This window comes from Hakea prostrata, chromosome 2 (genome assembly GCF_041222555.1).
Source record: "Hakea prostrata isolate BN-2017 chromosome 2, UWA_Hpros_2, whole genome shotgun sequence".
Taxonomy (NCBI): domain Eukaryota; kingdom Viridiplantae; phylum Streptophyta; class Magnoliopsida; order Proteales; family Proteaceae; genus Hakea; species Hakea prostrata.
In genome coordinates this window covers 63,098,133-63,381,181 of record NC_142601.1, presented here as the reverse complement: position 1 = coordinate 63,381,181, position 283,049 = coordinate 63,098,133, and the positions used below count along the sequence as shown (strand labels likewise).

Genomic DNA, 283,049 nt, shown 5'->3' with positions numbered 1-283,049 from the left:
GAGTTATTAGAGTTTGAGAAACGGAAAAAGCTGTATCAGAGGGAAACTGGACACTGAAGTATACAAGAAAGTTTTTAGCTTTGATCTAAACATCCATGTTTTTCTGTTGCACAAACATGCATTTCTTACTCATCACAATATAAAAATTCTCATAATTTTCTTCAATTTTCGAAGTTTACTATTCATTTAATGTTATACATCTACTATTAAAATAATTTACACTTTGTCCTCCAGGTTACTTGCTTTCAACATCCAACATTAAAGGCAAATGCTAATACAGTTGGTGGTATCCAGCCAATTTCTTCATCCGTGGGATTTAAGTTCAACATTATATAATATTTCGAAGCCAGTAAAGGTGAAAGAAATAAATAAACAAGGCTAGCAAGATTCTCGTTGGTTGTATTCAAAGAGAAACAAAGAAAAAGTTTTTATTGTATTATATTGAAGTGTATACTTAGTCTTTTCTTTCGGTATAATAAATTATTAGTCAGTTGATGGATAGGTCAAAAGCTCACACCTAAAAATTTAGGTAAGTTTTTGTAGAAATCTTGCAAAAGTTCAAGCACATCTGCAGGTAAGTTTCTGCAGAAATCTTGCAATTCATCTATCATTTTTAGTTTTCTGCTTAAAGCTTTCATTAGATCAATTTTTTAATAAATAAAGTAGATCATTTAGTTTATTAAAAAGCTTTCGTGAGATCAGTGATCTAGAATGGAGTGATCAGAGATACTAAAACTAAATAAAACAAAACAAAAATTAGAGAAGAAAACAACAAACAACTAAGATTAACTCAATTTCAACTTGAAAGCCACAAATTGTATGAATAAGTAAACTGGAATGAAGGGATTCATACTTTAACCCAAAAGTTGCCTTCCTCTTTAAAACTATTTTGTCTTCAAATTTATATAACCCTCTTGTTTGTGTTCTAAACCCAATACTCTATTTTTTATGGTATAAAGTTAATTTGATTAGAGAACTTTATTTAGTGAAAATTTATAAGATACAAAAGCACGTGCAACTATATATGAGAAAAAATGAAAGAAAAATATTGAAGCATAAATTTGAAAAAAAATAGATAAGAAGACCATCATATTAAACAGTAATTTATCTATGAATTTTAAAATAATTAATTGATATTTATAACATCATACATTTTATTCTTAATGGTATTGCTTAACCTAAATAACAATAAAATTGTTATTTAATTCATATCATTCTAATGTTTAGATGTTCCTTTGGATATGATTTTATGTTTTTAATTTTTAATTAATTAATTAATTTATTTATATATTACCCTTTAAAAAATTACCTAATTGTACGGTATTTTATTATTTTATTATGAAAAATATATATCTTACAAAATATCAAGATTTGTATATCAACTCATATTCTATTATTATTTTAAAAAATACAAAGAATAAATAAAATGAAATGAAGTTGTTTGGTCAATAGTATGAAAGTTTAAGGAGATAAATAAATTCTGATAGAAAAAAATGGATATAGAAATCGAGAGATTCATATTTAAGAAAATATTTTAAATTATTATTATTTATTTTTGAGACATAAATAACTCAATAAAATTAGGAGAATTTTCTTTTAAGGCAACTAATCTATCAAGAATATTCTAATTTATAGTTAACAAAAAAAAAAAACTTAAATCGGAGAATGAGATAAATCCATAAGATCTTATTTCTTAAAAATTAAAAATTAATCAAATCTCAAGAATTTTGGTTTCTATAAATATAAAATTATATTAAAAATTGAATTTTTCGGTAAAAGGGGGGAGAGCACATAATCCACGTGGCGAACGGTTCGTCACTCTAAACCCGCTCAAAATGATTTCCCCGTTCGCTGATTCCACTTGGCACTCTCCCTCTCTCTGGAATTCCTCTGCTCTCTCTGGCAATTGCAGAAACAAAAAATAATCTAAGGGGAAGATCTGCGAATCTCGTTATTATAACGACGAAAAACTAGAAAATGGCGGAACTTTCAGAAACGTATGTTTGCGTTCCCTTGACTGAGCGAGGTCGAGGGATTTTAATCTCCGGAGATCCTAAGTCGAACTCTATCCTCTACTGCAATGGCAGATCCGTCGTTATTCGCTACCTCGACAGGCCTCTTAAAGTTTCTATCTACGCCGAGCATGCTTACCAAGCCACTGTCGCTCGCTACTCCCCCAATGGCGAGTGGATTGCTTCTGCCGATGTTTCTGGGACCGTTAAAATCTGGGGCGTGCATAATGATTTCGTCCTCAAGGCTGAGTTTAAGGTTCTTTCTGGTCGGATCGATGATTTGCAGTGGTCACCTGATTGCCAGAGGATCGTAGCTACCGGTGATGGGAAGGGCAAATCCTTCGTCCGGGCTTTCGTGTGAGCTTCCTGTTCCCTTTCTTTTCCATTTTATCTGGTTCTATTAGAAGTGATTATGACGAAGGGCTTTTTGTTCCTTCTTCCAAAATGTTTCCATAGTTACATTATAAAATTGGAAAATTTTGATCCCCAGTTCTATCTTGGTTTTATACATCATAAAGTAGTAGTGACCCAAGATATTGACCAATAATATATATATATATATACACACATATATTTTTTTTTAAATAAAGATCGATCGCATTAAGAATGGAAAATAAAAAATAAAAAATAAAAAGGAAAAATTACATTTGGAGAGCATTGATAGCCTTTTGAGGTAGAAAAACTCTTTCCTTATCAGAAAAACCAATGATGTAAATTCAATTGTTTCATTCCACTGTTTCTTTCTCCACCAAAAGTATTTTTGCAAATTTTCTTAAAAGTAATCTCCCTTTCTCCATTTAGACCCTGAGAGAGGCTAATTCCTTCTCCCTCGCCCACAAGTCTCCCAGTTTTTTCCCCGCAAATTAATCTGATGATTCGTATCCAAGCGTCTTGGCCTTGGCACAACACCTAATCCCCAACCATCCCCAACCATTGAATCAACCGCTAAATTATGAGACACTTTATCAATGGCCAACTCACCCTCCACACTTAAAAGGGCCTCCATGGGGCCCCTCAATTGAATTCGTAGTAGAATCCAAGTTTTGCCCACCGAATTCTGAGAATCCCTCTACTCTGTAAATTGCTTTATGTGGGCCCCTTCAATTGAATTCGTAGTAGACTCCAAGTTCTGCCAAAAAACCAAAGTCTAAGAATACCCCTCATATGCAAATTGCTTTATGTGGCCCCTCTATGGGCAATTTGTCTACCACCCTATCATTGTCAAAATTTTCTAAAATTCAAAATTCAAAATTCTAGAATCCACTTCATCATCCATCTCTTCCTTATAGGCCCCATCAATTTGATTCATGGTGGACTCCAAGTTCTCCCCAGATTTTGAGTTCTAAGAATCCCCTCCTGTGCAAATTGCTTTGTGTGGGCCCCTCTATTGGCAACGTGGCTACCACTCTATCATTTTCAAAAATTTAAAAAATATCTGAATTTTCAAAATTTAAAACTCTAGTATCCATTTCATCATCCATCTTTTTCTCATCTTAATGGCTTCTAAGCATCAAAAGATTGAGAAAAAAATAGGGATTTCCACCAAATTTGCCAGAGTTCTACTTAGAGTGGACTCCTTCCTATCCACACCAACCAACGCATCTTTCACCACTAGAGCTCCGTCAAAGGTCTTCTTCCTTGTCATTGGTAGCTCCTCCACCACCACAAAAGGCTGGGATTTTTTGAAGGTATATTGGGTTTCTAAGTGACCAAATTGCCTACAAGAGCAACACATTTTCTCCCTAGCCTCATACACTACATTGAAGACATTCCTTGTGTAATACCCCGCATCTTTTTCTATTATTATTTTATTATTGTGGTGAATGTGCCATTGTGGTCAAGGTCAGACATCGCTTGTGGGTCCCACAACAATGGAATTAGACTGAACTGTAATCGAGGAAATGATCAGCGTAAATTTCGAACCCGGAAATCACACCCCGAGTGGGCGCGAGTGGCCCCGAGTCCATAAAGAGACCTATAAATTATATATATATATATATATATATATATATATATATGAAGTGTTATTATATATGATTATATTCTTTATAATACGTGAGAAATGAGGAGAAAGAGAGAGGCTCACCTAGGGCGGTGAGGTAGTTTTTTTAAAAAGGGGAAAGGAGGTGAGTGGAGGAGGGAAAGAGGGAGGAGGTGACACCTCCCACTTTCCCCACCGACTTTGTGACTTTGAGGGAGGAAAGAGAGAGAGGTGGAGGAGAGGAGAGAGACGGAGAGGAGAATTCATTGCAGAGGGAGCGGAAGCCATTAGAGGAGCAGAGGAGAAGTGGAAAGGGAGAAGTGAGAAAAAAAAATAGAGAGAGAGAGAGAAAAAAAAAAAACAGAGGAGAAGAGAACCGTGTAGGGGAAAGAGAAGAGAGATAAGAAGTAAGGAGGAGAAGGAAGAGAAAGAAGAGAGAGAAGATTTCAGATCTTTGCAGAAACGATTAGAAGATAGTTAAGGAGAAGAGGAAAGAGGAAAGAGGAAGAGTAAGAGGAGAGGTAGAGAGGAGAGGTGAGAGACGAAATAGAGAAGTTGCAGAGGTAGAAGAAGAATAGGAGACAGGAGAGAGAAGGAGTGGAGAGGAGAGGAGAGAGAATGAGTGGAGAGAAAGTGGAGTAAAAAGAGAAAGACAAGATAGGAGAAGCCCGTAGGGAGGAGAGAGAAATGAGAGGAAAGGAGAAGAAGTGGAGAGAGGAGAGAGAGGAAAAGTGCAAAACCGTAGGAGGAGAGAGAAAGAGGAGAGAGAAAGGAGGAGAGAGAAAATGAAGAGGAAATAATATAAAAGGGGAAAAATTCCCTGTTGGCTCCTGCGTTTTCGTCATTGCTGTTGATCGATCGAGATGCAGGGAAAGCGGATTATGATGGAACCAAGGTTAGGACACGCCCGGAACAGGTAAGTAATATTGACCAACCTATGTATGATAAATGGGTGTTTTCCATTAATAGATATGTAGCATGCACATGATAACATAAAGTCTATTTTATTTATTCATTGATGCAATATATGGAAAGTTACATGATATATGCGTGTTTGTGTATTGAACAAAATGCCTGGATTGGATGATAGCCTAATGATGTGACTGAATTGCTTGACTTGGAATGCTAATAGTATTCTTGAACTGTTAATTATGAGTTTGAAATGATGATTATGCTTATCAGATATGGACTTGTCATGCTCTCATATTTAAATGATTGAATTGCATGAATTGTGTTCAGATGAGACTGAATGATGCTTGAAATGAAAAATGTACATGGAAATATGCAGAGCATGGTGAGGCAATTTTGGAAGTGAATATAAGAAAGAGTAAAAGAATAAAATGTTAAAGGCTTCTATAAGACCTGGTACTTATGTACCCAAATGGGAGGGCATGAAGTGGTTTCTGTAAGTCTTGGTACTTAAGTACCCAAATGGGAGGGCATGAAGCAAGACTGAAAAGTGAAAAAAAGAAGAAAGGAAATAAAAGAAATAAAGAAAGGAATAAAATGTAATGGCTTCTGTAAGTCCTGGTACTTATGTACCCAAATGGGAGGGAATGAAGTGAGACTGAAAAGTGGAAAGATATACTAGACCGATGATGGCCTCCTGTAGAGAACACCCGGCCTTGAGCCAAGAGACTGATGCCACTTGCGTGGTTGAGACTGATGCCACTTGCGTGGTTGAGACTGATGCCACTTGTGTGGTTTAGACTGATGGTGCTCTCTCTACAGGTAGCGCTTAGGTCTAGTTTAATGAAAAAGGAAAAGGAAAGGAAAAAGGACCAAGAAAAGGATAAAGGAAAAGGAAAATTGGAATGTATGATGTTATATGATTTTGATGTGATCATTAATGCATGATGAACTGCCTGACTTAATTATATGGTTGTCCTTTATTGCTTACTGGGCCGGAAAGCTCATTATTGTAAATGTTGACAGGTACTCAGATTCATGATAAAGGCAAGGTGTTGCCATCTGTCAATGCCTTGAAGGTTGAAGATGTAATCTCATATTCCTTTCGTTACGTTTGATGTTTGGATAACTGGACTGTACAGATATATATTCTTTTGCCAAGAAAAATGTTTTGTCTAGCATTTTGTTTTTATTAACTATAAAGAGGTGTTAATGAAGAGGAGCTGTCACGTGCCCTAGTGGAATGTACATGATGTGGGCCCCACCAAGCCTGTGAAAACTAGGGTCGTGACACCCTGATCCGGGTTCACTTTGCTCAACTTGAATTTCATCCACTCGCTCAGATTCCTTGTCCACTTCTACCAGGAATGGGCAAAGTTCCCTAACATTCCCTGCTTCATTCTAGTGTCTAGAGCAATAGGACTACCTATTGCCTTTGCAATAGAAAATAGTACATGACATGCCAGCATTCTAATGGCAACTCCGAGAAACACACCCAAACCAATTTCATAGAAGTTGGGCAGCATTAATGTTAAAGCCTAGCCTTTATCATTGAAACCACATCAATTGTGAACCAATCCCACATGGACCATGTCTCCAAATATCGGCCATATCGCCCTAAGAACTGAATTGAAAATTTACAAACCCCTTCGCTATAGAGCGCAGGCTGATTACAGCCCCTACTTCCATCCTAGCACCTCCTTTTGCACCTCATCTGTAGTGGTTTTCCAGAAATAAAACCTACCAATTAGAGCAAACCTGAATGGTTATGTTGCATCTCATACTCTGCCTGAGGGATCACCACGTGCCTGTATTTTTCCAGCCTAAATCGGCTCTAGAAGGCTTTCCAAGGAAATTCCTGAGCCCCACCCTACCACACTAGCTTAAGAAACTTGCTTACCACCCCTTGAGCAGATAAGAGGTCCTCCCCTCCCCTTGCTGGCTGCAAATATCGCCATCACCAAAATTTTCTCTCTCATCCAAATTTCTTGGTTCTTCTCCCTCCTCCATCACGAGTTTGTCTACCCAAAGTTTAATCAAGATATTTAAATTGGGTGAAAATCATAAAATATGATTAATTTTTTTTAATCTCAATTACATCAGGCTTACTTGAAACCAAAAGTTCTTTCATGTTAAAACAAACACCATTGCAATACTGGTGGACCGGAAAGGTAAATAGAGAAATTTATGCACCTTCCTAGAATGATCTTGTGGAACCAAAATATACTTGGTTTCTTCATTTGGCATCAAATTTGAGAAGTAGTTCTCCAAGCTGAACCTATTCCACTAGGTATATTTTGTTTCAAATTGTTGCATCCCAAACCAACCTACTAGGTGTGTTGATCTAAATGGAACCTAGTCACAATGGAAATGGTGAGTGCGGGCTGACTTGGTTGGTCGGGAAGCTGCCTTCGAGGATTAAGTTAGTTAGTGGAAGCAACACTACCCCGAGGCTGTGGCTGAGAAAGGCTCCGTACTAAGTAATTACTGAGTTAGTGAGAAATGAGCTTTCATTAATTACCTTTGAGTGAAGTAGGTGAGGGGTTTAAATAATATGACTTGATCATTGTGGGCCGTTGGATGGTCTAGCTGGTGTTGATTTCCATCCTATTATGTTCGTAGGATCTTTGGCGGTTATGACATTCCATAATGGGCTCACTGTTATAGCCCGCCTAAATATAAGCCCACCGGACCAACCTGATAAGCCTATAGGCCTAACTTGTGAGGCCCACATGGCCTAGTTCATAAAAGTTCCTACTGAACTAAGATTAGTGCATTATTTAGAAGATCCTATACCTAGGGAGAAGTCTAGAAAGATCTATCCTTTTGTAAATATCTAGCTTCTAGAAATCTACTTTAGAAATATGTAGAACTAGTTCTCCACCATTGGATGGAAGACGCTTGCATAGATCCTAGCCATACATTGTATAGTAGAGTGCCTATAAATAGGGGAGGTCTTGTTGTGGAGAGGCACCAAGCAATTGAGTCTAAGAGCTTATATACAAGTTCAAGAGTAATAGAAGTTCTATTCTCAAACTCTCTACCATAAACTTCAATTCTCTCCTTCTCACTTGTGTAGTGGTGTTGTGGGCTGACTTAGTACTAACGGGGTGCTAAGTGTTGGCACAAGTTTGCCTAGTAGAGTACTAGGTTGTGGTAATTTGGTACCAGAGCTTCAATTGTTACATGGTCAAGCTTCTAGGTATAATCATCATAACTAGCAGAAGGGAGACCAATACCAACAAGGAGAAGCGAATGGGGCAAGGACAAGTTGGTTGATGTTGAAAGTGCTATGGAGCCATGCCTAACTCTGTTGAGTTGGCAATGGCCAAGATAAGGGAACTTCTTGATGTTGAAGAGCAAAGTAGGAAGGAGCTCAACAGTCGGGTGGAGAAGCTCAGGGAATCCTTATTGGGAGCTCTCAACACTATGGCACATAAACAACAACAACTTGATGCCTTCAAAGCTCAAGTGTTGGAAAGGGTGCCCCAAGTGGAAGCTCGTGTCAAGGAGTTGAGTGAGGAATTGGCAACTTGTAGGAGGTTGATGATCGGAGGAGCCACTATATAGCAGAAGGCACCTAAGATATAGGTGCCAAAGCCTAAGGCATTTGAGGAAATGAGGGATGTAAGGGAGGTTGACAACTTCCTATGGCATATGCAAAGGTACTTTGAGGCAATGACAATCAAAGATGAACCATAAAAATAAGGATACGCTTTACCTCACCAAGACAGTAAACTCTATGGTGGCAAAGGAGGCATGCCAACATGGCAAGAGGCACTTGCACCATAGACACTTGGGATAATTTCAAGAAGGAATTCAAGAAGCAATTCTATATAGAAAATACAGCTTTCTTGGCTAGAAGAATTATTAAAAGGTTTAAGCACATGGATCTATTTGGGATTACATCAAAGAGTTCTCCACAGTTATGCTAGAAGTCTCGAGTATGACTGAAGAAGAACTTCTCTTTGACTTTATAGGTGGTCTCCAATGTTGGGCTTTGCAAGAGTTACAACGTCGTGGCATACAAGATCTTGCATTGGCTATAGCAGTGGCGGAGTCATTTGTGGAGTTCAAAAGAAAAGAGCACCCGAAGGCCAAGAAGGAGCATGTTGGCAAAGGTGGGGGGGGGGGGAAGGGTCCAAGACCAATCACTTCAAGGAAGGCACGAGCAAGCCCTCTTAAAGTAAGGAAGGCAACCCTCAACAAGACAAGAAGAACAAGGTCACATCCAGGGACAATTGCTTCCTTTGTGATGGTCCACATTGGCCTAGAGATTGCCTAAGAGGAAGGCTCTCAATGCGTTACTCGAAGGGAAGGGTGCGGAAGAAGTGGCCATGGGGTCCCTACAACAACTAGGTGCCACTAAGGCCAAACTAGTAGAGGATGGCCTAAGACAATTAACTAGCTCGCCCCATCAATGGTGTTGCTTGAGGGATCGAGATGACTATCGGAGCATGGACTTGTCTGTGGTGGTCATGGATGACTTTTAGGTAGTATTGGGTATGAAGTTCCTAAGTTGAGTCAAGGCCATGCCAATGCCTTCATTAGCACGGTGTGCATCATGGAGGAAGGCACACCATGCATGATCCTGACGATTCGAGGAACTAAGGAAGGTTCTAAACTTCTTTCTGCCATCAGTTGGAGAAAGGAGTAAAGAAGGGTGGAGATCACCAATTTGGCGGCACTATTGGAACAAAAGGAAGATGCTCCTACAAAGGTATTGCTTAAGCAAATTGAGAAGACCTTTGAAGAGGTTTCAAGGATGTTATGCCCCTAGAACTACCCAAGAGACTTCCACCGGAGAGAGAGGTGGACCATGTGATCGAGTTGGAGTCCAATGCCAAACCACCTTCCATGGCACCTTATTGGATGTCTAATGTAACCAGGGTTTGGGTTAGATCTTCAGGATCTTCTTTGATAGGAACCGGCAGAAAATAGAGTTTCTGGGTGTTTCGCTAGGGGTTTTACGGTCTCTAAGCCTGCTGAATATGGAAATCAGATCTGAATTCTATTGAATTTCAAAATTCAGATTTGAAATTTAAATTCTATGGCAAGCTAGGGTTTTGGTTAGGATTGGGAGAGGGGCTAGGCTTGCAGGTTTTGCAGATCAGAACTGTCTTCTATTGTAGTTCCTTCAACTAGAATAGGATCTAATTGATAGAGCTTAAATAAATTCAGATTTCTGAAATTCTGAAAATTTTGCAAAACTCAAGGAAGAAGATTAAGTGCAGGTTTTTTAGAACTTAGGGGAATAGGACTGCTTTGAGGAAACTAAGAGTAGGGATGAGGTCTAGAAGGTTATGCCATCCCAATGGAGGGAGAATGGGTTAAAACAGAGTAGAGAATAGGGATTTCCTAAAGGGAGTGGGACTTGGGAGCCGTGGGAGAGAAGGGGAAGAGACGCTTGCAGGTGTTAGGGCAAGAGGGGGAAGAGGCTGGGGATGTAGTGGGGATGAGGGGGGAGCGCTTAGGGAAGGTTGCGGCCAAGAGAGGGAGGGATGGAATGGGGTGTGCGTGCTTCTTTGACTTACTTGAATGCTTGAAGATGGCTGTACTTGAATGCTGTGACTAGATGCTTGATTACTTGAAGAAGATGAAGTTGCTTTCTGGAATTTCTGAAGTCTGAGAATTACTCTCCAGCCCAGGCCGTAAGGGTTTCCTTCTCCCCGGCCCAAGCCTCTGTTTAACTGAATTAATCCAATTTGCTTTCTTATGAAATAAATAGGTATCTATAGCCAATTACAAGACACTTTGACTCAACTTGGGACTCCCTATCTAATAGGGATCCAACAACCTTACTACTTAACAAATACTTACTAAAATAGACTCAAATGACTAATTTCAGAAATAAACAAACTGTAAGGGACTTAAATAACTGACTTCTACATAGAAACAAAATCTAAAATATATGATCCCCTTTCTAGATAAGGAATCTTATCCACAATCAACTAATTCAATATAATTTTAAAAGGACTATAGCTCTTAAACTACTGATTCAAACAGAAAACTGAAAGTACATCCCTAACCCTTGGATCCAGGGGATTTTGTCAAGATCAATATTGAGCCCCAAAATGGGGCTTGAAAAATGAACAAAATAACCCTGGGTTATTCGGCCAGCTTTAAGTGCCCCTTTTTGGATCTAGTTTTTGGACCCAATTTTAGGGGGTCCAATCATGGTTGCATCAATGTCCCCATAGGAGTTGGAGGAGCTAAAGAAATAACTCAAAGATCTACTTGATGTTAGCTTTATACGACTTTCTAAGGCTCCCTAGTATGCGCCATTGTTGTTCCAACGGAAGCATGATGAGTCACTGTGGCTAAATATCAACTACAGAGTGTTGAATTAGGTAACCATCAAAAACAAATATCCCATTTCTTTGATGGGTTTGGTGGTGCAATATACTTTACCAAGTTTGACTTGTGGTCAGAATACTATCAAGTCTATATTGCCGAAGAAGATGAGCCAAAGACTGCATATGTAACTCGGTATGGTGCATACGAGTTCTTAGTTATGCCCTGTGGTCTCACCAACACATCGGCCACATTCTGTACCTTGATGAACAAAATCTTCCAGCCCTACCGCAAAAAGTTCGTGGTAGTATCCTTAGATGACATCATCATCTGTAATAATACTCTAGAGGAGCATGCTTGATAAGACCCCGATCTCAACAGAAGAACAATGGACAAATTGGCACAAAAAGATAATAGCAATGCTGAACTTAAATCAAATAATCTCCAGACAGAACACACTACAGCCGTAGGTGATCCTATTCTACCCGAGAGCAATTGCCCCCTCCCTTATTTCCCTAACAACTCAAAACGCATAATCTCCTATTCTCCCTTCCCCTACTAATAGTAATTATTTTCCTACCATAATTCCTGAACCAAATCACTCCAAATCCAATCCTAAAAGGCATCCTGTATTTTAACAGAATCACCCCACATTTATTCCTATAAGCCAGTAAATATTTCTCAAGTATTTCCTTCTATTCTTGGCTGCTGTGCAACAGATCTTGTATCTCTCTTTCCTTGCCTGCGAGTATAGACTCGTGAGATGAGGGGTCTATCATACTCCCCTCCAAAAGTTTCACCTTGTCCTCAAGGTGAAAGTCTGGAAAATTGGACTGCAGCACATCAAAATCTTCCCATGTATTCTCACAAGAGGGAAGTCCTTTCCACTGAATCAGAACTTCCAATACTCCTAAACAGAGAAACGAATGCTGATCAAATGTTCTGTTGTGAGTTGTAACTCACCGTTCTCTCGCAAACAGGAGGGAAGAGGCTGGGGAACCATGTGTTGACCAACTGCTGGTTTCAACTGCGAAACGTGGAACACAGGGTGGATGCAAGTCCCTTCTGGTAACTGTAACTGATAGGCAGCTGGGCCCACTTGCTCTATGATTTGGTACGGCCCGTAGAAACGATGACTTAGCTTTTCATTTGGGTGGTTGGCAAGCTTCTGAAAACGATAAGGCTGGAGCTTAAGAAAGACCTCATCCCCCACTTTGTAGTGCACTTCCCGGCGATTGGGATCCACAGAAGCGTGCATCCGTTCTTGGGCCACCCGGAGGTTAGATTTGAGATCATCCAGTACACGATTGCGCTCACAAAGGAACACATCAACATCGACCTTGGACCGACCATCTTCCCAATGCAAAAGCCAAGGTGGTTCACGGCCATACACAATTTGAAATGGAGACATTTTAGTGGCTGAATGAAATGTCGTGTTGTACCAATACTCCGCCCAAGGTAACCAATTAATCCAATCCTTTGGTTGGCGAGCGCAAAAACAACGTAAGTAAACTTCAAGGCTGCGATTCACCACTTCTGTTTGGCCATCGGTTTGTGGATGATAGGCGCTACTATACTTCAGGTGGGTGCCTACTAGTTTGAATAATTCCATCCAAAAGTGACTAAGGAAGACACAATCTCGATCAGAAACAATGGGTTGCGGAAATCCATGCAAGCGGATAACTTCCCTAGTGAAGGAGACAGCCACATCCTTCGTGGGATAAGGGTGCGAAAGAGCAAGGAAATGGGCGTATTTTGAGAGACGATCAACTACCACCAGCACTGTATCCCCCGCCTTTAGTCTTGGGTAACCCGCCAATAAAATCCATACTAATATCCTCCCAAATGCGTTCCAGAATTGGCAGCGGTTGAAGGAGACCTACGGGTTTCATAGCTAAGTATTTACTGCGTTGGCAAGCATCACAACTAGCCACAAAGTCATGAACAACAGCCTTCATTCCCACCCAATAGACCATAGCCATCAATCGCTTGTAGGTCCGCAAAAATCTTGAATGTCCACCGAATGGGGTGGAGTGATACTCGGACAATAATTTGGGGATTAGGGGGTATCCTTCAGGGATGACTAACCTATTTTTATAGAGAAATGTTCCGTGTTGGAGCTGATAGCTAGGATAGTCTTGGGATCCTTTCATCAAGGCTTGAATAATCTTTTGGTAACGTTCTGAGGCGTGAACTTTCGCATCTAAACCCTTACTTTCCTGCCAGGTTGTTGTTGTCATAGAGAGAAGCTGCATATCACCCTCTGACCGTCGCGAGAGAGCGTCGGCGGCTTTGTTCTTGCTGCTCGGACAGTATAATATCTCAAAATCAAATCCCAATAGCTTTAAGACCCACTTCTGTTGATCAGTAGCCACAATGCGCTGTTCCAGCAAATATTTCAAACTTTTTTGATCAGTTTGTACTTTGAAGCGTCTCCCCATCACGTAGTGCTGCCATTTCTGGATAGCTAGCACAATTGCCATTAGTTCTTTCTCATAGACAGACATGGTTTGTGCGTGAGGGGGCAACACTTGGCTCCAGTAAACAATTGATGGCCATCTTGCGTCAAAACCGCACCTTGCCCAAAACCTGAAGCATCAGTTTCCACCCAAAACTCCTTTGTGAAGTCGGGCATAACCAACACTGGAACGGTCGTCATGGCTGTCTTTAGGGTGTTAAACGCCGTTGTTGCCTCGTTATTCCATTGAAATGCATCTTTCTTCAATAAGTTAGTGAGCGGAGTGGCAATCTTACCATAATATTCGACGAATCTGCGGTAATACCCAGTTAAACCTCAAAAACCCTCATAGGGCTTTAAGATTTTCGGGTTGGGGCCACTCCACCATGCACTTGATCTTCCGTGGATCCGCTGCAACTTCGTCTTTAGATATGATGTGCCCTAAATACTCCAGTGTAGCAGCATCAAACATGCATCTTTTTCGGTTGACGACGAGGTTGTGCTATGTGAGGAGTATAAAGGTGGTTCGTAAATGACCCACATATTCCTCCAAGGTCTATACACCAAAATATCGTCAAAGAACACCAAAATAAATTTTCACAAATGTTCCCAAAATACCTCATTCATGAGTGATTGAAGTGTGGCCGGGGCATTCGAGAGCCCAAATGGCATCACCAGGAACTCGTAATGCGCATTATGGGTACGTAAGGCCGTCTTTTCCTCATCACCTTCCACCATTCTGATCTAGTGGTAACCTGCTTTCAAATCAAGCTTGGTGAACACTGTGGCTCCTCCAACTCATCCAATAGTTTGTCAATTGCGGGAATATGGAACTTGTCAGGAACCGTTAGTTTATTTAGGGCACGATAATCCACGCAGAAGCGCCACCTGCCATCCTTCTTTCGGACCAACAATACCGGACTGAAGTAAGGACTCACATTAGGCCGTACCAATCTTGCCGTTAACATTTCCTGTACCAACCTTTCGACCCTCATGCTTTTGAGAGTGTGGGTAATGATAGGGTCAAATATTAGGTGGTGTACTTCTCTCGGCTAGTCATATCCTATGGTCTTGTTTCCTCCTTGGCGGCAATTCAGTGGGTTCCGCAAATAGTGGAGCAAAACCAGTTAATAAATTGGATACTGCTGTACTCTCGTGTCCCTTTATAGCATCACATTCGGGATGTTGAGGCTGCAGCCAGTATCCATCACCGCCTGCTTGAACGGACTGTAGCACGCTTTTCAATGTCGTTTCCAATCGCAGCAAAGTCGGCTCCCCATTTAGTTTCGCGAGTCGTCCCTGCCACTCAAAACTCATGGTTCTCAAACGCCAATTACTTCGGACCTCCCCGAATGTTTGCAACCATTCTACGCCCAATATTATATCAATGCTACCCAAATTGAAAGGGTAAGAAATTTTGTACAAAGACCTCACTGCCCAAGTGAATCGGAATCTGTTGATAGACTCCAATACCTTTGCTAATCGTTCCATCTCCTAAAGCGACCTGAAATTTTGTCTTGTGGACCTTCAAACCCAACGGCTCCACCAACTCTTGAGTAATGAAGTTGTGTGTTGCACCACAATCAATCAAAACGATGACCTCACAGCCATTTATCTTCCCATCAGTTTCAGGGTATGTGGTGAATTGATTCCCACCAAGGAAGTATGCGAGAGTTCCGTCTCAAGCATAGGTTCCATTTTGACTTTAGTACTGTTGTCATCGAGCACTCCTACCGACGCTGCAACTTCTGGATTATCGTTGTCATGTAGTAACAACAACCTTAGTTGCTTCAGAGGGGCATCGATGGCCTTTGGAGTATGGAGTGTCGCACCCAAAACACACTCCTTTGTCCATTTTATATTTGATTTCTTCTTGGGATAGCCATCGTGATTGTCCGGAGCTTCTTGTCGCCGCTGTAGTTGCAAGATCGAGAATGTGAGGAAGAAGACGATGGTTCAACTTTTGGTTTGGGCGAACCAGAGTGTTAAATCCCTGGTTCATTCCGGTTCCTTTATTATTGGTGTTGGATGGGCTGAAATTTATGTAGCGTGAAGTTTGGGCCGTTTGAGTGGGCTGGGCCCAAGTGGATTTCTTAAATTTCCCAACTCCATTCTTGGCCTCCACCGCTTGGGCCAGATCCATTATTTGGCCCAGATTAGTGAGGCCAAATAATCGAACCTCAGCCCTCACCTCTTCGTTTAATCTAGCCAGAAACACCCCTTTCAACCATTCTTCTTCTACCGCTCCGGCAGCCGCTGCAAGTTTCTCAAACCCTTCTCTATATGCTGCAAACGTCCCACTCTGCTTATGGTTAATCATCGCTTCTTGGGGAGTCTTCATCTGTGCCAAGCTAAATCGCTGGATCATCGATTCTTTCAATCCTCTCCACGATAACAATGGCTGCTGCAATTTTCGGAAGCGTATCCACCCCAATGCTGCCCCTTCAAAACAAAGAGTTGCAGTTCGGAGTTTCTCTCCATCGCTCAGTTTATACAAATCAAAATACCTCTAAGCCCTTGCGATCCACCCCATTGGATCTTCTCCCATAAAGATCGGCACTTGAAGTTACCTAGGAAGGAAGTCTCTCGACTTCTCTGTTTTGCCCAATCTCTCGTCGTACGCTGGAGTTCCATCGATCTCAGTCATCTTTGGCATTAAGGTATGCACATCGGCTGATTTTCCTTTCATAAACATAAACCTTAGTTCCTCTCTAAAGTATTCATTAGCTTTTTCTCCTTTTTCTATTTGTTGTGCTAATACCCCTGCTTGTCCTTGAATCTCTTTCACGATACTTTCCAAGTCCTCTACCCTCTGCTCCATTCAACTCTTTACCATTCCCCTGGAATCAATGGCTCTGATACCAAATTGATAGGACCCCGATCTCAATAGAAGAACAATGGACAAATTGGCACAAAAAGATAATAGCAATACTGAACTTAAATCAAATAATCTCCAGAATATAACACACTACAGCCGTAGGTGATCCTATTCTACCCGAGAGCAATTGCCCCCTCCCTTATTTCCCTAACAACTCAAAACACATAATCTCCTATTCTCCCTTCCCCTACTAATAGTAATTATTTTCCTAACATAATCCTTTAACCAAATCACTCCAAATCCAATCCTAAAAGGCATCATGTATCTTAACAGAATCACCCCACATTTATTCCTATAAGCCAGTAAATATTTCTCAAGTATTTCCTTCTATTCCTGGCTGCTGTGCAACAGATCTTGTATCTCTCTTTCCTTGCCTGTGAGTATAGACTCGTGAGATGAGGGGTCTATCAATGCTCAACACTTAAGGGTTGTTTTTCGAACACTAAAGGACAACCAACTCTATGTTAAGAAGGAGAAGTGCTCGTTTGCTCGAGAAGAGGTGATAGTTTTAGGTCATAAGGTAGGGGGTGGAACACTAAGGATGGATGAGAGTAAGATATGAGCTATTCAAGAATGGGAAGCACCTACCAAAGTTATTGAATTGAGGTCATACCTTGGCCTAGTGAACTACTATTGTTGGTTCATAGCGGCGGACTCCAAGAGGGCAGCTCCACTCATGGATCTTCTAAAGAACAACAAGGCATGGGACTGGTCCAACTCATGCCAAGATGCCTTTGATGACTTGAAAAAGGCGATCATAGAGGAACCAATGCTTGCAATTGCCAACTTATGGTAAACCATTTGAGGTACATACAGATGCATCTGATTTTTCCATCAGAAGGTTGTTGATGCTGGGGAGGCTCCCCATCGCATGAGAGAGTTGCAAGCTTAATGACACAAAGTGGCGCTACATTGTCATTGATGCATTTGTATAATAGAGTGCCAATAAATAGGAGAGGCACCAAGCAATTGAGTCTAAGAGCTTGTAAGCAAGTTCAGGAGTAATAAAAGTCCTGTTTTCTCAAACTCTCTTCCATAAACTTCAATTCTCTCCTCCTCACTCTCATAGTGGTGTTGTGGGCTGACATAGTATTGGCGGGGTGCTGAGTGCCGGCACGGTTAGCTTAGTAGAGTACTAAGGCCGTGACATCCCACAATCATATCCCATGAAAGTCAGAGAGTTTGTTAAGCAGCCATATCCTAGCGAAGTCGGGGTGTGCTCTGCCCATTATGGATCTGGCGCCTAATCTCCTGCTTGGAGTGGATATGTTGCTTAGTCAGCTGATGTCACCCATAACGGTCATTGGTGCTCTGGAGCTGATTGATCCTTCCTGAACTTTGTCATTTGTGTGTTCAAGGGTTTTGATAAGTCTTGGTCCTCCAGCTGATGTCCATATCTTCTCCCCTCAAGCCATTGTCCGATCTCCTCAGGACTCTAGGTTGAGCCCCCTGGTCCACCTTGGGTGAGGTTGGTAGGAAAATGTGCACCCGGTTCGTCTAACAGTTCGGGACTGAGCTGGGTCACTTAGTGAAAAGTGGTATAACAGAAATCAAGTTTGTCTTTTCCAAGCTGCAGTTTTACAGAATGAAATTTCACGAATTACTTATATTCAATTCGTTCTTGATAGCCATCTAAATCCACACTTCTATAAGTGTAAGGGGTCTTTCAATATGATGATTACACTGTGTAATCGTACTTTTTGGTTTCAAAAAATCACATGATGCACCAAAGTGGGGATATATTTCAAGACAAGCTGTCCCTCCCACTCCTAATCATGAGTTCTATTTCTATTTCTATCATACAATTAACTGAATTTTTTTTTTCAACCTATGTTTTTTATAAAAAGAATAAAAAACTTCCAAACATGATTCAATGCACAACCTTGGGTTTCCAAGCATAAGTCTATAAGGTAAAGAATGATGACAGTGCTAAAAGACATCTCAGAAATTTGCTGTGGTGCCATGGTAGTACTTCTTCTTTCCTTGATTACGTAGGCCTTTCCTTTCAGCTGCATCGGTTAACAGTCTATCCCTACCTCCATCTTCCTCCCCCCTTCTCTTACCCCCACCAAAAAAATAATAGAAAAAGAAGGAACAAAACGAAAATAGAAAATGGTGGTCAGGAGGATCTTGATTCCTCATACCCTGCAATTCATTAATCAATCATAAATCAGAAATCATTGTGAGAGACACCCACTGTATCCTGCAAAATTTTCTAGCTGAACAATTGATGGAACGTTGCCCAAGTCCTTTATATTCCAGGGTCTTACTGAAATAAAATAATCTGTTAGGTTCTGGTCGAAATTAGTGCTCCATCTTAACTTGAAGTGATAGATGTACATAGTTAATGTAAAATATTTGATTCCATTTGTTTCTGTTTTGCAAATCTACGTTCTTATTGCAGATAAATGTCTGAAATTTGTAACTTCATCCGTCACTCTAACTACTTTTCTGCCTCATTTGCTTTCTTCTTTGTGGGTCTATCTTATTTTTTGTAGTGATCAAATAATCAATAACATACTCTTATGTAGGTGGGATTCAGGCAATACTGTAGGGGATTTTGATGGCCATTCAAGGCGTGTTTTGAGTTGTGCATTTAAACCAACAAGACCATTTCGCATCGTCACATGTGGCGAGGATTTTCTGGTGAACTTCTATGAAGGGCCACCATTTCAATTCAAGCACTCTCACAGGTTTGCTGTGATTAGTTTTATTTGCATAATTACTTTGAAATTTGTCATTGTTTCAAAAATAAAATGCATCTTGATTGAGGGAGATCAATCCAAGATTGACTTGGTTTCCGATTTGGATTGTTTCACGCTAGATTGCCAGATCCTTTCATGGATCAGGAAATCACAATGCACTGTATATGGGGATCAGATGGGATCAATACAGTCACTGGTCCCAACTTTCAAAACCTTAACAAAATGCCTTTGTGTGTGGACATCTCAGACACATTTGTTAGATCATGATTCCATGAATTGGCTCTTTCTTTGTTGCTGCATTAGGTTTGACAATGTTTTTCAAGCAAGGGATTTTCAATGTTGACATATTATCAGTGCTGCAACAAGCATTTAATGATACTGTACATAATTACTGTAATTGCTTGGAAACTTTAAAATAATGAATGTTCAATTTGATCAAATGATTCTAAAAACCGACAGTGCATCATGTAATAATTTGGGTAATAGAATCCACATCCGGATAATACACATTCTGTAGTGTAGATGTTCTTAAGAGCACGAAACTAACATAAAAAAATAAAAAATTCCTTCCAGCGACAGAAGGTACCAGATGAAAAGTCAATTGGAGATGATTCGAACCATGTAAAATAAAGGCAGGTGCACCATGAGCCTGTGTATATGTGAACACGCCTGAGAACATGTTAGTTCATAATAGCTAGCCTCTTATTCACTTAAAGAATATATGAGAACATGATGCAAAATTTTGATATTGTGACACTTACATGTATACTTTTCTTTTTTGGTTTGTTCTTATATGTATACTGGATCCACGGATACTGTGATATGCTAGGTACATCCAATATGTACCGTGCTGGTTTATATTTATTAATGGATGTAGAAGTGAGGGTTGGATTACTATATTGGCAAGAACTGTCTTGAGATGTTTATGGACCCCCTCATCCATCTGAAAATGGTTGAAACAAGTCTCCCTATCACTGTTTTTGCTGAGTCTGGATGAATCTGACTGAATTACGCTGAATTCACCAGGGATCATGTTGGCATTACAAGCTGCTGATGTGCTTCCAAACCTTAGACCCTTGGTGCAGGAGTGCTGAAGATCCACCACTGGTTCCAATAAATGGAAACTTTAGCAAGGGCCCAGCCTATTGTAAAGGCTTGGATCCATTTTGGTTTTAAGTCTACTCTATTTTCATGTGATAGGCCCCTCATAACCAGGGTATACAAGCGAAGGGATAAGGGGGAGTATGCAACATTACCTACAGCTGCTACAGGGGATCCAAATGAAGAGAATACAGATGGCAGCCTCCCATTGGACAGCAACCAATACCCTGCTGTGAACAGAGGAGCAGAAGAAACAGTCCAGGTCGTAAGAGTTTGTTAGAATGGATGAGTATGTAAGGGAAGAGAGGGAGGGATGTTGGGGAAAGGAAGAGAAGAGACAAGCGAGTGCTTGGGGAGAGGGAAACCTCTGGGGAATGGCCTAGCCATTGGGCTATTCTAGTTTATCTGAGTTCCATTAGTTGTTCTTAATTTCAGAAGTGTTTACCAGTTGTAGAATCTGTCTGTATTTATTCAGCAATATCCATACAGGAATGCTAATGAAATTGACTGTTACATGAACATCATTCTACTGAGTATACTGTACTGAGTTCATAGCTTCAAAAATTAGTCCTTATATGTTTATAGCAGTAAGAGGTTCATGGAGATTCATTGAATGTTCTATCAATCTGGTATCAAAGCTGGTCGATCCCAGGGAATGGTAAAGAGCCACATGGAGTTAAGAGTCGAGATTGTGGAGACTAGCGTGAAGGACCTGCAGAATCAACTAACTTTGATTGAGTCGAAATTATATAGGGTTGAACAAAGCCAGACAGCATTCATAAGTGAGTTAAGAGCATACCTGTTGAAGGGAAAGTGTGTGGAGGCTGGAGAAACATCACCGGAAGTCACCGTAACCAGAGGAGAAGATGTGCCGAGTACCCTGTTACAAAAGCGACGAGTTCTGACTTCTACGGGACGATGCGATTTCTTCCCTAGGTATCTGGAACTTCCCATTTTCAATGGTGATGACCCGAATGGTTGGACAGCCAGAGCTGAAAGATACTTTATGCTACAGGGCCTTATGGAAGCAGAGAAGTTACAGGCTACTCTAATTTGCTTTGAAGGACCGGCGTTGGGGTGGGTACAGTTCAGGGAATTGCAGAATCCTCTCCATTCGTGGGTAGAACTGAAGTATGAGCTACAAAGAAGGTTCGGTTCGACACAAGCAAAGTCACCCTTGGAAGCGATCTTGGAGCTCCGACAGAATCGAACGGTTGTGGAGCATTAGGGTCACTTTGAGACTCTTGTTGCTGCTGCCGGCGCCAAGGAAGACGACTGGCTTCAGGGGGCATTTCTCTCAGGGTTGAAGGAGACGATTTGGGCTGAGCTCCAACTATTCCAGCCTAGGGGGTTAACCCAAATAATGGATATGGCCCAATTCATTGAGGCCAAGAATCAAGCCGTAAATGGGCCAAAAGCGATATCCATGACACAACCCATGGTTGGATGGGGGCAACCCACGGCCCAACGAAGTGGTAGCAGTGAACTGACCAAATACAAATGGGCCGTGGCCCACTTCTATCGGTCCAGTAAACCCACCTGCCTCTTGTTCAACCGTAAGTAACCAACCCAACTTAGGGCAAACCAACCCACCATCGTCTTCATCTTCGAAGAGCGCCCCTGCAACTCCATCCGGCGGAAGTAGCAAGCCTCGGTGGTTGACTCTAGAAGAAATGAAGGCAAAAATAGATAAAGGACTCTGTTTTTGGTGCGACAGGCCTTATTCTCGAGAACATCAATGTCCCATGAAACAATTACGAGTGATGCTACTTCACGAAGGTGAACTGAGCGAAGATGCAGAGGATAATTCCGTTGGGATTGTGAATGGCGACGACAAGCACAACTCACCTACTACCCAGATTGAACTATCGCATAGCTCCTTCGCGGGACTCGACTCACCTCGCACACTGAAACTCAAAAGAAAAATAGGTGATGTCTTGGTTATACTGTTAGTCGATTGTGGCGCAACCCATAACTTTATTTCAAGGAAGATGGCAGAGAAGATAGGGTTGGCGATTGAGGGTGAGGCACATTTCCATGTGACATTGGGCGATGGCAAGAATGTCCGAGGACAGGGAGTCTGCCGTAAAGTACCGATCGTTATCAATGGAATCACATTTGTGCAGGAACTACTACCATTTGAATTGGGTGGACTAGACGTCATCGTGGGAGTGGAATGGGGCTATCTTCGTTGGGTGATGTTCAGAGCAATTGGAGGCTACAAACTATGCAATTCATGTGGGAAGATAGACAAGTGAAGTTGAAAGGAGATCCGGCGTTACTCAGGCTAGAAACAACATTGCCAAAGCTCTGGAAGATGGCTCTAAAAGAAGGACATGGTTTCTGGTTGAAGCCAAAGCTGGTAGACGTACCAGAAAATGTCAACGGCAATGAACAGGTACGTGGGTTGTTAGAGGAGTTCATATCCTTGTTTGCAGAACCTAGAGAGCTTCCATTGCGGAGACCCTACGATCATTCGATAAGGCTGATCAAAGGCAACAACCCTCCTAATCTTAGGCCTTATCGTTATCCCCATTCACAGAAGAATGAAGTAGAGAGGTTGGTAAATGAAATGTTAGCTGCTGGGTTAATTCGTACAAGTGTTAGCCCATATTCAAGCCCGGTGCTTTTGGTGCGAAAGAAGGAGGAAAGTTAGAGATTTTGTGTAGACTATCGGGCACTCAACAAGCTAACAGTACCTGATAAATTCCCCATACCAGCCATTGATGAGTTGCTCAACGAGCTTGGAGGGGCTGAGGTGTTTAGCAAGCTTGACCTTAAGTCAAGGTACCACCAAATCAGGATTGTTGAAGGTGACAAAGAGAAGACAGCATTCTGAACACATGATGGGCACTATGAGTTTCTTGTAATGCCATTTGGGCTCTCGAATGCACCTGCTACCTTCCAAGCGCTGATAAACGAGGTATTTTGAGAACACTTGAGGAAGTTTGTCCTAGTGTTTTTTGATGATATCTTGGTGTATAGCAGATCCCTGAAGGACCACTTGAGTCACCTTCGATTGCTCTTGAATCTCCTAACCCACATTGTTTGGTGGTGAATAAAAAGAAGTGCTCGTTTGTAGTGACCACACTAGACTACTTGGGACATATAATTTCAGCAGGTGGTGTAGCAGTAGATCCACAGAAAGTACAATGCATGATCGAGTGGCCACTACCGAAGAATGTACGAGCTCTTAGGGGATTCCTCGGTCTCACTAGGTACTATCGACGTTTTGTTTGGGATTATGGGAAAATTGCAACACCTCTCACTAATCTATTGAAGAAAGACGCCTTTCAGTGGGACGACTTAGCTACCAAGGCCTTTGAAGCATTGAAGGCAGCGATGACCACGGTACCTGTACTTGCCATGCTGGAGTTCTCCAAAGAGTTTGTGGTAGAAACCGATGCCTCCAGAGTCGGTTTGGGAGCTGTCCTTATGCAAGGACACCCCATAGCCTTTTGGAGTAAAGCGTTGTCCCAAGACTCCCAACGAGCCTGAAACAAATTAGTTTGTGAGAAAGAATTGATGGTTGTCTTGCTTGCCACTCAAAAATGGCGTCATTACTTGTTAGGGAGGTATTTCAAGGTTCGTACGGACCAAAGGAGCTTAAGGTACTTGTTGGATCAAAAGTTAGTAGCGGAGGACCAGAGAAGTGGATCATGAAGTTGTTGGGCTTTGGTTTCGAAATCATTTATAGGCCGCGGTGTGAGAAAAAAGCTGTTGATGCATTGTCCTGACAGATGAAAGGCTCAATACGATTCACTAGTCTATCGGCATCAGCATGGGAGGAAGAAGAAAGTTTATAAACTGAAATTCAGCAGTCCGAGCATTATTTAAAGATCATTCAAGCCTTAGTCAGCGGCTCTACTGAATTTCCAGATTTCAAACTATGAAAGGGGACACTCTTTTATAAGGGTCGCTTGGTCATTCCCGAAAACTCCAAGTTAATCCCTAGGCTGCTGGCTGAATTCCACTCCACTCCTTTTGGAGGTCACTCCGGGTATTTCCGCACCTACAAAAGGGTCGCGGCAAGCTGTGACACTTGTCAACGGAGCAAGCATCAAGCAATGAAACCTGCAGGGCTGCTTCAACCTCTCCCAATACCTGACCAAATATGGGAAGACATCAGCTTAGACTTCATTGGGGGATCACCAAAGACCCGAGGAGGCGATGCTATACTGGTAGTGGTGGATAGATTGTCAAAGTATGGCCATTTCATTGCACTCACGCATCCATATACAGCAAAACAGGTGGCGATGATCTTTAGCAAGGAGATAGTAAAACTTCATGGGTTTCCCAAGTCGATTGTCTCTGATAAGGATCAGGTTTTCATGGAGTAGCTTTTGGAAAGAACTTTTCAAATTAGCGGGAACCAATCTGAAGTTCAGCAATGCTTATCATCCTCAAACTGATGGACAAACGGAAGTGGTGAACCGAGGATTAGTGGTGAACTGAGGATTAGAAATCTATCTCCGTTGTTTTTGTGCTAGGCAGCCTAAAGATTGGACCACTTGGATGTCATGGGTTGAGTATTGGTACAACACCACTTTCCATTCAGCTACCAAAATGACTCCCTTTCAAACTGTCTATGGTCTCCAACCTTGCTTAAGTGGGAAGGGAGCAGCTCCAAGGTGGAAGAAGTTGATATTCTCCTACATACACGAGATAGCATCCTCGATGAGTTGAAGACTAATTTGCGTGTGGCTCAAGACCGCATGCGCGCATCCACTAACCAACATCGAAGGGATGTCACTTACCAAGTAGGGGAGGAAGTTTTTCTCAAACTTCAGCCATATCGCTTCATGAAGCTCGCTAAGCACCCCAATGAGAAGCTCAGCCATCACTACTATGGCCCATATCCCATTGCAGCTCAAATCGGTCCCATGGCTTACAAATTGACGCTTCCAGCCAATTCCAAAGTTCATCCGGTCTTTCATGTATCACAACTTAAGAAGGTGGTAGGTCTGAACATCACAACTCAGCCGCTGCCAGCATGTTTAGCCGATGATGGAGAACTCCAACTCACCCTTGAAGAATTGTTAGACATCTGTTATTCACCTCGAGGAGTACTTGAAGTACTGATCCACTGGAAGCATCTACCGGGCTGTGAGAACACTTGGGAGGACTTCCTTGAACTGCATAACCAATTTCCTGATTTTCACCTTGAGGACAAGGTGAAACTGAAGGGAAGGAGCGTTGATAGGCCCCTCATAACTAGGGTATACAAGTGAGGGATAAGGGGAGTATGCAACATTACCTACAGCTGCTACAGGGGATCCAAATGAAGAGAATACAAATGGCAGCCTCCCATTGGACAGCGACCAATACCCTGCTGTGAACAGAGGAGCAGAAGAAACAGTCCATGTGGCAAGAATTGATTGAGTGAATGTGTAAGAGTTTGTTATGCGCAAGAGTTTGTTAGAATGGATGAGTATGTAAGGGAAGAGAGGGAGGGATGTTGGGGAAAGGAAGAGAAGAGACAAGTGAGTGCTTGGGGAGAGGGAAACCTCTGGGGAATGGCCTAGCCATTGGGCTATTCTAGTTTATCTGAGTTCCATTAGTTGTTCTTAATTTCAGAAGTGTTTACCAGTTGTAGAACCAGTCTGTATTTATTCAGCAATATCCATACAGGAATGTTAATGAAATTGACTGTTACATGAACATCATTCTACTAAGTATACTGTACTGAGTTCATAGCTTCAGAAATTAGTCCTTATATGTTTATAGCAGTAAGAGGTTCATGGAGATTTTGGTTTTAAGTCTACTCTATTTTCATGTATTGAGATTTTCTCATTAACACCCTTCCAGATTTCTATTTTTCTAATCTTACTTTTTGTCACTTTATTAGAAAACTTAATCTTTTTTCCAAGTGGAAATAATGGTGTTACTTCACATATGTACTCGAAAACTGTGCATAACGTTGACATCTTTTGGTAATGACATTATGATGTCCCTTTTAGATTGTGTTTGAGAACCCTCATATACCCCTGAAAAGATTTTGGGACTTAGACAAGGAGGCAATTAAAAGGAGTCAAGTTCTAAAAGCACATATGAAGGTGTCATTCAACGACACCCTTTATGTTTTGAGTTATTACAAGTTTGTCCAAGTTGAACCAGTGATGCAGCTGGTCACATAAGTCAAATATTCTGTTTGTTGTCATTAAATTTTTAAGGTTGGGTCCACATTCTCTTAAATTCTTTAAACTTCAGAGAGAAAGTGCAAATAAGAGGAGTCCCTGCTTGGCTTCAACTCTGTACCCCACGGTTTTTGCTATTGACAATTCCTTTCTTTATTTAGGCTCCTTGCATGGAGGCTGCTTCCTTTTGGTTGACCAAGGTGTGATTGGTGGTGACTGCAATCAATACCTAGTGGCTAGAAGCCCAGGTACTGCTGCCTCTATTTGCTTTTATCACAACCTGTTTGTTAGATGGGGAAAAGTGGAAAAGGTGAAAGGGGGTGGGAAACTTGGTACTTATTTCCTCGAAATCCCACAAATAGGAGTGTTCGATTAAGTGGGGTGCAAAACTTTCAAGATCACCTCATTCAATGCATTTATTCTTGTGTCTTATGATTGGCATCCCAAGTTTTCCCACACGATTCACTTTCAAAGTTCTACCAATTCAGTATGACTCTGGCAATATTAGTAGAAAAGTTATGTTGTTTCTCCTCTCTCCTTTCATCTTCTGTATTTGCCACCAAATCCTACTTTATTTCCATTTTTTTCTCTTTTCCACTAAACCCCACCCCCATTAAAAAGCACTTCGATGTGAAACAGGGATCTAGGGTTTAATTGATTAATGAGCCCTAGATCTAGGTTCACCTGCAGGATCCTCTTCAAGTGAATCAGCAGTAAACTAGGTTTTAACACCCTATGGTTGAGGGAATAGGGTTGTTTTGTTGAAGTTAGGATTTAGGAAGGGGTAGGGAGGGATCCAGCTAGGGTTTAGGGTTTAAGGGATATGATTTCTTACAGAGAAAGGTTAGGTTAATGCTTTGTGGTCAAATATGATATACCCTGACTAAGATGATATTGAGGATCTCAAGGATACATAGCCTATCCCATGGGAGATATGGGATAAATTCTTTGAGATGGGAAGCTAGGGTCTATAGGTGTCAAAGTGGGTTGAAATTGGAGGGAATATAGGTAATATTATAGGAATATGATCCCCCAAGTTTGGTGGGATTTGGATGTCTAAATTAAAAGATATTAAGGTTCTTGTTTGTAGGGTTATCAGAAGTACAAAAACTCAAGAAAAGAATTGTAATTTGAAATCCGACAATCAGAATAGGTCAAATTGGGATCTAAGATCACTAGGGTCGGGGGGATGAGGTTCCTAAAGTTTGGGACAGATCTATCGATTAGATTGGCGTAGATCTAGCCTTGAATTTTGGGTCTTTAGAAACGTCTGAAAATTCAAGAAAATCCAAGAAAATAAAAAGAAGGGTGCGACGGAAGAGGGAAGAAGAGGGAAGGCTAGGGGGCAGAGGTGGGAAATGTTTACTTGTTGTAGAAGAGAGAAGGTTGAAAATTGTAGAAAATTAGAATGCTCAAAGCTGCCACAGGTTTCCTCCCTTGGAAACCCACAACTTCACAGATATCTCCTTCAATCAAATTTTATTAATCATCAAAAATGTCCTTTACAAGCTTTGGGGGCTATATTTATAGCCTTACATGAATAGGCTCACTCTAGGACTCAAGATTAGAAGGTGATTCAAACTATGACTTCTACTTGGTCTCAAATTGGAAAGAAAACAAACAAGGACTCTTAGATAAAAGTGCAAACACATAAGGACTTCCATTGAAGTAGGAATGCCTTTTAAGATTGTACTCCAACTTAGAAACCAAAATAAGGAAGGACTTCTACTTGACTTGGGGCTCCCACTCTACTAAGGACTCTCATATAACTCATCCTGGGATGATTCAAATTACAAAACAAGAGTAGATATAGACTAGACTCCTTGTAGAAAGTGGAGTGCAACAAAGGAGATCCCTCTCTAGTTGGGACTCCTAACCTAATTGGAACTCTTTCATAACTAATCAAAGATTAACTCAAATTCAAAAATAGAAGTAGATATGGACTTCTAACAGTACTCTATGTCCAATTAGACCCATTAAGACCCCAAAAGAGAGGGCCAAATGACCAATTTGCCCCTAGTTGGATTCGGCCTTCATGGAGGGCTGCAGGAAATTGGGCAGGGATCCTCCCTGGTTACAGTGTTCCCCTTCCTTGTCAACCCAACCTGCAGCATGTGGGACTTACCAAACTGCCCTTGTATCCTCTTGCATTCTACCCAGTCTGAGTTCTTGATATTCATCTGTCCTATACTTGCTAAAACTGTCACATTAATTTTTTTAAAATATTTTATGAATAAATAAATTCATTACCAAAGAGGAGAAAAGGCGAAGGGAAAAGTACAAAGCCAAAGATAGGCTCAATTAAGCAAGTGCAGAACACAAGCACAAGTGGCATGAAGCCATACAATCAAACCAGAAAATACATTAGCACAACCAAAATGGACCAAAAGGGCAAGAAACCAGCTAGATCAACACAGTCTCTCGATCAGTCAATGACACTAGAAACCTTCATTGCAACAATCCGCGAGACATGCAACAGGGAGAAACGCAGCGCCATAGACACTAGGGTTGGTAGCATAAGAGGATTGAGACGAAGAAAGGTAGAAAGGGAGGGTGATAGAGAAGGAGAAATGGAGGGAGGAGATGAAACTAGAGCAGAATTCGAACCTGAATGGGAGAGATCAACAACGATGGTTCTCATGGCTTTCCCGTGATTTTTTTTTTTTTGGGGGGGGGGGGGAGGAAAGAGAAGAATGAAAGAAAGGAAGAAAGAAAAGGAGGAGATGAATCTAGAACTGAGATTGAGCCCTATTTGGAGAGATCAGCAATGATGGCCTTCCCAGCATTCCCCTGACACTAGAGAGGCCATTGATTAGAACCCTCAACGAAGAAGTTGAACCTAAAAATAGAAAGGGGAGAGGGAGAGGGAGAAGAAGGGGAGATAGAGGGAGGAAATGAGTCAAGATCTGGGACCCAAACAAACTGGAGAGATCAGCAATGAGGCCCTCATGGCTTACCCCCATGCCTGAGAGACCTCCAAACAGGAACCCTCGACAACCTGAACCAGAACCCTATAACAGCCAATCTTTCCTTCTTTTTTCTTCTTCTTGTTCCCCTTTTGCTAAGTCGAACAGAGAAGAGAGAGGGGAGGAGATGAGAAACAGGGAGAAGATGAGAACAAGGGGTGGTGAGGCAAAGAGAAGATGAGCAAGGATGAGGGAAAAGAGAGAAGTTGAGAATGAGAGACGGAGAAGCAAAGAGAGAGAGAAAGAGAAGAGGAGGAAGAAGAAGTGGTAGAGAGGAGAATCAAAGAGAGAGAAGAAAGAGGTGGAGTGATGCTGGCAGTATGCACTGGATTTCAAGGCAAGGTTCTCACCAGAAACCCAAGGGCCAAAAGCCTGGATGACTCATCACCTGTCATCCCAGCATCACCACAGTTTCAAAATATTTAAAAATAGAGAGCAACTGAAAACAACAGGCAGAGAAGCCGAGAGGGAGATAGAGAGGAGAAAAAGAAGAAGAAGATAAAGAAGCGGAGGAGAGACAAGGAGAATCGAGAGAGAGGAGAGGAGAAAGAGGCAAAGGACTGCCAGCGTCTCTCCGCCTTTGGAATTGCCGATTGCTGATGTACCAAAAGCCCTAAGAGACGGAAGTCATCGTCATCCGACCTTCCTTTTCTTTCTTTTCTTGTCACTTGTTAGATCTGAAGGTTCCTCCAATCAAGAGGGTAGTAATTTTTTCTTCTGGTAGTCCAAAAGCTTTCTTTCGCCCCAAAACCTTGGATCTCCGACCACTTTCAACCTATTCTCCCCAAAACCTTGAATCGCCAACCCAAAAGCTTTCTTTCACTCCTTAACACCTTGAAGTTCTCTAGGTTCACATTGAAGTTGTTTTGATCTGATGGTTTAAATTCTGGTTTTGGTAATCTTTAGTCAATCAACAATACACTCTTTCTGAATCTGTTTCAGATCTCAATTCTTCTGGTTATTAGATAGTCCTACGTAGAGTAGGATTAGATTTTTCTGACTTGAGAGCTAGGATTGATATGTTAGGTTTTGTGGGCTTAACTAACACTAGTCTATTTATCTGGGCCCATATTCATTCAAGGGTATTACTGACCTTTACTATTGTGGGAGTGGTTAAAGGTTAGGGTTTAATATTATAAATAAATTCTTGGGTCCCCGTAGCCGTCACACTGATACATTTTGGGTTTGAGGTTGTTTCCACAAAACACTCAAACGAAGGATTCCAAAGGGTGAAAAGTTACAAAATTGGGTAAGCAATGCACGTTTCTTTAAGATACCATTACATTAGAACTTGAATCGGTTTGATTAATTCGATCAATTGCTTCTTAATTTGAATTAAATATATTAAATTTAATCTGTTGGTTCCCCTCTTTGTTACTAAGGTTTGATGTGTGTGAGGTATCATTCCTTTGTGGGATAAGAGATGGTTTCGTGTACATTACTCAAGTATGTGGCTTCCCAATTTTGTAACTTTTTACTTTATGAGGCTTACATTTACTCTCTTGGCCATAAGTTTGTTTTTCAGTATTATTGCCTTCCAAACGTGCATGATGAGTGCCTTGATGAATATCTGGATCCCATAATTGCATCCTGATTTTGGTAACCCATATTTGATGCAGTTGGTTAGTGATCCTAAACGTTTTTTCCGTAACAGGTTAAATCCGGTCCAAGTTGACTCAACCAACTAGATGATAAGAATTTTAGAGTATTGTCTGTGCATCACTTATGCTTCAAAATCATGAGAACCTTACGTATTTGCCACTTTCCTATATGGTTTGTTAATTGAAAATGGTAGAGTATCCTTGGTAAATTGTTTGGTAAATTGAAAGTTCATACAAAATACATGGTTTTGATGTAGTTGACTTAGATAGTTAGCTAACCCAACTGTCATCCAATCCTATGAAAATAGTCATGCATTTCTAGTTATAAAAGAGAATAAAATATTAAAGCATCTACCAAATTCTAGAGATTGGATTTTGGGCACTATTTATTCTCTTTCTCTCGGAGGAACTTAGAAGTTTCCAAGAAAGTCAGTGTGAACCCTCCTATTGTCTTTAGAAATACTATATTGGACTAAGGTTTAAGTTATTCAACTTAATTTGATTACTGCAATGCTTGGTTTATCCATTCTCCTACCGTTGGGAGTCCTGGATTGGGATGACTGCCTAAGTGAAAAGTTAGCCTGGGATACCTTGGCATGGTTTGCAGTTTTGGTAGGCATGGCAGGCCAACTGACAAATCTTGGTATTGCAACATGGTTAGCCCATCCTCTACCCTCTGAATGGTGATATACATGGATGATTCTACATCATGATATGGATGTCATGTGGTTTTGTAAACCTTCTAGAACACACTTCTTTATAATGCATTTGGAAGAGGTATGGAGATTGGTGACTTGAAACCTTAGTTGGTTGTGTTTTATACTAATATATATTGTGCATATTTTTGTTTTTTGACTACAAATTTTGGATGGAGATAATAAGAAGAGGAGTGTAATCCACCAAAGTGGCATCACTCTACTTTCCTATTGTTTGTCATAGTAGTCAAAGTTTGGTGACATTTGCTTAAATGTGATATCATCTATGTAATGATAGTATATGCATACAAGTGAGAGTGAATAATAATTTAAGGAATTTCATTTACCCAAAAGTAATGAGATTTTCAAGGATTATTGTTGCACTCATTTTTAATGTGGGTTAATATATTTGTTTTGTGCCAAAGAAATATTTTTGTAAAATGTTTTTGCTTTATAAAAGTTTCTAGAATATGGAAACAATTTACATTGGATGTGCATAGTTGTTTTCTCATTGAAAGAATCCCATTATAAATTATCTGCAAATAAGATTACATAATATTATGATAGAATTATATGGAACCCACCAAAGTGGTAAAATATAATTTTATTATAGTATTTTGTGATCCAATGTATATATAATTACTGCAGAAAATTGATGGTGTTCATCCAAAGGTGTCATCATTAAAGTATGTTTATGCACATGTTCTTAAAGGAATATGATGACTTAGAAGTACCATTAACCCAAAGGTGTTGGCACTTTCAAAGTCATATATCCCACGGCAATTGCAAATTGTAAGGGGACTAATCATTCTCAACCCAAAGGTTGAAATGTAGTAACAGTCGGCAACTCTTACCAGCATAATGGTAATTTTTCCTTCTTTAGCAATAAATATATTTTTTGTCATTATTATTAAATAAATGCCTAAGATTGACTTTGATAAGTTATATATGTCATTTAAAGTACCATAAAAATGTCTTCCGCTTACTAAGGCAATTTTAGTGGGAGTTGTTAAAAATCATGTTTCTAGTATGGATGTCTTATAATATTTTGATACTTTCATTTAGTGGGAGTTATTGTTTCTTTTTATTCAACATTCTTTGACTTCATTATGAAATTTATTCATTAATAAGATGGTTTTTTTCGTTTTTATCTTGTGTAATGATTAATAGTAAATAATGTAGATTTATATTTGCTACATTTGATGTTCTAATGACAATGGCGGTATTTAGCCAAGGTTTTAATGACAATGGTGGTATTTAGCAAAAGTTATTATTTATGACGGTATTTAGTCAAGGTTCAGATTTATGGCGATATTTAGCTTAAATTCTTGTCAGATTTTAATTTATGGTGATATTTAGCCTAAATCCAGGTTTAGAAATTTTGCCACATGCGGTTTTGCCAATAGGTGGTTTTGCCAATAGGCGGTTTTGTCACAGGGGTTATGCTTGATGGGCGGTTTTTGCTAAAGTTAGATATTAATGTTAGATCGATCAATAGCGGTTTGCCAAATTATAATATCTGAGTATTTTACCTATGAGGTAATTCAAGGTAGGCTGATCATTGATCAGGAAAGGACCCACAAGAGGGAATGCTTTTGTGATCACATAAAGTTTTGCATTCTTTACCTCTTATATGCACCCCAAGGATTCATATCAGCAAGTTGTTAATGACTGTAATGACAGATAGTTGTGTTCCGTATATTGAGGAGCATCTCCTGCTGTCGTTCACATTAATTGTTTGTTGGTTGAATCAGGTTTTCTGAGTGATTAAGGATTATGGGCATTATGACCAAATACTTAGGTAAAGGTATTTGTGTTAGTGTAGCCCAAGTGGGAGATTGTTGGGTTTTGTGGGCTTAACTAACATTGGTCCCTTTATCTGGGCCCATATTCATTCAGAGGTATTACTGACCAGCTATTGTGGGAGTGGTTAAAGGTTAGGGTTTTATATTATAAATAACTCTTTGGGTCCCCGTAGCTATCACACGATACATTTTGAGTTTGAGGTTGTTTCCACAAAACACTCAAACAAAGGATTCCAAAGGGTGAAAGGCTACGGAAGATTCAAGGAGAGCAAAAAGAGGATCTAAATACAAGAATGCACTACAGGTATTTATTTCTACGCTTCCGTGATTATATTCATAACTATGTTTTAATTATTATAGGAACAATATAGATCTTGGTGGATCCGAGCCATTTTCTATAATAATTAAGGTTATGAATTATTAATTTTATCATTTGATTATTTGATTTTATTTTGGATTGGATCTGATGGGGGTATTCAGGTTTAATTAAAACCCTAGATCATTTATGATTTAATTTATTATTACGATCCAGGAAGATCCATGGTTTAATTGAAACCCTAAAATTATCTATTAATTTGATTTATTGTTGAGATTCAAATGGGAGGAATAAAATTGAATCCTATTATGAGTGTTTTTTGGTTCAATTTTTTTTTAAAGAAAACTATCTCTTTTTTGTTCAAAGTTTTTTTTTTCATTCAAGGATCTCAAAGTCACTATCGAGGAGTCTCTCGTGATTATGAGATGGACTGAGCAAGTCCAAGATCAGAAGGGCACTGTCGATTCCTCTCTTAGGAGGAGAACTCGAAGATGGGTTGGGATTTATATCAATGAGTTTTATAGATAATCTGTTAGAACTATTCCTCTGAAAGATTTGTTTAAATCATATGTATGGAAAGCATCAAGAAAAATAGAATTTTTTCTTTTTCGTGAAAACACTAAAGAAAGACCAGAACCTTTTGCCTTGGGAAAGCACATCGGATGCACTGTTTTTCAGATTTTAGTCTTCTAGAAGGCAAATTGAGAAGATGAAACAAGGCACATTGAGCACGGCGGGTAGTACGTGTTTGGTGAAAAGACTATAAAGTTTGGTGCTTGAAGCTTGTTCCCGGCTTTCCTGGGTATGATATGGACGGGCAGTCAAAAAGACAGAGGGAGGGCTTATTTGAACTTTAGAATTTTAAATTTGGTTTTTCATGGATCCAACGTATCCAGTGAGGTTTGGCAGTTTGCAACTTTAAGCTTGTTTATACGGCTGTACATTTGAACTTTAGAATTTTAAATTTCAAAAGAATCCTTTTTTTGGAAATTGGGTTTATTGTTACCCTAAAAGCTGGCTGTACATTTGAACTTTTGAATTTTAAATTTCAAAAGAATTCATTCTTTGGAAATTGGGCTTAGTTTGTTTTTATCCATATACTATTGGTCTAAAACCTCTTTAGGTTTTTGAAGCTATCATCTGTTTTGGAAGTCGTAATCCTAAGGTTTCGTTTTTCTTATAGACTTCAATATTCTATTATTTTTTTGATCGGATCGCAATTATTGTACATCGAATCCTAGATTTTGTGATTATCAGTGTCCTTTTGGGGTTGGTTAGAGGACTATTGGGTATAAGCCGACGATCTCTAGTTGGTTTCGTGTTTTGGTTTCTCCATTAAAGTTTTTTTATTTTATTTCAGTGTTGATTGTGCTTATTTAAAAAAAAAAAATAAATAAATAAAGGTAAGTAAGTCTAGGTGCTTTCATTATCCCTTTTCTTTTGTATACAGTTTATATTGTATGTGCATTATTTTTTCTTTTTCTTAAATGAATCCCATTATAAATTACTGCAAATAGAATTACATAATATTATGATAGAATTATATGGAACTCACCAAAGTGGTAAAGTATAATTTTTTATCCTGATATTTTGTGGTCCAAGGTATATATAATTATTGCAGTAGATGATGGTGTTCACCCAAAGGTGTCATCATCAAAGTATGATTATGCACATGTTTAAAGGAATATGATGACTTAGAAGTACCATTAAGCCAAAGGTGATGGCACCTTCAAAGTTGAATATTCCGTGGTAACTGCAAATTGTAAGGGGACTAGTGCATTCTCAACCCAAAGGTTGAAATGTAGTCAGTTGGTAACTCTTACTAGTATGATGATAATTTTTCTTTCTTTGGCAGTATATATTTTGTCATCATTATTAAATACATGCCGAAGATTGATTTTTGATAATTATATGTCACTACAGTACCATCAAGATGTCTACCAATTTCTCCGATATTCCAAAACTCACTGGAGATAATTTCAAAAGGTGGGAAGAAGATTTAGACGTCTACTTGTGTTTAAGAGAATGGGATATATGCCTCACAGAACCTAAGCCAGTTGAAACTGAAAACCCCACTCCTGCACAGAAAAACAAACTGATCCTTTGGAATAAGACAAACAAAAAGGCCCTAACAATAATGAAGTCACCTATCCCAGAAAGCACTAGGAACAGTGTAGGGCAAAAGGAAACTGCAAAAGAATACCTAAATGCCATCAGGGCCAAGTTTGACTATTCTAAGAAAGCTCAATCGGGAGATTTGATTTCTACTCTTACCACTACCAAGTTCACTAGGGAAGGTAATGTTAGAGACCATATACTAAGTTTGATATCTTTGGGAAATCAGATCAAAGGCCTAAGTATAAATTTCGATGATGATTTTTTGGTAAACATCATCTTGGATTCACTCCCTCAACCTTATAGTCATCTGAAGTCCACCTATAATGTTTTGTCTAATCACAAATGGAGCTTGGATAAAGTAGTTACTATAGTAACTCAAGAGTAGAATAACCTTAACAGAAACAAGATAGAGACTGCCAATCTTGTTTACAAGAAGGGTTTCTCCTCGAAGTCCCACAAGAAGTTCATCAACCCACAGAAAAAGGATTTCAAGAAAGGAAAAGATTTCAACAAAGGGAAGGATTTCAACAAAGGGAAAGATTTCAAAGGAGCAAAATTCCAGAAAAGGATACTGAGTTCATCTGTTACTGGTTAAGAAACCAGGCCATTTCAAGAAAGATTGTTACAAAAGGAAGGCTTTTCAAGAGAAAGGGAAATTTGGTATGAATTTTTCACTAGTATGTTTTAAATCTTGTTTAATAGATGTCCCTATAAACTCATGGTGGTTAGATTCCGGTTCTTCAATTCACATCACTCATTCCTTGCAGGGGTTGCTAAGAAGACAGAGACCCAGCAAGGATGAAGTGAACGTGTTCGTGGGAAATGGAGAACGGGTAGCAGTAGAAGCCATTGGAGATATTAGGCTAGTTTTGAATTCTTAAAATTCTATCATATTGAAAAATGTAGTTTGCATTCCCACCATGAGAAGGAATCTTATTTCTGTAGCCAAATTGGCCCAAGACGATTTTTCCATCAATTTTAATGGCAATGGATTTTCTATTTTAAAAGATTCAGTAGTTTATGGTTCTGGCTGTATAATTGATAATATGTATAGATTTGATTGTGAAGAGTCTTAGGTAATGAATGTTGGGATAAAAAGAAGGCTTGACAATAGGAATTCAACAACTCTTTGGCATAGAAGGTTAGGCCACATTGTAAAGAAAAGGATTGACAGACTAGTGAAACAAGGGATACTAAACATTCCTAACACTGATGAATTGGGAGCCTGTATTGACTGCATCAAGGGCAAAATGATCATTAGTAGAAATAAAGAAGCCACTCGTAGCACATCAGTGTTGGATCTGATCCATACTGACATTTGTGGTCCATTTCCTATACCCACTTAGTGGCAAGCGATACTTCGTAACTTTTATAGATGATTGGTCGAGATATAGATTCATTTACCTTCTTTCTGAAAAGTCTAGTGCTTTGGACTACTTCAAAATTTTCAAGGCTGAAGCAGAACTTTTTCACTCAAAGCAAATAAAAGCTGTCAGATCTGATAGGGGTGGAGAATATTATGGAAGAAGTGGAGACACTGAACAACATCTAGGACCCTTTTCCCTTTTCCTTCAAGAACATGGAATAGTTCGTCAATATTCTATACCAGGTTTTCCTCAACAGAATGGTGTTGCAAAAAAGAGAAATAGAACTCTGAAGGACATGGTCAGATCTATGATGAGCAATTCTGCTTTACCAGAATCCTTATGGGGTGAGGCACTCAAGACCGTGCTTATGTTTTGAATAGAAGTACCAAGTAAAACAGTATGCAAGACTCCATATGAACTTTGGGCTGGAAGAAAACCAAGCCTTCGACACTTGCGAATTTGAGGCTGTAAAGCTGAAGCCAAAATTTATAATACTCATCAGAAGGTCTGGGATCCAAAGACAGTGAGCTGCCATTTTGTAGGGTACCCAGAAAGATCAAAAGGTTACATATTCTATTGCCCGGTTCTTGGAAGAAATATTATTAAAACCATCCATGCTGAATTTTTCGAGTCTTGTGGAGATTCTTCTAATCCTCGGAACCTCGTGTTTGATGAGCAAGTCATCGCCCCTGCTTAACCCCAACTGCCTACAGACCACCACCTCTTGAAGACATACCTAGTGAATCCCCTTCTAACATGGAAGATAATCCTCTTGATGCAGAAGTTCTTGCTGAAGAAGTGGAAGCGAATGCAGAAGCTCCTACAACTCAACCAACCACTTCCTGCAACTCAACCACTTAGAAGGTCCTCCAGGACTCGTAAAACTCCATTAAGTTCAGATTATCTGGTCTATTTGAATGAATGCGAATATGACATAGGAGGAGAAGAGGGCCCAATCAATTTTCAACAGGTAATTAATCACTGTAAAGCAGACAAATGGTTGGAAGCAATGAAAAGAGGAATTGAAGTCCATTAGTCATAATGGTGTATGGGATCTTGTAGAACTACCTCAAAATTGTAAAGCTATTGCATGTAAGTGGGTGTTTAAGACCAAGACAGACTCACAGGGCAGGGTGGAGTGTTATAAGGCGAGGTTAGTTGCTAAAGGTTTTACACAGCGAGAAGGAGTTGACTACAATGAAACTTTTTCACCAATCTCTTCAAAAGATTCATTTAGAGTCATTATGGCTATTATCACCCATTACAATTTGGAGTTGCACCAAATGGATGTGAAAATAGCTTTTTTGAATGGTGACCTTACAGAACAAGTTTTTATGAAGCAACCAGTAGGTTTTGAGGAGAAGGGTAAAGAACATCTAGTTTGCAAGTTGAGGAAGTCTCTCTATGGCTTAAAACAAGCTTCTAGACAATGGTATCTGAAGTTTGATCAAGTAATTACATCTTTTGGTTTCATAGAGAACCCCATTGATCAATGTATCTACCTAAAAATCAATAGGGGCAATTTCATTATTTTGGTGCTATATGTGGATGATATCATTTTGGCAAGAAATAACACAAACTTACTTTATGAAACCAAGAAATTTCTCTCCAAGAATTTTGAAATAAAAGACAGGTGAAGCAAAATATGTCCTTGGTATTGAGATCAATAGAGACAGGAGTTGAAGACTTCTTGGATTGTCTCAACGGGCTTATATTGAAAGGGCTTTTAAGAGGTTTAGTATGTCGAAGTGCTCAGGAGGTGATGCACCCATTAGCAAAGGGGACAAACTAAATAAGGATCAATGTCCAAAGAATGACTTGGAACAGACACAAATGAATGATAAACCATATGCTTCTGCTGTAGGGAGCTTGATGTATGCACAAGTATGTACTCGTCCAGATATTGCTTTTGCAGTCAACGTACTTGGAAGGTTTCAGTCGAATGCTGGTGTGACTCACTGGACTGCAACAAAAAAGGTTTTGCGGTATTTGCAGAGAACAAAAGACTTCAAGCTTATTTACAGTGCTAGTGAAAATCTAGAGATAACAGGATTTTCTGACTCAGAATTTTGGTGGTTGCACTGATGATCTAAAGTCCACTTCAAGATATATTTTTATGATGGGAGGTGGAGTTGTTTCATGGAGGAGTGCAAAAAAACTATACTAGCATCTTCCACCATGCAAGCAGAGTTTGTGGCACTTTATTAGGCAACAAAGCAAGCTATGTGGCTCAGAAATTTGATTACTGAACTCAAGGTAGTTGATTCAATTTCAAGGCCTTTAAAAATGTGGTGTGGCAACAATTCTGCTGTGTTCTTCTAAAAGAACAATAAAAGGTCTGAGGAACTCCAAGCACATTGACATTAAATATCTACTTGTGAGAGAAAAAGTCATTGCTGAGGAAATTGATATTCAACATATCACTACTGATAAGATGCTGGCAGATCCACTTACTAAGGCTCTTTTAGTGGGAGTTTTTAAGAATCATGTTTCCAATATGGGTATCTTAGAATCTTTTGATACTTTCATTTAGTGGGAGTTGTTGTTTATTTTTATTCAACATTCTTTGACTTCATTATGAAATTTATTCATTAATAAGATGGTTCTTTCGTTTTCATCTTGTGTTAATGATTAAGGTAAATAATGTAGATTTATATTTGTTACATTTGATGTTTTAATGACAATGGCGGTATTTAGCCAAGGTTTAGATTTATGGCGGTATTTAGCCTAGATCCTGGTTAGCAATTTTGCCATTGGCGGTTTTGCCAAGGCGGTTATGCCAATGGGCGGTTTTTGGCTATAGTCGATATTAATGTTAGATCGATCAATGGCAGTTTGCCAAATTATAATATCTGAGTATTCTACCTATTAGGTAATTCAAGGTAGACTGATCATTGATCAGGAAAGGACCCACAAGAGGGAATGCTTTTGTGATCACATAAGGTTTTGCATTCTTTACCTCTTGTATGCACCCCAAGGATTCATATCAGCAAGTTGTTAATGACTGTAATGGCAAATAGTTGTGTTCCGTACATTGAGGAGCATCTCCTACTGTCGTTCACATTAATTGTTTGTTGGTTGAATCAAGTTTTCTGAGTGATGAAGGTTTATGGACATTATGGCCAAATATTTAGGTAAAGGTACTTGTGTTAGTGTAGCCCAAGTGGGAGATTGTTGGGTTTTGTGGGCTTAACTAACACTAGTCCATTTATCTGGGCCCATATTCATTCAGGGGTATTAATGACCTTTACTATTGTGGGAGTAGTTAAAGGTTAGGGTTTTATATTATAAATAACTTCTTGGGTCCCCGTAGCCGTCACACGATACATTTTAGGTTTGAGGTTGTTTCCGCAAAACACTCAAAAGAAGGATTCCAAAGGGTGAAAGGCTACGGAAGATTCAAGGAGAGCAAAAGGAGGATCTAGATACAAGAACGCACTATAGGTATTTATTTCTACGCTTCCGTGATTATATTCATAACTATGTTTTAATTATTATAGGAACAATATAGATCTTGGTGGATTGAACATGATATGCATATTTTACTTATCTATTTGGCCTGAATCTAGCACATGTTTAAATTTACCGTTGGGCAATTTGAATCTCTCCTGAGATTTGTCACATGATTTAATCTCCTGTTGCCCAACTTCTGTCTTCTGGTCATTTGTACAATAAATATTCTGGCAGAGTTTGATCTATCCTAAACCCCTTAATACATATGTGTCCACATCAGGTGATCTGCCATTGGCTCTTGCTGAAAATTTTGGCATAGATTATACCCTTTAGCAGAAGAAGTCAACCAGGATTCTAATAACCTAATCTGGTTTGTATATTTGATCCTATGTATTTTCTCCTAGTTCTTCAGTTTGTTTACTCTATTCCAAATCTGTGTTGGTACCATTTTAACATCTTAATCAGGATCACATTATTTGAGACTTTTAGTGATATTTAAAACCCATGTGAGAAAAAGAAGTAGAAACTGAAAAGTAATTTTTAGGAAGAACAGAAAGCTTCAATTTAACCATAATAAACTCACATCTATGGCATGCAGCTCAAAACAAGCAAAGTCTCTACCAGGACTATAGTTTGCAATAGTTGCACTGAAGGACTGAGTCCGTATGTATTAGTTGTATTCTGTTGGAAGTAGTTACTTATGGCTGCAAATGACTAGAATTACTGGCATTCTTTACCTTGAAGTGTACCAATAAGTGGAGATACTGCATTCTGACAGTTGCATTAGGAGGAAGAGTGTCGCTACTACGCGAGTGATGGTACACTGCATTCCTGAAAGTTTTCTTCTGGATCTGCAGGGACCATTCAAATTTTGTCAATTGTGTCAGATTTTCTCCTGATGGAAGCAAGTTCATCACTGTAAGCTCAGATAAGAAGGGTATAATATATGATGGCAAGATCGGAGAGAAGGTTGGAGAGCTGTCGTCCGAAGATGACCACAAGGGCAGCATATATGCTGTTAGTTGGAGTCCTGATGGTAAACAGGTAAACTAGCAAAGTTTGTATCTCTTCCTTCATTTACACCCTTTTCCCTCTCAATGCTTGTGCATCTCATCTATTGCATAGTTGTGTACTGAGTCAAAGTAGTAACGATAAATTACCCACTCAAAATATGTTAAATATTTCAGGTGCTGACCGTTTCTGCTGACAGAACTGCAAAAATATGGGAAATCTCCGAGGATGGTAGTGGGAAGGTGAAGAAAACACTGGTATGTCCGGGTTCAGGAGGAGTGGATGATATGCTCGTTGGATGTCTTTGGCAGAATGACCATCTTGTTACTGTTTCCCTTGGTGGTAAAATTAATTTATTTTCAGCAAGTGATCCAGAAAAATCTCCAGTATCATTTTCTGGTCACATGAAGAGTGTCAATTCATTATCTGTACTTCAGAGAAACCCAAAGGTCATCTTGTCTAGCAGCTATGATGGTGTAATAGTCAGGTGGATTCAAGGTATCGGTTACAGTGGTAGAATGGAAAGGAAAGAGAGTACTCAAATTAAATGCTTTATTGCTGTTGAAGAAGAGATTGTTTCATCAGCATTTGATAATAAGGTAAGTGATGAAGATTCATAGACATCAGGTTTGGTTTGTTGATGCTGATATACCAATTTCAGCCCTCGTCAGGTTTGTTTTTGTTCTGGTTCTTATACTTGTTCTATGCCACAATTCTAGAGCTGTGGGTTTTCATTTGAGAAATTTTACATCTGCAATTTTATTATTAGGTGCAAGAAAATCAACGCATTTTGAAGTCTAGCTAAATTTATCTCTTCATGAATGTCTGTCTTGTTTGACCCCGTAAAAGCTAGTAGCATGATGAAGATCCAGCACCCCTAGTTGGCCTATTTTCCTTAAAAATCAACTTTGGTTGACAGATATAGGTGGTAGCCTTTGTTTAGTAGGTTTATGTGCTTATAGGCCTATACTACAGGCCCAAAAGTTTAGTACCTAAACTAAGTAGGAAAATAGTTTAGTTAATTGCTTTAATTGATCTAAATAATATACTTTATAAGGGCAGAATAGTATTTTTTTATGTTTTATTTAAGTTTTAAGAGTCTTGAGTTAATGTTGGCTAGTTAGTTTCTAATTTTGAGTTAGAGTCCAACTTGAAGTCCACATCAAATTAGGACTCTAGCGTATCATGTATAAATTGACCTTGCCACTCGAAGGGAAGAGAGCATATTTGATTGTTGAAGAAAGAATTTTTATTTTTTTATTTTTTTATCTTCGAGTAATTTATCGTGTATTTGTTAGTAAGTGTTGTGAGAGTCGACTATGATAGAATAGCTTGAAAGAATCAATGTGATTCCTAAGCCTTTTATTTATAATGTTATGAAAAATACAATATTACAAAAATGCCCTTACTTGGGAAACAAGTAACAATAATAAACTGAGGAAATAGACCAAACTACCACTACTATAAACGAACCAGTCTACAGTAAGTCCTAGTTCTATCGATTGGGATCTATAGATCCAAGGCTGAGAAAGGTTCTAAGGTGAAAGCAAGCCTTGATACCTACAAGTGGTTGAAGTTTAAAGTTCAGCCTTAATTGTCCATCTCAGTATTCCATCCTTAAGGCTCCATTCAGCTATCACTGGCAGCCTACATCAATCCCCTTTTCCTATCACAATTTTTTTTTTTCTTTTCTATTTTTCTTGAATTTCCTTGAATTTTAGTAGTTCACATGACACCCAAAATTCAAGGTCAAATCAACGCCTATGTAACTGTTAGATTTGTCCCACACCTTAGGTACATCATCCCCCCAGCCCTAGTGACCTTAGATCCCATATTGACTCCATTCGTACCTTCTGATTTCAAGACATAAATATTTTGTTGAATTTTCGTACTCCCTCATACCCCTATAACAAGAACCCTCATGTCTTTTAATTTAACCATCCAAACCCAAGCCAAACTTGGGGGATCATATCCTTGTATCATTACTTACGTCTCCTCCAAGTTTTGCCCTATTCCTATAACTTTTCATCCTATGTCTCCGAAACCTTTCCAATCCCACCAGATACTCCACCTTCTAAATTTCTCCAAAACCAACACCCCATCAGCTTTGATACAACTTCATTTCAATTAACCCAACCAGGAAGTTCAAAGGTCACTAGTTAAATCCAGTTGATATCATCACCAGTCCATGACTGGAATTTCAAGAAACCCTTTCTTGGCCCCATATGAGTTGGTTCTTTTAAAAAAAATTGTATGAAGTGGCCCTCATTAAATTGGGGCTTTGGGACTGCATCATAGCGGGCTTTCTTTTTTGTATGTGCCCCACCACAAGCCTGAATCTAGATTTCTGCATTAATGCCTTGCCTTTTTGAAAGCGTATGGTTTAACTCTAAATCCGCTGGGGGAAAAAAGTCATTGCTTTTTCTTAGAGGAGACATATGGGAAACTTTGTCACGGCTAAAATTTTTCCTTTATTAACTTTCATATTTGTCATGCATTTTAGTAAGGAATTTTAATGTCATCACAATATCTCTCTGAGTGCTCTCTCAGAAGCAATATTGTTTGGTGAGGTGATTTTTGTTGCTAAAGTAATGGAAACCAAACTATGAGGACCACATATATCATGGGCATCTATTTGTAACTTCAAGTCCCAAACATATGGAATTGCAACTTCCTAGATAAACCATCTCAAACCCTAATATTTTCTTTACTTTTGTGAAAATATGTATTACCTCAAGAAGGTTCAAATTTATCTGATTACACATAGTTGACTTACCATATTTCTGCTTTAGAAGGAAACTGGTATTTTGATGTTACTAGTATGATTGAATCCTTTCATACAACCCCTACTGGATGATGGAAGTGTTGCTAGTTTGCCCTTATCATATGGATTTGAAACCCTTTTATAAAGCAAAATATGGTATTTCCTGTTCTTCCAACTTTTTCAGTGATATCCGCATCTATAAGATAGGATCATATATTAAGCATGGCTTCACAAAATGCAAATGCATGTCATTACAAGCTTTCTACTATTTGGAAGCAAATCTCTCTGCATTCATATATAATATTTCATCTTATTCTTTTTCTTTCTTTTTTTTTCTATTGAAGTCATCATCATAGTCTGTACCACAAGCTTCATTGTTAATACTTCTATTTCCATGACTTCATTATTTTCCTTTCCCTGCAAAAATAAGGTAATGAGGATTCCTTTGCTTGGGGATCAATGTGGAGAGGCATCATCCATTGATGTTGGCAGTCAGCCCAAGGACCTGAACCTTGCGTTTAAGTGTCCTGAACTTGCTTTGATTTCAACTGATTCAGGAGTTGTTCTACTTCGTGGATCAGAAGTAGTTTCAAAAGTCAACCTTGGGTTTTCTGTAACTGCAGCATCAATTTCACCGGATGGGAGTGAAGCTGTTGTGGGTGGACAGGATGGTAAACTGCATGTGTATTCTATCAAAGGTGATACACTTACTGAAGAAACTGTTCTTGAGAAGCACCGGGGTGCCATAAGTGTCATACATTACTCCCCTGATGCTTCTATGTTTGCTTCGGGGGATCTTAATCGAGAAGCTGTTGTTTGGGACTCTGTGTCTCGAGAGGTAACGAAAAACCACCAATTTAGTTTCATCTTTGTATTGCTCTCGTTCTTTGACAATAAGCTCTGAATGGTATATCTACAGCATCATATTTTCTTTATTTGAGCTTTCTCCAATGGAAGAAACTCTGATTCTAATCTTGAATTAGATAAATATAGATGCCGTAAGTGCTCATTGAAAGTGTTGGTGGTGCTATAATTGCTTTATGAGGTTGATCACAGTATCATTAGTTGTTGCAGAATGCTTGTGATCTTTCAAAATGATCATGACTATGATTTCAAGGATTCTGAGCCAATCAAGATTATTGACTGGATCAAAGCTGACATCCATGCAAATTGGCTGAAGATCAGGGTTGTTCGACTTGATCAGCAGCCACTAATCTGGTGTACAATACCGGTCTTTGAATCCTGAAGTATTAGTCCACTAGAAGTAACTAGGGGAAATATATTTTTAGATGGAAAACCTGAGAGAAAAATTATTCTTCAACTTAGTGAGAAGTCAAAAGCCATCATATACTGAAAATTTTGTTAGGGAATATGCTGGGGATGGAATTGTGATTGATGGTCTAAGAGTACTACAACTAGTGGAAGGAGAAGAACTTCCAAATCTCAAACTTTTAGTGAGCAAATCTGGTAATCACAGATAGGAGCCTGGTAAGAGGTGGTATCTTTATGTTGTTGATATTCTTATTTTATTTGTGTCCTCATTTACCCATTCTCATTGGGATGGTGTATGGGTTCTTTGCAGCTCTCTAATCTTGTTTCTACATCATGTGCCAACAGATCTTATTTTATCTTCTCCCTCCTTCAAATGGTTTGTTATTTGTGAAGTCATCAATAACATATGATCTTGAAAATGATTTGGGAGAATAAAAGGGGGATGCTGCTCATCTGATCTTGAAGCTTGTTGGCTGCATTTTATTGTCTTTTGTGTTCTGTGTTTTCTGTTGCTGCATTTCCTTGCTGTAGATTGTTTTCCCTTTTTCATTCTCTCTCTTTAAACTTTTTTTGGGTTAAGTTGGGGTGGGATTATGATAATCCGTTGCATTCCTGTTTATGTTCTTCTATTTCCTTGGTTACCTGGGTCGTTTCCATTCCTCCTTTTGTCCTCTAATTAATCCTTTTTTCATTGCCAAGGACGAAAAGATTTGCAACCCTCAATTCAAGAAGAGAAGAAATATTAGAGAAGTCACATTGGCACATGACATATTGATCATACTTTTAGATGTGAATTATCTGGTTCCTTGAAACAGAGACATTGTATTCTTATTTATGACAACTGATCTTTTTCAGGTGAAGCTTAAAAACATGCTGTTCCATACTGCCCGTATAAATTGTCTGGCTTGGTCCCCGGATAACACTAGAGTTGCAACTGGATCGCTTGACACATGCGTTATCATGTACGAAATTGATAAGCCTGCTTCAAGTCGAGTAACCATTAAAGGTGCTCACTTGGGTGGTGTTAACGGAGTGGCCTTCACAGATGAGTCCAGTCTGGTGAGTGCAGGAGAAGATGCATGTGTGCGAGTATGGAGGTTGATTCCACAGTAGAGTGTGGCAACAGATCAGGCGAAACTCTGGAGTTGGGCAATAATAGCATTGGTTTTATTTGTTGAGAGTTTATCCCATGCATGGGGGAGGGGGCTGGGGGAGGAGATAGGCTTTAATCGAACATTGAATTGCCCCTCTTCAATGTGTTTATGTATCTTGATCCACTCAGTGCTTGCTTCTGGAAAGAAATGGATTTCATATTGTAGAAAAACAGTAACGTTGATGATCACATTTGTTCCCTATTAAATGAATCAACCAGTTTTTGTATTGAATCTTGAATATTGCGAGGCATTTCCTTCAAATTTGTTGGCAAAAACAATACATTTCCTTTTTCACTCGCCCTGTTTCTCATTTATCTTCAAAATGGCTACAGGTATTTACCCCAGAGAAGAGAGAACACAAGCTACAAGTACTCATATAAACTCACGCTGACAGGGCATATGAAGGTGAAGAGAATTGTTTACACCCACTGCCTCGTTTGATGGTGAGATGAGTCTCTTGTTGGCTGACAGCATTTCAGTACTTTTATTACAAATGAGTAGGTAATCATGACAATTGATTCTTGAAGTGGTCAATATGAAAGAAAGAAGGGCAGGGAGAAAAGCCTCAGGGTAGATATGGGCTGGGATGTCAGTCAATTTTGTACTAGAAACGATACTGGGAAAGGAGCTGTCTCACCAACAATCAAAACCAGCTCCCCTAACAGCTTATTGGTATGGAACTGGTCCAATCGGACACATCACTTGTGCTAGTGATCAGATCCAGCAGAACTGGAAGAGTTACCTGAAATTTTTTGAAAAGCATATATATATATATATTCTCAGATAAGTTAAGAGGAATCTTAGATTTGAAATCAACAAGTTTATTGGATTGGTCCAATCCTGGTCTTAATTCATGAAATTAGAACCCCATTGAAACCCCTATAGATGGGGGAGACGGAAGATATCCGACAACAGAGCTAGAAGGAAAGATGGGCAGAATCAGAACACCTGTAGATTTTAACGATGACCAGGAAAACAGATTTAGAGAGTGCAGTTACACAAGTATGGAATTGAAAGACACAGATGCAAAGCAGAAGCAGATGCGCGCGTTCTGGGCTGGGGACTCTTTCCTCTTATCACTTGGAATCCCCCCTTTTGGTTTTGGGCTTTCCTAAAACTATCAACCAGACAAGAGTCAAAGAAGTGCAACTTCCAGTCCACACAATTCCCTAATCTCCCACCGAATCAAAGACAATAATTCAAACAGCGCACGTGAAGAAAACCTGCCCCCTTCACCAAACTTACAAACCCATTCAATCAATAAGTTGACTCAGACCTTTTGATCAACAAAAACCATGAACAAAGAGCACAGAAACATTGGGAATGAGAAACAAACAAGGATTAAAGACAAACAAGCCAAACATTTGCAAAAGCGGATCAAAACATTCTTTTAAGACAGCTAAAACCCATTAAGGAAAAGGTAACAAGAAAGAAGATACCTAACTAGAGAGTAGAGACAACCCGCATGCTACCTCTCTCAAATGGACCACATTTGCCTTACATAACAACACAGCTGTTTGAGTTTTCATCATCATTAAACATATGAGTTTCAGAGTTAGAAGAAACACTGTTGTCTGGCTGCGGTGTGGGGCAAGTGTAAGGAGGATATGGGTAAGTGTTAGGGTAAGAATATGGGCTGTTGTAGTCATAGTAATAGCCAGTGCTAGGAGTAATGGTAGGAGCCCTGTTGTACATCATTTGGGGCTGCATTTTCCTTGCCTCATTCATCATCAGATTGATGTTATTCCTGTTCTGCATGTTCATAGCTGATGATGATGGATGATTAAACTGGTAACCCTGCAAGTTGTTCGTCATGGCTGATGGATGGTGTCCACCTGCCGCAAACCCACCAGCTGGGAATCCAGCAGATGATCCTTGGAAGTTATTGTTCATCTGGGTTTGAAAACCTAATCCATTACCTCCAAAGCCAACACCAGAACCTTGGCCATGAGCATTAAGCCCCGCTAACAAAGCATTGATGTCATTACCCTTTTTAAAGTCACCGGCATTTCCATGCCCACCACCCAAATGGGCGGCGGCATTCATCTTCGCAGCTGCCATGTTCTTCTGATCCATTCCACCCTTCCCAACCATATTCTGATTAGGGATTCCTCCACCGTTGCCACCACCACCACCATCTTTCTTTCCAGCTTGTCCATTTGCTCCATTGTTCATTTTGCCATTGTTGGGGGGCCCTGCACCATTTTTCTTAGCATTAGCCAACATATTGCCTTGCTGTCCGAGCAAACCCAAATGAGCTTTCTCTTGGAGCAAACGTAACCCTTCTTCAAAATCATCATCATCATCATAATCAATTTCATCCTCTTCTAAATTAAATGCTGGGAACTTATGCTGATTACCGAAGGCCTTGAGACCGTTCATCATACCCTGCTTCTGATCTTTGCCATTCTTATCATCTTTGATGCAATTTGTTTGCTGTTGTTTCTGGTTATTGTTGGATTTCGCAGACCAAATCTCTGCATGCTTACCAGCTCTGACCAGCTTCTTAATCAAAGTTGCAGGATCTACAATTCCTGAGACTGTGACCTTCTGTTGCTCTGCATCAATGTTTACTGTAAAAACACCTGAAACAGAGCAAAAGAAATAAGCAGGACTGATACAAACTAAAACACAAGATGAATAGTAGTACAGTGATTAGAAGAAGAAACAGCATTTTGATGTTGTAACTTACTCCCCCAAAAAAGGACGTTATTGTAACGTTACACTGTTCTCTACCTCTCAGCTTTTAAAGCAACTGCAGATTTTTCAGTTCCACAGCTCAAGACAGAGCAATCAACTCATATGTTACAGAAGTACAGGTGAGACTATTTAACATACAGCATCAGTCAACAAATCCTCTTCTTTTTCACTTTCCATGTCAAACAAAATTCAAGCAAGGTCTACACCAGAGGAAGAGTCCTCTCTCCTATATTTTACAACTGCAAACTAACAAATCACAAGCTCCTCGAAAAGAAAAATGAAAATGATAGTGGTTTTCAAAGTTTAGAGCCAAAATGCAGGAAAATAGGAACAGGAAACGGAGGTTAGAAGCCATTTAAAGTGTGAAAGTATTTTTACCTTCGATTCTCTGGAGGAGTTTCTTCACTTTTTGCCTACATCCGTCACAATGTAGGTTCACTCTGAGAACACAAGTCTGTCAAAAGGAAACAAAGAGAAAACCCAAATCCAAAAACAAACAAGAAGCAAAATTTCAGTAAGGAAAAGACCATGCCCAACTTTGTCATCTTAAAAAACAAAGAGCCTCAAAAGACAGGCAGAGAGAGAGAGAGAGAGAGAGAGAGAGAGAGAGAGAGAGAGAGACCTGTATCTTGAGGAGCTTAAAGTCTTCATCTTTAGTCATTTCTTCTGTAGTCTACTCAGGATTGAACTATCACTCTGCACCAAAACAAGGAAGAAGGGAAAACTACGGTGGCGCTATTGGTGAAATGGTTGCATTGGAGGTTCTTCAACAGATTCTTCCTCAGTTGTTCTTATCAGCAACAGCCCAATCAAACCCACATGGGGTCCAATGCCTAAACAATTAAAAACTGTAAAAATGGGTGAAAAAAATACAGTTTTACAGTGTAAGAGTAGACAGCACCAAGTGATGAGAAAACAAAAATCTAAAGAAAATCTCAAAATAATACTCTGAGGAGAGAGACAGAAGCACTCAAAGTCAGATGAAGGAGAAAACAGTTGGATTCAGACTGGGGTACTTGAAGTCTGGAATTTGGAGAAAGGGCGAACTTTTCAAGCTGGAAATAAAAAGAAATAGCGAAGCGACTCAGGTGTGATGTGATATGACAATATGAAATAGTGAAGACTACAATAAAAAGGAACCGTGACTTGACAGGTCTACTTTTATGCTACTTTCTTCTTTGTCTGTTTGTCACTCGTTTACTCTGTTTCTTGTGGGAATTTGAGAACCATTTGTTTCTTTTACAATTCAGAACTTACTGCTACAGTGCTACTGACCTCTGTACATGTGATTAATTTATAAATTTTCCTTTCTCATCTAAAGAAAATTCATAACTTACTGCACTTTCAAAGAGTGTAGCTACCTACCCACTTCATGGTGCTCACTCCCCACCTCATTATTCTCCCAACTCCATTATAAATTGTACCCTTTTATTAGTCTTAAAGATAAATAAATGAATCCGGATGTTTCCAACAAGAATTTGATATTTGGTTAATTTTAAGATTTCCAGAAAAGGTTAGAAATTAGGTTTTGCACTCGGTATACTTTTTTACTTCCATTTTTTATTTATGATAAAGATAAAAATATATAGATATTAAACACAATGGTTACACTAGAGTGACACATAGTTTCATTTCATAATAGTCCTGTATGTTCATGTGATAGTCTGAAGAATCAATTTTTAGGTACATCTAGGGGTGTAAACAGATCGGATTCAGATCGGGTAATAGTATATCCATATCTGTATCCTATTATATTCAGACGAATTCGGATAATATCCTATCGGTTTTCGGATGGATTCTGTTGGATTCGGATGATAATCGGATAGTTATTTTCTTAACTAGATTATTCTAAATGGACATAAATATAGATTGAATACAAGTTTTTAACTACTTGTTTTTTTTTTTTGGTATAAAGATAGATTAAGTAAAGGGAGACAGAGGAACTGAGTGAGGAACATGCTCCTTCAACCAGTTAGTGGATAGTGGCCAGGCTAACGCCGTCTCAAGCGTCTGGGCCTCCTTGGCCAAGGTATGAGCCACAGTGTTGGCCACCCTTTGAATAAAAGAGAAGATACAAGAAATGGGTGCAAGTGCTAAATGACGTATATCAGCGATGATGTTCAGCAAGTTGGTTGGCACAGGGAGTGATGGGCGATGAAGTAACTGCACCACCGAGTCACAATCTGTTTCAATTATGATCTGCAGCCATCCTTCTTCAATTGCTGTCCATAAACTGTGCCTGATTCCCAAAGCCTCACCGACAACAGCGTCACCAAATACTAATGGAATTGATTTAGCTTCATACCCCTGTGTATACAACAGTCTCCAGTCGCCAAAGCCTGATTTCCTCTTTTTGTGCCATTTGTATCACCTCCCAAGTGGCTTCTAGTAGATACTTCATTAGTTGTCTTGATGCCGCGTCTCATTTTTGTATGTCTTTGACTTGACCATCCCATAGTAAACCTACGCTCTATGTACCTCCATGTACCTCCATTTAGTTTATTAAATGACCCGGTACACATTAGCGTAGGTGAGTTCTCAAATATAGTGATAATATTTGAAATGACCTTTTTGTGCTCCTTTATCCATTATGTGGTTACGTGGCAAATTGCTTTATCTCTCCTTCTTTCATAAAATATAGAAACAAGACCGAGAAATTATGTAATGTGAGGAAAAAAATCATCCAGAGACACTTCTCATGTGACAATCTTATGATTATTTGAGCTGCCTATTGGATGAATTCATGGATTACAAGAAATTATTTTCTTCTCAAGACTCACCAACTAATTCAAATCAGTCTCAAAACCCAGAACCTGAACTTTATACTTCTGGTTGAAGAAATTACATAGAATAGTTACAACTTTCTTCCAGTTGGGGTTTGAAACATAAAGATTACTTGCTTTATTATGATTCTTTTACTCATGCTTATAATAAAAACTCTACTTCTAGTATTAGAAATCATGTCTTCAGATGTAAGATGGGTGGGACATGAGAGTTAAGGAAAGAAAGGTAAGAATAAATTACAAAGACAAAGTGAAGAAAGAGAGAAAGCCTAGCCAGTGAGCCTGGGCCATCATTGTTGCGTTTCTATTTCACCTAACAGTCAATCTGGTATTAGTATTTAAAATTTTCAAAAAAAAAAAAAAAAAAGTGCTAACATAAAATTTCCGCACATCCTACTAGTGTCTCCTTAGTTCTTTTCTTTCTTTCTTCTTTTCTTTTCTTTTCTTTTTCTCTTTCGTTTTTTTTCTTCAGATAATTCATACACTTCCATCATTGAAGAGCGCTCATGCCTATCGAGAGAAGTTATACCATTTCATGTCTTTATTCTTTACTTATTATCTTGTGATATTGTTTAGAACAAGTTACATGATGTCTGTTGGGTTTGAATGTCTTGTATTCTGTGGGTTCATATAATTATGATTTTTGTTGTATTTGTAATTGAAACAAGATTTGGGTCAATTACTAGTATTAGGATAAAATTGTAATTACATTGGGATTATGGTTTTAGGTTTTCCTATAAATAGTCTCAGTGTGATAACTTATTGGCATCAATCTCTGGTAGGGATCGGGGAATCAATCCCTGTAGGGGATTAAGGAATCAATTTTTGTAAGGGATTGGGGAACCCATCCTGAGGATAAGGATTGGAGACAAGCAAAGGGTAACACTTTGTAGGTGTGAGAGTGGTGTGATGTTTCCTAAAAATAGTGAAATTCTTTTTCTCTCTTGTGGGCTTTGCTTGGATTTATGGTTGTACATCCATTATCCCTAACAACGTCCACTATATTTAATCCTATATTTGGGATAAAACTAGTGATTACTCACTACAAAAAATTTTGAGTCATGTGCATGAAGGCCAAGCAAGATTTTGTTCCACTGAATAGAAATCTCGATCTAACAGACCCAAATGATTCGTTTGACAGTCTTAAACATTAAATACACAGGACTGAAGCAAAGTCCTTACTCACTATTGTTTCAATAAATTACATGGCACCCACATACATAATTACAAATTACTCATAATTAAATGTGTTGTTAAAATGAGTTGTGAAATTACTCAAATACCCTTACCCTGCTTCATTCATTTAAGATAATCCAACCCAACCCTTAGGAGGGTCACCCATCTTCTACCTCTTTTCGATGAGGGCTTTAATGAAGATCTGCATCCTTTCCCTCAATTTAAGGACGAGGTGAAGCGTGTACTCCTTCTGAATGAACAAACTTAAACTACATAATTTAAAGCAAGCTAATAAAAAAAATCGTGGAAAACAATTTAGAACAAAAGATCCTTTAGAAATCGCCCAATTGCCCAGTTTTTCCCTTATCGGAGTTTAAATATTTCAAGAGTTTCACCTCCAATTTATGCTAGGATAAGAATCATCGAAGTTGTTTTCGATCCATTTTCTCGAAACCGAAGGCTCTGGTGAAGAAGCCTAAAGTTTTCTAGATTTAAACTTTGAAGCAGATTTCCAGCCAGGGCTTGGAATTGTCACCAACGTAAGACTTTCGATGAGAAAAATCCATCGGACATACTCTCAATTGTTTCTTGGAAGCAGATTGCCCTTTTTCTTCTCAGTTCTTTGATCAATTTTAACTTTGATTTTCTTATCGTTTCTCTAATTTTTTTTTAATTCGAGAGTAATTTTGTATTTTCCTCTAAATCAAGTTGACATTTATAGAGCAACAGAATCCCATTGATCCCTGGCATTAACGTTTACCCCTGATTCAAGTAGGTATCAAAGTCTCTCCACATCTCCAGTCCTTAAAGCTTCAAATACATCGCTGGTCAGAATCTTTTTGAGAGGAACTGAGCTTTTGAAGTCTTTAGGATCAAGATCTACTCCTTCCAGATCATAATCAATCATCCATGATTATCTCTCCGACATCTTTGGGAAACTATTTGTTTGTTTTCTAGGGTTTCGATATCCTTCGTAGCCGCCGCCATGGTGCTGTTGAAGATGATTGAAAAGATAATATCAAGAGTGATTCCAAGGTGTGGAAGACATTCAATGAGAGTTTCAGTGAAATCCAGTCGGTGTTAGATTAAAATCATGTTTTGATTCAACATATTTTTTAGAATCACTAGTCCAAGACCCAGATAAACTTGCCAAGAGCTACCAATCTCTAGAACCGAATTAACTGAGAAGGTGAAGTGAGATCTTGAAGTGAGCTTGTTGGGGTTACTAACACCATTGCCACTCAACACTGGAGTTGCTGGAGTAACACTATAATTTCAAATCGTTGTAGAGAGAGGTCGGCGAAGATATGAGAGAGAGAGAAATGTCAATGTTTGAAAAAACTTAACATACTAGAGGTTTTTATGTAATTTTATCTGACATCTAAAACAAATTAATTGTGTATAATTTGTAAGTATGCATGTGAGTGTCATTTAATTTATTTTTAAACTAATAGTTTCTAATCATTAGTTTTACCTCAAATATAATGGGTGCCATGTAATTTGCTCTATTTTCAAAGTCAACAAAATTGGTATTAAACCAAAGAAATCTACCACCTTGGGCAATATTTATAGCTATAAAATCAAAATCTCCAAAATTGTTAGTGATTATTGGGACCAAAACTTTGTCCAGTTCTACAACAATTACAAAGTCTTATTATGATGTCAATTCAAGGTTGATAGAGTGGTACGATCTATATTTCTCAATGGAAATGTTATAACTTTGAATTTAGTAGATAACAAAATTTCTTTGAGAATGTAATCGAAGTGTGTGCAAACTGGCCTGGATAAATCTCCGAGACTTAGACACAAAAAAGAAAAGAAAAGAAGATAAAAAAAAATAAATAAATAAATAAAAAAAAATTCTTATTAGGGTCAATGAAGGGACCTTGAACCTAAACCCTTTCTAACCAAGGCAGCAATGATAACAGAGAAGGGTGTCTTTTTGTTTTCTTTTGAAAATAGCTTTGAACTTAAGTTAATATGGTGATTTTGTTATCATAAAAAAGCCAGCCTTTTATTTCTTGTTTGTTTTCCAAGTATCACAATTCCCAAATCACTCACTGCCTCTGTTTCCTCACCCACTTGAGTGAAAGAAAGAAAGAAAGGCCTACCTCATCTACACATGGAATGGGTGTAGAGGTGTGTGATTATTTCAAACTCTGTTTTCTTGGTTTCCAGTTTTGTGCTTTTGGCAGTTTTGGGTTCTGGGTGAAAGCAAAACTTTGGGTTCTTAGTTATTTAATATTTTGGGCAGAGAGCATGAGCAGCGCACAAGGATTGAAGGAAACGTAAACCAGTACTGTCTCCCACTTCCTGCATATTTCTCTGTAACTTGTCGGCTACATGTCATCTTCTTCTTTCACCCATTTCCATATCTCTCTCTTTCTCTGTCTCTATCTATCTCTGATTCTCTATCTCTCTCTGTTTTTGTTGGCTTGCAGTTGCATTGCAAGTCTGGGCTCATCTGGAACTGAAATCATTTTTTATTGAAAACCCAGAAATAGGAAACTGAAATCATTTTTTTATTGAAAACCCAGAAATAGGAAAACCAGAGAGTGGTCAGCTTAGAAAACCTACAAGGCTGCAACGTGTTTGGCGTCACTAGCTTCATTACAGACGACGTCATACTCTGTTCTTAGTTTTTTACCAACTTCTTGTGACATTATCTGGTTCAGAAAATTTCCTTCACCTGCTTGGGTTTTTCCGTTGATCAGTTGGGTCAGAACGGCCGGATAAATTCAAAACCAATCGAGATAATAAGACCCAGATGATTTTGTATGGGAATTGAGATTCAAAATGTAATCGAGTTGAGTAACGGAATCGAGAAAAAAATATTGGATAGACTTAGGGGTGTCAATTCTCAACCCAAACCGTTAAAACCGGACCGAACCGACCTGTTATAACCCGAACCGGCCCGAACCGATCCTTAATGGGCCGTAATTGGGCTGAGGGTCCCCAGCCCGAACGGTTTCGGGCTGGCCCGGCCCAGACCGTGTGCGGCCCGTCAGCCCGTTGGTCGTTTACATAAATAAAATTAAAATATTAAATGTAATTAAAATTTTTTTTGTATTGTTTAAATGTAATTAATGATCCATGAATTTCGGTGTTTGAGACTCGAGTTTGAGTAGTTGAGACTTGAGAGTTGAGTGTTTAACTGTCTAAGTTTTAAGTTTTAACTTTTTTATTTTCAAATTTCATTTAGTTTTATTATTTTAAAATTTAAAAGTCTTAATTGATAACTCTTAAGTTTTTAATTTTCAAATTTCATTTAGTTTTATTATTTTAAAATTTAAAAGTCTTAATTGATAACTCTTAACTCTTAAATCTTAATCGTTAACGCTGTTTCACTGTCAACAAATGATATAAAAATTTAAATTCTTTATTTTTTGAGGGTGGAGGGTGGTTTGGATCAAGTTAATGCCATCACTTATTGTTGGATCTTCTTGGAGTCTTCATCCTCTATCTTTTGTAGTTTTGTGTGTGAGAAATTAGGATTTGGAGTTGAGGAAAAAATAAAAATAAATTTCAATATTGATTTTTAATTTAATCCAAACAGTTAGCCTAACCGAATCCAATCCATTAGGCCAAACCGTTAGTCAACCCGAACCCAAACCGCACCAAACCGAAACCGCACCGAAACTGTTATCTTTTAAATGGGCTGGTTTGGGCTGGGGATTTTTCAGCCCGAAACCGCTCCAAACCGCACCGTTGACACCCCTAGATAGACTGAAAACAGAAGGCAAAAGCTGAAAAGTAAACGAAAAAGCGACGAATTTATTGATAAAAGTGGGTCAATACACTGAAATTCTGGAAACCCTTATACGACACAATTCTTATAACACTGTCTTCCATGCCTATTTCACCTCAGAGCCAGATTCTAATGAGTTTCAAGATCGTGTTCTCGAAAGGGTTCGTACATGTGATCCGATTAACCCTTCAGACCTTCCCAATTCCCAATTTGATTTCGGACTGGCGGTTGGTGTTGGAGGGGAGATCCTACCTGAAACCCTTGAGCTTATGCTTGATATCTGTCATGTAGTTTTTGTTAACATTCAAGCGGTAATTCGTGAATTTGATCTTGTGGATGGGACTGTGAAGTTTGTTTCCCTTAGTGAGAGTGGTTTCTTTCATCTCATACCTCGGATTGGCTTTCTTAAGGCTTTGTAGAGGAAGTTACTGGGGTATAATAAATATGGGGTATTTTGGTCATAAAAATTACAATTTGTCCTTAATTGATTTTATTGGATACCTCAAGGGTGGCAGATGCAAAGTGTCTATTTATTTAGACTAAAAATGACATACATCAAACCTCAGGGGACTAAAAATGACATAACATCATTCTTTCCATATCAGCCATACTTGTAAAAAATGCATGGGGTAGTGGTTGGGATAAATGTTAATTGATTTGCTTCTGGATGTATGAGTTTTTGACTAGTATGTGTTTTCAATTTTTTTTAAGAAATAGATTATGCATGATTGAGGATAATAAATAATCATACAAAAATCACATTAATAATAAAAATGATTGTGGCTTTTGTATCTAGTTATTCTATGTATTTAGTTATAATCCAACACAATGATTTTCAATTTATCTTTTTTGAAGAATATGATTGACAAACTGAAGGAAACTGAAATACTAGAAAACCTTATACAAAGAAAATCTTAGGTAAATTTTTATTTCTATTATCATAACAATATGATTATATTATTTATTTTTAATTAATTGAATGACTTTTTAAATTCTTCAATTAAAAAATGTAATGTATTTATAATATATATATATTAGGTGCTTCTAGACTATTCTTTTTATTATGAATTATAACTTTGAAGTTTAACTAAATTTGTAATTGTGGAGTAAAGTTATATTGAAATTATCGTGGGATAAAGTTAATTTGATAAGAGGACTTTATATATATATATATAAAATAAAAATTTATGCGTGCAACTATATATGAGAAAAAAATGAAAGAAAAATATTGAAGTATAAATTTGAAAAAAAATAGATAAGAACACCCTCATACTAAACATAATTAATCTATGAATTTCAAAATAATTAATTAATGTCTTTACGACATTTCATTATTTTATTAAGAAAAATATATATCTTACAAAATATGAAGATTCGTACCTTAACTCATATTCTATTATTATTTAAAAAATATATAGAATAAATAAAATTAAATTAAATTGTTTGGTCAACAATAAGAAAGTTTTAGAATGATGAATAGATTCTGATAGAAAAAATTGATATAGAAATGGAGAGATTCAAATTTAAGAAAAGATTTTAAATTATCATTATTATTATTTATTTATTTTTGAGATATAAAGAATTTAATAAAAATAGGATAATTTTTTTTGAGGCAACTAATCTGTCAAGAATATTTTGATAATTTCTAATAAAAAAAAAAAAAAAGCTAAACTCAAATTGGGGAATGAGATAAATCCATAAGACCTTATTTCTTAAAAATAAAAAATACCAAATTTCATTATTTATTAAGAAAAGACATATCTTAAAGAATTCCAAGATTCCTATCTCAAACTATATTCGAATTTGACCAAAATATATATCTATATATATGAATAGTATGATATGATACGATAGAATTTGATTTTTTTGATAGAATATTAGAGATTGGATGGATTGATAAAAAATGATGATGAAATTTAATCAAAAAGTTTTTCTATTAGGGATTAAATCGCTGGATTTAAAATAACAATATTTATGAGTTATTTTGAATAATATCTAATTTGAATAAAAAATTCTTTATTAAAGATTGATATAAGAGAACGAAATCAGTGGGAGGAAATTCTCTTTCAAAATTTTAATTTAATTTAATTTATAAATTAAAATAAATAAAAAATCACAAAGTATTACCAACAATTTGTAAGGAAAAATAAAAAAATATATAAAAAAATTAATGGACAAAATATGACATTTGAATAAAAATGAAGTTACTATAATCAAAGAAAAGATTTGCGGCTAAAGAAGAGTACATGCTTTTATATAATAGTGTGATTTAATAGTATGATATATATATATATATATATATTCTACCTTATAACTTAAGTTGGGCCATAATTTACATAATTAGATCAACTAAACTAAAATAAAAACCTATTCTCGTGCTTGAATTAAACACTAAATGTGTCGCCTAGAGAATAGGCCCATGCCTACAAAAACAAGTTAAACAAAGGTCCAACACTCATATCTATCAAACCTAGGTTGATGTCAAAGGAAAATAGATCAATTCGGTGTTTGACCTGTACCACAATCGAGGGAAAATTCAGGCCCATATTTAGAGAAATTTATAACGTTGAAATGGAACGTTTACTATAACAAAAAAAAAATACAAGACATGGAGCTTCATTAATCTTCCTCAAGATAAGGAGATAATATAGATACCTGGACATATTTACTATTCAAGACCATAATAATAGCATAATTATCAAGACACCACTTATAACACTGTTTTGGCGTCCAAGCTAGAAACATAAACTATTGACGCTAATACGAGTTTACACTAATTAATGTTTATTGCTGCATTTTCTTATGAATATGCCCATATTATATCCTACAATTCAGTTATTATATGTTGGTTTTCTCATATTAGGTCATTACTAGTATTATATAACATATTATACTGATATGGCTTCTATAATGCATTTCAGCAAAATTACAAAACTATCATTGCTATATTATGTATGGTCATATATTGCACATCTGCCTAGACAACTCACTTACACAACCTCGTCAAGAACACATGAGGGGGGAAAGATTGAATAGAATCAAATGATGAAGTCCATCTACTACAAAAACAGCAAAAGCCGAAAGGCTTTGATTGCCCAGAAAATTTTAATTTGATATTTTCTTTTGTACATTGCAGACAAATGCCGATTTTGTCATTAAAAAAAATTATATGGTTAGGAAGTGCACTGTCAATGAAAACCACGTTGTTGACGGAGAGGAAGGGCGGAGAGATCCACTGTTGCACCACTACCGACCGTTCCCCTGCCTCCAATACACAAGGAGAGATGGTTGCCCATTTGGAAGCAAATGCAAACTCTAGCATGGGAGGCTAGAGTTGGGTTTATTTAGAACGGAACTATGCACTTATGATAATAGATGTAGCAGGAGTAAGTGTTTCTTTGCACATAGTCCTGAAGAGATGCGACAACAAGTTGCTCGGCCATCTGTAAATTTAACTCCTCTCTTTTCTGGTTCATGTTTTTTGAAATTTTGGTTGGATATATTCATAGCCGTGATTGGGAACTGTCACATGACATTCCAACTTTCAACTCTCACAGAAAACTCTCTCAACCCTCTTAAACACCAGTTGCAGCACTTTTCTGCAACATCTAAGACAAACCCACGCCCAGATAATTACATGTTCAAAATTTGTTCCAAATTTCACCAACCAATCTCTATTTTAGAATCACAGAATTAGCCTCAAAACTAAGTGTCAGGGAAGTCGAGCAATGAGGAGGTTTTTCCACTTGCAGTTGCAGAGATATTATTGCTGTTCTTGCTGTTCAAATAGTGAAATACATTCGGTAAAGAAGAACCAGGAGAGTTTTGAAAGGGAATATTTTGAGTTGAAAGCCAATGCTATACTTGAAATAATAGGGGAAAAACCAAGGAAGGAAAAAAGAATAGATGGTCTCGAAGGATGTCAGGGATAGCTTTCTAGGCTGCATTTCCATCAATTAACGCAGATTTAATACTTCATCTTTCTACATGAACCGATCAAAAAATATTTTTTTTTGAAAAAAGAAGAAGATAGAATTACATCCGGAGTCCTCAGATGAAAATGTTTGTATTTGACATCAAATTATTTATCAGGTCTCAAAGATTCAATACCATCATAGGACCCCTAGATCATACCTTTAAAATGCAGAGAGAAAAAAGAGAAGATCTCTGCAATGGGATTTAAATTATACAAGAAATATTAAGAAAGACTTACTGTAGGATATCAATCGCTGCAAGCAGTTCGAATGTGATTCCGCAGCATTAAATCTAAGATTAACAGGAAAAAAGAAAAAAAGAAAAAAAGAGAGAGCAAACAAGAAAAGTCAATCCGTGGATTTTGGAGATCCTTTAAATTCCTGAGAAATAGGGTTCTGTATCAAGCATTTGAGAACAGCAATGCTTGATAGTACAGAAATCTTACGAATATGAACGAAGAAGTGAAACACAGAAACTATCCGAAAAAACAATCCAGGCTTGTCGTCTTGCTGTGAATTATGGATCATTCATGTTTGTGGCATGTAGTTTATCGCTGGGAAACTGAATAACTAGATTTCAATTCTTGAATTATTGTTCTTTGTTCTTTTACCCAACTTGAATTAATGTTCTTGGAGACGGGTGTTACTCTTTCCATCGTCAGATCTCCCTCAACTACATAGCAGTTTCCAGAACAACTTAACATATCCATAGTCCTTCACCCACTACTTCATAATCTTAGTTTACCTTTTCGAACCTTGAAAACTGGTTCAACTCTTCAGTCTTGAGCATCTAACTCCGATGATTGCGCAACTACCCTAAATTTATGATCTACTGTTCAAAGTCAAAATGTCAGAAAGAGCCAACCTTTTTCTTTTTGGGTAGAAAAAAGGAATCCAACGGCAAATCCGAAAAATGTATGGTTCATATGAAAACCCATATGTTCCATAATAATTTAAAGTTTGAAAAACGGAAAAACCTGTATCAGAGGGAAACTGGACACTGAAGTGACAGAGAAGAAAGTTTTTAGCTTTGATCTAAGCATCCATGTTTTTCTGTTGCACAAACATGCATCTCTTACTCATCACAATATAAAAATTCTCATAATTTTCTTCAATTATCGAAGTCTACTATTCATTTAATGTTATACATCTTCTATTAAAATAGTTTACACTTTGTCCTCCAGGTTACCTGCTTTCAACATCCAACTTTGTGTGTTATTAAAGGCAAATGATAATACAGTTGGTGGTATCCAGCCAGTTGCTTCATCCGTGGGATGTAAAGTTCAACATTATATAATATTTCAAAGCCAGTAAAGGTGAAAGCAAGATTCTCGTTGATTGTATTCAAAGAGAAACAAAGAAAAAGTTTTTATTGTATTCTATTGAAGTGTCTGTGTATACTTAGTCTTTTCTTTCGGTATAATAAATTATTAGTCAGTTGATGGATAGGTCAAAAGCTCTATCGTAAAAATTCAGATAAGTTTCTATAGAAATCTTGCAGAAGTTCAAGCATATATGCAGATAAGTTTATGCAGAAATCTTGTAATTCATCTATCATTCTTAGTTTTTTGCTCAAAGCTTTTGTTGGATCAAATTTTTAATAAATAAAGTAGATCATTTAGTTTATTAAAAAGCTTACGTCAGATTAGTAATCTAGAATGGAATGACAAGGGATACTAAAAGTAAATAAAACAAAACAAAATTTTGGAGAAGAAAACAACAAACAACTAAGATTAACTCAATTTCAACTTGAAAGCCACAAATTGCATGAATGAGGAAATTGGAATGAAGGGATTCATACTCTAACCCAAAAGTTGTTTTCCTCTTTAAAATTATTTTGTCTTCAAATTTATATAACACTCTTGTTTGTGTTCTAAACCCAAGACTTTATTTTGTTTCGATTTTTCGATCTTTATTGTTTCCTTATACCCTTAAATAAAATATTGTACGATTTTTTTTCTTTTTTATTTTATGGTAGTTCACATGCCAAAGCGGTAAAGTCCAATTTTAATTAACACCCGCTTGATCGGCATAAGTGCCATTTTCATGTAACTCCTCTAATTGTTTTACAATTTTAGTAATATTATATACAATTGGAAACGTACAAGAAGGGAGGGGTACATGATTATAGGTAATTGTTTGTTTAGTTTAGCATTAAAATGTATGCATGTATATAGTATTTTAAAAAGATAATATTTTATTATGTCGATTAATAGTAGTTTAAATATTTTGTTAAAATTGCTTTCACTATTTTGAATGTGAAATTGAATAGTCCATTGTAATCAAATTTAAGGTTCCGTTGTGTTCTTCGGCTATTAAAAAATATAGTAGTTTAAATATTTTATTAAGATTGTTTTTAAAAAAGAAGGGAACATAGAGTGGAGAAAGAACAACCGTAGTTTAAATATTTAATTAAGATTGCTTTTTAAAAAAGAGAGAAGTGTAGTCACATAACATTTCCATATATATTTCCATATAATTTTGATTTGATATTATTTAACTAATGTGAGTGAATTGTAACTGTATATAGTTATTTTCATTGCATAACATACTTAGAGCCGTCCATTGCGTTGTTTATTGAAGTGTCATAAATATGATTTAGTCATTGGGAGTATAGATGTTATATAGAGGATTCTATATGATTTACTCTTGTTATCTGTTTCCTCGTCAGCAGGAGATGAAGGGCATGCCTCAAACTATATAACCTTTTTATGTTTCATGGTTTTTTTGCTTTTGAGGTGTGTTTTAAAATTTTTTTTTTTTTAAGAAATAGATTATGCATGATTGAAGATAATAAATAATCATACAAAAATCACATTAATAATCAAAATGTTTGCGGTTTTTGTATCTAGTTATTATGAATATTTAGTTATAATCCAACACAATGATTTTTAATTTATCTTTTTTTAAAGAATATGATTGACAAATTGAAGGAAATTGAAATAATACTAACCTATAAGAAGAAAATGTCAGGTAAATTTTTATTTCTAATATCATAATAATATGATTATATTATTTATTTTTAGTTAGTTAATGATTTTTCAAATTCTTCAATTACAAAATGTAATGTATTTGAATATATATATTAAGTGCTTCTAGACTATTCTTTTTATTATGAATTATAACTTTGAAGTTTAACTTTAAAAAAAAAATTACAATTTTGAGTATTATTATATAAATTAGCTGAAAAAAGTTATAAATTTGCAATTATGGAGTAAAATTATATTGAAATTATTATGGTATAAAATTAATTTGATAAGAGGACTTTATTTAGTGAAAATTTATACGATGCAAATGCACGTGCAACTATATATGAGAAAAAATGAAAGAAAAATATTGAAGTATAAATTTGAAAAAAAATAGATAAGAAGACCATCATATTAAACAGTAATTTATCTATGAATTTTAAAATAATTAATTGATATTTATAACATCATACATTTTATTCTTAATGGTATTGTTTAACCTAAATAACAATAAAGTTGTTATTTCATTCATATCATTCTAATGCTTAGATGTTCATTTGGATATGATTTTATATTTGTTTTTTTTATATAATTTTACCAAATTATACATTATTTCATTATTTATTAAGAAAAGAACATAAGGGGAAAGTACAATAATGTATTAAGGGGCTCAATCATGGACTGTTCTATAATTTTCTTATTGAAATATCAAAAGAGAGACAAGGTAACACATTTTCCGTTCATTCTCACTCAGTTGTGCTTGCATGTATGAGCTACTTGAATAAATTCATCCTTTCTCGATAACTAACTTGTTTTGTAGAGATTTCTGTACATTTTATATCTGGAGAGGGCTTATGATTGTCTTGATTTCTTACCATTTGATTCAGTTTATGCAGTAACTGCTGTAGTAGTAGTGATATCAACTAATTCTTAGCTGACATTGGGACTCAGATGTCAATAAACATGCCTTGTTCATAGGACCTGTTCTAATTGATTAGTTCCTTTTGTTTCCTTTTTCTGGTGTTGGTTATCTGTCTGTTGACATCTTGTTTTGTTTGGTTCATGGCTTCCATCGCATCATCCTATAGGACCTAAACCCTTAGAATATGGTGTTGTTCTTTTGGAAATCTCAAATCATCCATGTGACTGGTTGATATTTAGAGCTTCCTAGAAGTGTTTGTATGACATTGATGTATTTGTGGAGTTATAGTCTACAAAGTTGCTTCATTCGTGCCTGTGGAAATCCTGAAACTTTTGTTTGTGGTATATATGGTTTCACTTCATTTTCAAGTTTCAAATATCTTATTTTCCGAATTCAGTTTCACATATGAAAACCTTTGACTCAAGTAGGTTTCTTCCCCTTTTCCTTGGGGTGGGATAGACTTTCTTTTCTTGCTTCTATAAAAAGATGCTGCTTTGTTTTTCTGCAATTTTCTATTCCCCTTGCATACTTGAATTTTTTTCTTTTTCTGCCTAGTGAAGATGAACTTTAACTTTATTTTAAGTGAAGTGTAGAACATTTCTGAGTTTGTTTGTGTATTCTTCTGCAAGATGTTCAAGCAACCAAATTATTCTTGCCTCTGAAAAAGCACATTACTTCACCTGATCAATTAGTGTGGTTTCTGACATTTTTCTGTTATTCTTGAACTTATCCAGCCAGAAAGAAGAGATGGAAAATAGGAAGGACAGAATACGATAATCTGTTATTCGTGAATTTCAAATGGTTGATAGACCAGAAAGGCCTGTTGGTGAGATTTTGGAAGCATTCGGATTGAATTTGGGGAAAGAGAACCCAGAGGAGGAGACAAATACTGGAAAAACAACTAGAACTCACCTCTTCTGGGCTCTCTTTCCCCACATTCAATCCGGATTGCTGAGGTTCCACCCGGACAAGAATCGGGACGCGGATTTGCGCACTAAAATTGAGAGAGAAGAGAAGTTCAAGATCGTTAGTCTCGATTGAAGAGGGATAATCCCATTTGTGTTAAGTTAATGTGTTAAATACCTCAATGGATCGATTGCACCCTAGACATTATACTTTCCTTTCATGTACTGTAAAATGCAGATCAGAGTCTCCAAATGGAAAGAATATACATCATGCATGCACTAGCTGATCTTGCTAGCAGAAAATGCTTTGTCAGTCCGAGTATGAGACAAGTAGATCAGCTTGCCACCCACTCTTTGATGTTTCCCTTTATCCATAGAAAACCCATCTGTCCAGAGAGATGAGCATTTGTTTCAATAGGAATATCTGAGGTTTCCACAACACATCACAAGATAACACAGATTATTTTCATTTAAAAAACAACATTTTTTTGACAATCATGACCAAGGTCTATGTGAAACATCTAGCAACCATAAACAGACTGTGTTATTTATCAACTGTGCCATCCTGATTTTGGTTGCAGCTAACCTTTTATCAGTGTGTATGTTGAGGAGAGATGCTAAACCCCAAGTGCCACTTTTCTTTGGGACATGCATTTCTTCCATCATCGTTGCCTTCCATTTTGAGTCAAAAAGGACTTGTTGCCAATTTTTAGGAAGAGAAATAGAGAACAAAGAGGAAACAGGCATGACATGAAGGAAAAGAGACGCACAAAACAACCTATGGAATGAGATGTTAACCTGAAAATTCTTATTTCCATCATGATAGCTACACTTCCTTTTCTTCTTTTTAGTTTCTGTTTTTCAGATTCAACATGTTGTAACATGGTATCATGGTTTGTTGACCAGTTCCAATGCTGCTGTAGCAGATCTTTAGAACCTTAGTTTAAAATTTTCCATGAAAATAATCTTTTCCTTTTTTTTTTTTGGGTGAAAAAAGAAAACTAATTGGATTTCATCTATGGTTGAGAAGCAATTAAACATGAAAAAAATGTGCATTCAAGCTCATAAAGGTTACCCAACAAACTAGGTTTAATAAAATCAAATTATGGGTGGGTTTAAATAAAATTCAAATTTAATTTAAATTGGATAACCATAGATACTTAAATGCCACAGGCCAACCTGGAAGGACCGGGGGAAACGAGGATGGACCCGTTAAACATGTAAAAATGTGCATTCAAGCTCATTACACCTAGGCAATCCAAAGACCTGGAGAGGGAAAATAATTAAGTCAACACCAATTGAATATTTCCTGTGTAAAAAGACGGAAAAATCAAAAGCTGTGCATATTTCCTGTTGTGCATAGCAGTGCATTTTGTACCAAAAGATTAAAAGTTTAATTTTAAAATTTTAAAATTCTCAATAATCTTGTATTTACTTTGTTTTTTCAACCAATCAATATTGATATCAATTTTAAAAATCTTCAATATTGGCCGAGAAGAAGAAAGACAGAGGATATTTTCCCGTAAAAGGACTACATCAATGAGTATCGGTATCGTACATCATATTGATATTATTATTAAATTAATATTGTATGATTTATGTGGAACAAAAAATGGCAAAACCCTACAAAATCAACTTTTAAAGAGAAAATAAAAAATGGACAAAATCATGATGAAGTTATTTTTCTGGTAACAGAAGCTTTTATTCGACCAACGGACAAGAAGAAAAAGAGGCATCTAGAATACAAAGATTCAAAAGCCTCTGAGTGTCATTAGACCAAAATGTCTTACTAAGTAAAAGTGATAAAACAATTTAGAATAATTTGTGGACAAAATAATTAGAATTTTATAGTTACTTACTCCCAGTAATTACTAATTAGTCAATTATCAACAACGACAAAGCTATTTCACTTAAATAGATTCCATGGGCCATGGCCACGCCATGGGCCGGTTGGCCCATTCACATCCCATCACGGGTCATAAATGCTACCTTCTAATAGTAAGGATATCTATCTAAATTGAATTAACAAAAACAACCAAGAAAGAGAAAGAGAAAGAGAAAGAGAGAGAAATCTATGAGAAATCTAACTCCCAAGTCTCGATTTGCTCAGATTCACAGTTCACACTCACTCAGTCTCTTAGTCAAAATTTTCCCTTTTTTCAATTAATGAAATCTCAACCACTCTCATTCTCTTCCTCTCTCGTTTGATGTAAAAAGCCATAAAAAGGAGGTAAAAAGGGGTGTTTGAGGGAAGAGGGTAGCAGTTGAAGGTATCCAACGCTAACAATGCTCAAGCACCGCATCTTGCTGCTGCAGCTGCTTCTGCAGTTCACTTCGTTTCTATCCCTGTGTCTCCCTTCTTCTTCTTCTCGGCCGGGTGAGCTTTCATTTTCCCCCCTTTTTCACTGCTTTTCAACTCACTGCTTTTCAACTTCTGGTCTTTCTTCCACCTCCTGTTTCTTAAACAATTCGTAAGCATTTATTAATTAGTGTTCTGCATGTTTTGATGGATCTCTACAGCTTATTTTAATCTTACACTGTTGTTTTCATTCTTTTCTGAGTTTGAGTTCTTGTCTGAAAACTAATTTCCATTAGCTGCAATAGAACAACTGGTGGAGCGACTGAATCTCTGTTTAAATTGTACTCGCACTTCTACATCATGGCTTTTGAGACGAAATTGGATGCCTGTATTTAACGAGGCATGACGGGATCTAGAAACCAGGCAATTTGTGAATCTTATCTAATAGAGGGTGTTGAACTCAGTAGATCACTCCCGAGCTTTTCTATGCCCATTTACAATTTCGTTTCCAGTGAAGTGAGCCCAGTCTCATAGTCCCTCTCACATTTGAATGCGAATATGTAGCATGAGGGGAATTGTAAGTTGCTATTTTAATAACTATTCATTGTACTAATAGGACCCTCTTCACAAACGAAATCCCCGGCACTGAGTTGCACAAGAAGCAGGGGATATTGCTGTACAAGTTGTGGAGTTGATGAATTACATTTAGTTGCTCTATAATTAGTTTTTCTGTGTGCTTGCTTACTTTGTTCTTGGCCAACAGGTTTACTGAGGGTCCAATTAGATTATGGCAATTACACTACCATGACATGGGAGTTGTGCTGTAACGTAGCTGCTTATTATCATGCATTCGTTTATTTGTTCCTTGGACTGATGTATATGCTTATGAAATGGGGTTTTTCTTCTGTGCAGAGCCAATTGCTATGCGAATAAGTTGTGGATCTCGTGTTAACGTCCATACACCACCAACCAATACCCTTTGGTACAAGGATTTTGCTTATACAGGAGGGAGGCCAGCAAATGCATCAAGAACAAGTGGCATTGTTCCTCCACTTAACACACTCCGCTATTTCCCTCACTCTGATGGCCCAGAAAATTGCTATAATATCAATAGAGTACCTAATGGACACTACTCAGTGAGAATATTTTTCGCATTAGTTCACGATCCTAATTTTCAGAATGAACCTCTATTTGATGTTTCAGTTGAAGGAACTCAGATCTATTCGTTACCATCTGGCTGGATCACCAAAAATGAGGAATCATTTGCTGAGGCCCTTGTATTTGTTTCAGATGGTTCTGTATCCACATGCTTCCATAGCACTGGCCATGGGGATCCAGCTATACTTTCAATAGAAATTCTTCAAGTGGATGACAGAGCATATTATTTTGGTCCCCAGTGGGGTGAAGGCTTAATCCTTAGAGTAGCCAAGAGACTAAGCTGTGGTGGTGGGAAGCCTGAGTATGATGAAGACTACAGTGGAGATCACTGGGGTGGGGATAGATTCTGGAGTCCAGTTAAAACTTTTGGTTCTGATCTGGCTATATCTACTGAGAATAGCATCAAGCACGCTTCAATTTCGCCAAACTATTACCCTGAAAAGCTTTATCGGACAGCACTTGTTAGTACTGATGGTCAGCCAAATTTAACATATAGTATGGATGTGGATCCTACGAGAAACTACTCAATTTGGTTGCACTTTGCAGAAATTGATCCTAGGATAAAAGAAGAAGGTCAAAGGGTTTTTGATATCCTGATAAATGATGATATTGCAATCAAGGATGTTGATGTTACACAATTGAGTGGGGACACTTACACAGCTCTGGTGCTAAACAAGACTGTTGCTGTTAATGGAAGGACTTTGACAATAACCTTACACCCCACGAAAGGAAAGCATGCCATCATCAATGCCATTGAGGTTTTTGAGGTTATTCCTGCAGAATCCAGGACTTTAGCACAAGAAGGTAATCGTGCTGATTTACTTATCTATAATTCTTTCAATCTGTTTAGAAGCTTTGACCTGTACAGATAAATGAATTAGAATGAGATTGATGGATTTTAACATGACCCAAATGGTGTTCTATTGGAGATTACATCTCAAACTTAGTGGGTTGTCTTACATTATCATGGGATTTATAGTCTCATTCTTCCTTTTTTTGTATAGCAGTTTCCCAATGTATGGGAACTTATTCTGCAATCACTAGTATATAAGCATAGAACAAGAAGAATGTTGACCTCTCCAGTTTCACCAAATTGTGTTCAACCTAATACCATATTTACATGTTGCACTTAGGGTTTTCAAAAATTTACTCTTAACTCTTTGGTGTTAGCTGCAAGGTTCTTGTTACATCCTTCCAGTTAAGGTCATATTTGATTATAACTTTGATGGCTGATGCTCATAAAACTAGTAATAAGTTTAAGTGTGGTTCCATGAATATTGAGAGTAATGCATTAGTTGGGTGTTCTCTATTGGGGTTGAATTGAACTTTATTTCCCAAATCTCATAATCACAGTGTAATTTTAACAACCTTAATCAGAAAACAGGTTTCCTTTTTTTTCTTTTTTTTTTTTGGGGGGGGGGGGGGGGGGGGCAGGGGTGGGGAGGAGATATCTATGGATAAGCATAGTATAACTAGAGTTTGAAAAATAGAACTGTTGAAAAGAATTGAGTGGGAAATTTTTCTCTTTAGGTCATGACTTGTAAGTCTCTTATTTGATCTTTGATTATTTGTACACTCTACTCAAAGTGGTGAAGAAAGTATATCTGATGGGCCTCTGTAATTCTTTGATGTGAAGGTATAAACCTCTGTGTTCAGATGCCTTGACTTGGCATGAGATTGGTAATTCCATCTCCACCTCTCCCCCCCGGGGGGCACTCCTTCTTTATCTTTATTCTTTTCGTTCCTCAATGAGATTTTCTGAGTTCTATCCATATATAAAATTAACTGTTTCAACACTGGTAAAAGTAAGGGACTCAAATATTCCCATAGTCCAGCAACCCCCCCGGGGGGGGGGGGACTCCTCCTTTATCTATATTCTTTTTGTTCCTCAATGAGATTTTCTGAGTTCTATCTGTATATAAAATTAACTGTTTCAACACTGGTAAAGGTAAGGGACTCAGATATTCCCATAGTCCAGCAACCCCCCCTCGAAAAAAGAAATGAAAAAGAAAAGAAAAGAAACACACACAAACACAAAAAAAAGAAGGAAAAAAGAAAAAAGAAAAACACATAAACACACACAAACCTCTAAATCTTTCTTTAACAACAAAAAAATTACATTTTCTTTCCACAGGGAAGAACTTACAGACGTTAACCCTCCTGTATTTAGATTTGATGGTTGCACACTAGAGCCTTCTGATTCTCTCTATCTTGATAGCCGTTTGACACACAAAGCAATATCCAGTTATCAAAGGTTTTGTCAGTCTTTGAGCCCCTTCCTCTTTCATGGTTGTCCACCTTCATAAAGGATCAGAACTTGGAAATTTCACCAGACTACAGAATTTCGCAGTGTTGTACATACTATAATAGATTATATCAGTGCATTCACAATCTGCCTGACTTTTGAGGATCCTGAAGCTCTTGGTCAATGGTGAGGTACTCCTCTATAATGAAGCCTAGTCTTGGAGCCTCTTCTCTTTAGGCATGCATGTGTAGATTGCAAAGTTTGGTTAGATGAAATGGTAGCTAATACAAACTTAAGACCATACAAAGATGCAAGGCTGAAACTGATTCCTTATTGAGGTTAGTCCAGCTTCATGTAAGCTTGAAATCCTGTCATCCAGCTTTTGTGTGACCTTCAAATTAACAATATTTAGCATTAAACAGTATGGTTGATGATGCAAGTTAGAGATGTGACACCCTGAAGACCTTACTCTGTTTGTTTATATGATAAATCCCAATCTGGTATGCCCTTCTACTAAGGATGTATTGATATGGTTCTCCTAGAAAATGCACTTCCTAGGTCAGTAGTAACCCTGTGGGCATGGATTAATTAATCAAGATACTAAATAAACAGAGGAAGCAGCAACTTGGATTGCGAACCAATTTGAGGATATGTCATATCTTAGAAGTTAAAAGATTATTCATTTCTTTGATGGTGTTCTAGATTATTGAGAACTTATCAACCTGTGTCCAGCTTCTGTTTCTCTGTGTGCCCATGCCTAGGTCGTCTGCTTTTAGGTACTGGTGAGGCTAGTGTTTAAATTCGGTTGGCCAAGCCAGCCTAATGTTCCTTGTTGTGGCTTGATCAGGGTTGGCGCTATGTCAATGAAAGATGTATTATGCATATTTGAAAGATTGCTAGTTTGAGTCATCTGTCTGGATCTTTTACATAATGTCAAAAACAATGACAGTTCTAAAATTAGCAGTGAGTTTCTTGAATTGTTGTTCGACATTTTGTATTTTTATCTATTCATAAGTGCTTGTTCGCTTGATATGAACCCAGTGAAGATTATATTTTAAAACGGGCGCTCGCCTTGTGATGATGTGACATTGGGCTATATGTTGCTGAGCAGACATTAAATATGTAGGAAAAACAGCAGGGTTATGGGGATTATACAGTTCATTTTCAGTGGTACTGTTGATAGTGTAGGAGAAGAACAAAATGCTATGTCCACTATTTAGTGCATGCTATTTCCTTTTTGAGTTTTGGTTTGCATTTTGAAGATAATCTTTGGTTTAATATGTAGTTACTAATTTGATTTTTTCAGTTTTTTTCAATAGTTATTGCTTTGAAGGCATTGAAGAATGCCTTGGGGCTTCCTCTTCGTCTGGGCTGGAATGGTGATCCATGTGTTCCCCAGCAGCATCCATGGAGTGGAGTTGACTGCCAATTTGATAGCACAAGTGGCAAATGGGCCATTGATGGAGTGTACGTCCCTAATCTTCAAAATGCTTAGTATTTCATAGACAAATCTGAAGAGAAAATGGATACTGATGGTTGGTTGATTCTTTATTCAGCTCCCCCTGTGCCCCAACCCCCCAGTTTTTAATTGGAAACATAGACTGTGTATTGATATCAATTAATTCATAGAATTGAAAAATCAAATTCTTTTGTTTGGTTGTCAAACAAAAAGAAAGTTCTTTTTATATTTGATTGTCATGTAGAGTTCCTAATACACTTCACTACTGGATCCCATCAATAAATAGAAACCCATGAAAACTTGAAAGATGGAAGTCTTGAAGCCATCATTTGTTTATTCAGTATTCTTCTTATCATTACCACCAGTGTGCCTTCTAAGGCCTTCAATCTCAACATCAGCGGTTGAGCCATCGTTATCATCTTTATTCTTTCCATAACGCTCTTTGATCTTTTGCTTCTTTTCTTTGGCTTCTCCCATGTGTCCTGTACCATCTGCCTTGTCTTCTCCCTGCAGATTTGTGCAGTCTCCATTGCCATCTCTTGTCCTTGGTCAGTCTTCCTACTGTCTGCTTCACCTACCCAAGTCAGGCCTGTTTCCATTTTCCTATGGCACGTAGGAGTTATAATTGATGATAGATTCAATGATTCTTTCATAACCCGAACCCTGTGTTTACAGCCCACATGGAAGGACTTTTGCATTTTGTCTCCTAAGGGTAATGCTAAGTTTTGCATTCAGCGTTGAGTCTGGTACCCTTTTGTTAGGACCCTAGGATGAGAGGCCTTGTGGAATGAGGGTTAGTTAGGGTTATTTGATGTCAGTTGTCTCCCGTTGCTAAACTCACACCTCAGGGCTTCTTTGAATCCCATCCAAAAAAATGTAGTCCAATTCTTGTGATAGATCCAGTCAAGTGCCTCTCCTTCCAGATGTTGGATCGCTACCCCCAACCACTGCTCTTCCTCGATCTGGTTCTCCCAGCAGAAGAGAAGAACCTCTAAAATCCATCTCTGAACTCCTCCTTCACCAAAAAACGAAGGCAGTGTCATCACCTCCGTGGATCATTACAGCTCTAATACCAATTGATGAAACCCTAATAATATTTCCCAAAAATTCATACAAGAATGCAAGAAATAACAAGATAACACTGGTTTCTATGGTGCCAGTCACCCCCCACACCTCACGGTGTTCCCTCAGCCTACGGCTGCCCACAAGACTCTCCAAAATTCGATGATCTTCCTTCCCTCTTTCCCTCTATTTATTATTTCAAATAACCCTAACTAACCCTCATTCCACAAGGCCTCTCATCCTAGGGTCCTAACACCTTTCTATATCCATCCCTCTGTTTCTCTCATTCCCTTGCCCCTTACTGTTACTTTGTGTTTCCACGACTGTTTCTCTCACTCTTTTGCGTTTCTCTCTCATTTATAAGATTTTATTGACCACCAAGCGAGATTATTTGTTTAGCTGTTCAAGCCCATGGCATTTCAAATTTAAACTCTTCTCTCTCCATCACAACACCGAGAAAACTGAAGGTAAGAAAACCATGTAGAACCTTTACGGTTTTCTTTTCTTTTCATGCATTCAAACACACTTGGTTTTGAGGTCAGTAACTTTCAGAAATAGTTGACGTCTCATGATTGAACCAATCAATACATTAGGATCGATTGTTGTGTGCTTATATATTTATGTGGTGTTCCGACATTTCTTGGTTAAGCCATGTTTTTTGCACTCTACCCTTTAAAAAGGTGTATGTCTTGCAAGAGACAACATTTCACTGCCTAGCAAACAACAAAAATCTTTGACTTGTCTGAACTAAAGTTGCTTACATGGATCTAAACAAAACAATGTACGATAGAAGGGTAGATAGGGGTGAGAAATGGAAATGAAAAATGTTAAGATGTTAAGTAAAGGAAAATGACATTAGGAGGGAAGAGGCACAGGCTGGCAAGTCACGGATCATTGCCCTCCAATGGGTTCTAACCAAATTCACATTTGACAGAAGACCTAGACTTAGCATTGAATTTACTACTTCTTCGATCTTTATCTTTTTAGGCCTGCCTGTAGCTCTTTCGATACATTTAGTGGAGATCATCTTTTCCTTACTGGGGGCATCCCTAGGCTCTGTTGAACAAGACCATATAATCTAAAATTACTCTATTGGAGCTTGTCACTGATTGGAAGCAAATCCCAAGTCAACTCCAGTCATTTCTAAATTGTTCTCTTCTAGATTTTCTGCAGATCCATGTTAACATTTTTATCCATGCCACACATAGCTTCTCAATATGTCACTTCTCAACTACCCAACATCTCCCCCATATGTGGACAAAATTTTACTGGCATGTCTCTCTAATAACTTATTTTTTTCTCTGCATGTGCAGTGGCCTTGACAACCAAGGTCTGAGGGGCTTCTTGCCAAATGACGTGTCCCGGCTGCATCATCTACAAAGAATGTATGTCCTTGACAGTGGCTCTCCCTTGTTTATATATTCTGAAATTAGGAGTTAGATAAAAGTAAATGATTTGCTGGTAATTTTAGTATTTTGAATTAATCTAATCAATCAGATTTTTCAGAAATGTGAACTTGTAAAGTCACTTGCAAAATGCATCCCAGTAAATTCACAAGTAGTAAATGATATGCTTGTAAATTTAGTATTTTAAATTAATCTATCTAATTAGAACAATTCATTTGGAAATGTTAAGATGTTAAGTATCTTGCAAAAGACAGGCCAATAAATTTTTTGACAAATTTCTCCCTATCATAACTCTTTGCAACTTCTATTATGTTACCTAACTCAATTTGTGTTATGCGTTCAAACCTGTTTCCTGAACCTCTATCCTGCTGACCTGAAAGGTAACTGTATCATTTCCTTGCAAAATCTGCTTGCATTGTTGTTCTGTTGGCTGCTTACTAGTAGGAAAAGTGAAACCCTTAACAGTTTTTACTCTCTTCAAATGGCCCGTAGCAATTTTAGCATCTAATATATATTTGTGAATAGAATGTATGAATGATAAAGTTTATTTAATACTTGGTCCTTTCTGTAGAAACTTGAGTGGAAACAGCATTCGTGGGGCCATTCCATCCTCGCTTGGAACGATAACTAGCTTGGAAATACTGTAAGTCTGTCCTATATGTAGCTTACATAGTTTTAACTTTTGTGTGGGCTATATATGCATCTTTGTTCTGAAAAGAATAGTTTTTTGAATTATTAGTTTTCTCTCCTCCAAAGCAACTCTGTGATTATGTATCATTGTTGAAGTATGCCAAAGCTACATCTATTATATCACTCAGAACTCTCTCTCTCTCTCTCTCTCTCTCTCTCTCTCTCCACACACACACACACACACGCACACGTGCACACACAACACTCACTTTTTTTTTAACGACAATTAGTTATCTTCTGGCACTTGCTTTGCTTTGCTTTGCTTTGCTATGCCCGAGCTGTGTTAGTATTCTGCTACATATCTATAGGCTGTAGATGAGAGCATGTGAGTTAGCCCTGTGAAATAGACTAGTCATAGCCCGTACTTATCTCAAAAGTCATTTATCCATCTTATTGTATTGGTATAATTCTCCTGGTGGTATTCACACTGCAATTCTAAAGCTGAAAATCTTTATATTCTTCATTTAACTGCCTTCAACTTCATGCAATGGTCCATCCTCTAGAATAAAGAAGGGAAAAGGAAAAGGGTGGGAACCCGATTGCTTTATTCCCTTGGTGAAGACCAGATAATCCCTGAATGTTCTATGAGATGCAGAAAGGTCCAGACATTTGCATCGATTTCAAGACATGAAATAGATCACTTCCAAACTCATTACTTATGGAGGACTGTCAGCCTCACGGTTACAAGTTGTCTGACTGAACATCCATACTGCTTGTACTGAGTGTTTCAACTTCTCTTGCATGATAAACATGTGATATGGGCATTTTTGCTTGAAGATAATATTATGAAGGATAGGTTGGTTGAATGGTTTGGCTGCTTGCTTCAAATTGATAGAATAGAACCTGACCAAATGATCTTCACCAGTTTTGTTGGGAGGGAGAAGTCGTTCAACCGTTCTTGTGGTTGGACATGGTTGACAGTTTGACCACTCATCTGCCTCTTGCTGGTCCTCTATTGTACAGTCAATGAACGACAGGAATCTGAAGCATTTAGAGCCTGCAAAATGAGCTATTTTCATTGTCAGAGATGATGCTAGTGAATGTGAATGTTATTAATTTAGACTCTTTCTCATGTTTTTTGGCTGCTACAATTCCCTAGAGATGTAGTGTCACTTACTCTCTAACATCTTACCATGATCTCAGGAATATTTGAATTTCTAGGTGCAAAGAATTATCTTAACAAAGTAAAAAAAGTCAACTGAGTGAAGCATGACATGCTACATTCATCAACCTGTGCTTTGGGCCTAATTTGCTACTTCCTTATTGTTGAGTTTTGGAGATTCATGATTTGTGTCATCCGACACTAGTCCATGTTTGAGTATAAAATCCTAAGGACTGGTTTACCCATACTGCAACACTCTCTCTCAATTTGGTGCATGGATATCACACTTGCCCAACTTGCATGCAAGAGGCCAGAAAACTTAACTACTTAACTCTCTGAAAACATTGGGCAACTTTTCTCCAGACTTGACAAAGGAATGCAAAGTAGTCCTTGTTCCAACTTTTCTTTGATAAAATGGCTATCAATTTTCATTTGCTTAGTTCAGTTATGCCGGACTGGTTTGTATGCAATAATTTTGGCAGACTACTTGTCACAGTAAAGCATCATGGCAATGATGCAGGTTGTCTGAAGTCTTTCCAATAGTCTGTAGAGCCAAATGAGTTCACAAATGCCACAGGACATGGCACGATTCCTGGCATCAGTACTTGACTATGCAACAAGAGTATGCATCTTACTCCACCAAGTAACCAGGTTGAACAAAATTGCAGTAACTGGAAGTTGACCATCTATCATAAGGAGAACTAGCCTAATCCAATTTAGCAAAAGGCCTCCACACAAAGATGATCATGCAGAGAAAATAAAATTCTCTTTCCTGGGAGTAGCATTCAGGTACTGTAAAATGCAGCTCGGAGCCTCCAAATGGGAAGAATATACATCATGCATGCACTAGCTGACCTTACTAGCAGAAAATTCTATGTCAGGCCGAGTATGAGACAAGTAGATCAGCTTGCCACCCACTCTTTGATGTTTCCCTTTATCCATAGGACACCCATCTGTCCTGAGAGATGAGCATTTGTTTCAAGAGGAATATCTGAGGTTCCCACACCCTGTCTTGAATAGTTAATCTGAAGTGTATTTTCATTGGGAGACACTTCAGTGGCAGCATGTGCCACCTCAGTTCCATGGTCCTTGATTTCAAATTTTGTTGTCATTGCCTGTAGCTATGATATTGTACATATAAATGAGAAGAAAAGGAATCTTAGCTCCAGATCACTTGATAAAAAGAGTATGGTCAGCATTGTTTTTGGATGTTGCTAAATCAGACCATTGCACTGTAAAATCTTCAGGGTGAAGCTGATGGAGACTAATGTAAACCATACATGGCACACTTCAGCTTGCATGCCTCCCCGTGAGTTTCCCAAGAACACATTGCAAGATAACGCAGATTGAATTCATTTAAAAAACAATTTTTTTTTGATAATCAGGACCAAGGTCTATGTGAAACATCTAGCAACCATACGGACTGTGTTATTTATCGACTTTGCCATCCTGATTTTGGTTGATAGCAAACACCCGATTGCAGCTAACCTTTTATCAGTGTGTATGTTGAGGACAGATGCTAAACCCCAAGTGCCACTTTTCTTTGGGACATGCATTTCTTCCATCATCGTTGCCTTCCATTTTGAGTCAAAAGGGGCTTGTTGCCAATTTTTAGGAAGAGAAACAGAGGACAAAGAGGAAACAGAGGCATGATATGAAGGGAAAGAGAAGCACAAAACAACCTGTGAAATGAGATGTTATGTAAAAGTTTGAACATCTTTACATAGAGCAATAGGTAAGTCTAAAGAAAAATCAAAACAATGAGGAGAGTTTACTTGGAGGAGCTGGTGGATATGGAGCAGCTATAGTGGTGTCCGTTGCATTTGATGTGCTTGACAAGTGTAAACATGAGTTATGGGAGGTTTAACAATAGGCTGTGTAACCCTTGGGTGGGAGACTCCCCTTGGACAGGAGAGTTGGAGTCCACAAAGAAGGGATAGGAATCAGAGGAATAGGCATATCAAGCATATTGGTACCAACTAAGTCACCCTCTTGAAAAGAAGCTAGATAAATACATTGGATAGCTTCATCAAAGGATGCATCCATAGTCACATATATGAGACAAGTGGATGGTTTTACCCTTATACCTCATATTACAATACACTGCAGCATTAATTTTTTTAATAACAGAGCAATTTTAAGATTTGAATAGAAGTTTGGAAATGAGCTTGATGGTACAAAGAAGAGGGGGAGAAGAGGACCAAATCATGGAAAGTGCATTACTGAATATCAGTGGGGTTGCATCCAGTAAAGAGATTTTGTCTTGTGTATTAAAGGTCACTCAAAACCCAGCAACTGAAAAGAAAAAAGGGAATGGAGAATTGTGCAAGATGCATCTCTCCCCTCACACAATTGTGTTAGATCGAAAATATGAAGTCCAGATCTAGCAAGATTCTTAAAGCTGGTTACAATCACTAAAAATAAAAACAAATTACTGTGAACCTACGTACACTTGCTCAACACTTAAGCTACAAAGTAAAATGGGAAGTAAAAAAAATAGAAAGAAGCATTATTGATGCAGGGCTGAAGACATATGCTAGGAAAAAGAAGCCCTATGGTTCACAAAGTTATGACCCAAATCAGCCTATGACTTTCATGGGCTAGGACTAATTTGGTGGGTTAAAGTCAGCCCCACATGTTATGATTTTCATAGGCTAGACCTAAGCCCAAGTCTAGTCCTTGAGAAAGTCATCAAAGTCAATAAAAGGGAGTTTGAAATAAGAAACTCATTGTTTAAAGGAGTTTTCCTTTGTCAAGAGTTAGATGGTGGATGATAAGTGAGTGTAAGCTAATGGTTGGATGGGGCATTTAATGTTTTTGTCTTTAGAATGGCTATATAAAAGGATTTATATAAGAGGGTGGATAACTTACTCATCATTTTGAAATCAAAGTTGTTTTGTTAGCCCTTCTTCTCTATGAGAATCCTTGTGTTTGATTAAGGTAGATTGGTGTTTGATCCAATTGATTCACCTTATGGTGTGAAGCCCGGGTGTTACTTTCTTGTTATCATTGTTTTGTCAATTCCCTCATTGTTTCGTTAATTTTTTTTTTTTAAACTACTTTAGTGATCATTTTCTGTTTTGGTTATTATTCAAATCTGGCATCTATTTATTATCAGATTTCAGGATATCTTTCTCTTTTCAGCGCAACGTAAATCTGGTTCCTAATTCTGCCCCTACTTTGAAGAGCTATTTTGTCCCTGTTTTATGTTATTTTTGTTTTGATATTAGTTTTGTTTCCCATCTGAATTTTGCTTCATATTTAGTCTGTTAAATCTGAAACTCGTTCCCTAGGAAAAGATCTTGATTGGCTACTGTTTTGATCATTCAAATACAATACTACATTAGATACATGTGCATGGGCACTCTTTACATACACTAGGGTCACGCCCTTTTACATAGCTCTTGGTAACATTTTCAATATTGGTTCTTGTCTTGCGGTACGATGTCTTTTGTTCCATCACTTGCATAAATGAGCTAATTCTCAAGGGTCGTTATAAGGCACAGAGGAAACTTCCCACGTTGTATGTTAATATACATCATTGCTGGAGCCTCAATGAACTAGTGAATTCAGATAGGGGTGTTTTGCGGTGGCGGTCCAAGGATTTTCTTTTTCGGGAGGGCTATATAGATTTTTTGGTAAAATTTCTGTATAGGGTTTCACTATAAATTTGTTGCAAGGGTTGCTTCTCTGTAATCAGTCAGAATGAGGTGTGAGGATGATGGCTGTCACCCTACTCTCATTGATAATCAAGATCTCATTTCACTGTGGACGTATGCATTTCTTCCCAAACCACATAAATTAATGTGTGCATTGTGATTGTTTGTTTATGATTTTCATTTTTTCCTTCATCATGTTAGGTTTATTTTCTCTAGTGCTGTTATGTTTTGACAGCTCTTAATTGTTTAAGTGACATATATTCCCCCTTGGTGCATCTTCAGTCTTTTAATTTCCTTTCCTTCTGTAGTCTGATGGTGTTTATGTTCCGCAGGGACCTTTCGTTCAACTTTTTCAATGGTTCTATCCCTGAAAGCCTTGGGAGTTTAACATCATTGCAGATACTGTAAGGATGTTTTTCAATTATCTACCAGAAACAGAGTGTAGGAGGAGGAAATACTAAAAAGGGTGCTAATCTGACTCATGGTAAATGCAGGAATCTTAATAGCAACAAGTTGTCTGGAAGAGTTCCTGCTGCACTTGGAGGAAGGCTTCTTCATAGAGTTAGCTTCAAGTATGCCATCACTCTATTTAGCTTATTCTTAGGGTCAATATAGCAGGCTATGAAACATGGGTTTTTCAATGATTGATGAGCCATATAAAAGCAAAATTGTTACTTTGAATTGTCACTGAGATATTTATTGGGGCAACTTGCAGTTTTACGAAAAATGCAGGTCTTTGTGGTATACCTGGGCTACCAGCATGCGGGCCTCACCTCTCTATTGGAGCAAAGATAGGCATAGCAGTAGGGGTACTCGTGGTATTTCTTATCTTAGTTCTCAGCTTAATAATCTGGTGGAAAAGAAGGCAAAATATTCTCCGCTCACAATCATTTTCTGGTAAGCAAACAGGTTGATCTGTTAACTTATGCACGTGAGCCTGCACTTGCATGAACTTTATTCATTCACAGGGATTTGATAATCTAACATCCCCTCCCCCCTCCCAAACCAAATTTTTTACAGCAAGAGAAGCTCATTATGCAAAAGCAAGGACCCATTTTGTGCGTGATGTGCAAATGACCAGAAATGGTTCTGATCTCTCGAGGACTGCCACTGAGCATGGGCCTACCTTGCTCTCTTAAGCACTGCTCTGGATCCTACCAAGTCAATTTTGCTTGCTGCTGAGGACTCCTGTGTTGCTTTTGGACCCTAGATTTGTTGTAGATTGTAATGTATATCTAACCATTCTTTTGTGTTCTGGGTCTTCTGCCAATAAATGCAGCTACGATAGAAGTCTCTCCTTGTAGATGTTAAATATTAATTAAATTAGTTTCAAATCTGCATGGCTGATACAGTTCCTGAGCAGGAATATTCATGGTCTGAAAGCTTCGAATCGGATTCCTGAACTCGTTAGATCTTTATCATAAAATTGCTTGACCACTCCGGCTGATTCATTCGAGTCTACTCCAACCGATTTGGAGCACGTGGAAGTACTGATAATTTTGAGAATCTTTTCTAAACCAAAACGCAATTTGTCAAAACCTCTACGCGTTGTACTGTTATAACAGAGCTGATATCATATCACGCGTCTCATCTTCCTCTTCCACCGTCGCGTGTGAGAAATCACTGTGTCAGTAGATTCTCATGTCTGTATTATCGTTTGGGTATCATCAATTATGACGTGATGACTTTCTTTCCCATAAAGACTTGTCTTATCGATTAGGAAATGCTTTTGCTCTTGCTCCCCTAAGTTGGCCTCTTGCTGGCGTATCCCCTATTTGTTTTCTTTCCTTGTTAAGCTGGGTCTCCTCTTGTACCTCCATAAAGCACACTGATACGCTTTTTTTTCCATTTGGGGGCTCCACTGGCCGGCCGCCGAAGTCACCGAGTCACCAACCCTTTCTTTCGTTCTCTTTTTTTTCTTCTATTTCCTGTTAGTTTCCTTTTTGCTTCTTCTTAATGGGTTGCTTGGCCTCCTAGTTGCAGTAGCTTTTCTGTTCTGGGTTCTTAGACTATGGCTTCATCTCGTGAAGGTCACTACAGGGGAGTGAGGAAGAGACCCTGGGGAAGGTATGCTGCCGAAATAAGGGATCCCTGGAAGAAAACCAGGGTATGGCTAGGAACTTTTAACACACCAGAGGAAGCTGCTTTGGCCTACGATGATGCTGCAAGGTCCCTCAGAGGTGCCAAGGCTAAGACCAATTTCCCTTCGCCTGTCACCGGTTCCTCCCTTGACCTCAACCTCCCTTCCTCATCCTCCGATCAATGGCCTTCTGCTTCCTGTTCTTCTCGACCCGCTGGCCTTGTTCTTGGAGAGGTCTTGCAGACTCGCGTTCTGAGCCACCGCGAAGAGCCTTTGCCCAGTAGGGCAACCAGCGCAACTGAACCTGACCCTGCTGCTACTGCTAATGTTGCTGCTCACCCATTTAATGGGATGCCTAGAAGGGGTCTATCCATTGACTTGAACGAGCCTCCTCCAGCTCCAACGTCTTCACCTCCGTTCTGCTTTTCGTGAACGAATTGAAGAAGGGTTCCTCGTTTTCTTAAACAATCTCAGAAAATTTTGAAACTTCTTTTTCTCTTTTTGGCTCATAGGTGTATCTATGTTCTTCTCATTCTCTCCTTAGGCTAGTCACGGATCTCATGACGATCAGAATATGCTCTACGCTTGCATTACTTATCAAAAAGTGAAATGGATAAATTACTTGAAGCTCTAGCTAGCTTGCAATCTACCCCAGTAACTACTTTTCGCTTTCATGGAACACTTAACGCAAACAGCTGGAGATGGCAACTTCCCTGATCGATTCGTTAACGTCTCCATAGATTGATGTCTGACGCGTTTCTCATGATAACTCCTCCGCGTTGATGGAACACGTATGCTAACAGCTGGAGATGGAAATTCCCTGATCGTTGTGTTAACAATGTCTCCAGAGATTGATGTCTAAACGCGTTTCTCATGATAACTCCTCCAGGGGTTCAACTTCTTCCTGCGCATTAAGTCTGTCTCCTCCTCCTGGCAGTGACCAGGTCCCCCAGTGAATAACTGGACATGGGTTTTTCATGTTTTTGGGTCCACTGTGGAGGTTGTGTACATATGCATGTCGGCAAAGAAGAGTTTGAGTTCTTTGGTTGAAGCTGTTGTTGATGGTGAGAACTGAATCCTAAGTATTAAATGCACAGCATTTGTTGCCAACAGCCCAACACTCAATCTCGGTCGTTGCTGCGCATTTGTGCATTTGTTGAACCAGTAGTTGATGAGGTGTATTAGGGCATTAAAGTTGTGGGCCATTTCGAGTTGACAATTGAAGAAGTTTGGTCCAACTGTGGAGAACTCAGATATCTTTTACCTGCTCTTCGCAAGCTTTGCTGGTGATTTTTTTTTTGGGTAAAGCACTTTTCATTAAGAAGCACCTGAAAAGCACACAGGATTTCGAGCACAAAGTTCTCTGATTCAACAGGTAGAAATCGGACAACAAGTCCTACTGGTAATGGACAAGGCCTTCCGAGCCAAAAATTGGGCAAAAACATTCTTTTCTCTTAGGCAAAAAACAAACCATACAACTCACAAATTCAGTAAATAAGGTATGAATGTCATAGATAATAGATTCCTATTCCAACTGCAGCGCCTAGTCTTCTTCTTCAATAGTTCCTTTTACCTGCTCTTAGCAAGCTCTACATGTCATTTTACTTAATCCCAGTTTTGTTGGAGTTACTTCAGAATCTTAGTTCAGCTGTATTTTGTGAAATCATTTTGCCCAAATTACGGTGTTGGATAGACTCTTGTGTGCTCTGGGACCTGCAGATGCCTTAGTTGCTGTTACAGTTTCAAGGGTCAAGAGTCTGTGGAAGAAGTGTTTTGGACATGTATATAAATTGTCCCAGAACACTCTTGTATACATAGGGAGGTAAATGGATAGTTGAAAATTCGAATTCGAATTCAAATTCGTATGATTTAATTAATAATTGGATTTAAATTTGGATATATCAATTTTAAGTTGGATATTATTCAATTGGATTAGATATTTGATAGATAAAATTTGTATCGATTAAAGTTTAATTTTGAGAAATACATCATTATCTATTTATTAATATTCATTAATAATAACTAATTAAATTAAACTATCAATAGTTAATCTAATCGGATGTCGGATATTTGAATTACATTCGAATATTTTTTTTATCTGTCCAATTATTTTGAATTCGGATCAAATCTTATCCAAAAATTTGATTAACTAAACAAATTTGAATTTGGTCCTAAAATTACATATTCGATGGATATCGGATTCAGATTCAGATATTACCATATTAGAGCCCAATTTGATCCGTTTGATTTGTAGCTTTACCTTCCAAATTTTGGAAAAACTATATGATTCCGTTACTTTAAGGTTTTTCTTTACAAAAGTAATCATTTAGTGTCTTAATCAACAAAAGTAGCTAAAAGCCTAAAACTAAGTGTGGATTTACAAGACTAACTAAAAGTAGTGGTTTCTCATCCCTTTTGGACATTTTTGTCATTCACATTAACCACACTAAGGAGAAAAAATTACTATTTTGTCCAAAGGAGAAAAAAATATTTTTTTTTTTCATTCTCTTTCAACATTTGTATGCCCATGTTAATATTTTCTAGGGTTAAAATATGTGCAAATGGATGAAGATCGCTGTCTTAGTTAGTTTTCCCCAAGATTTGCGAGTGTAGGATATTAGTCGTTCATTGAACAATTATGAATAGCAGAATAAATCTTAAAATTTTTTTGGTAAAAGACAATAGATATTTCTTTAATTAAATTTAAAATCACGGTTAAGTTTGCAACCTAAGTTATCAAACGAAAGATACCAAACCAGAAAGTGGAGAAGCGTAGAATGACAAAAGAGAGACTCAGAGACTGTTGGGACCGTGCTCCTTCATATGCTAGGTGATCTGCAATGCTATTGCCTTCACCTACCATATGCTCGTCCCAGAGTTGTGAACCAAGGTGATTTCAAACTTTCTTGCTAAATCTACATTTGATAAATATGTGTTCCACATTAAGTGCTGAAAAGCCACCAAGTACATAGTCTTGTGGTAGACGGTAAGTAAATCTACACGAAGTAATTTGTGATGCAAAAATTTCTGTTTTGAGTGCTGGTTAGGGTTTCCGATACCTAGTCGATAGACTGAAAGAGACAAAAAAAAAAAAATTCTGAAGAGGTAAAAGGACCAAATAATTTCATCCTCTTTATGGAAATTAAGGCAAGACAATTTTGGTGATTGCTTGTGCATCTTTGATAACCACCGTCCCTTCAACATCTCTACATTTCAAGTTTTTTATTATTTGTTAATGATGGCTGAAATACTACTTAGTGTCGAAAGGGGACAAAAGAATTTCATCGACACGTGGATCCGATCCAGTTGCCAGAGCGAGCAAGTGCAACAAAACCCATCGTAGATCAGCGGTAGCCAGACACGCAATCACCTTGTGACATCACAAAAGAGAGATGTTGGGTTAGGTAGCGTTCTTACTTCTTGCGGTTGTTACCAGAGAACTAGAAATCGTGCGGTGCCTTCTTCGTTGTTGTCGTTTTCCCAGTCGTTTTCATTCTTCTTTCTAACACGTTGTTCACTTGTTCTAACCAAATCGCTATCTTCCAAAAACAGGCACGAGGGCGGTATTCCTCCCCTCCCTCATGTGGCGGACGACCGCAGGCAGGGAAAACGCGTCTGCTGGGCCCCAGCACGCAGATGCACAAGGTGAAGTTGCTAGAGTAGCCATCACGGCGATTTGTATACGGAACTGTAAGTAGATATATATATACATCAGCTACAGAGGAAGAAATGAATCAAGACTTGAAATCTTTCCACTGGAGATGGACCGCGTGAAAACAATGTCCATGTACTTTCAAGCATGAACCATTCATTATGTGTCTGCCATGATAACTACATTTCACAAACACAGAGAGACGACTAGTTCACAAAAGAAAGACCCACCATATGAATCCAACAGATATGTTAGCAAAGTAAGCTCGCATAGCACCTGATGGACTCATCCAAATCAACATCAAAAGTAAGCGTGAAGATCATGGTTGCATCTATGACAGAGGCACTGGAAATGCGTTTAACTCTAGTGCCTAGCCAAGTCAACATTAGAGCAAGTGTGAAAAGCGATGCTGAAAAACGTTCAATGAGATTAACCGATGTGGAATGAACTTCATAACAGAAAAGAAGAATAACATGCGGAGAGGAATATACAAGTTTTATTAGGTATAAAAAGACTACATGAGTACGTATGAAGACAACATTTCATACACAGTTTTTACTCGTTGCTAAGCATCTTCACCATTACTCAAAGATCACCCTATAATAGGACCACATTTTGTACACAACTGTCAGTAGTTGCTAAGCATCTTCACCTTCACTCATGGAAAGACAGGCATCCACACGGAACTCCGAGTCAGTTCCATCAAGTATCCTTCCTCTGTACATAGGCTCAAAAAAGTACGTCAGAGGAAGTGGGGCAAGGTAAACAAGCAGGAATGAGAACAAAAGGCAAACCAAGACACGTCTTTACCTTTCCAAAACAAATTTTCCTTCCTTGTACTTTTCGTTTGTATCATGTGCCACCACCTGGATATGGCAACCAAACCAATAAGTAGCTCATCTAAGTGACTAAATTTTGTATGACTCAAATAGAAAAACAACAGCAGCCAAACAAACAAGCCTGACACAGCTTTAAACTTGAGTACTTGTATTTCAGAATCAATAGAATTGAATGAAACTTAAAACCCAAACTCTTCTTATGTATTGGTAACCATCAGGCTTCAATTCCACCACATCACATATACCCTGTATCAGAACTCCCACAAACAGACTCTGGACTCTCTAACTCTGGCGTTAAAAGTTCCAGTCCTAGTGGAGTTTTCAACGTATCCTGGATATAAGAAATCCATATTCAGGTTTAAACCGTTGGAAGGAAAACAATGCAACAAAGGGTGACCATATAAGTGATTCGAGTTCCAAATTTAACAATTTGACCAATCACAAACATAACTGATAAGCACATTTATGTGTGAAATCTTAAGGTATAAAGCATGCATTTTACACACTAAGAGTGGAGCTACCTTGGGTTTTATGTTGTTTTTTCAGATTTTATGATTTTTAGAACATAAACAAATATCTTGGAGTTTTCGAGTACATACACATAAAAGATGTCTAATTCAATTTTTGAAGTCCGAAGAGATTTGAACAATGATGGGCTAGAGATGCGATTATGGGTAAACTCCAAGAATATCTTAGAAATAAAGAAGCCAATTTTAATCGACAGCAAGTTTAGTTAGGATTTTATTTTACTTTACTGTTTTTGAAAAAGAAAAAAATATTAGTGTATGTATAAGACCCACAAGTAGTCAAAGATTATAATCTTTTAAAACTTCCATTTTTTCATAAATTCTAGAATATTTTTCTTAATATATTTTTCTCTCTCCACCCACTTTCTATTTTTTATTACCATTTTTTTTTCTCACACTAACTCATTCCTTTCTTTAAATTTTTTTAATCTTTCCTCCCTCTTTCTTCGCCACGTTTTCCTAATTCAATATTTTGTTTTCCCCTTTTCTAACTTCCTCTTCCACTCTCTCCTTACATTTTCAAACGAATAAGTTGTCTTTCTTTATTTTTTTCTTATCTCACTCTTTATTTAATTATTATTATTATTATTACCTGTTTTTTATCTCCCTATTTCTACCCCATTCACCATCCCCTATAAATATTTAGACTTAAAGTTTCACTTTCCTTTCTCTTTAGTTTGTTAGGTCTTATCATTCTTTGAATGCTTGGTGGGTTCTAATTTTTAGATTCAATGTTTAGGTTCAATTTATTTTATGTAATGCATTAGTTATTCAAGTTGTTTAGTTTCCTTTATGCAAGTGTATTTTCTCTATTTCAATCAATGTAATTTCAATTTGGAGTTCAAATTCAAGTTTACAAGGATTTGTTTTTCTCTGGGCCTATCAACTGCAGATTCGGATCACTCCTGATTTGGTTGTTAGGGTTGGTTGAGATTCGAATCGACCAATTAAGGTTTGCTTTTTGTCACTCAAGATTTAAAGATGCAAGTAAGTAGTTTTGATCCGTAATCTTCTCTCCCCACTCCAAATTTAACAATTGGCCAATTGCAGACATCACCATATATCCACTCCTTGAGAGTTGAGACTAGTTAAATCATCACCCACACATTCAGAATGAAACCTGATACAGGGTGATTCAGTCAAGTAAGACCAAAGATCTGAACACCAACTGAAATAGTATAGTTTGTGCCTCATTCATGCTGTTGCTACCAACTCAGTAGTGAGAGAGGCTATGAAAGCAAACAAGCCTCAAACACTTGCCTAGAATCTGCACATTTATACATTCTTAAGTTAAAACTGGTGATGACCATCAGAGCCAATGTATGAGAGGGGACTAAAGACTCAACAGAACATGGGGTCAGCTCCCTAAGTAATTTCCTAGGACAGAGTAATATTTTCAATTAACTTAACCATCATTCCTAGCTGGTCTGTTGGCAAGGCCAAAGAGAAGTTCACATATATTACCATGCTGCAAGTCGAAGACTCTAAGCATACGAAACATTCAAAAAGGCACAAAACAGATGTATATCCTCTACATGCTGCATAAGACATATTTTGGCACTAGGCAATGACCTCTGCCTATAGAATCAACATACAGATTCTAATCCCCTCCATCCCATTTCTCTTGTCAACTCCAGCCAATGACTAAACGCCTTCCTTCTTTTCTCCAGCCAAAGTTTATCATTCCCAAAAAAAAGGCCCCTTAGTTCCAGAAAATGCAACTGATGCAGAATCAAAGTTTCAGCACAAGTGCGCTAAAAGGAGGACAGCCACAACCGGTCATTATCGTGGCCTGGTCTTCCTCCAAATCAATTTTTTTGCTGAAAACTTGATTCTGCATGAAATCCACAGCAATTACTGGGGAAATGGTTGGGTACAAGCTAGTTTTGTTGTCACTCAGAATACTGGGACAAGCAACATTCTCTGCAGGTTTTCTTATTGCCAATTATTGGAGTGGTTGTCTTGACACTGCAGACAAAGAGAACAGGATGGAGAAAGTTGACTGAAATACAATATAACAAAAGGTAGGGAAGTGTCAATCTGGAAAAGGATTGTCTCCTTTTTCTATTTAACTGGCCAGAACTTCCGGGGCTCCTTGGAGTTAGAAGACATTGATGGTAATAGACAAAGTCCATAAAGAGTGCATATGTTTGTTTCCAGAAGAAAATAATTTCAAGCATGGAGAGAGGGGGGGAAGGAAAGTGAGAGAGCAAGAGCTTACATATTTCCAGCCAACTATCTGTCCACAGCAGCAGCAGTATACATCACCTACAGTATGCATTCCGTAAAGCATCACGCGCTCTTCTTTTGGTCCAACTACGACATTCACCCTGAAGCAAAATATCTCAGTAATCCACTCTAACTAGTTATGCTAATTCAAGGCTTCACACTTTGAGTGACAGAGTTCAGAAAGCTGACAACACACTACAGATGTAAACTGAAACATAAAACCAATATTTGTGGATATTTAAGGTCTAAGGAGGTAAAGCCAACACATGACAGCAATGTAAACAGTTTCTGATTTGGTGCATGGATCAGCATAAAGTGATGAATAAGTATAATTTTAAATGGGTCAATGATTTGAAAGAAATCTTGCCCCACTTCCCAACCAAGAAGGGAAAAAAAGGCTTTAGATGGAAGCAAATACATGGAGCCACATACTCATTGCGTACAAGAGAGAGAATACCACCTGATAATGAACTAAGGCTCTTTTTGGTATCAATTATCATTGTCAATTATGAGAAATTTTCATTATTTTAAATTGTTTGGCATCTATTCTGAATTTTAGTTTTATTTAAAATAATAGAAAAACCTCCAAAATCCATAATGAACTTTTTGTCCATTATGGATTATGATGAGAATTTCATTATCTTCATTTGTGTAAGTTTACTTAAAGTTCTATAAGTAAGATGAGGGTAAAATAGTCAATACACATTCTTTTATAACAACCATACTTTTTCCTTCTTTTCTCACTTGTTTACTATCATTTTTAACAATCTTTTATCTTGACACCAAAATTATTTTCCATTTCATAATTTTTTTTCGATAAAATTCACCAAACCATTTTTCATTATTGACCAAAAATGAATTCTTGTACTTATTTATTTTAAATAGGCATAATAGAGAATGAGAATTGATACCAAAAAGAGCCTAAACTCCATTCACTAAATTTTTATGATAATTAGCTCCAAAGGACAAGTGGGAATAATCTGGTAACCTTGATCCTGTCTTCCGATCTCTACTTGACCAAGGAGAAGATTAGGTTTTTCTCAATCATACAAAGATTAAAAACTCTCCATCCAAATCCCCCACCCCCCCCTGCCACCCGCCACAATCCCTCCCTGTGGAGGGTAAGGAGACCCAAGGCTTGATGATGGATTGATCGATGTGGCTACTGGCTACTAGTAAAAAGTGAAGTTACTAGGACCTAATTAACAACTGAAATCACCAGAGAAATGAAGAGTGAGACTGAAAAAAAAAAATAAAGAATCACTAATAAGTGAAGCTGTGAAAAGTGGATGAAATAGTAGTGTTCAGGTCAATGCCAAATTATAGTATCAAAAAGTAGATAGCAAATATATTTGGGCTGCTTTCTTTTGAAATATGTCCACTTTCGGGCAATTATTCTCTGCTGTACGTTCATTCAATTGAAATGGTTAATGATCAAGTCACTCGAAAAAATAATGAAATGTAGGAAAAGAGGAAAAAATTGTGTGTTTATGAGTGCAATGGGATTCTTTCCCCATTTTGGGGTTGGGAGGGGGTGAAGAGGAAGGAAGAAACCATCTTTAGATACTCTGTGACCATAAAAAGAAAATAGCTTATCCACAACTACGAAGAACTCACACATTATTGAAAAGGTATGCCTTCCCCCGACGGCAACGGAAACCCTGGTTGACAAAAAAGTACAGCCCAATATGACAAGATTAGAATTTCAAGTTCAATTTAAAAACAATTAGAGTATCATAAAAAAATAAATCAAATGAATTAGCACCCTGCAAAGAAACAAGGCAACTACACTTTTTGCTCAAGAAACAGGCATGTACAATAAATAAATAAAAATGTCGACTTAGTAATCTTTTCTATGAATTCGTCATCAAAGAAAAGAAAGATAAAAAATATATGATCAGCTTGATTAAAAAAATTAAAGAAAGAAAGAAAGATAGAAGCTCTACTCCAATATTCCAGCATAACAGCATGGGATCTCCAGAAATTAACACCCATGCTGTCCATAGTTCATTCATTTACCTTGGTCATCACATTTGTGCAGAAACCTGATACAATAGTTTATTAACTCCTTATCTAGTTCATAAACTCACATGAATCACATACAAAGTAATTCTACAAGTAACCAGCTGTTTTCAACATCTTACCTGTTTAGGATTTAAAATTTCTTGGACATGGCCATGTGAGGTCTAGAGGAACTACGGATGTTAGTGCAAGTCCAGTTACAAATTTTAGACCTACTTATGGTTTCAGGATTTCTTGGTGATGGAGATGTAGTAGCATAAGGTGAGCTATAACCAGTATGTGGTTGCAAAATCCAGTGTACAGAATAAAATTTAGACCTACAGCAAGTGGAATGTGTGAGTTCCTTTTGTTAAAGATATTATGGCCTGAATAGTGTTTTGAGGTTCAAGAAATTGCAAAGATAAAGATACGACTCACCATGATAGAGCAGGTCTTTTTCACACTTTTTTTAATATTTATCCTTCATTTCAAAATCTATCCCCAGAAATACTTCTCTTCTTATGGCTAATTATTAATCAAATATTGTGATAGCCATATGCGGGATAAACAGGCTGGAACAGCCAGTTCATTTGTAACCTTAAAGCAAATGAAGCCACAGACCACTGAATATCATGCACTACCTCAGGTTGTAACTAAAGACCAGTCCCAAATTTGCAATCTAGTTTGGTTATCAAAAAATTGCATGGCCAGGAATGAAAAAATATATATATTTTTAATCTCCACTACTTCTAATGGCAGAATGATCACTTCCACCTATGAATTCTCTAAGGAACAGTTCCTATCTCTTACTTCGGTGGGCAATCACACCACTAAAATCTGATGATTGGCCATAGCACCATAACATTGTCCATGTGCGTTCCTAGAAAGTGTCCAAGTTGTCATGGCCATAAAGATATAGTTCAAGACAATTGACTACATTTTTGGATCATGTTGAATACATATGACTTTCATAGAATATAAATATTCATGGGATTCTGGGGGCGAGCAATAGGCAAAGAACAGAGCCACTGGATCACATCAATTGAAGCCAGTTATCACCTTAACATATCAAGAGCTCCATTTGTGCAAAGTTCCAAGGACAATAAGACATACTGAATCAAATTGTTCCCAACACCTAGCCGTTTCACATTCCTACGATCCTCATCCGACAATATATAAGCTTGAAACTTGTGTACTTTTCAACTCTTTGATCCAACAATTATCCATTGAGAAGTTCCACCTAGCTTCCGAACAAGAGTAAAAGGACTCAATTTTTTTGAACGAAAATTAAAAGGTCAACCTAGATGATCACCTGATAGTTTTCTATCGCTCACTTCAGTGGTAGCCTCAATCAGTTAGGAATCATAGATAACAAAATTCTAATAGGAAACCCCTTAAAACAATCCGTTCCATGGAAAGCACCCAATTACAATTAGTTCTCCGTGTCAGCCCTGACCCCCGCGCCCCAAAATGCTCCTTTTACCAGGGAAATATCATGAACTGATAACAATCATCCGAAGAAAGAAGAAAAATCGGAAGTAATTGGCGACAAGGAAGAATTACCTTGGAGATAAGGTCGTCAGCGAGAGCAAGGTGGCTTCTACAGAACTTGCACCTGTAAACCCTACCATCAAGTTCCACCAAGAACACCCTCCCCATTGCTTCTACTGAAACTGCAAACTGATTTTGACTCCGTTTGCAAAAACAGACTCCTAAGAAAAAAGACGAACAAACAGCTCCTTGAAAGTTGAATCACGAAGAAATAGACGATTTCAATATCCTCGACGATTCATTCAGAAGATATCATCTCAGAAAGCCAAATAACAGAGAAGACGATGCTTAGGTCCCATATTCAACAGCTTACTGGTCAGTAAAGGCTGTCAATCGATTCAGTTTCGGTGTTTCGGTCAGATTTAGTACGGTTAGACCGTAACGAGATTAAATCAAATCAATTCGAGTTGAAACCAGTCAGAATTGAAAATCAAATTAATTCGAATTCGATTTAGATAAGAGATGGGGGTAAAAACGTCAAAAAGCATTGGTGGCGTAGATCAGTAGGTGGAAGGGGTGACTGTATTGGTTATTTTGGTATTAGCGATTTTAATGTTGTCTAGTTTGGTAAACGCACACCGTTTAAGCTTAATCATGTGACTTCCCCGTAATAGTCTCGCACGCGGACTCCCGTCAACGCGCGACAGAGATTCCACTTTTCATTAATGGGATGGGATTCCGTTGTCCCACGTCAGTGTGAAACGAGTGAAATATTCGGCGCGAGACTGCGAGAGGCCGCATTGATTTGGTGCGAAATGCAAGAAATAATAAAGAAATTAAAAAATTAAAATTTAACATTGTGAAAGGACAAGATTATAATTAGGAAGTACTGCTGCCGTGACGCGCGGATAACGGCACGATGAAGTAACTACGAGTTGAGACGACCTTCTCACTTCTCAGTTCTCAGTGGGTCACTGGGTCCTAAGTCCGAACTGGTCTCTTTTCTAATCGTCTCCGCGTTCTTTTAAGTATGAGGGTACTTACGACCATCAGATCGGAATCTTCTAAATCTGGGCTTGCGGTGGTCGATGGACACGTGGTCAATTCATGAGCTTCGGATGAGTGAGAAATGAGAACCATGAAATGCCGCCGAGGTTGAAGTCATATCTTTGCGCACCAAATCAAAAAGATCCGTTCGCTTTGTCTTCTTTCTTCTTTCTTCTCTGTTTCTTTTTTTCATTGTGAAACCAGTCACAAGTAAAGAGGTCACAGACTCACAGGCTAAGGGATGAGAAAAAGAGAAAAATTTTAAAACGATTTAAAAAAAAAAAAAAAGCATAAAATCTGTAAAGGCATGTTTGGGAAAACGAATTGATTAACACTGGACATTTTAACCCCAAAAAATTAAAAAGACTATTACTGGATATTTGATAGTAGGAAAAAAAAATGTTGGGTTGTTTGTCAATAAATCATATCTATCATGTCAAATAGTTTATCATATTCTATTTATTATATTTTTACCGGTATTGTAACAACATCTCAACCTTTCACAATTAAAGAAAATGTGGTGTTTTTTAACCATCATTTCACCTTTTAATTGTAATTTTATGTAGCCCAAGGGGGAAGGAAGGTTTAGTAACAATAAAGATTTGAACCTATGATCTTCTTAAATTTAATGTCTCTACATTTAAAGATAACACCACCGTAGTAAAAGAACATCAACATCTGACCAATTTTTGAAGAAATAAAAAGACAATAATAAAAAGACAATAATACTTGTTCCAAAGAGAAAATACCATAATAAGCATACATAATTTCTCAATTTTCTTATGAATAACAAAAAATAAAAGACTAACTCCATTAGTGAAAAAATAAGACTGACCATGCATATATGGTGTTCGAAAGAGAACAAGGAATTCGAAAGAATCCAAATACAACGGGGACTCACTCCTAGTGTCAACAATTTTCCTTTTAGTTTATTAATTTTTCAGTGGTCTTCTCACTCTTTTTTCTCAATGAATAATATTTACATGATAAGTGCATCATATATAAAATTTGTGAGTACCTAACTCAACCTGGGTAAAATCGTAATATCATTTTTTTCTTTATCAGAAGTTCGCTTCACTTGGACCGGTTTGAGTATATTTTAATTGTATTAAGTATAATTATTATATACAATTTAAATATAAGACAAAATTTGGCTATAATGAAAAATGCTTAAATTATTTACCTCCTGTTTCGAAGTTGTAGGTGTTTTGCCAACTGAACAACCACTCCGAGGTTGTCATTTGGAACAATTGCTAAATAATGCTGCTAACAGTACGGCTGTGACGGATGCCCGTTGGCGTTCGTTGAGACGCAAGACGGTTTGGGATGGGTTCAGTAGTTGGTGTTAGCCTCTGTCGTCACGCTTTCAAGGAAGCTACGAGAAGACGCGTGTCCCGAAGCCATTGGTACATCAGCAACTGTCGGTCCGTAGGAGCGGTTCAAGGGGAAATTTTGCCAAGACAAGATAACACCGATCCAGTTCATACGGCGAGAAAACGGAAATTGCCGACAACTATTAGAAATCTGAATCGGTCGTTAGGCGTTGGTAGCGTTTGGTCTGGGACCCACCAGCCACAAACAGTGCACAGTTTGTGTGACTTACCCATCTTAACGGCCGTTAAAGAGCACGATGCAGACCCCGACTCGGCGGATAAAACGCGTGTCCCATAGAACGCGTGCCACGTGAAGCAAGGCAGCAAGATAGATTGCGCCACGGCGCTCGGAATTGGGGCGGCGGCCAAAGACAGTCAAACCTCTCGTTGACTGCGCCGAAAATTTTCAATTTCCTTGCCGATCTAACCCCACAACACCACACTTTTCCCAAACCCACCCCACCGCTTAGCCTCTATAAAATGCTCCACACAACCCCACCGCTGTATTCTAAGTTTCGTGTGGTAGAGAATTATTTTTAGGAGTGAAAGAACCAAGTCCCAGAGTCGAACCGAAAAAGATGGCTCCTCGCGATAAGTCTAACGGGATTAAAGGCGCCGGCGGTGGCGTTGCAGGTACCGGCAAAGAGGTGCATTTTAGGGGTGTGAGGAAGAGACCATGGGGTCGTTATGCAGCAGAGATCAGGGATCCTGGCAAGAAGAGTCGTGTTTGGCTGGGAACCTTCGACACGGCGGAGGAAGCCGCAAGAGCTTACGACACTGCCGCCAGAGAGTTTCGAGGATCTAAGGCCAAGACTAACTTTCCTTTACCCTGCGAGAGTAACAACGACAACAACAACCATAGCAACAACCAGAGTCCCAGCCAGAGCAGCACCGTCGAGTCTTCCTGCCGCGAAGGATTTTCTCCGGCCCCTATCGTACCTCCATCTCCCTTGGACCTCGATCTACTATACCGAGATGGCGCTGGCGTTGCTGCTGGTGCTGGGTATCCCATGAGATTTCCGATCCATGTCCTTTCTCATCCGCAACTGCAGCAGAGTGTCGCCGCCCCAGCTGGAGTGTCGCCGCCCGGTCATCCGCTTTTCTTTTTTGATATGGGCATGGACCATCAGCGTTTGAGGTTCGACCCAGCTGCTGCTGCTAATTTCCAGGCTTCTTTTGTTGCTTGCGGTGGTGGTGGTGGTGGGGTCCAAAGCGATTCTGACTCATCCTCGGTCGTCGATCTCAGCCACCACTCAGAGACTCCTCGTAGGAGATTCGATTTTGACCTCAACCTTCCCCCTACGCCGGAAGTTGCTTGATAAATTTGGGAGTCGATGCTTCAGATGTGCCAAACATATTTTTAGTTCTCGCTCCTCTAAAAAACAAGGGCGGAATTGTATGTAAATGTTTTTTTTTCCACAGAATACCAAGCTGTTTTTTTCAACCGAGAAATCATGAGTTTCTCCACGTTGTTGTCTGGTATGGCCATGGTAACAATTTCACTGTTAATCCTTAAAACAAAATTTGGATCCAATGTATTATTTCGATCATTTCTCCTCAGTCTTCGGTGAATCTTAGTCTGCCGAAATTAACCATGTCTCTCCGCCGGAATTAACCTTGTCGGTAATCGTTGATCAGTGTGAGTAGTGTGGCTCTTCAAGCACGGATACATGTGGATAAGCAGGTACGAAAATAATTATTTTGATCGTTGAATGATCAATTTTTGGTAAATATGCAGCGGCACCGACGGCGACACCACTCATATCCACGCGAGTTAAATCACTAGCGGAGTCAGGAACCGATTCCGTAACTAATTCCGTGTTGACGAAGTGAAAGATTGCTGTGTATGGTCTGTGAGATTTGGAAGGGGCGGCACGAGTAAGACTCCCGTTACGTCCGGATATTTCTAATGACCAGACATGGAAAGAACACGGAAAGTGATGAATAAAGGAGGCAATTGCGTTACTTTGCTTCCTTTCAAGTTATTTTCTCTCATGGTCATAACTCGTAAGTAGCTTTTACGGTGCGACTCGCGAGTCCTAATTCATGAGTGAGTGACTAACACGGAGACTAGTAGACAGAAGTAGGGCCCAATATACAGACGCGGTTGGAAGTGGAAGCGCGGCGGCCGCTTTGATGGGTCCTGCTTATCGTCATCGGAATCTTTATAAAGATCTCGCTTACGCTCACTTTTTGTGTTGCCTCATGGTCATGGCCATGTATGCATGGACATCGTTACATCTTCTCACCTGTTGGGTGGCTGATGTGGGTTGGATAGGAATATAGGATGCGTGGATGCATTGAAAAAAAAAACAAAAAAATAGGCAGTTATGATTGCACGTGGGGACACGTATGGCGTTAGGGTTCTGACGAAGTAGTGACGTGTTTGACAAGACGACAGACATTTACGCCGGTGAGAAAGAGGAAACGAGTGTGTGGTTGTCTTCATGTATGACACGTTTCACGCGGAAGGGTCTAGAGTTGTAGGATGCAATAAAAGCAACCGCCAAAAGAGGAAAAAGGTAGGATTTGGGCGGCTTTGGATGCTGCCGCACCGCCTTTATAAGTGGAATTTGCTGTCTCATGACTCATGAGATGACCGACCCCACCAACCTCGACCTCTCGCTTTCACTGGGTCTACGCAGCCAGCGGTGCGTACAGACAGACTACAAGTCTCCTTATATTTCTTTGTCGCGATTCACTAATCTATGATTAAAGTATTCATAAAAATAATTAATTAATCTGTAATCACTTTTCAGAAATTGTTTCTTTATCCAATGTGGATGACGCTCGTGCCTCGTGGGCTCCTGCTTGCTGATTAAATAATAATCGCGGCCGAAGTGCGTGACTGTGCGTCCTACACTCTACCTCCACTGTGCACGTGTTAGCGAGAAGGCGTTACACGCGGATTCGTTTATTAAATAGTTGCACGGTGGGACTCGATAAGACACTTTATGCTCCCATTGACACTTGACACTTGACACTTGTGTACACGTGGTCTGACTCTCAAAATACGTGACACATGGATTTGTTTCTACTTTCAAAAACAAAAAGAATATTCTCTTTTATTGGATAAATGAAAAAATTAATATTCCATTCGTTTAGCTACAAGGATTTTTTTTTTCTTTTTCGCTAAATTCTTTAGGGGATGCAGAGTCTGGGGGTGTAAACGGACCGAATTCGGATCGGAGAGTGGTATATCCATATCTGCATCCTATTATATTCGGACAGATTCGGATAATATCCTATCGGTTTTCGGACAGATTCTGTCGGATTCGGATGATAATCGGATAATTATTTTTTTAAGTAGATTCTTCCAAATGGACATGAATATAGATTGAATACAAGTTTTCGACTACCTTTTTACATCTTTACCTTTATTTGTGAGGGCTAGGTTTGAAATTTAAGAATTTAACAATTTTGGTATTTATTTTAGTAAAAAATATAGAAAAATAGTCACATATCATAGGTAAAATTTATAAAAATAATAATAATCATTCTAAATAAGTAACTTAATCGGATAATTTTATCGGACGAATAATAATCAGTAAGAAAGGGGTATACCATATCCGCATCCTATTAATAATCGGACGGATTCGGATACCCCTAAACGAATGCGGATGCGAATTCAGATGCGGCTTTCGGTTATCCATTTACACCCCTAGATGCAGTAGCGGCGACTTAGCACCTCTGCTACACAATATTGGACTTTTTATTGAGTGCGACCTATACAAGCATTAACCATGTGCACTATCAATGCAAACACTGGCCCCATCAATGGAACCCCACCAGAGGCCTAGTTTAGCCAATGATGACACACATAGACATAGGTGAAATTTTGAAATATGCTTTGGGTTCAAAATTCAGATGAAGATAATAGAACGAATGGTGAATTTTTCATCAATGATTGTTAGTTGCTATACGCATTGCTCATTTGATTAGCTAGGGTGAGAAAAAAGACCACGAAAAAAAAATGAATATATTAGACTCATACACAAGGTACAACCATTTGAATTTCCACCGTTTTGGTGAATGGTGAACTGAAACGGACACCGACATTCGAGATTGTGAGATATTACTGGTTTTTTGGCGATATCTTGTTTTTTCTCGCCAAAATAGATGATATATCGCCAAATTGACTGATATATCGTCAAAATATCGATATTTGCGAATTTTTATGTGATTCTCTCATGATTCTATAGCGATATCTTTAGAGTCAACGAACAATCTTATCAATTATGTCACAATGATTCAAAACTCAAAATGCAATGTGCCAAATGTTATTATGGATGATAATCTACATTAAATACTTATAGAAATAATTCAAATTGAGAAAACATTTGATAGCAAAATCTTCATTAATGAGCAATCATACTAATTATATTCCAATGATTTAGGCCTCAAAAGTCTCGTGCCAAATATGGTTAGGGAAGAGTATATACATTAAATGATTTTTTTTTTATTTTTTTTTTGCCAACCCCGGTTCCAAGGCTTTGCCCTGACTAATCCGGTGTTTAACTCGGGTCGCACACCTGGCTGTGGTGGGTGAGTCTCCCAGCGGTGATTTTTTACATCCACAAGGTTTCGATACCGGAACCTTGCTTAAGTGGACCAAGTTGCTTACCACTTGGACCAACCCCGTTGGTATATATATTAAATGATTTATTAAAACAATTTAAATTATAAAGAGACTCTGTAATAAAATCTTCAAGGTCATCAGATAGTCTTTCCAATTATGTTTGAAGGATTTAGGCCTCATAATGAAACATGTTAAATGTGGCTACAAAAGATAACTGAAATGAAAGAGTTTATATAAAATAATTCAAATATATTACATATTGACATCAGATCGGGATAGATCCAAAATTGCCAAAAATACCTCAAAATGTGGGTCAAAATCTAACTATTTTTGGGCAAAATCTCACCGAAATATCGGCGAGATTTCGCCATTTCGACCTGTTCACTGGGTAGCGAACTAGCGATATGGACCGAAATATCACACATGCTCATACGTAGTAAAAAAATAAGAAGAAAAAAACTATAATAATCTTTTAAATGTGAATCTTATTTTTATTATTTTTTAATATATTTTCTATCCAATTTATTTATTTAGTAGAATAAAAAAAATAATAATGGTTGATAAAATAAGGGGTTGTTTGGTGATGCTCTTTTCAGTCTTTTGGAACTGATTTTTGTGTTGGTAAGCATTTTGGGCACCACATCAGTTTATATTTTGTTTGGTAAAGTTTACTAGTTGGCCAAAATGAGCAGAGTAGGAACTAGGTGTTTTGGCATGTTTTAGATCGTGCATGGGCACACTTTTGATAAGAAATGTGGGGCACACATGGACCAAAAGTAGACCTGTAAATGGATAACCGAAATCCGCTTCCGAATTCGCATTCGTATTCGTTTAATGGTATCCGTATCCGAAAATGTTCTTACCGGAAAATATCCGTATCCGTCCGCTAAGCAACCGGATTCGGATTCGGATATTTGCTTATCGGATCGGATAATATCCGGATAAATTTTTATCCGGATAGAGTAAAGTATTTAACATTTTTCCTTTAAAAATAGATGATAATCGGATTCGGATACCGGTAATCGGATTCGGATAGCGGTATTCGGTAATTGGAAATTAGAAATTTATAATAAAAAATGTAAAAAATGGACAATTATTAATCAATAATCGGATATTTTATCGGATCGGATTATTATCGGATATCCGATAAAGTTTCGGATTCGGATTCGGATGCCTTCTCTAAATTTTTGCCGGATTCGGATTCGGATTCGGATAGCGGATTTGCTAATCGGATTCGGATTCGGATACTGGTGTATCCGAGCCGAATCCGGTCCGTTTACAGGCCTAACCAAAAGGCTTGCCAAAACATTAAATGAGAGTATTAGTGTAGATTTACGATGTAAACACCAAATGCATAAAGCCAATGTCTTTCATCTCCTCGTTGAAACTCAACTCTCAATCAATCTTCTTCTCATCTATCTCTACAAAAACACGAAAAACGTTTTATGCACATCAAACAATATTTCAATAGGGTGAAATGAGAAAATGGACACATACACATTAGAAACTAATTATTGTCAATTTAGGCAAAAAAACACCAATATTTATTACCAAACAACCCTTAGCATATCACATCAGCATGCAAGTTTCCTAAAAATAATGAAACTTGTATATTAACTTTTCATCCCACCAAACAAGCTATACTTAGGATTTCATAGGAAAAATGATGTTTTCAAACATTTTCCCTCTCTTTTTTTGTTCTTTTTCTCCACCCTACTTTATAATCAACAAACAAATGGTGCCTGACATAGAATGTAAGTGGCACGGACATCAGGGAGCACGGGGTGGGACCACTCACGCTAGTATCATGGCCATGGGGGGCCATGCTTTAGTGCTACATAATTAATGCACAATACGACATAGCTTATAATAAAAATTGAACGCCCATTTCGCAAAAGTGGTTTTCAACCTATTGTGAAATGCACCGTCAATATTTCAATCTCGACCATAGATTGTAGATGTTGCTCATTAATTAGGTAGGATTTAAGCAAAACCCTACCAACGGGATGAGTGCATTTTGTCCGCAAGATTTTGTATGAGAGTAACGATGTAAATATATGGGTCGTGCTTTAGTCTTGCACATTTAATGCAGTCAAACAATAAATTTCGATCCGCCGGATCAAGATCTTGTCGAGATTTGGATCTTGATCATTGAGATTCAATGCTCGAGATTGAATATCGATCGAAAATTCCAATCCAATGGTCCGAAATTTCGCTTTACCTAAATTCGCATGACTGAAGCAATTTGAGGTAAACATATGCGGAAAAGCGTGAGACGGTGAGAGAGAGAGACTAGAGAGGTGCTAGCGTATACTGCTTCGGCGGCTTACAGAAATGACCTTTCAAGTTGGCTATTGCTGAGTCGTAAAGCGGTAAAGCTCGTCTTCTTCTGTTCTTCATCGAACTGCAGTGGACACTTCAGTTGGGTTCTTCATTCATCGCGAAACGGCAAGATTCGTTTTCTTCGTCGAGAAAAAGTTGCACTTGTGGTACCATGGAGGAATTCACTATCCAGGATCCAACTCAGTTGCTAGCAGCAGCTTCAGAGTTCGCATATTACCCCGGTATAGGTTTCCCTGGTGTTTCTTCGGTTATTGCTCTGCATTTTGCGATCAGTGGATGATTATTTGTTTACTTCATTTCTGGGTTTGGGCGGGTTTACAGGTTTTCAAACTGACATTTCAGCGAAGGAATTCCTCGATCGGTTTCCTCTTCCTGCGATAATCAAGTATTTTCTATTTCAACTCTTAATCGTTCTTCTGGTCCAATTTTGAGGTACTCTGTAATAGGGGAAGTTTGTGGGTTGTATCTATTTATCATTTCTTTAAAAAGGTTTACTGACCTAAATTTGCTTCTCTAATGTCATGGAAATTGGGCTTTTGGTGGAATGTATCGAAGGTGTCCTGGTGGCCATACTCGTATTCCTATTGCTATAGTACTTTTTTAAGTATAATAATGTTTACAAGGTTTGAGTCTTGAATCTTAAATCATTCAGTACAGAAGCTAATTAACGTGATACGTATCTGAGATATTTGGGGCTAGGAAAATTGCCATCTTTAAATTTGCATTTTGAAAGATTCAGCATTGTCAATGTATTAATTACTTGACAGCAAAAGATACGATACCCATCCTTTAATTTAGTCATTTCAAATGTATGTCCTAATAATCAGATTTTGCTTCTTTACTTGAGTTTGGTAATTTCCTCAATTGATCATATGTAATAGCTTAGGAAACTCAAAAAAACCTACTGTTGTCTGTCAGCACCATGAAAATTCTAACGAACGCTCATATATGTTCCAGTGTGGTTTGAATCATTAAATTGATGGTCATTGATTAATCTTTATTGTTCGTTAGGAAGTTTCTAAGCTTAACTAGACATAGAATGGATTGGGCGACTCTAGAACAAAGGGTAGTACAACAGCAAGAAGAAATGGGATTGGCTACGATGAATCCTTGCCTCCCACCAATCAGCTCTATCAAAGGCATACTAGATACAAGGCCTAAGCTATGCATATCCTCTCTTACCACATCTCATAAGGTTATCTTACGTCTACTCCTAATTATTCTAATTCCTTCGATCTGTATTAAATCGCTTCTCTGCATAGGGGCATTAAAGGCCTCAGTTGAACGTGCCCATGCTACCTCAATTGACTTTCTCATAGCTTATCATTTATTTGAGTTACTCCAAGACCAGCTCTATTATAATTATACTTTGTCTTATCCTTCCTAATCTTTTAACTTGTTTAGGAGAATGCCCCTCATATTTGTTACAGCAAACGCCGTTATGAATTTGTGTTGATGTATGCATCAATACTTCCTAAAAGTTTGAGCTTCTAGGTGAATGGTTGCAAGCACAGTACACAGCGGGGGGATCGAGTGTTTGACTCCTTGGAAGTGTATTGGAAGAGTTTTCACGACATTTCTTCTCTCTCGGTGCTGTGTTAGGTTACTTGAGTAAATTTCTGTGTGAGCTCCATATGCAAGGACCAGGGGATCTTTGCCTGCATGTGCTGGTAACGGTTCGACTAATGCAAACTCAGCCTCGAGCCAGGGAAAATTAGCAAGATATTGATTGCAGCCAAGAGCAATACAATAACCCAATAACATAGAGCAAATTACCTATAACTGAAACCTGTATTGCACTTTCTTCCTACTGCTTTGGGTCTACATATGGAAGAAGAACATAAAGGATAAGAAGAAAGAATAGCAAAGGGATAGATTAGCTTTCTCAGCCCATCATCCTGTCAGCAAGGCCTCTCCCCATGTCTCACTGTTGCTGCATCTCACAAAGACAATCATCACTCTTTGCACTTGAATCTCTGTCCTGATTTGCTTGGCCTCATACTCTTATCTATAATAACTCGGTTACAAAGTACAAACCAACCTAGTCCCCAATAAATTATAAAACTAGACAGTCCTGAAAAGGAAACTGCAAATCATGAACTGAGAACTTTTAAATGAAAGCTAAGCAACTATATAGAAACTCATAACCCCAAAAGTATTTCAACAATAGAAACTACGTCATTGTCAAAATAGAAGCTAACTTGGTCTTGAGTACTATAGAAGTCCTTCCACTGATCCTAAAACATCTCACTATCTGTGGCTTCTATAATCTATAATAGAAGCACATATGATCTGAGCTAGGAGCCTAGGACTTACAACTGTTCACATGAATAGTAGCCGGGGTACTGTTCATGTGAATAATAACATTGTTTTTGAAAATATCGTTTTCTCCCTTTCTTCATGCTTTGGTCTTCATCATCTTGCTTTTAGGCGGAACTTTGGTGGGCAATTTCCTTTGGATTATGCTGATGTAGTTTGGTTGTTTATATAGGACTATTTTACATCCTTTCAAATTCGGAAACCATTACTTTGGTGACTCTGAGTGAAATATCAACATTTCCAGTTTTCCTTTTTAAAACTGAATGATACGATCTGGATTTTGGAGCATTGGAAAATACTCCCCCAAGTCCCAAGTTCTTTTTGAGATATGAACACATCAAGGGAACTTGAGGGTTGCACAAATATGAGAGGAGAAGCTAGGGTAAATAGAGATGGTACCTTCATTTCTGAAGGGCAGCAGATGCACTAGTAAGTAGTAGTGAGATAGTGCATGTATTATGTTATGCAAAGGTTAGGAAAGAACCAAAAATGCCCAGACTGGAAGTGTTTTTAAGGAATTGAGGGCCTGGAAGTAACTGGTCGAATCAAAGTAGAGTAGAATGCCAAAAGGGATTTGTTTAGGCAAATCTTATCCTTATTTAAATTGGAACAGATTGGATTATACTTATTGTTGATCTGTCTCTCTTATTCTCTTGTGAAATCTCTCAAGAAGATCATATTGAAACAAGCACTTATATTTTGACTTTACTCTCTGCACTTGTAGTGTTTTACAAAGCAATATGGATGTTCCTGGTCTAGAAAGCACTTTGGTTGCTTGTTTAGAAAGGATATTCAGAACAAAATATGGTACCTCTCTTATTCCACAATACATGGTACGCACAAAACTCCTATCTCTTTTCTTATACATTGATAAATGTTGGATGTTTCCGGTCTGATATATATTTGATATGATCCTACTAATTCTCATGATGCCAGCAATTGTTTAACATTGATTGATGTTAGTGTTTTAGTACAAAAGGTGTAATCCATTGAGTCATATGTTCTATAGTTTGGCATGGCCAGTGATAACTTACTTGTGCTTAATGGAAGTGCATGTGTTACAAGTTACATCTTTAATGAGACAGATGCTCCAATAATTGAAAGACCAAGAGTTATTTCCAATTTCTATGTTAATGTGGACAAAGAATATTCTTTTTAAAAACTCTAGCCTGCATCTTGCTTTGGCAGTTGTCTTGCTCTTCCAGTCACAATCAATGTGGAATATGGAGAGTTGTTTCAGGCTGGCTTGTGGCTGAGCATGGATCTTGATCAGTGTTTCAAACTTATCGCTAGAGTTATAACTCATATACCAGGGAGAGATAGTTTGCGAATTTTTTGGGAGAGATGCCCCTACTTGCAGAAGGAGAGGGTGGGATGGAATGGGCTTGGACTTCCTCTGGCCTCCTCTATCTTTTAGTTATAAATTAATATTGCTGTGATTGCTAAGGTGGATCCATTTTGTGATCCACGAAGAATGCTTAAAATAAGATATGTAATTCCAGATTACATATATTTGTAATTAAGGACACCAAAACTGGTGTAAGATGTGCCCCTTAAGGGGTTAGTTTATTAAAATCAATTCCTTCTGCTTTGCGATGTTGCATAGTGGAACCGTAGCATGGAAAAAGTTATTTGCTGCCACCCTGGTTTTCCAGACAGCCTGAGAATCCTAACCATTGGTTGAATACTAAATAGTTTCCAAAACATTTACCAATAACTGTGAAAACTTTTGATAAGATTTTTAAACCATTTGTAAATTTACAAAACCTACTATTGGATCCATAATTTCGTCCAATCATGATTTAAATACATTTCTATCTTGATATTTACCTGTGTAGCATGGGAAGTGGATCCCATTATGTGTTTTTTTGTTCACACGTCACGGCCAAACAATATGAATTCAGTGGACCGACACAAAGTACAGCAAAACCCTCAATTTTTAGCTGCATGGCAAGGACTTCTCAGGTCAGGGTAAAGTTCTAATATGGTCGGAAGGTGGGATTTTCTCTAGACTAACTCAAACCATGGTTTAGATGTCCACAAATTGTTTTTGTTGTCTTTCCCTTTTTTTTGGGGGGGGGGGGGGGGGGGGGGTGAGGTGGGTTGGGGGACATTTTGAACCCAATGCATGCAGTAGTTTCACTTCAAGAATACTCAAAGTAATACTTGTGGCGTGGCATTGCATAAGGTTTGACTAGAACATAACTCTCTCAATATAAATCAGATTTATGCAATCCTCAATTTGTTTAAAAGCTTTCCAGAAAATTCAAATCACTTAAAAATGATTTAGATTGAGGAAGTTATGTTCCGATCAAACTTTATTTGGTATATGCGTGAAAGCTGTCAAAATGCTTTAAAACAAAATATTTTTTGGACATTGAAACAAATCAATATTTTACTACACTTTTGGTTTTTAGCCATGTAATAACATTTTAAGAAATATGGAGTTTTCAGATTCGAGGAAACCTTTTCATTTAAACATTGAAAATGCACCTACCATTGAAAATTCAAATTTTGATCTTGAACTTGAGGGTTGATTTTATTTTTTAATTAATTTATTTATATATATATATAAATCAATCTTACATTGGATTCAAATAGTGGGTATTTGCTTATTTTTGAGTAATATCTTAAATAGTTGACATAAAGAATATGAAAATTTTACTTAAACAATATTACGCATGCATGAATCAGTGTCTATCCTAGTCCCAAGCGATGAGTCCCCACGTTTTGAATTTGCTTTCTTATGAGTAAAATATCTTAAATAGATGACATAAAGAATATGAAAAATTTACTTAAATGATATTAGCCATGCATGAATAAGTGTCTCTCCTGTCCCAAGCTAGGTTTCCTCATGTTTTGATGGACGTAAGTGTTGAAACTTGTGATATTGACAACATCATGGTCAAACTGAGTCATAACTTGTCTAGTTAAGGGGTTTTTTGAGGCGCTGGTGCATGGGATATATGCTGTTTTCAGGCTTTTGCATGAGTGCTCGTAATGCCATTTTTGGATGTTTATGAGAGATCTCCATTGTAACTTTCTTCCATTACATAGTAAAGACATCTTCAGCTTTTCCTGTGAATCTTGCACATCAAGTTGGTCTGTGAAGTGTGAACCACACTATATCTTTGCATTGCCTTGGTTCCCCCTTTTTTTTTCTTTTCTCTGGTTTGTTATTGCAGTGTTCATTCTTTTTAACAAACACTCTGGGGAGCTAATAGCCATTACAATGTATACATAAAAAGAGAAAGGGGTGAAGTTAAGACACACTATAAGTCTTCCATGACCAGCAGTCTTTGGAAGGTAGTCCAGAGTGACTAAGGGCGCGTTTTATAACGTTCTTAAAAAACGTTTCTGGCATTCTTCTGTTCTTTGGGAACGGAAGAACGGGTTAGAAGCGTTTGATAAAATGGTTCGTTCTTCTGATCTTTAAGAAAGGACCAGTCAGAAGAGTGTTCTAAAGAACGCTTTTTGCAGAACATAAAAGAGATGTTTTTATCAAAGAATAGGAACGGAAGTGATAAAATTGGTTCAAATTGAAGCCTTAGAACAAGTTTATATCACACCAACTTATTTTTCAATCCAAAAAAAAAAAAAAAAACACTAACATATTCTATTTAGTGTTTTAAAAATATTTTCAGAACGGATTTATCAAACGCTCATTTTCAAGTAAAGAACGGTCTTTTAGCATAGAAACATTAAAAAACGGTTTTGCATAAGAACTGGTTTCTCAGAACAGAAACGTTACCAAACGCATACTAAAACACATATAGCAATCTGTACTTGATAAGTTAATTTGTATTTTTGCACAGGGTAAGATGGAGAGTCCCTGATTAATTAAATAATTTTTTTTTGGGGGTATATAATTAAATAACTTACTATTGATGGAAATAAAAGGGACAACTACATGCATTTGAAGAAGTAATAAGCTGATTTAAAACTGATATATGTCACCTTAAAAGTTCGATTTCCTAATGGAATGTAAATAAATACTAAATAAAACAAATTCCTAAAACTAGGGCATGGTTTTCTGGTTTCTAGGAGGCCCAAAACTGAGCCAGCTCTTGAGCTGCATAGTTTTTTTATTTATTGATTTTTAAAATCAGGTTAACCACCAAACTGGTAGTCTATTTTAGTTTTAAAGACTATCCTTTTATCTAGCCTATGTTCGTGGTTGTCACAGTGTCCGAGTGATCCTAGGCATTTGAAGGCCTGGATGCAAGGCGACACCAGCAAGGCACCTCCGCAGGTGACCAAGGTGACTGGACGCCTAGTCAACTGAGCCTATATTCTTACAATATTGCAAAGGATTCTAACATACAACTCACGGTCCAAAATAGAGGATCAAGCCACAAACAATGATATAGTATTCATTAGCCTAGCACTTTGCGAAAAGGGCATTGAAACTATCACCTTGAAAATTATTTGAACTTCAGAGTATGTTTGCTTTCCTTGGGTGCTTTGATGCATGATGGTCTGATGTCTAAGACACTTCAATTAAAAGGTATCTTCAGCAATTGACTTATGTTTCCAGAATTCCAATTTTGCAGTTGGTTCCTGTATTTTTATAATGAGTGTTTTCTTTTGGGTTTCTCCTTTTTTTTTTTTTTTTTTTGGGGGGGGATTGGGGAAAGAGAAGCAAAATGTTTGAAAAAAAAATTAAAGCAGATATCTGCTAGGTATTTGAATAATTAGTTCTCCTGTTGGGAAGTCATTTAGTGATGTAAAAAATGTGTAAATCTAGTGTTCATCGAGGGTATCCTCCATCACTGTAGACTTATTTCTGGTTCTTTTAGTTAAATTTTCTTGAAGGATACTAGTAACAGGGTTTTGTATGGAAGCCACTCAAGGTTTATTGCAATATGTTGACTATCTCCAGAGGAAGAATTCAGCTAATGCTGTTACAGATGCTTTGATTGGAGGGAGAAGATAGAAAAATAATTTATTTGTTATTGGTTGGCAACATGGTAGTTTGTGTTGCATTATGTTGATGTTAAGACCTTGAACCCCTTCAATGTCAGAACCATTTCCTTTTCAAATTATTCTGCACCCTTTTTACATTTCAATTTAGATCCTTGGAGAAATTGTTTCCCTTAGGCTAACATATCCGTTTGTTGTTTCCTCAGTCTTTCATACAAGTTGGCTTACAAGCAGAATCTCAATCGGTCAAATGTCTTGCTTGTAAAACAGTACGTATATTCAATTCCAACTCAATACTATATTCTTGACTTCTACTGGTAAGAGTGTTTTCAGACTCAAATGTATGGTATCGATGTTGTGTTTCTTGTTTAGCCTTGTCTTTCTCACAACTAAACCATTTTTTGGGCTAGTTTCATTTTTAAAATTTTTCTTATTTGCAGTTATAATATCAGTTTACAATTCCAAAGACAAACTTTTAGACTAGGGTTTCTCACAGACTCTTTGAATTTAGCATGCTCATGGGGACATTACCAGTATTATATGGGCTGTTTCTCTATGCTATCAGCTTTGTTTTATTGCTTGTAAGCTTTTTCCTCCTAGATGTCAAGGTAATAGAAGCCTAGACAAAACATGCAGGTTTCTTATCTTCTGGAGAATGCAAGCAGAGATGGTGGCTTTGGTGCACTGCTTGTTATTGACTATGATGTGTATCCACTTCTGATTGATTGCCTGATTAATGGGTAAGCAAAGCACTTTAATGACCGTCTCTTTATAGCAATTTTATTTTCATTTTTTTGGGAGTGGGGGTGGTGGTTTGTGACTGAAAAGGAAGTAGATTGGTGTTGAAGTAGATAAATGAAGTGAAAGGATGATAAAAAGAGAGTTGCTGACATCCTGATTGTGAATCAGTAAGAAAAAGAAATTTAAGATCTTTGTGACAAAGAATGTCATCACTTAGAATGAAGCCGTATTCAGTGGCTATTGGTTTGTTCTGCTTGCCAACTACTTTTGGTGGTTAAGGATGGCATAAGAAGATAGAATCCTATGAGATATAGCAATCACTTCTAGAAATTTCAGAATTTGAAAGACTAGATGCTGAATATTCAATTTGGGAATGATTCTTCAAAATAACAGAATATTATGTTGGTTGTGAATTTTTAATGCCTCTACCACCTCACTGATGCAGCCTTGCCGATTAAGGCTGGTGCATCGATCTCTAGGACTTCACAATCTGTGTACAGAACAAACTCCTTCCCTACCAGTGTCTAGTGTTTGAGAATTTGGACAACTGAGTAGAGCTTCAGGTCATAGGTTGATTACCTGATCTTTGCCTCATTGAAGTTCTCGCTGTAGAAAGCTGTTGGGTGTCCTTGCTTGGGACCTCCTCCTCCTATGCCAAATGGGAGGCATCTGTAGCAACCTCAAACACTTGCTCAAATTTTGGGAGCCTAAGCACTGATGCTTCAGTGGCTGGAGGCTATGGTGGCAGCTGGAGTCTTTCAAACTTCTCTTTGGTCATCTTTGTACATTCCATGACTGGAGCCATGATGGTGCTGAAGTTCTTGATGAATCTCCTGTGGAAAGATGCCCTATTGAAGCTTTGAACCTCTGTGAATGTTATGAGGGTAGGCCACTCTGCTATGCATCTGACCACCTCCGGATCAGCTTCTACTCCTTCAGAAGAGATATGAACCCAAGGAAGTTCACCTTAGGTAGCATGAAAGTACACTTCTTCAGATTGAGAAAGAGCTTCTCTCTCCTTAGGGTCCTCATGACTTGTCTCAGGTGCTCTATGTGTTCATCCGCGTTCTGGCTGTATGTCAGGATGTCATCAAAGTTATAACACCACTTATGGATTTATGGTCCAAGATGTGCTAAAACCTGAAGTGAAAAATTATAATTCTGTTTTGAAGTTTAGAATACTGAGATTGGATTTATGTTTAACCTGCCTAGTTTTCAATGAATGCATGCTTTTCTTGTTATTTTTCATCATAATTAGCCTTTTATGTTGCTAATGGATTTCTAGTACATATTAGGATATACACTCATGCCACTTGTATTTGGTTCTCATTCCAGGGATGAAAATGTCGCAGCAGCTTCTATGGATGCCATAAAGAATTTGGCTAGTTCTCCTGAAGGCATGGTAAACATAAACTAAAACTTTTGCTCTATGAGTTGCTGACTTTGTATAATAGCGAACAACATACAATATTGTAATTTCTGAAGAGACTAATCATTATCATTTTGCCAAATCTTTGTAGGATATCATATTTACAGCAAATGAAAATGAAATTCTACACCTCAGAAATTTAGCAGCTCATTCTTCATCAGTGGTACGTTGATTGTTGCTTTGACAATTTTGGTTGAGTTAATATTCTTGCAGTCTTCTCTTTCTTTAATTCAATAAAGGGTATCATTTTTCAGCTTTTTTAGTTGATTTGAATACCCTTTTCCCTTAAGTTTGAAATTTGATATTGCATACATGAACTACAATTAAGATGGTTACTTTCAAAATTTAAATACTTTGACTTGTGTCAACAACAAATTAAATTGTACAATTTTTGTTTGTACTTCTTATAATTGCTATAGTAGTGGCTTTCGTCTCCAGTCTCAAAGATTTCATCATATGTGATAATAGAAAGAGATTTAGTAAATCTAGTTAGATAGATATTTAGATGCTTGATTAAGGTAGTAATCCCAACGTACATTATGTCGCCGAAATGTCGTGACATTTTGGCAAAAAATTGGCATGTTGCTCAAAGGCGACACGAAACCAATCGTCGAAACAGCAGCAACCAAAAGTCGGAGAAAACTCGCCGAAAAATCGACCGTTTTTCATCAAACCAATGAAATATCGGAAAAATTTAACGATTTCTCCGCCGGTGGCAACTGCTAGTGCTGTTGGATGCCGGAAGAGAAGAAGGAAACCAGCTCGCAGGACACAGCCTCACTCTCTGTCTTCTCTGATTTCTCTCTCTCTCTCTCTCTCTCTCTCTCTCTCTCTCTCTCTCTCATCTTCTCTCTCTCTCTCTCAGGATGCAGCATCGCTTTCTTCGTCTCTCCGACTTTTCTGTGCTCTCTGTCTCTCCCAGTCGCTCACCGACTTCTCTCTTGCTCTCTGCTCTCTATCACATGGGCTGTGAAAGACTGAAAGGACAGGCGTAGGGATCGATGGGTCATTTGATTTATTAAGTTCATTCATTACCACTGAAAGTTAAAAATTGAAAAAGAAATGGCATTGTGGGTTCCACTATTATACCTTCACATACAGGTGCATGCTTGCAGCATATGAATGGTTTATTAGTATATTATTTTGGGTAATAAAACATTAAAACCGTCGAACTCAGTGAAGATATCGCTGACATCTCAGGGTGTCGATGGTTTCGCCAACCACGGACACCCCCTGTGTCGGCGACACTTCGAACCCTGAGTAATCCATGGTGATTCTCTTATCTCTTTAAGTTCTATATGCTTGTTGTTTCTTGTATTCGTTTATGAAAGCATTTATCAATTAATGAAGAAACAGTGGACCCTCTAAGGAGGGAGTCTCTGGATCTGTTATGGTCTTGTAGAGCTTTTAATTCTGATATTTTGTTGTTAAATTGTAGTCTTACTCTTATATAATCTTGATGTGGAAGCTAGAAAGTTGTTTAATATAGGTTTCTACAATCTTATTGAACTATGTTTGCCCATAAAGAAAGGGGAAAGGGCGGGGGGGGGGGGAGAAATTTTAGCTATGGCACCCTTTTTGCTCATGTGTGCTTCATTTGTCCTCAGATTTCTATTTCTTTGATGTTAACAGTTCCTCAGTAATGCATTTCAGGGACACATACGGGTGTTGGCTTTGATAGTTAAATTATTCTCAGTTTCTAGTACTGTGGCATCAGCAATTTACAATTTAAACCTTCTTAATTTATTTGAAGAAGAAATCAGCAACCGAAATGACATGCTTATGACGATGAGTGTTTTAGAGCTCATCTATGAGGTAGGCAAAAATATATTACTGTTCATTTATCCAAGAGTAATTTTCTTTTCCCACATAACATGTCTTTATTTTTTTCCCGTGAAAAGTAACTCCAGTTTGTTCAGTATAATGAATGAATACTTCAATTACAAAGTTGTTAAAGCGTCATGGGGGAGACAACGACACCAAGGCGTCTGGGCACCCTTTGCTGAAGGGTTATGTTGTGTTCCCTGTCCGGGTCCCCCTTGAATGCCTTGAGTCACCTAAACCCTTTTGCAGTTATGCTTTATGATATAGATATTTTTGATCTATTGGACTATGTTCATGGTGCAATAATGGTGCTTATCTAACAAGATTGGAAAATGTCAGTATTAAATCAAATGGACCTATTGGTCTCTTCATTTCAAGAAAGGAAACAATTGAGGACTGCGGGAAACACTTGAAATCTCATTTTAGAGCTAAAAAAGTTTGATGTATTCTAAAGTATCTCCACAGTTTTTTTAGCGAAGAATCAAGTGTTAAAATAACAGCATACGCTGATTGCTCTTTCTTATGAGCTTAAGTTTTTGTTGCAATTTCTGTGCATCACTTCATGTTTCTAAAATGATTTTGCATTTGAATATGTTTTGTCCTCTGTTTAATGCATGAAGTTGGCTCAAGTCCCACATGCTACCCAGTACCTCTCGAGAACTAGTCTTCTTCAGACACTGGCTATGGTGATCAGGTTATTGTACATCATGCTATTGGTACTTCTTACCTTTCCCCTTTAGTTTCTATAACTTGTAAGACCTAATCTTTTCTATAATTTCATTTTGCAGCAACACATTGGTTGAATCAATTTTAAGATCAAGGGCCATTATGATAATTGGAAGGATGCTCTCCACGGAGGACATTCTCAAGTCTATTGATGAATCAAGTGAGAATTTTGGCTTTGGTCTTGAGTTTTCACATTTGCAGAAGATTATACTTGAATATACTTCTCCACAAAAAAAGAAAAGACAACTTGAATAACGCAGAGCTTCAAGTTAAATGTTTTAACTCTTTCATGTTTTGGTCAGTGAATCTGTACAATAGGATGGTGCTAATGGATTTTTGCTCTGGTCTATAACAAACTTGAGGAAACAGATGAAAAAAAGAGGGTGTACCTAGTGCATGAGGCTCCAAGCTGCCATAGGATCTGGGGAGGGTCATAATGTACGCAACCTTACCCTTGCTTTGGCGAAGAGGCTGTTTCAAGACTCAAACTAGTAACGACTTAGTCACAAAGGAGCAACCTTTAATATTGCATTGAGGTCCACATTGCATGGTGGGAGATCTCGCTCGAGAGCGAGATCTCGCTACCATGAAAAACCGAGATCTCGACCATCTCGGCGAGATCTCGGTCGAGATATGCCATTTTTTGGGCGTCAACTCGGTAGCCCATCTCGGTGGGTTTTAGGGTCCCAGTTAGGCTAAAACTTGGTATTTAGCCTATTTGATGCCTTTTGAACACACTAGTGGCCTTGGATTTGTGAGAAAACAGCCCTAAGTATGATTTCTAAGTCTACCCATATTGTGAAACCGAAATGCTCTATGATTAGAGAATGCAATGTTATATAACATATAATATAAAACCATTAATGCTATAGGATTAGAGAATGCAAGGTTATATAACATGTAATATAAAACCTTAAGGCATATAAATGAAAATCATGTGTATCAAATACATCAAATAACTTCAATGTCATCAAGATAACATTCATATGAGTATTACAATCTTAACTATCGAGAATAGAATGATAAAAGTACACAACCGTTAGAAGTTTTATATAAGTCATTAACGCATAAGTTCATAAGACAAGTAGAGGATGATTGAGCTTTCTTTGATGTTGTAGATGTGCTAAGAGTAGTTGCAAGTGAAACTTTGGCTGAAATCTACAAAAAATTTGGTAAAAAATGAGAGTTCCAGCGAGATATGGCGAGATTTGGGGCGAGATATGGCGAGATATGGCGAGATATGGCGAGATATAGCGAGATATGGCGAGATATGGCGAGATATAGCGAGATCTCGAGCGAGATATCCCATCTCGCAGATCTCGCCCTTGATCTCGTCTCGGTTTATGAAAAAACCGAGATATCTCGCGAGATCTCGCCGAGATCTCGCGAGATCTCCCACCATGCCACATTGAGGAGACAGAGTCCTATTTTCCCTTGAATAATCTTTTCTTCCGCCCCCCCCCCCTTTTTGTGTAAATTGTTTGGAGTGATAATTTTATAATTTTCAATATTGAACTAAATATAATGCTGAACCATATTTGATCTTTTTCATCTTGATGTTTTTCCCACATAAATCAATAGTTTCCTTTCTTTTCTTCTCTTGGCTTCCAAAAACAGCCTAAATAAACCCTTGTATCTCTTAGTGGGGATTTTGATCAATGTGATCTCGGTTTGAATAATCCAATCTGAATATATTCCAATCAAAGAGGTTTATCCACAGTCAGAATTAGATTGTGTGTAGTGTGACATAATGTCCTTCAACACTATTATGGTTTTGAGAAGTACATCACTTTTGCTTCTTTTAGTTATTATTTTTGTTATTTGCCATATATACTCAGAATTAATGTATGTTTTGTTTTTAAATTCTGTTTATTAGCCAATCATTATGAACATGCTGATTTAACATCTCTCATGCAGTGTATAACTACATTGTCAGATTGTTATGGAATCATATCCCTCATTTGGGGCATTAACTTTCATGTTAATCTATTCCTAGCTCCATTTGTCTTTTCAGTTGTAAATGTTGAAATTGTAGTATTATAACACATCTAGGTTATGGAGCTGTCAAATTGTGTTTGTCAAGGTGTTAAGGGAAATGGTATGTAACTGAAAGTAGTACTCTTGCTTGTGGATTGTAGCTGTTAAAACTGCTCTTTTGGCCATTGATGGAAGATTGAAATCATTGGAAAATCAAGATCCAGATGAATGTGAGAGTGCTCTTGAAGCATTGGGCCAGATTGGTTCTTGTAAGTATGCCACTGATTGTCTAATATGGAGGTTGTGAAAACTAAAGCACTTATTTAATTAAGTAATCGATAAACTTATGGGCTTCATATTCTTGAGTCTTGTACCTGTTCCAATCTCACAGATTCTCTGTATTGAGTTTATGGTGCAGTCACATCTCAAGCTTCAAAGGATGCCGAATTATTACATGTGCTCTTTCTGTCAACCTATTTTTAGAACAACTTTTAGGAGTTCAGACTCATCCTTTTAGCATGGTTTAAGTTATGTTTGAAAAGTTATTGAACAGGTTGTTCAATCCTGATTTAGTTCTCAGGGTTTAATGAACTTGGAATGTGATCTGCCTGTCAGCAGTGCAGGTTGTGAGTAGTATTTAGCAGTTCATTTCAGCCTATTTTATTGCGAGTCATTGGCTGGATCAGGGACTTTATAAGTCTACCCATGTTTTTCTTTTGATTTAATTCGGTTTCAGATTAGTACACCCACATAGGCATGTCAATTGGATCTAGTTTCCTTTCTGTTTCACAGCTTCTTTATGATTATATTTGGTTTTTCATTTTCTAACTTCTTTTGAAACTGCTACACTTGTTCTTGCAAACTAAATCTCTACTTTGTGTTATTATGATGCTTTTAGCGATTCATGGAGCTGCATTACTACTCTCAAGTTCGTCACCTATTGCAAAACATGTTGTTGATGCAGCTTTTGACAGAAAAGAACGAGGTAAACAGATGGTAAGTTGCTTATCTCCTTTCTGATTTTTGGCCCATATAGTTTCTTTCATGTTGTCATTACTACCATTTCATTTATTTAGTGATCTTTGTACTTCCATATTTATGACATTCCTGAGTTGTAAAATTGTTGATTCATAGATGTATTGTCATCATGGTACAACTTATGCAGACTAGCTGTAGAGAACCAATTGCTATTACATTTTTCATATTCAAGTTGCTGTTATATCATCTCTTTTACTGTAACTATACTGTAATACCCTTTCTTTTCATATTTAAATTGCTATTACATCACTTCTGGTATAATAGCTATTTTGCTTTATTTGTTTTACTCAGTCCTACCAGAAAGCTGCTTTTTACGATCATTTTTGGCCTTTGTTTTCCCCCTAATTTTACTACTAGAAGGCTACAATCTTAATTTCTCACATGATGCTTGAACTAAGGTGGTATTCTACTATTCTAGAGCCAGATATCCTGTCATTGTTACTCTTGTCAGCTGTAGTCTTAGATCAAAGATGGGATCCAGACATTTTCACATGCATATAATGTTGATTGCCATTTACTATTAGATGATTAACAAGCATGCACAACCATGTGATGATTTATTGAGAGGCAATGTGAACCACTTTACTGGTGATTAACTTAGCCGTCACTCAAAAACTAGCCGTCGGAGCATTTTTAACCAGACGGATAGCCTTTTGAGTCAGGTTGCGCATCTTTTGGTCAAATGGAGCGCCATTTGCTCAAACGAAAAATCCATTTGAGCGTTTGTGACTAGATGGAGCTCTTTTTGCAGCCCAGTGGTACACGATGGGATTTTAAGGGAATTTAGTTCTTCTAATCAACCCTATGTCCTTATACACTCTCCTAACATGTCCTTGATCAATCTAATGACGTGATGCACAAGGTTTTGATGCAAATGAGTGCAATTACATGTATATATACACAGAGTTTCCTAGGTCCTATTTTGCTAAGTCTTATTGCTTGAGCTTGAGTTGATGTTCTTGAATCTTCTTGTACTCCATTCTTCATGCTCATCTTGACTTAGACTTCATGTCCATCTTGGCTTGGTCTTGGCCTTGACTTGGGTTTGGGCATCTGGCATTGAGTTGGATTTGGTCCACTTGCTCTCATATTGAACTAAATATACACAACTCAATATAGCTATTAGTAATTCATGTTTGTTATCATCAAAACTAATGGAGACTGATGTGACAATGCTAACATGGCATATCCCAACAGTTAGGAATAAGTTTGGGTTGGGTTTTATACATGTTAGGCCTTTGATCCCATGGGTTTCTGTGTAATTAGGCTGCTTTAATAACCTAAAGTCTAGGTAATTAGGTTGCGTACAGGGTTAGATGTTGTAGTTCCATTAGTTTTATTTTGGCGTTTTTATGCTTAAATTCAGCCTGAAATAGACTCATTGACAGAATCCCAAGCCCAACTGAAGACTAATGCCAATGTAGAACTGCATTACATTGTGTGTAGGAAATTAAGCATGATTTGTTTAGTTTCATTCTTTATTTCTATCATAAACACATAAAATGGCAACATGCAGGCTGCATTACATGCTTTCGGAAACATTGTAGGAGAAAATCGACCAGTGGACCACAAAATTCTGCCAGATGATGTAGAAGAAAATCTGCGGCAGCTGATATATGAAACAGCAGCCAAGGGTCCAAAGGTTACACCATCGGTTAGTATGCATCCTTGCTTGGTAATGTGGTTATGCTCTTCTCTCTGTCCTACCTTTTCTCTCTGTCCTACCTTCTATCAAAAGTAAGTTGAATTTTTTCTTTGTTTATCCTTTGGGTAGAAATATGTGGCGGTGGTGACACAGTGTGAGCTGTCTATAGTATCTATTGCCTGTGGTGCATCTGATATCCTTGGCAGTTGAACATTCTAATTTACATTTACTTTTTGTTCTCCTTTTAGCTGACAAGCCTACTATATGGGCAACTGGTGGTCACAAGCATGACTTCTTTGTCAGAACTTATGATTGTACATCATGACCAATTTAATTTATATGCTTGGCAGGGTCTATTTCTATCAGTTCTGCAGCAGGATTCAGAGATCCGTTTGGCAGTAAGAAACCATTATACTTTGTCATTGAGTTCATTTATATAATACCTATAACACAGAAGAGAAAAAAGGGGGAGTTCAAGGATTGGAAATGAAGCTATACCAAAGGATGATAAGACTTGTTATTGTTAGTCAGGAACTATCTCACATAGATCATTGAAGGATACACATAGGTAATGGGAGCCTGGTATTATTACCTATCCAAAAAACTTCCTTATTCCCTGCACTCCCTATTTTTGGGTACTAACTTCCAGACAGATCGCATGACCAGCAACAGCACTTATAAAGTTGCATACATATGGCAAGACGATGTAACCTGATTTTCTGTGTATTCTATGCTGTAGAGCATCAAAGCATAATACCTTAAAGATCTGTCAACCTTATTCAGTTCCATGCTCATCAGCAGAAGTATCAAGTTTAGCATCATCAGAAGAGGTCTATGTACCCATGAACATATTTTAGTTCTTTGTGTTTGACTTAGTGGATTAAGGACGTAAATGGAAAACCCTATACTCTAAACAAGGAATTGAGAATCCAGATTCCCCTGGATGGAAGGTGAGTAAACAATCATGTGTGGCTTTTATTCTTCATCTTCATCAACCTGGAAATCAGATGTCAGGAAATCCTTTATTGATCAAAGTTCCTGCTCAATTTGGGAATCCAGGCGACTAGGCCCAGTGATTTCTCTTAGCAATCAGTTGCCTGAGTATTTTATCCTCTAAAATGTAAATAGGTCTATGAATGGTAACCTGCAGCTTGCCTGTCAGCATCAGTTCTCATCCTTCAGACTCGTCTTTCTTTGTTGAAGGCTTGGAGTAGTAGTTTTTGCTTGTAACCATGGTTTAAGATTTCTGTTGAAACCATCAAAATCTTGCGGATTATTTTGGTTTCACAAGGATCAAAATGAAATGCATTGTGGTTCACCAGAGATTCTAAGTTCCAAACAAGATCTCAGTGCCATTTCTTATTTTGGTCAGACAATTTTTAAGTTTTGGTGGTTTCAACAGTGAGGGGAAACATTGGAAATAAAGAAATGAAAAGTTTTGGTATCTTTTAGGCAATATCATGCATATATCTTGGTAGAGCAAGTTGATGTGGACTAGTTTGATGCATCTGCAATGAATTTTTGCTAGATATGGGCAACATACGCCTTCATTTCCCACTACATATTGAGGGTCAGTCACAGAATAAGTCTTCTTTTCTAAATAGCATCTTCTCATGCCAAATCACCCACCCAGCAAGTAGCTACTGTGGGTCTACATTTGCATCATCTTCTCGACCGGGTGATCTATATCCTAGGTTGGTTAGCTAGAGTATGTTTTTTTTTTTGGATGAATAAATATTTGCATTTAAAGAACTGAAAGATCACACATACAATGAAGCAAAAGAAAAGCGAAGCTAAAGTGAACTGACAGAGCAATTACGACATAGCCTATAAAAGGGCTAGGTAGAGACCCAACGAAGCTATTTTGTGGATTTTTTCTTTTCCTTCTTTCTCTTGGAGGACTTGTGCTCAATCAAGAAGTTGTCGCCAAAAGGGTTGTGCCCTTTAGTAGGCCAGCTTCTCCTTCTACACCGAACACGGTCAAGATCGTGATCATGGAGAGAGAGAGAGTCAGAAGCGCGCTCTGTGGGATTAAAATCAATGGTTGAGGTTAGGAAAGAGGGGTCCAAGGGGCGAGATAGGGAATTAGAGGAATGGGCCAAGGGGTTCATAAGGTTAGGCCCATGGGGCAAGGAGAGAGGAGACTAGCATGGGTTAATAAGGTTACGCCCACAGGGAGAAGGGCCCAAAATGGAGCAATTGGGGGAGGGTAAAATGGGAAGATCAACATGATCGTGGATAAGAGAGGAGGCTGAAATTTTATTGACTGAATAGAGCATTTCTTTCACCAAAGAGGAAGGTTGGGAAGGCGGAGATGGGATAATAGAGAGCTCAGAGGAGATGGTTTCATGGAAGAGGGTGGGCAGATCTCGAGGGCCAGGAGTGAGAAGCGACAACTCCTGAAGGGACCGGTTAAAGGAGGAAGGATCTTTAGACGATGTGGAAGCAGAAGATCTGGTATCAACTGAGGTAGTAGTCCTGGTTTCGATAGATGAAGCAGGAGCTTCGATTGCAGAGACCTGACAAAGGTTCTTGAAAGGTTTCCCAAGCCGGGGCGATGTGCTAGGAGATGTCGCTGTCGGGACAGGAATCGATCGATTTTTTCTCCGGTAAGTGATGGCTACTGGCGGCGAACGAGAAATTTGACTCACAAGAGCCGAAGGTGAGGGAACCACCTGAGCGACGGCAGCGCAGCAGCGGCAGCATCTCCAAGGCCTTGATCAGCAGAGGCAGTAGCGGTGCCTACTTGTTCTTGATCAACAGCGGCAGCTACAACATCAACATCTCCTCAGCAAGCGGCAACAAAGGCGAGAGGGACATCGATCGAACATTTGTCTAAATTATTGATGATGAGGCTACCGGGGACCAACATGAATTCTTTGCCATATATAGTCGAAGGGGCATTCAGAGAGGCAGAAGAGCAGGAGGAAGCGTCACGACCAAAGCGGCGACAAGAGATGCATCTAGATGGAACCCAGTCATAAACAATAACCTGTCTATAGTTGAGACCATTATCATAAAAAATAGAGATGGAGGACGGGAGAGGATGAGCAGCCGACACTTTTACATAAATACTGGCATAGGAAAGCCTTTTGAAATTCAAAGTTTTATGATCAGAGCGAAGAGGTCTTCCAATCGCAGATCCGATTCGGCTAAGACATTTAGTATTCCAGAAGTCAAGAGGGAGACCAGGATGATTGATCCACAGGGGGATTGTGCTGAAATCAACCCTGTGGAGGGGCATTGAAGGATGCCAAGGCTTGAGGAAAATATGGGATTTCCCGACAAACCAATGAGAACCTTCTAGAGCACGGGCTTTGCAATAAGAGGAATGGAGATTGAAGAAAAAGAAGCCAGAACCGAGAACAAAAAAGTCCAAAGATTCTATGGCTTTCCATTGCTTCGATAATGAGGTTTTAATGATACCAACAGGGGGAGAAGGGCCAAGAAACTGACCGACAATGGCTGATTGCCAAAGAAGAATGCTCTCCTTGTAGTAGAGGCAGGGCAGTGGGCTGTAGGGGAAACCGATGATGGAGCAGAAGGGATGAACGAGAGGTTGCATTCAAATAAGATGGAGTTAGAGATGAAGTGAAGAGGGAGTTCCAGGGTTTAGCTGGAGAAATGGAAGGGAACAAGTCATGGGAGGGGGGAGGGTTTGGTGGGTCATTAGAGAGGACATGGGAGGTGTCGAAGGGATCAGAGGGGGAGGGGGATCCATCTCGCAGGAGCTAACAACAGAGTTGCCGGAGGCCCATCGGTGAACCTCTTGGTTGCTCATAGTGGTTGATGCATATTGGAAGTGGTAATCATGATAAGCCCGGAAGAAAGGAATACTAGAGTATGTTGATAAGGGGTAACACATCATATTGCTCTGTGGACTTCAAGCAATTCTTGAGGCATACCATGACATGGCCATTTTCGTGAGAGAGTCGGAGGAATGGTTTCCTCGGTTGCAACAGTCTTCAAGAGGTTTTGATGCTCCACAGGACTTGGGTGGAGGAAAGGATTAGTATCATATTTCTAGTTTATTTGTTCAGTTTCAGAGTTTTATTCCATTATAGATATAATTGGGTTAGATAATCAGGAGCTAGAGTTTTATTTTACCGAAGTTTTAGACTTTTAGTATCAGACTACAATTTTTGGAAACTTCCAATTTCTTTTTTACCTAGGTTCTTGAACTCAATTCATCGGTGGATTTGGTAATAGAGCGGACTTGGAATTGGTTGATGGGTGTCGAATCCACCAAAGACGATCCTTCACTGAACTGAAATTTGTGATAGCAGTGAGTAGGGTCGAATCCACAGAGATTGGTGAAGATTTATTATTTGATAAAAATTGGGGGGTTTTCAATCAAGAAACTAAAGAATGAATTACAAAAAACAACAGATGAAGTAATTAACAAGAAAACCGGAATAGCATAACTTTTAATCAAGAACTAATTTCAGTATTGATTCCCTCAATTGATTGTTGACTCAAAGATAAAAATTTTAATTTTGGGTAGATTGGTTATGGTCTTTGAGGATCAATTCTCTAACAACCAATTTTTTCCTACTCTCTTGATAACCTTCGGATCCGTTCTTTGAGTTATTTCCCTAACCAATAAACATAACCTTCGGATCAGCCTTATGAGTTATGCCTATCAATTGCATTAAACATTAAAGACTCAATCACTAGCCAATAAACCTGGAAACGCCTTGTTTATTTAACTAGGATATACATTCTCATAGAAAATTTCTAGGTCGTTGATTACCCTTCGAGGATTTTATTAGTCAGTTATATTAGCATAATCAATAAATAACTATTCTAATTGATTAACTATTGAAATTAACCACCAAACAATAGGCCTCTTGTCTAAGTATTAATCCAATAACATGATAAACATGGAAAATGTATAAATACCTGAGAATTAAAGAAGAAAACTAATTATCCAAAGTCTCACAATTGCTGGAAATCAAACTTCTATTAATCCTAATTGAAAGACAGAGTTAGCAAGACAGAGAAAAGAAGAACAAAGAAATGAAAAATGAAGAAAACATCGTGCCCTCTCTTCCTCCCTTAGAATTGTGGCCTCCTCTTGTTGTGGTGTGTGATGTCCATCTCCGGAAATGTCTTCCTTGTTATCGAGGTTTCCTGCCGATTCTACCTCGTTTCCAATTTTGTTGTTTACATTGTTCTCTTTACTAATGCAATGCTTCCTAATTCAGTTGTTTCCATTCTTCCTCCTTGCCTATTTGGTTGTTTTCATTCTCGTTCTTGCCTATTTGGTCGTTTCCATTCTCCTTCTTGCCAATGCAGCTGTTCCAATTTAGTTGCTTTCCAATTCAGCTTATTTCTAAGATGTCCAATCAGAAGAGGGAATGAAATCTTTGGTTATTGAATGGAGACATTTCATAAAAATACTCCAAATTTGGATGTAGTCAATCCTCCAGCTTTGGGCCTGGTTCTTTGATGTGGTTCAGTGATGTATCTAGCCCCCACACAGTCCCAAAAGAGCCTAGAAGGTCTGAGCCCATCAGGAATAGGGCCCAAACAGGGGGGAGGGGGCAATCTGACCAAGGAGCAGAATGGTCATTTTCACCCCTTGGATCAATTCTATTTAGTATGGTGAGTTCAGAATTATTTCTGATTTTTAAGTTTTGTTTTATTTTCTAGGAGTCTTGGTGGTTAAGTAAGCGTTGTTTCCTTTTTGGTTTAAAGTTTCTATTTAGTAAAGAGTCTTAAAGTTGTTCTCAATTGGGAAAGAGTATTTCCTAATAGGGAGTCCTATTTTGTTGGTGTTATAAATTAAGAGTGTTACTCAAGTATGTGTGGGTTGCTTAGCAACCAAGTTTCCTTATTTGAGTCCAAGACAGTTGTAGACGCTATAAATAGCATTTCAATAATGTAAACTTCAGTTTTGGATTAATGAATTGATTGATTGAGTGAATTTTGACTTGGGAAGTCGTGGGTATTCCTCTTGGAACCTTACTGCTGGGAGGAAGCTTATCTTCTACAATTTGAGAATTCTTTTCACCTTCTTCATCAATCCAGCAGCATACTAGCATCAACAAAGCCTACAGACAGCCAGACATTCGTTTTCAAAGCACTCAAGTAAGTTGCAGCCATTCCCAACCCCAAACCCTAGCCACCGTAGCCCCTTTCCACCTCTCCTCCTTCCCACGATTTCCAGTCCTAACTCCATTAGGACTCACTGATCCCCACCCCCTTTTGCACTCCTTTTACCCTCATTAGAATCGCAGAAGACCCCTTAACCTAGTCCTAACTCTAGAATCTCGAAAGTTGCCCTAAATTCTGGTTTTCAGAATTTCTGCACTTCTTCTTCCTTGAAAGTTGCAGAATTTCCAGAAATTCAGAATCTGAAATTTCTATAGTCCTAATCATCAGATCTGGTTCTAGTTGAAGAACATCTATAGGAAACATTTCTGAATATTAGAACCAGCAACCCTATCCCTTTCCCCCTCCCAACCGAAACCCGTTCCCAAAACCCTAACCCTAACTGAGCCCTAGTTGGCCCAAGGGCTGAAATTTCCAAATCTGAGTTTGAATTCCTATTAAAATTTCAGACCTGAAATCACAACCCCAGCCCAGCAGCCTTATAACCCCTAAAACTGTTAGCCAAAGCCTCCAGAAACCCTAGTTGGGTGCTGGTTCCATTCTAGAAGATCCGGGAAGATTAACCCTAAACCTGGGTTTGCATCATTCAGCCTTTCTTTGATCTAAAAATGTGGCGCTGCAGCTCTAAACCACTCTTTCCCTTGACTTTATATCCAAGTGCTCCAATCTGTCCATGTAGCACAAAAATAATAAAAATCTATATAAACAAGCAACTAATCAAATTAAAATACAAAGGAATTGATATAGTATTAATGCAATTAAAAGACCTATTAGTTGAATAAGTGATTCCTTGAGCAAACTTCTTCACCCACCCTCTCCCACAGAAAAGAAAAAAAAAACTTTTTCTTCTCTACAGTCTCTTCCCTCCACCACTTCACATCTTCTCTGTTCTTATTGTTATATATATATATATATATATATATATATATATTTATCTACGAGAGGCTTGGGGCTCGGAGCTTGGAGTTGACATCCTTAAAGATGGCTTGCCAAATCTGTTATTCTTGCTATTCCTGCTCCATTCTTCCTTTTCCCTTTTTACTCCTTGTTCTAGTTGCACCAAGATCATCCTTGGTTCTGATTGTATTCTCCTTCTTTTAGTTCTTTATTCATCTTCACATATTGGGAGTTAGGTGACATAAGTCACCACCATAAAATGACCTGGTACACGAGGAACAACTGCCAGATCCATCCTCAGTCGGAGATCGAACCAGAAGTCATCATTGATTGGCTCTGCAAGTTACTGTTTCGAGCTGGTTCAGATTGTTGGTTATCCTTCATCACTCTACTTGGGGTAAACTTAAGTTGGTATTCAATCATCACGGAGAGAGGATGTTTTGACCAAATTTTCAAATTTAATGGTGCTGCGTGGTGTTCTCTTCCTCAAATCAATCATTGTTTTCTGTCTCTTGGTTTTTCTTTTTTCTTTGGAAGTAGGGTGATGACATGACATTCCTCTTTCTTCAATTCTTGAATTCCTATTTCCTACAAGTAAAAAAAGTAAAAAAAATAGTCTCATTTTTCTTATTATTTGTACTACTTCCGTCCCTAGATTTCCCTTCCAGTTTAAATTGTTTATATTTCCGTTCCAGTTTAAATTAGCCTCATTTTTTCTTATTTTGTATGTTCTGCTACTAAAAAAATGTGTAGTGTATGCTATATTAGAGAAAACATACATCAATGTACAGTGTAAACAAGTCACCTAGGCTCCGAAACCAAACAACATTTTGAGCTTCTTTTTTCACACAATATAAAGGTGCCCATACTTCTCAAGATGCTTATTTTAAATTGGTTCCCCTGAAGTTTTGGGCAAAACTAAACTTGTTGAACAAAATTGCAGCCAAAGTGCTATAAGTTTCGGTTGGAATATCTTAGTTTTAACCTACTTCTCAAATGAAGCTTCTAACCTAACACATGGTAGGGCTTTCCGGAGTTTGTTTCCAAACCCAACACCCAGGTTAAAACCTTACATCTTACTCCTGAGGAAAACTATGTGCATCATTTACTGTCCCCTTCTTGTTTGTTGCTCATTCTTACAACGGATTTGTTTTTGCATCATTTACATCTTACCTGTCCCTTTTTAATTTATTGCTGTTTTTCTTGCAATAAATTTGTTAGTATTTCTTCCTGGTTGCAATCCCCCCCCCCCGTGGGATAATTTGCTTCCTCTGCAACTACTGCTCTGGATTATAGTTTCCATTTATGTTGTTCTTAATGTCACCTGAACATTGAGTTGAAGCATGGATCTTTGTTGCTTCTACTTAGTTGTTTCCTCTGATTGAACTGTGTTCATTATTTTTGTTTTGCCTATTGCCCCGCAATTGCTTCTCCTTTTTCTCATGCAATTTCATCCTATTGGGGGCAGGTGTTTGTCTGAAAACTTGAGTAATCTGTGGCTGAAGCAGAAGATTTCAGGCTTAGTTGTTGTATATGTTCCATGATGAAATCTGAAAAGTTGGAAGATTAAACTACCAGAAAAGTCGCTCTTAGATATCTCAGACATTTTTTTGTCTAATACAGTATTACTTGATTTTCAATTTCTCATCCAAAAGGTTACACTGGCTTTTTTTTCTTCTTCTTTTCTGTGAACAATTTCAGGCTTATAGATTGATACCTGGCCTGGTGGCTCGACAATGGTGTCTGATAGAGATTTGCTCGAAACAGGAGATTATAAATATAGTGACTGATGCACATATTGAATCTGCAAAGAATGGTTGGCTTTCTTATCATTTTTTCTATAACCGTTATCATGCCTTAACGTTTATGGTTATTATGACTTATGAGATTCATGCTTATTTAATTCAATTCTGCAAAAGGAAAAAAAAAAAAGCTCTTGCCATAAAACTTTCCAGAAATGAAGTATTTTAATTTCTCACCAAATTTTTTTACTTCGAACTTTGATTTGCAGCAGTTATTTTTTGTATCACAAAGCCAGATTGTTTTTTTTTTTGGGGGGGGGTGTTGTGTTGTGAACATGATTTTGCCCCCTGGCAGAGAGCCTAAGTGGGGCCCATAGAATGCCCCTAAGAAGCCTCCTAGACTTGCCAAATCCTCTAGGAGGGGTATTTGGGCATTTTCGGTCTGATATTGTTGCTCGAATTAATTCATATTTAATTCTAGAGTCCAATTTGGATAATGATTCTTAACTTGAGTTAGTGGTTGAGTTAGTAGTTAGTAGTTGAGTGTCCTAAGGAGTTCTATTTCAAGTGAACTTCCTTAGACTAGAGCTTTAAGTTCCTTATACTTTTATTTCAGCATGGGTCTATCAGGGACCCCTAGATGTTTTAATTTTTATTTCAATGGTTGAGATTATGTGGTGGGATCCTAATCTATGAAGGAATTCCACACAGAGTTAAAGTCTTTTAGTTGGCTATAAATAGAGCCACTATTTCTTTGTAAGTTAAGTCTGGATGAATAAAAATTATTGATATTGCAGCCAAGGAAGGTGCAACAGGGTTCTATTTGGGTAGGACCCCGTGGTTGTTTAGTTCTCTCAATTCTCTCCCTCTTCCTGTGATCCAGCAAATAGTCCAGCAACTCTACAGCAGCCAATCTACTTCCAGGCTTCCAGCAACCATTCTTCAAGAGTTTTCTGCTGAACCAGTGAGTAGATCCCCTCCCCAACCCCTGCCCCACTTCTTCTCTTCTTCCTTCTACCTCCTACCTCCTACCCTGCTCAACCTAAGAGTCCCCCTTCCCCATGCTGTTGCAACCTTGCAGCAACTTTCCCCACCCCCTGTAGACCTCACAGTCGCTCCCCCTCATCCCACGACAACCCTAATCCCTCCCCTGTCCTCCACAAGTGCCCCCACCCCATTCGCCTGCTGCCACAGCTTGGTAGCATCCCCCCCCGTCCCAAAAAAAAAAATGATAATCCCAGCTCCTCCCTACCCCCTGCAAGCCTTCCAAAAGTCCTTCCCTACCCCTGCGATTACTGTGGGACCCTTCCCCTCCCTCAAACCCAGTGGCACCCTTCCCAGCCCCTCTCTGACTTGCCGAGACCAGAAAAGAGCAGAAAACAGAACAAGGAAAAAGAAAAGGAAAAGGAAGAAAGGAAGGAAAAGATATCAAGAAAGTTGCCCAAGATCTTTCTTTCAACCCATATCCATCCTAAAACCCCTTCAGGAAGCCAATTCTATTTTAGGAACCCGATTTCCTTTCCAGCCCATATTTGTCTTATTCCACATTATTTTTGGATATCTCAAAAATCACCCCATAGAGGTTTTTATTAAACCCTTAACAACCCTTAGGATCTCAATTGTGTTTATCTTCCCTCCAACTCCCACCTTCCTTAGGCTCCCCTAAAATTATTAGATTATTTGCTGGAAGATTTTGGGCGAATCTTTAATTCTAGGGAATCTGTTCAAAAAAACCCTAAACCTAGAATCGGGTTCACATAAAGTGGGGTGTTAGACAACTTCGAAATCTCTAAATTAATTGCTTTTATGGATAGTATGGAGACATTTTTGGCCTACATAGCATGAACAGTCATTTGTGCATATGGTCTAGAAATTTACCTTAAAAACTTTTGTTTTTGGGTGAATAAATAATATATTAAAGACAACAAAAAAGATACAAAAAGGAGGAGAGAAGGGGGGGGGACCGATCAAGAAGAGGATCGGAAGGTAGTGGAGGTCCCAAGAACTAACAAGAAGCCTAGTCCTTGGGGAATTTGCTACTGGGGGGTGGGGAAGAGACGAAAGCCTCGAAGAAACATCAAAACAGATGGCCTTCCAAATCAAGTCTAAGGGGCGAGATTTGGATGTCCATCTCCTAAGGTTGCGCTCCCACCACAAGTAGTGGATGATAGCTCCAAAGAGTAGCTTACCTACTTGGTCGCAAATAGAGGAGCCTGAAAAGATTCTCAAGATCCAATCCAATCACTAGCAAAACCAGGAGGTCGCCTCGACCAAGGCCAAATGGAGGAGATGGCTAAAGACCAAAGCAAGCGGGGGAAAGGGCAAGAGAAAAAAAGGTGATCTAAGTTCTTTGAATCTTTCTCGCAGAAAATGCAGGTAGGGTCAACCAAGATGTGGCGGCTAATGAGGAAGGTTTGGGTGGGGAGAGCTAAGTTGAGGGCTTTCCAAAGGGTAAGGGAATGGCGGGGGATTTGGCCTTCGAACCAGACCAAAGGGGCCCAGGGGACACAAGGAGATGGGGAACTGATGAGGTTCCAAGCTGAAGAGGTAATGAAGGATTTGGTGGGGGAAGGAAGCCATATGATGAGGTCAGAAGAAGAGTAGGGAGAGAGGGGAGGAAGGGAATTCCAGACATGCATGAGGTTAGGGTGGGGAGAGGGGGATCAAGAGCCATTAGAGATGAAGGGAGATAGGATGGCGTCGCGAGGGATGCATGTATTATAAACCGAGCTGGGACCGAGAAGAGAGTACAAAATGCCCATCGGATGCTACAGATCAAGCCAGAAAGAGGTGGAGGATCTATAAGATACAATGATAGAGATAGCTGGCAAGGCCTTAGGAAGGAGAAGTTTTCTCTAGATCCAGGAAGGGTTTGAGGGAACAGGGGTGGTCTAGATGGAGTTCAATTTAAGAAGGTAAGAGTATACCTAGGAAACCTAGATGGAGTCTTGTTTTGAGGCAATTTTCCAAAGGAATTTCAAAAGGCAAGCTACGTTGACATCTATGATGCGGCGGATGCCAAGGCCTCCTTCAGAGGTTGGGTGACAGGTATTGGACCAGCTGATAGGGTGGAGGAAGCGGGAGGACTCTTGACCTTTCCAGAGGAAGGAACAAAAGAGGGATTTCATAGTATGGATAGAGTATTTAGAAAGGGAGAAAATTCCACACCAGTAGAGATAGGAAGATTGAAGAACCAATTGAATAAGCACCACCCTGCTTGTAAAGGAGAGAAGCTTTTCTTTCCAGAGTTGGAGCTTTTTCCTGATGTGGTCCAGCATCAGGGAGCAATGGTCGGTGAGCCTACCAGGGATGAGAGGGAGACCAAGATAGGTAATGGGGAAGGACCCAGGTTTGAAGCCAGAGAGTTAAAGATGGGAGGAGCGAATGGAATTGGAGACACCCGTGAGAAAGATGGTAGATTTCTCAAGGTTAACTCGAAGACTAGAGAGGGATTAAAGGAAGAGAGGGATGAGAGGATAGAGGAGATAGAGGAGTGGTTCACCTTAGAGAAGATCATAAGATCATCAACAAAGGCGAGGTGGGTAAGCTTAAGGGCTTTTCACTTGGGGGTGGGAGAGATAAGGAGTTGATCAGTTTTGGCTTGGAGGAGGCAGGAGAGGACTTCAAGAGCTAAGGAGAAGAGGTAGGGGAGAGAGGGCAACCTTGGCGGATTCCCACCTTGGAAGGAAAGAAGCCGGCAGGGGAGCCATTAGTGATGATAGAGAAAACAAGGGTGGAGATGCAGATTCTGATCCAATGGACGAAAGGGGGGAAGCTCATGGCGGAGAGGACCCCGCTGATGAAGTCCCAACGGATAAAATCAAAGGCTTTGTGGAGGTCAACCTTTAGAAGGGCTGTAAGGGAGTGAGAAGCACGGTCGAAACCTCTAACAATCTCCACACAAAGGAGAATGTTATCCAAGATACCACGGCTGGAGATGAAAGCAAATTGATTAGCACTAACCAAGGAGGACATGATTGGTTTGATCCAATTAGCGAGGATTTTGGAGATGAATTTATAGAGGAGATTGTGAAGGGAGATAGGGCGAAAATCAGAAAGGGAAGAGGCTCCAGGCTTTTTGGGAATCAAGCAAATGAAAAGTTTGGTTTATGGAGAGAGCTGGGAAGGGTTAAAGAAAAAGCTGTAGATGACCCTTACCAAGTCCTCCTCAATAAAATCCCAAGTGGCTAGGAAGAAGCCCGTACTGATTCCATCAGGGCTAAGGGCACGGTTGGCTTTGTGAGATTGAATGGCTGAAATGATTTCCTCAAAAGAAGGAATGGAATAGAGGGATCCATACAGGGAGGGGTCAACAAATTTGTTAAGGATGGAAGGGGGAAGAGGGTGGCGAGACGGGAGGGGAGAGGGAGGAGAGAGAAGATTGGAGAAGAAAGAAATGACTTCGGATTTGATACTAGAGGTTGCAAATCCAAAAGCCACTACTAGTAAGCAGACAAGGAAAGGAGTTGAAATTGTGGTGAGCTTTAAAGGATCGTTGAAAATAGTCCGTGTTGGAGTCACCTAGCTCAAGCCACTTGATGTGGGATTTTTGCCGAAAGAAGCTTTCCTCTTAAAAGAGAGAATCTCGGAAAGCTCTAAGGAGAGGGAGTTCTCCAGGTCAGCCAGCGAAGGGTTGAGGGTGTCGGCTTTGGAGGAGGGTTTGGATCCTATAGAGCTCGAAGCGACAACTAGAGACTCTATAGGAAATATTCCCCACAAAGGAAGAGTTCTAAGATCAAAGAGTAGATTTGGTGTTTCTCAGCTTACGAGCAAAGGCAACAAGGGGAAGGGAGTGGCAGTGGACCGGCTAGAGCCAAGCCGACTAGACTATAGTTAGGAAGGAGGCTTCAGAGGTCCACATGTCAAAGTATTTAAAGGGCTTGGGACCAAAAGAAGGGGGGGGGTCAAGGATATGAAGGTGGCAAGGGGAATGGTCCGACGAGACAGGGGGAGCAAAGAAAGCATGGGAAGAGAGGAAGCGGGCAAGCCAGGAATCATTTGCCATGAAGCGATCCAAATTAGAGGCGATGCGAACATTACTGATCCTATGATTTTGCCAAGTAAGGAGGTGGCCAAACCAACGGAGATCGAAGAGGCCCGCATCATCAATACAAAAGTTGAAAGCTTTGATGGCCATTGGATCTAAGACTCGGCCACTGACTCTCTCATGCGAGAAGCGAATGGAATTGAAGTCCCCACCAATGCCCCAGGGGAGCCCGACAGTAGTAGAGGAGATGGAATGAATGTCGTCCCAAAGAGGGGCATGGTCCGAAGCACGGTTAAAATCTTAGATGATGGTAAGAAAGAAGAGGGGGCCTGCGGGCGGAGAGAGGCTAAGGTGCATGAATTGGGGAGAAGAAGATAAGAGAGAGACAAGGATTTTGGACGGGTCCCAGAGGATCCAAATACGACATTAGGAGAGGTTGGAATTGGAGAGAAAAGACCAAGAGGGGGTGATCGATTGGGCAATCCGATGGGCAATATCACTCTGAACATGGGTCTCGAGGAGGGCACAAAAAGAGGCTTTTGAAGTGCGGAGAGTAATTTTGACTTTGGCTTGTTTTGCAACGGAATTGAGACCCCTAACATTCCAAATTAAAATGTTAGTCATTAAAGTAATACGAGGTGGTGGCAACAGAGGAGCTGTAAGAGGATGCATAATGGAAAACTACATTAGCCAAATTAGCCAAATTATCATCAATAATGGGGTGAGGGGAGGACACATGCATGGAAGGATTCCAAGGGGATGGGATTTCAAAGATGTTGGGGTCAATAGTGGATCCTGAGTCAGAGGATAGGGGTTTGGTGATGGGGGACAATCTTGGAGAACATCCATCATTCAAGGACGGGAAGCATAAAGGGGAATAATTTGGGCAGGTATGGTTTTTGGGCTCGGGTGGGATAGTATGGTGGGAAAGTTTCCGAGAATTAGAGTGGGATGGGTTAATATGGTTAAGTGGGTGAGCAATTGGGCCTAAGGGGATAGGCCCAATTGGGCACAAGGGGTAATGAGGTCTAGGCCCAGGTGAGGGAATCTTAGGCAATGTGGAGAGGGTGTAGGGAAGTATTTGCGGGTTTGGGGTAACATTGTCGGTGGGCCCAACGTTTAGGACAAAATGAGGTAGAGGGTGGTTTGGTGGGATAGGCATTGCAGGTATCGTGTTCATTAAGTAAGGAGAAGGGGAAGAGGCAAGGTTTGAGGGATGCGGGTTTTTGGAAAGATGCAGGTTGGCAGAGGTCTTGGCGACGGGGGGTTGAGCATGGGAAAGGAAAGGCGTACTTGGTGAGATCAGGAGCTCAGTTTTGATCGGCGACCGAGGGCAACAAAGCTATCCTTTGGAGCCTACAGAGGAGGCACCTATGGGGGGGGAGCTTTTTGAGCGATTGCAGTAGTTGATGGAGCATTCGAGACAATAGCAGCAGCTTTCCGAGATGCAGGAGGCGGTGACAGGGTGGCAAGATCAAGAGAGGTACGACCCTTCTTCTTCTTCTTGGGTCTGTAAGTTTTGGCCAGCGGGAGCTTTGCTGGAGGAGGAGCCAATTCTCGACATTGATTGAAACCCGCTCTAATCTGTCCAGGAGAGGTATAGGGACAGGATTAAAGGGAGCATCATTCATCTTAAGGTTCTCAGATTGAAGAACTGAGAATGGATTCGCAGTAGGAGGAATTGAGAGATTGGCTGCAGGTGACGGCAACAAGGATCTTTGAGCAAAATCAGGCGAAGGCTTTTGTGAGACTTCGGACAGTGGAGACAAACGATCATCTTGACATAGACTAGCAGGTGCACATTCGGTGTGGCAGTGATTTGCAGGCATTAACGATGGAGAGGAAGCCGCCATGGCAGTGAATTGCAGGCAGCAGCGATGGAGAGAGGGGCTCAACGGCGATGATGATGGCAGAATCAAGAGGAGCCAGAGACTTTTTTTTGGGTGAATAAAGAATTATATTAAAAAGCAAAAGCAATTACAAAGAGAAAAAAAGGGGACCGACAGCCCTTCAGGAGTGGGGATTAATGGGGGAGGTGAGATTCTAGGAACTAATAGTTAACCTATTCTTTGTAAAGTCAGGCACAGGAGGATGGGGGGAAGAGAACAATCTAGAAGAAACATCAAAATGGATGGCTTTCCAAATTCCATCTCGAGAACGGGATTTGGAGCTCCATCTCCTTATGTTACGCTCCCACCACAAGTGATGAATTATAGCAGCAAAGATAAGCTTACCAACTTGGTCACAAAGCGAGGAGCCAGAAAAGCTTCTTAGGATCCAATTCCAATCATGACTAAACCCAAGAGGGCATCTCGATCTCGGCCAAATAGAAGCAGAGGCAAGGGTCCATAAAGAGCCGGAAAAGGCGCAGGTAAAAAAAAGGTGGTTAAGGTCCTCAGGGCCATTCCAACATAGGATACAATTGGGGTTAACAGGGATGTGGCGGCTAATAAGGAATGCTTAGGTGGGAAGGGCAAGGTTAAAAGCTCTCCAAAGGGTAAGAGAATGGCGTGGGATGTGGTTTTTGAACCAGACAAGAGGGGCCCAAGGAACAAGGGGGAAGGGTCTCTGAGGAGGTTCCAAGCGGAGGTGGTAGTGAAGGATTTAGTGTGGGAGGGAAGCCAAATGGATAAGTCAAAAGGAGAGGGCAAGAGAGGGGGGAGGGAGTTCCAAATTTGTGTGAGATTGGGGTGGGGGGAGGGACCAAGAACCATTAAAGATGAAGGATGAAAGGGATATAGCTTTAGGAACAGATGTCATAGACAGCGGGGGGACCAAGGAGAGTGAACAAAATTCCCATTGGATGCCAGGGATGAAGCCAAAAGGAAGTGAAGGATCCAGAAGAGATTTGGATAGAGAAGGCGGAAAGGGCACGAGGACGAAGAATAAGGAGTTTCCTCCAAAATCCAGGAAGTTGTAGAGGATTGGGACAAACCAAGTGGAATCGGATTTAAGAAGGTAAGAGTAGACCCAGGAGACCCATATGGAATCATGCTTGGAAGCAATTTTCCAGATAAGCTTGAGAAGACATGCCATGTTAACATCAAGAATGCGACGGATACCAAGGCCACCTTCAAATTTAGGGCGACAGATGGTAGCCCAACTGAAGGGGTGAAGGAATCGGGAAGATTCTTGGCTTTTCCAAGAGGAAGGCACGAAGAGAGATTCCATAGTATGGATCATAGCTTTAAGAAGGGAGAAGATGCCATACCAATAAAGGTATGAGGATTGGAGAACTGAGCGGATGAGCACCACTCTACTAGCAAAGGAGAGGAGTTTACCTTTCCAGAGTTGGAGCTTTTTCCGAATGTGGTCTAGCATGGGGGTACAATGGTGACGGGTGAGCCTACTAGGGATAAGAGGGAGACCAAGATAAGTCACAGGGAAGGACCCCAGCTTAAACTCAGTAAGATGCAAAAGAGAGGTGCGAGTTGAATCAGGGATGCCTGAGAGGAAGATGGTGGATTTCTCCAGGTTCACTCGAAGGCCATAGAGAGATTCAAAGTTGGAGAGAGCTGAGAGGATGGAGGAGATAGAAAGGTTATCAACTTTGGAGAAAATCATGAGGTTATCCGCAAAAGCAAGATGGGAAAGCTTGAGGGATTCACAGTTTTGGATTGGAGGATGCAAGAAAGGACTTCCAGGGCTAGGGTAAAGAGATAAGGGGGAAAAGGGCAACCTTGGTGGATACCAACTCTGGAGGAGAAGTAACCCGCCGGGGAACCATTGGAGATGATGGAGAAGCGAGGGGAAGAGATACATATTTCAATCCAATGGATGAAGGAAGGGGGTAAAATCCCATCGGATGGAATCAAAGGCTTTGTGGAGATCAGCCTTCAGGAGGGTGGCCAGAGAGTTTGAGGATCTATCAAAACCTCTACAATTTTGCACAGAGAAGGATATTATTAGAGATGCTATGGCCAGAGATGAAGGCAGATTGGTTTGGACTCATAAGGGAGGGCAAAACCAACTTAAGACGATTGGCAATAATTTTGGAGATGAATTTTTAGAGGAGATTACAGAGAGAGATCGGGCGGAATTTAGAGAGAGAGGAGGCGCCAGGGTTTTTGGGGATGAGACAGAGAAAGGTTTGGTTAATGGAGGAAAGCTGAGAGGGATTAAGGAAGAAGCTACGAATAGCATGAACCAACTCTCTCTCAAGGAAGTCCCAAGTAGCAAGGAAGAAACCTATGTTGATGCCATCAGAGTCAGGGGCACGATTAGCTTTGTGAGAGCGGATGGCGGAGAGGATCTCCTCCTGGGAAGGAATAGAGAAGAGAGGGGCCAAGTAAGAAGGGTGAACGAATTTGTTAAGGATATAAGTGGGAAGAGGGGGCCAGAGGGGAGAGTAGAAGGAGAGAGGAGGCTAGAGAAATAGGAGACAACATTAGTCTTGATACTAGGAGGGTCATCAATCCAACCACTACTAGTAAGGAGACGAGGAAAGGAATTGAAATTGAGGCGGCTTTGAGGCTATGGTGAAAATAGGCAACATTGGCATCCCTGAGCTTAAGCCACTTGATTCTTGATTTCTGGCGAAGAAAACTCTCTTCTTGGGAAGCAAGAGAGGAGAGTTTCATGGAGAGAGACTTTTCTTCCTCAGCTAAGGATGGGTTGAGAGGGTCATTAAGGAGAAGAGATTGGGTTCTAGAAAGATCTGAACGGCAAGAAGAGACCTAGAGGAAATCTTGCCAAAAGTGGAGGAATTCCAAGAGCGGAGGGCTATCTTGGTATTCCTAAGCTTGCAGGCAAACGCCACAAGAGGAAGGGAGTGGCAGTGGACCGGCTGGGTCCAAGCATTTTGGACAGTTGGGAGAAATGAGGGATTGGAAGTCCACATATCGAAAAACTTGAAAGGCTTAGGACCAAAAGAAGGAAGATTAAGAACGGGAAGATGGCAAGGGGAGTGGTCCGAGAGGGGGGGGGGGGGGAGAAGAGGGCATGGGAAGCAAAGAATTGGGAAGTCCAAGAATCGTTAGCTAAGAAGCGATCAAGCTTGGAGGCAATACGGTCGGTTCCACTTCTTTGGTTTTGCTAATTGAGGCACTGGCCAAACCAACGAAGGTCATTCCACCGCCACTGGGTTTGGCGAGCAACCACCAACTCGCTCGTGCATGAAACGAACGATATTTTAATCACTTCCAATACCCCAGGGCTTCCCAACCAAGGAGGGGGAGAGGGAGAGAGAGCGGAGATCATCCCAAAGAAGGCGCGATCAGAGGAACAATTGAAGCCATACACAATAGAGAGGAAGAAGGAGGGGGCCAAGGGAGAGGATAAGTGGAGATGCATGAGTTGAGGGGAGGAGAAAAGAAGGGACAGCTGAAAGTTAGCCGGATCCCACTGGATCCAAATGCAGCCATTGGGGGAGAGAAGAATTAGAGAAGATAGACCAATAGGGGGCTAGGAGAGGGCGATCCGACGAGCATTGTCACAATGAACGTGGGTTTCCAGAAGAGCACGGAAGGAGGCATTCGAGTCACGAAGAATGTGCTTAATTTCAGCTTGTTTAGCAAGGGAATTGAGTCCCCTGACGTTCCAGATGAGGATATTTGACATTTAAAATGGTTTTTTTTTTTGTGTGTGGGGGGGCAATAATGAGCTGCTGATGGGGGGGGGGGAGCAGTGAAAGAGCTAATGAGGGGAGGGGAATAATTTAAATGCAGCAAATTGTCAAACAAGAGACATTCAGAAGAGGGGGATGGGTTCTCACACAAATAGGAATCTAGGGGGGGGGGTTCAAAAATATTAGGATCAATAGTGGATGCAGAGCTTGGGGAAGAAGGGTCAGGATAGAGATACAGTTCAGGGGGAGGGGTGGTGAAAGTTAAAACCGGGGAGTCAGGGGAGTTGGGAGAGGGAGGGATAAGGAGATTCAAGAGGCTTGGGGAACGATGGGCAGTATAGGGAACGTGGTTTGATTGCAATAAGGGGCCAGGACTTGTTTGGTTGGGGGATTCAAGGGAAGGAGCAGATGGTTGGGTTAAGAGGGCTGGGTTTACAAGGTAGTTGGGCCAAGGAGTTATAGGGGATGAGAAGGTTTAAATGGCTTGGGTTTAGGTGGTTTAGGGATTTTGGGCTTATGAAAGGAGTGTGGGTTAGCCAGTTTGGGCCCAATGATAGTAGTGGCCCAGGGAGACTAAGAAAAGGTTTAATGATGGGCTTTGTGTTAGCGGCCAAAGGTTCCGGCCCACATAAGGGGAGGTTCAAGGTATTCAAAATTGGGGGAGAGAGGTGGTGTAAAGGGGCTAAGGTTAGCTGTTTCGAGCAGATGGGAAGAGAGAGTTTAGAAGCAGAGGGAAAGCTGGGAGAAAAGCTAGAAGAGGAAGGTTTTAGGGGGTCAGAGATCAAGATCTCAAAAGGGCTAGCAGTGGAAGAGGAAAGTACCTGAGAAACAAGCTTATAGACTGACTTGAGAAAGCTTTCTGCGACCAAGGGGCAGCAAGACCTTTACCAATAGGAGCCCTAGAGGCGGAGCTTTTGGAGATGGCAGCTTCATCAGCGGTGTCAGCGGGAATCAGAGAGTCAGGCGCAGAGGAGACAGGAGCTTGAGTCAAGAGACTTGCAAGAGGAGCAAGGTTTTTTATTTTCTTTTTCCTTTTCCTCTAGTAAGTTTTACCAATGGTAGACTTGGCCGGAGGAGCAATTGCAACTGCAATGGTGACGGATTGCATCACAAGGTTCAAGCTGTCGGTGAGAGAAACTGGAGAAGTCGAAATTTCCAGCGGCATGCAATCTTCAGGAGGTGGCGGCAGACCATTAGCAATAGGAATAATTTCCATCATGACCTTCGGGGGCAATAGGCAAGGGGCAACAGGCTTCTTCGATAAGATTCCTTCAACAAATGCAGGATTGGTTGGCACTTTGGAACAGTTAGCATCTTCATGACCGAAAGAGGCACAGACAGAGCATTGAATAGGGATCCAGTCATACACGATAATTTGGTTGGAGCAGACCAAGATTATCCTTAATGGTGATGCAGGGAGGCAACGGGCTGGAAGCAGAGACTTCAACACAGATACAAGCATAGGAAAGGCGCTCCAACTTGCAGGTTTTCAAATCTCATCGGAGAGGACGACCAACAGCAGACTCAATACGGCTGAGACATTCTTGTGCTGAAGTTGACCCTGCGGAGAGGCAAAGAGGGCTCCCAAGATTTAGTGAAAATAGGTGAATTTCCAACAAACCAAGGAGAGCCGTCGAGAGCTTTGTTTTTGCATTCAATGGAGGAAAGTTTGGACAAGAAGATACCAGAATCGATGACAAAGGTTTCCATAGATCCAACATCGTTCCATTGTTTGGAGAGAGAGGTTTTAACAGTACCAAGAGGAGGGCAGGGACCAAAGAATTGGCCAAGAATAGCCAAATTCCAGTGAAGGATATCAGGTTCACTTGCAGATGAAGGGCAGTGGACCAAGGGAGTGGGGTTGTTAGAAGAGGGTAATGAAAGAGAGATTACAGTCGCTGGAGGAAGGGTTGTTAGTGGATGAGAAGAGTGATTTCCAAGTTGTAGGGGTAGGTTGGGAGGAAGGGGAGGGTGGAGGTGGAGATCAAGGCGTTGGGTTGGTAGAATGGGCGGAGGTGGAGGTGGCGTAGGGGGGAGGAGGGTCGGTAGACATCATCGGAGGTTCAGGTGGAGGTGGCGGCGGCGTTGGGTTGTATAAGAAAATATTTCAGATCAACTGGGCAATCTGTTTTTCAAATCCTATCATCAACTAGTTATTTCATGTAGAAGAAGCTTACTGTATATTTGTGATCATAGCCAGCCCCTTTGGTGCAACAAGAAGATAGCAGGAGACATAATAGAAACTGTCAGGGTTGGGAACCAAATAAGATTGCAACAAATTTATGGAAGCAGAGAGGAGTGAAAACAGGAGCCAGAGACTTGTTGCAGGCTTTGGAAACATGACCAAAACTAGAACAGGAATCACATCGATCAGGGACCCAGTCTTATGCAATAATTTGGTTGTAGCAAGGCCCTTATTGTCTTCAATGCAGATGCAAGGAGGAAGAGGCTTTGATGTAGGGATTTCCCCACAGAAGCAAGCGTAGGAGAGGCGCTCCGAAGAGAGAGTCTTCAAGTCAGTACAAAGGGGATGACCAACAGCAGAGCCTATACGGCTGAGGCATTCACGGTTGCAAGTGGAAGACCCGGCAAGTTGATCCAAAGAGGCAAGAAGCCAAAGTCAGTTCTACGGAGAGGAGTGGAGGGCTACCGATATTTGAGAAAAATGGGGGATCTACCAACGAACCAGGGAGTAACCTTCAAGAGCTTTACATTTAATCGCAGAGGAGGCAAACTTGAAAAGGCTCAACCCAGAGTCTGACAGGTAAGTTTCTAAAGAAACCTGAGTTTTCCATTGCTTGGAGAGAGAACTCTTGATGATACCCCGGGGGGGGGCAGGGACCAAGGAATTGGCCAAGAACAGCCAGTTTGCCAGTGGGTGATGTAGGACTCAGTAGCAGAAGAGGGGCAGTGAACCAAGGGAATGGGGTCCTCAGTAGAGGGGGGGGGGAAAGAGAGATTGCAGTCCTGAGCAGAGGGGTTTGCTGGAGAGAAAAGGGTGTTCTATGAGCAGGGGTGTTGGAAAAGGGAGAAGAGGTGGCTGAGATGCAGGTGGGGGAGTTAGGGGAGAGGCTTTCAGGTGGGGATGGCAGGCTCTGGGGGGGGGGGGGGAGGAGGGATGCCGAACATTTTCACTGGAGGGGGAACCCTGTACTGCCTTTGAAGTTAGATCTGATGTAGACCTTGGTGAAACGGTCCTCGGACACGTAAGACACCTTAAAATCTTGAGATGTAGTCATGTAGATGCGTCTTTTTATTTTTCTTATAGGCGATCATCAAGGTGTTACTAAGTATTTTCCTCTTAATGCTGCTGCATATAATTAAGGTACTTTTGCTCGTGAAGAAATTTCTTTTCTGGAAAAAGAAAGGAAATTGAAGTGTCCATCGGTGCAGACAGGAACCTCTATCTGACTTGGACAAAGCCAAAGAATGGCACAATGTGTTTACAGATTCGAGCTCTCAGCATGTTCCTAGCTAAGCCAACTCGTTTGGTTAAGCTTACCCCATTTCATTTGTTAAAGCACTTGTGTCTTTTGTTCACAAATTCAACCCTTTCTCCTTGTTATGTCTCCAACTTAAGTCACATTGCTCCTTGTTATTCATTGATTGTCTTAATCATTACTTTCTTGCATTTTTCACCTATTTATTCTACTCATAATATCCCCCACTCTTCATTTGTAATCCTACATCTCATAACCTTGGGAATCACCAGTCTTCGCTTTTTGTTGCTGTAGAAGGCATTCAGTACCACTGATGATTGGTCATTATGGAAGTCTATGCTGCACTTCTAATGCCACCCGAACCCCCTCCCCCACCTGATGCGCATGCTCGTTCCTTGTCGTGTCAGTTATAATGGGATGAGTGGTTCCCTGGACATGCTGCAGAAGCAGGTTGTCACTCACTTGTGTTCACCTAAGCCTTTTCGGAAGTTGACACTGATCTTTAATGTGGTCTGTACAATAACAGTGTTCCATTTTTAGTCTTTGTTATGTTTCCCCATGTCCCTGACGTCAGAGTTTAACCAAGAAAGTTCATAATATAGCCATGAGGATATTAAAAGTTATTAGTAAGCAACGGGAAAAGGACAGACATTTCACCACTTACTTTATAGAATTTTATCTTTTTGTGTGTTGTGTAGATTTCCTATTTTGTCAGACAATACTAGTGGAAGATGATTTTTCAATTCTCAACCCTATTTGTCAATTCTACCAAGGCATTATGTATCTGTCATGTTTCTCTGATCAAGTTGAGAAAACTTCCAGGTATGGAAGCCCGATACCATTGTTGCCAGGCTATTCACACGGCTTTGTTAACTTCTAAAAAACTCAACAGTGATCCTGCTCTAACTGCAATAGCTTCAAAGGTGTGTCTAAATCTTACAGATAGACAATGATTTGTCATCATTTCTTTCAAAACCAGGCCCTTGAACTAAGGGACCACTGTTATATGCCAAGACAATTGGGATTAAAAAGGCTTTATGTTCTCCTTTCAGTTGCAGGAAGTTGTTAGAAGAGGTCCTTATTGTCTCGCTACAGAACATGCTGAGGCCCAGCCTGTCGTTGTCACAGCAGAAAGATTATAGATTCACGGCAAGAGCTGTAGCAGATTAGATCGTGTGGAAATTCCTTTAGCAATCCATGGTTCATGTTGTGCATCTGATTGTAACTATTGGTAATGCATGTGCTGATGTTAATTAGAACTTTGAGATTGGTGATGACACTAGGAAAAATGTAAAACCATCTCCTCTATGGTTTATGTTCGGTTTTCATGCAGTCGTATGAGAACCTATCCTCCTCCCTGGATTAAGTGAAATTTCTGTCAGCTCGATCTGAATTTGCTGTTTTTTATTCTTTTTTTTATTTTTTGATAGCTAGAACCACAAGAATGTTGTTGATCTCTTGTCGTGGCTGCGTCATTAGCTAAAGCATCCCCACTCATTATTGTTTCCCTCAGAAAATGAGTCACTATGAGGGCTGCAAACTGTTCTGTAAGATGCCAAATGTCCTGTAAAATGTAGCTTGCCTCCCACGCTGGGTTGTTTGGATGATCACTGAGCTGAGTGTGTTGTAAATTCATTTCCCGAGCCCAAAATAATGTCTTCACTGCTTCTAGAATCATGATACCTTCCACTGTGCTATCTTCTCCAGAGCAGAATATATATATTTGACCTTTGGGATCAGGTGCAATTCCTCCAAAGCCTGAGCAACCTTTGGCCTTCATGTACGCCCCCATCCACATTGACTTTGATCCAGTTTGGTTGTGGAGGAGTTCAACATAGAAGTTTCGTCGATGGAGATTTTTCATGATGTTGGCTTTCAATCCTGTATTCTTGCCACGCTTGCCTTACTTGATTTGCCAACTGCGCTGCTATTATTAAGGAACGACTCCCAGTACGTCCAGTGTAATGCACTCATGTCATCCACAAGGCCAAGAGTCTTCTCAGCATTATTGTTGTATCCGATGAAATTCTGGGTTGTGCAATGCATCTTTGAACCTGATCACTAATATAGAGGTCTGACAATCCCATTGCTCAACACCTAAGGAGTGCCATACCTCTCTTATAAAGTCGCATGCAACAAAGATATGATCCTGTGATGGCCTTATAGTTACATAGAAAAAACATTTGCCTTCAATGTTGCATCCTCTCTCTCGAGTGGAAGATTTGCTGTTGGTAGCTTTTGGTATTAAGTTTCCACAATAAATGATGACTCCAGGAGGTAAAGGCAACTTCCAAAGGTCTCTCCATTTAAAATTTGATCGATGTTGAGAAGGACAACCCTTCAAAGCTTGGATGCTCTGCTACGCGCCGATTTAACCGAAAAGGCACCTGTAGTAGTATACCTCCATATTTCTTTATCTTCCCGAGGGATTAAGGGAATTGAGATGCTAAGGATGGCCCCAATTTCGGAAGGTGACCACCAAGTATGTGCTCTTGGGCAGCACACTCGGTATAGGTCAATTTCGGGAATCCATCTATCCATTTGTACTAACGATTTCCAAGCCCAAGAAGCTGATGAGGGTGAAGCAACCTCAAGGAAAGACGAGTTGGGGAAGTACTTGCCTTTCATGAGTTTACCCCATAAAGAAAGACATGGTTGCAAGAATTCCCTTGCATTCCAGAGACAAAAGAACTAGGTTTTTTTTTTTTTTTTTTGGTAAACAACAAATTTATTTCAACCGGGCAGGGCAGGGAGTGGGGAGGAACAAAGTTCCACCAACCACAAAGTGGAAGACGGCCATTCTTTCGGGCCCGAAACCGAAAAGGCCTTCCTGGCTAAGAGATCAGTTATTACATTAGATCTCCTAGGGATATGGGCAGGGATAAAACCGAAAAGGCCTTCCTGGCTATGAAATCAGCTATTACATTAGATCTCCTAAGGATATGGGCAGGGATACAGTGAATGAAGTTATCCATTAAGTAATAAATATCTTGGATCAATGGCTCCACTACCAATGGGGGTTGAATCTCACCTTCAAAAGACCTAGGTTGAAAGTAGTAAAGTCCTTCAAATTTAGGCCTCCTTCATCTTTAGATAAGCATAATGTATTCTAATCAATGGCGTGCACCAGTTGTGAGCCTCTAGACCAGTAGAAGTTGCGAATTGATTGCTTAGTATCCTTAATACCTTCCACTGGAATTTTAAAGCATGGCATGAAATATGTAGGGAAAGCTATCAATGTGGAATAAATTAACATTGGCAGACATGCAGACGATTGGATTTTCAGTTTTTCTTTTTGAGTTTACCTAAGAATAATTAGATGCCCAAATAAACTCGCTGGTGTATTGTAATGCACTCTTGTTTTGTGTACATTGATTGAGTTGTTGTCCCGAAGCCCTCGCTTCTGAATTGATAACTTGTCCAAATAGAAGTCTATCAGCAAAAGCCAAATGAGATAATCTTTCACCCCTGGAGACTAAATGAATCCCTTTTGGCTTCCTGGCTAACAGAGCTTTCTCCGGATGTGATGACAGGACCTTAACACAGAGCACAAAAATATATGGAGAAAGGGCTCTGGATGGTTTAAAATAAGATTGTGGCACCCCCATTAAGCAGGATTTTTGAGGGGTTGCTGAGGGGATTTGTTCATAAAAAGTACTTATTTGGTTGTACAAGGTGGGAATTTGGTAACAACAGCAAGAAGGAAGTGATTGAGTGGGTGCAAACCAGCGCTGCTTGAGGATCAGGGAACGGTAACAGAGATATCTCGTTCAATTCGCGAGAACTTGTCGCCTCTTCGTCACTCTCTCCAATGGCTTCCAGTGGCAGGTGATGGTCGTCGTCTTCTATGAAAATGGTCCGTGAAGCTTCCATGCAATATTTGGATATTATTGGATTTCATGTTGTGGTGATTACAAAAAGGCTATAGTACCTTTCTCAGTGCTTTGATGAGTAAAGAGGTTCCAAGAATGCAAAAGCATCTCCTTGAGCCTAAGCATCTAACTGGAAGATTTCAAGAAGCTATGTCATGGATTGGCAGAGCTCATATTGGAAGTTCAGATCAAGCCATCCTCCACAAGGATACGATACGACATACGAGCAACTCAAGCCAGAAATGAAATTTTTGATTTAGGTTACTCAAAATGTGTTTTGGGCGTTTTGATTCATTTGTAATATCTAGATGATCTTCTATGAAGTAACGATCCCAAGTTCACCCAGTTTTTAAATCGTTTTGAAGCCTGTTTGGACTATAGCAGAAACTGAGATTTCCGAGGTTATGATCAAAATGTAGTATTTTCTTACTAGAATTTTAGTGTGGATGGAGGCTTGCACTGCCCTCTCAGTCCTCCATTATACATGGAGTGGTTCTACCTTTCTCTTCTTTGTCAGTGCTCAGAGGTAGATCTCCTTCCTACAGAGTCGAAATCTTGTCGAAGGATCACATATTGCTTTTCCAGCACTTCTTTACCAGAAATTTAGTGTGAGATCCACATCTGAATGGTATATACATGAATAGAGATGAGACCCATAGTGGGGCCTACAAGAGACCCATAGTGGGGCCTACAAGAGCCCCACCAAATTTCTGACGAACAAATTCTCGACGGGGAATAAGTTGGACTGCTTAAATTTAAATGTGTGATGGAGTTGTGAGAGTAATATAATTCTCCACCCTCACGTGTAAAATTTGAGGTTTTTACTTCAAAAGAAAGGGTAGAGGAGAAGAAGGGGTTGGGCGAAGGAATATTTGAAATCCATAAATTTATTTTGGTATAAATAAATAAATAAAAAAGAAAAAAACCTTTAGGATAATTAAGTCACAATGGAGGAAGTGCCGAGCACAGAGAGGGAGTGAGAGAGAGAGACCAGAGATGGCCTCTGTGCACAGCCTATCTTCGTGCTTGGCTCTTCCTTGTAAGCCTAGAAACTTGTCTTTGAGGAACTCGGCCTTTACTAAGACCAACCAGATAACTTTCCCGTCTCTCAGTTTTTCAGCGAATCTATCAGAAAATTCCTTCTATGGAGGTAAAGGCCACCATCTTTCGATTTGCTTCCTTCGCCGCAATTGAAGTGCTTCTTTTTTGCATTCATTTGTGTTGTGGTTCTCTCTTCCGTTTTTCCATCTCATTTCGAACTTTGTGTCGTGGGTTTCTCTTTTTTTAGGAAGATTATCAATGAGGAATGTCAATAGACCTGCCCGCTACTCTGTTGTTTGCGAAGCGTCTCCAAAGAAAAAAGCCGACTCTGCCGAGAAGAGAGTTCGCCAATCTGAGAAGAGGCGCATTTATAACAAAGCTCGGAAATCAGAGGTTAAAACCCGGATGAAGAAGGTGCCTCGCTTTCTTAAATTATCGACAATGTTTTCTCTCCACCTTTGTAGAATTCTGCTTGCAGATTGCAGCTTGGTTTGTTGTTAAGAATAGAATTGCTTTTGGTAATGTCTGCAGTTAGTTTGAAGAGGGAGCTCTATATTAGTGCGTCTATCCTCTAATCTCTAGGTACAGTGGACCTGAAAACAAAAAAGAGGGACTCACCATTTTCGCCTTTTCCATTTCCTTCTTCTCCACTCCTAGCATATGAATCCTAATGAAACTGCTTATGATGAAAACAGAAGCTGAATACCTCCTTTTTTCTTTTTTCTTTTTTAACTCCAACTGAGTACACTAACCTAGGAGGAATAGCTGAAGAAATAAGATTCCCAACCACCATATCCATCCAGTAGGTCCATTATACACAATCTCTTCTGACAATTCCCTTGGCAACCTTATCTAGCAGCAATTGCATTGCAGATTCTCTTCTACTTGACAAGATAAAAACAATACCTCATGAGACTCGGGAAGAAGGGATAAGGGACGCGCCATTTGATGGCGAGGGTTTTATGCTCAAGGTCCTGAATACCCATTGAAATGGAATAACCCTAAACAAACACTCCTAAGCCTGCCCGGTGATTGCCCTAGAAAAGTAAAGCAGCTCTGCATCATTGGAGTTAGAACACCAAGTGGCTTGAATAGGTGAAAATGATATTCCCTTCCCTATCAAGTATAGTGCCAACAGCAACGGGGCTGGGAAACGGGGCTGGGAAGCCTGGTATTGCTCGGGGCACCCGTCAAAATTTAGATTCGTGAAGAGGCCATAAGTGAACAACTGAATTATCTGACGAACCACACAACCTTATGATGACCGGGCACTTAGTAGATTAAAGCTCAGGATACCCATCTAATATAGAGGCTAACCAAGTCAACCCATACATGAAGATGTGGATCACCTTTGGAAAGGTTTTACTGATAGTGTTGAAAATTCTGCTGTTCCGTTCTTTCTGAAAATGTGCCCATATGTCTGCTAACAGGGAGTCCCAGTGATTGCTGTTGGTTCTGGATTTGCAATCATCCATCTGATCTTTCATGTGGTTATTAAACAATGCAAAAGGTTTATTGTAAATATAATAGTCCAGCAATTGGATTAACTTGATTGGGTTTATTTGTCACAAAAGGGAAAAATTAGAAAAGAAGGAAGGTTTAACATATAGACTGGTTTTCTACATCGACGGCTCATCTCCATTTGATTTTTGTGCGAGTGTTTGGGCTTGTATCATTTGATAGGCATCAAGGTATTTTGGGGTTCTATTTGATAAGCATAAAGTAAGTTAAGAAGAATAATGTAAAGATGGGCATCATCATGGGGGATAAGGAAGGTGGATGGGTATCATAATGATCACAGCAACTAGGCGAGCTAAGGAATTGCAGGGGGGCCTGGATGCAAGCCAACATGGACAATATGACCAAGCAACCGAAATGGCCTTTTAGGCAGCCAAGGTGACAGTAGTTGTCAAGATGCCTGGATGCCAAGGCAGTCAGCTGGATGATATGCTAGGTATTTGTTGTGGGTTGAGAGTTGTTTTGATCTAGTGCACTAGAGGGTTGGACCTACACGAACGGGTTTGGAGACCCAATACCAGATGGGACTAGCCTAACTCAGTATTTTGGATCAGTCAGGGTTGTAAGGTTTATTTTGTAATCTTTTTTCTTTTATTTTTCTATTTTCCATTTGCCTACAGTTTGAAGAGAAGTTTGTTTCCTTTCTATGTTATATTTACATGTGACCAACAATGAGGGTGTGTAATGAAAACTATTAGGCTTGCTACTTGTGTGGCGTTGTTGTGCTTTCTCTCTTTGTTTCCTCTTTCTTTCTTTTTATATCAGTTACAGTACGTCTGTATTAGTTTTCCTCCACTACCATTGCTCTTCTTTTCTTTTCTTACCCTTCGCCCCTGTGATGTGGATCAGAGCTAGTTGAGCTTTTATGGGCCAAAACTATTGATGTGGACCAGAACCGATCTACATAAGCCCAAAAATGGGTCTTAGGCCTAGCCCAGGCTTAATGCCAATATTTAGCCCATACAGGTGAAAGAATATCTAGAATATGGAACTTGTTCATAACTGGGGTTCAGTTGTCAACAGGAGGCTTTATTGTCAGAAGGAGGTTTCATTGTCAATATTAGAGTTATTTGTTTGTAAGAAGCCTTTTTTGGGGATGAATAATAGATCTTTTGTTTTAATCAATATATTAGTGGATGTTACTTTTTATGTTTATTTCACTTATTTAAGATATGAGAGTCATAATGCTCATAAACAAGAGTGAGTTTAATACCATTGAGTTGTGAGAAACAATCTCAGGTGAACTCATCGAAACCTTACAGCAATTTGCGAAACAAAGGCTAAGAGGACAAAGGGGAAAGACTCAAGGATGACTTGCATAATGTCTATTATTGGGCTGAAATAGATTTATAGAGTATGCCTCAGGCAATTTGGCAAAGAAAAAGCATCTTTAAGTGAAAAATATAATTAAAACAGGTCAGTGCAAAGATATCAAGCATCACAAGCATTTCATTCTCGGAAATAATTGCATTTTGATTGAGACGCTAGAAGATATGTGAAAGCCAACTACGCCATAAGTGATAGGCTTTGTTCGTGTCCCCCTCTTCCTTGTTTCTAATTTATGTTTTCTATTTTCTATAATGTATTAAATTATGTTTTTGAATTTTATTGTCCATCAACAATATTGTAATTTGATCTCCTGCTGGTGGTCTTAACTGGTTTGAGATTGGTTTGCATTGTTTGTGGCTGAGCTATGGCCCGGGATAGCTCTTGGACCTCAAACTAGAACCTTGATTTAATGCACAAGTGCTTAATATGTTGAAGCAGATGGTTGGACATAGGCCCATGATGGCACGTCTTGATTTTTGTATGTACATATTATGCACCTCCTAGGCTGATATTACTACAAAGAAAGCGCATTCATGCAGGTTTTATTAACCAACTGGTGTCCTCAAATAAAGGAAAGGGTGCCACTCAAAAATGGGAATCCTCCCAACTATCCTTCAAGGCCCATCTCATGTTGCCTCACCACCACACTCTACACCTCTAGGTCCATCACCTTAACTATATGACCATTTTCTGATGCTCCCTATGAAGCTACAAAAAGAAAGAGAGAAGAGAGAGAGAGGGGGGGGGGAGGATAGCTAATCCTTGTCCCAACTTAATGAAGTTGGCTACATGGATCAAAACAAAACTTGTATGGAAAACCAAGGTCTGAACAAAAAAGAGGAAGGGATTGAGATGAGAAATGGAAACTAGAATAAAAATGAAGAATGAAAGTAAGAGGGAAGATGAACATCCAAACAAGCCAGGAGAATCTCAGCTAAATGGGATCTGGGAAATCGATCCTTGGCTTCCTTCCTTGCCCTCTAATAGGCTCTACCCAAGGTCATATTTGGTAGAAGACCTAGACCATGCAAGAGGAACCCATATTAGATGTTCTTGGTTTATATGTGAAGAGTAAAGCTGTTTATATCTTTTTGTCTTTTACCAAATAAACCCTTTTGGTGGGAAATCTCTTCAAGTACCAATTGCTACTACCCTTACACATTACTTTCTTAGACACTTGTGTGTCTCATATTGATCCCAAATGACCAGGGATTGCAGCATGTCTACATAAAGAAGAAAGGTTGCTTGCCTGTGCTTTCCTTGTTTACATATTCTTGTCAATTGTCATATGTCAAATTTGGAATTCTGAATAGTGAAAATATAGTATCTTCTTATCAAATTTAGTGATGAGCTCTTCTATCATAGGATTATCTTCTTTAATTCATAGACATATCCTTCCTGGTACACTTCATTAGTATGGCTAGCTACAAGGAAGGAGTTGGTTGATATTTAGGAAGTACCTAGGGTATAAAATGAGGAAGTTCAATTGAAGCTGCAACTACCATTGACAATTTCTGATGTTCCGTACGAATATTTGATGGACAGCAAGTGTACTGTAGTTTTCATGCACACTTTCTTCCTTAGCTTTTTCATAAAAAAATGTAGCAATTTATAATTATGATTTTTTTTCGGTTGACAGATGAAGCACATCGAGCTGAGCTGAGCTTCAAATATTAGTTGTGTAAATATAGTTATGCATTTGTCTGTTACTTCACCATAGTTGAATAACGAAATTCTTTTACAACATACACTGGAAAACTATTGGGGCTGCATGGTATAATGAGAAATCTATTACAGACCAATTATGATGCAATTGACATAATCAAAATAAATACAGTGCTTTGGATTGCGAATTTCTGGTTCACACTGAATGTTTCAGGTGTTCGAAGCTCTAGATGTGCTAAAGAAGAAAAGTGATGCGCAGTTCGAGGAAATTCTTCCAGTTGAAAAACTCATAGCTGAGGCCTACTCATCCATTGACAAGGCAGTGAGGGCTAGAACTCTTCACAGGAACACCGGAGCCCACAGGAAGTCACGACTTGCTAGAAGAAAGAAGGTTGTAGAGATACACCACGGGTGGTATTCTGCTGCTGCCACCGAAACTGCCTAAGGAAGTGTAAGAATGGGTATCAATAGGTTTATGATAGTTGCTTGCATTTTAGCTTTTGAATAATGAACGAGGGTGTTATTTGTTGGGTTCGATGCACTTTCTATATATATGCACATTCAGTGTTGTTCCAGACCTGATTTCTTTCCCATAATTCACTTGATTGCTCCTTGGGAGTGAGTTCCATTTTCTACCTGAACCTTCATTGACATAGCTTCTCTGTACATATTGCTATGGCATAGGTAAGTACAGGCAAACAACTATCCTCTAGAATGTCCAAGGAAAATCATTGAGCAATGTCAATCTATGGTTTAACAATGACAATTGTAGTCCATATCTATTATTAAGTACAGAGGCCTTTTATATTCAGAAGCCCCTTATAGCTATTAAATCTTTACCACACTCAACCCCCCCCCCCCCCAACCCAAGAAAAAAACTGTATTCTCGTAGATTTTGTACCTTTTTCGCCCCTTTAAACGAGTTCATATCCTTATAGACAGTCAACATCAGAGGTAAATTTTGCATTGAAGTGTGAAGGCTGAAGGCTCGTTTATTCAAATCAGATTGTATTAGACTCGCCAGAAAGCGTCAGTTGATTCAATTTAACCGTGAAGGCCACAGATCCAGGTGTACAGATGGGATCAACTACCATCGATTTCAATCCGATCTGGGGTCATTTTCACAATCTAAACTGAGCAGAATCGACAGTGATCGGCCGCCAATTCAACCAGGTCGAACCCTTGTCCAATAGAGTGGATGAACCATGGTTAGCCCAATGTTCAATACCAATCTAAGGGAGAGCAAACAATATTTAGGCATTTTCTGAAGCACTAAAAGAGGCGGCTTAAGATTTTGATGTTCTGGCGTTTTTCCATGAATAAGCAAAACTGACCCTGTTAGGAAGTATGACACATTGACACCCACTTGAACAAGAATACACAATCAGGAAATTTAGGCCAACTATATTTTACAGGCAAGAAATAAGCATCGAATTGTCTCAACATAGAATTAAGAGAATTTATGAGGAAGTTGAGATGGTCAATCCCAGAATACTAGTAGAACATCCACCGTTTCCCAGAAGTTGTACATCTCTGGTAATGAAACAGCAGAAATGGATGAGATAGTTTGCCGTTCAATACTGAAGCTATAAAACATCTAAAGAATTCCCCCTCTAGGGTTGTCCCACAATCTTCTTCACCCAACAACCATCAGGACCCCAAAACTGCTGCTTCCGATCAGGATCACAAAGTAGCTCACCTGCCATTGGTTTGTGGGGCCCCTCTAATTCCCTCAATCTCTGAAAAGAGTAGTTAGAAGCAAATCTTGCATGAAGCCAGCTCTAACAGTAGCCTGTTTCATCTTCTGTTCTCGCTCTTCAAAGCTCAATGAGGAATCAACACTGGCAGGGAAGAAAGAATGTTAGAAGCCGGAACATTCAAACTAATGTTCCAGAAACACAAATTAGTATCTTCCTTTGTTCACCTCGACTGAAGCACTGAACTGAACCTATCTAAACATCATTACAAAGCATCAAATGACTGAAGAATGATTATAAATGTCTAATGTGAGACCTGTTTATGTATGTCAGATAAAGGACATGCTTGGGAAGGAAGAATTTCCCTTATATTAGCAGGCCATTTTATCACACACTTATGAAAAATATATACTCCAATTCATGAAAAAAAGTTACTAGAGACAGAGCAGAATTAAAGTTCAATGAGAGCCCGTTCTTAAAACACTTATTGATTATTAAGGTTCTTTGAGACCCACAAAATAAATTATGGGTCAATCAACTACATGAGTTTCCTAGATTAGCGATCGCTTGAAAAAGAAAACAGAAAGGCATCCAGATATATTCACTGCATGCCTATTATCAGTACCATTAGGAGTGACTTATCACAAGGAGTGACTTATCACAAGCAATTTAATAATTATGAAATTCAAATCTCTATTTCTGCCAGGGGAAACTAAGATAATGTAGAGTAAGTACAAACAAACACAAATGCATACTCATATGTGGGTAATCCAGTTGAGATGAGCCATAAATTAGACAAGCAACATAAAGGGTAACCTAGCCATCAAAATAGTATTACATAATGTGAACCCTCGTCATGGCAGAATAGCTTCTCATCAAAGAAATATTTCCAAGAATTGAAAATATTTTAGGAAAAAGAAGGGAAGGGGGGGTTGTCTATCTATCTATCTCAATATATACAGAGAGACAGAGGCCTATGAACCTCAATAGGTCCAGCATCATCAAAGGGAGGGATTAGACTAGTACCTTGATTTCCAAGAGTGTGCCGATGTTGCACCCTTGACAGAAATATCCTCAGCACTAGAAACAGCAGATTTTGAAATTTCATCTGCTTCTGATGAGGGAAAGTTCATTACAAGTGATGAAAGGAATGGATCTGTAACTGCATTAGATGCATTAGCATTGCTTGACCGATATCCACCACCACCTAATAGCACCTGGAGATGAGCTTCACGAAGATCTCGACCTAACAGAGAGAGGGTCTGACTGTTGGGAATAGCAACTCTGCGTAATCTGCGACGTCTCTGCAAGTGATCTTTAGTTATAGGAAACAAACTGTACTTAAGCTTCACAAAAGCCAATAACTAACTGCACAAGTAGACACTCCACAATCATGTAATACAAATACATGGTAATAAATTCCATTTCTAACATGTAATCCACAAAAGAAAAAGGATATCTTGAACAAATGCCCATGTTGCAGTGTAATATGATTAAGCATGTCTCTTGAAATTTTGACAGAGCAAATGGGACAAACCTGCAAGCAAAGGTGTACAAAATGGAGGTTAGTGATAGTGATACATGATATTATGACCCCATACAAAAGCAATCAAACAATAAACCAGATCGTGAAAAAGTTTGTTTCAATCAATCCGTTAATGCAGAATTACAAAAAGACAGACTTTAAAAGTCTGGATGCTAAACTCTTTTTTTTGGGGATGAATATCTGGATGCTAAACTCGTTTGTAGATATTTCATACCTATAATACTTAAGATTGATTTTAGCAGTTCTTTCTTCCTCTCTAAGTGTGCAATACAATCTTAAATATTAAATATTAATAACAGGTATATTAAAAAGACCATGACCTCATGTGAACTATAAGATAAAATTGGATGATTCTGAAAGATTTTGACAGAAATTTCAGTAACAAAGATCGAAAATTAAGACAAAATGCCATAATCAGTAACACAACATCCAATTCTGACTTGGAGAATGAAAGACATGCCATGCCAAACTCATAGTTACCAGTTCCATGATTTTTTTACAAATGCCATTGTTTTTCCCTCACTTAGCACCAACTGTTCTCAGTGTCCATAAAGCCTCCAATAGTCACAACTAATTCTATTACGAATATACGTGACAATTTTGAGGTACCTTCATACAACTTTGTAGTTCATAGTTTGTGTTCATGTATATTTCTTCTCCTAAGTTCTAAAAGGTTGCAACATCAACAATCGCAGAAATTTACTTTCATTTATCAGGCATCAGTATAATCAGTCTCCAAAATTTCCAAAACTTCTAACGCACGACAAGTTGCATAAAAAAACTCCATTCATTCACTTCTCAGTCAAAGCAGCATTTAGTATGTAAAATGTTCCAATTCCCAGTAGCAGGTTTCTAATAAAGAGTGTAATCCAATAACAAATACCTGGGAAACTTCAGAACACAGCGGAAATAAAACTAAACTTCAGAATGTAACACAATGAATATCTTGGAAAGCATGATTCATGCTGAAATTGCACCCTCGCATGTTTCTCTCCATCATTTTCCCCCATTAAGGTACTAGATTTTGGTTTGTATTTCAATTTTACCTAAACAAAAGGTCTTTTTTTTTTTTTTTGGCCAAAACATAAAAGCAGCAATATACCATGTACACATCAAGTAATTACTACGACCACAGTCAGCAGTGGTTGCCCGATATAAAACCAGTCAGACATGGTTAAGGTAGGATTTTTCTCATTTGATTTTCAACCATCAAAGTGCTCCCTTTTTCCAGGCAATAGATCCTGTTTTCACAATTGAGACTTTTGTTCTTCACTGGCAGAAGAGTTGCAGCCATGACCACGTTACCAGTTGAATGGTTTTCAGAAGGGATGAGACGAAGATGATGCCCAAGGGATGTAGAACAAAATGGAAAATAAGCAAAATACAATCAGCCAAAAAATTCAACAAAAAATTCAGGATAAACCACAACGTAATATTTCTTTGTTCTCAATTGAAACTTTTACCAGAAACAACTAATACTGTTTTGGGTTATTTATTTAGTTATAAAAAAAAATATTTGGGACTGGGGAGAGGCGGAGGAGCAAAAATGAAACCCGAAGCATTTATACATCATAGAAGAAGAAACGCATGCTAGCTGCAGATACTAGGCCCTACTAAGTACAAACATCAAAATACGAATAAACTCAGCCACCTATCAGATTTATAGAGCAACCAAATTAACAAAAAAGAGAGTTCATTCTTGCAGGGGGAAAATTCATCATAGGAGAAAAAGGGTTGACTGGAAATCGTACTATTACAGTATTACGACGACATAATCAAATCAGTAAGCAATGTAATCATCGATAGAGGATTTCATCCCATCCAAAGACGAAATGGGTAATAACGAAAATGACGGGTCAGAAATAAATCAACGGGGAAACAACTCACCGAGACCTTGGACTCGAATGGATGCTCATCCTCGAGATGGGAACACAGAGAAGCGATATCGTAGTCCTCGTAGCAATACGGGCATGGAAAATCAGGACGAACCTCCTCTTCAACCTCGAAATCGTCGATACCCAACCGATCTAATAACAATCACATAAAAAAAATACTAAATTCAGATTTCCCCATGTTGACATAAGGAAAGACTAAATGAAAGATAAGAAACAAAAAATACAAGAGAAAGAGAACCTAATTGGGAGTTCTGATGATGCTGCAACACGTATTGACGTTTAGCCGCCGCAAGCCGAGATGTCCAGAGATCGGAATCCATTAAAGATCAGAAATCGATGAGGAGATCGAAGAAATATCTGTTTGTTTCCGCTACCGAATGATCAAAATAAATAAAATCACCAAAAAAATCAAACTTTATATTTCTCCTCTCTTCGTCCGTCTCCTTTTCTTCTGATTTGTTTTCGTTCCTTAAATTTTCTGCTTTGATTGACTTCTCAAAATGATTTACCCATAGCTGTGGCGAAATACTAGAGATGGAAGGAAGAGTTTTCCTATATAAAAGAGAGAACGAGAGCGAGAGCGAGAGCGAGAGGAGGAGAAGAATGAGGAAGAAGAAGAAGAAGAGGAGAGGAGAGGAGAGGCTATTTTATTTTTGAGGTGAGTGTGGTTATGTGGCCATAGCAGTTGCCTCACGTGGCAGATGGGACGAGACAAGGATGAAGGATGACGAGTAGACCGCGTGAGAAAATAACAAATGTTTTGTTTTTCCTTTTTCTGCCGTCGTCGAAATTTCGCAAACTGCAACACAATTTATCCGTTAGATAGGAATATTCGATCCTCGCTCATCCCTCTGGCCGACACTTGAAATTCTGATAATATTTGCCATCATAAATATAAATCTTACCCTTAAATTTGTTGAATTAAATTTGGACCGTTTATGATGAACGATTCAGATTTAATTCTATCAAATTTAACAGTAAGATTTTTAAGACCTTTTAGGTAAGCAATTTGCACCGTGGTTCAGCCACCACCTTCACTATCATCTCTCAATACAAATCTTTTCTTATTGATTCCGATAAGATTCCAACTCTTGACCTCATGTTATACTATGATGCATTGATCTTTTGTCATCTGAGCTAACTTATTGGGGTTAACATACCATTCTTTGTTGTCATCCGAGCCGATTATGCTCTCTTTTATGAGTATGGGTATCTCTTGCACAATTCTCAAATCGCAGTATATAATTAGTTATATTCTAAAATAAATGCATAATTAGTTATATTCTAAAATAAATGCATAACATTCTATTTAAAGGGTGCAGAAGATTATGATAATTGGATTTTTAAAATGAATCCCAAGAGGTGGTTTAATTGGTAAACATTTTCAAGTAAGAGTTAGAGTTTCAATCCCCTAAGGGTCGGGATGAAATCTTCCCTCACATTATGTAATGCCCCCATCCCTAATATATAAAATTAATTATTTTATTAAATATAATTTTAAATGCTAGACCAAAAAATATATATATAAAATGTCGCTTCATGATTGACTTGCAAAATCGCATAGAAATCATACATCATACATATAAAATGTTTTCTAGGGAATTGAAACCAAGGAAAAGAGATGAGCCATAAGGCTTACATGTTTGTTCATATTTTGTCATACATTTGAAAAATGACTTAATGCTTTTTCTGAGAAAAAAAAATTGATCCAAACACAATATTCTCACAATGCAAAATAAAGAAGAACCCTAAAGGCACTTATCCTTTAATCTTAGTGATCATGTTGCCAAATTTAGGGCATGTTTGGTTGCATGAATCAAGAGATTTGAAATCTCTAGATTCATGAATATGAGATTTACAACTAAATTAGTGGTCACATTGCCAAAATTCTCTTGTGCCTATTTGGTTGTATGAATCCAGAGGTTACAAATCTCTGGATTCATAGATGCGAGATTTATATCCATTTGATTATAAAAATCTCTGTATTTATGAATTAGTGATTCTTATTTTTACACTAAAAACATTAATTTATAGATTTATGACTATGAATGAAATCCAAAGATTTTACATCTACTATAAAAGTGCAAAACATTTACGCATTCACAAAAATCACGTCGACCAAATAAATTTTTAGGGTGAATCCATATATTTTATTCCACAACCAAACAATTAATTTTATGAATTATGACTCTATAGATTTTAAATCTCCAGATTCATGTAACCAAACAGGGCCTTTAAACAAATTGCGAGATAAAAAGTGATATTAATTTTATGTGACTTCTTATTAAAGATTACCATGAAAATAGACATTGAGAATTTTTTACTTGGACTATGTAGATTGATTATTATCTTACCAAAAAAAATGTAGATTGATTATTATATTCCCAAAGATAAATTTTAAAAGGCATTAACCATTGCATTATCAATTTCTCTTGACAAATCTGATTGTAAATGCGGTATGTTAAAGCGGTTAAAGACCCAACTTCCCTAAGGGAGGTCTTGGATTCACACCCACTCGGCAACATTAATATAAAAGCTCCCTAATATATATACATATAACTTGTCAAACTATGATTGGTCAGAATTGAGGGCCTCAAAAATTTTAATTTGATTTTTGTATTTATAGGTTTTATGAGTAGACTACATGCTTCGAACTAGTCAATTTGTTCGAAATCTTTTAATAATTTTTCTTTTTAAGAGAACCCTAATCTTAAATTTAATTGTATACAAAAATAATGTTATTGGTTTATAAGAAAAAAAATGATAATAATAATAATGTTATTGTTTTAAGCTTGTTTAAGCTAGCAATTCACTTCATATGATAATAATTTAAAAGGAGAGCCATCTCAATTACGAGAACAATGGAATGGCCGATTTTTGATTAGTGATTATTAGAGCTTTGCTCGGCTACTTTTTTCTCTTATCAGCTTGAATAAATGGTCTAGTTTAACACACAATAAATAAAATAAAAATCAAATATTGTTGTAACCTAGTTGGCATCCAAGATGTGCCAAGTATTGGAGTGTCAACATGTGGTATTTTTGAACTTCTCTCATCATTTGTTGTTTAGTCTCCATCACCAAGGATAGCAATTTGAAAAGGTTTGCCATTGACTTGATTTACGGATTTATGGTGGAAAGTGATAAGAGTCTGGATCCTCTGCCTGCAAGCTGATCGTGCCCTTATGCACTGTGCTCCCATGCCCCAAACTCACTTGAATGTGGGGACTACACTTTATAACCTGACAGATTAACACAGTGTGGTTTCCACACTCACATGAGTGTGAGGGCATGGAGGCTAAAAATCTTGATTCAAAGTGATAACTTTGACGTCATTTTGTGTTTGCAACATTTATTTTAAAGGCATTATCAATCTACCCAGTTATAGATTTCTTAGTTTCTAAGTCTAATGAATATCGGTTTTCATGTATTATAATATTTGTATGATGTTATATGTATTTGAGTCAATTACCTAAAAAAGAAAAGAAAATACATATCCGACCCATGACTTGTAAGGGTTCATTCTATAATGAAAATGACTATTTACTCACTTTTGGTTGTCGTTATATCAATGGCTACACCCCACAAGCGTGTAGTATACTTTAATCGAATAGGTCTTATAATGCAAATGTGCTTCGTAGTGACAACTTTCAATGTAAAAGCCTTCAACCTAAGAAATTTTTCACTCCACACTTTACCACCAGCCCCTATGATCCGCACTTGTAGTGACAACTTTCCCTTTTGCCTGACCTATGATCCGCACTTGTGACAAAGAGATTTATTCTTAAAACTTCAAAATTCATTAATTACACAACTTTTTTTTAAATGATTTTATCCAAATTTTTATTTTTTCAATAAAAAGATATTTGTGGTTTTACACTTTTACCCCCATTAAAGCCTCCCTTTTGGAAAACCCTAGTCAGTTGAAGCTTGACTTTTGACCTTCGTATAAAGCTATCATGTTCAACAACTTATGATACGTGGATTCTCTGATAAGAGTGATTAAGGGTTGGTTTTATTAGAAAAGTAATCAACTTAATTAATAAATAAAAGCAGAAGCGGTACAACTGTAGGATTCCCAAAGGACAATCTGAGAAACATAAATATGCTAATCAAGCGGTGAAGATTTATCTAAAACGTTAGCGTAGAACGAACCTAGCTTTGGCTTTGAGTCATGCGCACGCCTTCCTTTTGAAGCTTTCCCCTAAAAAAGAGTGGAGTAGCGAATGAAAAGGGTCTGGGAAAGTTAGAACGTCGAAAACCCTATTCGCCTATTCAGTCGTTCTAGGGATTTCATTAAATTTACAGCATTTCGGGGGTTGCGTTTGTTTGTTGGAGAAGATTGTCGATTAGGTTTCAACAGCAATGGCGACGACAGGAACCGCGGCACCGGCTCAGCAAGCAGCAGCGAAGAGGAAACCTGTATTCACAACGGTAGATCAACTCAAACCGGGAACCACAGGTCATACTCTTACGGTGAAGGTCTTGAGTTCGAACACGGTGTTGCAGAAGGGGCGCGCCGCTTCTCAGCATCTTCGTGGAACTCGCATCGCGGAGTGTCTTGTCGGCGATGATACCGGTTGCATCATCTTCACGGCTCGCAACGAGCAAGGTATAAGCTTTTTAAATCTTAGAGGTCCTTTTCTTCTTGGGTTTTTGATTTGATTGTAGAAAGGTTCGGTTTTTTTTTTTTTTTTTTCCTCCTTCCTTTTTCCTGTATTTGTTTGGAAATGGCTTTGGCTTAACGCAAGTCATTTTTATTTGATGTCTCGATAGCATTGAACAAAAGCGATGTATTTCATGGATGTATAAACCCTAATTTTTGTTTTGAAATGATGAATCTTTCATTTGTGTTTTATAATATGAGAATGTGAAAAGATCGCAGATTTAGATTCATCGTGCAAGTTAGAATCGTCAGGTAGGATCATGATATTGTAAAATAATTATTTGATTATACCTGAAGTCAAAACATTATGGGTAACATGAGGAGGGAAATTTTTTGGACGGTTTGGTCATTCTGTAGAGAAGGGGTAGTGCCAGGAGACCTGTGTTTTGGGCTAGCGACGAACGACGAATAACTTGTGAGGTAACATCACGCATGGTCCTTGGCTGCGAGGAAGAAACAACTAGATTTGGGATGCTGATGTTAAATAGCTTTTCCAGTGCCTTATTCAGGTTGGGTGTGGACACTGATATTGACCATCTCTGTCCAGTCCTGGAGATGGTGTGCTTGATCCGTCTGGTTTAACATGCTTCTGATTTCTTGTCAATTTCTTTTCCGATCTTTAAGAATATATCTCTATTTGACCATTCGTCTGGTAGCTGCATTATTGATGAAGTAACTTCAATTTACTTCTGAATCATTCAAGTACCGATTATAGCTATAAAACATGGCTACTCTCTAGCCTTTCCACCTATCCCTTTCATTTGATTTACAATCATGCTTTAGATTTTGGTTCTAATGCCATAAAATTTATAAAAATTCTTGAGCACAAAATCAGTTGTCTTGTTTTTGCATCTGATTGCATGATTCAACCTTTCAAACTATTCTTCTTATATCTTAATGTTTCTTGTTTGGTCTGAAAGCATTGATGGCTTTTGAAACAGTATCTGTTGTTGCTCAAGCTGCCAATCCTCAACTCCTTGTAGAGATTGCTTATCGGACTATCGTTTATTTGCCATCTTTTACAATTGCTGCAACCCATGGCTGTCATTTAAGATCTCCAGCTCATGCCTAACTTGCTCCCTTGAAAAAGCAAAGTTTGGGTGAGTTCGGTAATTTTTTCGGTTGAAATCAAATATAGATTTGAGTGGGAAGCATAAAATTGCAGTAGAATTCTGAGCTTTGCTGACATCTCTTTCAGATATGATTGAGAGATCCAAGATATAAACAGGTTAACTGAGATTTTTTCCAGGATCTTAGTCAAATGCCATCTTGTCTGACATTCTAAGAAAAGCTAGATATCACACAACCGAGATCTTGCAGGTTCTTGAAGCCCACGTTAATAGTTATAGTTAAACACTGCACATGGGGGGGGGGGGAGGATTTGTTTGTTTGTGGAGCAGCCAGTTTACTGCAGCGCAAATTTTGGAGTAATGTAATATCGGTCGGGCAACTGTACAGCCTTGTTTCGAGTGGCTTGAACATTAAACTTACACATGCAATTAAAAAGCAAAGTGGAGGATCTGAATGTGGAAAAGAAATGTATTAAATTGGGACATTATTTGGAAGTAACTCAGATACAATTACTCTGTATTTTATATGTAAACTCCTGCCTCATACTCCCCACTTTCTTAAAGGCCTCTCACCCTGTCTGTTTGAGAAGCTTGGTTTGGTTTGGTTTTAACTGTTTAAGCGGACTAAACGTGAGGTCTAAAATCTTTTAGGAGCTTACTTGAGTTTAAACAATGACACCATACTTGCTCCCCCCTCCCCCCCAAAAAAGGAAGAAAAAAAAGAAAAAAAGAGAGAGTTTATGCATATGTTTTCCTTTTTGAGTTTATCTTTTTCGTTACTGACTTGCTACAGGAGATGGGTGATGGTTTTGTCATGCTATGTTAATTTTCTATTGGAATTTCTTTACTCGCCTTTGTTATAGAAGTGGGAAACCTGGTTGATTAGAAGTTAACTGTTGTCACTGATCGAAGAAAAGCTTTGAAAATTCTTCTGTCCCTCAGCATTCTCTTTCTATATGCATGTTGATGATGGTTCCCTTTGGTGTGCAGTTGATATGATGAAGCCAGGTGCAACTGTTATACTCCGTAATGCAAAAATTGACATGTTTAAGGGATCTATGAGATTGGCAGTGGACAAATGGGGACGTGTTGAGGTCACTGAACCTGCTAAATTTGTTGTCAAAGAAGACAATAACCTGTCTCTGGTCGAGTATGAACTGGTGAATGTTGTGGAAGAGTGATTGCTTCTTTTGGTGATTAATGTATGGTGATCCTGGGAAATTTTATTGGGAAGAACGCTTGAAGTTGGTATACAAATCTTACTGAAACTGGCAATGTTTTTTTACCGCGTAATATTTACTACAATGAACTAGTGTTAAGCGTCAGGCATGGATCATTGGCTGGATGTGTAAAGGATATTCACTTGTTGCTGCCACCTTATTGTCTTGTGCAACAGTCATTGAGCCTTACAAAGTAAACCATCTAGTGTTAATAATGTTAACCTTCTTTATATCTGTTGGATCTGTCTGTGAATTCTTGCCATTAAGCTTTCCAATCTTATGACATGTCAGGTTTGGGGTTTGATTCTTGGTTTTTGATACAGGGACTTGGAACGTGTGAAATCTTCATGTTCCTGTTTGTTTGATTAAATTCTATGCCCTTGTATTCATATTGTGCAAGATGAGGACCCATATGATTGTATGTGTTAAACTTATGCGAGCTTTGCCATCTGGTTATTTAACCATTTCCCATAACTTCTTTGTATTTGGGTGTTAATGAAAATACCAAACAAAACAGGTTATGTGAAAATTTCATTACAGAAAAGCTTATTCAACTGCAACGAAATGCGTGCATCTGGTGGTCTTCTTTCCCTTGGAAGTAAGCAAGTGCTTGATATGGTCTAAGATGTCTAATGGTCGATATTGAATGTGTAAATTTATATGATTTCAGCGATATGAACGAATGGACTTGGTCTAAGATGTCTATAAATTGTGCAATAGAAACCAGCAAACCTGCAAAATTAGGAGCCCAGATTTTAGTTTTACAGGCTTCAGTTTATGTGGCAGTGATTTCGGGGGCCACCGTATGGACCACTGGTCGGTCTGTTTCTGCGCATTGTGTTGTAAATTTGTCAATGACAGGGAAAGCATCATCAATTTTTGTATTTTCTGCGTGAATCAATTCCATCTCTGACTTGCCATTGACGCAGGGTTTATCAGCCTTTGCCTTGCCCTCAGGACAGGTTACTGCCAGTGAAGGGTGTTTGCACATTGCTTTAAGGATGTTCTGATGCATTAATTCAGCATGCTCACCTGACTGTAGACATGAGCTTAAAATTGATATCTCTGACTTGCCCAATGGCTAGAGCAAATCTAATCATGCACACCAAAAGTCATGGTTGAAGATGTTTCTGGTAATTTTGGGGCAGTTGAGCATATCATACTAAAAGTAGCATTGTTTGAAAAACCCTGAGGTCCCTGGATAGCTGGAGTGAAATTAATCTTAATAGAAGTCAGTTAGCGCTAGTTGGAATAGTAATAAAGAGTGAAAGACCAACTTGGCAGCTTTAAAGATCAAAGTGCCACTCTCGGATACTATGTTAGAAAGACAAACGTCACACAACTGTGTCCAATGACATTCATGAAGCCTCACGTTTCAAAGAATTAAATTCATCACCCTTGTAGTCCAGACATTTACTTGCATAGCCTTTAGGTTTTAGTATGGACCAGAGCTAAGTAGTAACCAGTACACGTAAAGGAAATTTTGGGCTCCCTTCCCTTACCCTGTAAAATGACTGAAACGGCCAGCAGATTGAAGTAATAGGGCGCTCTTTACCAACAGAGCTTCATGCCATGAGAAAAAGGAAGAAACAATGAGAAGTAAAAAAGAAGAGCCTTGATTGCGAAAGAAGATTAAAACAGAAGAAGAAAGAAAGCATCTGATAGCAGCTTCTCTTCTTTTTGGCGGATGTTGACCGGTTGAAAGCTTGTAGATATGTCAATATTAAGTAATGTTAAGGTCCTGTATGTAAGCTGATGAAACCGTGACTGCTTTTTCCCCTTCTAATCTGTAATTGAATTAAGAAATCCAAATGGCAGTGGAGGTGGTAGAAGGTGTGGAGACATTCTGCCTTCCGGCCTATTAATTTATATCCATTCTGGTCCCAGGGAGGGAGAGGGGGGGGGGTTCCAAAGCTTCCATCCTATGGCATAAATTATAATAAAGATTTACGGCATATCGATTATAATAAAGATTTTTGGTGTACATCATGTAAAGAAAGTTAATTGCACGATCAAAACTGTTGGGAGAAGTGATCTTCATCCTCCCATGTTGAGCTGCAACGCCACTCGACGAAGGTACAAGTCAGAGAACCATTTCCAATGGATTCCAATGGTAACAACAAAGAACTTGAACTTCATTTTACCAGATGGAACTTCACTCGAGCTCCTGGATGATTCTTCTTTTCCGTAATGGCTCTGTGGGCATACTTCCTGGGGCACTGTGAGCTCTCCTCCTCTCCTCTTTTCTCTTCTCAGCTTCAGTCACTGTTTTCCTTAGAGCAGCAGCCTTATATATTGGTTTGGGCAAGTGTCTATGCCTGCATACAAATACAAATGGACAATCAAGCAGAGATGAAATGATTGGAAAACCTTCAAATCATTAATAAAGGCAAACAATATAGAGATGAAAAGAACTTTTGAAATTCAATCCAGTGAGTTGCTTAAATAAGATACATGACTTCTTTACCAAAAAAGAAAAAGATATATGACCTACAATATGCAAGAAAATATATATTCAGAGAGATTATATATTTGTATGGTGGCAGATATTATATAGAACATATTTAGAAAGTAATCTATGACTTAGGGTCTTAGTGAGGAAAGACCACCACCTAAAATCAAACTGCATATAAGATATACCAACTACATTACAGGGTTGTATTTGGTGACAGACTGAAAGCCTCTCTGGAAACAGGTGCAAGGCTGTGCATATTTGACTCTCTCCAGACCCACTAAACATGGGACCCTTGTGCACTCGGTACAGCCTTTTTCCTACACCATCCAGGTGATCACAACTAAATCAGATCACTCTCTCTTCAGGTACACAAAAGGAAATGGCAAATGGTCCAAGGACATTTGAAGAGAAAGGGTTAACTAATCAAATAATGAGTCTACCTTTGCTGGTGAGGAATTTAATACTTCCGTGTTAAGGATTTACATGCTTATTACAGCCAACCCAGCTTGGGATTGGATATGACAATTCATCAAGATCAGCCAGGACCAACTAATCCAAGTGGGAATTGCAGCACTAATGTCAAGCCATGCTTGATGGGACAAGACATGCCACATGTAACTACCAGCATATCATATTGAGGAAGCGTTCTTTGGTAGAAACCTTGTGGCGGCGTTCAGTATCAAATTAATGGGAAGACAACCATAAAATTTAAAATTTTTAGTCATAAAAAATTGTTAATTAAGATCATCTTGTTAGAAGAAAGTGCCATGGGAAATATTCAACATTTGCCTGGAGAATCCAACCCCTTCCAAGGTGCAATGGATGCAAAGACAAGAATTAATTCAGTGTCCATCTTCTCTGCTATTGAAAGTTTGTGCATTCCCCCATCTTAAGAAGCCCTGTTTCTCTTACTTTAGGGCTTTCAGGTGGTATAACATGAACCACTTTGTTCACAAGTGCCTTGAGAATGATATCAGCATGAAGCAAAGCCACAGAAGCATGTGTTTTATACATCTAAACAGAATACAGCATATAAATGAAGAGAAGGAAATAGAATTTCAATAGAATTAGTTGATCATTGAACAAGTGTATGCCATCTATAAAATGGAGCTTACCTCACAATGCGCTTAACCTCAGGTAGGTGCTTGTAGCGCTTCTTGACTGCTTCAAGGTACTCTTGCTTCTTGCGTTCCCTTGGAAGAATCTGTGGGAAAAAAGATGTGAAAGTTAGGATCTAGGAGTAGCCATACCAAATGTAAGAACAAAACCTACAAATCTGACACAATGCAAAATGACATGGACTAAGGTACACAAAAATAAGAGTATGGGTGGTAGAGAGCCTGTCTGGATAAGAGGGACCTTTGTAAAAATCAGAGTTGCATGGGATACAAGAATGCATCACAGAGAAAGAGAAAGCGGGGGTGGGGGTGGGGGGAGGGGGAGCAACCAGCAGCACCAGCTCATGACAAAGACTTTTCAATCTATTCAACAATGGGAGTCTACACTAGGAAAACTTATTCAAATAAGAATAACAAGAACAACCGGGCACCAAAAACCTAGAATTAACTTAAAAATAAACTGAAAGACACTATCCCATAGGACAATAATTTCTAAAACTACCAGTTAATCACCATCTGGATACCTAAATGGCTTTAGGTAGTCCAAGGTGGCGTATCTGCGCCAATGATAAATGCACATTGGCAAGACTTAGCAACCAAAAAAACTGTAATGAGAAACGAGTATCAGAGAATGATCTTTAACGAGAACTGTTCAGATCCATCTTGCAGAAAGAATCATATACAAAAGAAATTTGTTCCAACAGTAAACATCTCCTCGAATATGGCAATCCTTTTGAGCAATGGATATCTAATACTATACAATAGTGTAGGTTGAATCCAGGATAGGGATTTGACTCTCCCCTGACTGGTCTGATCTCGTAGTCCAGGAGAATCTGGCTGTTGTTACAGGCTATTCATCAAAAGACAGCAGCTGACACAAAAGACAATCTTGCATATCAGACATACTAGATCTTGAAGGCTAATTTTCTATTTGAAGAACTAAAGGACTGATGAGGTAACCATATAAAGAATCCAACAAAGCTTCTTCAATCACAAAACTATGGTTTTGCCGACATGCATTGTGGCGGAGCCAAAACTGGAGAAAGAAGAGCTGCAGGCATTCTGAGAACCAAAGAGAAGAATTAGGTCATCAAATTGGTGAGGAAGATTGTAGGAAACAAAAGGAAAAGGGCAGAGGGGCTGAAACGAACAAAGGCGAACAGGCATTGTGGTCGATGAAAAGGGTTTGAGTTCTGAAAAGTGAATTGATTTTAAGGTCAAGTGCCCTCTCAACTGAAACCAGACGGGGATAAAGGTTTACAGTGAAGCCAGTTTTGAAAAAATGGCAGTAGCAGAGATGTGGGTCCAACTATCAAAACCTGCTTCGCAAAACCTATATAAACGACCGGAATATCTCTGCTTTGCACCAGTGAATTTATTATCTTTCTTTCAGCTCCTCACTTCCAAAACCGCCCCCTCAAGCCTCTCCTCTGCATTTTTTGAAATTTTGCATTTGTCAGGCAGTTGAAATAGTTGGGAGAGCAGGCCACTGCTGTGAGTAGGTCAAAGCACAGGCCAGTCATGGTCAACAAGTAATTATGGTAAAGTGAAAATGAGAAATGGTTGACTACCGGGTGAAGCTGCAGCTTTCTTGTGATGGCCTCAGCAATTGCAGTTGAAGATTGGAAGTTGTAGGTGCAGCATTGGATGGGATGAAGGACAAAAGGGAAGGGTAAAAGGTCTAAAAGGCCAAGGCTAGCTAATGCCCATCCTTAAGCCAGGCACAACCAAGTGATGAGGATGGAAAGGAGACATCAGACAACCCGCTGTGTAACACTGCAAACTGAGAGCAGGATATGCTGTGACAGACTGATTGCGGAATGAAGATAATTCTCAATGGTTCCGCTGATGCTTTTATTTTCACTAAGTTGTTCGAGCTGAGATTCGTTGAAGGTTGTTGCCATTGAAAGCAGAGAAGATGGAAGATGTGATCTGGATCTCTCCCCAAATCATATCACCTGATCCAAGATTGGAGCTGGAGCATTGCTAGGAATTAAGATTGGGTAATGCTGCTACAGCCTACAGATTCATATTGGGTAATTCACCCAGTCCAATTCCGTGTGTTAATTATGTGGTTTATTTCCTCCATTTCTTATGCTTCTGTAGCACTTCTACTTTGCACTCCACTTTCTTGTATGCTTGTTAAGTGATTAAACTAGGACATTACTCATTAAAATTAAAAGAGATACTGACGATTCAGGTTTGTCACCATTCAATGTGTTCTTGTTCGATCATAACCCATAGAAAAACCTAGCTAAGTGAATCACAGGGTGAGTCCACCTCATCAAAGCAGTGAACAGCAGCCTCCTATTTGCTTAAAGGAAATGATTTATGTTTCATACTTCATGTTCTGCCATTTTATATTCTGGCTGTAATATCCAAACAAGCCCTAAGTGGCAAACTTATAATCCTGAGCAACCTATCAGCATAAATACAAAGCGAGGCCTCTGTTAACTAATGACAAACCATTCTCCTATTCCCCAATCGACATTGCTTTACATGAAGGAACAATAGAGAGAGAGAGAGAGGGAGAGCAGGTTTCTGCCCCAACAAACTGCTATTTTACGCCCGAATAACAAAAGAAACAACAAAGAGTTTAATCATTAAATGCTGAAAAAGATTGTTCATGTAGAAGAGAAGATTCATACCACTCCCAACTGCTCTGATGCTTTTGATTTCCATAGACGGAGATTGGTGTCATCGCTTCCCGAAACAACATAATTTGCATCACAGCTAAATTTCACGCAGAACACCCTACAGGATGAGAGAAAACGGAAACTTGAATTGGGTCCATAATACCTTTAAATACTGAGGATTGCTTTACACTGAAAACTTCAATTTTAAAGCTCTACTGGAACAAACAAGAAGATATTAAAAATTGTGTGATGCAGTAAAACCACTGAGGATGATGTCTTAATAGAAGCAACAAAACTTTAAAGCAAGCAAACCTTTGCATCCTTTTAGTATGATATATCTCCCGGCTATGGCCACCATTATATTGGAAAATTCTTACCTACAAAGAGAGAGATGAAAAATCCTAACTCCAAAGTACTGGTTCTTCAAGATATAACAATAAACACTTTGCCACACCCCCTCCCACCAGGAGGGGGGTTGGGGGGGGGAGGAAAAAGAAACAAAAAAAAAAAAAAAAGGAAAAAAGGAGAGAGGAAAGAAGAATTGAGAGTTAAAGCCAGACTGAGGGGGTACTCACTGTTCTATCATAAGAACCAGTTACGAATTCCCTACCAGTGGGTGAATAATCAATATCCATCCTAAGAAAACACAAATTGTCAGTCGAAATGATTTCCTAAATGCTCATATACAGTAAATAAATAAGGATGTTATCACTCACACAGCAGAAACATGATCTTTGTGTACACACTTAGCCTCATTCAGTTTTCTAGCATCATAGCTGTAACAGTTACAATCTTCATTTGCCTGTATCAGGAAAATTAATAACAGCAGCTTCAAAATGAAACCCAGAAATAGCATATAAAAGATATACTAATCTATGGTGACCATAAGATCCATGCCTCGATGTTTGACAATGGCATAAACCTGGTTGACTCTCAGACATGTAAGAATCTCTCAAGAAGCCAAACATTTGCAGACGCTAAGCTGATGCTGGAGTGTACACATCTGTACAGATGTCTATGGGGCTTTATTACACCATTAACAAATATGACCACTGAGAGTTCAACGGCTATATTTACTGTTGGAGTTCAATAGAATCCTACTCATTTTTTGACCAAATCCAGATAACTCACCGCCAAACACCTTGAAGTCTATTTAGGGTACTAATGGACATTCAAAACAACTTTGATACGACATAGTTATGTGCCTGAAAAGAGAATTCCTTTAACCTTGGGCTTCATTGTTTCATGAAAATCTTGAGCTTTATTTTTGGCATCACATTCTTAGAGGTTGTATTCATACTTCTCATTTAAATGTAAGTGTTATAGATTCATTATGTGAAAGTTTGCATCACAAGGTGACAATGTCAGGTTTTGGGGTGATCCTCGGAAAACACCCTGGGCTTGAAGTGAACCCTAAAGTTAAGGGTTCTATTGCTACCTAGGAAAGCAATTCAGATACTGGAAATCCAAGTGCTTGAGAACCTTGGCAGTGGACCTAAGGAGTTGCCCTGACCAGTCAAAATGTCCTGAGTTCTCCTTGCTTTATCCCTCCTTTCCCCCTTATAATTTCTTGAGTGTGGGTGATGTCCAATTACCCAATTGCTTCTGCACTTATTGTCAGTTGGAGTTTTGAACTTCAGTTTTCAGTCTGCAATTTTTATAATCCTAACTCAGCACAAATTGGAACCTCCAATACTAGAAAACTAGATCCCTAACATTTAAGAATGCGATACCAAAGCCCAAGGACAATGTCAATTATCTAAAATAAACTTATAACAGATAAAATTTGCATAAGATTTACAAATTTAATATGAAGTAAGCTTCTGTTGACGTGCTTACAGCAGTAAAATTCATCGGCTCCATTGGATTCCAAGAGAGAGAATTGGTTTTGGTCTGCCAAAAGCAGATACAAGTCAGATAAGGCACAAGAAAATTAAATGCACTCAACACATACATCCCCTCCCCCTCCCCCTTCCCTTCCTCTTCTTTTATTGAACATGCTGCATATTGCAGATTCTATTCTTATTCTGAAGTTCCTTTTCACTGCACAGGACTCACATTATGATGCAGATAAATGTCTAATTTGGGTTGTTGCCAAGTACCTTCATGATAAGCTTTCTTGCTGGGGATGACATACGCAAATCATATAGTGTTATGCTGCGGTCACTGCAAACAAAGATTTTACTGTTATGCAGACACATGCACATCCAAAGGGACAGTTTACAGGTTCCACTTCACCACATAGTGTGGCTTTTTTTTTTTTTTTTTTTTTTTTTTTTGGGGGGAGGGAGAGCAAACATTCCTCACAAAAGGGAAAGGTTAAATGCCCAAGACACATGGCGCATTAGGAAAATCAACTAATCTCATGTCTGGCCCTTGCTCACTTTTTAAGGGAGGGAAATCACCTAGGAAACATTAAAGCTCAATTCACAATTAAGTGGCTACCCTATTGACCATTTGTAACAGAAGATGAAAAAGTTCTCTGTCAAATTCGAATGGTAAATCATGATGTTTGATAGCCAGTATGAAACCAAGCAACCACACAGTCGCTCATAAACTAATATGGCAATAAGCAGTTTTATGATACTTGGTAGCCAGCATAAAACCAAGGAATCACCTGGTCACTCATAAAACAAAAATGCAGTTTCAAGATGTTACTGGTAGGCAGTATAAAACCAACTAGTCACTCATAAAATATCATGCAGTGTTGCCCTTACACATTCTAGTGCATAGAGGCTTCTGTACAATACTCCTAAAACAGTTTAGGAAAACCATTGCATGCAACAAGAAGATATGGATAGGAAATATGGACTTTAGAGCACATCATGCCTACATAGCATGCTCTCACAGCCTCAATCCCTCACAAATCGCAATACTCCCACATCCCACCTACCTATGGGTAAAACTTGGGCACATAAAGGGATGTTTCCTCCCCCTAATATATGGCATCTTTTGGAGTAGTTGGACCATGCCAATGACATTGGTATTAGAGCCAAAACCAAAGATGTGGAGATGTGAGTGCAGGGATATTGTGGGTCCCCTTGCTGATGGCACCTGGTATTGGGTAGGGGAGACTACCATGACCTCACTCTCCTTCCAAATACTCCTAGATGCCACCCAGGGGAAGGTCTTGAGCACATATGGGATGGTTCCTCCTAATAGATGCAACTCTTGGTGTGGTTATGCCAGGCTCATGAAAGTGCATTGCCACATAAATTTTGCATATACTATGAAACAAATAATAAACAGGTTAGTTTAATAGTGGCTCAAAGAATTTTGTTTGTGTTTATTATATCTACTTCTGTATAAATATAAAATACTAAGAGCATTCCTTACATCAACATTGGCAAACCATTCAGTGTCATAAAAACCTGGCAATGCATCTTCTGGACCTAACTGACAATAATGAAAGAGCTAGAAAATTGAGTACAGGTGGTGTGCATGCATGACTGAAAGCTAACTGTTGATTTCCATATTATAAATACTGACACAAGAATCTCCATCCTTAAATATATACTTCTCTGCTGATGCAAGCAAATGAGGGGCTTGCTCCACATATCAGACTACACTAAAAATGTTATTGTTTGTAGATAGACATGAACCAAAGCTGATTGTCAAGAACCCTACAACAATGACTGGACTTCTAGTGAAGTTGGCAATCTTTTCGTTTGTTTGGGGTTTTTATTTATATATATATATAATTCCATGGATTGTGAGGAAAATTGGCTCACAACATACTTCTAAAAAGAAGAATATACTTAAGAATTAATTCTTTTAATTACATGGTTGGTGCATACCTAGCTGATGTAGCCAATACATTTGGTTCTCCAGGATTAAATCGAACTGATATGACAGTGTCTTTCCCCCATTCGAAACTGTTGACTGGTTGCGACCTAATAGAGAAGCACTTAATGTCATAAATAAAATAGCTCATTTAATCAAACAAAGAGTAAAGCAAATTAAGATTGAAACCTGTTACGATCCCAAATATCAACTTGGGCACCAGCTGTGGCAAAAAGATCCCCTTCCCACTGGTGATCAACTGCCCTGAAATAAAATCAGAATTTAGAAAATTATGTGCTGTGGTTAAATCATGCAATTAAATTACGTATAAATGTCTACAACATTGTAAAACAATGTCCATAATAGAACTTCAGGTGTTCAAGGAATCCTTACCAGAAAGCATTCTTCCAAACAAAAACTGCCACTGGCTGGAGAAATGAAGCACACAAACAAATAACAGGTATTAGACAAGCAGAGCGTGTATTTAAACTTATAAACATAAGACATGGGCTTTAGTGGTACTAGCCTTGGCAGGATTATCACAGGAGTTGTCAGACTCCATACTATTTGCAGCAGGAACATTCCAAAGTCTAACACTGACAACAAAGAAGAGAAACAACAGTCACTAAATTCGGCACCCAATGCCATGAATGTATTTATAAACTTGAGTGCCACTCCTATGGAAAAGTAGATACTTACGTGCAATCCATCCCACATGATACAAGAGTGGACCCATCTGTAGACACACTTAAACCCCTCACGGCACCTTGATGACCAGGAAACTGACAAACTGTTCGCCTGTTTTTCCATAAGAGTTCAAAAAAAGAAATTCCATCACATGCTCACAAACATGTGGCATTATTAAACCTCAAGCATACATTAAGTCATCATAAAATTCAGCTCATAACCAGAAAACTGTAAAAAGATAGATGACCTAAGCCAGTGCCTAAATTTGTGCAATGCCAATTGATCTTTATAGGTTCAGATAAATCGATAGAGCTCTGTAACATTACCTGGAAGATATATCCCAAAGACGAATATCTGCCAATGAAACAAAGACATCAGTAAATTATGGCCTTTATCAAAATCTGCAATGCATAAAAACATTCTTGTTTTGGTGTACAGATAATTCATCACCAAAGACCCAAAAGGAAAAATGGAGAGTGGAAGGGGGGGAAAGTCATAGAAGGAACCACCAAGAACAAAATAGAAAGCAATATAACAAGCATCTCAATATAATGACTGTACAACAAAAATATATAAACATGAAGGTTGAAATTTATTTATCATCATTGCAGGTGAGAAATTTCTTGGATGGGTAACCAAGAGATCAATAAATACTGAAGGAATTATTAATCCTGTCCCCCAAAAGGCCATTCTCTTTGAGGAAACCCACATTTTCAAGAGGTTAAGGTTAATACATTAATCACTCATTTTATTCAAACCTTGTTCCAACGGCGCTTATTAGTTTGAAGGCAGATTCATCACCAAACGAGGCTTGTTTTCTTGGCAAAAGTCTAGGATCCGATTGTATACATGACGGGCCTTAAATCAAAGAGATTTCAATGGAAAAGGTCACTTTTATGAGCCTAGTATATGGGTAATAAGATTGTATACAGTATTAGCTAGTTCATTTTTAAGTTGGTTTGGGCCAGTTAAATTAAACTAGTAGATTCAGTTCTCATGGTGGTCCAGTCTAGCAGTCTAGTTGACGCTAGATTGCTTTTACTATCTTTTTCTTTTGGTAGCAATGATCAACAATTATTTCATATCAGCATAGAAACTGATTGTTGTACTCCAAGGCAAAGGGGGCCTAAATGGAAACCCACTAATATGGGAACCTCATAATTTTGGAACCCTCAAAACTTTGCGGCTGTTTGCAAGTTTGCACTTCCATGGAGTTTCCTAAGGCACTGTTTGTTTGCTGGAATAAAGGTGGGGTGGGAAAAAAGTTTGAAAAATCAAAATTTTCAATGAAATCCCAAAGTGTGGCGGCATGCTAACTTTCCTACCCCATGCCTCTTCAAAACCCCACAAAATAGGTGAATTTTTGTGAAAAAAAGTGTGGAAAACAATAAAGTGGGACCCACATTTAACACTTTTCCACAAAATCCCTTCATTTCTTTTCCTTTCCTTTCCTTCCCTTTCCTTCTCCCTCACCCCATTAGATATGGGGCCCGCATGTTTATTCTTTCCACCCCACGTTTGCAAACAAATGCAGCCTAAGTGTTTGATTTGAGGAAGAAGGGGATAGTGTTGGGTCCGCTACATGAAAAGCCTGGGATGCCGCTATCATTCATTTCTTCATTTCTATAGTGTTATAACACAGGTAGAAGGTTGTCTTCTAATCTAACCCCACTGTTGCAAGTTCAGCTTCAATATTGCTCAGTGTCTAATTCTACCCCCTTATCCTTCTAATTTCTTATTCTCCAAGTCTACCCCCACTCCAGTCTACCTACAGAACTGGCTAATATTTTGATCCAGTGTTAGGCCACCCAGGAGGAAAATTCAATAAGAATTTCAAACTAAATTGACCACCTGAACAGCAGTAATGCTTAATAAATCTTCGTACAAAATCAGTCCACATTAAGTTTTCGGCAGTATTGATCTATTTTACAAAATCATTAGCAAATATTTAATTTCCTGATTGCATAGAGGCCTGTGGTATTGAATTCTACCTCAGTTCAGACCTATGTCCCTAAAACTACACAACTCTCTACTGCTCCCGGTCATAAGGTGCTTCTAAACAATCTTACTTTCTTGAATTCTGTTTTATAATGTTTCTCATCAGTTTTAGCAGTGTGAATACCAATCATGGGCAATCATTTTCCTGATTTAAGAACCTATTCTAGGACTATTTGAAGCTTTCAAACCTGCCTTACATTAGTTTGGCCTATGCAACAAGGGAAAGTGATTATGATAAGTGAATGTCAATTCATGTCTGTATGATTGAATAATGGGGCAAGGACACTATGAATAATCCAACTAAGCTTCATATCTTGGTTTTTTACTGCATGAACATTTTAAAACAATAAGGAGTGATTTGATTCAGAATTTCAGATTGAAGTAGCCAAAAGATCTAGAGGTAGACCTGAAATGACTTCAGGAGAAATGGATAGGAAAAAACAAGCATGGGTTAGGCTTTGTATCAAGTATGACTTTGAACAAAGCTCATTAGTGGGTAAAGGTCCAGTTAGCCAACCCCAATTAGTTGGGATAAGACGGAGTTGTTGTTGTAACAATTTAGAACAGTGGAAAAACTCCAAATAAACCGTTTTATTGGGATGCCTAATGGGTGCCTAGACTATATGAGTGGTAGACTTCTGAGGCAACTTCAGGGAACCCAAGGGGCTCACTAAGGTGAAAACCTAATTTTGCATTGAGTTTTGAATTGATTGGCACAGAACAAGTGACAAAAGTTTTGAAACAATGAAAGCATTATAAATTTATTTTTTTACGGATGAAAGGGGAAAAGAGGAGAGGGGGAGGGGAACAAAGGTTTCAATCACTCATAAGATTAAAAAGAGAAAGAAAATACCTCCATCCATTGAACCTGAGAACATTCCCTTCAAGTGATTTGGATTCTTGGCCATACACGAGATAGCATCAATATGTCCATCCATTGCCCCAATAAAAGGTCTCGCGAATATCTTATGATCAATACAAAACCCATGAGTATAGTAACAAATTTTGCATCAAACAATTTCCAGTGCAGGGAAACAAAAGGATACCTTTTCCAATTTGGCAGCATTAAGAGCACGGACATATTCGACAGCCTTTTCTTGAGGTCGCAGTTTAGGGTCATAGTTATGGAAAACCCTCTGTTCGAAAACAATAACCAGGAAATAAATATATGATTTCCAACCAACTTAACGACACTGATTTAAACTTCTACAAATACAGAATTTTTTTATTATTATTATTAGAGTGCTACCTGCAGATCCTGGCTGCGTTCTCGTGTGAATTCCTCCGTCGAACGTGAAATGACTTTAACCTTCATCTTCGTGAAACAGACTAAGGGCTTAAGGTGCTTTCCAAATCGTTTCTGTTTACGCTTTTCGATTTCACTATGAATTCACAAATAAGAAAGAAAAATACAGTAGAAGAAGAAAGTGGTTTAGGTTAAAGGCATCAGAAGAAAGAAATTGACCGGACTGGGGTGGAGACGAGGAACCACTAAAAGTGTTCAGCTGATGAAGAGGATGAACTTGTTACCGGACACAAAAGGAGTTAGGGTTTAACTCAATCTCTATTGTTTACTGGTTTAACCCAAAATTTGGCCCTTTTTGTGAATTTACTTTCAACAAAGGGCATCCGATTGCAAATTGGAAAGAATCTTAAAACTTAGCCCGTTTGGTGTTGGCGGTGTTGCAAGTTGCAACCCACCACCAGCGCGGCGCGCTCAAAAATTCACTTTTATTTTAAGTTTATTTTTAATTATTTTTATCTCTTTTCTATAAAAAAAATTTCAGAGATTTTTTTTTTTTAGGAATAGGAAACTGATAATATTAGAAAAATAATATACAAAAATTACATTCGATAATAAAATTTTCCCTCTACATCATCACGAACAATATCCGTGGGTGCAGAAGGTATTCCCCTGGATCAAAATGGATCAACAATGCCTCAAGAATGAGGCTAGCCAAAAAATCCGCACTATAGTTTAACTCCCGGACATGATGCATGAATACACACTCCGTGAACTGTCGCTACAAGGAAATGATATCCATGAATGAGTTTTGCAGCGAACTAAGGGGAACGATGAGTTCTACTAATCATCAAGATGGTTTTTCTGGAATCAGATCTGATTTGAACACACCGAATACCCATGTGGATAGCACGCTGCAAGCCCGGTCGAATAGCCGATAACTCCATCAAGAGGATGCGATTTTCTGGGAAGGCACCAGCCAAAGCAAAGATGACTTTCCCTTTATAGTTACGTCCCAAAACACCCATGCCATCAAGTCCATTTCGAATGGAGCCATCACAATTAATGGAGATCCACTCCACATCAGGAGGTTCCCATCTCAAAGCTTTCGGCATTTTGACATTAAAGTGGACTTGGATCCCCCAATTACTAAACAAAGAACGCATTTGGGGCGAATCAGGGACATGAGCATCAAGATCACAAAACCTTCTACGGGTGTCTATCAAGATCTTGCACACCAAGAAAGATGGACTTACAAGTGGGCCTCCCAAACATGCCAGAATTCTTTTCAGCCCATATTCTGTAAATGGAACAGTAAAAACTGAATTTTTTGACTTGGGCAGCAAGACTCTTACCATAGAAGTGATCGACCACCCATTGAAGATACAAAGGATGGAAGTAGTACAACTACTAACATAAAAAAGTCTGAACCTATAGTCATTATTAATGGAGTAATCTTGGAATGATAAACTTTGATCTTTTACTAGTCCTTCGATTGTCCCGAGGCACGCATCCATAAGCCTGATGCGTTGCTAGAGAAAAAACGTTACATACACCATGACATAACCAAATAAAATTGATTTAATTTAAATTATTACGTTAATATGTATTGTATAATCACATCTACACCATCAACCCTTTTTTTTTTTATTAAAAAATTATATTTTAGTTTAGGTAGAAGGCAAATTCATTGAAAAATTGAGAGTTTACATACAACATTGTCTCCTCTGACAACGAAGAGCACCAAGTGCTCTCTCGATGCTTTCAACCACAAATTATAAAGGGGTTACATGATAGTAGTGTATTTATCTCTTAATTCTCTCCTTTACCCCACGACCTGTTCTCGGTTTTCAAAGGGAATGAAACGAAGAGGAGAAAAAGGCAATTCCACTTCGACAACGACTGTTCACCATCTTCGTCGGCTTCTGCTCCTTCGCCATCGAAGCATTTGGGTACTTCCTCATGTTCTCTGTTTCCACTGTCATCATTGTTATTATCTGCATTTCCATGGTCTTTCTTCGTCATTGTCAGCTTGATTGTCTTCTATTCTATGATTTATCATAGACTTATAAGCTGAGAAAATTACAGATGACTAAGACTTTTCTCTGAGTGCTCATTCTTGTCACAAGTGATCCACTCCGAATATTCAATTCCTCAAAGTAGTAGTCAATCTGAAATCATAACTGCTTAACATTTCTTTCTTATCTTTCTCTCCATGCTAAGCATTGCACCTGAGAAGATTCCAACTTTTATTTACTTGATGGTTAACTTGTTTTTTCTATCCTGATACTAGAGGGAAGGAGAGGAGCAACGACTGATTTTTAGGTGTTTTTTCTCAATTCGTTTTCTCTAACTTAGAAGAAGATTTAGCAACACAAATATGTCTTATTATACTTAAAATTATCGGTGTTAAACATAGGGCAATGTTCGTAATAAAAAAAAAAATCCAGGGATTGCCAGGAGGGTTTTATGCTGCGGTTGTGATAATGATATCCATATCTCTCCCTTGCTTCAGAACATAAGAGGGTAGCATTCTGGGTGAATAAGCAAGACATTACCTGATCAATATATGAATGAAAAGGGCACAACCCTTTACATTTTCATTGAAATAGGTCAATGCAAACAAACATTCAACAATAGGATATACGAGATGGCCATTCAAACGCTAAGCAAATCACTAAATGCTTAATTCAGCCTCTCATCACTTCCTAATAGACCATCATAAAGTTCAAATGGCTAGTACAAGATTTATTGTAGTAAAGTTAGATCCATAGCATAATCTATTGGCACTCAATTTGAACACTAAATTTGATGTTTTGAGCTGTTTCTACTTCGTCTTGTCGGTACAAGAACACTAAGCAGTAGTGGCGCGCAGATACATTCAGGCATTTTAATCGGACGTTGTCTTCTGTTCGTATTTGTAGTGGCACCTGCTGCAGATAGCTCTTTATCTTCCAAGATATCCAATGAGTCATGTTGTGGTCTTAGTCCAATCAGCCAGCCCAGTGAAACACTACGATCTTGAAAAAAGGACTTCGTTGACTGGTTGGTGTCCAAAGAAAGCAGAGGTAAACACATTTAGCATTTATTTATCACATGAATGAGCAACAAAAAGAGCAGATGTATGTGTTTGAGCCTGCAGCTCAATTGGGGAGAGGGACATCACCTCAGTGTTGAGTTCAGAGGAAGTGAATGATGAAAAACTGATTGAGTGCATATGGCAAGAGGATGGATCAGCAGCAGTGGTGTGTAAGCTATCCACCACTCTTAGCCTTGTGCTCATGGCCTGAAGCCCAAGAGGCCATCCGTTAGACATCTCTTGGATTTGGTAGATGGAAGTAACCTTTAGAAAATTTTAACTGTTAGCCATAGCAGAGGAATTAGCAAGTACCTGATTCAGATTAACACACATTTCAAATGGAAAAACTCATTTAACAGTGAAGTGATTGCTGGGTAGGGTTATTGAATCAGGTAGAAATTTTGTCCCCATCATATGAACTTATCCCCTCATCACACCCATATGTCCATTTATACTATCTTGAAAATGCTAGTAAGAGATAACATGCAAAATGCCTTATAATCTCTATCAATCTCGAAACTACAGCAGCAAGGATGATTTGTAATTTAACAGGGCCCTAGGAAAAATCTTGTTCTGTTTTGATTTCTAGAGTTGCTATCCTAGAGTATAATTCTAGATGACATGGATTGACGCCTATTAATAAGTACATAAAACTGTTGATATTAGAAAGAAAGGTCAAGCTTAAGGGCTTAAGGGCTTAAGGCAAAATTCAAGACCTGTTGAATATATCTGTTGAAGATGAAGTCTTGACATGGCCTTCACATTTTCCTCACCTATAATAAAATCCAACACGGGTTAATTGCTGTTTTCTGGGTGTTCTTGTTCTTAATTCACTTCTCCTAAATGCACAAAGGAAAAGGAGAAAAATGACAAAGTTGTAGCTTTGACCAATGATTCAAAAAATTGTAGCAATGGGAAATAGAATACAGTTTGTGAAGTCATCGAGAATCATTCCAGATAAGATTATTCTCTTCAGCAGACTTAAGAAACAGAACATTACTTAACATTCATATTCTTTGTGAACAAATCAACAGTTGATAAAGGGAATGATAGAAAAAAAAAAAGAATAATACAAATAAAAATAAAAAGTAGATTACTCAGAACTTCATCCAATAGTCAAACTAGCTACCATAAGTTAGTCACCATATCAAACACCATAAAATATCAAGCTCAGAGCTAACAACCTCATTCAACAGTTGAAGAGATGCCTGCAAATTGCCCTCTTAAGGGCTGCCTTTTAAGACACTGAAATAGCAATCCACAGTAAGAGCATCAGACCCATTACACAGAAGGAAGTATTACAATGACTAGTTCTGGTGGTATGTAAATGTATCAAGAAAACTAAATAAGCCTGACACTGCAGCTGCTCTTATCTTAGATATATTCGTTAGAACCAGGCCATTTGATATTTTTTCGTTTGAATTAAATTCACAGAACACCTATAAGACCAAAATGATACTTTTAGACTTCTTTTTATTCCTGCTGTAGAACATCTAGGTTTGACATCATTTCTAGTTGTGCAATAGGAACATCTAAACAGAACTAAAATCACATTTCATAATTTATGATGCTAGTGCTCTACATAACTAAGCTAAGCCTTATTCCAACTAAATGGAGTCGGCCATATAATTCCCATTTAGCTGGGATTGAGACTATATTGAGTTAGCTGAGTTAAGATGAGTAATGGAATCATATATTATGAAATGTGACCTTTTCTTGAGTTAAACATATCATACTGTTGGTATTTATTTAATAATATACAAATGCAAGGCCAAAGAACTTACTAATCCAGCCATGGGCACAACCGTTGCGTTACATCCTAGTTCTGCTGATCACTGCATGAAATGAATCAGAGATCAGAGTAAAAAAACAGATCCACATCAAATGGAAACTTACTAGAAGTAAACCAATTGTTGTGAGAATAAGGAAGCCAAAGCATATAGATAAAGCCTTTGAATAAATATCCCTGATGTTCATCTCTCTCCTGATAAACACAACCCAAATGCCATTGCAGGTCTCTGTCAGTAGATCCAGTGTTGGACCTGCCTTCCCCCCCACCCACAAAATATATAAACATATATACAAACAAACAAAACAAAATAGAATTGTTTTATTGATTCAATACTGCAATTAGATACAGAAGAATCTCTATTAGTGAGACTTAGACCTAACTGTTTGTGATGTTTATTTATCCCTGTGTTCTTCAATGAAGAGTCAAATTCCAATGAGCACAAGGGGAACCACCTGCACCATCAGGCATCAGATAACTCTTTCTTTAATTACACGTAGTATTTAAGTACACTACAACTGGAGCTAAAAACAATTGAGCAGTTATATAACCAGGAAAAGGCAACAAATGTCTTGATTTGGTTTTGCATTAAAATTGAAATTTAACAGGACAGCATGAATTTTTCGAATACGAAAGATATAATTTCAGAAACCTTCAATCTTCAAGAAAATCTTCTTCCCTGTGCAATTCCAATCCATAAAACTTAAATCAATTCTTCAGCTAACTATCAAAATCGTGGCTAGATATAAAATATGACGAGCACCAGAGAGCTCCGTCGGTAGAAACCATGAGGAGAAGTGATCATGACGAAGTGGAAATAAAGATGAATAGAAGAAACCCATGCGGTTACGAGTTCATCCTTCATTATCAATCAATAAGTGAGATGGAAGGATCAAGAACTACACTTGAAATGTAAATTTTTAATGGGGGAACTGCTGCTAATGGGCAACTTACCTCTGCAACCATTGTAGCAACTAACAACGAAGCGAAATGGAAATCAAGGAAAAGAACTTTAGTTCGGAGAAACCTATGGAAATCTTTCACTGCTGCGTCTCTCTTGGTAGAATCCTGCAAGTGCTACTGTGCTGTCTTTTTGGGTTTCGATTCACAGAACCATAAACTCAAACCCCACTTGAGTTTCCTTAAATAATAATTTATTGGATCTACCGACCATTACAGCAAACCATTCACACCTTCAACCGGAGATTACTGCGCTATCTAATACTGTTGAATCATTTTTATGATTTAAAATGTTTCTCAACTTCAACAGTTCTACTGTTCTAAAGTAAAATTATTTAAAATTTGCTTCTCATAATCATAAGGAAGTACTAGCTAAAATGTACGAATTTTCATATAAAAAATATTCTAACTCCAAGTCTCCAATGCTGAAAACGTACGAACTTTAAAGACCACCGACAGATGGATTTAAAAAAATATCAATTATCGCATTTTTATGGCCTGCATTCATGGCAGTGCTACATAAGGTTATGGATAGGTTAAGATCCATAGTCGATGAATTTCATAATTTTATATAAATTATAACCTAAGGATAGATAGATCATAATCAATAGTAAAAATTATAGAGCAAAACTATTTGAAAATTTGTTTGTTAGACTTTACTTCGCATCTTTAAGAACTGAAGTTAAGGTCCAACTCTTTACTCAAAAAGGGGAATTTTTAGAATGCATACTAGGAGAATGAATCCAAAACGCTCTTGTTTTCTTTTAGTTGGTTATTTCTATCACTTGCTCTTGATATTATTGAGCTTATCATAATTATAACCTAGGTGTAGGAAAATTTTCTTCAAAACCAACTTTGCAATATTCACCCTCATTGCTAAGGTTGCAACACGACTAAAATTGACTCATAAAACCCTAGCTGTAATTTTAATTTCTAACTACAAAAAACTAAAACGAATTCATGTAAGGATTGATTAGGTTAAACCTCACCCTCAAAGCCTTATCCAAGGTATCCTAACTTAATATTGACCTATTTTGTAGGCTAAATCTTGGGCAGAATAGGACAGACCATGACAGTTCCAATCGGACCTTGCTTTAGTCCTGTATATTTAATGTGCAGGATCGTCAAGCAAAACACATCCAAAATCTCTCTTGACCATCACATACATTAAATGCACATAATTGAAACAATTTTGCAATCCATTAGAACCTTGGTGAGAATCAAAATTAAATGTATGATGTGTCGGTAAGGTGGGGGAAGATTCCCAAAATGCATTGAGGAAAGAGTGTTTTTTTTTTTAAAAGGATTATGGGGGAGATAAGAGAAGGATTTCGAAGTCTTACCACGTGATCATTAATGGAAGCAGAAGGTGCTTCCATTTGTTCTTGGTAGAAGAAGCAAAGATGCTTAGAAGCAAGGGTTTTGTCACTTTCCTTCCCATCACCACCTAATTAACTCATCAACCGACAATATCTCCCTCCGAGTCTGTTAGCTGTCTTTTCTGCTTCAAATCAGTGATGGGATATCTCCCTCCAGGCCCAATAGAGCCCAAACGAGTCCTAGGGCATGTTGGGTTTAACACTATTGGGCTTGGAGGCTAATTGTTTGTTGGATTGAAGTGTGTAGGCCCACTTTAGATTTTGGTGGGCTTTGGATATTCTTGTTCACAAACAGAGTTGGGTTCTGTATCAGATGGGCTTCTCCTTCCCTGCTTCACTGCCCAGAAAGAAAATAGAGGGAGAGATCATTATTGTAAGAATTATTGTATGTGTAAAGCCATCTAAGTCTAAGGTCTCTCCTTCAATCACGGGCATAAGAATTGAAGACAACTGGGTTGACCCAAATTAGAATTCCAACTTCCAATCTGGTTGTAGCTTTTAGAAAGTTATGTAATGGAGCTACCCCTTCAAATCTTGAATCTTCAACTATAATTCAACTAATGGGTCCCCTCTTATTAAGGATTAAGAACCAAATTCTTTTCAGAAATTGTCTACCCAATAAATGTTCTAGAATGATGGCTCCAATTCTGCGGTTATGCTGTTCTGCACTTTGTAGACAATAAGGAGTGATGAGGTCTTTCATATTATGACCTTTTGATGTTATAGGCCACTACACCATTATACGTTTTTCATTACTACTAGCAGGCAAGGGTGAGCTTTTGATAATGGACCACCATTGACGGATCATGTCAAAGTTAACCTTGAAGAAGGGTTACTCTGCCCATCGAACATGGAAGATCATTCACACACTATAAATAAAATGCTTCAACCACTCCAAAACTTTAAAAAAATTGTATTAATTTACTCTAATCTCAGAGGTAATGCAGACATTTATTACACTTTTCCTCATAGCTTCTGCTTGATTTAGATTTCCAAAGCCAAATCACTGCACCCACAATGACTACAGCAACAAACAATGGTACATTTCTCTTACCCAAACCATAATTTTATATTTGAACAGTGATAATTACCCACACAAGCAACGACAGACTTAAAAAAAAAAAAAAAAAACGAAAAGAGTGAAACCTTCTCTTATGTGATCTCAGAATGCTCTTTTCCAGATATGGGTGCTGATGAACTGTTGTGGTTTATGGCACATACTCCTGGTTCTGTTGGAACTCCTCATTCTGGCTCTGAAACCCATCCAAGGAGTTGGAGAAGTCATAGGTGTTTGCATTGTTGTTAGCATTGTAACCTCCATAGTTGTTGTACCTGTTCCTTGACTCAACTCCTCTGTATGAAGCATACCCATTGTGGGTTTCCTTTGGTGTTTCAAATTGGTTGTGATAACGATCATGGTAGACTTCCTCATTGTTGAGATCATAAAAGTACTTGCCGTTCTCTAAGAATCTGGTGTCACTCATACCTTGTTTCTTCGCCTCATTCCCATTGTAATAGTAGTTGTTCTTCTTGTTGTTGTTGTTCAGGTAAGACGCATCCACATACCTGGAGTCTCTCATGCCTTGCTGCCTGTTCTCATGATTGTAGTTGAAGCTGTTCTGCTGATAGTTTTGAGGAGAGTACATCTCAGTGGTGGTGGTGGTTGTCTTCTCAGGGAAGTCATTGGTAGGAGTGTAGTATGCATCATTGACTGAGTTGGGTGAGAATTGCTCTGAGCCATGACCATAGAGGCCAAAGCCATTGTGGTTCTGAGGTACGAAGTTTGGCTCCTCTTCATGGGTATGTGAAGTTTCTTCTCTCTGAGGAAGTTCCTTCTCTGTGGTGGCTGTGTTCTTGTTGTTGGTGTTGATGTTGGTGTTGTCACGGGTGACCTTGCTAAAGAATTGGCTCTCCCTAGCATGAATTTGAAGAGAAGAGATGATGAAGAGAAGGAATAGGAAAGAGAGGTACTTAGCAAAGACAGCCATGGCTTAGGTAGTGAAGATTATGTTTTGAGTTCTTGGGCTAAGCAAGAGGCCTGTAGTCCTTTTTATAGGAAGGTAGGAGGAATTGGGTCTCTCTTTCTCTCTCTCCTACCACAATTTTAATATACAATACTATATATGATTTTCTCCGATTAAAAAAAGAAAGAAAAGAATTTTATATATGATTTGTTCTCAGACATCAAACTATCAAAGGTATTTTCAAATTGAGACATAAATTTTAACAAATCTGACTTGAGTGTAATATACGTTTTCATGGGCGTTTCAATGTATAGGTGGGAAATTATAAGGGATGGAGCCCTAAGCCTAAAGGGGAGGAAGCTGGGGCCCTTAAAAACAAAGATAAATTGGAAGAAGTTTCTGCGTGCAATTATGCGGAGATTGTGGAGGGTGGGGCATGGAAATGATGGCATTTAGTGCACGCACCATGTGCTTTTATTAAGCTTTTGTGCCATATGAGAGAGAGAGAGAGACACACACCTAACGTTTCCAGCATGTAAGCCCAGGGCCAGTCAAAAGGTAGCTCTGTGTGGGTAGAAAGCTCTTCTTTTCAGATCCCTTATTGGTGTTGTGCAGTGAAATTAAGGGAGGCCTTTTTGCACAGTTCAGCAGTTGTTGAGTTAGTTGAGAGGCCAAGTCTCATTCACTCATTTGTTCTTTCACTGGGCACCTCTCATTTAAACATATTGGTGTAAACTGAGTTAAAAAACCAGAGGTTATTTGGTTATATTTCTATTCGAGATAAGTATTTTTGAACCAGAATTTTTTTTTTTTTTGGTAAACCAGAAATTTTGGTTTAATGAACATGATTGTCCTTAAAGGTGATACCAATTTGGGGGGTTGGGGGGGTGGGGGTGGGGGGTGGGGGGGGGACCTTAACAACTAATGTTAGGTTGTCTGTGTTTCCAATGGTAACTACTACTCTTTTTGATGAAACAGTGATAACTGATTACTGCTGGTTGCTTTATGTTGTCCCACAAATTTTATTGTTTGAAGTATCTCATCTACCCTGGTGTCTATTGATTGAATGAGCGATGGATAGATACAGTGTCTCTGTTTTATATGCAATAGTAAAGAGTCTCAATAAATCCTAAAGCTTTGCAATAACCGAAATGGATGATAATCAAAGCATATAAATTGGATTAGTTAGGGTGGTTGGATAACATGCAGGTTTGATTGCTCGTTAAATGGAATGGTTGGTATTGAACTGACAGATAAACTGAAAAACAGGAGAAGCAATCAATTGGATTAATTGGAGTTTACTGGACATGGGTTTCAGTATGTGACCGTTTGAATGTTGTATGGTCATCAGCAGAGACTAGTTTGGGTAGAGATCATTAAACAATAGAACCATGGAAATTAACTTAATTTATTATCATTGTTTACTTTCAAATAAATCTGATGCCTGATCTCGAGACTACAAAACAGAGTAGGTTTTATCTTCTTCCCCCAGTCCTTCCTGGGAGCAAAGTGCAAGCCAAAAAGATTCACTTCCTGGTTTTCCTTGCAGTCATGGACATTCAAACATTGAGCTGGGTGCCAAGCAGTTAGACACTTAGACTATTTTAGTAAAGAAAAACCAGGTCAAAACAACGGTTTAGCTTTAGGCTTTAGCATTTTTGGCTCTTCTGTTCGTCTATATACACAATGGATTAGTTAACTGTTGGTATTATATTTTATGTCCTTTAAATATTCTGTCAACCCTCTTTATGAGCATTCGTCTTTCAAACCTATTATCCTATGGATTCACCTTTTCTTATATCAAATTCCTTTTCCTTTCCCTTCTGGAAGTGCCATAATTTGCAGCCCGATCAAAGGAATGGTTGTTGTAGACTTGGTTCAATCGAGAGTGGGCTTGCCTAAACGGGTTTTCTGAACCAACTGGGGTTAGTGTTGAGCATAATAATCCTGCTGGTTCACAAATTGACACACAAATCAGCTCCAATTTCTGTGTCTGTTTGACAGCTGTAGATATTAGTTCCTCGTGATCTCTTTTTTCTTTGCATGTAAACTCTGTTTTCTCTGCTTCTTCATCTTGAAGAAAAGATCACAAGCTTGTCTGTGTCTTATCTCTTGTTAGTAAATTTAGCATCAGATTCCATTTATATTATAAAAACAGGGGAATATGAGTTCCTTCTCACCAAATGAGAATTTGTTCCTAGAGGATCCGATGCTCACCCACTGCTCCTCCTACCTTTGGATAGCAGTGGAATCGTGGGCTCTATAGAAACATAATGAGAACAAAGAATTTGACAACAGTTTAGAGTGTTTGCAGAGCAGTAGATCTATAAGAGTTAAGCACTTTCAAATACTTAGTTTAGGTGAAGAGAAGATTTGAAGTGTCCTTGCTTAATCTGTTAAGCAAAAACAATGGAAGAAGAGCATGAAAACCATTTAAGTAACAAAACTAACAAGGGTTTGCTACAGAACAATGAGTTATATCAGGTATCCTTCGCGCTGGATGACGTTTGGTCTTTTCAAATTTAAGCTGGCACTGATTGATTTCATTGTGTTCCTCACTGTTTCAACTTTGTGTTTCAATGTTGAATACATCTTTGTTACTTGTAGTACATATTAGAGACTAGTGTTTACCCACGGGAACCAGAGCCTCTCAAGGAGATAAGAACTGCTACAGTCAATGATCCAAGGTAAGATCAACTAAGGTCCAATTACATTTATGATGTTTTCTATCCTAAAACTTCATTACAGAAACATCACTTTCAGTACTCTGTAACATAACAACAAGTGTAAAATCATGGATTGAATGTGTTTGCTTGTATGTCCTCCAGGAGTTTGATGGCTACTGCACCTGACGCAGGGCCTTTGATTTCCTTACTATTGAAGCTTGCTGATGCAAAGAATACCATTGAGATTGGAGTTTTCACAGGATACTCTCTCCTTCTCACAGCTCTTACCATTCCTGCTGATGGCAAAGTCAGTCTCCTTCTCTGAACTATGAACTATGAATGTGTTGTGATTCCTCCTTCACTGATTTGAGCATTCTTGAAAAATCATGCAGATCATGGCCATAGATATAGACCGAAAAACATATGAGATGGGACTGCCCATAATTCAAAGAGCTGGTGTCGAACACAAGATCAACTTTGTTGAGGCTCCTGCTCTCCTAGTTCTCAATAAACTATTGGAAGATGTAAACCTGATTTCATTCATTAAGTTCACTCTAATTGGCTTCTAATCTCCATTAACTTGATCTTATATGCTCTTCTTTATGGGTCTTAATGCAGACTGATAAAGCAGACTCTTTGGATTATGCCTATGTTGACGCAGACAAGGATAACTACAGGAACTATCATGAGAGATTAATGAAATTGGTGAGGGTTGGAGGCATCATTATCTATGACAATACTCTGTGGGCAGGGACAGTTGCCTTGCCTGAGCCTATAGTCCCTGAGTTCTTCAAGTACAACAGGGAACACATAATTGAGTTTAACAAGTTGCTATCAAGTGACCCTCGCATTCAAATATCTCAAATTCCTGTTGGTGATGGAGTCACAATATGCAGACGTATCCACTGATGTTCATGCTCTGATATTATGAGTGGTGGTTGAATTTTGATTTACTGTTGAAGTTCTTGGATCACACATCATCTCATTTTAAACCAGGGTGCCTAAGCATAAGAGAGGGAGTGAATGGCATGGGAAATCTCCATATTTCTCTCAATAAAGCTACCGTTGTTGTAACCATGAAATAGTCGTCATGAGGATTAAATGCATTTCTTTGAATCTAAAGGGAGACCAGGCTTTTTAGTATACATTTCTTGTACTTCACTTCCACAAATACAGCAGAAACTTACCCGAGGTAAGGCAATTGCAGTTTATAGTTGAAACTTAGGTCGAAACTCGAAACCCACTTCATGTGGTGAGTTGGGTTGAATGTCAGATGAAATAAAGATAAACTATTAAAGCAAGATATAACCCCAGAGTGGGTGATGAAAACAATCAAATGCAGTTAAGTATTTAGGGTTTATCTTCGGGAATGGGATCCCAAAACAAAAGAGAAAGCAACAACATATTTGGAACCAACAAAGGAATTAAAGGGTTGATATCACTCACAAGGGGTTTCCTTCTCAATCTCTTCCGTACATACTCTCTCTTCTGTTCATCTCCCCACTGCGCTTCTTCGACTCCTTTAGCGAGTATCAGTGGCGGAGGCTGGAAATACGGGCATTTAGACCTCCAAGATGTTTCAGGGGCACCTAATCTGGAAACCCTTTTAAGAAAGAGAGAGAAGCCCCATCTGAGATGTAGTGAAGGGAAAGTTTTGCTCTCTTGGTCTTTATTGCAGAGAATAGGGGGGTAACTCCAATTGAGGTAGCAGGGGATCTGCGTTGAGATGAATAACTGAGAATCGAGAGATGGGTTTGTTGTGGGGTTCGTCAGAACATGGGTTAGGGCTTGGAGTCTCTGCTCCCAAGTTGTATCCTCCATGGTTCATCAACTTTAGCATCATCGCGACTTCATTTTGAACAGCTTCTCGAGCATACTCATGCTTTCATGGCAGATTTGGCCATAAGACTGCTTGTTGTATTGTGGCTTCTCACTTTCTCATGGCTATCGGTATCTCTGTGTTGAAAGCGACAATTTTCAACCCAAAAATACAGAAAGTGATGAACTGATAATCTTCCGTTTTTTGGGGTGAATTAGAAAGTGACACTGTTGTTAGAAGAACAGTTAACCTCTGTTTTGTTTTGTTTTGTTTTTTTTTTTTCTTTCTTTCTCTCTCAAACTCATAAACTAGTTCTTCAAGATATTTCCAACGATCCTAAATTCCTAATAAGTATTCCATGGTTTGGTTAGTTAATAAATGGGTTTCAGAACCAGTTGGACTTGGACTAGGCCTGGGCCTCCTGGGCCTCCTGGCAAAGAATACCGGATATATGTCAGACCAGGCCAGACCAAGCCATTTAAAGATGGGCTATAAACCCGTTTAGTTAGTTAATTAATGGAACCAGTTATAATGGGCCTGGGCCGCCTGGCAAAAAGAAATGGATATATGCCAGACCAGGCATGAGCCCAAGCCATTTACAAAGTAGGCTTTGAACCCCGAACCTATATTGGTCTTTTGCCAACTGAGCCACCCGTCGAGGTTGAATCCAAAGTATTTACATAAAGCTTAATTGTTGCATTCATTAGCATGTTTGGTAACATGCTTATTGGCAACCCAAATATTTCTTTGAATTGGTGAAACCAAGGAAACATATGTGTTTGCTTTGTTATTTAAATGGATAATTAATATTTTTATCTGTACTATAGCTTAATTATTATTTTATTCATTATATTTTTTAAAATTACTAATCCAAACTTAGACTTTACCTGTATTTACTGTTGCTTCCTACAGTTAAACTCCATTAGTTAAGTGATGATGTGGTAATTTTTATTTATTTAAAAATTCTAAAATAATCCCAATATTGTATTCTACTTATTTAATGTTTACATTAAATTACATTATTATCTTAGTATTTACAAAAAATTAACCCAAATTTGGTAGCTTCTTATTTTTTAGTTTTTTTTATTATTACTTTTCAATTTGGTGTTATTTTTTAGTTTTTGTTACTTACTTTATAATTTGATATTATCAGTTCTAAATACTTCCTACTTCCATTAGGTTTTCATTTATTTACAATTAACTTTAGTGTTATCAATTTTAGGAAGTTCCTTTTCTTAGAAAAAAATAATAATTTAGGTAGTCTTCTTTTGTAATTCAAAATAATAAGAACACAACTCTAACATTAATATTTGACATTTTTCTTTTTAAATGATGATAGTATTATGTTTTGACTTTTAAATTTTAGAAGGACAAAATAGACATTAAACATTCAACTGTAATGGTCTCTTAACACTATTAGAACTGAAGGAGGGGGATAGTGATTCTAGAAAGAGTAAGGGCTTTTTAATGATTGAGCTATAGTACAGGGAGACAACAGTAATTATCCCATATTCACACCTTATAATCCGAGAGGAAAACAAAACCCTTATTTATCTTCTGAACTCCTTTTTTTTTTTTTTTTTTTTTTTTTTGGTGAAACAAGTTTCATTCCAAAGGACAGGAAGAAAACAAGGAGTCAGACTTACACAAATCCAACAACCAAGAGGTGGAAAGTGGCCAGTTAGTCCTTCCTGCCAAGGTAACTGCTTTCCCAGCTAGAGAATTAGCAACAAAGTTACATTCCCTAGGGATAAAAGAGAAATTACAAGACAAAAAATACGAGGAAAGGTGATTAACATCATCCACAATATTCCTCAAACCAAAAGGGGATGAGACTTCAGACTTTAGAATCTTGATCAACTCTTGGCAATCACTTTCTACTAATATGTAATCTATCCCCTCCGCAGCTGCAAGTAGAAGGCCTTCTCGAATCCCAAGAGCCTCTCCAACCATTGGTGAGGTGAAAGAAGAAGGAATTGAGACAGCAGCAACTAAACCTCCTGAGTGATCCCTTAAAATGATGCCCAAGCCTCCCTTGTTGTCCTTCAAAGCTGCATCTGAATTCACTTTAACAACCCCTCTATCTTCTGAACTCCATGACTACATAAATCCTAGATACAAATTACAGAAAATTATAAAGAGTGGGAATTGTATAAGATGTGAATCCCAAGTGTTTACATAAAGCTTAATTGTTTCCTTCATCAACATGTTTGGTCACATGTTTGTTGTCAACCAAAATATTTCTTTCAATGGTGAAACTAGGGGTGTCAATTTTCAACCCGAACTGTTGAAACCAGACCTTAATGGGCTGTGTTTGGGGAGGGCCGGACTAGCCCGTGTGTGGCCCGCTAGCCTGAACCACAGCCCGTTAACCCGTTAGTATAAATTAAAATAAAATATTAAAGGGATAATTACTATTGGCCCCCTGTACTTTGATTTTATTACTATTGTATCCCTTGTACTTTTCAAAATTACTAATCCAACCTTCAACTTTGTCTATAATTACTATTGCCCCCCTACCGTTAAGTTCCGTTAGTTAACTGATGATGTGGCATCTTTATATTTTCTCAAAAACCCCAAAATACCCTTATACTTATCTCTTTATTTATTTACCTTTTTGTTAAGTTACAGTAGTACGTTTAATTAACTGTGGGAAAAAAAAACTATAATCCGTTTTATTCTTTAATAAAAAAATAAAAAATAAAAAACAAAAAATACAAAATAAAGAAAGAATGATTGAATAAAACTCAAATAGAAACTGAGGAGGAAGGGAAATCGAATTCAACTCAAATTGGAAACTGAATATCACCTAAAAAAAATTCAAAATAAATGAAGTTTAGTGAAGGTGGGAAACCAAATCGGATTTGAATTTTGTCCATTTCATTAATTCAAAATAAATGAAGTTTAGGGTAAAATTGACATTTAATATGGTTTTATAAATAGAATAGAATTATCTTTTAGTTTCTTAATTTTAATGAAGGGCAAATTAGACATTAAATATTCAAACTTAACGGCAACTTAACACCGTTATAAGGAAGGGGGGCAACAGTAATTTCGTAAAGAACAGGGTTTTATTAGTAATAAAATCAAACTACAGGGGGGCAACAGTAATTATCCCAATATTAAATGAACCATTAAATTTAAAAAGTAATAACCCTTTCTCCCTTACCTCTTTTTGGGTCGTGGAGGACTTTGAAAAGAAACATAATGAACTTTCATTGAAGCACAAGTGATGTTTTGATGTGATTTAGATTACTCCAAAGAAGGTTATAAAAAAAAAAAAACCACTCCAACGAAAACTATGAAGAACACAAAACAGAACCAAAGAATATACTTTGGATCTCTTTCCAACCCAAATGGCTAAGAAAGTAGTCAGATTAAAGTTTAAGCTAAGGTAGGAATACAGACAGATTCCATTGATGATATACTTCTCTGACTTGTATTATTCTTGCTTCAGATTCAAGTCTATTATGGTAGGTGCATGCACATCAATCAATAGTCAACCATGTCTTGCATAAGTATTCAAATGAATGCCAGAAAGGACCTATATTATTGGATAAAGGCATATGCTCTCAAGAAAGCCATTTCCTTGGCCATGTTTTAATAGTTCTCCATTGGAACTCTTTTACATCTACCAGGTTAAACCAATGAGTCTGAATTTCACATCCTATGGTGACTGACTAAGCAGAGTTTATACATTTGAACAATATAGACACAGTAAAAGATGATGCCTGGGTTACAATGACTGCAACAACTTGATTCAGCTACCACTAGGAATTAAAGGCTTAAATTGGGGTGTCCTTTTAAGTATTGAATATTGACTATTAATTTAGTACAAACTGAATCCAAACCGTTACTCCAAACCACTAGTCAACTCGAAACTAAATCGAAACTGCACTGAAATCATTATCTTTTAAATGAGCTGTGTTTGGGTTGGAGAGTTCTCAGCTTGGAACTGCTACAAACTGTACCGTTGACACCCCTAGGGGAAACCAAGGAAACAAATGTGTTTGCTTTGTTATTAAACTTTACAACCGAGAGCCAAAAAAAAAAAAACCTTGTTTATCTTAAACTCCTAAGGCGAGTCGTCGAATTTTTGGTTGAAGTTAAAATCACTTAAAGCCCTTCGAATGGGAATGAGTTGATGAAGGTGATGAAGCACAAGTGTTGGGTATTTTGGAAATTCCCTCACGTTGGAGCTCCAGCCTCACACTTTCAATTGATGGAGGCTTTAGACCAAGAGGAAGTGGCAAACATGGCTTTGATAGAACTTCTCCAATAGCAGCATCGATGCTCTCTTCTGTCTGTCATCAAAATCACACATATACTCAAAAAAGGACTTACTTCATGAGATGATTCTAGCAAGTATTTATAAGATCACCCATTCTAATTAAACAACATATAATATGTTTAGATCTTCCTTGTTTATATTTCATATAATAAAATGAGTGGTGACTTCTATGACAACAATAATAAGGTACGAATTTGAAGGTTCCTACCGGATGGTCAAATTGAGGAAGAGTGACTGAGTGCCCATCTGGAATGGCAATGCCCTGATCTGCTTGCTTATGCATTGTTGTAGGAGGTGAAAAACTCCGAACTGGTGGAGTAGAAAATCTCTACATTCATTTCAAATGAAAGTCTAAGTTTCTTGTGCATGATTGAATAAGTAGGGTTTATGTTTTAAATGAAAAAAGGGATGTAAGTGATTACCATTGTTGGCAGTAGTTGTGGGAAGCAAGCAGTCCATGGTGTAAGAACCTGTGTGCTTGGAACCTACAAGAAAGAACAGTGAGAATGTTAGATAGAGAGAACAATATAAAGGTGGGTGAGAGAGAGAGAGAGAGAGAGAGAGAGAGAGAGAGAGAGAGAGATATTACAGCATGGTGAAGTGGCTGCCAGTGAGAGGGGCCGCCGGCAGTTGGTGGTTGTGTTCTCCATGGATGAGGAGGAGGAGAAGGTGAATGAACTCGATGGTTGGGCAACATATGAATCAAGGACTGATCAAATGTTGGATGTCCCCATACATGCAAGGGCTGCAAGGTAGAGGGAGGAGGAAAACCCACAGTGATGGGTGGTGGAAGCCTGCAGGAGCTCATGTTTCTTTTGCTTCCTCCTCCATATATTTGCCTTCTTTGACTCCAGCTTGCTGTTTCTGCTTCTCTTGCTATCAAATGTTTCCGATGTGATCGATATTTCTGCATGAACAAACATCCATCATTAAATTCTGAATTGTTCAAGAACATTAAACCCTTCAAACCCCATACAATTAACAAGTCCCAGTTCCCCTTTCCAAGGCTCAGAAAGTGGATAGAAAAGAAAAGGGTTGAAAGTGAAGGAGATGTGTACTTGAAGATGACTGGCAATGTTGTGACGAGTGAGACAATCCATCCCCATGAGCTCTAAAATGCGAGAAGGGACCGCCTTATCCACGCCAAGCTGCTCCACTGCTTGCACAAACCTTCTGTGCAGCTCTGGAGTCCAATCCACCTGCACACAATTCAATAATATATAACTCAGTGACCAGTCTCTCTCAGTGTATCTGGTCAGTCTGTACTTCCATGTTGACTTCCCATTAAAATCTTCTCAAATATTTTACACTCGAATGGAAGAATTTTTCTTGTTCTAACAGTGAGATGGATTCTACCCAGATCCCAATATCACAATAGATGTTATAATTTACCTTCGCTTTCCGCTTCCCTTGAGAACCTTTCGATTGGGCTGATGCCTTTCGTCCTAATTTTGTGCTTTCTTTTGTAGACGTTCTCACAAACCGTTCATGTTCATCCTTCTTGTTATTAATAATTTCCGTGCCATGGCTTAGACCTGAACCTGAATTTGTATCTGTCTCTGCTGTTCTTTCACTTCTCTCTTCCTTGCAGACTGAAACCGATGCATTCGCTTCCGATGAGTACTCTTCTCCACCACTAACTGAGAAGTCAGCTAAAATTTCTGTGTCCATCTCTAAATCTGGCAGTACATCTTTATCCTCAATGCAAACAAAGAGATCACCAAAATCGATACTTTCAAAAAGATTTTTACCGGAGAAAAGATCCGAGAAGTCATCAACCCCAAGCTGGAAATTTTCCATCTCTCCGTCTTTCATTGTTGGAGCTTGTCAAAGTTGGCACTGCAAGCATTCCAATAATCAATATCTTTCACTACTGTTGCAGAACAACAAGTCTAGTAAACCAGAACAGTGGGGAGCAACGACATGAAATCACATAAAAAAGTAATAGAAGCCTGATTCAGGATTGAACGATTGCAGCACTGAGGCGACTGACGAACAGAAAGGGAAAAATTTAGTGTTTATACAGAACCGCACTTGTGTTGAGAGAGGTTAGCTCCCAACCACAACTTGTAAGAGATTCCTGAGATCTTCTTTTAATGTTTTTTGTTTGTGCCTGGCTACGTTGTCGATCTCTCCATTCCTTTTTTTTGAATCATGGTTGATGGTTGGTCCAATGAACCGGCTATTCTTATCGGTTCACAAATTAAGATTGTATTTGCAAATCAATGGTCATGATTTATTTATGACCATGTGGCGCTCATTGGGTAGGTAGCACTGGAAACGATTTTAATCCCCTATTTGGGTTCATGAAAAAATAGTTTTTACGTGTGAGTCTTCAAATTCACATCCTCTATAATTTCTTAAAATTCCTATCTAGATTGCGACACATGGCAATTTATAATTCAAGAGTCAGGATTAGAACCCAATTAAGATTTGAACCTAATAAATCCTTGAAATTAAATCTCAAGAAAAGGGGAGAAACGACATTGGGAGAAATTTTAAATTCTTTCTTCTTTGCATGTAGTTGGAGCTACAAAAGCTATGGGTTTTGACTCAAACACCTCAACAAGATCCGCCACATCATTAGATTGCGATGGGGTTGTAGTCTCTCTTTGTGGAGAAAAATTGTAAGAATAAAGACAATAATAGAAAAGTCGTTACCTTACGATAACCTAGGTTGAAAAAGTCGTTACTTAATATCTTATCTTTCTAATTAAGAAAGATAAGTACATAACAAGAACATATAAAGCACACGGCATTAACAAAGACCAAGCACGCACCAGGACTGATGGAGAGAGCATCTCTTTTGATTTCCAAAGAAACTGGGACTTCAACGGTTCATAGCGTCTTTATCAACTTCACTATCGTTGGCCGTTTGTTTTCAACTTTAAATAGGGGTGTGGTGGATTTGACGTGAAAACTATTCAATAGGAAGAATGATACTGATTTGTTAATGTAGGATTGGTAGAGTGGTATGATCTATACTTTTCAGTGGAGAGGTCATGAATTTAATCTTTACGAGGCAACAAAGCTCCTTCTGAAGATGTAGTTGAGGTACGCACAAACTGGTTAAGATGAACTGATTTTTTCCACAAAAACTCCATTTGATCTGATCGTCCAATAACCAAGACAACAGAGCCAAAAGTGGAGATCCACAGATCATGGGGAGCATCGACGACATCCAATGGCGGGATTACACTTTGTACAGAAGCTTTACTTTCAATCGTATAGTTCTGCTTTTTTATATTTAAATAAATATTGGCAATATCATGGCGGTTCCGGTTTCATTTTCTTTTGAAAAAATTCGTCATATGCCAAATCTAGCAAATTTCGGAGAAATGTTTTTCGCCATGTGTCAAACTAGCAATAGAAAATTCAAATTTTTATTATTTATTCAACAAAAGTTTATTCCTTAATATCGTTAGCTTGAAATTTACAAAACCCCTACATTAACCGAAAATCTCGACAATTCATCCACAAATTTTCCCTATCTTTCTTGGATTTCTATATTTCTTCTCCAGAGCTCCCTAAATATTTTCTCTTCTACTTTTTGTATTCTTGCTATATTTTTATTCGATCATTAACATATAGTAATAGATCTCTCTTCATTCTTGAGACATAGCATTATTTGTCAACGTTATTTTGGTTTAATTGTTTAAAATAATGTTCTACAATTTCAGTTTTGCCCATATACAGTCGGATATGTGCCGATCAAAAACACTAATTTATGAGAGGTTTTAAATAAAACCAGAATTTTAATATGTTTATTGGAATCAAATTAGGCTCGACACTAAATTTGGGCCCAAAATGAACTAAAATACTCCTAAATGGAGGGTCAAAATTTGGCTGCAACTTGCGCAAAATTTTTGCAGAAATTTTGGTGAAATTAGCCAGTTTGCCTGGCGAACCAGTGAATTTTGCCAACACACCTTACTCCTAACACATAGATACTAATAGCTACTAAAACACACGCACATAGTGTGAAACAAATAGAACAGATACAACAGTTAGACTACTCTTTCTTTTTTGCTAAAACAAAAAAACAACGATTATTTTAAATGAAAGAGTTTAGGTCAAAAGACCTATACATTTGTGAATGATAATCATGTACATGAGGATCTTGTGGTCAACTAATTAATATATAATTTTTAAGGAAAGAAAGAATCCAAATGATGCAATGGAGAAAATAGATAATTCATACTTTTGTGAATGGTGGGGGAAAAAATTATAGAAATTTTTTTTTTTTTTTGGGTAACCAATTCTAGAATTAGGTTATATGTTAACCTAAAGTATGTCATAACTTAAAAAGAATTACTCTAACAAATAAAAGATAAAAATTCATCCAACTCATAGCTAGCAATCCATACATCGCGACATGCAATCGCGTTGGGCAGCGCTGAACATCATTGAAGACATTCTTGACATCAAACAGGGACTAAAGTTATGTGTCTTTATACATCATGCAAGGAATTCCATTTTTTGGCTACATGAATCCAGAGATTTCAAATTCTGGATTCGCAAATGGGAGATTTATACCTATTTGGTTGTGTGAATCTCTGGATTCATGAAATCTAGAGATTCATTTTTTTACACTAAAAACGTGAATCTGTAGATTTATGGGTATAAGGTGAAATCCAGAGATTTTATCTCTATTATAAAATTGTTAAACATTTGAACCATGACTCCATAAAATTTTTTTTAGGATGAATGTATAAATTTTATTCGAAAGATTCAGGCTAACCAAACAGTTACTTTTATGAAATCTGATTCCATAGATTTGAAATCTTCAAACTCAAGTAACCAAACAGACCCTAAAAAAATTTATAAATTTTTAAGATATTATAGAATGTTTTTTTCAAATTTTGACATTCTATAATATCTCCAGGACTGAAGCAAGATCCCTTCCTATCAAATCGCAGAGGACCCATTATCTTTCCATTTTTAGTAATAGAGTCAAATATCGTAAAGGTTCATTTCCAACTCGGGATAAGCATCATTAAGTCTTTGGATTAGTCTTTTGGCAAAAAAGAGTCTTTTGACTCACAGCTAGAAACCAGAATTGCTTGTTTCTTCATATGATTCATTGACCACACCAAATCACAACACACCAATTTCCGAAAATTGGATTTCCTATTGGATTTGATGGAGCTTTAATGCTGCACAATATTGAATTGCATATGGTCTGAATGTAATAGATGGTCAAAGGTGATATCTAGACCACTCAATTTACATGTCCGTTTTTTAACCCTTTCAATCATACCTACCTCTTTTCAATGGGATCTATCTTTTCAAAATGTTGTGTCTAGAACTTCTTTGAGGGCCGAATACTGATATGACCACCTTGAGAGTTCTTCAGCCAAGTTAGAATAGTTGAGATGCCTGCACCTCATAAAGAAAACAAGAACGGTCCAACCAAGTTTCTCAAGAACGTAATGAATAATTGATCAGATGATTTCTCATACCTTTCTCCATGTAGGAGGTGGGTTATTATCGAAGTTACCCGGAGGTGGCGCTTCTTTGAGTTTCGGATCGACAGTTGAAGAGTGAGTGAAATATCTTTGGAATAACGGCTCCTTCTTTGTCGGACCAGATAGAGCCGTTATCTAATGACTCATCTCCCCAACTCTTGGAACGGCCTTACTGAGTAGTTATCTGTAACTAACTCTCTTGACTTGGCCGTCTTCAACGTCTCTCTTGGATTTAGTCCAAATGGGATTCTTGGGCTTATTCCGAACATGTTCCTTGAAGGAGTAAATATGCCTCCTCCCGAGGGGGTCAATAAACCTTCTCCCAAGGGGGTTTTTTGTGCCTCTAATGAGAGAACACTGTTCATCCCAAACCTGCAGAAGACCCATGTCCCGAGTGGGTATGTGCTATGCTCCAGAAGAGGATTCTTCAGAATTCTCTTAAGATGACTTCTCTACCCCGAGTGGGGGTGTGTGCTCGTCCCGTGGGGGTTCCTCGGGATATACGTTCTCCACAACACAAAAAAAATGTAAAATGAGTGGGGAGATCATGACCATACACAGCTCAGCAGCACTGAAATTGAACCCCTTTTGTTTCCCCTCTTTTTTTTTTTTTTTCTTTTCTTCTTTCGGCTAACACACCCTCCACCCCTTTTCTTTTCTCTTAAGACCTTTCACCCCTCTTCATTATATACATTTATTTTACTTGCAATCCTCCAGGTGGTCTGGTCTAGGGGATTGTACTCTTTTCAAGTCTCTATATTATACATTTAAGAGCAGAATTTGTTTTCTAATATTGATAAAGCGAACCATAAATATTTAGAACAGTGTCTTGAAAAATGAAAAAGAAAAGGAACAATCCTCGATACACTATTTCAGATTAAGTTCTATTTCTAAAAGTTGATAAGACACACCTGAGATGGGTTCTCCTCTAAAATGTTTGGTGAAGATATGTGTGAAAAACACACTCCTCTACCCCTCACAAGTACTTCATATGTCATATTTTATGTCACTTCTATTCGTTTTCATGTAAGTATACATTCGAGTGGTCCTTTCATATGTCAAGCCTCATTAAGGTCTTTGACGTATTATTGTGGGGGAGAGATGCACCGTTAATTTGTTTGTTCACATTAACTATATGAAATGAAACATTTGTTATTATTATTAAAAAAAGACTATAGATGTCCTTATTGTTTGGCCATAGAAGACAAGGGCACGAAAGAGTCGCACCAATTATTTGCTTTCTTTTTGTGATTATCAAGAGATTATCTATCCATGGTCGTTTTCATGAAAAAGTCCTTCAGCATATTCCAAACCTGACCTGACCCCATGCCCACCTCAATAATGCAACTCTAAACCACTACATCAAATGTTTACCAAAAAAAGAAAAAAAAAAAAAAACTAACATCAAATTAGGCCTGTAAACGGACCGGATTCGGTTTGGATACACCAGTAAATTGATCAAATGTGTTGTGGGCCTAAAACATATAGATGGGTTGTGGTAGAATAAAATCAATAAACTTATGGTCCACAGCTGAGAACATTCATAATAACTTGAGGCCACTACTTTGGAATATTTAATAGTGATATCTATGAAGGGTTTTTTTTAAAGGAAAATTTGACTTGGGGTTTTTAAGGTTAACGTTGAATTGGGTTGTTTATTGTTGTGTGTTTATTTCTTCCATTTCAAGGAGAAATGGGCTTTTTGCCCAATAAGCAAAGCCCATGTTTAAATGGGGTTATGCTGGGAAATCTTATAGCAGGTCCAGCATGAGCCTGTTGTATAAGAGCTGGTCAACAATAAGCAAAGTTCATGCTTTGGGTCTCTGTCTTTTTTAAATATAAAGTTGGGTATCAGTGCTTTAAGACCTCCATTTTGAGGTGCCAGTGCAATTTACTCTAAATAATTTATTGTCTTTACTTGTTCTTGTGTCTCTCTCCAGCATTGAAGGTGAGAGACTGGGCAAGACGAGATCAGGAGCTGAATTTGGGGTCTCAAAGACGAAGAAAAGGCGATGGGATTTGGGGTCCAGCAAAAAAACATAAACCCAAACCCAATTTAGTTGGAAACAGTTTGGTTTATATACATTTCAACCCATTCGTTTTAGGTCCATTCCACTCAAATGGGTCATTGAGTACATGCTCAAATTCAAATGTTAATATTTAATGAAAATAGGATGCTTCTTCACCACAAAATCAAGTGGGCCCAGTATTTTAATAATAATTTAAAAAATTAAAGATGGGACCCTTGGCAGAGTCCAATTGTCTCCCTTGACAGGGAGCACAGGGAGCAGGGGAAGAGCCAGAATTAAACATTTTGGGGCCGAATAATGAGTCTGAATCACCTATTATGTGATGGAAGATAGTGAAGAATACAGACCTTTATCCTGATGCGACACAGAGTAGCAGGATCCCAACTTCTTTTAAGCAAAGAAGAATCCACGTCCACCTATACTTGCTGATGTGGCAGGTCTGGATGCTTCAAGATGAAGTGTATTCTCAAGCCCCACGCCACGTGCGTAAAAGTCTGAGCACAGCACATGATATTGGGAGCCAGCTGGCCAAACCGTCGGGTCGGATCTTTTATCAGGCAGGGCCAGGTTAATTGTTGGGTCGGAACGATTACGAGGAGTGAATGCTATAGAATTTGGAGTTTGCAGGTCCGTGTTTCCAGAACATTCCTCACTCTTGTCATGGTTTCAACTTTCAAGCTCAACCTTCCCCATTCCGTTTCGTTTCGTTTCGTTTCGTTCTCCCATCTCCATTGCTAATCCTCTCAATCAATATAATAAAGAACAATCCATATCTTCGATTTTGACGATTAACAATTACCTGCTGATTAACCTCTACGCAACAGGCCAAGGAACGCAAAGCTGCAAGAATCCGCAAGAATCCACAAGAAAAGCTACCCAGGAGCAGCCAAGGAATAAAAAGAGAAGGTGAATGGGCGTCGATTACTACAAGATCCTACAGGTCGATAGGAAAGCCAAAGATGAAGATCTTAAGAAAGCTTACAGAAAGCTTGCCATGAAATGGCACCCAGACAAGAATCCCGACAACAAGAAGGAAGCTGAAGCCAAATTCAAAGCGCTTTCTGAAGCATATGAAGTCAGCTTCTCTCCCTCTCAATTCCTACCTTGATTAATCTCTCTTTCTGTTTCTGGGTCTTTCATTATATCTAGAATTCTCTTCGCGCGCGCTGCTCTGTCTTGCAATTGCAATACCCATTTAAAGTAAAAGAAAGAAAATAACTGTTCTAGTATTCTTTCAATTGGATCTTTGTTTCACTGGTTACCCATGATTCCGAGATATGGTCTGACAATGAGGTTGTCTCTCTTCTTCCTGTTATAGGTTCTCAGTGATTCTCGGAAGAGAGCAATCTATGACCAATCTGGCGAAGAGGGTCTGAAAGGTCAAATGCCGCCGGAGCCGGGAACAGGTGGTCCCGTTCCCGGCGGGGCTACGTATTCCCAGAGGGGTGACGGGCCGAAAGTATTCAGGTTCCGTCCCAGAAGTGCAGATGACATTTTCACTGAATTCTTTGGACACGTTAGCCCTTTTGAAGGAATGGGATGCGCCGGCGGTGGCGGTGGCAGTAGCAGCGGCACGAAGGGCATCGGGAGGTTCGCGGACGTGTTTGGCGAAAGCATTTTCGGTTCAAAGAATCAGCGCCCTTCCAGCTCTCGTAAAGCTGCGCCCATAGAGAAGTGTTTGCCCTGTAGCCTTGAAGAACTTTATAAGGGAACTTCAAAGAAGATGAAGATATGCAGAGAGATCACTGATTCGAGTGGGTGAGTTTTCATATTCTTTAACTTTTCCTATCTCTGCATTTTGCTTATGGGTTTTGGTCCGTGTGGTGAATGGCACTCGATATATAGCTATCAATCCAATCTGTTCTTGCCCTTGAAGGGCAAATTTCACCAGAACTTATAGTCTCTTCGTGTTTCCTGTGGACCATTGGCTAAGAGGGAATGTAGAGTTTGCTCCCTAAGCCGTGGTTAATAAGAGAATATATATATATAGGTTGCAGATTTGGTTTCATAACTGTCTCTACAATCCCAGAAAGTGCTAGCTTATGTTGTTCCATTGTGTCTTCTTATTGTGATTATATTCGCTATTTACTTACAAATGAGGCTGTTCATTCAGGAACCTAGTGCCAGTAGAAGAGATTATAATTATTGATATAAAGCCTGGGTGGAAGAAAGGAACAAAGATCACCTACGAAGAGAAAGGGAACGAACAACCAAACGTTATAGCAGCAGATGTTGTCTTCATCGTTGATGAAAAACCACACGATGTGTTCGATAGGGATGGAAATGATTTGATAGTGACTCAGAAGATATTGCTGGTGGAAGCTCTCACGGGTTACACAGTGCATCTAACTACTATAGACGGCAGGAATCTGACCATACCCATCAATGATGTGATCCATCCGAATTATGAAGAGGTTGTTCCAATGGAGGGGATGCCTTTACAGAAAGATCCCTCGAAGAAAGGGGATTTGAGAATCAAATTCAATATCGAGTTCCCCGCGAAGTTGTCTTCCGACAGGAAAGCTGGAATCAAGGAATTGTTGGCTTCAGAAGATTCCTAATTTACGCGACACCAAAATCTTTGAACGCATGGTGCAGGACCTACAAGTCTTCCTCCATCGTCTGATAATTGAATGGGGGATTTGGTTGCGGTTAAGAAAGCGTGAAACACAGCTACAGGAGAGTACATAGATTTTGATTTTTCAATGCTCTATGTGAATGAGAGGAATTTTGATCCAATTAGTTTTGTTTTGTTAGGTTGAATTCTTAGGATTAAACAAAGTTGAATCCTATTGATTGATAGCGGTTTTGTCTTTGTAAAAGGGACAGTTTAGGGCACCTCAAATTTTGTTGTTTCTCGTCATTTGAATGGTACAGTTAATACAAATGATTTTTTTTTCCTTTTTTCTTTTTTTCCTTCTGAGTTCCCTGACCTTATATGATCCTAGAAACTTCATGTGGAAAGGGGTTGCCTAACGGTTTTTCACCTACTAGGTCTTGTCGGACGAAAGATGAGAGTTATCTATGAGAATGATGAGTTTTCCGAGTTATTTTCTGTGAGCTCAGCTTGGGGTCATGGGAATAGTTTCAGGAATGGATACATATTAATTAAAAGATAAAATCGACAGAAGCGTGCTGAAGTGTGATCTAGTGATTTGTGCGCACTAAGGGGAACACAGAAACTTACGGATCTACCAACAAATAAACGAGACAAGCTTGTGGGGACACCAAAAGAGTCTTCCAGCCATGGAGTGGTTACGGGCCATGATGTCAAACTCGGATAAGGACCTTTGTTAGTTTATAGACCAAAACATCAGTCATTCTAGGAACATAGAGAAAATTACAATTCTCAAATCGAGAAGCTAGAAAAATAACATCGGAAACTATAGGCTAAGCACTCAAAGGAACCGGTTTGTCAAGATGCCCAGCTCTAACGCTTCTCGAAGCCCTTTATGAAATGCCATTGATTCACCATCCAAAATATCCACAAACTCCACAGGAATTGATTTTGCGAGCAAATAATGGCTCTCCTCATCTCTTATAATAACACCTAACCCAGATTTAGCTGTGGCTTGCTATGAGCAACGTCTGTATTCACCTTAAAAGTACCTTGTGGAGGAGGTGACCATGAGACTGGATCGCTAATTTGTAGCCCCCATCCTACGTGACCCAATCTTGAGTGAATTGCTGTCCATAAATTCTTTTGTGCATCGTGAAGCCTTTGTTATCACCTCCATCGGCTGAATATGGCAACCCCTAAAGACTCTTTCATTCAATGCTAACCATAGTTGCCACATTATAAACGCTGCTAGGCATTCAGCTTGCTGCCCTTCTTCCTTCCCATTTGTTGACAAAAATTTCCATTGTCCAACCCAATCAACTATTGTCGTGTGTGAGACCATACCCAGATTTACACTCAAAGGACTGCCAAACCAAGTGGTTCCGGCCAAGGGTGAGTGAAGTAGGACATGATCCATGGTCTCCGGAGATTCCCCACAACAACTGCAAGAAGGATCAATATTTAGATTCCTCCTCAAGAAACCTTCTCCACATGCAACCCCATTAGCAACCGCCCTCCATATGAAGTTTTTAATTTTGGGTAGTGTATGACAACTGCAAATTTTCTTCCACACCTCCTTAGGTACATCAACCCAAGCATCTCTTATTGAAGTAGAAGGTTGTTGGTTCTCCTCTATTTCACTTTCATTTTTGAGTAAGTGATATACTGATTTGACAGAAAACAAGCATCTTCTATCCTTCTGCACCCCAAGACTTCCAATTCATTCACTAGATTCGCTATTCCATGCCCCTTGTCTATCCTCATACGGGGGAAGAGTTAATTAGGTCTATAACATTTGATTAGTTTCTATCTCGCTTAAATATCCTCTCTATGCTCCCAAGATGGTTTGTCGAGCGTGACTCTCGAGATAAGTTTGGGTTTAAACTTTAAAAGGGTTAATATCTTTACGATGGGGGGGGGGGGGGGGGGGGGCTCAAAATTTTGTTGAATTAGCTCCCTTTTCCATATTCTCTCAGTTGGTCGAATCAGCTCTTCCACTAAGTGAATGGTATTGCCAATCGGGTGAATAGGAGTTAAAACCTTATTCCTGTCAATGCCCTGGATCCATTTAGAACCCTAGATATCCACTTTGTCTCCTTTGCCAAATTTCCATTGTAAGCCTTTTAGAAGGACTTTCCTTCCTTCGAGAATGCTTCTCCACCCCCATGATGGATTACTACCGAATCGAGCCTCCAAAAAATACGTAGTCGAGTAATAGATTGTTTTCATTACCCTTCCAAACAACAAATATGGTTCCTGGAGCAACTGCCAAGCAGCTCTAGAGAGCAGGGCCTGATTATGAATATATGGATCTCGAAGCCCCAAATCCCCATTTTCCTTGAGTGTGTTAATTTCTTCAATGATATCCAATGGACTGCCTTCTTATCATTCTTGTCGCCCCAAAAAAATCTACTGCCAACCTCTTTGTTCTTTTATGATGAGCTTGTGGCAATTTGAAGTGTTGGGTTGCATAATTTGAAGCTGGGAGAGCTGCCGCCTTTAATAATACCTCCTTCCTTGCATATGAGAGTAGGCTCTTGGCCCATCCTTTAATTTTAGCTGATGTCCTATCATTAAAATCATGGAAAATCTCCACCTTCTTGCCACCTATAATAGTTGGAAGGCCTAAGTACTTCGATGGACCATCTCCATATGGGAGTTTGAGAATTCTTGAAAACCACCTCTTTAGCCTTGATGGAGTGTTGGGTCTGTAGTAGATGGAAGACTTCTTGGAGTTAATGATATGCCTAGATGCCTTACAATACTTATCTAATAAGATCTTGACATTATGCACTTCTTGTAACTTCACCTCTGAGAAGACCAAGCAAGCATCTGCAAATAATAAATGAGATAATGCTTCACTTCTATTTTTAATTCTAATCCCTCTAATATTCCTATCCATCTCCTCTTGCTTCATTAAAACACTTAGGCCTTGTACACAAATGACAAATAAAGCTGGCGAGAGTGGGTCACCTTGTCGTATCCCCCTAGTTGGTTTCACTTCAAATATTATAGAACCATTTATAATAAATGAATAACTAACTGAGGTAACTGAGGCCATGATAAGATTTACCAACTTACAAGCAAAACTCATCTTTAGTAATATCTTCTCCAAAAAGGGACACTCAACTCTTTCATATGCCCTCCTTAAGTCAATTTTTAGTGCCATCATTTTCCTCTTGCCTTTTTTCCTCTGCTTGATGTAATAGAAAGCCTCATGTATGAGAAAAACATTGTCCAAAATCAATCTAGCTAGTACAAATGTTGATTGCTTTTCTTCAATGAGAGAGGGGAGAAACTTCTTGAGGCATGTGGCCACCACCTTAGAAAGTATTTTGCTTACCACACCAAAAAAGCTGATAGGCCTATAATGATCGCTCTCCTCTGGATTAGGCTATTTAGGAATCAAGCACACCAAAGTATTATTCACTTTTGGTGGAACGGTACCTATCAAAAAAGCGTTAGTCACAAAATTGCAAACATAACCTTTAAGTAGTTCCCAGAACCTTTGAAAGAATAGAGGGGAAAATCCATCTTCACCAGGAGTCTTAAGGGGTGCCATCGCTAAGAGGGCAGCTTTGGTTTCCTCCTCATCAAGGCAAGCATAGAGCTCAATATTATCCCTCTCAGTCACAGTAGGAGAAATACAGCCAAAGGTTTGACCAAGGGCTTCCTCCTCTACACCTTGGGATGAAAACAAATCTTGGTAGTGGGTTGCAAATTTATTATAAACCATGTATTCCTTTGAACACCATTCTCCATTGTCCAGCTTAATTTTCAGGATTCTATTATAAGCTCTCCTCTGTAAGGTAGATGAATGGAAAAAGGCAGTATTCTGGTCCCCTTCTTGAAACCATTGGATCATCGATTTTTGAATCCAAAATTCCTCCTCACATGCGAGTAGTTCATCTAGCTTCTTAGTGACTTCCTCTTCTTCAAACTGTGTGGAGGCTAAAATTGGCATGTCCTATAATTCAGCAAGGTGCCTCTTCAGAGCAAAAATAGAGGTTTGAAGATGGCCAAAAGTGTACTTATTCCAATGCAAAAGTCTCTCCTTACAAGACGATAGCTTGTTTAGGATATGGGTTGTGTTGTTAAGCTGATCAGTTCGCCATCCATGAGTAATAACATCTTTACAACCAAGGTGCCTCAACCACATTGATTGAAACCAAAAAGGTCTAGGCCCTCCAACAGGCATACTTTCAGTATCCACCAATATAGGTGAGTGATCAGAAGAGATAGCAGGTTGGGAAAAGACTTGGGTTTCTGGACCTCCACTTACTGTTCGAGAAGACCTGATCCAACCTGCTTCTAACATTAGCATCCCCTTTTCTCTTGTTACTCCAAGTGAATTTAGGGCCTTGACATCCAAGATCAATCAATCCACATGCCTCAATTCCCTCTCTAAAGGCTCGGACATCCCTACTACCTTTGCAGTTTCCGCTAGACTTTTCATACCATGATAAAATTGAATTGAAGTCACCCATACAAATCCACTCTTCTTTCCTCTAAGTTCCAACTTGCTTCAGCTTCTCCCACACCACATGCCTATTGCTCTTTATAGGATCTCCATATACGTAAGTCATGAAAAATACATCCCCCTGCTTTTTACACTACAATCAATGATCCTGTTATCAGCTCGGAGAATCTGAATGTTAACATGAGATTTCCATAGGAGACATAGCCCACCAGCAAAATTTCAAGGAGGCACTGAGAAGTCAAGATCAAATTTCAAGATTTTCATTAACTTCTGAATTACAACATCTTCATTCTTTGTTTCCATTAAAAAACACACATCAGGGGTAGCAGATTTTATCAAATCCTTTAATGATCGAATTGTAGAGTTCCCCCCCAATCCTCTACAATTCCAACTACAAAGCTTCATTGTGACCCGTGGTTCTATGCGGCGACAGAATTCACGGGGGAGGACATTAAAAAATGTTCCAGTTGTTTTTCCATACCCAAATCCTGGTGAGTTTCTCTCAACAAGTCAATACTTTTTTATTTCCTCTTCTTGAGCTTCATCTGATGGGTGGACATTGGTTGTAATTGGCGATGTTCTTGAGATCTCATAAATCTCTATGATTGGGTTCTATGTCGGATTGAGACCTCATTCTGAGCAGTGGGGTGCTGTTGGTCATAAGGAAGCTTCTCGACGATCACAATAGGATGTGGGAAATTTGAAGGTGAAGGAATTTGAATGTGGGATGATGAATCCAAATAGAGTGGCTCAATGGGTTTTGATAATTCAATGTATAAAAGATTATGGGCCTCATGGGGATATTCAAAGGGGCTTAAAGCTGGTGGGCTCAAATTCGTTGGACTCATAGGTTACTGGTTTGAGTTGGGTGGGAAAAAGGTTTGGTTTGGTTGGGTTAACTGGGTTTCTTGACTCGGGTTAATTTCAGGAGGGTTGGACTGAGTAGATGAGCCTTGTGAATGGTGTTCAAGTGTGGACAAGGACACAGATGAAAGGTGGGGGATTAAAGAGAGAAGAAGGGTTGAAGCATCCTGTGGAGGGCTTTCACCACCAGTTGTTCCCAGACGATCAGGGATTTTGTGCAGATGAGCTAAAATGGAAGAAAGCGTGATCTGGTTGTCGAGGAGAGCAGAAGAGGGAGCCAACTCTGCTGTAGTAGCCGTAGCAGGGGTTTCAGAGTTTTGTCGTGACTCAAAAAAGCTTCAGTCGGGACCACATGTGAAAGGAAGATGCTGAAAACATGGAAGCTCGGTTGTTGTAAAAGAGGTGAAGGTAGCAGTTGTAGGTTGGGCAAGGGACTTTTGAAGACAAAAAAAAACCTGATTTAGGGGACCATTGAAAGTGAAGGTTCGGTTTCCTGCCTACCATCCGATTCTCTATTGTCAGTGTTAGGGTTTGGAACATTGCCGGCCATCTCCGCCGCTTGTGGTGGTTGCTCACCTTGATCAACCATGACAAGAAGATTATTTTGTGTTGCAACCTCAATCAACCTCTTCTCAGGTGCAAATCCCTTTAGATTTGGGCCAAAACTACACAAAGACCTAGTCATCTCCTCTACTGTTTCCCCTGATGTATCCCCTCGAATTGCTTGCATATCGAACAATAATTCACACCTCTCCTCCTCGTGTCCTAGTACTCCACAGATGTAACAGAAAATGGGCAAGCGTTCATATAGAATGGAAACCTCTATACGACCCCCTGGTCTTTTGCGTACAGGGACTTTCTCCTCTTAAGGGTTGGTGGATATCAATCGTGATTATGCAACGCAAGTAATTCACCGATGTCCCAATTTGATAACCCTTAATGACCATCACTTTGCGAGGAACACCAATCATCTCAACGAGTTGTATTCCAATTTTCGTGTTCAATAAGTCTGAAGGGAGGTCTTGAAACTGAACCCAGAAATCCACACAACTAAAGTCCCAGTTTCCATTTCTTCTCCATTTCTCCAAAATCATCAGATTTCCTGAAACAGACCAAGGTCCTTCAGCTAATACATTTTGCAGATCCAATTGGTGTTGAAATTCAAAGCGATATTTGTACTTTTCGAGTTCAATAGCCTCCACAGGGTATTTGCAGTTCCATGCCGGCAACAGAGCATCGTGGATGGCTTGTTTACGATACAGTCGCCCTTGAGTAATCAAACCCCTAAAAAAATATCCCGATTCTTCGTAGAGGCTTTCTACAGGTTCATCATCCACTACAAGACCGAAAGAATCATCATCATGGGCAGAAGATGATGTTGGAACACCTCTGGCAGAGGTTGGCTTTCAGCATATGCATTTGTGTGCCTGAATCCCTGAGAGGAGCTAGACGGGGCGGTGGGAAGGGATTCCCGCACTGGTAAACGATGGAGCCCTGGTGGGCATCCTCCTCTTGATGGGGACGTTCTCCTCGCGATGAAAACTTAGATCAGGAGGGGGAAAAACACTCACAATGGAGGATAGAGAGCACTCACTGTGGAGGATATATCGAATAGTTGTGTGCTCTATAGTCACTACCAACTTTTTCAGATTATATTAAATCTTTGGTGATGTTAGGCCGAGCAGGTTAATACTTGCATTGATAATTCACAAGACAAGATTAATGCTTGCATCGATAGAATTTGAAAATTCAAACATTACCCATGGAGAGGCCCAAGAACAACACCATTACACCTCCCTTTTCATTCCATTAAAAAAATAAAAATAAAAAAACAGAGACACGTACCTACCTAAAAATGGGTAGCAAGTAAAATGGTAGTAAAAGGGTAGGGCAAAGATGGCCTGATTTCATTTCTATTCTCTGATTGAAAACGGTATACAAAGTTGTTACACCTCAACTACAGGGAATTATAACTTGTTAAATAAAAGAATGCAAGCTAACTTATTACCACCCGTCTCTGGAGGTACTCTATATTTTATCTCAACAATAATATACTTACAAGACTAGACTATATCCTCCTCATTCACTGTAATATGAAGACGTCGACCCGGTGTCTTCATCTTCATCCACATCATTCTGCACCTGGTTCTCCTCTCCATTTTCTTCTCCATCCACATCCATCTCACCCTCTTCCTCCCCGTCGCTCTCTTCATCTTCTTCTCCTTCTCCATCTTCTTCTTCACCCTCTTCCTCCTCGTCCGAAACTCCATCTTCATCATCAACGTCACCGTCTCCATAACCATCATTCCCATTGAAATCCTCTTCACTCTCCTCCATTATGTCCCCAGACTTTCCGTGGAACAAGTTGCCATAGTACTGCCCCTGTTCGTCATACTCATCCCCAGACATCTGAGCATTGTCATCAGATTCTGATGCCTCCACATTGTTATGGTCTTCTGCTCCCTCTATTTTAACAGCTCCAGTTTCTTCAACATCCCACTCGTCACCCCCTGAGCTTCTGGATGACTGCCCCTCACTGTTGTTTTTGGGGCTGCATGTCTCATCAAACTGAATCAATGGTGTCTGCTTCTCAGTCACCCTCTTTTCTACTCTTGGCCTACTTCTCGCTGTACGACGACCACGCTTACGCCCCCGTCCTCTTGTTCGGCTCTTCCTTCTAAATCCTCTCACTGCCTTTTCACTAGTCCCAGCATTTTCTTTGGTGGATACAGATCTGGAACTGCCCCCAATTCTCTGCAACCTTCCAGATCGGCTACGACCACGTCCCCGCCCACGGCTTCCACTTCCACGTCCACGTCCGGAGCTTACACGTATACTAGCAGGATCATCCCACCTCTCTTCTTGTAGATATTCACTTTGCTCTGTAGCTTCTGCAGGTTCAACTCCATGGATATTTTTGACGACAGCATACCTTGACGAGAGTTTCTGTTCAAAACAGGTGCCAGGAAAAACACAACACAACCAGTTGGTGAGGGTTTAAATAAACAGCGAAGGACATGCACAATGCATGAGACTGCAGTCATTATGGGGTTTGGGAAGGGTTATAATGTAGGCAAGAAAACATTTTCTTTTGGGTGTCATAGTGTACATCAAAAACATTTTCTTTTGCGTGTGCAAACGTTTAACATAATAAAACGATGAGGCACTATTGGTTCAAAAAAGTTGCACACCTATGCCACTCATTATATGCTCATTAAAAACAATAAAACAGGAAGCCTTGAATAAATATGCAAAACATTTTATAATTCCCATGCACAATTTTCTGTAAAGGACCTTTCACTACGAAGTAGGGTGCTCCACAGATAACAGGTTCTTTCCACTTTTTTTGTATGGGTGTATATCTTCTAACCACTTATTAAATAATAAATTACTTAAGAAACTCACAATGAATTCTCCAGCTTCCTTGTCTTTCTGAGACTCCACTTTCTGGCTCATAATGTAAGTGATGGACGAATCAATTTCCATAAGCCTTAAAGCCACAGCTGCACTCGTCTGTGGTACCCATGGAAGTACCGCAACATATCCAGGAATAGATGAGAAATCATCCCCAGCACACTCTGTGTATTTGGAAGAAGCCAACAATTCCTTGGTTGTCTCAAAATTTGATGACAGACAGTCTCGTTTAATGCAACTCTCCAACAATGTTAGTACCTAAAACATGCACCAAGAAAGTCTCTACGGTCAATGCAAACATATGGTTTAAGACAACCCATAAATAAGAATATCCTAGAAATCTAAGATATAAGAGACGTAACTAAGATCCTTTATGCAGATAAGCCAGTCGTGGTCCCAGGGATCACAAAAATCAAAATACATACCACACGTACTCTTGAAGCACAAAACTGGCAGGCACTGAGATATACTGTTAGGAATTATTCAGTCAAAACAGTTGGCAGTATGGGCCCAAAACATCTCTCAATTTCATGTTTGCAATCCGTGAATGCCTTTTCCACAATTCCACTTGAACAAAGATATCAAGGAATTTTGAAGGCAATGAGCCAAAAGTACCAACCAAAAAATAAAATAAAAATCAATACATCTATTTCTTTCTTTCTTTTTCTTTTTTTGTGGGGGGGGGGGGGGTTTGGTGGTGTTGGGTTGGGTTGGAGACAGGTGGTGGGCAGTGTGTTTGACCAACAAGACATTGTTATGCAACAATTTAACACAGTAGGAATATGAGCTCCAGTTTCCCCAGATAGAAACATTTATCTGATCAAAATGCATCACATAAAAGAAGAGAGAGAGAAAGCCATGTAAGGAAATGGTAACCTGAAGAATTTCCTCTGGTGACGATGAAGCCTGCAGCTTTGAACCCCAAGATTCTCGTAGCGTGTCACTCCAGAAAGGTAGAAGGGCTTCGGATGGAATAGAGACCTGTCCATCAAATTGACCAATCATCATTAGCCAGCACCACAAGAATTCTAAAATGGCATTTTATACAATATGAACTAATGCATGCTGGGTATTTAGTATTTAGCATTACAGAGTCAAAAAGGAATCTCTAATAGCAGCATGTTCCTAACCTCAAGTGTCGCAAGTATTGCCTTCAGCAACCTGAACCTAACAGGAAACAAAGCATCTGAGCCATGGAAAGTCCAGATAGGGTCCATTTTTCGTCTCTCTTCACATTGAACCACATGTTCAGAGAAACTGTAGTCAAGGGTGCTGAAAGTAGCATGACAACAAGAACAGTGATTGTCCATAGAAGGGTACGTATCATGGCAACCATCACAAATGCCAAGCAGCTCTGAGCATCTTTTCTTCCCATATTTCATAGCACATAATATGAAGGGATTAAAACATTCCTTCCAAGTCCACTTTTCAAAATCTAAATATCTCTTATAGCCATTAACTCTCTCAGCATCATTCCTCCCAAGCTCAATTTTGAAAGATGATGCCTGCTCTGAAGTATCACCATTAGCTCCGCACACCATACTGCTAGAGCTATCAGTTCCATCAGCTGCACAATCTTGAATACAAGTCATTTCAGCAGATTCAGTTCTGAGAGTAACCCCCCTTGGATCCAAAATGCTGATCTGGGAATGGTTTTTTCTAACAGTCTCCCTGAAGGATGTCTCAATCTTTTGCAACATAGAGTGCAGATGGGATTCCCTAATCCCACGTGTATCCAAAGACCCCAAAAGAGTATCAAATGCCTGCACATAAGATAAACTGGATGAAAAACAGACTGGAGAATAAATAGAAAAAGAGGAAAGAATAAAGCAGACTAGGGCTCAGTTAAAATAATACAGAATCGAAGCATCTAAAGTAAGCTGCTCGGCAGAACAATGTTAGCTGACTATTCTATGGTGGAAATTGAGGGCAGGAATGTGTCAAGGATTTGGATCCACAACAGATCCCTCAAGAATAGGATAGAGGGACATATGTCAAATACCTTGGAGAAACAGGAAGAAAGAGATGACCAAAAATTGATTCTAATGCTTTATAGTGAGATAGAACCTTTAATTCGTTTAATAGCATAAACTATAGAGAACGAATTAGCATAAACCCTAGTGTGTTAGCAAATGGGCTCAATTATATGTTACAAGCCTTTTGTGCTTCAAGGTAAAACATATAACCTCTTTGCCTTCAGTTTTAACAGACAGAGAATAAGCCCCATGATTTGGGGATCCAGGGCTCATGCACCAAGCTGGCAACAGAGAGGTAATGGGACTACACACCATACGTACCTCTTCTGAATCGATAAGCCTCCAGTGGCCATCATGCGATTCAAAGAAAATCCTGCCAGAACCTGGATCATTCCTAGAAGCAGACGTAACAAATAGCCAGTACCGGTTACGCCTGCGGTCTTGACCAAGAGGCAAAGATCTGTATACAAACATCTCTTCCGCCTTATGAGCAATTGAAGCTTTTAACTGAAAGCGTGACTTCTCCGTGGCATAAGAATGTTGCTGTTGTGGGAAATTATCAGGAACCGTAGAGAACTCTTGCCCTGCAATCGTCCTTTCACCAAGGACATCATTGGGAAAACTTTGAACATTTTGTGGATCAAGAAGTGGTTCCGACTTCACTGCAAGGTTATGAGAAGCCTCATTGGTCTTGCTGTCAACACCAGGCAATGGGCTTTGGCTTCCTTCTGCTGCAGAATTAGCAGCATTTGGCTCAGCTTTGATCCCTGTAAAAGATGAATACTGCATCTTTGTAATGTATTCTTCTTTCATGCGCCTTTTATCAAGTTGAGCCTCAGCCCACATTTGTTTCTTAAGAGAATTTGCTGCTTCTAACCGTTCCTGCAGAAGAACTCCATCTGAGATTCCAGAAATAGAAAGCTAAAAGCCGTACCTAAAGTTTATTTGAGTACTAGAAAAACGTATACCTCAAGAATAAGACGAATTGAATTCCCTTCAATAGCCACACCAATTAGGGCAACGAGAGCATTTAGACGCTCACCAACACTGAGATCTGAGTATTCCCCTTCCGTCAATCCTTCAACCCATGGTTCACCAGAGTTACTTTCATCAATCTCTGTCTCCTCTTGGTCAAAGATAACTGTCTCGCCAAAGTTTGCAGTGACATTGTTAGACTGATCAATGGGAGCACCTGAACATTCTTTGGATTTCTCTGGAAGAAATGAACACACACCCTTCTCAGAATTAGCAAACACCCTCTCTGGTGTTTCACCAACCTCAGAGCTGAAAGCCTCCTTTCCATTTCCAGAGGAAGAACTTGCTTTAGAAATTTTTGCTTCATTTGAGGTCTGACCTTCTTTGTTTAGATTTGAAGAAGTCCCTACATCATCAACTTCAGGATCCTCAGCAGCATCACATTCAGAATCTTCATCTCTTTCAACATCATCTGCATCATCTCCATCCTTCTCAGCATCCTCAGAATCTGAATACCCACTTTGAAATATCTGAATTTTCTCACGAGCAGCAGATAGTATAGCCTCGGCATCAGCAGGGTCCTTCCTATAAGGAGCCCGTACGCAGTAAGTAGAAGGAGCTGTTCTCTCAAAAAGTTTTGTATCCCTTGACAATGCAGCAGCAATAGATGCCTCTGGTGTCTTGCTTGTTGTAAGGTCCCGAAGTCCAGATTTCTTCAAACCAGACAAATAAAATCAGCAAAAAGGATCACATAAAGCAAATGTAGATTTAATAGAATGAAAATTCAAAATTTACCTGAATCTTCTCTGCAGCTTCTAATATTGTGAGGCCCTTGCTTCCCTCAAGAGAGAGAACATGAAATGCTGCAAATTTAACCGTTCCTGGTGTCAACCGGTGCCTGGATCTACGTGGATGTGAGAAACCCTTCTCATGCATTATAGCAACAGCATTTTCAGCTGCCGCACCATTTCGTAAAGTAGAAACTATATTTTCACCATCATGACCCTGCACATTTGGAGACACTCATCCATTCAGCACATCAAGAAAAGACACAGTATGCTTCAGAAAGAATCTTACCTTATCTTCCAAATAAACTTTGTACAACAGCCTAGAAGACTAAAAGAAAAGATGATAACAGGGATATCATTAGAACACTAAAGGCTACAAAGGCAAAAACAATCCAACAACAAAATAGGTTGCAGCTCAAAACATAGAAACAGCCTCTCTTGTGAAGTGGGTGACTGCATACATTAGCCCCTTCCAGCAACTGCAGCATCAGAAGCCTTGTGCGCGCCAAAACACGTTAAGTCTGACATATGGTTCCATAAATCATTTCTCAAATCATTAACTCCAAAAATAAAACCCTGGCAATAAAGGAAGGACCGGGTCTGAGTTCCTACTTTTTCTTTACAAGCAGATTAGTTTGGACTGAAATTATAGAGCATAAGAAGCCTAGGAATAGAACCAATACACAAAACAGTAAAAGGGAAGGGAAACTAAGGAGATCAATCCCATGGAAAAGAGGGACCAATAGGTACTAGGTAGTCTGAAATGGATGCTAGAAAGGATGGTAATAAACGCAGGATGTAAGTCATAAAAGGAAAAAGAAGCCAAAGAAATGCACCTCAGATCGGAAGAGACTAGAAGCAAGAACAATTGGGAGACGAAAATCCAACCTGTGAGAGAAGGAACCATCGGATGGCACCAGTCTCGAACTAACCCAGTAAGAACATTCACTAAAGCAATGATTCCTTCCAAAAAACTCCAATCATTGATCACATGCAACTATATAAAAGAAAATAAAAGAAAAGGAAACAGAGAACCCCAATCTAATATTAAGAATGTGTTACATAAAACTGAAATAGAAGCTAGAAATCTGCCCAATAAAAGATCAAGTAACTATCACAAATACAGAAGTAAATCCCTACCAACCCTTGATGGATTCACTTAGGTCTGGGTATCAGATCCTGTTGTATTGGTCCCACCATATACTGTTATTACATCAGGAAGATGGCAATTTCACAATCCTATTAACTTTGTTTTATGACCTAGTGAAGTCAAGGGGCATATTGAAAAAAAAAATCATCTAATTCCTTAATTCTGATTAAAAAGAAAATTTTAACCCCTTACTCATTATACTAAATCAACTCTTTGTTCTAGCATCATGGCAGTAGGCATTTATAAGAAGAGAAGACCCAAGTTTTAAGTAACGAACTTAGCCTGAATTCTGACCAGACACTGCAGTCGAAAGTTCAAATAAAACAAGGTGCATTTTCATGGTGAAAAGAGAAAGTTGAGCATTCAATATTCAACAATAAGACTGTACCTCATTGTCATCTCTAAGATATGCCTTTCCAATACTCCTTTTCTTCAGCTGTGGCCCAAATCCAGCAGACAATGCAAACTGCCGAAGTATTTCAGGCCAAGTCAGTGGGTTCAAATGGCGCTGCCAACTACGTATATCAAAGCCCCACGCATATGCCTGAAATATAAACCATGCATCAGGAAGGCTCAGGGCAAAGACAAAACAAGTTTACATGCAAAAACCATTTAAGAGTTGACCTTACCCCTTCAACAATCTGTGGATGCCCACCTCCAAGATTGGTAGCACTAGTTTGACTTGCTCCTAGTCCCATAGAGGGTGTCCTTGCAACGTCTTCAATATCTTTTATTATGCATCTTAGAAGAGCGACATGTATCTCCCCCAACAGTCTTGGATCCTTAAGTGTTTAAAGGTAATACATCCATTAATACCAAGAATGGACTGCAACAACATCTATGTACCATAAAAATATGATCCAACTAGAACTAACCCCCATGAGGGACTTACATAATCATGAAAAGCTTGAATGAATTCATCAAGAGTGAAAGGCCAAAGCTGAAGAACATCAGTAAAATTGATTAAGAACTTCCAAGCCTGCAAAAACCAATCAAACCTCAGATCCCAAAAAAAATCATAAATAAAAGAATACATTCAATTGCAACCAGTGTCTTATTTGTTGGTAAATAACCCAGTTTCTAGACAGTGAAACGTCAAATAAAGAATACATGTGTAATCAAGTGAATAACAGGTTTATCTAAGATTTTTTCCCTCCTTAGGAATCAGATAGCCAGAAGATCCAGAATACAGTTTAAAATCTAAAATATAAAAAATAAGAACCAACTGATGCTTCAAATAAGTTCACAAAAAAACTGTGACCCATTTCAGCGGGTAAAGGGAACAAATACAGGTTTCTGGATCAGATCCAACTTCCCTTCCCAATGGAGACCACAGCATACCAGAAATACAAGAAAAAACTAACCATGCATGAATGATGATAAGCATATTAGCTAAAATGGAACAAATCACCAAATTGCAGTCAAGGTGGCAACAAGGTTATTTTGGGACCTAGGCATTCTACCACCCTATGGTATTCAAGGGCTTTTTTTTTTAATTGTGTACGATTAAACGCCTCTTCTAATGTTTTGATTGGATATTTGGATATTTGTAAAATGTTCACATAAAGTGGAATACATGGATCATGACTTTTGTGCTAAAAGAAAAAGATGATGGAAGCACACATGCTTCTCTGGTCAGTTGGTTCTTTCACCTAAATTATCTGGCTTTTATATAACAGTAAAAAATAAAACAATTGGATGAGGAATGAAAAGAAAATATAGAGTACACCTATTGGGTGATATTTATCCAATTGTGCCAAAGTGTCCTATCCAACAAATAATCTCTAGAATGCCTACGCATGTTCTGACTCCTCTGCTCCACAACCAGTACAATTCATGCATCTTTTAACAAGTACATATTATATTAAATTATTTTCTGGACTAACTCTCTTGTCCTAATGTTACAAACTTACAGTACACCAAAGGGTACTTGAAGGCAGACAGTTCTTTCCATGAGTCTGGTCGGATAGTTTGAGGACCATTGGGTCTGAGAATCAGGAAAGAAACTGTATCAACGTTCAATAATCATTTATGCACAATTAGGTCACTAAGGCACCGCTTAGCAGTGCTATCAGTTGCTATAGAGTTCAAATGATTGAGATGCAACCAACCGAGTTTTTTTTCTTCCTTCCGGGGGGGGGGGGGGACAAGAACTTCAGATGCAGTTCATTTTTTATGTCCAATTAATTCCTTAAGAAGAATGCCCGTGCGTGTGTGTGAGAGAGAAAGAGAGAGAGAGAGAGAGAGAGAGAGAGAGTGAAAGGTACCATGAAAAGATTCCCCAAATTTTCCTCTGAGTCAGTCCAAGGTTGAATAGCAAAAGGTCTTTTTAATTGCACAGACTTCGGAGGGAATGTACTCAACATATCTAAATAACAGAGTTTATGTTAGAGGTTGAACATCAGATGAAATAATATTAAGTGCAGGAGAAAGGAAGATAGACACAATAGAATATCACATATATTAATAAAAACATTACATCAGGAGAGTAAACCCACCCTCCCCCCGCCCCCGCCAAAAAAAAAACACACAACTGCTGGTGAATAAGTATGTTGCCAGAGATGAACTTCCAATTAAATGGAACCCATAACAGTGCAGAAAATCATTCAATCATCTTAGAAGGGAACTTATCATTGAAATTAACATCATTATCCTTAACACAGCAAAGACTATAGGTAACATCGGACTTCATTTTCTTTTGATAGACCGTGAGGAACTGAGTTATCAGTTGTTCAACTTAAGATTCCATTAGCAGAATCAGGGACCTCTGTAATGGGCACAATATACTGAAGATACAAGTTCATCTGGGGATATTCGACCCATTTTCTTTCAGGGAACACCACAATAGGATCCCCTCTTTATTGGGGACCCATTCCCTCTTCACCCCTCTCTGAACCCATACTAGTCAAGACGTCGTGTAGGCAGCACAAATCACAAGGCCTGTCAGAACAGGCTACACCTGCACTAGCCTAGTTTTTCTAAGACTCGGCCCTTGGTCGCCCAAGCCTTGCCATGTAGCATGCCAGCTTTTGATTTGGACAGGAAAGAGTTTCGGGCTCCCATTTTCCTTCTCAAACTCGTGCAGGTGTTAGCTTTTACAGTGCAACTTATTGCAGATTACCTTGTCTTTAAAGGGTTAAAATGGAAAATGAACATAGCTACACCTTAAGATCGTGGTAACTATAAAACCAAACACTTCCTGGGTCATTTATCTCATGTCTTCATGAACATAGATCAACTGACTGATACAACTGACAGAGATTGCAATTTCTTACCTCTGAATGAATCAAGGTTTTCCAGTGTATCACTGTCAAGGGAAATGATTGAGGGCAACCCCTTGGATGAAGCAGCAATTTCCATAAGTTCCAAGCGTTCATCTTCTATAAGCTCCATGGATTCTTTAGCAATTCTGCGAGCAGTAGCTCTCTCATTAGCAGCTTTCAATCTTGCAGCCTCCTTTTCTCTACGTAGTTCCTCTTTTTGCCTCATCTTTTCAGCCTGATTTAAGAAGTCAGACTTCAGTAACTGAACCCAGGATTTATATAGAAATAAACAAATAAAATTTAAAAAATAATAACAACAAATAGATCCAAGGCTAAAAATTTATAAAAGTAAACAACTTACTCTCAAAGTTTCTTTCTGCAGAAACTTCTCCCTACGCTCATTTTCACGCTTTTGCTCCCGGAGAAATCTCTCCTCCTCTTTCTGCTTTTCACGCATCAACCTCTCTTCTTCCTTTCGTCTTTCCCTGTCATGCCTCTCCATTTCTTTCCTCATTTGTTCTTCTCTCTAAAGATAACAAGAACCAAGGTATTAGTACACAAATGACAAACTATAAAGAACAGAAAATTTAACAGAACTAAGGTAGTACCTTCCGTCTCAGCAAATCTTGCTTCTCTAGTTCTTTTCGTATCCGTTTCTCATACGCTTCAGCTTCCCTAGCCATTCTTGTCTCCTCGCTCTGCATGCACTGTAAGTTTAAAGCAAATGTATAAACTTCAATTCTGGATCAGAAAGATGACTTTAGTTTAGAATACCTTGCGTTTTCTCTCCATCCGAGAAACATCTTCATCATGGGAAACACGCCTATCAGATGGTACAAATGAGTTTTCAAGTCCAAGCATTGGATGAGCACCAAACTGAGCATCCATCCCAATACTAGCATAAGAGTTCTTATGTGGAACACCATCATACTCTCCTGAAGCAGAAGGATATGCGTGCCCCTGTCTGCCTTGTTGAGATAAAAGATCTACACCTGGCACATGACCCTGGAAATTGTAACCTGTTGACAGCTGTTCATTTCCATGTAGATATGGCCCTGCTGCAGGGAATGATGAAGCCCTGGCACTAGGACCATCAGGTGAGTCATAGAAATGAGATGAAGTAACTCTATCATATGCATCAGATCTAACACTGGGCTGCTCAGGAAGGAATTGATATTCCTGGAGAGCCCTTGCAGCAGCCTGAGGATGAGCAGTACGAGCATTTCCAGCCGTCAGCTTTCTTTTCGCACTAGATGAACCAGGTACAAAACAATGTTCCATATTGGGCAGAAGTGGAGATGTCTGCAGAAGAAAAATAATAAGTAAAATGGAAATCAACAAAGATCCATGGGTTTTGCAGAAATAGCACACATCAGTGACATAGGACAATTAATCCGGTTTACATGTAGTATTAAAAATATAAGACCCTTAAAAGTTATGAGACCAGGAAATATTAGTAATCTCATCTGCAGAAATGAAGCAAAATCCCAGACAAATTGAGCAACAGCGCTCATGAAAATATCAAGCTCATAGATTATAAGGATCGTAAATCATTTCGAACACAAAGTTGAAATTTGGCTACTACAAATACAAGCCAACTTCTATCAATACACTTGCACAGGATTCCATCTTCAAGAAAAAAAATTATATATATATAATCGGATCTGACAAGAAAGGCAAAGACCTGATGCAGAATCAATAAACTGGTCTAAAGGGTTTTGGTCCAATCCCAAAAAGGATCGAATCAACAGGGGTTGGAACTGGTTGATTAGAATAATAGTCAACCTTTTAATTGTATAGGTTTCCCACATAGCAGTGCATTAGACTTAGGTTGAACTTTGTTATTGAGTCTCATATTGTAACTAGAATTTGGGTTTATTTTCCTTTAAATACATGCCTGTAACACCCAGCTGTGATTAGAAAATTGAAAGATGAGTCTTACTTAAGAATCAAACTGTGAGAATTCTTCCCCCTATCTGTACTTTTCCCCTTCTCCTTCTTCCTATTCTTCTAAATCTCTTTCTATCACAGCCCACACTGGCAGCCTATTCTGAGGAGTGCATCAAAACCAACCCCTTGAAAACCTCTGAAAAAAAATAAGTCAGATATCCAAGCAAAATGTAATTCCAGGACCAACTAATGCAATTTGGAAACCTAGATTCTGGATCTTAGATGCCAGCAGGCCCAGTAATCAATTATATGATCAGATCTGAGATAAGGGACACAGCTACAGTGTTAATGGAAGAAATCAGATCGATGGAAGGGTAAGCAAAAAGAGACAAGATTGATCTACTTGTAGAGAAGATTGAAAAATAAGTTCGAGATGCCAATCTCCCATATGGCAAAACTAACCAACACCAAAACTCTTAAAAATAAATCATGATTTTTCTTAAATCACCTCCATTGCTTAGAGTGTATTACCTATATAACGTCCTAAAATTCCTAAATCTGCTCCTAAATACAGTCAATAGAGTAAGGGAACTCAAAAGAAAACAAGGGCACACACAGAGATGAAGGCTTCTGCAGAAGCAGAGCAATGTAATTTTTCTACACACCCTTAACTCAGAAACTTTTGCTGAAAGGCTGTTTCGATGCCTTGACCTCAGGCTACAACTGTGCTACCTGCATTTAAATTCAATACTCACCTCATGTACTACCTGCACCTCCACTTTAAGTAAGGCTAATTATGGTGGAACCAAAAATAAAGAGATAAATAAAGGCCAAACCTATAATATAACTACCCAAACCCCCATTGGACTAACACAAGCATCTCATGTGTTTCCACTTGTACATAGGCTCCAGGCTCAATGTCCAGTGGAACTGCAACATTTTCCCCCAGTATTGTCAAAAATTTGACCACAAGTTCTGTCAAATTGCAGAATCATGTAAAATCAAACACCGTTTTCCTTGACTCCATGCAATGAATTATCAGACCATGATCCAACAGTATCAACAATAAGGGATCCCCTGTTGGAACTACAATTTGTAGGCACGAATTTGACTGGCTTTATTAAAAGATCAACCATTATATGTTGATTATATTCCTCCATGGGTGGTTTCAATGATAATTGAAGCCACTGGCTCTTTTATTAATGTGCCTTGTCTTCTTACTTCTCCCTCTTCCACCTATTTCTCAAAGGAACATATCACTTAATCAAACAAAGATCCAAACAACTGGCTACAAGTGGTTCCTATATTCTTTAAATAATCCAGTTCCTCTGACATTCACTGCAACCATTTGCAAGTTCTCTCGTACCATTTAATTTGCTGGAGGCAGCAATCAATAGAGCAGGATCCATGGTATCTACAGCAAGGTTTGGTTCTGAGGCAATTGCACACAATCTGAAATCGAGACTTGGATCTCATATGCACACAGAACCAATGATCAAATACGTGATCAGATATGATGTAAAGGAAACAATTACATTGTCAATGGAAAGGGAGGTAAAAAAATGAAATCAATCTGCTTGGGAGGAACAAGAGAGATGAAAAGAAATCAGGGTTGAAATATCAATCCCACAAATGCAGCTCAACAATATGAAAATTTCTCAAATCATCTCCAGCTGATGAGGGTGCATTACATACATAAAGGCCTAAAACTCCTTAATTGACACATAATAGAACTCCTAACCACATACATAATAAAAAATGAATAAACAAAACAAACTCAAAATAAACTTCATCTAACTCAGACATTTAACTGCTTACCATTTGTGTAACTTTATCCTTAATTTATAGGTTCAATTACTTAAGCCCATTACACTGAACCCCAAAAAAGTAAAAATGAATAAAACAAAACAAACTCAAAATAAACTTCATCTAACTCAGACATTTAACTGCTTACCATTTGTGTAACTTTATCCTTAACTTATAGGTTTATTTACTTCAGCCTATTACACTGAACCCCGAAAAAGTAAAACGGAAGCACAAAGACAGAAAGAACTGTGAAGCCCTCCCAAATAGGATCTCAAGATAAACCCAACGCAAAAAGACATCCAGATTTAACCTAAAAATTCAACTCTCTCTAATAATAGCCAAACGCTACGAACCTACTGATATAGGGATTTTAGAACACTACAAAATATGGAAACCATCAAATGGCAAGATTGAAAATAACATGGTAAAAAGGAATTTTGAGAATTTGAGATGCTGGGATAAAAAATTTGAATTGAATCAAATCCAACAGTCAGAAAAGGATGAAATCCGGGATGATTCTATATTTCAGCAATCTAATCCAAACCCCACAAATTATCAATCAAGTGGCCACAGGGTAAAACCAAAAACTCAAGGATTCAATAATTTCACAAAACAAGGATTTAAAGTAGCTTAGGTTATAGCATTCAGATGGGGCGAATGGGGAAGTTGTTTCCAGTCCTGGTCAGCTGTTAAAATCCCCAAAATGGACCTGGTCAAATCAAGGGTTTAGCAGGCAATTAATTATCTTTTGAACTGAAATAGGAACTAAAAAACCTAATGTTGATATAGAAATCTAGGAATAATGGAGTTAATAATAGCACAGTTTGTTCTCTACAGCTACCCTAGACCGGTCTGAAGACCTAATGAATCAGAGTATAAAATTTTGAACCAGCATAGTCAATTGATGGTTTAACAGTGTACCCGAATTATGTAAAACAGAGATAAGAATAAAAAGAAGATAACCAGGTCTCACACCCACACTCACATGAATCTCACTGTCCTCTTGGATTCACAACAATGCTGACTCCCTCATCCTCTCAATATTTTATTTCATGAATCATGTCCAAGCCTGGACTCTACAATGGTTCAAATAGAAAAAAAGAAATAGACACCTCGTGTAATAAAAATCATAATTGGACTACGTTAACTTAGTTGCTGGTTACAACTTAGGTAACAAACTTACAAACTTTTCCTTGTAATAGGAATAAACTAAAGCAAATAAAAATCTAAAGACTATCAATGGTTGGTTCACGCAAGAATGGTTCCCTGATCTCCATAAACCTGGCCCACATTAAGGTCTTGTTCATGCTGGTTCAAGTTGCCCAACCTACATCATAAAAAGCCCAACCTATAAGATAGCTACCCAAATGTGAACTTTGAGACAACTGGAATGACACAAGAAGCTCAGGGTCATCTCAAGCTCGCACATAGGCAACCTTATGGGATTACTGTCTAATGCAATAGCATGACCAACAACACAACAAATGATGAAGCAATAGTCTGAAGTCCGGATGTCCTAACATATATTATGCTTACACAAGACTTTTTTTTTTTGTGAGACCAATGACTCAAAGAAATATAATTCTTTCTCTTATTATTCAGCAAACAGAACTCCTTTATTCATTATCCTCACTGGATAATTTATGTGAGAATCCTAAAGGAAATTCTCCTTTCGAATTTTCATTCATGGAAATTCCAAAGCACATATGTTTTGTTGTTTTGATTATATCTAGATCTAATTCAGACAACCAACGGTTTATCTTACTGCTAAGAATAAACAGTTCACCGAATCAAACTTTGGAGCACACTGTGTGTCTCCCAATCAGTCATCAGACAACATATACACCAGATTTAAAATATATATATATATATAAAAAGGGGAAGCTGACAACATAGATATCCAAGGACCAGTCATTCGTACATTTCAACTGCAAAATATGCATTCCAACATTTATAAATCATGAAAAGGATTAACTGGGGAAAAAATAAATGGAAAGGAGGAGAAAGAATAAGTAAGATAAATAACCTTGATTGCCTTAGCATCATGTCGCTCATATACTTTGCCATCGTAAGGCCGTGCAGCTTGCTTTGGCTGACCCATTATTGCTGATCCGCGAAAAATATTCACAAGTTAGACGAATAATCTGAAAAGTTAAGACGATGCAAATTCCAACAAACTAGGACAACTTATGATTCTAAATTTCTTTCTCCCTTGTTTTATGAAAGACTAGTAACAGAAATCCCATTCCAAGTCATATAACAAAACTAACCAGGCATCAAAGAAGACTAGTATATGTGCATTTAAATCATGCTTTGAAAGTCAAATAAAGTCTCAATGCAACCGAAGCAACATGTAAAGATGACATAAGGCAGATATAACCTTTTTTAAGTTAATTAAACATTTCTCATACTCAGAAAAATTTTATTCTACCTTTTTTTTTAACTGCAACGAACTGTTCAATGGCAACATGTAAGCAACAGATTTTAAGCAAGAATCAGAGGACAGCAGTATATGTAACCCATTTTGTAATGCTAGGAAAACACATCACACTAGAAGATCTTTACCAGTACAAAGCAATTCATATTTTTCACAAAGTATAGGACCTCTTCCCCATCCCATTCTTATAAACTCAGACGAAAAGAAGAATACTATCCTTTCATCTCAGCTCCCTGTACAATCTCACGCCACACGAAAAAGATTTTTGTTTTGTCTATCTTCCCTACCTTATCCTTCAAACTACAGTAACCCCGTAATTATCCTCATTTATTTGGTTGATTACATGCTCCCAAAGATAATAATTGATACCAGACTCTTTTACTGCTGATTTTCATCCAATTCAGCAACAATCAATCAAAATTAGCCAAAAATAATCAATTTGAATGAGGATTGGTCTCAATTAATTTGGATTGGAATCGATCAATTCTGCCAATCCACTCCTGGTTCCTCAACATCTAATTGATAAAGATAAGACCAGATGCACATTGAATATATATATAAGAGATTTAACAAAGGAATGAAAAAGGATCAAAATATTAATCCCTGTAAGTGTATAACAATTGGCTCAAAGATGAAAGAACTTGAAAATATTAGAAAAAACATACTTGATCATTAATTATCAGGTAGCCAGCCAAGCAGAAGAAGATAAATGACTAGAACATGCCATGCAGCAATTATCAGGTAACCAGCTTTGAATGTTCTTCACACTAAGAAATTTCTTTAGAACTTTCCTTTCATTCTATAAATAGTACAAGAGCTCGGTCAGAGGCCAACTTGGTCCAGAAAACCAAATTGACATTTTAGGATTTCCTACTGATGAGTAGATATTATTTGGTGGATGAGACAAAAATAGTGATTGACATTGGAAAACAAACATGGAAACAAAAAGTTACAAGATAGAGTAAATGGTATGTAACTCAGACTACACTAGGATGGAAACGAGGTGGTAAAGATTGATAAGGAGTCTCAACAAAACGATTACTTTAGGTATTTAGGCTCAATCATAATGAAGAAGGTGATATAGAGGAATGAGCTGTTAAGAAGTGTCCTGTACAAAAACAATACACAGCAGAGATGAGATTTTTGTTGAGGTGTATGTGTGGGAAAATTACAAAAGGCAAAGTAAGGAAAACAACGTAACAGCTGGTTAAAAGTAGTACCACTCTAAGAGCTGTGTTAGGAGCTTAGTTGTTCGAGAATGGCAGCAAAACAGGTAAAGCTACTTGCATCAATTAAACAGTCAGGAGATTTTTTTTTTTTCATTTTTTTCAAAAGATAAAAAGACCATACCCACTGCACGAGGTTCTCGCACTGCGCAGTCGAGGGAAGGTCATAATGTATGCAGTCTTAAACTTGCTTTCAAAGAGAGAAAGCTACTAGACTTGGACACCTGGCCACTTGGTCAAAATGGAGCAACTTACACCATTGCAACAAGGCCCAATCTCTTTCAAATGCAATGATACTTGTAAAAAAAATTGGCAATAATAGAATGTTTAAAGCAATAATACACAACGTGTTTATACACCCACCATGTAAGCAAAACACAGGCATAAATTTACCAAGTAACAGATATAAGCCATCTGACAAACAAAACATGTTTTATGTTTTATTATTAAAACCATAACTGAAATAAACACAATATAATATCCCCCATTCAAAGTCAATGCTGAGCTTCTGGTTTGCATTAAGCAAGAATAATGGCCTCTAACCACCTCATATTTGAGCATTAGGTGACCACTACTAAACTCAAATAGTAATGTGGTAGGAAGAAGGAAGAGGAGAGCAGCAACAAATAACAGGGGTTGGTACACGATTTATCAAATAGGCAGCAGTTAAAATACATTAACCCCAAAATTCAAGAGGCAAGTGAGACTGAAACTGAAGAGCATGAGCTGCATTCAACATGCCATTTTGTTGGGGGTATATCAACACAACTCAATTGGTGAAGAACACCCAAAAATTGAAGAAATTTAGATCAGGGATGGCTAAAAAATGGAAGACCATTAAACTGACTATGAACCATAGCAAAAAAATGGAGACGTTAAATGGGTAACATCAGACTTAGCATTCATTATAAATACCACCGTACAACGAGAAAATCATCCACAATGGTTAAGAAATAACAAGCGCCAAATAAAGAAGCAGTTCGATAAGGACCTCACATAACAAGTCGACCAATTCAAAACAAAATGTAGTAGTAATGGAGCTCTTAGAAAATGGGAGCGAGATTGTTTAGCAACAGGACAAAGAGTGCAAGTGCATTTATTGGAAAACGAGATTTCAGAAGAGAATTTTTGAAAAGAAGAAATAGTTGACGAACCTGGATGGCCCAACCTCTAATGCCAAAGATCAAAATGCTTATCCGGAGAGTTGCAAATGTGATTTGTGGGTTGAAGTTAAGATGCACTCAGGAAGGGGCTCCAAGACATAATAATCTCCAACCTCCCCATATTTGAGCACTAGGTGGAGACTCACTGACCACGGCTAAACTCAAATGAGAAAAAGGATGGAGAAGGTGGAGGAGGGCAGCAACAATGGATTTTATGTTTTGTAGTTGCCACCAATCAGGACCCGAAGGGGAAGGGATTAGCCGATTAGGGTTTTATTTAAACTTTTGTGTTTAATAATAAACTTTAAGTGAAATGTATTATATGTTTCATATATATATTAAAACGTGCATAATGTGACATCCTTTAAAAGACTGTTTTTATTACTTTATAGTGCACTTGTACATTAAAATTAGTTTCTTATTTTTTCCCCCAATCAAACATCCAGATATCCAAAAAGTGTTGTTATCTTGCAAGTATTCACTAAGTTTAGAACTAGGCTAATCCATGATAAGCATAGACAGAATTGATTGAGGTGGCATGTCCACATCTAATGGAGATGACTGCTCCATTACGGATGAGTGACTTGACTCAGACTGTGAAAATAAGAGAAGCCAGGGTAAAGATGACAACTATAATGATAATCTAGTTGTATGTATGATTAGACTAGGATCCCCCCCCCCCCAAGGCCCATGAATAAAGGACCGCATAAACTGTCAATTCAATGAAAAAAACAGAACCAAAAAAAAGGTGCATCTTACTGATATCAGTAATGCCTTCTTGTATTCAGCAAACAGAGGAAAACTTATATAATAACTGAAGCAAAAAATAACAACAACGATTATTGTAATTGTTTATTTTTTTCTTTTTTCCCTTTGTTAATCGTGTTTGGATCAAGATCCTTGTTATAGATCAACCGCTATGAAATTGCAGAGTGAAAAATAGTTTTAATTGATTGTCAAATCATTTGACAATTGCAATGTCTAAGTTACCATTCCCCACAGACATGAGAATAAAAAATGCAGCAAGATAACATGATAGTGTACAAGAAAGTAGCATACTTCTTTATTACCAATAGTAACACGGTTGCACTCTTCATAAGAATATACTAGAGTCCTCGTCAATATGAGTAAACAGAACAGTGGAAACTACCAACATGAGAACCCAGAACACAAGAAGAAGAATTACCAAGAGGTGCACCAAAAGCATCAGGTGGCAAGGGATCGAACTCCATCCCAAGAATGGGTCCGTCTTCTCTCAATGGTTCTCCTAACTGTGCTTCCACAGCAGCAATGGCTCTGAGCTCCATAATTGACTGTGGATGCTCATAGTACCTCTTAATCACGGGTATATCAGCGGCATTCATCCTCGGCAAAGGTGGTGGTGGTGATGGTCTGGCAACAACCCCCTTGCGAGCCTCAGACTGTCCAAACGGACTTGACCCAGACCCGGACCCAGACCCAGGCTCATTCCCCGGTTCAACCATCATCATCTCGTCCGGCGCATCCCTCCTCTGCCTCTTCGCCGGCGGAGCCTTTCTATCCTTCAATCTCCGGTGACAGAACCACATCTGCAACTGCCGATCCGTCAGTCCCAGCTTCGCCGACAGCTCCGCCCTCAAAGACTCCGACGGATACGTCTCCACTGTTAACCACCGAATTCAAAACAATAACAGGAAAACTCATTAACCTAAACCAGGGAAAATCGATGAAGAAAAACTGCACCTGCAAAAATCAACAAACAAATTTTAAAAAAATCTACAAACCGGCGTAGGTCTTCTCGAGAAGTTCCAACTGAGATGCCGTCTTCATCTTACGCTTCGACTTGACCTCGCCTCCTCCTCCTTCAGGAGGCTTCTTCTTGTCTCCTTCCCCCGAATCGACCTCCATTGATCAAACTCAAGCCCTAACAATCGAGATGGAGCAACCAAAAAGAAAAGGAAAACTAGGGTTTGAATATAGATAAAGAGAAAGCGTGGTGATCTAGAATTGTTTTAGTAACTCGAATTCTTCATCAAGTCGAACTTGATTGGGAAGAAAAACAACAAAGTTTTTTTAAGAGATGTGCGGTGAGATTTGGTGAAAGAATAAGGGCGATAAATAATAATAACCAAACGAATAATAAGAATTAGGAAGAGCAAATAATAGCAATAAAAATAAGAAAAGAAGAAAACAAAAAGAAGGAGAGATTATTGATGAACTAGGAATTAAACAGGTGAAGAAAAAAGATAAACATCGAACAGTCCCTCTCGTTTCCATCATTCTTCCACAACGTAACGCGTTGTGATTGTTGTTTTGTTAAAAATTTTAAAATTTTTTAAAAAAAAACACACATTTACAAAACTAAACTAAAAAATAAAGAAGAGTCAGACTTTCTTTCCTCGGTTGTATTAAAACAAAACCGAAAAGGGTAAGATGCTTTGAAACCGGACGAGCAATTCACGAATCCAATTGTGTGAGAGAGTAAGTGTGTTTTTTTTTTTTTTTTCTCCTTTTCTTATTCGTTCATTATTGGAACAATTCTTGCTGTTCTTAAATCTTATCTGCTCGCTCAACTTTCTTTTTCTCCAGCTACACAAGAATTATTACTTTCCACGGTGTTCTTTATGGTTCCAAGCTCCAACTTTCAATTCATTTTAAGATTCCATTCGAACGGATCAAACGTTGCTTCTGTCAAGATCTTTGCAGTAGAACTAGTATGAGAACAGCGCTTACAAGTCACCTTCTTTTATAATTTCGCGAGACATTTTAAAGGGCCCTCTCTCTCTCTCTTATCTTTCTTTCTCTCTCTCTCTCTCTCGATCGTTGTCTGGCACTGTTAAATCCAAAAATAAATTGTCCAATCCAATCAACAGATCTAATCGATTGAATTTTTCCGTACCTACGAAGATTAGGTCTGGTCAATCGTCGTTCACGTCTTCGCTTTGCATCTTCTGTTCCAAACTGGGGAGTCGTTTGATCCGATTTCGACCTCGACTCGGTCGACTGAGTTTGTATACGCCGAGTTTGTTCTTTCTAAATTCCGTAAAACCCTAGATATGCTATTTTGACTTCAGCAACACCTTTTCTTTTCTTTCTTTTTTTCTTATGAAAAGTTAGAAATATATTTGTGGAATAGATATTATGGTTTAACCCCTTTTTCTTTGTTTTTTTCATAGAATTTGCAGAGATGAAGCATGAATCTCTCAGAGAGAAGCTCTCTTCTCAAGCCCAAAAGTCTCACCACCCAGATCCTCTTTATCCATTAATAATAAATCAAAATATATCATATCAGTTATGCACAATTGCATTCAATAAATGCTAAAATAAATGTTCTAACTTAGGTTGGAGAGGTAATTTTCAAAAAGAAACTTCCAACAAACTAGAAATCATTGTGAAGAGTAGAGAAATTTTTGTTTTGACAAGGCTCACCCCTCCAATTTGGTAGATAATTCACCGTTTCGTCGAGATTAAAGACATCCACTTGTCACTTGATTTAGTTAGATTTATGGATGAGAGAAAATAAATCGAGTTTACTTGAGAGGTGGAGTGTGCTTGCTATTTGGTTGCTCATATGATTGTATCGTTTGTGCCGTAGTTATTCTCCTTTGGCATAGAGAGAAGTCTATGTTTTTCACCGTACGTATCATTGTCCGATAACGAGAATCAAAGGATCATACCATAAAGAAATTCCCTTTGATGGCCAACTTTTCTAAGGTCCATTACTTCAAATTAAAGAGAAAATCAAAATGCTACAAATGTTCTTCCAAGTTTTTTTTTTTTTTCCTTTTCGGGTAAAAGAGTAAAGTTCAAGACTTTATCCAGAGAGTGTTAGGGTGGTTAATCAATCTCCACCCTTGTTTCAAAAGTAAGGAACAATTAATATTCCATCATCTTAAAGCCTAGCCCTCCCAAATCATTGAGTCGGCAGAATTTGCCTTTAAAGACCAAGATTAACTACTTGTTCCTCGGAGGGTTTCTTAACCAAATCTTTAGCATATCAAGTCCATTTCTTTGTAAAAAGTTTATGAGACTTCGTAATCAACACCTATAAATGGTATCTTGAGTCTTTTGACTTCATTCCTGTTTTTTAATAAAATACGACTTTGGTTTTTCTATTCTATCCCTTGAATGACAAAGAAATCTTCTGGTCAAGTTGGGTTGTCCAAATCCATATAATCCACCACTTATAGAGCAGGATAAAGCATCAATACGTAGTCCTATGTGGATGACATCTTGGTCTAATCAAAATCTACAAAATTGTATTCTCCTTTTCATTTAATTTTGTTTTATTCCTTTTATCAATGCTTTAACCAATGGTGTCGAGTATAGATACCTTAATAGAAATAGAAATTGTTTGCATCCATAAAAACCATATCATATTGGACTATTTCAAATTTTGTATCAGATGCAATATGGTATGGAAATAGATTATGATTCAAGTGTCAATTTGTATCGAGGTTGTACCACTTATACAGTTAAGGGATATATATGTACAAACATTTTTATCCATAGGTTTAGTTAGAAGGAAACTAAGTACATAACTAGGTTATTCGACGGGCTATTTTGCATTGTCTATACTAATTAATTATAAAATAATTTTCGTACCGTTTAAGACTGTAAAATAGTGATACATAAATGGTTACACTAAATTACATATGGGCCAACTTCCTCAGGGGGTGAGCTTTTTATATTAATGCCACCGAATAGGTGCGAATCCAAGACCTCCCCTAAAGAAGTTGGGTCTTTAACCGCTTTAACATACCACCTTTGGCAAAATCATTGTGAATTTTACCCAATTATGATCTATGAATGAATAAGATGTGGTTAGTAGTTTCAAGATGTAAAATCAATGTGAATTTATATGCATTTATATTTGAAAATAAAAATTAAAATTCATCTCTTGATGTTATCTACCTTATCCTAACAGCTTCAGCCTTTACGCTAACGGATGGAATTAAATCTTTTTCTGCAAAAAGAACTGGTAACCTCTCATTGATAACTGCCCTAATTCTCTCCGATCAAAATCACCCTTCTTCCTCTTTTCCAGTCAAATTTGCTTCTTTCAGTTTCTATTTAAATTCTCTGTTTCAATTGCAGCAACACTTCACTTAATCACCCATTTCAATTCCATTACAAACTCTCAACATTATCGTGAAAAGTGAAAACCCCATTTCAAGATTGATAGAAGAACACAAGAAATCCAAACATGGGATCCTTGGGTGAAGAAGTACTGCACCTCTATGATCAAGAACAGGTTCCTCTCCTAGGATATTCAAAACCTAACACAGTAGCTCCAATTGTTTTCAAGATTGACAGTAACTTGGTACAGATGGTAATTGGTAAGACATTTCGAAACACAGCCAATTTATCCAATCTCCTTCCTACAGGAACAGTGCTTTCATTCCGGCTTCTTTCACCCGTTTTCACTAACGAAGGAGAGTGTAACAAAGCTAGGAATTCTATGACAGAAGTGCTTGTGACCCTTTTTGCTTTAGCTTGCTTTGTATCATCTTTTACAGACAGTTTCAGAGATGATGAAGGGACAGTTCGTCATGGAATAGCAACCATAAGAGGACTCTGGGTGATAGATGGACCACCTGACTGCATTACCCCAGAAAAAGCTTCAGAATTTCGGCTTACAATGGTTGATTTCTTGCATGCTTTAGTGTCAGCTCTGGTTTTTTTCGGAGTTGCATTGCTTGATCAAAATGTGGTGAATTGTTTCTACCCATCACCATCAGAATCAACAAGACAACTCCTCTCAGCAATGCCCTTTGGGTTTGGATTGCTTGGCACTATATGTTTCATCATCTTCCCTACTACTCGTCATGGAATTGGATTTCCCCTCTCTCTTCGTTAACTTGTTTTCCTATTTTTCCGGTGTTTATGTACTTCTCACCTCCTACAATTCTTTGTAGTTTACTATATGGGATTGTGACACGTGGCAAATAATTATCCAACCGTCACAATCCTAAATAGAGATTAGGATGTAAATCCACTTAGATCACCTCATTGATGTCCATATCCACAATTGGATACAAAATTCAGGAAAGAAAAGTTTCTTTGGCTAGTTTGGATTCTTGGGCCCAATAAGCCCACAAATTGGAATTCTCGATATAAGCCCACAACTTGGTAGCAATTGGGTGGGTTCGGTTACATTTGATCCATCTCAAACTTCACCCAACTTAAAATCTACATGGGCCGGAATAAAAGGCTTCATTAACAGCACGTTTGGGCCCAATAAGCCCACAAGAAGAAATTAATTAACATTCAAGCTCAACTTCAACAGCTAAAAAGCTTAAAAATGAACTCCGAGGAGTATAAACCAATTCTTCCACGAAAAATCAATTAATCCACATAGGAGATCAGAGTTCAAATTCGAAGCTTGCCTATATTAATTATATAAAACTCCCCTAAAGATGTAGTCGAAGTACGCATAAGCTATAGTCTGGATGAATCTCAGATCTTGAAAAAAAAAATTATAAATTCTAACTCATCAGAATCCCACGCCCATGAGATAAAAGTGCATAAGATGAAGAGGAAGGTGTGAAAGTGTAATGATTTTACTAGGGAAATGATCATATCTGGTTCATAAGTGTGTCAATTCTAAAGCACTTTTGACACCAAAGTTGGTGGCACTAAAATGAATGCTGATTTTACTGTTCTCAGTGTTACCCTCTTCATCAAATCTTAGCAATTATTTTCTAGTTTGACTGTCTTCTTCAATTTATATACCACAAAACCACAAAAACAGCAATCATGAATGCTTCAAGCCTAATTCTAGACAAAAATGAATGCTAGATTTTTATGTGGACCCTCAAATCAACTCGTTAATGAGAAAATATTGTTTTCATTGTGTGCCTTATACTGTCAATGTTCTGGTTTTATTCCTCTCTGTCACTGTTTTTCAATTAAGACAAGAAATTTGTATAAAGGTGAGTGTTCACATGATTTACCTTAAGCTGTGTTTGTATCTCAAGAAAACAAAAAAAATCACATCATCATGAAAGCCTTCCAAACCTAAACCAGAAGAAGGTTACAATAATGGGTTCCCACAGAGTAAGTACAGAGGAATTGATTCCATGTTTATAGTAATAGTTCCAAGATGAAGTGATGAACCAAAACCACAAGAGGTTGAAATCAAGAATTTGGCTTCCATGGAATCAAAATCACCCTGTGGTGCTCCTGCATCACTAACTTCAACATCATGGTGACTGATCAGTAAATTATTTTATTGATGTGAAGTTAGTGATACAGAGTCACTGAGATCATGGATTTGATTCCATGGGAGTTAAAAGATTCCAGCTCTCTACAACTATAGTGGTTTATGTTCATCTTGAAACTATTACTCATTTTTGGCATCAATTCCTCTACTTATATTCTCTTACCCCCTAAGAAAATTTGAGTTCTAGGCAGCATAGTTTCTTAGTAACAGTAATTTCCATCAGTCACTCATGGAATGGGGTATCAGTCATTTTCTTTTGTTAGTTATGAGGTAATTAGTCATTTCTTCTACAAGTAAAAGGTCAAAAAGTGTGGGCCAATATTAGACTTGTAATTTGTTTTAATGCTCAAAAACCCATGATTTAGGGTTAAATGACCATTCTTCTTTTGCCATGTGAAGCTATTTTGGATTACAAGACTAAACATCACTGAATAATCCAAACAAGCATTTGTGATGAGCTGTGACGTTTTCATTCTTTGTTTTTGATTGGTTTTCAAAATATTCATTAATAAGGTAAATTAGGGTCCCATTGTATTAACTAATCATTCATACAGAATGCACAGATAGACTCTAAGAGCCCAATAATTTTTGGCGAGAGATTATTTGGGCATCTTGACTTCAATGTTTACAAAGAAATGAAGCATTGAGTAGGTTAAATATTCTTGTAAATTAGCTAACAGACTCTTTTTCAATCTTGTCTTGTCATGTCAGCAACAAATTTGCATTAGCACAACAAAAGGTTTACAGCTAAGTGTTCATGTTTGGGCTCTGAATGAGGATTTGATTATGGTTATACTTTTTTCTTTCTGTTTTCTTACGCTTCACCATTTCAACAGTAAAAAGTAAAATGGATAAGTGCTGTGTTCTCCTCAAATTTTGTTGCTTTGGTTCTAAAATAAAATAATTTTGAATTGAGTCCCTTAGAATCTTGATGGATTGTGCAATCTAATGGATCCTTTTCTAATTTTATAGAGCAGTGGAAATAAGCTCACTAGTTTACCAGAAGGAAAAAAAAGAAAAAGAAATAAGCTCACTATTTTTTTAATACCATGACTGTCACCTTTGGCGTTTTGAAAGTTGGAATGTGTCTGTTGGGTCTTTTTTCCCCCTTCTCTCATCTCTCCTTTTGAAGCTTTTTGGTTCTTTACTTGGAAACTCTTATTCTGTATAAAGGGATAGGTCTCATTTAATATCTCAATACAACAAGTCCAACCTTTGCAAATAGAATCAATGGCTTGTCCTTTTTTTAAATACCTGAAAGCATCAACTCATGGTGGTGGTGGTGGTGGTGGTAGAGAAAAGAGTGAAAAGAAGGCCCTCTTCTAATTCATTCTGGGTGGTCCAAAGCCAGCCAGCCACCAGAGTAGGAGAAGATGTTGCCAACCCACTCATTAACTCAATCAAGTGTCAACATCATCTTTTAAGTTATTTTTCTTTCTTGCTTTCTAGATATAACTAATTTGTTTCATTATTGATGGAAGTGGTCATCATCTCTTCTTCTGAATTAAGTAATTTTGATGGGTAAAGATTGAATCTGGCCCTGGCCCACTAAAGGACTGAACAAATCAGTTTAGCTCTAACCCCCTTAAGGTTTGGGCCACATAAACCTTTTCCTGTGTTTGGTTATCACACAATAAGGAAGATCAGATAGAAATTAATAAACTGTTCTGGAATCTGGGCTAGACTCAACAATAATCCAACTGAGATTTGCAGTTTTTCTTATAGGAAACTGCCCTTTAGTGGGTCTAGAGATTCTAGCATTTGAACTGAATGAGCTTTAATCATCAGCTTGGTCCTATCATAAAGAGGAGGGAATTTTCTCATTTTGATATGTTTTCTCATTACCCGAAACTAGTGTGATTTACATACCAACTAAAGCAACCTTGGTTGTTTTATTTGAATTACATCAACCTAAAAGAATTCTTTATATTTCAATTCTCATCAAATATATAAACTTGGCTGATTGTAATTTCAAGTCTAGTTTATGATCAAGTTAAGTTTCACAACAAAGACATTTTCAGGATCTCAAATAAAAACATTTATTTTTGAGAACAGTTGCATGATCATGCATGAACTGTATTCCCAATGCACAAGGATCTTGTGTTTAGCTTGGTTTATGAATGATCAGATATACAGATATACATAACGACCTTACCCTTATTTCCAGAGAAACTATTTCTAAGACAGTAAGAATCATTTGACAAATGCATATAGCAATGGGTGTCATGTCAAACTAGACATAACTCCTATTTACTGTTGCAGAAACATAAAACCAAAAACCCATATCATGCAATGCTTGCCATGTTTCCCCTCCTAGTGACAACACACATTGAATGCGTTTTGTGATTGAAATTCATTAATGAAATTAACATGTCTACTATATTTTGGTTGTCTGTTACAGTGCTACCTTCCAATAATGCAAGGTCCTCTAACTATTCAAAGCTTTGGTTTCTAGCAAGCTTAGCTTTAATATTTCACTTGTCTTTCTAAAACAAAAGACAAAAACTAATAATGCATGCCAGGTTTATAGATTGCTCTCCATGCATGTATTTAGACTTGAAGATTGTTTTGACAATGAGAAATATACATGCTTGCTTATCTTTTATTTGAGATGAAAATGAACTCTTGTGCACATCTTTAGAGGATTTTTTTTCTGTTACCAAACGCGTCTTTTTGGAAAAAAAATCTGAAGCAAATGTTAAAAGTTGGTACAGCATTGGAACATATAAAGAAGGATAGAACATGTTGAACAGTGATTTAGAATTTTAACCGAAGTTTAATCATGGTGATTAGATACAACAGATGAGGAGGAATCATTAAAAGCATTGGCTGTCATAGTGTCATGGCTTTGGTCCATTGGGTTAAGGAGGAGAGAAGTGGGTCAGGGTCACCCAACCGAATAAAGTTTCAAACCAACCAAACAACCAACCAACCAAGCCATGTTCTTGGTCCAGGGTGTGGGACAATGATTTCCTTATTCAGCAATTTTCTTTCCCAGAACAATCCCAACACTTGAATTGGTATTCACTGTAGAAGATATTGGAAAAGCAAAACTTTCGACAAATGCCACTGTTATTTTTCCCCCCAATTCCCACTTTACTAACAATAGAAAGGAAATTTTCTCAGGGAATCAATCCATTAGAAAGTCACCCAAACAAACACACGCCTAACTGCGCATGTACAGAGAACAATGAATGAGAAGTGGGGGGGGGGGTACGAAATTCGATTATAGAACCTTTCTTTGTTTGTTAAAAGGTAATTAACATGTTCTAAGCGGTTTCCCCAGAACCAAAGTGGTGTGAGACAAAGGTGGAACAACCAAACAGCATGTTAACCGTCAAGTCCTGCACGCCGGCGGTGTGGCTTTTACTGAAACATGTATAGAGTAGAGCTTAGCAGAGAGTATCCAACGCATGGGGAACTCACTGATGTAGCTGTCGCTGCTCGCTGGGCCTGAGACTGCCTTTTTGGTTTTTACAATTACAGTTACCATCTTTGTTCTCACAAGTCCAACCTGTAAATAGAAGAACCACTTCAACTCCTTCCTTCATCATCTCTCCCCCTCAGCGTCAAAGAAAAAACAAGTCTTTGCTTTCTTCTTCTCACCCTTTCTCTTCAACCGAGAGGAGGAGACAATGCTTCTCTTGCTATGGGTTCTTCTTCTCTCTTCAAATCTTGTTCTCTCTCTCAACCAGGAAGGGTTCTACCTGCAGGAGGTGAAACAGGGCTTTGATGACCCAGATGGAGTGTTCTCCAACTGGAACAGCAGAGACGACAATCCATGTAAATGGAGAGGCATCAAATGCGATTCCGTCACCGGTTCTGTCAGCTCCGTCGACCTCTCCAGCACCAACATCTTCGGACCTTTTCCTACCATTCTCTGTCACCTCCATAACCTCTCTTACATCTCACTCTACAACAATTCCATCAACTCTTCTCTCCCAGATGAAATCTCTGCGTGCCGGAATCTCCGGCATCTCAACCTCGGTCAGAACCTTCTTGTGGGTGCCCTTCCCTCTTCTCTCTCCGACATCCCAAGTCTCCTCCACCTCGACCTCACCGGGAATAACTTCTCCGGCAATATTCCGGTCAGCTTCGGCCGATTCCCACGTCTCGAGGTGCTCTCACTCGTTGGTAATCTCTTCAATGGAACCATTCCGTCGTTTCTGGGAAACATTTCCACGTTGAAACAGCTAAATTTGTCATACAACCCGTTCGCACCGAGTCGAATCCCTCCGGAACTCGGTAACTTGACTCGTCTCGAAATTCTCTGGCTCACTCAGTGTAATCTCGTGGGTCAGATTCCAGACTCGCTCGGCAGGCTTCAGAACTTGCAGGACTTGGACTTGGCCATTAACAATCTTCACGGTCCCATTCCCATCTCCATTACTAACCTTTCGAGTGTTGTACAGATTGAGCTCTACAACAATTTTCTATCGGGTGGGCTACCTGCTGGAATGTCGAATTTGAAGGCGTTGCGAAGATTGGATGCTTCTGTGAACAACTTGAAAGGAACGATTCCGGACGAGTTGTGTGAATTACCTCTAGAATCGCTCAACCTGTATCAAAATCGGTTCGAGGGAACTTTTCCTGCGAGCATTGCCATGTCTCCCAACCTTTTTGAGTTGAGGATTTTCGGGAACCGGCTTAGCGGAGAGTTGCCCAAGGATCTTGGGAAGTATTCCCCGCTGCAATATCTTGACGTTTCGGAGAATCAATTCTCGGGCGAAATACCGGCGAATTTGTGTGCAAAAGGCTGTCTTCAAGAGTTTCTTCTCATCTCTAACATGTTCTCTGGGCAGATTCCAGAAAGCCTCGGTGATTGTTTAAGCTTGACGAGAGTTCGCTTGATGGGTAATCGGCTATCCGGTGAGGTTCCTGCGGCGTTCTGGGGTTTGCCCAATGTGAGTCTACTCGAGCTTGTCGGAAACTTGTTCGCTGGTGAGATATCGAATATGATCTCTGGGGCTTCTAGTCTTTCCGTTTTGCTTATCTCTGGAAACAGGTTTAGTGGACGCATACCAGATGAAATTGGAATGTTGGAAAGTCTTGTTGTGTTCTCTGGTGGTGATAACAGCTTTACTGGGCCTCTCCCTCCTACATTGACAAGGCTCACTGAGCTCACTAGGCTGGACCTTCACAACAATGAACTTTCTGGTGAGCTTCTGTCTGGTCTCTTGTCTTTAAAGAACCTTAATGAGCTGAATCTTGCGAACAATGAGCTTTCTGGGAAAATCCCAGTTCAAATTGGTAGCTTGCCTGTGCTCAATTATCTCGATCTCTCGGGAAATTTGTTCTCTGGAAATATTCCTCTTGAGTTGCAGAACTTGAAACTGAACAGATTTAATTTTTCAAACAACCGCCTATCGGGAGACCTTCCTCCTATCTTCGACAAGGAGACTTACAGAGATAGCTTCTTGGGCAATCCAGGCTTGTGTGGGGATCTACCTGATCTCTGTCCCAGGGGAAGTCGAGCTAGGAACCAAGGTTTCGTTTGGTTGCTTCGTTCAATCTTTATACTTGCGGGCATGGTCTTCATTATTGGATTTGGGTGGTTCTACTGCAAGTATAGAAGTTTCACTAACGTGAAGAATAGTACTGACAAATCGAAATGGACTCTGACTTCGTTCCACAAACTGGGTTTCAGTGAATACGAGATCTTGGATTGTCTGGACGAAGACAATGTTATCGGCAGTGGAGCTGCTGGGAAGGTCTACAAGGCTGTACTAAGTAACGGAGAGGCAGTAGCTGTGAAGAAGCTCTGGGGAGGTTCAAAGAAGGATGAGAGCGGTGACATTGAGAAAGGTCAGGTTCCAGACGATGGTTTTGAGGCAGAGGTTGAGACATTGGGGAAGATTAGGCACAAAAATATTGTCAAATTATGGTGTTGCTGTACTACCAGAGATTGCAGGCTTCTTGTTTATGAGTATATGCCCAATGGAAGCTTGGGTGATTTGCTGCACAGTAGCAAAGGAAGCTTGTTAGATTGGCAAACAAGATATAAGATTGCAATGGATGCAGCCGAGGGGCTTTCGTATCTTCATCACGATTGTGTCCCTCCAATTGTTCACAGAGATGTGAAGTCAAACAATATCTTGTTGGATGGGGATTTTGGGGCGCGAGTGGCAGATTTCGGGGTTGCTAAGGTGGTTGACATGATCGGGAAGGGACAGAAATCCATGTCCATGATAGCTGGTTCATGTGGTTACATTGCTCCAGGTTTGTCATTCCATCTCTCAATCAGTTTGCTATAGCTTAATTTAAACATAATTGATTTCTTTATTCTGTAGATTTGTGGATTTTATTAGCTAGCAGATTGCATATATCTTTCTTCTTTTTTATTAGCTGATACTACGTATTGGTAGCTTCTCTGAACTTGTATTTAAATTTGATGCAGAGTATGCTTATACTCTTCGGGTGAATGAGAAGAGTGACACATACAGTTTTGGAGTGGTTATTCTAGAGCTGGTTACAGGAAGACTCCCCGTAGATCCTGAATTTGGGGAGAAGGATTTGGTGAAGTGGGTCTGCGTGACCTTGGATCAGAAAGGAATTGATCATGTGATTGATCCAAAGCTTGAGTCTTGTTTCAAGGAAGAGATCTGCAAGGTCCTTAATATTGGTCTCCTCTGCACTAGTCCGCTTCCGATAAACCGTCCCTCAATGAGAAGGGTGGTGAAGATGCTGCAAGAAGTGAGTCCTGAGAGCATCAATCAGAAAAAGGATGGGAAGTTAACCCCATATTTTTACGAGGAGGCCTCTGATCATGGAAGTGTAGCTTGAGATTGTCATTAAGGAATTTTCAATACTGTGGAGAAAAGGTAGAGCAGTTTGGTTTATGCTTCTATGTTCTTCAATCAACTAGCTGTTCATTCTCTCATGAGGGAATGGAATTCGGAAGGAGGATGAAGGATGATTTGTTTTTTTCACACTGTAAATTTATTGATCACCTCAAAGTATTTCTTCAACACATTTTGTGGAGTTACCACATGTAGTAGTAGCTGCTCACTGAGACAGTGTTCTCTTCAAAGTGATCTTTCAACATTTGCCCTAGTGATGCTATATGTAATTGAGTATTAGTATGAAATATGGAAAAAGCTTCCACTCATGGTACTTCAATATTTTTCTTCCTGATCTGATCTTTTACTTCAATCCTCTTCTCATTCATGTGTAAAAATTGAGAGAGCATTGGCTTTGCTAGTTTGCTACCCTCCTGAGCACTTGTCATTCCTGTGTAAAATTAGTGAGGATTGGCTTCCATACCCTAGAGGGCACTTAACCAATTTGTTTAATACAGCTCTGCTCTACTTAATGCAGGTAGATGGATATTGTTATGTTGTTTCTTCTCTGGGCCCTCCCATTAAGTGTGAATGGTGGTCCCTTGTGTCTTTTATCAGCACCATATATTAAGGCTGTTTAAAGCTTCTGTCCAGCCATCCCAAAGTTGTCTAGAGAAGTCCAATCCATTCCTAACAACAGGATTTTCTTTTATCCCATCAAATGCAAGAGAAGATTTGAAGTCTTATTTCTTTGAAGAAGAAGATTGAATCTGCATCTGGGAATTAAATACTACCCATGGAATTCAAAAAGGTTCCTGTTTCTTTAAATGTTATTCTCCAATCAAGGACATTGTGCTCCCAACTAACTCTTGACTGTTATAAAAGCCTCTTTTTTCGCTGGAAGATAATTTTTATAGAATTTTACTACCCGCTTTACAGTGAGTTTTTTCACCATATCCTGGTTTCTGAAGTTTGAACTAGCTTTTTTATTTCTTCTGATTTCCCAATTCAACAGAGAGTTGGGCCAGAGTACTATTTCTGTCCTTGTGGCCTGTGCAGAGATTTTATATCTAAGCAAATCTCTCTCTCTCTCTCTCTCTGTGTGTTTCTGTGTGGGGGGAGTCTTGTCTCAGTGAAGAAGAGAATTGGATGGTTAAGTCAGAAGGCCAAGGTGCCCAGGGATCTTCATGATAGCCACTTACTTGGTCAACAGTGGTTTCATATAATAGCCACCATCACATCCTCATGTGCCTGCTGAAGCTCTGAGTTCATGCCTTCTGTCACGAGCTAAAAGAAGCTCCCTTTTCCTGGGCTATTTGTTAATAGAAAAATATTGTCATTTTACAGATCACATCTGGTATTACCAGGCTATACCAGCATGCAGCATAGGGATAAGACACAAGGCAAACTGGTAGCGACGCATGAGTACATGACCACTGGCTCTTCAGTCTTCATGTTATTCTCTGTATATTTTTGGCACGCCATGGTTCCTTCTCCTGGGTCTGATGACTCTGATCCGTCTGAGGCGTCTGACCTTGGAAACTGTTCAAATGCTCTAGCAAAATCCCTATAAAATGCAATAACCAGACAAGGGCAGTGCAATAGTGACAAGTGAATTCCAAAAGTAATGAAAGATTTGACACTGTGATTTCTGTTCTTTGGAATTCTCATTACTGAAACCAGGGCGACACTTGTCCCTTGGTGACAGATTACTTGCAGTTCACAACTTCACAGAGAATCCTCAGTCGCATAACAGAGTTGGATGGGATGGTACATTGTGTCAGAAATCAGAATTTTGTTGACCAGCCCATAAGCCCATTTATTCCCCTATTACATCTCACTGTTGGAGAAAATCCTGCGCAGTCCAGCCCAGCCAAGAATAGACCACCACGAGTTTCAGAAAGAGGCCCATGTAAACCAAACCAGCCTATCGGTTGATCAGATAATCAGATCGTGGGATATGCCTTGAGAAACTAATTGGCTTTTCACCAAAAAAAAAAAAAAAACTAATTGGCCAAAAATAAGCTCAAACTAGTTCACTTTCTTTATCTTTTGACTAGCTTATAAAATTCACGTAAGGAAAGCTAAGATGAACCCAATAAAGGATGCAAATTGGCCCTAGGGTTTCTAAATATGAAAGATTATTGGGTCTATTTCTGACAAAAAAATAGGCCATCTATTTCTCTCTGGATGAAGGACGCGTGCCCATCAATCACATCTAAAGTTTGAGATTAAATTAAATAAAAAAATTTATATCTTTTAAATCTTACCTCAACCTTTGGATGATTTGATGGACAAGTGTCCTTCATCCAGAGAAAATTGATGATCCATTTTCTTGTCAGAAATGGACAAGATAAAATTCTTTCTAAAAATCCAGGTCAAACCATGTCTTATAGCCTAGGCCCAAACTGACCCAAGGTTGGGCTAGAATATCTCAATCCAGGCCCAATTTTGTTGCTTAATTTTGAAAGGGTGATTTTATCTGCTAAAAATTTTAAAGGGGGTGATTTTATATATATATATATATTTGCCGAGGGGTGGGGAAACTATTACATTTACTATAAACAAGAGTTGAATTTTGATTGCTTCACTAAGAGACATTGATCAAATCCATTTGAATTGATACAATCTTTTACTTACTAAAGAATTGGTAACGTTATATTTTAACTAAAATTCCAGTATAGAAATTAAATATTCTTTCATTGCTACCTACCAATGAGAAAAAGAAATACCCTTTCATGGCGGATGTAATCTCATAATTGAATTCATGGTTACGATAAATTCTACTAATAATAAGAACGTAAATCATCTCGTATTCTAGTCAAAGACATTGTTTGGTTGCAAGGGAAGGGAAGTGAAGTGAATCATGAACTCATGCACTTGCATAAAATTTATATCACATTTTATTTCTTTAATAACTTGTTTTATATTGAATAACAAACTATCGGGTTAGAAAATAGAAGTCTCAATCTAGAAGATTCTTGTTCCTATTCAATGATTGGACTTCTGACTTTTGCACAAGGTATATTAGAATACAAGTGCACGGAAACTTTCATGGATGGACCAGCCACCAGAAACTTCACTAAAAAGGAAAAATAATTATATCCAATAACTATAATAATTAATAAAGATTTTAAATATGATGCCTAGCTATATGCCACCAAGTAATACGTGGCAGCAACACGTAAACAAATGTAGCTTCACGACTCACAAGACATGCAATATTGTCTTGGTCCACGTTGTGTCTTCTAAATCAATTGCCAAGTCACGTGGTTTTCATGCATGCATGCAAGCAAGCTAGCTAGATTTCCCACGTCAGCAGCTCAGCTTCAAAAGATAAACTAGACCCTCCCCTGCATCGCGACCTACGGTTGTATACACTACACTGCCCAAAGCTTATCATTTAGAGTGGATTACAAGAAACTCTATACATTTATACTATTTAAGAATTTTTCGGTGAAGAGATTAATAATATATGATGAGGAAAGAATAAATAAACAAGAATCAGTTCGGTTTAAACCGGATTCGATCGGCACAACGAACTAGACGCTGCGGTTCAAACTTAGAACCAGCCGCGGCCAGTTAGACCAACCAAGTCAAAGTCGGTTGGATAAATACAAAGATTGAATAATAAGGTAAATCTGAATAAGATTTCAGCCTAAGAAACAGTATTCAACCAGGACTCTACTACTCATGTTCGAGTAGGGCTCAAGGACTAAGATTCTAATCACAACTTAACTAGGGTTTGAGTCTCATTCAAACTCGTCCATAGAAAATCTATAAAAAGATAAAGGAGCACAAGAGAAAGGTACGCTAAATATAATTATCACTATTGGTATTATTATTGTTCATTACTTTCTTGTCTTCCTTAGTCGGATTTCTATAATGGATATTTTATTTAGGGACCTTTTTATTTATGTTAGCTGATTTTATTTGATTATATTATTATTTTCTCTAGATGTTTTTACCTATATAAGAAGTTTCCATTAATTTCTTAACGAGAAAGGCAATGTATATGACGTGAATGACCGATATATGGTATGACTTGTTTACTTCGAGAGTGACATAACTTATCAACTACGTATGCGTCAGATACTAATCGAACCCTAGAAGAATTAAACTGATATGACAGTCTTAAGACTCTTAGGTTAAGATTTTGTGACACCGAAATCATGCCAATGACATTGAAACCGATATGACACCAAACTGGACCAAACCAAAATAACCCATTAAGAAATGGATGACTACCTAAATTCATATAAACACACTTCATATTTACTCAAACAGTTACGGAGTAAATCAAAATCAAACCCCATTAAGAGAAATTAAAACAAATCGGTCCATCCTTATTGGATCATGGTTCTGGTCCACTCGTATTTTACTAAAATTGTGTCGGCCAATTGGCAGTTCCTAGAACTAGAAGTACGTGTTTCACAGCAGACCGAAACCAAACCGAAACATTAATTGCAATTGTACCAGTTTGGGTCAATATTTAAAGCGAAATTGCCAACATGCCAACCGTGATAAACGATCCAGTTGGTTGTGTGTCACTTCGCAAGACAATCAAAGTTGCTGTTGGTTGCTTTCATGGAAAATGGATTGGATGTTTCACATTTTCCTGTACAGTGTGTTACAAGATCCAAACAGTACTTCCCTTGCTTTCGCACTTAAAAGTTAAAACCCTATTTTGATAATACAATCTCCTCGTTCCCATAGATTTCAATAATTTCGGTGGTATCTTTAATTTAGGCTTCCTTGGGAGAGAAGCCAATCTCACATATTTGGCTTCTTTCTTTGAATTTTGACCATTGACATCATTAAATACGAAATTGCATCCGTCAACTTAGAAGACCAGTCTTTATTGTTTACCTATCAAGGGATACTCGTGGTATGATAGTATATGTTTCTCTTATATATTTTTCTACCATACAATACAATAAGGTGGTATTTATATGAAATCTATTGAGATTTTATTTATAGGTGTTTAAAGGTGGGTCCGCTCTTATTGTGCAATGAAAAAACGAAAGAGAAGCATGTACCTCTACCTTAACGAGTACATGATTCAAACTCGTAGAAAATAAGAAACGAAGAGACGAGGAGATTGTGAGTAGGTTTCTTGAAGAATATGAGAAGTCTACGTAAAGAAATAGTGAGAATTATTGGACAAGTTCTTGTGAAATTTTTTTCGGGTTTCCTTTAGAAATAGTAGAAATATATGGCTTTAAAGACACTTTAAGGGTGACATTCGAGCTGAAATCTTCCTTTCTCTCTATACAATATCTATCTTTCGCTGTCTGAGTGTGTGTTTGTGAAGCTCTTAGAACCCAGGGACTCTTAAGAGGGTGAAACTGAAACGTCTCTGTGTCTCAAGAATCAGGTTGCCCCATCTCCACTCAACACTTCTTTTTGTATTTTTTTTTAATATGGTTTTACACCTTTTGCTGTTCTTTTCTTTTCATTTCTTTAATGGGAATGTTTTTAACAGGCCAGATCTCATTTGAACCGCCTTTAGACAATTAAGAAGGAACCCAAAATTCTTCATATACAGTTGTAACAGTTCTACTTTCATACATGTAAGGATTACAAAACTTGAGTCCCAAGCAACTCTTTTTATTTTTTCTTTTTTGGATTTTGTATATCTAGAAAATCCTGCACCTGCACCTTCATCTTCACTTCTGTTGTCTTTTTGCTTGCTGTTGTGGTATAGTTTTCCTGTTATCCTCTCTCTCTCGCGCGCGCCAAGAAAATTATTATTTCTTTTGAAGAGGGAAAGATCTAAGAGGTGAGGAAAACTAAGTTCAATCTCATTCAATCATCATAACTGGGGAGACAAAAAGGTGCAGAAAGAACTCATTTCCTTCCCTTACTTCTAATAAGAAGTCTGCTCCAAGGAAACATTCTTTACTAGACACAATCTGCTTTTCTTCTTCTCTCGCTCTCCCTCTCCCTGCTTGAAATTTTGGTTTGTTTGGAGAATTGGAAGAAACGGGAGGGGAGGGAGATTCAGTGTGGAATGGGAATAAGAAGAGGAAGGAGATGACATGGTGTAACGATGACTGCGATGTTAACAGAGCTGTCGTTGGGCATCGAAGTAGCTCTTCTCCATCTCCCACCACTGCTGTTGTCGCTCATGAAAAACACAATCAAGCCCGCTTCACCATCTGCCCTTCCTGTGGCCACCAGTTATCATCTCAAGAACAGGTTTCTTGTTAAACCTTCATATATATAGATCTTATTCCTTTATAAGATTGTCAACAGACCTGGGTTTTTTCCATTTCTAATGATCTTTTTTGAAATTAAAATCAGGCTGCAATTCATGACCTTCCTGGTCTACCGGCTGGAGTGAAGTTTGATCCAACAGACCATGAGTTGCTGGAGCATCTGGAGGGGAAGGTTCGTTCTGATACTCAGAAGCTTCACCCTCTCATCGATGAATTCATTCCTACCCTTGATGGGGAGAATGGGATATGTTACACTCACCCTGAGAAGTTACCAGGTGACAAAACTCTTCATTTCCATTATTAATGATTTCCAGTTTTCATAGCTTTGTGGTTGTGGTTACCAAAAAAGAAGAAGAAGCATGCACGCGGTTTAGATACATGCACGCATTAATTTCACCTTAAATGGAGCATGCATGGACGCGTGAATCTTCACATTTGAACTAATTAGTTTATCTTTATTAACTTTTTATTTTTTTTTATTTATTATTTTTTGGGTAGAAATTTTTTGATCAATATATATATCTATTAGAGCATACACCACAACCTCATGCATATTCATAATACCATTATATAGCAATTATTTTTGGTAGAAATATTGTAAATTAGATTAACTAAAATGTTGTATCCAAATGAGGTCAATTTTGTCATATTATTTTTATGTTGTTAAAACGGGATGACATGCGCAAACAAAAGGGAAGGACTACATAACATTAACCAAGCAACCAGCTAGCTCCTCCTATAGGATCCCTGGCAACCCGGGAGGAGGATCCAGTAAGAACATAGTTGAGCTAACATTATGCATATCAAATTAGAATTTGAATAACATAACTACTTGCTAAATTTTCACCAGTTGCATAGGTTAATATAAGTATTTTTTTTATTGACATTGCTTAAGCATCAAAATAATTTGTAACCTAACATTTTTGACCTTCAAATATAAAACACATGGGTGTTTTCATCTGTGATGCTAGACCTACTATTCCTCATTAATGCTCAAAAGCATATCCTTTGGTGATCACACAATGGTGAGTCGATTTCAAATTATTATTAACACTTTTTTAAACTTGACTTTTATAAATATTTTTTTCTTTCTAATTATTAACACAAGAAGTATGAGTGTTTTTACATGTAGTATTGTATAGAACTTGGCGTATGTGCATTATTTATTTCTTGCGGTTTTGGAGATGTTTATGTACGGTTTAGAAATTTCTTGTTATTCCGTACATATTATGGTTGAATATTGTCATTCTCAACAAGGTTTCGTGAGTCCATTACATTCGTAAAAAATGATCGCAAAAAAAGTAATCGTGAAATAAAATTTTCATTTATGTTGGTGCTCAAAATAATGTCATTGGGCTTAATTAACATTAATGCCATGGACCACACAATAATGGAAGACTCTTTACACTAATAAAATATAGGAAGGGCTGCTCTAAAGGCTACACCAATAATTAATTCGTCTTTCTACCTATGTCTTCCAGCCACCTCTTTTGATAAATAAAATCCTCTTCTAGATGATGTGAACTAAAAGTAAAATATTTCTCAAAAGGAAAATAAACATCACTCACCCTATCTCCTTTTACATGGGGCCAACAAAATGACCACTACACCTCTCCCTATGATTTTTCATGCACGCAATCCCTTTACCCCCCTTTCAACCCCCACTCCCCTGTTGGTTTAGGGACCATTTATGTGGCTTGACAACAACCTTATTTTATGTACCATTTTCATCATGTAGAATATTTTCAGTCTTACTTATGGGTTGTTATTCAAATTATTACTATACAATGATTTCTTGGATCTGTGAAAGTAATTTACTAATAGGAATTTGGGTGTTGCATAAATGTAGCATTTATTTAGATTTATGGTGGTTAAGTATTCAACTCTATATATTGAAGCTATTATGTGAAGATGCTTAACTAGTATATCAAGGCACCCAATTCAAAGTTGTAAACCTACCAAACAAACTTGATAATAATACAATATATGACCCTTCCTCTTGTTTCAATTTTCCTTGGCAGATGGTGGAAACATGGTTAGTGTCCAATCCTAAAATCATTAGGTTGGTTGCATTTTTCTTATACCCTCTTTCCATGAGAATCATATATACCTACACTTGCCTACCCAGGAAAAGGAAACAAGAATAATAATGATTTGATTTAGGGCTTCACAACTCTTGGATGTGATATTGCATTCTTTCTACATTGCAATTGTGTGTTTTGCTTATATTAATTGTGACATGCATGATTCATGATAGTGCAAACCCCCATACCCATCTCACCCTCAACAAAAAAGGGGGTGGGGGAGGGAAGGGGAAAAGAAGAGATTTATGATGTGTACCTGCTTGTTGTGTTCATGCAGGAGTAAGCACAGATGGCTTAATCCGCCATTTCTTCCATCGACCTTCCAAGGCATACACAACAGGAACTCGAAAGCGGAGGAAGGTGCACACAGATGCCGATGGTGGTGAGACGCGATGGCACAAAACAGGCAAGACTAGGGCAGTTTTGGTGGGAGGAAGTGTGAAAGGGTACAAGAAGATACTTGTTCTATACACAAACTATGGCAAACAAAGAAAGCCTGAGAAGACTAATTGGGTGATGCACCAATACCACCTTGGGACAAATGAGGAAGAGAAGGATGGAGAACTAGTGGTGTCTAAGGTATTTTATCAAACACAGCCTAGGCAATGTGGTTCAATTATGATAAAGGACTCACTTCCTAGTACTCAGAGCGAGCATGATGATGGCTCAAATAATAATTTAAGGGACACCACCTCAACCCTAGTTGATGAATTCTATAATCCCTCATCAGTACTAATCTCCTATGATCAAGGCAACCATGCTAGAGTAAGCCCTTCTCAGCTAATGCCAAATTTTGTGGTCCATGCTGATGGGTCTTCGTTTCTTCATTAAAAGATCTCTCAGTACTATTGCTAACCATGAAAACAGAAGCAACCGAAAGATGTGAAAATCAGGAGGAAGAGTTTATGTATTAGTATTGAGAATAAATTATTCCCATTGATATTTATATAAAGACCAATAGAAAGGAGGGTTTTACTTTTACCCCAAAAATAGAAAGGAGGGGAGTAATAAAAACAAAGTGGGTTCTTGAGGAGTTTCTATTAATTATAGAAGAGAAGATAAAAGAAATGAAGATTCTGCAATAACAGTTTTTGCTTTCTTGCAGAATTTTAGTAGGCTTCTGTTTGATGAACTTACTTGATAGGTTGTTTAGATGGGTGGTGGGCCTTCATGTATGGAAAGTAATGTTTTGTTGATAGGTGTGGCATCTTAGCAACCTGGTAGGACCAGGTGGTGGAATAATGTGGTGATTTCATAATATTGAATGGGTGAGATGCTTCTGTACACTTACAAACTGTACTTTGTCAACGCATCGTCTCTGTTTCGGAAATCAAATGCTGCCTTGTTGCTCATTTCAACCCCTGAGGGAAGTTGTAAAACTGAAATTTGCAACAACTTCCATTTTTTTTTTGCTTTGAAGTCTCATAAACTTCAGCTTCAGTTAAAAAGAAAAACCCACTAGCCCAATTATGAAATGCAGAGGAGGATCTGTTGGACTTCAATTTGGCGCTCGCAGCTCCAATGGACCAATGGCTGAAAAGTGTGTTATATTATCCCTGACATTATTCCCTGGTTCGCTCTGGAGTTAGTCGCTGGCATTCGAGATCTCTTGCAACAGTTTGATTATTTTGTATTTCATCACCATGTTTAGGAGTTAAATACTGGTGTTGATCTTTTGACGAATTTTTGTTGCTCTGTAAATGAAGTTCTTTTCTTCCCTCCTAACGTTCCTGATGAGGGATGACCTTGCTTGGTTAATCAGGAATGATGTGGATGGTATTATCGTATGTAATTTTGTCTCTGTTCTTAATACAAAGCTATCTTCAAAAAAAAAAACAATCCTCAACCCCAAAACTCCACTCTATATTCGGGAGAGGATTGATGATAGTATTATGCACTACCCAGCCAGCCCAACAATTGGATATTGACTTGGCACTCCCTTTACACTTGGCTTCTGGAAAATAACCAAACAATTTTGGTAAAAAGAAAAAGGTTATCAAATCTCTGCTTCCATTAATGTGACAAAATACAAACCGGTGAGATCACAAAAACATTGCAGATGAACAATTTAGCAAAAGAAGATACACCATGGAACCCTTGGTCATTACAAACTGATATACGAAGACCCAGACTCTCTAAGCTACTGCTAAAATCTGGAAGAACACAACCAATCCAACGAACGCAACATAATCTAGACTAGGGTAATTCCTCTCACTAAGTGTCACAATCCGCAATTACACTGGCATAGAAGTTTCTCAGTAACCTGCACTTGGCTAAGGTGGGCTGACTCCAACATGATCTCAACTCCAATCATGAATCTGTCGATAAATAGTAGGTTACAGGGCTACCTCTATGCAAGTCCTACACTAGAGACCAGATCTACTGGATGACATGTTTTTCATATAAAGCAAGTATATCCTTCTTGTTGGGATTCCTCAACTTAAGCAAGTCGGCACCAAAACCATGTTTCGTGAGCTCTTGCTTAAGTTTCAGCACAGTGAACTTGGTATAATCCTCTGCTTCATTTTGTTGACTCTGACGGTTATCCTCGTCGACCTTGAAAATTGAGCCCCCATCCTCTGAATGCGTCACTTTCAAAGGGCTGGTTGTGCTCTTTGACCTTTTCCTTCCTCTGATTACTCTGTCAACATCCATATCTTGGACAGATTCACCAGCAATATCATAATCTTCAATCCTCGAGCGTTTCCCATGTGAAGTTGTCTTGAGCTTACTGTCCAACGCCGTCTCATTCAGACGAACTGAAGTAAGCTCCTGCTGGAGAAGATCCAATTTACCTTGTGTTGACTGTAGCTGGACCGATAGGGCTTCAGCCCTTCTGCTGGCCTCTGCTCTGGCTGCTCGTTCATTCTCTAGAAGGTTCTCAAGAACATGAACTGTACTTGCCCTCTGCTCGTTGTTTGATTTCAAAAGTGACTCAATTTCCTTCTCCCTCTCTTCAACCCTGGCCTCCAGTAGAGCAACCTTGGATGAAGCCTCCCTCTCTGAGGCACGGAATTTCTCTACGTCATCCACAAGGTCAAGTTTCTCCCTTTCCAAGCTCTCAATGTGCCTTTCAACCCTCTCAATTAAGGTCAATCGCTCCATTGCCAACTTATGAACTTCATTCTTTTCCTTCTGTGCAGTGACCGCTTCTGCTCGTGCTTTATCAGCCAGTTCAGTTGCTCTCTTAGCTTCCTTTTCAGCAATTCTGCACCTTTCCTGTACTTCTTCAAACCTCTTGAACTCAGACGAATACCTTTGCTCTAGATGGTTCTTCTCCTGTTCCAGTATCCTTACTTCTCTCTCATACGATTGAGCAGTAGCATTCACAGTATCTAGCTTTTCACTCAACTCTCTGATTTGAAGTTTCAAGCCTACCATTTCCAAATCATAACTCTTCAATTTTGAATCTGCTGCCTGTACATTGATTAAGACACATTATCAAGTGTACATGAATGCATAAAACTATAGAAACATCAGGCATGCGAAAAACTGGTTGTCGTTTCATGCAAAATTAGTCGTGCAAAATAACTTAACGAATCTAATAACCTGAATAGTCACTCCCAGGCAGAAAAAAATGGTGCAATTTTAACCATTGCAATAGGTATCTGCACTCTTGAGTTGGTGAGTGGTACCATGCAGGAAGCCAGGCCCATATCTGATTAGTGTGTATCCAGGTAGGAACCGGGAACTTTACAGATTCAACCAGTTTTATGAACCACAGATAGATACATCATGACCAACTCATAGGACAGCCTAACATTCATTCACCACATCTAAGATATCATTGTCTGCTATCATACGCCAAGTTTTTTTTTTTTTTTTTCCTTTTATTTTATTTTTTTTGGGGGGGGGTGTTGGGGGGATGGATTGGAGGTTGCATGTTCGGGTTCATGGAAGATCACCCACTAACAATGTCATCAATCTGGGTATCATGCAATGCCTTAAATAACGTACCTTTAGTTCTGAACTTAATGTAGTCAACCGCTGCTCAGCATACTCAATCTTTGCTATCTTGTCGCTAATTTCCTCTTCCTGTTATCATTAAGAATAAAATTGCCATGAATATTTAATCATCAAGAATCGCAAGACCAGGTGCATGAAAGAACAAGAGGGCAACCAAGAGAGAGGGTGATCCTTCACCTTTTCAGCCAAAGTGGCCGAGAATTCTTCCCTTAGAGCATCCTCTCTTAGTTGTGTCTGCTTATTTGTCCTTTCCTGCACTGCTGCTGCTTTCTCTAGGGCAGCCTTGGTTTCTCTAACAGCTATGTCATACTTTCGCTTCCACTCCTCTGCCTCCTCCTGAGCAGACTGAGCTTGTTCATGAGCAGCAGCAAGTCTCGCTTCTGCAGCACTAATCCTGGACTTGAGGACGCCTTTTTCAGAATTGGCTTGATCATCCTCAGCTTTTTGCTTTGCAAATATCTGCTCATATTTTCTTTTCCATTCCAAGGATTCCTGCCTGACGGAATCCAATGTTTTTGATAAACTCGATGACCTCTCTTCCAATGAGCTAGATTTTCTCTGCAAATTTGTAATACGACTCATATATTCATCTGCAAGCTTAGTCTTATCATTGATGGCATCCTCATAACGCCTTAGATAGTCAGCTTTGTGCTTTTCACTTGCTTCCAGTTGCTTGTTAAGCAATCCCAACTTGTCTTCCAATGAGCGACATTTCAACATGAGACCACTCTTCTCCGAACCAATTTGATTCAATTGTTTCTTCATGAGGTCGAGTATTGGACCTTCTAAACTGGAAAGCAAATATTATTAGGTGAGAATTATTTGTACAACATTGGGGAAGCTCACAGAGAGATGAGATGAACCTCTGCTGTAAGAAGGTTGCCAGTTTCTGCATCTTTCCTGGGCCATGAGATACCTTTCCATATTCAGATAGTAGATCATCAAGAACCTGCATGAAAAGAGATTTAGGTGAAAATACTACTGTCAATCAATAAAAAAAATCTGTTGATACCAATTAATATTAACAATGAATGATAAGGAAAAGAGAAACTTCACTGAAAATCACCCACTGGCAGTCAAAAATGATATACTGAGAAACTAATACAAGTATTCATCATTTTAACTCTAATAAATTATAGCATTACCTTAAAAAAAAATAACGGACTACAAACAGGGGACATTTAGACGTTTCCCATTCTAATGAACAATTCCAATAAGCAAGTGTAATGTTGGTCCAAAAAATGCATTAAATTACTTGTCTCCAATCGCGAAGTTCAAACAGGACAAAAAAAGAAACTACATAAAGAACAGTCATTCCCCCTCCTCCCTTTTTTTCATCCTGTGAAGTTTAACAGGACAAAAAAGAAACTACAGAAAGAATACAGTTATTCCCCCCCCCCCCTCCCTTTTCTTTTTCCATCCTTCGCCACACCAATCTTATGCTCAGCAACCCCAAAACGTATGAGAAGTAGAAAATCAAACATTTATGGAAATTCATTCAGACTAAGCAAAATCTGAAGAAAGAGCTTACCATGATCACTTGATCGATTTTTGCATCAGGAATATTACATGCAGCTCGCAATTTCTTTTCCATGTTCTGTATTGTTTCTGAACATTTTATTTCAGCTTCCATAAATGCATTCCTTTTGTAGTCCTGGGTCAGTGACCAATCCAAAGAATCAGTATCACCAGATCAGCACATAGTATGAATAATGAAACAGGTTATTAATAAACCAAATTTTGATTCTCAATCATAGAACACAAGTTCATAAACCAAAACTTAAGCATAGTCGAAGTAGAATTTCAAGTTTCAATTGACAAGATCAGGTTTTCGGATGGAACTCCATTCAAAACATGAAGCAGAGATCATAGGAGCAAACAAAACAAGAGCACAACAGAATTCAAGATTGTCTATGGCTCTATGGCCAACTGAAAGCCACCCTGTTACTAATGGATTAGGAAGCAACTGGGAAAGATGCTAGCGCATTTACAGTTTGGCTATTCAAGTGGGATGCTTCTAAATCTTAAAGGTGCAAGAAGTGATAGCAACCAATAATCTTTTTCCTACTTATAACAAAATGCATTTATTGCACCATCAGGCCAGTTTGAGCTTGGCTTACAGCTCGGGATGGGAATTGGGAGTGGCACTCATGCTGAGGCTAAAGGACATCTAACGATGCCAAAACCAAGCTCATTTCTCACAGGCCCAACTCAATAAAGCAATTTTATTGGTCTGATAATCAGTTCAGGAAGAGAACCACTAAGCCTATTTTTTCCTGCTAGGCCTGGACCAGACAGCAAAGATAGAAACTGTTAAAGTTTAGCTCAACCGCTTCTATAAGAATAAAAACCATGCGGTGACAAGGGAAAGAAGTGGAAGATATGATCACCTCAGTTCAGTTAAAAACTGGGCCAAGACTTTCATTATCTCACCAGCAGCCCCAACCTCATTCAGACTTAATTTTCCTATTGATATATATTTTCATGTAATTCCCTACTCACATTTAAGAAGACAGAATCCCCAGGTACAAAGGTATAATAAGAAACTTAATAACAGTTTTGAGACTTCCCACCAAGAATGTAGAAGTGACAAACTAACAGGAACCCAAGGAAATGTATGGGCAAGCCTTGCAGAAATCCAGAAGAGGCAATGGACATGGTTAACAACCCTCTTTACTGAAGAAACTTAGATAAAGAGATGGGTTTAGAAGAGGAATCCCTTTTGTATAACGTATACTCTGTTGACAAACAACTTTTGACTTCTTGAAGCAACAATAATAGATACAATGAGAAAGCACACATTCTATTGAAGCATAATTTCTGTACAGTTCAGTAGAATGTCCTAAGGAAATAAACAATCACCTCAAAAGCCTTTCTAAAGAAGTTCTGGAGAAGCTTCTCGTATTTCTGTCTAGCAGAACCAGCTCCTACAGCACTACTATTAAACGCAGAAAGTGCTTTTTGAACTGCTTCCTCATGTGATTCCCTTAAAGCAACCTACAACAACTAGAATTAGAACATAGTAATCATCAACGGTAAGTTGTATGCTTGTACAGAAGCCATACTTACTTCCTCAGCAGGCCTTGAGCGGTCAAAAGCAGACATATAGACTTCAGTAGCTGAATCAAATGCTCTACGACATTCTGCTTCTTCAACACTCTGCAAAAGAATAACCACTGAAACAACTGTTTTCTGCGATAACATGCTCATGCATAGAAATTCTTTTACTATTTCAAAATGGAAATAAAAAGGAGAACAACTATACTTCCACCTGGAAAAAAAAATTCTACTCGAAGGAAACAACTACTTTTGTCGTAGGAGAATACAAGACAAACAATAAAATATAAATACTTAAAAATATTAATCTGCCAGGAATAAAGCAAAAGATAATCAAATAAATAAAAAAGACTTAGTTCTCTTAATCCAATCATCTCTATCCCAGCTTCACATAAGAAATTGAGTCCCGCAGATGGTTTTATCCAACCTATCATATCCTTTAAAGACCAATGACCTAGTGCACACAAAGACAGGAATTGACTGGCTACCCTGGTAGGGAAGAAACAATATGTGAAAGATAAGTATGAAGGGAGTCTTCTGATTCTGAAAATCCTGTCCCCCTACTCTTGGTGAATGACCTAAAAATCACCCCAACTTAAAAAATGAAGGGAAAGTCATTTGGCATTTTGTACTGTTTGGAAGCATAGTCTGAGACATCATTTTCGAAGCCCAACTTGGCCAGCCACAAAACTGGGTTGGATCAATATCACGCGAGTTGGTAAACCTTTTTTCGTTAGAACTGAAGCCAGGTATTTGGGAAGCATGCAAGTTACATCAAAATACCAAAGACATTACCTCTTATTGGAACCACAAAAAAAGAAAGAAAAGAAAGAGATACCACCGAGATCTTGGCAAGTTCTCAATCTAATTCTATGGAGTATTGGGAATTGGTTCAAGGAAATAAATGAGGCCTCGAAATATAGTTGAATGACAGAGAGCAGTTACATAGTTGGCTCCAAGTAGTTTAGATAAGGTCTTGCTCAGTTGATTTTGAGTCGCATAGATGAACAACTATTATAAACCTAATAAATAAGAAGAAAGTATAACAAAACAGTCAAGCAGATGATCACTATCTCCAAAATGACCAACTTACAAGACAAAAGTTATACAAAAGAAGAAGAAGAAAGAGGAGGGGGGGTTACAGTTCAAGGTCTCATTACTGACCTGCCATGAGGAAGATATTGTGGGCACGGCACCATTATTAATAGCATCCAAAAAAGATTGAGTTATTCCAGCAAGAACAGGTCCTGTCATTACTGTAGCTCCGACTTGCTTAGGCCTGGTTCTCTCAAAAACAAACTTAGTTAATGCATCCAGGCCAGATCTGAATTCTGGGCGTAGTTTGTCCAACTGCATACAGTACAAAATGTTTTAATACAGCAATGAAATAGAAATGTGAAACAAATTCAGAATATGATATTGAAGGAAAATAATAATAATCAAGACTGAGAAGAAAAAAAGACAGTGCATGAACAGTAGATGACTCACAGGCATTTGGTCAAGTCGTTGGAGATCATGTTCACTATTAAGAGGCCGAACAAGAGTAAAGCATTCCCTGTCTGGGAAAAGAGCACGAATCGACTCTCGGATCTACAGATCAATACTTTCAACAATAAGCACCTTCAGTTGGACACAATTCATGACATATATTCAACCAGAGAAAACAAAATCTACCATAATAGAAAAGATAGTTAGTAACAAATCAATCATCTGAAACATGTCTTCAACAATACATAACAATACCAAGTTCTTAAAAGAACAATCTAGGTTTCAGTTCCTTTAACATGGGTAAGCACCCATTCCTCAGAAAATGAATTCATATATCCAGCTGGCTTAGGGTTATAATGAAAAATAAACATCATGACTTCATGTGAACACTAACCCAGTAATCAAATTGAACAACAAAAGGAAAGATCATAGTAATAATTTACCTCATTTTTAGCAGCTATGTCATTTGCACTTCCTTGCATTGGCCTCAAGGCAAGCTCTAGGTAATCACGTGGTGTTATTCTCCTATTATCCTCAACTAAATCTAAATAAAAGTCCTGCAAGTGAGCAATTAGAAAGTTATGATCACCTAACATAGAACACGCAACAGATTATCCAATACTAAACTCAAAAACCAGCTGGAACTCAACAAATCATAAGATTGTTCACATCAAACCAGAGCTTGGGGTTCAACTAGGCAGAAAAAACCATAATGTGCAAGATGGCAAGGGGAAATGAATACTTTTTTCTCTCAAGTGTTGGTTACTTTAGAATCTTGATTTTGCCCGGTGAGCTTGATGCAGATCCAACACCAAAAAATTCCTTATGTTGGGAACAACCTAGGGTTAATGTATGGGTAGGGCCTTTATTGGGTGTGTTTCCCATGTGATTAGCCAACTCAATGGACTTAAATGTACATGAGTTGAGTACGAAATTCCCCATAGTTTACTTTTGCATCTTTTAGTCAACTCAGTTGAACCAATAATCCAATTTAAGTTAACGGGCAGAGATCTCATCTCTTTTCATCAGATTCTGTTAATTTGTTTTAGCTCTTTAAAGGCCTGGACATTTAGAGTGCCTGTTAGATGTTTTCAAGTGTGCAAGTCCTGAGGGTATAAGGACTAAGGAGTCACTGGTCCAGCAGTTTTTCAAATCCTACTCTAAGAAGGAACCAGTGTAATTTAACCATCTACAGTCCCAGTGGTTATGTACAGCCATTAAGGGTACTTGCATTGCTAAGACCATTGAGAAGCTCGTCCTTTGGCCAGTATATCTCATATTTGGTTGGAGCACAACCTTTGCCAATGTACCTCCAAATCTTGCTCCCTCACTTGATTTGGATTGGACGGCCATCCGAAGGCATGTAAGTTCCAAGATCTCACTACTTAACCTTAGACCACCAATAGATTCCCAAAGAAACAGGTACATTGTTGTCACCTGGGGCATAGATCCCACTATTCTTCGCAATTCTCCCCCTCTCTCTCTCTCTCTCTCACTATCCCAAAAAAAAAAAAAAAAAAGTCCTGGCCTTCCCCACCCCATTCTTTCCCATTTTCCTTCTATTTTCTTGAATTTTTTACTCCCCAAGAAACCTACCATTCAAAGATCTGGTTCTTTGGCCCTCCTTCAATCAAGATTACATCAGATGTGCCATAGGCAGAATTACTTGGAACATGTTTACATGAAGAAGAGTTCTTTCCTGACTATATGCATATGCATTAGCTAGCTCACCAAAACTCAGGCCACAGTTTCTAAATCTGTTTCATTACGAGCGCTTTCCACATTTGGAGATGTAACACAAGCTCCAGTCTTTTATTCTGTTTAGGGCATTTATGAATGACTAAACATCAGCTCATAATATACTGTATAGCTTAATTTTTTTCATTAATGAAACGCACCAATATTATCCATGCAGTTCTACACCATATACAACTGTCAATTATGATCTCAATAAAAAATAAAGAACTACAACATTTTAATGGATATATTGTCCGAGATTTTGGAGTATTTAAAGGGATTTGGGTTTAGGATGCATTATTGAGCAAATGGGAGAAAACATCATATGATAGCAATCAATACGACATAGGAAGCAATTAAGCAAACAGGATAATTATAATACACACCCTGAGAAGCCAAACAAATATTGGTGAGAACTGCCCAAGTTCAGAGACTGTTGTCCTCCCTCCAGAAGCTCTAACACGAATATGTTTAGTCATTTCAGTGACAAGGGAGAGGCGATCGAGCGCAGATTCATCAATTCCACCCATCTGGAAGGAATATAAATTCAACAGAGTGTCCAACTAAGAATCAGGGATACAGTTGAAATAACTATGAAAATGAGATGCACAAATAACATAAATTACAAACAGGACAGTTCTTAGAAAGCTAGTATGAATAAAGATATGCATAAACTACAACGAAAATGTCATTTAAAATGTCACCAAGAATAAACAAGGTGTGAGAATGAGAAAGCCTCAACCTGGTTGTAAATGAACATGCTAGATAAGAGGACAGCCAAGGAAAATATCTGTGTGCTGTACGTTCCCTGTTAGAGAAGGAAAAAAAATATAGCAGTAAATAGTAAAACTCTATAATGTGGAAAAAACGAAATCTTTGGTAAATTAGCAGTCAATGTAACAAATTGATTAACCAATAAACTATCCAAATCCAAGAATAAGTTTCATGGAGAGGAATCTGAAGTAGAATAAACAGCAATGTAAAGCCAGAGCAGGTATTAAAGTGTAACGTAATCCCAACTTATAGCAATTCTCCAGATTGACACCTCTAAATTCTAATTATAGTTCAAAGAACTGAAAAATATTAAATTACCTAACAAGAAGAGATCAAGAAAACTGTAATTGATGTTACAAGAAGGATGACTGTCTACGTGTAGTTTAGAACAAAATCAAGAGGAAACTTATTTCAGCCAATACCTTCTTATTTTAAAGGAACAAGAAGGGGGCATAAATGCACCATCTGCCCAACAAATATGCACCCCTCGGTCTGTAGGGCCCAAGAACACGGTCAACTGAAAATTTCATATTTTTGTTAAAAAAGAAACCACCCTGAGGATAAGCACCCAGCTCAATTATTATACTCACAGCATGTCTTGAATCAAAAACTGAATCATCAGGCTTGAGGTCACAACTTATCTCAGGCCAGCCAAAGTATCGCCCTAGGACCAAGACAGACCAGGTTGCCTGTCATATAGGTAGATGAGGCTGCTTTGACACTAGAGAATTATCAGTCTCAGGTCTAAAGATGCAATCAAGTTTGGAACTTCCATGAAAGTTGCACTATAAAAGTTTCAATGCCAATGCAAACCTTTTCAAAGGATCTCTTACAAAAGTGTCCTCAATGCAGATCAAAGGTGCCATGGCAAGTACCACTGCAAAAACCACGCTAACTTCAAAATGGTCAGCACGGTTTCCCTTTAACCTGGTGGTACAACTGAACCAGATACTGAATTGCACCAAGCCATGCAGCTTGTGTTTATCCTCTCTTCCCCCCCCCCCCCTGATGATAGGTTTATCTAGTACGTCCAAACCAGAATTATCAGTGAGTTAGAACTATTATTTTGTCTATCAGTAAACTTAAAATGGAATATTCTTTATAAATTCCAGTTCTGTTACTGCCATATCAGTAGCTTCTTCTAGTTTTTCAGTGTCTTAGTTTAATTAGGAGGCAGAAAATTTTCTTTCCAGCTTGCCCAACAGGGAAGAAAGCCTGCCTATTTAGAAATTCCGTTTTGCAGCTTGTCTCCTTTTGGCTGAAAACTTTGCGGTATCTATTTATTGATATATGGACTTGAGCTTCCCCAATGATTTTTAATAAAGATTGCCCTCAAATTTCTTTGAGATTAAGAATATTGTTGAGATGCAGCATAACTATGCTGTGACACCAAGACAGGCCAGTGGTCTGTTGCTTTAGTTTTGCCATCCAGGTGAGAAGCTTCATCCAAACCTACTAAGTTCTAACTCTTCTATGATTCTTCTTCTCGTCCAACGTCAAACTAGCTTAGTGTCTGTAACTCTCATTTTTCCTGCACACACTCACGTGATCTAAATCTGATCTTAGTTCCCAGTAAGTACTTTACCCCAATATCAACCAGAACTTCAGTTACTATTTTGATCATCATCTTTAAATCTGGTACAGAGTTCCTTTTTCCAGTTGGAATTCTCCTATTATTGAGTTTTAGACCTGAGATTTCTGCCTTCATACCATTATAGAATTGGATCTAATGATGAAGCTATTTCTGTTTTGGAATCTGATTTTAACATCAATTCCTCAGGTGAAGCAGGACAACCAGCATGGAACTAGGACCAAGTGAACTAGCAATGTAGTAGGCCCGCTCAAGCCGCCCTATTCAGTTTAGATGGTCTTTTAAAAGGGCAAAAAGAGGCCAAAACACTACTCACGTGAACAGTGTCACAGCCCAGTATTTGGCCTATAAGGATTTGCAGACCTAAGATCAGATTACATGGAGTTTTTATTCTTAGGAGATTTAGGATCTTAGTTTAGTTTCTATTTTAGTTATAATTGCATGTGGTTGAAATATAAAGCCTAATAGTATCTAATTTTAATTAGTTTCAATTTCGCTTGTCACTAGTACTAGGATATTAGTTTCTATTTTCAATCTACTAAGATTCTTTTCTTGTAAAGCTTTAGCCAAGCTATAATAGGCCCTTACATTGCAATAGAAAAGGGACTTTTGGAATAGGGAAAAAAAGAAGTAAAGACTGAATTTTGCATTTGCAAGTCCCCCCTTCTCTCCTCTTCTCTTCTTCTTCTTACGAGTGTTCTTCTCCCTCTTCACCTTCTTCAAGACTGATTCTTCTGAGATTTACCCCTTCTTCTCTCTATCTTCTCTATCCTTCTTTGTTCTCTATTCTGTCCCTACCTTAATTTGGTATCAAAGCCCAAACCTAGGTAACTCTCTTTGTCTATTGGATTCTTCACTCTATCAAGCTTGCTCTCTATTTTTCTTCCCCGCTAATTTCCTTCTTATGATCTATCCTCCCTATTAATTTGTCTTCTCTCTCTGATTTGTCTTCTTTATTTATTCTTTCTATGGTCTTCTTCCCCATTATATTCTCCACCTATACACTACCGCTATAATTAATATCACTCTCGGAAACCTTACCCCTCTTCATTTTGCACACATTCCCCCCCCCCACACACACAAAAAATCCTTTTTAAACAAGCGTTTTTTATACAATATCAGTTCTTATTTCGCTAAAACTCAAGGATGAGTTTTTTTCAAAGGAGGGAGAAATTGATGCAAAACAACCAGTAGGGAACAAGGACCAACTAAACCAACAATGAACCAGGCCAGCTCAAGCCAGCCTACCATGGTAGTCAAAGTGTCTGCTGAGGCACGCCTTGGTGGCCACCTAGGCCCATTTTTGAGTCAAGGTGACCTAGGGTAGCCTTGTTGCCTTGCTGGGTGTCACCTTGGGTTTTCGTTACCCTACATCGCCTTGATAACTATGCAGCCTATTCAGTTCAGATAGTCTCTTAGAAGGCCGAAAAGAGGCCAAAACACTGTTCACATGAACAGTCTTACCAAGGAACTTAATTTTCCCGAAATTTGGTGGGGCGAAACGATATTTGCAACATATCGCCGTGATTTCTCGCCGAACTGGCGAAATATCGCGAAATATCGGTATTTCTCGCTATTTTTCGTGTTTTTTAATTTGTGGTTGAGTGCTATTTGAAATTTGAGCCACAAGTGGCTGTTGTTAAACCACAGGATTATAAAAAACAAAAAAAGCAAAACATAAACATAAGTATATTGATTTGACAAGTTCAATATTTTATTATTTTTTTAAATTTTCAATCGATGTTTTGCAATTTGCAGTTACATGATGTGACTCATTGAAGTGTTTTTGTTGTTTTTTCAAAATTTTGTATTAATGATTTGCAAGAGAAAAAAGTCGACTAATATTATTTTATGTTTTTAAAATTTTACATAGAGATTGACGTTGACGTGTGGGTGTGTATTATATATATAATATATAACCAAGGAACTTTTTTTCCGGTGATATTTCGCCTTCGCTGGTTTCGCCCGGTTCCCTGCCCAGCAAACAGGGCAAAACGAACGAAAGTTCGTTCCTTGAGTCTTACAGCCCAGTATTTGGCCTATAAGGAATGTTCAACAAAGGATTTGTGTGCTAAGATCAGATTACATGAAGATTTAATTTTTGGGAGATTTAGGACCTTAGTTTTTATTTTGGTGGTTTCTATTTTAGTTATAAATGCATGTGGCTGAAATATAAAGCCTAGTAGTTTCTAATTTTAATCAATTTCTATTTCCACAAGATTCGATTGTCACTAGTACTAGGATATTAGTTTCTATTTTCAATCTACCAAGTTTTTATTTCTTGAAAAGCTCTAGCCAATCCATAGATAGGCCCTAACATTGCAATAAAAAAGGGACTTTTGGAAATATTAAAAAAAATGAAGTAAAGCCTGAGCTTTGTGCGTTTGCACCGCCCTCTCGCCTCTTCTTCTTCTTCTTCTTCTTCTTCTTCTTCTTATGAGTGTTTCTCCCTCTTCATCTTCTTCAAGACCCCTTCCTCCCCCTATCTTCTTTATCCTTTTTTTTTTCCTTCTCTATTCCGTACCCCCATTAATTTGGTATTAGAGCCCAAACTTGGGTAACTCTTTTTGTCTATTGGATTCTTCGCTCTATCGAGCTTACTCTCAATTTTTCTTCTTTGTTGATTTCCTTTTTCTTAAGATTTGTCTTCCCTACTAATTCTTCTTTTCTCTCTGATTTGTCTTCTCTATTTCTTCTTTCTGTTGTCTTCCTTCCCTTTATGTTCTCCACCTATTCACTACAGTTGTTATTAATATCACTCTCGCAAACCTTACCTCTCTTCATTCCACACGCTTAATACATATAAAATAAAATTAAAAAAAGCAAAAAAAGAAGAAGCATACTTCCGTCTTGAACAAGCGTTTTTTATACAATATTAGTTCTTATTTCACTAAAACTTGAGGATGAGTTTTTTTAAGAGAGGGAGAAATTGATGCAAGACAACCAGCATGGAAACAAGACCAGATGAAGCAACAATGAACTAGGACAGCTCAATACTAGGATATTAGTTTCTATTTCTTGTAAAACTTCGGCCAAGCTATAAATAAGCCCTTACATTGCAATAGAAAAGGGACTTTTGGAATAGAAAAAAATGAAGTAAAGCCTGATCTTCGTGCGTTTGCAGCCCCCCCCCTCTCCTATTCTCTTTCTCCTTCTTCTTCTTATGAGTGTTTTTTCCCTCTTCACCTTCTTCAAGACTGATTCTGCCTAGATTTCCTTTTCTTCCCCCTATCTTCTTTATCCTTCTTCTTTCACTATTCCGTCCCCCAATTAATTTGGTATTAGACCCCAAACTTAGGTAACTTTTGGTCTATTGGATTCTTCACTCTATTGAGCTTGCTTTTGATTTTTTTCCCTTTCTAATTTCCTTCTTATGATTTGTCTTCCCTACTAATTATTCTTCTCTCTTTGATTTGTCCTTTTAATTCCTTCTTTCAATGGTCTTCCTCCCCATTATGTTCTCCCCCTATTCACTACCGCTATGATTAATATCCCTCTCGCAAACCTTAACCCTCTTCATTCTGCACACCTTCAAAAAATAAATAAATAAAATACTTCCTTCACTATTGCTATGATTAATATCCCTCTCGCAAATCTTAACCCTATTCATTCTGCACACCTTAAAAAATTATAATAATAAAAAAATAAACAAGCTTTTTTTTTATTATATAATATCAATTCTTATTTCACTAAAATTCAAGGATGTTTTTTTTAAGAGAGGGAGAAATTGATGCAAGACAACCAGCATGGAACCAGGACCAAGTGAACTAGCAATGAACCAGGCCGGCTCAAACCAGCCTATTCAGTTCAGATGGTCTTTTAGAAAGCCAAAAAGATGCCAAAACACTGCTCATGTGAACACTATCACAACCCATTATTTGGCCTATAAGGAATGCTCTATATAGTATTTGTGGGCCTAAGGCCTAAGATTGGACCACATGAAGGTTTTAATCTTGGGAGATTTAGGACCTTAGTTTAGTTTATATTTTAGTTATTTTATGCATATGGCTGAAATATAAAATGTAGTAGTTTATAATTTTATTTAGCTTTGTGCATTTACAACCCCCTTCTATGAGTGTTCTTCTCCCTCTTCACCTTCTTCAAAACTGATTCTTTTGAGATTTCTCCTTCTCCCCATATCTTTCTTTATCCTTCTTTTTTCTCTATCCGTCCCCCCACTATCAAAAGTACTATGTTGATCAAATTTCTTGAACCTTCAGATTATCTCTCTCTAATTTCACTTCGGCTTTTTTTATTGATAGACTGCAGTTTTGAGAATTATATGCTATTCTAACTTTTTTTTGGGTTAACTAGACTGAGTTCTTTTGAGATTGGTATCTGTTCAGAAAACCAAGAAGTTATGATATATGATAATTTTTCTTTTGGATGAATAATAAACAATAACTATGAGAAAGTTGTTTGAGGTGGCACATCCACTTTCAATAGAGACCCTTAAATGCCCTATATGGAGAAGTGAGTTGATCCAAATTGAAGGAACTAAAAGAGCTGGGGTCAGACCTAAAATAAGCTTAGGAGAAGTGGTGAAAAAAGATATGCATGGCTTAGGCCTCGTATCTAATATGGCCTCAAATAAAGCTGATTGGAAGCCAAGGACCCATGCAGCCAACCCCATTCAGTTGAATAAGGCTTGTTGCTGCTGTTGCTATTGTACTGGATTTTAGATTTCAGGACTTACTTTAAGGTTTCAGAAACCCATTAGTGCTGATAGGCAGCAGAAAGCTATCAATCAGTGTAAATTTTACAAAAGTGATCAACAAAGAAAATAAGCAAAACAAAAAGAGAACTAACCGTTTGATCATATGCATCAATGCCTTCACTATCCAAGAGTAAAAGACTATATTCAGTTCCATCAAGAGCAGTTCTTTTTAAGGGAGTACTCCACATCCAAAGTCCTTTAGTGCAAGGCCGGTGTGTTGAAGCAACTTGAAATCCTGTACTCCTCCCAAGAAGCTAAAAGAAACACAAAATGAGTATGCCAGAGGAAGCGCATGATTATGCAATCTTCTTATAAATTAATACCATTCAGTAATATTCTGGCCAGTTAACTCCGGGTATACCTCGGGGTTATCATTGGGTTCGTTCTTTTCAAAATTTCAGTGAAATTCGCATAGGGTAGCGGTGCTCAACAAGACAGATTCATTGTTATGATTTATGAGCAACAAACAGCAAGGTTAATTCATGGGTGTTTATGAGATAATTTTGACAAGCATCACACTGACCTAAAAGCCAAACAAACTGTAGTTTCACCGAGTAAACCAATCAAATATAAATTCATTCGACAAATCAACTTATAAGGGTGAGTGACTCCTGAAACGGGAAACCTTTTTCTTAAATCCTCGGCTAGCCCATACTCCTACGGTCCAACCATACGACATGCAATTAGCCGAAAAGAGAATACCAAAACTAATCCCAAACATTGGTTTCGTTTCAATATCTTTTCACTGCCAATGACTTTTAAGAAAGAAACACAAACCCTAGAACCCTGATAAATGAAAAGTTCATGATGTTTACTTTAGGGCAAGTAAATGAGCACCTGATTTAATATGAAGCTCTTTCCTTGACGAGCTCGACCACACACAGAGACAACCCCTATGGGTCCTTTGACAAGTTGAAGTGCGGCCACGGCCTCCGGGTCCATCCTGAACTTCCCTTTATCATCGCAGTAGACGAGACGCAATGGCCTCGCGGGACCTGTAGCAACGATAGAAGAGGGAGCAGAACGAGTGACGGATGGTGGAGAAACATCCATGGTGTCTTTAGGAGCGCTTCGAAATAGTTTCTGCATCATCTTTTCTTCAACGGTCTGTTACTCTCTCAAATTTTCCAGCTTTCCCGACAACGCGAGAGCGGCAAAAAGATTCTCAGGTATGCCTTGGTAATGGTAGGAAATGTTAGATTTTTAAAATTGGGGAGGGAAGCTCGCACGAGATTTTGGGACTACTTCTACTGTTTCACACTCGAAGCGTTACTGCTTTCCTCGGATCTGCTCCAACTGTTACCGGATGTGTCTGTCGCTGAAAACACTACTGACGGACTCGAATGGACGCGTATGTATAGGGCAATTTAGTCATTTCACGACGGAATTTTTTTCAAAAAGCTGAACCGTCGGTGTAGTAGCGTGGCGACCAAGCGGCACGGGGACTTGCCTTTTGTTACTTTTTCCTCATAAAAGGATAAAAATAACATTTTTTTAACTTTTTTTTTTTTTTATTTTGAGAAAAATGAGCTCTCGATTGAAGAAGGGAAAAAGAAAAAAAAAATTTAGGTCGTAGAATTTTTTACCGTTAATATCATTCTTAGCAAGAGAAGAAGCAAGACAACGTTAATAGGGAAGCATCTATACAGAAAAGAGTATCTTATGGGAGTAATTTACATTTTTAAGCTAAGAAATCAGCACATGTATTAATCACTCGAACATGATAAACAAAATTACAAAGATTAAAATTCTTCTTAAACTCCCTAATCTCCATAATCAAGTCAATGACCCTCCAAGATGTAGAAAAATGTTCTTGTATTGACCCTCCAAGATGTCCTTCTATTTTCCTTCCATTTTAATCGAAAAGACCTTCGTTGCTAGCACCTTTGGAGTGAGCATAGTCATAGTCATCCTCAATCAAGTAATTCCCTCATAATTATTCACTCTCAAATCCCATTCATCACCTTGTGATGGAAATACTTTTGAGCTATGCATTTTCATGTTGATTACTTTTTTTTTTCCCTTAAAATCTGAGGTTCATCCAAACAAGCTAACGCGCATCTCAATTATTTTAGTACATCTTCAAGGTAAATTTTATATATAATTTGAAGGTGTTGTTTGTTGTTTTTTTTAGGGAGAAACTCCTTTTACTCTGAAACATACAAAAAATAATGTTCATATTTAATAAATAATGTGTTATAAACATACTTTTCAAGAATTTTATATTAGTGTTCACATGAATAACTTGGGTAAGCGAATAAGAGACGAAAAAATGACAATAAAAAATACAAAAACAAGATTTCTAAATTCCCCAGACAGAAAACGAATTTCATTTCACTGGACTGTATTATCACCCTTTGTTGATAGGAGTGACCGTATTTATAAAATTTTCAAACGTTTTTGAATGTTACAAACGGTTAAATAGGATAGAGGTTGTATACATCCTTGACAACCACCATTGGCCATTGGGCAGTGGCCTCATTATTGATCTATCTTACACCTATCGATCAGTCTGCCCTGTCCACACGAACAAGCAAAATTTGGTGCTAGTCATTGTAAATAATAGAAGTGCGTATGAGAGTTAATATACTCAAACGGAACATCTGTAAAACCATTTGCAGAAGGCTTCTATTGTAGACTTAGAAGAATTGCACAATCCTTCTTCACCAGAACAAATATTTCGATGGAGTTTTTCATCTAAGAGAACTCACAGAGAAGCTAGCAAAGAAATGATGAAACAATGACCTAGCCCAATTATGAATCAACCTCTGCAGGGTTTGCAGCATCAAACTAGTTAGCTTGGGACTTCGACGAAAACGATTTATGAGGGTAAGCGGGGTAGTAAATCATAAGTTTGACCACAGAGAAATAATCTGGAAAATAAACAAAAACAACAGGACATATAAGAACATTTTCATCCAGTAGTATAATAGGGTTACACACCCATTTAGGGTCATTATCACTCTCCCTCACTATACAAAAGTCGAAAATGTTTTCCCCACCATACTCAAAATACTAGTCTCAATATCATCAAACTTTGAAGGAGATCCTCCATTCATCGTGGAGCATCGTAGAGAAAATTAAATTTCTACAGAGAAAATAAACAATATACTGTGACAAATACATAGATAACTCAGAAGTATAGAAGAATGAATTTATATGCATCTAAGTCAGCAATATCATAAGGAACTGGATGTCAATCTACAACAATTAATGATCAAACAATAATTAAAATACACATCAGGACGCTTCTTGGATCCTTGAAATTTCTCATCTTATAAACCTTTTTTTGTTGAAACATCATATAAACCTTCATGTGAAATTCAAAGCAGGGGATCCATAAACAGCAAAGAGAATTTTGTTTAGGAAAGGTGAAAGCTAAAAGTAAATGAATGATTTAGAAGAAATTTTAAGAAAAAATGAAGTTCTCAACTAAATGTAAGGCAGAATAAGTGAAAAAGCTGGAGGAGAGAGAGTGTGTGTGTTTGGGGAGGAGTATTCATACAACATAGGAAGATCAACCTAAACCTAAGGGATCTCCTTCTGCATTCGGCTCAGACTGGGAAGTCATCAGGAATAGGAGTCGCTATCTAGACAAATGTCTAGAACGTCAAATGTCTTCCCCTTTAGCAGAGAGAAACTGACTCTAATGGATAAGGCCATGATGTTCTTCAGGGATGCTGGATAAATGTCTGGTTGAAGACCTGGGAAAGTGTTAAATACCTGGTCCACTCAGCAAGCCAATTCTTACTTCTGTAACTAATTTATTAAAAACTGCTAATTGAACCTACTCACAGATCATGCATAAATGCTTGCACCTGAAGAAAATCCAAGTTTTGCTAATCTTTTCAAAGAATTTTTATCAACAAAATAACACAGTTGAAATGTAATTACTCGTTAGAATTTGCAGTAATTGCTAACCCTGTTCATGATCGAGTCAACTAGATTCCACTATTGTGCTGCTGGTGCAGACCACTCTGATCTAATGTTGATGGAATGATATCCCTCATCAAGTTCAAGTCTATCCCAATCATATGCTTCTAATACAGACCACTTTAGTCTCATGTTGCTGACACAAATCTCCTCTCATCATCATGGTCAAATCCATTCCGACCATATCACTGTTATGTTTGGTGAAATTCATCAATACCCTGTATCTACATCCATCTATCTACATAGAGCGTTAGTCCAGCTTACAGCATACACCACCTGATCATACAATCATATTATTTAGCTAAGGGTGAGTCAAAGGGCAAAGCCATTTCTTTGATTTTTATACGTTGCATGCCGCCCTCAGAGAGGGCAAATAACCAACATTGCTCTTACGGATTACACACCAAAGAAAAACCATTTTGCCTAGTGATTTGGTGCCCAAACCTAATCAGAATTGGCCAAATAAGATGCAAATTCACACACAGTGAACATAATATTTTTGTCCAAAAGGGGATTCACAGTCATCAAAATAATGAAAAACTAATGACCTCTTCCGTGATTGCAGCACTCATTGATGTGCTCAGTTTTGATACTCTTCAGGAGGAGATAACTCATCTCTATTGCAATTGGAGGCTAAAAGTGATAAGAGAGAAAATTTGCAGTCACCTTTTCCACTGATGCTTATCTTAAACAAGAACCACGTAATGGGGAAAATCTTTGGGCATAGGATCTTTAGCCATGTACAAGTTTTTTTGCCTATTCTAATAAGGGCGCATAGGCCAACTACAACTACAGGGAAGGCTCAGAACTCAGAAGCCAGCACTCAACAGGAAAGCCATTGACCATCTGACTGAGCAGTTGATCACAGGATGTCCAATTTTCATGGTCACGTCCATTATCTCAGCCTGGTCTATCAGCATATCAAATATTTGAGGCAGGACCTACATGAAGCCATGTTCTTGGTGAAATATAAGTGTTTCCTTACTAATTTTCACCTCGTGGCTCCCCTTCATAGAATTGATGTCAACCCAATAAATACATCCCAGTGGTTCTGTCGTTGATCTTCATTCCATTTCATCATCTTATTCAAGAACAAACAAGCAGGCAACCTGTTTCAACTGTGGGAATTTGCTCTTTGATTTGTCATTCTTCAATCAACGGTAAGTTGAATCACCTCCAAACCTCCTCTTCATCTTCTAAGCCTCTAACATAAACCCTAAGTCTTCCCTTCCCTTTGGTTTCCTCAATGTCACTCAACACTAATTCTTTCCAGGCCATCCCAATCATCCAAGAATCCCCAATTTTGGATTAAAGACTAAATTGCAACCTAGGAGCATTCAATCAAATTTGCAGCCCCAATCATCGGTTTGACCATAGCAAACCCCAGCTCAGATTCTTCCCAGGAATTCTAAATCCACCTGGACCTAGCCAGGCATTATAGGAAGCTCCCTAGTTTGGATCGAACAACCTCTCTGCAATAGGAAAACTTGGCCTAAACCCCTGCACTGAATTCCTGTAATAAACCCTAGACTCCCCCAATATTCTCTTTTCAGAAAACCATAAATGGAACACTAATTTGTTGTTTCTTCAAATTCAGCAACATTCCGCCATCCATGCAACAACAAACCTTCATTTGTTTATCAAATAAACCTAACCGTACCATTAATCCCTGGGTTCTATCAAACCTTGATGCCAGTTTTGACCCAAACTTGACCTAACCGAATTACCAGCATATCCTGGTTACTATCTCTGGTCTGGATCATTCCCAGTCTAGGACAACATCAATCTCTGTAGAATGTTTTCATGCATGTCATGAATAAACCATTTATTTGATAATCATATAAGGCACGAGAATTATTTTCTATTCGTTAACATCCACTGAATTAGCTCTTATTGTACTATTTGCAGACCTCCAAGTTTGGAAAGATCATGTTAAAATGGTGATGAACCAAAATAGTGCCAATCACAAACTTTAGGAAATTCCTCACCTGTTAGTTGAAGATCTGAAGTAATGAGTACAAGGTAGCATCCCTCTTGAAAGCACCAAGTTGTTGTAGCACATTGTAAGGGCATTCTAAGGCCAAGTAGAGACAAAGACTTAGCCAACGACAAAATGAGAAATCAGAACTCCCCTTATTCTAGTGAATTTTCAGTTCTATATTTTAGGCAGAAGCTGATCAGCTGTCTTAATTGAGTTCCTACTCTATCCCCTCATGGTGGAAAGGTTCAATATAAGAAAGAAAGGAAATCAAGAAGTAACAGTATCGTGGAGCAACTTAGTAACATCGAAAAAGATTCGTTACGCTTATGCAACAGAAAAAACTACATTGAAGATAATGTAGAAAAATTCCAGTTATCTCACAGTTTCTGATGTGCACTACGGTAGGTGTATTCTTGGGTTTATACATAAACAATGTAAATTCGTGAAGATTGAAGGAAACCAGCATTCAGAATTCAGGCTTAGTATTACATGAAGTTGTACCTGAGACAATCAAGAAATTTTTTCTTATTTTGGTCACTTCTTCCTCATTATATACACCGCCGCCTCCTCGTAAGCGTACTCCGGATGCAGATGCTCATGAGGGACCTTGTCGATCTTGAAAGCTTTCTCACTGAGCTCCCAGAACAAGCGGTGAGCTTCTGGAGACCTCACTTGGTATCCAAGCAGAATAACGCCAGAATCCGAAACAAGAGACTCCATGGCAGAAATAAGTTGGGGGACGGACTCTTCGATATAAACAACATCTGCCGCGACGACGAAATCGAAAGGAGGCTTTAAGGACTCAATCTGGTCACGGTTATTCCAGTAGAGCTGAGCGGTCTTAAGGGTTTTTCCAAGCGTGGGTTTATTCCTTTTGAGGTTGCGTTTGAGGGCCGGCATGACTGGAGCTATGTCAGTGAGGACGATCTCAAGACCCAGTAAGGAGAGTCCCATGCCGGCGGGGCCGCAGCCGGTGCCAAGCTCGACGCCTCGCTTGCCGGAAAAGTTGAGGAGCTGGATGTAAGGGTTTGGCGTGGTCGGAGACGAGTCGTTGGATAGCGACCAGCGCTCGACGAATTTGACTAGGACAAGAGAGCAAGGCCAGACGGAGGTGCCGACGTGCATGGAACCATTGTCTTGCTGAATAGAGAGGACGGCATCGCGCACCGGAAGCTCGATCACCGGCGAGTCGGTGAATTTCATTCTCAAGCTTCTTTCTCTGAGTTGAATTGCAGTTTGGGCGGAAGAAAGCGACAGAGAAAACCGAAACGATGAAGCAAAGAGAAAGCGAGCGAGCGAGCTCAGCGGTGATCGTAGACGAATCAACTTGGGTAATCCCTCGTGGGCAAAACTGGGCCCAATGTGTCACACATTGAACGCGGTCCACGGGCCTTGGTCAGCCCAGCCCAGCCCAACCTTGATAACATAAGTTTTTATTTAGGCTTGTTAATATCGGGAGATTTGAAATCTATGGAGTCATAATTCATAAAATTAACTATTTGGTTAACCTGAATTTGTGGAAATTTCATTATAAAAAACAGCTTGGTCGTTGTGATTTTTGTGAATGCGCAAATGTTTAGTGCTTTTGTAATAGGGGTGAAATATCTTATTTTCACCTTCTACCCATAAATCTACATATTCACATTTTTAGTATAAAAATATAAATCTCTAGATTTCATAAATTCATGGATTTTCACAATCAAACAAGTATAAATCTCACATTCATGAATCCAGAGAAATTTGAAATCTCTGGATTGTGAAATCTCTGGATTCATGACATGTAACCAAGTAGGCCCTTAAGCATAGGAGAATACCACCACATCAAATATACAATTATACCATTCATTCGTACAAGAAAGAGATAGATATGGACACAAGTATGTGTGAGAATGTATAGACCCGCATGTGTGTTGTATGCAACTGGATTCATATGTAGTCTATACTTACCTATTTCTTATCTCACATCACATATAAGAGCAATCAAATCAAAACTCTCCAGAATTCATAGACTGGAGGTACACATGTTCCCTAGGTGGAGTCTCTATACTTATCAAATTGTTTGTTTTGTCTAATCTTAACCACCTGAACTATAATCTACACCCTCTCCACCCAAATTGACCTTCAACAATTCTTATCATTATCATTATCATTATCATTTTCTTGTCTTGAGTTTTCTTGATGACTCCGAATTTAAATTTAAACTCAAATTACAGATTCGGTTGTTGAGGAATCCATGTGTGCAACTCGTACTCTAACAATGAGAATTGAGTGATACGTATTTTATAGGGAGGAGGGATTTAAAAGGTGGCCAATGAAAGAAGCAAAATAGAGCCGACATGCATGAATTGGATAGGAGTGATGGTATGTCATTAGGGTTATAATCTATGTATTGAGAGTTTTGGATATTTTCTAAATGGGTTTCGAGTCTGACATTCTTTCTTCCCAAGCAAGACTTCGGAGGCAAGTATGGCGAAACATGTATGTTTGTCTTGTAAGGATAGGTATTGTATATTCTCATTTGAAGATTAGTCAGCGCCACAATCTCCCGCCAGTACGAATTAAAGAAAACGGCTAGAATTCTTCAGATACAAACATGGAGTTCTTCAATACACCTGGGTTGAATGAATTGAGTCTGGGGGAAGAAAGCAGCTGAGAAAATCGAGAGGATGAAGCAACAGAGAAAGTGAGCGATCTCAGGCTCTCAGCAGACAGCTGGGATCATATACGAATCAACTTGGGTAATCCCTCGTGGGCAAAACTGGGCCTAACGTGTGATTCATTGACCGCAGTCCACGGGCCTTGGTGAGCCCAGCCCAACCTTCATAACCTAGGTATCCCATTTCAATAGTGAAGAAATTTAAGAAAATTTATTTAAAAAAAAATAACAATATGAACCTAACAATCAATCCAAAAATCGATAGAATATTATTTAAATTTTTACGAATATAATAGGATAGGAGATATGATATTTTCATTATCGAATCAATTTATATCTGTACTATGATCCTCAGATTCCAGCTTTTAAACGTGGATACACTCTTATTAACTTATATATAGGCTCAGATTGAAAAGACTACAACCATGAGAAAAGAAGGAGCTCAATAATGGACCTCAAAAGGGTCTCATAATTGCCATGCCCCCACCACCCTCACCTCTTTTCTCTAGACAAAAGTTAACATTTTTAAATTGAGCAGCTTTCAGGATCCAACTGAATATGCATGGATCTCCAGGGATTTCTTAAGCACCCATACCAACTTTTTCACAAAGGAAGAAGTTCCAATTATAAAATCTTCCTCCACCTCTTCACCCTTTCTACCCCACTTAGTCATAACTTTGCTTTTGGGGTGACAAGCTAGCTTGCCATTGATGAAACCATCTAGTTCTCAGATCCACCCATTGATTGATGAGGGGCAGATGGTTTGAACACCAACCCCTAAGAAATCCCTAGTTTCCCCTCCAGTATCATCCTTCTGATTGTTAGCTTGTTTACTGGGGTACATCTGCAACTGGTTCAAAGTGGATAAATTGTTCACCGAGCTATCTAAATCGGTTCTCTTCTCACTGTGTGTTGGGTTTGGATCAAACAATAGACCTCTGTATTTGTTTTCATCTTCAACTTGAGTGTTGCTGTACTTAACTCCATAGGTGCCAAAAAAGTTCGGGTCAGTTGAAGTTGCACCTATTTGGGCAGCTTTTTGTAACAAAGCTGTCGCAGACATGTTTGCTGCGTGTAGTTGTTGATGTTGATGTTGATGCTGATTGCTGTACAGTGATGGAGCACTAACAAGTTGAGGGCTTTCAACTTCTTTAATGGTTCTTGATGGTAGTGATGTGCTTGTCAGATCACCAGCATTTGTTGCCACAGTCGAGAGCTTAATACCATAAGGCCAGTTCAGTTGATACTGATCTGATTGAGGAGGATTTGGATATGAAGTAAAAGGCTCAGTGTACAGTACTGATGCTGGATTTGCAGAACCCATTTGCTGTAATTGAGGGAGATTATTACTTAATGCTTTGCTTTCTTGGGATCCTTGGCCCATCATCCACATGGCAAGGCCTGGCCTGTGCTGATTAATTGTCTCCTCATTGCTCGGAAGTGGCTTGAAAATAGAAGAGAAACTTTGTGCCGTGTTGGGTCCTAATGAAGTGCCCATAAGATGGTGATTGAAATTAGTTGCATTGATAATGTTTGATGCGGCAGTCACTCTTCTTGTTTCCTCTGCTAAGGCATCACAGAAGGCCCTGTGGGTTATGAAGCTATCTCGCCTGCATGTGCAAAATTAGAAAAACAAAAGGTTCAGAATCTCACAGATAATGATCTTAAAATACTAAAAGCTGCAATTTTTACAACAGCAACAACAAGACTAACAATAATCAATCATAGATTTTGGCTAAATAAAACTTGCATCTCAAATCCAAGACATATGAACAGGTTTAAGAAAGAGACTACAAAACTTATCCAAGTATTCATAAGTGTTGAGGTATTTAAGTTATACCCAATTTATGTTTTAATATAAGTCATCAGATTGTTTTACAATCCATGCTCTAATTGGCCTGATGAGAGTGTATCATTGACATTCTGAAAATACTAGCTGAAGAGACTATCTAGTATTCCAAGCGAGATACTCAAGAGTATAATACTTTGAAAAAACCTGAACCCTAACAATAACTTAGCATGGGAGGTAGTTTTAATTATTATGTTTCAATACACGGATGACATGATCATTGAAAACATAGCCATAATTACCGTGAAAATAAAGTCCCGCAGTCACATCTGTACTCTCTAGTGCCACAGGTTTTGGAATGAGCTTTCCAATCTGACTGCACAGCATATCGTTTGGAGCACTTTTCACACTTCCACTTCTTCTCTCCATGTTTCCGACAGAAGTGTTTCTTTATACCAGTGAGATCACCTAGAGCCCTTGAAGGGTGGTTATGAACACAGTTCTTCTCTGGACATACATAGACTCGCTTCCTTGGTTCTTTGCTGGTCCTTTGCCTGAGTTTCCAAGGAAGGTTATGTCCCCGTCGATGAAGTTGAAGATTTTGATCTCTTTGAAAACCCTTTCCACATATCTCACACAAGAATCTGTTGGTGGCCATTAAAGTCTTTGGTGAAAGGGCTATGACCTCAGCTTCAGGATCTATATATATTTAACACCCATATGCAGGAAGTCAAATAATATATCATCAGGAACTTAATAAAATGATGATGATGCCATGGATCTCTCAGACTTACAAAAGGGTAGAAACACAGAGATATATATAACAGCAATAAAAGCAAGATCAAGAAAAAGAAGATTGCCTGGTGTTCCTGGTAGGCTTCGCTTCTTCTTAATTGGAGGAGGATTGGATCCTGCAGTTGTTGTTGACTTCTGTGCAAGGAAACCATGTGAGATTGCTTCTCCTGCCATCATCTTCTCTAAAATCTCAAAACTTCCTTTCTTTTGGAGTAAATATTCAAGAAATCAAAGAAATAATTAAAATCAGCGAAGATAGTGATAAAAATGAGATCAAGAGCAAAACCCAACAGCAAACGTACCTTGGTTATGGCTTAAATGCTAATTAACTTGAGCTGATAAACGGAGGACTCTCTCTCTCTCTCTCTCTCTCTCTCTCCCCCATCACCTTGATTTTCGTGTGGGCTTGCAGTCTTAATACATGCTTTTGGTTTGATTAGAATATGATTAATCTATGTGGGAGGCGGTGAAAAGTTAAAGTTGGAAAGGAGCAAGGGAGGGAGGGAGAGAGCAGGGGGACCAGAGCTCAAAGGTGCATGATGACACATATGATGAGGTCGGAAGAAAGCGAGTCTCCATTTCTTTCCATTTGGAATGATTATCCCATAATTTGTTTTGC

At 38.6% G+C, this 283,049-nt stretch overlaps 21 protein-coding genes, 1 long non-coding RNA gene, 1 other non-coding gene and 2 pseudogenes across 32 annotated transcripts; 12 read left to right on the top strand and 13 right to left on the bottom strand.

Annotated features, from left to right (window-relative positions):
• The first annotated feature begins 1,842 nt into the window (after positions 1-1,842).
• LOC149025613 (actin-interacting protein 1-2-like) lies at positions 1,843-47,464 on the top strand. Its single transcript, XM_089145811.1, has 7 exons — positions 1,843-2,369; positions 19,064-19,225; positions 41,654-41,840; positions 41,984-42,406; positions 45,002-45,409; positions 46,699-47,329; positions 47,392-47,464. The coding sequence occupies exons 1-6, from the start codon at positions 1,978-1,980 to the stop codon at positions 46,954-46,956; spliced, it is 1,830 nt and encodes a 609-aa protein (XP_089001937.1). The 5' UTR covers positions 1,843-1,977; the 3' UTR covers positions 46,957-47,329; positions 47,392-47,464.
• A 258-nt stretch (positions 47,465-47,722) lies between these two features.
• LOC149025612 (uncharacterized) lies at positions 47,723-50,739 on the bottom strand. The gene is made up of 3 exons (XM_089145812.1): positions 50,320-50,739; positions 50,076-50,151; positions 47,723-49,582 (listed from the first exon to the last, which is right to left on the bottom strand). Exons 1-3 carry the CDS (start codon positions 50,356-50,358, stop codon positions 48,495-48,497), a joined length of 1,203 nt encoding a protein of 400 aa, XP_089001938.1. The 5' UTR covers positions 50,359-50,739; the 3' UTR covers positions 47,723-48,494.
• A 10,711-nt stretch (positions 50,740-61,450) lies between these two features.
• Positions 61,451-61,524, bottom strand: LOC149025611 (small nucleolar RNA R66). Its single transcript, XR_016171940.1, has one exon. It is a non-coding gene; the product is annotated as a small nucleolar RNA R66 (small nucleolar RNA).
• Positions 61,525-68,205: 6,681 nt separating this feature from the next.
• RLP4 (receptor like protein 4) lies at positions 68,206-82,555 on the top strand. Of its 2 annotated transcripts, XM_089145808.1 has the most exons (9): positions 68,206-68,548; positions 69,383-70,432; positions 73,193-73,340; positions 75,708-75,779; positions 76,372-76,443; positions 81,584-81,655; positions 81,746-81,823; positions 81,967-82,148; positions 82,272-82,554. In XM_089145808.1, the coding sequence occupies exons 1-9, from the start codon at positions 68,458-68,460 to the stop codon at positions 82,388-82,390; spliced, it is 1,884 nt and encodes a 627-aa protein (XP_089001934.1). In that variant the 5' UTR covers positions 68,206-68,457; the 3' UTR covers positions 82,391-82,554. The 2 variants fall into 2 exon arrangements, with proteins under 2 accessions (XP_089001934.1, XP_089001935.1); XM_089145809.1 differs by lacking the exon at positions 75,708-75,779 and having other exon boundaries at positions 82,272-82,555.
• Positions 82,556-83,134: 579 nt separating this feature from the next.
• LOC149025609 (ethylene-responsive transcription factor 12-like) lies at positions 83,135-84,936 on the top strand. The gene has a single exon (XM_089145810.1). It carries the CDS (start codon positions 83,263-83,265, stop codon positions 83,761-83,763), a length of 501 nt encoding a protein of 166 aa, XP_089001936.1. The 5' UTR covers positions 83,135-83,262; the 3' UTR covers positions 83,764-84,936.
• A 2,306-nt stretch (positions 84,937-87,242) lies between these two features.
• LOC149025608 (protein yippee-like At5g53940) lies at positions 87,243-94,499 on the bottom strand. The gene is made up of 5 exons (XM_089145807.1): positions 94,143-94,499; positions 92,196-92,239; positions 90,571-90,679; positions 87,794-87,849; positions 87,243-87,700 (listed from the first exon to the last, which is right to left on the bottom strand). The coding sequence occupies exons 1-5, from the start codon at positions 94,236-94,238 to the stop codon at positions 87,622-87,624; spliced, it is 384 nt and encodes a 127-aa protein (XP_089001933.1). The 5' UTR covers positions 94,239-94,499; the 3' UTR covers positions 87,243-87,621.
• Positions 94,500-96,968: 2,469 nt separating this feature from the next.
• LOC149025607 (ethylene-responsive transcription factor 4-like) lies at positions 96,969-98,814 on the top strand. The gene has a single exon (XM_089145806.1). The coding sequence runs from the start codon at positions 97,069-97,071 to the stop codon at positions 97,807-97,809; it is 741 nt and encodes a 246-aa protein (XP_089001932.1). The 5' UTR covers positions 96,969-97,068; the 3' UTR covers positions 97,810-98,814.
• Positions 98,815-103,359: 4,545 nt separating this feature from the next.
• Positions 103,360-144,814, top strand: LOC149025606 (ARM repeat superfamily protein). The gene is made up of 17 exons (XM_089145805.1): positions 103,360-103,633; positions 103,734-103,797; positions 106,456-106,564; positions 110,861-110,923; positions 111,291-111,394; positions 112,731-112,797; positions 112,916-112,987; positions 114,478-114,639; positions 115,269-115,342; positions 115,437-115,534; positions 117,513-117,620; positions 118,250-118,347; positions 119,906-120,043; positions 120,385-120,432; positions 128,750-128,864; positions 143,606-143,706; positions 143,836-144,814. Exons 1-17 carry the CDS (start codon positions 103,564-103,566, stop codon positions 143,923-143,925), a joined length of 1,581 nt encoding a protein of 526 aa, XP_089001931.1. The 5' UTR covers positions 103,360-103,563; the 3' UTR covers positions 143,926-144,814.
• A 2,783-nt stretch (positions 144,815-147,597) lies between these two features.
• PRPS20 (chloroplast 30S ribosomal protein S20) lies at positions 147,598-153,073 on the top strand. Its single transcript, XM_089145804.1, has 3 exons — positions 147,598-147,805; positions 147,944-148,110; positions 152,423-153,073. The coding sequence occupies exons 1-3, from the start codon at positions 147,652-147,654 to the stop codon at positions 152,651-152,653; spliced, it is 552 nt and encodes a 183-aa protein (XP_089001930.1). The 5' UTR covers positions 147,598-147,651; the 3' UTR covers positions 152,654-153,073.
• A 386-nt stretch (positions 153,074-153,459) lies between these two features.
• LOC149025604 (protein DEHYDRATION-INDUCED 19-like) lies at positions 153,460-158,020 on the bottom strand. The gene is made up of 5 exons (XM_089145802.1): positions 157,585-158,020; positions 157,339-157,478; positions 155,365-155,442; positions 154,932-155,215; positions 153,460-154,049 (listed from the first exon to the last, which is right to left on the bottom strand). Exons 1-5 carry the CDS (start codon positions 157,664-157,666, stop codon positions 153,941-153,943), a joined length of 693 nt encoding a protein of 230 aa, XP_089001928.1. The 5' UTR covers positions 157,667-158,020; the 3' UTR covers positions 153,460-153,940.
• A 3,508-nt stretch (positions 158,021-161,528) lies between these two features.
• LOC149025603 (uncharacterized protein At4g28440-like) lies at positions 161,529-165,550 on the top strand. The gene is made up of 2 exons (XM_089145801.1): positions 161,529-161,957; positions 164,072-165,550. The coding sequence occupies exons 1-2, from the start codon at positions 161,711-161,713 to the stop codon at positions 164,260-164,262; spliced, it is 438 nt and encodes a 145-aa protein (XP_089001927.1). The 5' UTR covers positions 161,529-161,710; the 3' UTR covers positions 164,263-165,550.
• A 659-nt stretch (positions 165,551-166,209) lies between these two features.
• Positions 166,210-178,552, bottom strand: LOC149025602 (WD repeat and SOF domain-containing protein 1). The gene is made up of 17 exons (XM_089145800.1): positions 178,228-178,552; positions 178,025-178,114; positions 177,832-177,943; positions 175,307-175,334; positions 174,993-175,091; positions 174,820-174,889; positions 174,687-174,721; positions 174,483-174,557; positions 174,308-174,403; positions 172,613-172,676; positions 172,350-172,403; positions 171,227-171,312; positions 171,086-171,146; positions 170,823-170,887; positions 170,523-170,628; positions 167,872-167,960; positions 166,210-166,619 (listed from the first exon to the last, which is right to left on the bottom strand). Exons 1-17 carry the CDS (start codon positions 178,291-178,293, stop codon positions 166,457-166,459), a joined length of 1,359 nt encoding a protein of 452 aa, XP_089001926.1. The 5' UTR covers positions 178,294-178,552; the 3' UTR covers positions 166,210-166,456.
• Positions 178,553-180,776: 2,224 nt separating this feature from the next.
• Positions 180,777-184,326, bottom strand: LOC149025601 (uncharacterized). 6 transcript variants are annotated; one of them, XR_016171758.1, is made up of 5 exons: positions 184,044-184,326; positions 183,085-183,135; positions 182,017-182,073; positions 181,388-181,507; positions 180,777-181,263 (listed from the first exon to the last, which is right to left on the bottom strand). It is a non-coding gene; the product is annotated as an uncharacterized LOC149025601 (long non-coding RNA). The 6 variants fall into 6 exon arrangements; XR_016171756.1 differs by lacking the exon at positions 182,017-182,073 and adding an exon at positions 182,485-182,545 and having other exon boundaries at positions 181,388-181,564; positions 184,044-184,325; XR_016171754.1 differs by having other exon boundaries at positions 180,778-181,263; positions 181,388-181,580; positions 184,044-184,324.
• Positions 184,327-186,308: 1,982 nt separating this feature from the next.
• On the bottom strand, positions 186,309-187,464 carry LOC149025600 (uncharacterized). Its single transcript, XM_089145799.1, has one exon. The coding sequence runs from the start codon at positions 187,414-187,416 to the stop codon at positions 186,637-186,639; it is 780 nt and encodes a 259-aa protein (XP_089001925.1). The 5' UTR covers positions 187,417-187,464; the 3' UTR covers positions 186,309-186,636.
• Positions 187,465-189,489: 2,025 nt separating this feature from the next.
• Positions 189,490-190,967, top strand: LOC149025599 (putative caffeoyl-CoA O-methyltransferase At4g26220). Its single transcript, XM_089145797.1, has 5 exons — positions 189,490-189,876; positions 190,000-190,079; positions 190,221-190,365; positions 190,451-190,582; positions 190,677-190,967. The coding sequence occupies exons 1-5, from the start codon at positions 189,802-189,804 to the stop codon at positions 190,965-190,967; spliced, it is 723 nt and encodes a 240-aa protein (XP_089001923.1). The 5' UTR covers positions 189,490-189,801.
• Positions 190,968-191,180: 213 nt separating this feature from the next.
• Positions 191,181-192,167, bottom strand: LOC149025598 (uncharacterized). Its single transcript, XM_089145798.1, has one exon. The coding sequence runs from the start codon at positions 191,877-191,879 to the stop codon at positions 191,409-191,411; it is 471 nt and encodes a 156-aa protein (XP_089001924.1). The 5' UTR covers positions 191,880-192,167; the 3' UTR covers positions 191,181-191,408.
• Positions 192,168-195,989: 3,822 nt separating this feature from the next.
• Positions 195,990-198,131, bottom strand: LOC149025597 (putative transcription factor GLK1; annotated as a pseudogene). Its single transcript, XR_016171476.1, has 6 exons — positions 197,561-198,131; positions 197,227-197,367; positions 196,758-197,075; positions 196,591-196,653; positions 196,377-196,496; positions 195,990-196,181 (listed from the first exon to the last, which is right to left on the bottom strand). The product of XR_016171476.1 is annotated as a putative transcription factor GLK1 (transcript).
• Positions 198,132-204,482: 6,351 nt separating this feature from the next.
• LOC149025596 (uncharacterized) lies at positions 204,483-206,533 on the top strand. Its single transcript, XM_089143149.1, has 3 exons — positions 204,483-204,741; positions 204,985-205,424; positions 205,780-206,533. The coding sequence occupies exons 1-3, from the start codon at positions 204,577-204,579 to the stop codon at positions 206,225-206,227; spliced, it is 1,053 nt and encodes a 350-aa protein (XP_088999275.1). The 5' UTR covers positions 204,483-204,576; the 3' UTR covers positions 206,228-206,533.
• Positions 206,534-213,286: 6,753 nt separating this feature from the next.
• Positions 213,287-234,110, bottom strand: RLT2 (Homeodomain-like transcriptional regulator). Of its 2 annotated transcripts, none has more exons than XM_089145795.1 (18): positions 233,422-234,110; positions 232,845-233,300; positions 228,859-228,938; positions 223,911-224,438; positions 223,745-223,843; positions 223,498-223,662; positions 223,149-223,371; positions 222,141-222,241; positions 220,766-220,852; positions 220,503-220,655; positions 220,262-220,417; positions 218,731-218,940; positions 217,929-218,648; positions 217,282-217,842; positions 216,115-216,747; positions 215,861-215,965; positions 214,976-215,242; positions 213,287-214,516 (listed from the first exon to the last, which is right to left on the bottom strand). In XM_089145795.1, the coding sequence occupies exons 1-18, from the start codon at positions 233,543-233,545 to the stop codon at positions 213,650-213,652; spliced, it is 5,535 nt and encodes a 1,844-aa protein (XP_089001921.1). In that variant the 5' UTR covers positions 233,546-234,110; the 3' UTR covers positions 213,287-213,649. The 2 variants fall into 2 exon arrangements, with proteins under 2 accessions (XP_089001921.1, XP_089001922.1); XM_089145796.1 differs by having other exon boundaries at positions 223,745-223,834.
• A 2,733-nt stretch (positions 234,111-236,843) lies between these two features.
• LOC149025594 (protein DMP6 pseudogene) lies at positions 236,844-237,497 on the top strand (annotated as a pseudogene).
• Positions 237,498-242,191: 4,694 nt separating this feature from the next.
• LOC149025593 (receptor-like protein kinase HSL1) lies at positions 242,192-245,970 on the top strand. The gene is made up of 2 exons (XM_089145794.1): positions 242,192-245,081; positions 245,260-245,970. The coding sequence occupies exons 1-2, from the start codon at positions 242,498-242,500 to the stop codon at positions 245,643-245,645; spliced, it is 2,970 nt and encodes a 989-aa protein (XP_089001920.1). The 5' UTR covers positions 242,192-242,497; the 3' UTR covers positions 245,646-245,970.
• Positions 245,971-250,952: 4,982 nt separating this feature from the next.
• Positions 250,953-255,756, top strand: LOC149025592 (NAC domain-containing protein 73-like). The gene is made up of 5 exons (XM_089145793.1): positions 250,953-251,018; positions 251,127-251,214; positions 251,349-251,842; positions 251,948-252,137; positions 254,224-255,756. The coding sequence occupies exons 3-5, from the start codon at positions 251,678-251,680 to the stop codon at positions 254,775-254,777; spliced, it is 909 nt and encodes a 302-aa protein (XP_089001919.1). The 5' UTR covers positions 250,953-251,018; positions 251,127-251,214; positions 251,349-251,677; the 3' UTR covers positions 254,778-255,756.
• A 109-nt stretch (positions 255,757-255,865) lies between these two features.
• Positions 255,866-272,613, bottom strand: LOC149025591 (uncharacterized). Its single transcript, XM_089145790.1, has 14 exons — positions 272,114-272,613; positions 271,369-271,530; positions 264,937-265,002; positions 264,581-264,724; positions 262,901-263,014; positions 262,458-262,559; positions 262,134-262,319; positions 260,982-261,071; positions 260,775-260,909; positions 259,444-259,566; positions 258,776-258,861; positions 258,090-258,702; positions 257,904-257,981; positions 255,866-257,363 (listed from the first exon to the last, which is right to left on the bottom strand). Exons 1-14 carry the CDS (start codon positions 272,366-272,368, stop codon positions 256,326-256,328), a joined length of 3,192 nt encoding a protein of 1,063 aa, XP_089001916.1. The 5' UTR covers positions 272,369-272,613; the 3' UTR covers positions 255,866-256,325.
• A 989-nt stretch (positions 272,614-273,602) lies between these two features.
• LOC149025590 (S-adenosyl-L-methionine-dependent methyltransferases superfamily protein) lies at positions 273,603-278,484 on the bottom strand. Of its 2 annotated transcripts, none has more exons than XM_089145792.1 (2): positions 277,692-278,484; positions 273,603-273,793 (listed from the first exon to the last, which is right to left on the bottom strand). In XM_089145792.1, the coding sequence occupies exon 1, from the start codon at positions 278,391-278,393 to the stop codon at positions 277,725-277,727; it is 669 nt and encodes a 222-aa protein (XP_089001918.1). In that variant the 5' UTR covers positions 278,394-278,484; the 3' UTR covers positions 273,603-273,793; positions 277,692-277,724. The 2 variants fall into 2 exon arrangements, with proteins under 2 accessions (XP_089001918.1, XP_089001917.1); XM_089145791.1 differs by lacking the exon at positions 273,603-273,793 and adding an exon at positions 273,822-274,364.
• Positions 278,485-280,272: 1,788 nt separating this feature from the next.
• Positions 280,273-282,824, bottom strand: LOC149025589 (zinc finger protein MAGPIE-like). The gene is made up of 4 exons (XM_089145789.1): positions 282,733-282,824; positions 282,496-282,634; positions 281,938-282,334; positions 280,273-281,456 (listed from the first exon to the last, which is right to left on the bottom strand). The coding sequence occupies exons 2-4, from the start codon at positions 282,605-282,607 to the stop codon at positions 280,574-280,576; spliced, it is 1,392 nt and encodes a 463-aa protein (XP_089001915.1). The 5' UTR covers positions 282,608-282,634; positions 282,733-282,824; the 3' UTR covers positions 280,273-280,573.
• Positions 282,825-283,049: the final 225 nt, after the last annotated feature.

Bases quoted from the DNA above. Each gene is read 5' to 3' on its own strand.
- LOC149025593 (XM_089145794.1), top strand. From the start codon at position 242,498: ATGCTTCTCTTGCTATGGGTTCTTCTTCTCTCTTCAAATCTTGTTCTC. The intron at 245,082-245,259 runs GTTTGTCATTCC...AATTTGATGCAG, and splicing joins ATGTGGTTACATTGCTCCAG to AGTATGCTTATACTCTTCGG.
- RLT2 (XM_089145795.1), bottom strand. From the start codon at position 233,545: ATGGAGGTCGATTCGGGGGAAGGAGACAAGAAGAAGCCTCCTGAAGGA. The intron at 223,663-223,744 runs GTACTACCTTAG...TGTTATCTTTAG, and splicing joins AAGATTTGCTGAGACGGAAG to AGAGAAGAACAAATGAGGAA. The intron at 223,372-223,497 runs GTAAGTTGTTTA...TTCTTAAATCAG, and splicing joins TGCAGAAAGAAACTTTGAGA to GCTGAAAAGATGAGGCAAAA.
- LOC149025608 (XM_089145807.1), bottom strand. From the start codon at position 94,238: ATGGGGAGGGTGTTCTTGGTGGAACTTGATGGTAGGGTTTACAGGTGC. The intron at 90,680-92,195 runs GTGAGTTCTTCG...ATTTTGCTTCAG, and splicing joins GCATACCTTTTCAATAATGT to GGTGAATGTCGTAGTTGGAC. The intron at 87,850-90,570 runs GTAAGCTCTTGC...TGCCATATCCAG, and splicing joins AGATAGTTGGCTGGAAATAT to GTGGTGGCACATGATACAAA.
- LOC149025603 (XM_089145801.1), top strand. From the start codon at position 161,711: ATGGCGACGACAGGAACCGCGGCACCGGCTCAGCAAGCAGCAGCGAAG. The intron at 161,958-164,071 runs GTATAAGCTTTT...TTTGGTGTGCAG, and splicing joins CACGGCTCGCAACGAGCAAG to TTGATATGATGAAGCCAGGT.
- LOC149025598 (XM_089145798.1), bottom strand. From the start codon at position 191,879: ATGGAGGATACAACTTGGGAGCAGAGACTCCAAGCCCTAACCCATGTT.
- LOC149025606 (XM_089145805.1), top strand. From the start codon at position 103,564: ATGGAGGAATTCACTATCCAGGATCCAACTCAGTTGCTAGCAGCAGCT. The intron at 111,395-112,730 runs GTAAGCAAAGCA...TTCTCATTCCAG, and splicing joins ATTGATTGCCTGATTAATGG to GGATGAAAATGTCGCAGCAG. The intron at 112,988-114,477 runs GTACGTTGATTG...AATGCATTTCAG, and splicing joins CAGCTCATTCTTCATCAGTG to GGACACATACGGGTGTTGGC.
- LOC149025589 (XM_089145789.1), bottom strand. From the start codon at position 282,607: ATGATGGCAGGAGAAGCAATCTCACATGGTTTCCTTGCACAGAAGTCA. The intron at 282,335-282,495 runs GCAATCTTCTTT...AAATATATATAG, and splicing joins AAGCCTACCAGGAACACCAG to ATCCTGAAGCTGAGGTCATA. The intron at 281,457-281,937 runs GTAATTATGGCT...TTGCACATGCAG, and splicing joins TGCGGGACTTTATTTTCACG to GCGAGATAGCTTCATAACCC.
- PRPS20 (XM_089145804.1), top strand. From the start codon at position 147,652: ATGGCCTCTGTGCACAGCCTATCTTCGTGCTTGGCTCTTCCTTGTAAG. The intron at 147,806-147,943 runs GTAAAGGCCACC...CTCTTTTTTTAG, and splicing joins AGAAAATTCCTTCTATGGAG to GAAGATTATCAATGAGGAAT. The intron at 148,111-152,422 runs GTGCCTCGCTTT...TGAATGTTTCAG, and splicing joins TTAAAACCCGGATGAAGAAG to GTGTTCGAAGCTCTAGATGT.
- LOC149025590 (XM_089145792.1), bottom strand. From the start codon at position 278,393: ATGAAATTCACCGACTCGCCGGTGATCGAGCTTCCGGTGCGCGATGCC.
- LOC149025592 (XM_089145793.1), top strand. From the start codon at position 251,678: ATGACATGGTGTAACGATGACTGCGATGTTAACAGAGCTGTCGTTGGG. The intron at 251,843-251,947 runs GTTTCTTGTTAA...AATTAAAATCAG, and splicing joins AGTTATCATCTCAAGAACAG to GCTGCAATTCATGACCTTCC. The intron at 252,138-254,223 runs GTGACAAAACTC...GTGTTCATGCAG, and splicing joins TCACCCTGAGAAGTTACCAG to GAGTAAGCACAGATGGCTTA.
- RLP4 (XM_089145808.1), top strand. From the start codon at position 68,458: ATGCTCAAGCACCGCATCTTGCTGCTGCAGCTGCTTCTGCAGTTCACT. The intron at 70,433-73,192 runs GTAATCGTGCTG...TTTTTTCAATAG, and splicing joins CAGGACTTTAGCACAAGAAG to TTATTGCTTTGAAGGCATTG. The intron at 73,341-75,707 runs GTACGTCCCTAA...CTGCATGTGCAG, and splicing joins AAATGGGCCATTGATGGAGT to TGGCCTTGACAACCAAGGTC.
- LOC149025607 (XM_089145806.1), top strand. From the start codon at position 97,069: ATGGCTCCTCGCGATAAGTCTAACGGGATTAAAGGCGCCGGCGGTGGC.
- LOC149025591 (XM_089145790.1), bottom strand. From the start codon at position 272,368: ATGATGCAGAAACTATTTCGAAGCGCTCCTAAAGACACCATGGATGTT. The intron at 259,567-260,774 runs GTGATTGTTTAT...TCACTGACCCAG, and splicing joins TCTTTAGAAAGGCTTTTGAG to GACTACAAAAGGAATGCATT. The intron at 257,364-257,903 runs GTACGTTATTTA...ATCAATGTACAG, and splicing joins CATTAAGTTCAGAACTAAAG to GCAGCAGATTCAAAATTGAA.
- LOC149025609 (XM_089145810.1), top strand. From the start codon at position 83,263: ATGGCTTCATCTCGTGAAGGTCACTACAGGGGAGTGAGGAAGAGACCC.
- LOC149025613 (XM_089145811.1), top strand. From the start codon at position 1,978: ATGGCGGAACTTTCAGAAACGTATGTTTGCGTTCCCTTGACTGAGCGA. The intron at 41,841-41,983 runs GTAAACTAGCAA...TAAATATTTCAG, and splicing joins GGAGTCCTGATGGTAAACAG to GTGCTGACCGTTTCTGCTGA. The intron at 42,407-45,001 runs GTAAGTGATGAA...TGCAAAAATAAG, and splicing joins CATCAGCATTTGATAATAAG to GTAATGAGGATTCCTTTGCT.
- LOC149025602 (XM_089145800.1), bottom strand. From the start codon at position 178,293: ATGAAGGTTAAAGTCATTTCACGTTCGACGGAGGAATTCACACGAGAA. The intron at 174,558-174,686 runs GTAAGGATTCCT...ATTTTATTTCAG, and splicing joins GTTTGGAAGAATGCTTTCTG to GGCAGTTGATCACCAGTGGG. The intron at 174,404-174,482 runs GTTTCAATCTTA...CTTCTCTATTAG, and splicing joins GATATTTGGGATCGTAACAG to GTCGCAACCAGTCAACAGTT.
- LOC149025604 (XM_089145802.1), bottom strand. From the start codon at position 157,666: ATGGATTCCGATCTCTGGACATCTCGGCTTGCGGCGGCTAAACGTCAA. The intron at 157,479-157,584 runs GTTCTCTTTCTC...GATTGTTATTAG, and splicing joins TCATCAGAACTCCCAATTAG to ATCGGTTGGGTATCGACGAT. The intron at 155,443-157,338 runs GTGAGTTGTTTC...CTTTGCTTGCAG, and splicing joins CATTCGAGTCCAAGGTCTCG to GTTTGTCCCATTTGCTCTGT.
- LOC149025596 (XM_089143149.1), top strand. From the start codon at position 204,577: ATGGGCGTCGATTACTACAAGATCCTACAGGTCGATAGGAAAGCCAAA. The intron at 204,742-204,984 runs GTCAGCTTCTCT...TTCCTGTTATAG, and splicing joins CGCTTTCTGAAGCATATGAA to GTTCTCAGTGATTCTCGGAA. The intron at 205,425-205,779 runs GTGAGTTTTCAT...CTGTTCATTCAG, and splicing joins GAGATCACTGATTCGAGTGG to GAACCTAGTGCCAGTAGAAG.
- LOC149025599 (XM_089145797.1), top strand. From the start codon at position 189,802: ATGGAAGAAGAGCATGAAAACCATTTAAGTAACAAAACTAACAAGGGT. The intron at 189,877-189,999 runs GTATCCTTCGCG...TGTTACTTGTAG, and splicing joins AGAACAATGAGTTATATCAG to TACATATTAGAGACTAGTGT. The intron at 190,366-190,450 runs GTCAGTCTCCTT...AAAATCATGCAG, and splicing joins CCATTCCTGCTGATGGCAAA to ATCATGGCCATAGATATAGA.
- LOC149025600 (XM_089145799.1), bottom strand. From the start codon at position 187,416: ATGGCTGTCTTTGCTAAGTACCTCTCTTTCCTATTCCTTCTCTTCATC.
- LOC149025612 (XM_089145812.1), bottom strand. From the start codon at position 50,358: ATGACTAAAGATGAAGACTTTAAGCTCCTCAAGATACAG. The intron at 50,152-50,319 runs GTCTCTCTCTCT...TCCTTTTGACAG, and splicing joins TTAAGCTCCTCAAGATACAG to ACTTGTGTTCTCAGAGTGAA. The intron at 49,583-50,075 runs GTAAAAATACTT...GCTCTGTTTCAG, and splicing joins ACTCCTCCAGAGAATCGAAG to GTGTTTTTACAGTAAACATT.